General features: G+C 41.1%; 4 protein-coding genes and 1 long non-coding RNA gene across 6 annotated transcripts in view; 3 read left to right on the plus strand and 2 right to left on the minus strand.

Annotated features, from left to right (window-relative positions):
• Positions 1–29,510, plus strand: part of gad2 (glutamate decarboxylase 2) — a 103,346-nt gene extending 73,836 nt beyond the window's left edge. Inside the window, exon 16 of the mRNA XM_034166379.1 lies at positions 27,258–29,510. Coding sequence (XP_034022270.1) covers positions 27,258–27,431 — 174 coding nt within the window. The 3' untranslated portion in view covers positions 27,432–29,510. The remainder of the gene's footprint in view (positions 1–27,257) is intronic.
• Positions 29,511–95,153: 65,643 nt separating this feature from the next.
• si:ch211-37e10.2 lies at positions 95,154–115,336 on the minus strand. The gene is made up of 4 exons (XM_034166390.1): positions 114,393–115,336; positions 102,416–102,975; positions 99,189–99,255; positions 95,154–97,097 (listed from the first exon to the last, which is right to left on the minus strand). Exons 1-4 carry the CDS (start codon positions 115,000–115,002, stop codon positions 95,560–95,562), a joined length of 2,775 nt encoding a protein of 924 aa, XP_034022281.1. The 5' UTR covers positions 115,003–115,336; the 3' UTR covers positions 95,154–95,559.
• Positions 102,002–106,390, plus strand: LOC117506787. Its single transcript, XR_004559547.1, has 3 exons — positions 102,002–102,099; positions 103,556–103,559; positions 106,380–106,390. It is a non-coding gene; the product is annotated as an uncharacterized LOC117506787 (long non-coding RNA).
• Positions 115,337–126,662: 11,326 nt separating the features above from the next.
• Positions 126,663–224,416, plus strand: apbb1ip (amyloid beta (A4) precursor protein-binding, family B, member 1 interacting protein). The gene is given in 16 exon segments (XM_034166431.1): positions 126,663–126,854; positions 179,148–179,207; positions 179,478–179,565; positions 179,823–180,109; positions 182,518–182,595; positions 187,228–187,387; positions 194,431–194,551; positions 196,206–196,293; positions 196,367–196,510; positions 200,881–200,991; positions 206,558–206,656; positions 206,743–206,866; positions 206,954–207,015; positions 207,182–207,867; positions 223,448–223,453; positions 224,405–224,416. Coding segments are annotated over 13 exon segments (2,046 nt in total). The 5' UTR covers positions 126,663–126,854; the 3' UTR covers positions 207,806–207,867; positions 223,448–223,453; positions 224,405–224,416.
• LOC117506788 (protein adenylyltransferase SelO-like) lies at positions 214,575–239,744 on the minus strand. Of its 2 annotated transcripts, none has more exons than XM_034166420.1 (19): positions 239,317–239,744; positions 239,122–239,240; positions 238,912–239,040; positions 233,204–233,268; positions 232,384–232,440; positions 231,920–232,018; positions 228,759–228,826; positions 227,700–227,787; positions 227,541–227,610; positions 223,577–223,649; positions 223,410–223,493; positions 223,207–223,336; positions 222,528–222,572; positions 221,086–221,167; positions 220,860–220,952; positions 219,417–219,493; positions 216,175–216,215; positions 216,002–216,081; positions 214,575–215,898 (listed from the first exon to the last, which is right to left on the minus strand). In XM_034166420.1, the coding sequence occupies exons 1-19, from the start codon at positions 239,534–239,536 to the stop codon at positions 215,776–215,778; spliced, it is 1,743 nt and encodes a 580-aa protein (XP_034022311.1). In that variant the 5' UTR covers positions 239,537–239,744; the 3' UTR covers positions 214,575–215,775. The 2 variants fall into 2 exon arrangements, with proteins under 2 accessions (XP_034022311.1, XP_034022304.1); XM_034166413.1 differs by having other exon boundaries at positions 216,175–216,218.
• Between the last annotated feature and the right edge of the window lie 27,742 nt (positions 239,745–267,486).

The following is a 267,486-nucleotide window of genomic DNA, read 5'->3' on the forward strand; positions in this document are numbered from 1 at the left end:
AGGTGATCTGGATCTGGATTCTGGATCAGTTTCACTTTATGTAGGATTTGAGGATTACATCAAACTACTTCATAGATTCTCACCAAATTTTCACCACATATACATATTACACCATGGAAGAACCCATTAAATTTGGAGGTGATCTGGATCTGCATTCTGGATCTGTATCAAGTTTCACTTTTGTAGGATTTGAGGGATTACATCAAAACTACTTCATAGATTCTCACCAAATTTTCACCACATATACATATTAGACCATGGAAGACCCTTTAAATTTGGAGGGGAGCTGGATCTGGAATTCTGGATCAAGTTTCACTTTATGTAGGATATGAGGATTACATCAAAACTACTTCATAGATTCTCACCACATTTTCACCACATATACATATTAGACCATGGAAGAACCCATTAAATTTTGGATGTGATCTGGATCAAGTTTCACTTTATGTAGGATTTGAGGGATTACATCAAAACTACTTCATAGATTCTCACCAAATTTTCACCACATATACATATTACACCATGGAAGAACCCATTAAATTTTGGAGGTGATCTGGATCTGGATTCTGGATCAAGTTTCACTTTATGCAGGATTTAAAGGATTACATCAAAACTACTTCATAGATTCTCACCAAATTTTCACCACATATACATATTACACCATGGAAGAACCCATTACATTTTGGAGGTGATCTGGATCTGGATCAAGTTTCACTTTATGTAGGATTTGAGGGATTACATCAAAACTATTTCATAGATTCTCACCAAATTTTCACCACATATACATATTACACCATGGAAGAACCCATTACATTTTGGAGGTGATCTGGATCTGGATTCTGGATCAAGTTTCACTTTATGTAGGAATTGAGGGATTACATCAAAACTACTTCATAGATTCTCACCAAATTTCACCACATATACATATTACACCATGGAAGAACCCATTAAATTTTGGAGGTGATCTGGATCTGCATTCTGGATTCTGTATCAAGTTTCACTTTGTGTAGGATTTGAGGGATTACATCAAACTACTTCATAGATTCTCACCAAATTTCACCACATATACATATTAGACCATGGAAGACTCCCTTAAAATTTGGAGGTGAGCTGGATCTGAATTCTGGATCAAGTTTCACTTTATGTAGGATATGAGGGATTACATCAAAACTACTTCATAGATTCTCACCACATTTTCACCACAGATACATATTAGAACATGGAAGAACCCATTAAATTTGGAGGTGATCTGGATCTGGATTCTGGATCAAGTTTCACTTTATGCAGGATTTAAAGGATTACATCAAAACTACTTCATAGATTCTCACCAAATTTTCACCACATATACATATTACACCATGGAAGAACCCATTAAATTTTGGAGGTGATCTGGATCTGGATCAAGTTTCACTTTATGTAGGATTTGAGGGATTACATCAAAACTATTTCATAGATTCTCACCAAATGTTCACCACATATACATATTACACCATGGAAGAACCCATTAAATTTTGGAGGTGATCTGGATCTGGATTCTGGATCAAGTTTCACTTTATGTAGGATTTGAGGGATTACATCAAAACTACTTCATAGATTCTCACCAAATTTTCACCACATATACATATTAGACCATGGAAGAACCCATTAAATTTTGGAGGTGATCTGGATCTGCATTCTGGATTCTGTATCAAGTTTCACTTTGTGTAGGATTTGAGGGATTACATCAAAACTACTTCATAGATTCTCACCAAATTTTTCACCACATATACATAATTAGACCATGGAGAACTCCATTAAATTTGGAGGTGATCTGGATCTGGATTCTGGAATCAAGTTTCACTTTATGTAGGATATTGAGGGATTACATCAAAACTACTTTCATAGATTCTCACCACATTTTCACCACAGATACATATTACGACCATGGAAGAACCCATTCAATTTTGGAGGTGATCTGGATCAAGTTTCACTTTATGTAGGATTTGAGGGATTACATCAAAACTACTTCATAGTTCTCACCAAATTTTCACACATATACAGATTACACCATGGAAGAACCCATTAAATTTTGGAGGTGATCTGGATCTGGATTCTGGATCAAGTTTCACTTATGCAGGATTTGAAGGATTACATCAAAACTACTTCATAGATTCTCACCAATTTTCACCACATATACATATTAGCACCATGGAAGAACCCATTAAATTTTGGAGGTGATCTTGATCTGGATTCTGGTACAAGTTTCACTTTATGCAGGATTTGAAGGATTACATCAAACTACTTCATAGATTCTCACCCAATTTTCACCACATATACAGATTACACCATGGAAGAACCCATTAAATTTTGGAGGTGATCTGATCTGGATTCTGGTACAAGTTTCACTTTATGCAGGATTTAAGGATTACATCAAAACTACTTCATAGATTCTCACCAAATTTTCACCACATATACATATTAGACCATGGAAGAACCCATTCAATTTTGGAGGTGATCTGGATCTGGATCAAGTTTCACTTTATGTAGGATTTGAGGGATTACATCAAAACTACTTCATAGATTCTCACCAAATTTTCACCACAGATACATATTACACCATGGAAGAACCCATTAAATTTTGGAGGTGATCTGGATCTGGATTCTGGAACAAGTTTCACTTTATGCAGGATTTGAGGGATTACAACAAAACTACTTCATAGATTCTCACCAATTTTCACCACAGATACATATTACACCATGGAAGAACCCATTAAATTTTGGACGTGATCTGGATCAAGTTTCACTTTATGTAGGATTTGAGGGATTACATCAAAACTACTTCATAGATTCTCACCAATTTTCAACACAGATACAGATTACACCATGGAAGAACCCATTAAATTTTGGAGGTGATCTGGATCTGGATTCTGGATCAAGTTTCACTTTATGCAGGATTTAAAGGATTACATCAAAACTACTTCATAGATTCTCACCAAATTTTCACCACATATACATATTACGACCATGGAAGAACCCATTCAATTTTGGAGGTGATCTGGATCTGGATCAAGTTTCACTTTATGTAGGATTTGAGGGATTACATCAAAACTACTTCATAGATTCTCACCAAATTTTCACCACATATACATATTACACCATGGAAGAACCCATTAAATTTTGGAGGTGATCTGGATCTGGATTCTGGAACAAGTTTCACTTTATGCAGGATTTGAGGGATTACATCAAAACTACTTCATAGATTCTCACCAAATTTTCACCACAGATACATATTAGACCATGGAAGAACCCATTAAATTTTGGACGTGATCTGGATCAAGTTTCACTTTATGTAGGATTTGAGGGATTACATCAAACTACTTCATAGATTCTCACCAAATTTTCAACACAGATACAGATTACACCATGGAAGAACCCATTAAATTTTGGAGGTGATCTGGATCTGGATTCTGGATCAAGTTTCACTTTATGCAGGATTTAAAGGATTACATCAAAACTACTTCATAGATTCTCACCAAATTTTCACCACATATACATATTACACCATGGAAGAACCCATTACATTTTGGAGGTGATCTGGATCTGGATCAAGTTTCACTTTATGTAGGATTTGAGGGATTACATCAAAACTACTTCATAGATTCTCACCAAATTTTCACCACATATACATATTACACCATGGAAGAACCCATTACATTTTGGAGGTGATCTGGATCTGGATTCTGGATCAAGTTTCACTTTATGTAGGATTTGAGGGATTACATCAAAACTACTTCATAGATTCTCACCAAATTTTCACCACATATACATATTACACCATGGAAGAACCCATTAAATTTTGGAGGTGATCTGGATCTGCATTCTGGATTCTGTATCAAGTTTCACTTTGTGTAGGATTTGAGGGATTACATCAAAACTACTTCATAGATTCTCACCAAATTTTCACCACATATACATATTAGACCATGGAAGACTCCCTTAAAATTTGGAGGTGAGCTGGATCTGAATTCTGGATCAAGTTTCACTTTATGTAGGATATGAGGATTACATCAAAACTACTTCATAGATTCTCACCACATTTTCACCACAGATACATATTAGAACATGGAAGAACCCATTAAATTTTGGAGGTGATCTGGATCTGGATTCTGGATCAAGTTTCACTTTATGCAGGATTTAAAGGATTACATCAAAACTACTTCATAGATTCTCACCAAATTTTCACCACATATACATATTACACCATGGAAGAACCCATTAAATTTTGGAGGTGATCTGGATCTGGATCAAGTTTCACTTTATGTAGGATTTGAGGGATTACATCAAAACTATTTCATAGATTCTCACCAAATGTTCACCACATATACATATTACACCATGGAAGAACCCATTAAATTTTGGAGGTGATCTGGATCTGGATTCTGGATCAAGTTTCACTTTATGTAGGATTTGAGGGATTACATCAAAACTACTTCATAGATTCTCACCAAATTTTCACCACATATACATATTACACCATGGAAGAACCCATTAATTTTGGAGGTGATCTGGATCTGCATTCTGGATTCTGTATCAAGTTTCACTTTGTGTAGGATTTGAGGGATTACATCAAACTACTTCATAGATTCTCACCAAATTTTCACCACATATACATATTAGACCAGTGGAAGACTCCTTTAAATTTGGAGGTGAGCTGGATCTGAATTCTGGATCAAGTTTCACTTTATGTAGGATATGAGGGATTACATCAAAACTACTTCATAGATTCTCACCACATTTTCACCACATATACATATTACACCATGGAAGAACCCATTCAATTTTGGAGGTGATCTGGATCTGGATTCTGGATCAAGTTTCACTTTATGTAGGATTTGAGGGATTACATCAAAACTACTTCATAGATTCTCACCAAATTTTCACCACAGATACATATTACACCATGGAAGAACCCATTAAATTTTGGAGGTGATCTGGATCTGGATTCTGGAACAAGTTTCACTTTATGCAGGATTTGAGGGATTACATCAAACTACTTCATAGATTCTCACCAAATTTTCACCACAGATACATATTAGACCATGGAAGAACCCATTAAATTTTGGGATCGTGATCTGGATCAAGTTTCACTTTATGTAGGATTTGAGGGATTACATCAAAACTACTTCATAGATTCTCACCAAATTTTAACCACAGATGCATATTAGACCATGGAAGAACCCATTAAATTTTGTAGGCGATCTGGATCTGGATTCTGGATCAAGTTTCACTTTATGCAGGATTTGAAGGGTTACATCAAAACTACTTCATAGATTCTCACCAAATTTTCACCACATATACATATTACACCATGGAAGAACCCATTAAATTTTGGAGGTGATCTGGATCTGGATCAAGTTTCACTTTATGTAGGATTTGAGGGATTACATCAAAACTACTTCATAGATTCTCACCAAACTTTCAACGACAGATACATATTACACCATGGAAGAACCCATTCAATTTTGGAGGTGATCTGGATCTGGATTCTGGAACAAGTTTCACTTTATGTAGGATTTGAGGGATTACATCAAAACTACTTCATAGATTCTCACCAAATTTTCACCACAGATACATATTACACCATGGAAGAACCCATTCAATTTTGGAGGTGATCTGGATCTGGATTCTGGAACAAGTTTCACTTCATGCAGGATTTGAGGGATTACATCAAAACTACTTCATAGATTCTCACCAAATTTTCACCACAGATACATATTACACCATGGAAGAACCCATTAAATTTTGGAGGTGATCTGGATCTGGATTCTGGATCAAGTTTCACTTTATGCAGGATTTGAAGGATTACATCAAAACTACTTCATAGATTCTCACCAAATTTTCACCACATATACATTTTACACCATGGAAGAACCCATTAAATTTTGGAGGTGATCTGTTTCTGGATTCTGGATCAAGTTTCACTTTATGCAGGTTTTGAAGGATTACATCAAAACTACTTCATAGATTCTCACCACATTTTCACCACAGATACAAATTAGACCATGGAAGAACCTATTAAATTTTGGAGGTGATCTGGATCTGGATTCTGGATCAAGTTTCACTTTATGCTTGATTTGAGGGATTACATCAAAACTACTTCATAGATTCTTACCAAATTTTCACCACAGATACATATTAGACCATGGAAGAACCCATTCAATTTTGGAGGTGATCTGGATCTGGATCAAGTTTCACTTTATGTAGGATTTGAGGGATTACATCAAAACTACTTCACAGTTTCTCACCAAATTTTCACCACATAGACATATTAGACCATGGAAGAACCCATTAAATTTTGGACGTGATCTGGATCTGGATCAAGTTTCACTTTATGTAGGATTTGAGGGATTACATCAAAACTACTTCATAGATTCTCACCAAATTTTCACCACAGATACATATTACACCATGGAAGAACCCATTCAATTTTGGAGGTGATCTGGATCTGAATTCTGGATCAAGTTTCACTTTATGTAGGATTTGAGGGATTACATCAAAACTACTTCATACATTCTCACCAAATTTTCACCACATATACATATTACACCATGGAAGAACCCATTTAATTTTGGAGGTGATCTGGATCTGGATCAAGTTTCACTTTATGTAGGATTTGAGGGATTACATCAAAACTACTTCATAGATTCTCACCAAATTTTCACCACATATACGTATTACACCATGGAAGAACCCATTACATTTTGGAGGTGATCTGGATCTGGATCAAGTTTCACTTTATGTAGGATTTGAGGGATTACATCAAAACTATTTCATAGATTCTCACCAAATTTTCACCACATATACATATTACACCATGGAAGAACCCACTAAATTTTGGAGGTGATCTGGATCTGGATTCTGGATCAAGTTTCACTTTATGTAGGATTTGAGGGATTACATCAAAACTACTTCATAGATTCTCACCAAATTTTCACCACATATACATATTAGACCGTGGAAGACTCCCTTAAAAAATGGAGGTGAGCTGGATCTGAATTCTGGATCAAGTTTCACTTTATGTAGGATATGAGGGATTACATCAAAACTACTTCATAGATTCTCACCACATTTTCACCACAGATACATATTAGAACATGGAAGAACCCATTAAATTTTGGAGGTGATCTGGATCTGGATTCTGGATCAAATTTCACTTCATGTAGGATTTGAGGGATTACATCAAAACTACTTCAAAGATTCTCACCAAATTTTCACCACATATACATATTAGATCATAGAAGAACCCATTAAATTTTGGAGGTGAGCTGGATCTGAATTCTGGATTAAGTTTCACTTCATGTAGGATTTGAAGGATTAGATCAAAACTACTTCATAGATTCTCACCAAACTTTCACCACATATACATATTACACCATGGAAGAACCCATTAAATTTTGGAGGTGAGCTGGATCTGGATTCTGGATCAAATTTCACTTCATGTAGGATTTGAGGGATTACATCAAAACTACTTCATAGATTCTCACCCAATTTTCACCACATATACATATTACACCATGGAAGAACCCATTAAATTTTGGAGGTGATCTTGATCTGGATTCTGGTACAAGTTTCACTTTATGCAGGATTTGAGGGATTACATCAAAACTACTTCATAGATTCTCACCAAATTTTCACCACAGATACATATTAGACCATGGAAGAACCCATTCAATTTTGGAGGTGATCTGGATCTGGATCAAGTTTCACTTTATGTAGGATTTGAGGGATTACATCAAAACTACTTCATATATTCTCACCAAATTTTCACCACAGATACATATTACACCATGGAAGAACCCATTAAATTTTGGAGGTGATCTGGATCTGGATTCTGGAACAAGTTTCACTTTATGCAGGATTTGAGGGATTACATCAAAACTACTTCATAGATTCTCACCAAATTTTCACCACAGATACATATTAGACCATGGAAGAACCCATTAAATTTTGGAGGTGATCTTGATCTGGATTCTGGTACAAGTTTCACTTTATGCAGGATTTGAGGGATTACATCAAAACTACTTCATAGATTCTCACCAAATTTTCACCACAGATACATATTAGACCATGGAAGAACCCATTCAATTTTGGAGGTGATCTGGATCTGGATCAAGTTTCACTTTATGTAGGATTTGAGGGATTACATCAAAACTACTTCATATATTCTCACCAAATTTTCACCACAGATACATATTACACCATGGAAGAACCCATTAAATTTTGGAGGTGATCTGGATCTGGATTCTGGAACAAGTTTCACTTTATGCAGGATTTGAGGGATTACATCAAAACTACTTCATAGATTCTCACCAAATTTTCACCACAGATACATATTAGACCATGGAAGAACCCATTAAATTTTGGACGTGATCTGGATCAAGTTTCACTTCATGTAGGATTTGAGGGATTACATCAAAACTACTTCATAGATTCTCACCAAACTTTCACCACATATACATATTACACCATGGAAGAACCCATTAAATTTTGGAGGTGAGCTGGATCTGGATTCTGGATCAAATTTCACTTCATGTAGGATTTGAGGGATTACATCAAAACTACTTCATAGATTCTCACCCAATTTTCACCACATATACATATTACACCATGGAAGAACCCATTAAATTTTGGAGGTGATCTTGATCTGGATTCTGGTACAAGTTTCACTTTATGCAGGATTTGAGGGATTACATCAAAACTACTTCATAGATTCTCACCAAATTTTCACCACAGATACATATTAGACCATGGAAGAACCCATTCAATTTTGGAGGTGATCTGGATCTGGATCAAGTTTCACTTTATGTAGGATTTGAGGGATTACATCAAAACTACTTCATATATTCTCACCAAATTTTCACCACAGATACATATTACACCATGGAAGAACCCATTAAATTTTGGAGGTGATCTGGATCTGGATTCTGGAACAAGTTTCACTTTATGCAGGATTTGAGGGATTACATCAAAACTACTTCATAGATTCTCACCAAATTTTCCACCACAGATACATATTAGACCATGGAAGAACCCATTAAATTTTGGACGTGATCTGGATCAAGTTTCACTTCATGTAGGATTTGAGGGATTACATCAAAACTACTTCATAGATTCTCACCAAATTTTCAACACAGATACAGATTACACCATGGAAGAACCCATTAAATTTTGGACGTGATCTGGATCAAGTTTCACTTCATGTAGGATTTGAGGGATTACATCAAAACTACTTCATAGATTCTCACCAAATTTTCAACACAGATACAGATTACACCATGGAAGAACCCATTAAATTTTGGAGGTGATCTGGATCTGGATTCTGGATCAAGTTTCACTTTATGCAGGATTTAAAGGATTACATCAAAACTACTTCATAGATTCTCACCAAACTTTCACCACATATACATATTACACCATGGAAGAACCCATTACATTTTGGAGGTGATCTGGATCTGGATCAAGTTTCACTTTATGTAGGATTTGAGGGATTACATCAAAACTATTTCATAGATTCTCACCAAATTTTCACCACATATACATATTACACCATGGAAGAACCCATTACATTTTGGAGGTGATCTGGATCTGGATTCTGGATCAAGTTTCACTTTATGTAGGATTTGAGGGATTACATCAAAACTACTTCATAGATTCTCACCAAATTTTCAGCACATATACATATTACACCATGGAAGAACCCATTAAATTTTGGAGGTGATCTGGATCTGCATTCTGGATTCTGTATCAAGTTTCACTTTGTGTAGGATTTGAGGGATTACATCAAAACTACTTCATAGATTCTCACCAAATTTTCACCACATATACATATTAGACCATGGAAGACTCCCTTAAAATTTGGAGGTGAGCTGGATCTGAATTCTGGATCAAGTTTCACTTTATGTAGGATATGAGGGATTACATCAAAACTACTTCATAGATTCTCACCACATTTTCACCACAGATACATATTAGAACATGGAAGAACCCATTAAATTTTGGAGGTGATCTGGATCTGGATTCTGGATCAAGTTTCACTTTATGCAGGATTTAAAGGATTACATCAAAACTACTTCATAGATTCTCACCACATTTTCACCACATATACATATTACACCATGGAAGAACCCATTAAATTTTGGAGGTGATCTGGATCTGGATCAAGTTTCACTTTATGTAGGATTTGAGGGATTACATCAAAACTATTTCATAGATTCTCACCAAATGTTCACCACATATACATATTACACCATGGAAGAACCCATTAAATTTTGGAGGTGATCTGGATCTGGATTCTGGATCAAGTTTCACTTTATGTAGGATTTGAGGGATTACATCAAAACTACTTCATAGATTCTCACCAAATTTTCACCACATATACATATTACACCATGGAAGAACCCATTAAATTTTGGAGGTGATCTGGATCTGCATTCTGGATTCTGTATCAAGTTTCACTTTGTGTAGGATTTGAGGGATTACATCAAAACTACTTCATAGATTCTCACCAAATTTTCACCACATATACATATTAGACCGTGGAAGACTCCTTTAAAATTTGGAGGTGAGCTGGATCTGAATTCTGGATCAAGTTTCACTTTATGTAGGATATGAGGGATTACATCAAAACTACTTCATAGATTCTCACCACATTTTCACCACATATACATATTACACCATGGAAGAACCCATTCAATTTTGGAGGTGATCTGGATCAAGTTTCACTTTATGTAGGATTTGAGGGATTACATCAAAACTGCTTCATAGTTTCTCACCAAACTTTCACCACATATACATATTACACCATGGAAGAACCCATTAAATTTTGGAGGTGAGCTGGATCTGGATTCTGGATCAAATTTCACTTCATGTAGGATTTGAGGGATTACATCAAAACTACTTCATAGATTCTCACCCAATTTTCACCACATATACATATTACACCATGGAAGAACCCATTAAATTTTGGAGGTGATCTTGATCTGGATTCTGGTACAAGTTTCACTTTATGCAGGATTTGAGGGATTACATCAAAACTACTTCATAGATTCTCACCAAATTTTCACCACAGATACATATTAGACCATGGAAGAACCCATTCAATTTTGGAGGTGATCTGGATCTGGATCAAGTTTCACTTTATGTAGGATTTGAGGGATTACATCAAAACTACTTCATATATTCTCACCAAATTTTCACCACAGATACATATTACACCATGGAAGAACCCATTAAATTTTGGAGGTGATCTGGATCTGGATTCTGGAACAAGTTTCACTTTATGCAGGATTTGAGGGATTACAACAAAACTACTTCATAGATTCTCACCAAATTTTCACCACAGATACATATTAGACCATGGAAGAACCCATTAAATTTTGGACGTGATCTGGATCAAGTTTCACTTTATGTAGGATTTGAGGGATTACATCAAAACTACTTCATAGATTCTCACCAAATTTTCAACACAGATACAGATTACACCATGGAAGAACCCATTAAATTTTGGAGGTGATCTGGATCTGGATTCTGGATCAAGTTTCACTTTATGCAGGATTTAAAGGATTACATCAAAACTACTTCATAGATTCTCACCAAACTTTCACCACATATACATATTACACCATGGAAGAACCCATTACATTTTGGAGGTGATCTGGATCTGGATCAAGTTTCACTTTATGTAGGATTTGAGGGATTACATCAAAACTATTTCATAGATTCTCACCAAATTTTCACCACATATACATATTACACCATGGAAGAACCCATTACATTTTGGAGGTGATCTGGATCTGGATTCTGGATCAAGTTTCACTTTATGTAGGATTTGAGGGATTACATCAAAACTACTTCATAGATTCTCACCAAATTTTCAGCACATATACATATTACACCATGGAAGAACCCATTAAATTTTGGAGGTGATCTGGATCTGCATTCTGGATTCTGTATCAAGTTTCACTTTGTGTAGGATTTGAGGGATTACATCAAAACTACTTCATAGATTCTCACCAAATTTTCACCACATATACATATTAGACCATGGAAGACTCCCTTAAAATTTGGAGGTGAGCTGGATCTGAATTCTGGATCAAGTTTCACTTTATGTAGGATATGAGGGATTACATCAAAACTACTTCATAGATTCTCACCACATTTTCACCACAGATACATATTAGAACATGGAAGAACCCATTAAATTTTGGAGGTGATCTGGATCTGGATTCTGGATCAAGTTTCACTTTATGCAGGATTTAAAGGATTACATCAAAACTACTTCATAGATTCTCACCACATTTTCACCACATATACATATTACACCATGGAAGAACCCATTAAATTTTGGAGGTGATCTGGATCTGGATCAAGTTTCACTTTATGTAGGATTTGAGGGATTACATCAAAACTACTTCATAGATTCTCACCAAATTTTCACCACATATACATATTACACCATGGAAGAACCCATTAAATTTTGGAGGTGATCTGGATCTGGATTCTGGATCAAGTTTCACTTTATGTAGGATTTGAGGGATTACATCAAAACTACTTCATAGATTCTCACCAAATTTTCACCACATATACATATTACACCATGGAAGAACCCATTAAATTTTGGAGGTGATCTGGATCTGCATTCTGGATTCTGTATCAAGTTTCACTTTGTGTAGGATTTGAGGGATTACATCAAAACTACTTCATAGATTCTCACCAAATTTTCACCACATATACATATTAGACCGTGGAAGACTCCTTTAAAATTTGGAGGTGAGCTGGATCTGAATTCTGGATCAAGTTTCACTTTATGTAGGATATGAGGGATTACATCAAAACTACTTCATAGATTCTCACCACATTTTCACCACATATACATATTACACCATGGAAGAACCCATTCAATTTTGGAGGTGATCTGGATCAAGTTTCACTTTATGTAGGATTTGAGGGATTACATCAAAACTGCTTCATAGTTTCTCACCAAACTTTCACCACAGATACATATTACACCATGGAAGAACCCATTAAATTTTAGAGGTGAGCTGGATCTGGATTCTGGATCAAATTTCACTTCATGTAGGATTTGAGGGATTACATCAAAACTACTTCATAGATTCTCACCCAATTTTCACCACATATACATATTACACCATGGAAGAACCCATTAAATTTTGGAGGTGATCTTGATCTGGATTCTGGTACAAGTTTCACTTTATGCAGGATTTGAGGGATTACATCAAAACTACTTCATAGATTCTCACCAAATTTTCACCACAGATACATATTAGACCATGGAAGAACCCATTCAATTTTGGAGGTGATCTGGATCTGGATCAAGTTTCACTTTATGTAGGATTTGAGGGATTACATCAAAACTACTTCATATATTCTCACCAAATTTTCACCACAGATACATATTACACCATGGAAGAACCCATTAAATTTTGGAGGTGATCTGGATCTGGATTCTGGAACAAGTTTCACTTTATGCAGGATTTGAGGGATTACATCAAAACTACTTCATAGATTCTCACCAAATTTTCACCACAGATACATATTAGACCATGGAAGAACCCATTAAATTTTGGACGTGATCTGGATCAAGTTTCACTTCATGTAGGATTTGAGGGATTACATCAAAACTACTTCATAGATTCTCACCAAATTTTCAACACAGATACAGATTACACCATGGAAGAACCCATTAAATTTTGGAGGTGATCTGGATCTGGATTCTGGATCAAGTTTCACTTTATGCAGGATTTAAATGATTACATCAAAACTACTTCATAGATTCTCACCAAATTTTCACCACATATACATATTACACCATGGAAGAACCCATTACATTTTGGAGGTGATCTGGATCTGGATCAAGTTTCACTTTATGTAGGATTTGAGGGATTACATCAAAACTATTTCATAGATTCTCACCAAATTTTCACCACATATACATATTACACCATGGAAGAACCCATTACATTTTGGAGGTGATCTGGATCTGGATTCTGGATCAAGTTTCACTTTATGTAGGATTTGAGGGATTACATCAAAACTACTTCATAGATTCTCACCAAATTTTCACCACATATACATATTACACCATGGAAGAACCCATTAAATTTTGGAGGTGATCTGGATCTGCATTCTGGATTCTGGATCAAGTTTCACTTTGTGTAGGATTTGAGGGATTACATCAAAACTACTTCATAGATTCTCACCAAATTTTCACCACATATACATATTAGACCGTGGAAGACTCCCTTAAAATTTGGAGGTGAGCTGGATCTGAATTCTGGATCAAGTTTCACTTTATGTAGGATATGAGGGATTACATCAAAACTACTTCATAGATTCTCACCACATTTTCACCACAGATACATATTAGAACATGGAAGAACCCATTAAATTTTGGAGGTGATCTGGATCTGGATTCTGGATCAAGTTTCACTTTATGCAGGATTTAAAGGATTACATCAAAACTACTTCATAGATTCTCACCAAATGTTCACCACATATACATATTACACCATGGAAGAACCCATTAAATTTTGGAGGTGATCTGGATCTGGATCAAGTTTCACTTTATGTAGGATTTGAGGGATTACATCAAAACTATTTCATAGATTCTCACCAAATATTCACCACATATACATATTACACCATTGAAGAACCCATTAAATTTTGGAGGTGATCTGGATCTGGATTCTGGATCAAGTTTCACTTTATGTAGGATTTGAGGGATTACATCAAAACTACTTCATAGATTCTCACCAAATTTTCACCACAGATACAAATTAGACCATGGAAGAACCTATTAAATTTTGGAGGTGATCTGGATCTGGATTCTGGATCAAGTTTCACTTTATGCTTGATTTGAGGGATTACATCAAAACTACTTCATGGATTCTCACCAAATTTTCACCACAGATACAGATTACACCATGGAAGAACCCATTAAATTTTGGAGGTGATCTGGATCTGGATCAAGTTTCACTTTATGTAGGATTTGAGGGATTACATCAAAACTATTTCATAGATTCTCACCAAATTTTCACCACATATACATATTACACCATGGAAGAACCTATTAAATTTTGGAGGTGATCTGGATCTGGATTCTGGATCAAGTTTCACTTTATGTAGGATTTGAGGGATTACATCAAAACTACTTCATAGATTCTCACCACATTTTCACCACAGATACATATTAGAACATGGAAGAACCCATTAAATTTTGGAGGTGATCTGGATCTGGATTCTGGATCAAGTTTCACTTTACACAGGATTTGAGGAATTACATCAAAACTACTTCATAGATTCTCACCAAATTTTCACCACAGATACATATTAGACCATGGAAGAACCCATTAAATTTTGGAGGTGATCTGGATCTGGATTTTGGATCAAGTTTCACTTTACACAGGATTTGAGGAATTACATCAAAACTACTTCATAGATTCTCACCAAATTTTCACCACATATACATATTACACCATGGAAGAACCCATTCAATTTTGGAGATGATCTGGATCAAGTTTCACTTTATGTAGGATTTGAGGGATTACATCAAAACTGCTTCATAGTTTCTCACCAAACTTTCACCACATATACATATTACACCATGGAAGAACCCATTAAATTTTGGAGGTGAGCTGGATCTGGATTCTGGATCAAATTTCACTTCATGTAGGATTTGAGGGATTACATCAAAACTACTTCAAAGATTCTCACCATATTTTCACCACATATACATATTAGATCATGGAAGAACCCATTAAATTTTGGAGGTGAGCTGGATCTGAATTCTGGATCAAGTTTCACTTCATGTAGGATTTGAAGGATTACATCAAAACTACTTAATAGATTCTCACCAAATTTTCACCACATATATAGATTAGACCATGGAAGAACCCATTAAATTTTGGAGGTGATCTGGATCTGGATTCTGGAATAAGTTTCACTTCATGTAGGATTTGAGGAATTACATCAAAACTACTTAATAGATTCTCACCAAATTTTCACCACATATATAGATTAGACCATGGAAGAACCCATTAAATTTTGGAGGTGATCTGGATCTGGATTCTGGAATAAGTTTCACTTCATGTAGGATTTGAGGAATTACATCAAAACTACTTAATAGATTCTCACCAAATTTTCACCACATATATAGATTAGACCATGGAAGAACCCATTAAATTTTCGAGGTGATCTGGATCTAGATCAAGTTTCACTTTATGTAGGTTTTCAGGGATTACATCAAAACTACTTTATAGTTTCTCACCAAATTTTCACCACATATACATATTACACCATGGAAGAACCCATTAAATTTTGGAGGTGATCTGGATCTGGATCAAGTTTCACTTTATGTAGGATTTGAGGGATTACATCAAAACTATTTCATAGATTCTCACCAAATTTTCACCACATATACATATTACACCATGGAAGAACCCATTACATTTTGGAGGTGATCTGGATCTGGATTCTGGATCAAGTTTCACTTTATGTAGGATTTGAGGGATTACATCAAAACTACTTCATAGATTCTCACCAAATTTTCACCACATATATAGATTAGACCATGGAAGAACCCATTAAATTTTCGAGGTGATCTGGATCTAGATCAAGTTTCACTTTATGTAGGTTTTCAGGGATTACATCAAAACTACTTTATAGTTTCTCACCAAATTTTCACCACATATACATATTACACCATGGAAGAACCCATTCAATTTTGGAGGTGATCTGGATCAAGTTTCACTTTATGTAGGATTTGTGGGATTACATCAAAACTACTTCATAGTTTCTCACCAAATTTTCACCACATATACATATTAGATCATGGAAGAACCCATTAAATTTTGGAGGTGATCTGGATCTGGATTCTGGATCAAGTTCCACTTTATGCAGGATATGAGGGATTACATCAAAACTACTTCATAGATTCTCACCAAAGTTTCACCACAGATACATATTAGACCATGGAAGAACCCATTAAATTTTGGAGGTGATCTGAATCTGGATTCAGGATCAAATTTCACTTTATGTAGGATTTGAAGGATTACATCAAAACTACTTCATAGACTCTCACCACATTTTCACCACATATACATATTACACCATGGAAGAACCCATTAAATTTTGGAGGTGATCTGGATCTGGATCAAGTTTCACTTTATGTAGGATTTGAGGGATTACATCAAAACTATTTCATAGATTCTCACCAAATTTTCACCACATATACATATTACACCATGGAAGAACCCATTACATTTTGGAGGTGATCTGGATCTGGATTCTGGATCAAGTTTCACTTTATGTAGGATTTGAGGGATTACATCAAAACTACTTCATAGATTCTCACCAAATTTTCACCACATATACATATTACACCATGGAAGAACCCATTAAATTTTGGAGGTGATCTGGATCTGCATTCTGGATTCTGGATCAAGTTTCACTTTGTGTAGGATTTGAGGGATTACATCAAAACTACTTCATAGATTCTCACCAAATTTTCACCACATATACATATTAGACCGTGGAAGACTCCCTTAAAATTTGGAGGTGAGCTGGATCTGAATTCTGGATCAAGTTTCACTTTATGTAGGATATGAGGGATTACATCAAAACTACTTCATAGATTCTCACCACATTTTCACCACAGATACATATTAGAACATGGAAGAACCCATTAAATTTTGGAGGTGATCTGGATCTGGATTCTGGATCAAGTTTCACTTTATGCAGGATTTAAAGGATTACATCAAAACTACTTCATAGATTCTCACCAAATGTTCACCACATATACATATTACACCATGGAAGAACCCATTAAATTTTGGAGGTGATCTGGATCTGGATCAAGTTTCACTTTATGTAGGATTTGAGGGATTACATCAAAACTACTTCATAGATTCTCACCAAATTTTCACCACAGATACAAATTAGACCATGGAAGAACCTATTAAATTTTGGAGGTGATCTGGATCTGGATTCTGGATCAAGTTTCACTTTATGCTTGATTTGAGGGATTACATCAAAACTACTTCATGGATTCTCACCAAATTTTCACCACAGATACAGATTACACCATGGAAGAACCCATTAAATTTTGGAGGTGATCTGGATCTGGATCAAGTTTCACTTTATGTAGGATTTGAGGGATTACATCAAAACTATTTCATAGATTCTCACCAAATTTTCACCACATATACATATTACACCATGGAAGAACCTATTAAATTTTGGAGGTGATCTGGATCTGGATTCTGGATCAAGTTTCACTTTATGTAGGATTTGAGGGATTACATCAAAACTACTTCATAGATTCTCACCACATTTTCACCACAGATACATATTAGAACATGGAAGAACCCATTAAATTTTGGAGGTGATCTGGATCTGGATTCTGGATCAAGTTTCACTTTACACAGGATTTGAGGAATTACATCAAAACTACTTCATAGATTCTCACCAAATTTTCACCACAGATACATATTAGACCATGGAAGAACCCATTAAATTTTGGAGGTGATCTGGATCTGGATTTTGGATCAAGTTTCACTTTACACAGGATTTGAGGAATTACATCAAAACTACTTCATAGATTCTCACCAAATTTTCACCACATATACATATTACACCATGGAAGAACCCATTCAATTTTGGAGATGATCTGGATCAAGTTTCACTTTATGTAGGATTTGAGGGATTACATCAAAACTGCTTCATAGTTTCTCACCAAACTTTCACCACATATACATATTACACCATGGAAGAACCCATTAAATTTTGGAGGTGAGCTGGATCTGGATTCTGGATCAAATTTCACTTCATGTAGGATTTGAGGGATTACATCAAAACTACTTCAAAGATTCTCACCATATTTTCACCACATATACATATTAGATCATGGAAGAACCCATTAAATTTTGGAGGTGAGCTGGATCTGAATTCTGGATCAAGTTTCACTTCATGTAGGATTTGAAGGATTACATCAAAACTACTTAATAGATTCTCACCAAATTTTCACCACATATATAGATTAGACCATGGAAGAACCCATTAAATTTTGGAGGTGATCTGGATCTGGATTCTGGAATAAGTTTCACTTCATGTAGGATTTGAGGAATTACATCAAAACTACTTAATAGATTCTCACCAAATTTTCACCACATATATAGATTAGACCATGGAAGAACCCATTAAATTTTGGAGGTGATCTGGATCTGGATTCTGGAATAAGTTTCACTTCATGTAGGATTTGAGGAATTACATCAAAACTACTTAATAGATTCTCACCAAATTTTCACCACATATATAGATTAGACCATGGAAGAACCCATTAAATTTTCGAGGTGATCTGGATCTAGATCAAGTTTCACTTTATGTAGGTTTTCAGGGATTACATCAAAACTACTTTATAGTTTCTCACCAAATTTTCACCACATATACATATTACACCATGGAAGAACCCATTCAATTTTGGAGGTGATCTGGATCAAGTTTCACTTTATGTAGGATTTGTGGGATTACATCAAAACTACTTCATAGTTTCTCACCAAATTTTCACCACATATACATATTAGATCATGGAAGAACCCATTAAATTTTGGAGGTGATCTGGATCTGGATTCTGGATCAAGTTCCACTTTATGCAGGATATGAGGGATTACATCAAAACTACTTCATAGATTCTCACCAAAGTTTCACCACAGATACATATTAGACCATGGAAGAACCCATTAAATTTTGGAGGTGATCTGAATCTGGATTCAGGATCAAATTTCACTTTATGTAGGATTTGAAGGATTACATCAAAACTACTTCATAGACTCTCACCACATTTTCACCACATATACATATTACACCATGGAAGAACCCATTAAATTTTGGAGGTGATCTGGATCTGGATCAAGTTTCACTTTATGTAGGATTTGAGGGATTACATCAAAACTACTTCATAGTTTCTCACCACATTTTCACCACATATACATATTAGATCATGGAAAAACCCATTAAATTTTGGAGGTGAGCTGGATCTGGATTCTGGATCAAATTTCACTTCATGTAGGATTTGAGGGATTACATCAAAACTACTTCAAAGATTCTCACCAAATTTTCACCACATATACATATTAGATCATGGAAGAACCCATTAAATTTTGGAGGTGAGCTGGATCTGAATTCTGGATCAAGTTTCACTTCATGTAGGATTTGAAGGATTACATCAAAACTACTTCATAGATTCTCACCACATTTTCACCACATATACATATTACACCATGGAAGAACACATTACATTTTGGAGGTGAGCTGGATCTGGATTCTGGATCAAGTTTCACTTTATGTAGGATTTGAGGGATTACATCAAAACTACTTCATAGATTCTCACCAAATTTTCACCACATATACATATTAGACCATGGGAGAACCCATTACATTTTGGAGGTGAGCTGGATCTGGATTCTGGAATAAGTTTCACTTCATGTAGGATTTGAGGGATTACATCAAAACTACTTCATAGATTCTCACCACATTTTCACCACATATACATATTACACCATGGAAGAACACAGTACATTTTGGAGGTGATCTGGGTCTGGATTCTGGATCAAGTTTCACTTTATGTAGGATTTGAGGGATTACATCAAAACTACTTCATAGTTTCTCACCACATTTTCACCACATATACATATTAGATCATGGAAAAACCCATTAAATTTTGGAGGTGAGCTGGATCTGGATTCTGGATCAAATTTCACTTCATGTAGGATTTGAGGGATTACATCAAAACTACTTCAAAGATTCTCACCAAATTTTCACCACATATACATATTAGATCATGGAAGAACCCATTAAATTTTGGAGGTGAGCTGGATCTGAATTCTGGATCAAGTTTCACTTCATGTAGGATTTGAAGGATTACATCTAAACTACTTCATAGATTCTCACCAAAGTTTCACCACAGATACATATTAGACCATGGAAGAACCCATTAAATTTTGGAGGTGATCTGAATCTGGATTCAGGATCAAATTTCACTTTATGTAGGATTTGAAGGATTACATCAAAACTACTTCATAGACTCTCACCACATTTTCACCACATATACATATTACACCATGGAAGAACCCATTAAATTTTGGAGGTGATCTGGATCTGGATCAAGTTTCACTTTATGTAGGATTTGAGGGATTACATCAAAACTACTTCATAGTTTCTCACCACATTTTCACCACATATACATATTAGATCATGGAAAAACCCATTAAATTTTGGAGGTGAGCTGGATCTGGATTCTGGATCAAATTTCACTTCATGTAGGATTTGAGGGATTACATCAAAACTACTTCAAAGATTCTCACCAAATTTTCACCACATATACATATTAGATCATGGAAGAACCCATTAAATTTTGGAGGTGAGCTGGATCTGAATTCTGGATCAAGTTTCACTTCATGTAGGATTTGAAGGATTACATCAAAACTACTTCATAGATTCTCACCACATTTTCACCACATATACATATTACACCATGGAAGAACACATTACATTTTGGAGGTGAGCTGGATCTGGATTCTGGATCAAGTTTCACTTTATGTAGGATTTGAGGGATTACATCAAAACTACTTCATAGATTCTCACCAAATTTTCACCACATATACATATTAGACCATGGGAGAACCCATTACATTTTGGAGGTGAGCTGGATCTGGATTCTGGAATAAGTTTCACTTCATGTAGGATTTGAGGGATTACATCAAAACTACTTCATAGATTCTCACCACATTTTCACCACATATACATATTACACCATGGAAGAACACAGTACATTTTGGAGGTGATCTGGGTCTGGATTCTGGATCAAGTTTCACTTTATGTAGGATTTGAGGGATTACATCAAAACTACTTCATAGTTTCTCACCACATTTTCACCACATATACATATTAGATCATGGAAAAACCCATTAAATTTTGGAGGTGAGCTGGATCTGGATTCTGGATCAAATTTCACTTCATGTAGGATTTGAGGGATTACATCAAAACTACTTCAAAGATTCTCACCAAATTTTCACCACATATACATATTAGATCATGGAAGAACCCATTAAATTTTGGAGGTGAGCTGGATCTGAATTCTGGATCAAGTTTCACTTCATGTAGGATTTGAAGGATTACATCTAAACTACTTCATAGATTCTCACCAAATTTTCACCACATATACATATTAGACCATGGGAGAACCCATTACATTTTGGAGGTGAGCTGGATCTGGATTCTGGAATAAGTTTCACTTCATGTAGGATTTGAGGGATTACATCAAAACTACTTCATAGATTCTCACCAAATTTTCACCTATATATAAGCTGTTCATATGGATGATTGTCAGCATTCAAGGAATTGGGGAATGTGCATAGAAGTGGAAAGAACTTCTGTCATGTCTGAATGTGACTCTTCCGCCATGAAATGTTCCGTTGTTGCTTATCACGCTGACACAAACACATTCATCACAAAGTTTTGATATGACAAATACTGCTTGAACAAAACAACGTGATCAGTTCACCCGCCTACCACATTGACGCACCACTACTTGCAGCCAATCACATAGCTCCACTGATCCACGCAGCAGGGCAAGGCCCACCCACCTGGGGGCGGGCCAAGTGTAGGCTTAAGACCAACCTAGCCTTAATGTCGGGGTTCTTGTTTGCAGCGGTGCATGTGACCCCTGCCTCAAGACCCCAGCGCTGTCTTAGCTGACTCTGTTCATCAGTGTAGGCATCTTTTTAATATAAGATCTGTTTTTAAGGTTCATCTGCTGGCAGTCTAAATCTACTGGGTTGGATTCAGCAGACAGAAAAACCCCAACAAATACAAATGGCCAACCTGTTTTCTTCCACATACGAGGTCTATTAGAAAAGTATCCGACCTTATTATTAATTGGAAACCAATTTTTCGAATGGTTTCCAGCTGCCAGTCTCTAACAGTTTCTGAAAAAATTCTGATGGAAAAAAAAGCCCAAATCATTCCGCCATTTCCTGACAATGAAAATCCGCCGAGGGGCTGGACCACTCCTCACTCAAAGCCTGCTCACAGGCGAATGACGCAACCGACAGGCATGGAAAAACTCACGCATGCGCACGAGGGTTCAAGCTTGTCTGACGCAATCACACGTGATTCAAAACTGTATTAAGTGATCCAGATTGCAGGTTTCTACTGAGCATGATTACCACATAATTGTAAAGTGTCATGCAGATTTAACTAATGTGACATTTTAAGGCAGTGAAGTGGGAGGGATTTGCGTGCGCAGTCTGACTGCCCTTCTTATGTATTAAATTAGACAAAATGCTTTGCACATTTCACACAATATTATTTGTTGCAATTTGTACAACTGAATTTTAACCGCAATTGCACGCGCTATTTCTGCACATACGGCAGTTTATTCCTCTTTTGTCCACACTGTGTTCCCGCAGCCTCAGCACACCAACGTCTGCTTCTGGTACCTCCCTCCTGGGATCCGCTACATGCAGGACAAAGAGGAGAAAAAGAAACGCCTGCACAAGGTGGGTGAGCCGACATAAGGAGCTTTACTGTGGTATCTGCCTGGACACACCTCGCCGGTGCCCGACATGCTTGTCAGTCATATCCAGCTCAACCATCACATGTCCTCCTCATTAGGCGCAGCATGCACACTTGGCTTTAACACTGAAAATATTTTCTAAGCACTGAGGAAATGCTGACAGGCCTAAAACGTTATATGTACACTTAGCAGGGGTGGAGGTAGGCAGTGGGAAGCAGGCTAATGTGGCAGCCATTCAGAGGGGCCCACAGCAGCAGGAGCCTAATAATTGACAATTAGGACAAACAGATGGTGTGAGTGCCGCCCATGCAGAGCGCGCTGTCCTCCACCGCGGTCTGCACAGTCAGACAAAAGAGCAATCACAAAACAAAAGACAGAGGTTTCATTTTGTTTTCAAAAGTTTGAAAGATCAGACAATGGGGTGTTTGATCAGGATGCTGTAAAAGGGGGAAAAAATCAGAGCTGGACTGATTTAACTTAATGGACAAGTATACCACAGTATACCACAGCTTACCATAGTATACCACAGTATACCACAGTATACCACAGCTTTCCACAGTATACCACAGTATACCACAGCTTACCACAGTATACCATAGTATACCACAGCATACCACAGTATACCACAGTATACCATAGTATACCACAGTATACCACAGCTTACCACAGTATACCACAGTATACCACAGTATAGTACAGTATACCACAGTATGCCACAGTATACCACAGCTTACCACAGTATACTACAGTATACCACAGTAAAGTACAGTATAACACAGTATACCACAGCATAGTAGAGTATACCACAGCTTACCAGAGTATACCACAGTATAGTACAGTATACCACAGCTTACCACAGTATACCACAGTATACCATAGTATAGTACAGTATACCACAGTATACCACAGCTTACCACAGTATACCATAGTATACCACAGCATACCACAGTATACCATAGTATACCACAGCATACCACAGTATACCACAGTATACCATAGTATACCACAGTATACCACAGCTTACCACAGTATACCACAGTATACCACAGTATAGTACAGTATACCACAGTATGCCACAGTATACCACAGCTTACCACAGTATACTACAGTATACCACAGTAAAGTACAGTATAACACAGTATACCACAGCATAGTAGAGTATACCACAGCTTACCAGAGTATACCACAGTATCGTACAGTATACCACAGCTTACCACAGTATACCACAGTATAGTACAGTATACCACAGCTTACCACAGTATACCACAGTATAGTACAGTATACCACAGCTTACCAGAGTATACCACAGTATAGTACAGTATACCACAGCTTACCACAGTATACCACAGTATAGTACAGTATACCACAGCTTATCACAGTATACCACAGTAAAGTACAGTATAACACAGTATAACACAGTATACCACAGTATAGTACAGTATACCACAGAAATGAATCACCAGCTCAGAATGGTTGTTTTAATCACTGAGGACAAAAATGTAAAATGTTACAGCTGTTAAAGCACATGATATTATTTATCTTATCTTTACAAAAACATATAGTTTGTAAAATCCACAGGAGAAAGTTTTAGATTTATGGAGTAAAAACAGCAACAACTGCAACATCATCAGTGTTTATTTATTTATTTATTTGTCTGTCTGTCTGTTAGCAGGATTACGTCAAAACTACTGCACGGATTTTGACGAAATTTTCACCACAGGTAGATATTAAGCAATGGAAGACTCCATGAAGTGTTTTGAGGTGATCTGGATCCAGATTCTGGATCGAGTTTCACTTTATATAGTCTTTGAAGGATTACGTCAAAACTACTGCACAGATTTTGACGAAATTTTCACCACAGATAGATATTAGGTCATGGAAGACTCCACTGAATTTTGGAGGTGATCCAGATCTGGATCCGGATACCAATATCCGGATAACTGATCCAGATCCGGATCCAGATTCTGGATCAGGTTTCACTTTATATAGGCTTTGAAGGATTACGTCAAACACTACTACACAGATTCTCACCAAATTTGCACCACAGAGAGATATCAGGGCATGGAAGACTCCACTGAATTTTGGAGGTGATCCAGATCCGGATCCAGATTCTGGATCAGGTTTCACTTTATATAGGCTTTGAAGGATTACATAAAAACTACTGCACAGAGTCTCATCAAAATTCACCACAGAGGGATATCAGGGCATGGAAGACTCCACTGAATTTTGGAGGTGATGTGGATCCAGATTGGAGGATGTCAGCAAGCTCCGATTGCTCTTGTTTAATTTTGTATAGGATTCAAAAATTATACTTCTCCAGTTTTCGGGAAAAGTGATTATTGTTATTATTAGTATTGGTTGAGCTAAAAGGATTTTAAAATGAATAATTTGCACCACAAGTATGTGTAGTCATGACTCAGAATCACCTTTGTCTGACTTTGACACTATTCTTTAGAGAGTTTGTCTGAAATTGTGATGGGAGCTAAATGTACGACATGTTTTCTTGACCCCGTTACGTGCCAGGCTGGTTAAAGATGTCTGGTCATCACTAGCGTGTTGATTATTCTAAACTCATCACTCACAGATCTTTAAAGCTGCTGTGATAAAACCTTCTTAGGAAACCCAGTTTGGACTGTGGGTTACTCAGGAATTATAAACCTATTTCCAATTCATAATTTTTCTTGTAGGTGATGGAAAAGTTAGTTGCTAAGCAACGTCTTGCCTATCTACCTGTGAATTATCATTTTGAGCACCTGCAGTCAGCGTTTAGGGCTCGTTCCACACAGACTGCACTGACTAAAGTGGTGAACAATGTATAGATGGATGCAGATTCCACATCAGTGTTCCTGTTTCTGTAACAAAGTTTAGCTTTTGATACCACTGATCACTGTATTTTGTTACGTGCTACCTGACTGTAGCTCCCACTCTGGGAAGGTTATCATATGTTTTTGTGTAGGCAATGGTATAATGAGCCTGGGTTGTAAGTGTTTTGCCACCTTAGCTGGGACCGATTAGATCAATATTGGTTATAGTCACAAGAAGTAAAGCACTGTCTGTTACGCAAACCTGGAGTTGTACCAGCCCACTCTCATGTTCATTTTTTTTTCATGATACCATCACAAAATGTATTACGTTTGCGGTCACCATTCACTCACTAATTTTAACCCCCACCCATCATGTCACCCCAAATTTCGTGATACCATCGCAATTTCTTTTCATGACACCATCACGAAAATCTACACCATGATGGTGATGGTCTAGTGGTTAAAGCACTGGGCTTGAGACCAGAGGATCCTCAGTTCAAATCCCAGCCGGGCCCTTGGGCAAAGGCCTTAATCCCCTAGCTGCTCCCGGTGTGCAATGGGTACCTTGTGTGGCAGCACCCTCACATCGGGGTGAATGTGAGGCATTATTTGTAAAGCGCTTTGAGCATCTGATGCAGATGGAAAAGCGCTACATAAATGCAATCCATTTACCATTTTGGAAAAAATATTAGACTTTGCTTCCAAAGGTTTAGTGAAGCTATCTGTATAATTTTTCTCTTATATGCACCAGTGTGAGAATTAAGCTATAATTTTATGGTGTGTGTGTGTGTGTGTGTGTGTATACATATTTTGGATTTTCTCAGGTGGCCCCTGTGATAAAGGCCAGGATGATGGAGTATGGGACAACCATGGTTAGCTACCAACCGCAAGGGGACAAGGTCAACTTTTTCCGCATGGTTATCTCAAATCCCGCCGCTACCTTCGAGGACATCGATTTTCTTATTGAGGAGATTGAACGACTTGGCCAGGATCTATAAGACCTGCCTGACCAAATCCTTCTACCCACTCCGCCGCCTTGACGGATGAATTGTTTGTTGTGAATGTACCAGTAAAAAAAATAAAAGTTTTCTTCATTTCCTCCATAGTCATAGATTTAAAAAAATAACATCTATATCATGTAGAATATTGCGTAGTGTAGCTTTGCTGTGGACTGCGTTTGTCCCAAAGCGACGTAAAAGTGCTCCTGTCTGCTTTTCCTAGTGTAGTAAATCCCAGGGCAGTGTAAGTGATGTGACTTTATATGTTGTGATAGGAATTGCCTGTGCAATGGGTTGATGAGGAAGCATTACTTTTTCAGCCATTGTCATTTGCCGATACGTTAAGTGCCAAATGTGGTTGTGTTCTGTCGTAACTTACATTTAACCTCATGGTTTAAAAGTTAAATAAGCACTTCACCTTACCTCAGCTTAATCAACTGCCTTCCCGTGTGTATTTCAAGCAGCTATCTTGTGCAAACGTCCCTTAAGATCATAGACTGGTGATGTATAGCAGCACAAATATGATTAACTGTATGATAGTATCCCAATAATCTGAAGAACTTTATGTATATTAAACTCCAACTGAAATTATATGGGTTTTTTTTCTTTGAGCACATAAAACTACTGTGTAAATAGCTTTACAGTCTGTTGTACTGGATAATCAGAGTTTTTTTTTATGGCGACACCTGACTTTGTATGGCATTCGGAGTGTTACTGGTTTCTCTCATCAACCACTTTCTGTCCTGAGCCTTCTAGCTAACATCACCTTTTCACTAAATACAGACTTGTAATGGACCTTTGCTGCTGAACTAGCAGTTAAAATGAGCATTGTGAGCAGAGTACATTTTCCACCACTGTTAGCGTTCTAGCTAATATCGTATGAAACGTAGGCCGTGTATCTGACGCAGACTAGCTAACTAGCTTATCAGCTGTAGCCTTCTGAACAACTTACATATAGCTGCTACTGTCAAGGCCCCACAATTTAGATGCTACACAGTGTGGATTATGTTTCTTACACTGAGAACTAAATTTGTAAGCTACATTTCCAAGTCCAGGTCTCTCGACACTCTTGTGGTGTCTTTCACTGGCATGCTAGGTGACACAAATGTAGCGATGAATGAGCTATGATTTGTCATGCTATCCAAGAACTAGAAACGAATTAAGAGCCAGAAGAACAGTTCTGTAAAATTTGTAATTTTGCCATCACCACTTCACAAACTATGCTAGCACAGCCGTCAGTCAATCACCGGCACGCCCGCTAAGGTTCAGCAGCTGAAGGAGCATTTCTGATCTATTCTTTTACTAATGACAATAAACTAGAAAATCACTTCTAAAAAAGAAGGAATGTGAACTGTATTGCTACAACTGCCATTTTCTGAAGTTGAAAGTATGTCTTGGGGATGATCTGCAGTGTAAACTTAAGTATCAGGGTGTTTTTTTTCTTCTTCTTCTTCCTGCTCCTTTTTAGTGCATTTAATGTAGTAAAAATTTGCTAAAACCCATTTTGTTGGTTGTCACATGCTAATTCAGAAGCCAGCATAGGGACTGTTTTCAGCTTGGCTGTATATTTAGCTGTGGTTAGCGTGCTGTATATGTCATAGGATTTAAAATAAGAAAAACAATGGCTTTACATGTAATCCCAACTACAGTACTTATACTGAGGTGTTTGGTGGTTTGGGGTTAACAATTAATTGAAATATTTAGGATTTTGAGAAACTGGAAAAGGGGCAATAATGATGTTTTAGTCTGGATACAGGAGCCAGTTTTTCAGCTTCCGTTGTACTTGACATCACTTGCACTTAGCTGTTGGTAAAAAAAAAAAAAAAAGGGTATTGCAACTGACTATTCTTGATTCATTCACGAGCAATATTTGAGTATGGGTCCAAATATTAAAGAAAACCTCTAATTCAAGTGTACAAACAGTTGATAATCAACTTTCCAACCTGCACATAAGCAGTGGTTAGCAAAAACTAAAAGTATGCTTAGCTGGGTTAGTTGATGAGTTGTGAAACCTGACTTGCCAAGCACAAGTTCTGTAGCATTTTTGTTGGTAGTTAGAAAAGCACAATTTGCTCAACATGGTCAGTCAGTGTACAATCACTTTTGATCATAGATGTAAATACAATTTCGAGATGTCCTAAGTACATATCTTTGTGTATAAATATGTGTATATAAGACATATAACCAGAGACTATTTGTGAGGTAAAGTAATTCATATTTTCTCTATCTGATATATAGAGAACTTGTATTTTCATCCTGTTATTCCCAAAAGGCTTTTTGCTGTGTGTATGTGTATCAGATACTTGGTTTGTGAATCTTCTAGTTTCAGGGACTGGCTTTAAGCTCAAAGAAAGGGACAGATTTCACCTTGAAATACTCAGTCTTACCAGGATGGACAGTAAGACAGTGTTTGTGTTTTAAACGCATATGCAAAGCCATTTTGACTCTGAACTGCGTGGATTTTTTTTCATTGTGCACAAGTGATACTTGACCGTATGTGCCGATGTGTACCTTAGCATGTTTGTCATGTGTTGCCTTAGTATCAATTTGCCAGTATTGTCTAGATTTACTCCGAAGGGAGGCCGTGCACTTTAGAATATACACTTAATAGCGTACAAACAATGTTCAGTAGTTGTTCATAAGTTGTGTTTTTTTTAATTACTGATGTTCACTGAATCAAAAATTTATGGGAAATTAATATTTGTAGATACGGTAAAGCCTCGTTTTTAATCAATCTAATGTCCCACACTGTAAAAATGCAAAATCTTACTATTTACTAAGTCCATTTAATTTCTCGTCAAAATCTAATTTACAGTTCATAAAAACACAAACACTTAACTAAAATTTCAGCAAGATATAAGGCTGCGTTTTCAGATATAAACCTTTAAAATTCTTTTAAGTGTAGGAGTCTTGTAAACATCTTGTATCGAGTCATATGAGATTAAACAAGTTGTTACGTCTCATCGTAAGATTGTTAAGATGCTGCGTTATTTGTAAAAGATGTAACACTTCCTAGTACTACTACGTAAAATTCAAACTGATGATATTTCAAGTAATCTCAAGTTTAAAACACTTTTTTTTTATGTGAACAAAAAAAAAAAAAAAATCCGCCAATGGAACAGGTGAAAATTCACTTAAGATTTCTTCAATTAAAATACTCATTCTGAGCTCTGTTTCACTAATGTTAGGAAGTGTTATAGCTTTTTGCAAACACGGCATCTTAGAAATGGTATGGTGAGTCAAAAGAATGGCTTGTTTTGTCTCAGATGTCTTGATACAAGATTTTTCCAAGACTTTCACAGAATTTTTAAGATAAATTTTTAACATCTTACTGAAATTTTACCTGTTAAGTGAATGTGTACATTAGATATTTACACTGCAAAAACTGATATATAAGAAAGTAAAAAAGAATTGTTTAAAGAAATGTTACTTAATTTTTGCCTAAAATAGAAAAATAATCTTATCAAGCATTTTTTACATAAGAAAAAAATGTCTTACTTTGGAGAAAATGTATCTCAATTTTTCTTAGGTTTTCCCAGCTAATATCAAGCTGTATTTAGCCAGTAACAAGGAAAGGCAATGAATTTCAAATCATCTCAGCAAAGGAAGAAGATTGTTTTCCTTGTTTTAAGACAAAGACTAATCCTAAAATAAGAATTCTGTCTAGTTTTAAGGCACATTTTGATTATTCAGTGCCTATATATTTTGCTAGTTTTAAGTACATTTTTTACATTTTAGATTTTTTTGCTTAATGCAAGACACTTTGATTAGATTTCGGATTATTTGTCTTATTTTGAGAGGGACTGTTTTTGCAGTGTAGACTACAAATTCAACAAATACAGTTGGTTAGATTTTGCCGTTTTGCAGTGCAGTAGAGTTGGTCACATTTTTCATAAATATATTGGCTGTCTTTTCGGCTCTTAAATCAAATTGGCGCAGAGACAACACTGGATTATTACATCGACAAAGGAATCTCACTGTGGTAGCCTCAGAAAGCCAGATATTCTCTCTTGCTGCTGTTGCTGCTAAATTTGCCTCCTTTGCACGTGCATGCAATGCTTTGCCTATCCAGCTTGTTTGATGTACAATCTCCTATATATCTAATTCTATATATGTATATCTATATGTGCACACTATATGTATTATATGTAGCTCCTGTAATTAGCTTTAGTGTCTGAATAGCTTGTAGATTCGTGCACTGTCGCTATAGCCTTTACATGTGATCTGTGGCCTCGTGAAGTTTCTTGTGCTGCAAGCATGCTAACCCAGCTTTACATTATATTCTTCTCTGCGCTTTCTCTGGCTGTCTCTATCCAATTTCTACCTTTCTCTTCTGCTTGAAGACTGTCGCAGCTTTGACTGTAGAGTATTATATCTATCTGTGTAGTCCCGCTTGCATGTCTTCCTGTGCGCTTTTCTCTGCTCTGCGCCTGTACGGCTTTCCTGTCTTTCTCTTCGGCTTTGCCCTCTTTCAGCAACGGCGTATACACGACAATGCATCTCAGCACTTTTCTCGGCTACCCGCTGCCGTTCCGTTTGTCTGTCTTGTCTCGGTGTCTCAGTGTTGTTACAGCGAGACGACTGGTGTTTTTTCCAAGTCACCAAACTAGTCCACTTGTCAAAGGCCTTTAACTCTATGGGATGTATGAAAATCATTAAAAACCTCAAACCTCGGTCAAAATACATGGAGGGGGTGTTAGCCAATAACAAAGTACTTAAAAAACATTTCTTTGTTTGTTTGTTTCTGTTTGCTTACAATTTTATTCTTAAGGACCAATAAATCCAAAGTACTCAGAGTGCAGTTCATTTTTATTCCTAAATGTGGTGCAGTTCTGAACGATGTATTCTGTAGACTGCTGTATATCTTCATGCATTTGTTTGTCTGGAACTATATGTTACTCTTGAGGAAATATATGAATAAATATTGGAAAAATATATATCAGTTTAGATGTTTCTTCTTTCATGGTCTCAGTCGACTCGAAGATGCTCAACCCAGTCTCTTGCTTTTTTGTGCTCCCGTCACAAAATGAGTCACATTTTCGTATTTTGCGCTCCTGTTACGAAATTAATTTGTGCTCCCATCAGAAGGCAGGAGCATGAACTATAGATTGATTGACTTTCATGATACCATGACAAAATGGCGTGACATTGGGTTGACTTTATGATTGAAATGAAACGGCAGTATCATTTATGTAATTTATCAATCAATCAATCAAATTTTATTTATAGAGCCCTTTTACAACACACAAGGTGCACAAAGTGCTTTCCATTAAAATCAAACAAGGAAAAGACAGTGTACATAAACAGTTAATACACCATCACTGCTTAATAAGTATCAAAAGCCAGTCTGAACAAACGAGTTTTGAGCCGAGCTTTAAAAATATCAAAGTCTGTCATGGTTCTCATGTCAGGGGGAAGTTTGTTCCAGAGTCTAGGCCCAGCAACAGAAAAAGCTCGATCACCCCAGTGCTTACACCTGGTTCTTGGGACTTCCAATAAAAGCTGGTCTGTAGACCTTAAGGCCCTGGTTGTGTTACGAATACACAACAGTTTGGAGAGGTAAGAAGGGGCAAGACCGTTAAGAGCTTTAAAAACAAAGAGCAAAATTTTAAAATCAATTCTAAAAGAAACGGGGAGCCATTGAAGAGAATTAAGAATTGGAGTGATATGTTGACGACGGGGCGTGTTTGTTAAAAAACGTGCAGCTGCATTTTGAACCAATTGAAGCCGTTTGAGAGATGACTGGGAAATCCCAACATAAAGTGCATTGCAATAATCGATCCTCGAGCTGATAAAAGCGTGAACGGTTTTCTCCAGGTCTGCACGGTTTAAAAAAGGTTTAACCTTTGCCAAGAGACACAACTGATGAAAACTGGTCCTGACCACACTATCAATCTGCTTATCAAATCTGAAGCCACTGTCAAAGGTGACCCAGAGGTTTTTTACAGTGGCTTTCAATTTAGCAGGCAGGTGGTTAAAATCAGTGGCGCAATCGCCAAATAAAATACATTCTGTCTTCTCCTCATTTAAATGGAGAAAAGTTTGACCTAGTCATAACTTTATGTCTGCAATACAGTTGATGAGGGCTTGAAGAGCACCTGCTGTGTTTCGGGATCACAGGCAAATAAATCTGTAGATCGTCTGCATAACAGTGAAAAGCAAGATTGTGCCTGGTTACAACAGATTCCAGTGGCAACATGTACAATGAAAATAATAAAGGGCCAAGAATCGAGCCTTGAGGCACACCGCAAAACAAAGGCACAACGGAGGAAGATAAGTCACCGATCAGTACAGAAAAGGTTTGGTTGGCTAGGTACGATTTAAACCATTTCAGTACTGTACCACGAATACCAACACACTGGTCAAGTCGTGACAAAAGAATAGAATGGTTGACCGTATCAAATGCTGCTGTCAAATCCAACATTACTAAAATAACAGGGCACTTGGTATCAATGGACATAGCAATGTCATTGTGTACTTTTAAAAGTGCAGACTCAGTGCTGTGTCTTGATCTGAAGCCAGACTGAGACAGATTTACTTCAGTGTAAGTCTTACTATAATTTGAGCAACATTTGTCTGCTTGTTGTTTTACTGCTCCAAGGCCTTTTGGACGAAGCCCACCAAATATGACATGTAGATAATGGTCAACTCTGCAATTGCATTGGGGTCAAAGGTATTTTTTTTTATTCCTTATTCTGATGCCCACCAAATTGGTGGGCATCAGGGCTGGTTCTGGAATTGCCTAGGTGAGGTCAAACTTGCCAGAACTCAACCACTGAGGTTATGTTCACTGGAGTTTTTCCCTTCTGTTTGCACCAAACACGGCACACATATGTAGGTAAGTTCTGGAATTGCTCAAGGTCAAATTTGCCAAAGGTCAATCACTGGTGCCATGGTCATGTCTGCTTTTTGTCCTACTCCTCCCATGTCCTTTTGCAGAGTTCTCCCAAACTTTGTATGCCAGTGCAGGGTGACCCTAAAATTGCCATTAAAAAATCCATTTCGACAAAGGTCAAGGAGTTTAATTTTTCTTTTAAACCCAGTTTGGAACAAAAGTAGCACACACTTGGACTGTAGAATTGCCCTGGCAAGGTCAACCAGAGGCCAATGACTTGGGTGAAGGTCAAGTTCATTAAAGTCAAATATCAGACTGTCGTAGCCCTGATGGGCTCCATGCCCACAGACACAGTTACACAGAAATAATAATAAAAACAATGTAATTACAAGGGGCAATTGAGAGGATTTGAGCCTGACCGAGAAAAGGTAGATCATGGTTCTCCATCTTTTGGATTCTGAGAAACCAACATCTCAAAACCAACTCAATCGCTCCTCCTATGTCAGTTTACGTGGCATTGCACGTCAAGATGGGAATAACAACTCTTTGACGGCTGCCAGATCTTATGGGTCCATTAAAAAATAGCTTAAGGTTCTATTTTCCCGTGTTTTTCCCCTCTGAAAATCAAACAAGGAGGAGACTTGTGAGGGAAGCCACCAAGACACGTGACAACTCTGAAGAAGCCATGCATTTCTGTGGCTGTGATTGGAGAAACTATGCACAGTGAATCTCATGTTTCTGTTTGGAAAGCCATTATTCAGTCATCAGTGTGTGAGTGGGTGAATGTGAGGAGCATCTTGTCTTCAGATGTTATTGCACTAACTCCTCTCTAGGTGGCACTGTTACATCACACAGAGCAGCAAACGTTTTTCATTTCTTTGCATGCACTGAAAATGTGTTTACAGCAGATCAGCCCCCATTGTTCCCCCTTATTGTCTGACTCGCTTGTTATTTTTAGATTTTCCTCTCCGTCATTTCTGATTCTGCCTTTCTTTTACGTCCAGGAATCGAACAGCCAAACCAAATAAGGGGGAGGGACGTTTATCCAAAAATCATTCCCGGATGCCAGGACGGAGATGGATGTCATTAATAAGTGTTTGTCTCTGACAAAGACACGTCCTGTAATGAAACGATTATGACCCTGTTTGCTTGTCGAGGTGACACCGCAGTGACACACGTGGCTTCCACAAACATCTGCGACGCAGTTCGCTCTGACTTTAGGAGTTCAAAGGAAAACTGTTCACATTAAAATGTGGTACGAATCAGTTTCGGTACTATAACACATCCAAAGCACAAGAAGTTACCACCACTGTATCCTGGAGGGGCGGAGCAAATGCAGATTAACACACAAGTTGCAGAGACTGAATGTCACTGGCCCCAGAGTCATTAATTTTCTCCTCCCACTTAAGGGTCACTAGTGTGCTGCCCGTGGGGATCCATGGGCTCTAGATTGGGTAGTGTTTCTAAAATAGGCAGCTGACATTTTTCAAGGGTGGTAATAAATTATGCAAATTTTCTATCATGAGTTGGAATGGCGTGTGAGTCCAGAATGTTTTTAGAACCTTAGACCTCAACAGTTTTTAGAAGAACTCAGCCCTTTTATTTCCTGTACGTATATGTATTTTTATGTTGATTTACTGTCTTAAAGTAGATATGACACCTAAAAATTAGGTAAAAAATTATATAAATATCAAACATTTACATACAGTAAGTTGAAAGTGGTTTTAATCATTATCACTGAGAAATAAAGTTTGTACAGCTTCTCAAAAGTGTGTTTCTTGGAAAGCGCGCTGGCAGCGTTCCATCAGTGGTCACGTGATGCTGTGACGTCACAGCGTGGAGAGTCCTGTCTTTGTCTGTTAGATTGACAACAGGAACAGATGGACCTCAGCGTGGACAGTGACAAGATCAAGAACTTTTCTGACTCCTCTTCAAGTGTGGATTGTTTCTGTGAGGAAATCGAGACTGACTCGGATCCTGAGGATGTCACAGCAGTGATTAGACCCTACAGATTGGAGCCGTATCTTTCGGACGAACATTCAAACAGGAGCATTCTGACAGTGAAAATAATGCCGATGGTGCTTATGGCGGAGCTGAAGCAGAGGCAAGAGACGTGCCAATTCCGGTGGATTTTGAAAGGCTGCAGAATACGGAATGGTAACGGAGGCTTTGATTTTTGTTGCTGCTGTTTATAACACTATCATTATAGCATTTTCGTTTCTAGCTTCTGTTTACCTCCTTTGTTATTTTTCCGGGGCCGCGATAGTGTAGCTACTACATGTGGACCACCGTCATTACTTTACTTACGTTTTCGAGTGCCTGGCATTGCATTCATCCGTGTTTAGTTACGTTATTTTCACGAAAGAATAGGAAATAAACGGCGAACGTTTTGAAAAAGCTCGTCGAAAACAACAGTGAACATGCCGCCGCCGTGTTTACTATGTATTGCACTGATATTTTTACAAGTTCCTTGACCAATTCAAGATTATTGTGAACATATTGTTTGGGGTTGACATTTTATGTGTTCCTGTGAGAGGTGAGAACATGGACATAGAGGAAAGGGTCTGTTGGCGGGAGCAAATGCGGGTGTGTGAGCGGAGGGAGCGGCAGCCTGACATTTCATGCATCGCACAACACAGCGGCTTTCGATCAATCTGCCTGGACTTGAAAAGGCTAAAACCTTTTGCCCTTGTGTTTGTGCAATATGCTGCGACACACTGGTCAGGCATATCGACAAACACGTCCCTGAGAGCTGCGTTTAATCAAAGTTTCTGCCACTAAAAAAAGTGTAAACAATGGCCGCCAAGTGTGCAAAGCCGATATGGTCTCCAGGCAGTGACGTATTTCAGGTTTGGTGCTTAGCCAGAAGCTGGTCACGGGGCGTACACATTTTTCAGTGGCGGGACGTTCAAATTGTTACATGTAATAAGACTATATTGTCTTTAAGTGTCATATCCACTTTAATGTATTTATAAATTGTTTACGTTCTTGTTCTCATATGCACACTATTATTATTATTGTTATTATTAGCATTATTGTTATTATTATTTTATTTTTACTATTTTGTCATTTGACTTTTAAGTGGACCACAATGAAAACAAGTGACTCAAGAAAGCGATACTTTCTTGAGTCATCCACGTGTTTTTAACATGTTTACAATTATATTATGTACTTATATTGAACTTACTAAATAAAATCGCACACGCACCCGTGCACACATGCTTTTAATATATGAGTGATTTACTGCCCCCTGCTGGATTGGAGTGTGAGTCCAGAATGTAAATACAGTCGGGTAAAAAAGTATTTAGTCAGTCCCTGATTGTGCAAGCTCTCCTACTTAGAAAGATGAGAGAGGCCTGTAATTTTCATCATTGATACACTTCAACTATGAGAGACAAAATGAGAAAAAAAATTCCAGGAAATCACATTGTAGGATTTTTAAAGAATTTATTTCTAAATTATGGTGGAAAATAAGTATTTGGTCAATAAAAAACAAGCAAGATTTCTGTCTCTCACAGACATGTAACTTCTTCTTTAAGAAGCTTTTCTGTCCTCCACCTGTTACCTGTATTAATGGCATTTGTTGGAACTCCTTATCTGTATAAAAGACACCTGTCCACAGCCTCAAACAGTCAGACTCCAAACTCAACCATGGCCAAGACCAAAGAGCTGTCGAAGGACACCAGGAAGAAAATTGTAGATGTGCACCAGACTGGGAAGAGTGAATCTACAATAGTCAAGCAGGTTGGTGTGAATAAATCAACTGTGGGAGCAATTGTAAGAAAATATAAGACATACAAGCCCATTGATAAACTCCCTCGATCTGGGGCTCCACGCAAGATGTCATCCCGTGGGGTCAAAATGATCATGAAAACGGTGAACAAAAATCCCAGAACTACACAGAGGGACCTGATGAATGACGTGCAGAGAGCTGGAACCAAAGTAACAAAGGCTACACACTACACAGAGAGGGACTCAAATCCTGCAGTGCCAGGCGTGTCCCCCTGTTTAAGCCAGTACATGTCCAGGCCCGTCTGAAGTTTGCCAGAGAGCATATCGATGATCCAGAAGAGGATTGGGAGAATATCATGTCATCAGATGAAACCAAAATAGAACTTTTTTGGTAAAAACTCAACTAGTCATGTTTGGAGGAAGATGAATGCTGAGTTGCATCCCAAGAACACCATATCTACTGTGAAGCATGGGGGTGGAAACATCATGCTTCGGGCTGTTTTTCTGCAAAGGGGACAGGAAGACTGATCCGTGTTAAGGGAAGAATGAATGGGGCCATGAGTGTTATTAGTTAATATATGTAGCTTCTCTAAAAATATTTGTCCTATCAATGTTCGGTTTTGGGACTGTTCATCCTTGACCTGCATGACCTGCGTAGAGACGGTGTCTGCTCCCAGACCACCAACAACCAGTAAAAATCTATTTAAGCATAAAAATTCAAAAAGAAAAAATAATATAGCACCTTCAACTGCACCACAGACTAAAACAGTTAAATGTGGTCTATTAAACATTAGGTCTCTCTCTTCTAAGTCCCTGTTAGTAAATGATATAATAATTGATCAACATATTGATTTATTCTGCCTTACAGAAACCTGGTTACAGCAGGATGAATATGTTAGTTTAAATGAGTCAACACCCCCGAGTCACACTAACTGCCAGAATGCTTGTAGCACGGGCCGAGGCGGAGGATTAGCAGCAATCTTCCACTCCAGCTTATTAATTAATCAAAAACCCAGACAGAGCTTTAATTCATTTGAAAGCTTGACTCTTAGTCTTGTCCATCCAAACTGGAAGTCCCAAAAACTGTCAGGGTCTGACGGGGGGTTTGGTTTTCTTCTTTGTTTCTGCTTAGCTTTGCCTTTTTTCCTCTTTGTTCATGTATGCCTTTCTTTGTGTTCCTTTTCCTGTGGGAGGTGTGTCTGCTGCTTTCTGGCACTCAGTCTCTGGCCACGCCCTGTTTCCGGTCCTCTCCATGCACACCTGTCCTGGATTTACTGATTAGCTCCCAGGAGTATATATGCTCACTGCTTGTGTCTGTTCCTCGCCAGATTGATGCGCCCTGTGCCTTCTTTCCAGCTCTTGAGTCCGTGTTTCCTAGTCCTGCCTGCTTTTGTGTGTTCTCGACCTCCTGCCTGCCTGTTACGACTACGACTAAGCCTGATGATCATTGTACTGCTGCTGTGTTTTTTGGACTGCTTTCCCGTTTACCGACCACTGCTTCCCACATTAAAACTTGTTTGCAACCAGAGCTGTCTGTGTGAGCCCTACATTTGTGTCCACCCAGTCCAGCCTGTCAGATCAATCTGGCCCACGATGGACACAGCAGGCTCAGATCCGTTTCAGTTGGCGGTACGCCACCATAGTCAGCAGCTTGCCCAACAGGAAGACCAGCTTACTACGCTCAGCGCCGGGATTAGCGAACTTCTTAAACACCAGGACGCATTTATGTCTTCAGTGAGCACTCAGATGAACCAAATACTGTCCCGGCTGGATCCTCAGGCTATGTCGGACGCGGCCACCAGGAGTCCAAACACCCCGCCGGCTCCGTCAGCTGCCTTGTCGGTCCCTGTACCCTCCCCTTTTGTGTGTAATCAGTTATCGAGCCCAGAACACTTTTCAGGCGAATCAGGAGACATAAGACCTTTCATTACTCAGTGTGAGTTACATTTTGAATTAATGTCAGCCATGTTTCCAACCGATTGAACAAAGATCGCTTACATCATTACTCACCTGTCTGGATGAGCCACTGCCTGGGCCACAGCCGAGTGAGAGCGCCAATCACCATCCTGTTCTTCACTCTCGGCATTCACCACGGCCCTCAAGCAAGTGTTCCAGCACACGGCTCCGGGACGAGAGGCGGCGCGCTCCTTGATGAAGCTGAGGCAGGGCAGCTGCCGGGTTACAGACTACACCATTGACTTTCGTATCCTGGCGGCAAAAAGTGAGTGGAATCCAGCTGCGCTACTCGACGTGTTTTTCCAGGGGCTATCGGTGGAGATCCAGGACCAACTGATCGCCGTCGACTTGCCAGAAGATTTAGACAAATTGATCGCCTTGGCTATCCGCACCGACCGAAGGCTGCAGGACCGACCTCGCCGCGGAAGTCATCCAGATCACTGGACCAGCGCTCCTCCCAGCCGCACCACCTCCTTCACTCACTCCCGACCCGACCCTCCTCCACACAATACTGATGAGCCAATGCAGTTGGGGCGTATGCGCCTGACTCCAGCAGAGCGACAGCGCTGCCGTGTGGACAACCTCTGCTATTACTGCGGACAGTCAGGACACTTGATAGCTGATTGCCAAGCCAGGGGTGCCACCGTGCGGTCAAGAACGGAGTTGCGGGTAAGTCTAAATTACATTTCTTCAGTTTCGGCACAGAACATAATTCCGGCCAAAATAATTACTGATCACACCACCATTGATGTTTCGGCTTTTGTTGATTCAGGTTCTGATGCAAATCTAATTTTATTTTCTCTTGCCAGGGACCTACACCTTAAGACGCATAAGATATCTCGTCCACTGGTGGTACGTGCTGTGGACGGCCATGTTCTAGGCCAAATAACTCACCGCACGCAATCTATTAAATTGCAAATCTTTCAAACTCACACAGAATCCATCAGTTTTCATATTATGGAAAATATGACTCACCCACTCATTCTGGGGCACCCCTGGCTATCTGGGTTAAAGGGGAAATAATTTCATGGAGCCCGGCTTGTAATGACCATTGTTTGCAAAGCACCAAAGGCACCCCGCGGGGTTCTAACCCGGATCTCATCAGGGTACCTGAGTGCTATCATGACCTTGCTGCAGTGTTTAGCAAAGCTAGGGCCAAATCACTGCTGCCACACCGTGAATGCAACTGCGCTATAGAGCTTCTCCCCGGTGCGAGTCCGCCACGGGGAAAACTCTTCTCTGTGTCAGCACCAGAACATCACACAATGAATACATACATCCAGGAGTCCTTGGCAGCCAGTCTGATTCGACCCTCATCATCACCCGTGGGGGCAGGGTTCTTTTTTATAGAAAAGAAAGATAAAACTCTTCGTCCTTGCATCGATTATCGCGGTTTGAATAACATTACTGTGAAAAATCGCTATCCATTGCCCCTAATATCCTCTGCCTTTGAATTATTAGAAGGTGCAGCCATCTTTACCAAACTCGACCTCCGGAACGCATATCATCTAGTCTGAATTAGAGAAGGGGACGAATGGAAGACGGCTTTTAATACTCCATCCGGACACTACGAATATTTAGTTATGCCATTCGGATTGACAAATGCACCTGCCATGTTCCAAAATCTTGTTAACAACGTGTTACGGGGATTCCTTAACAGGTATGTGTTCGTGTACCTTGATGACATCCTTATTTTTTCTCCTGATTTAGCTACTCACACCCAACATGTTCGCTCCATCTTGCAGACATTGCTCCAGAATAGTCTATATGTGAAAGCCGAGAAATGTGAATTCCATAAACCCACCGTATCCTTTATAAGAGTCATAATTTCGAAAGGGGAAATCAGGATGTACCCAGAGAAGATCACTGCAGTACGTGACTGGGCTGTACCCACATCCCGTAAGGATTTACAATGGTTTTTGGGGTTTGCAAATTTCTATCGAAAATTTGTTCAGAACTTCAGTACGATCGCAGCTCCTTTGCATAACACTACCTCATCACACAGGCCGTTCGCGTGGACACTGGAGTGTGATGAGGCATTCAAACACCTAAAGCATTGTTTTACCACGGCCCTCGTGCTTCTCCTCCCTGACCCCGCTCGACAGTTCGTGGTTGAGGTCAATGCCTCTAATGTAGGAGTTGGGGCGGTCCTGTTCCAGAGAGGCGCCTCTGATAATAGGCTTCATCCGTGTGCCTTCTTGTCTAAGAAGCTGTCCGCAGCAGAGCGTAATTATGGCATTGGCGACCGCGAACTGTTGGCAGTAAAAGTGGCCTTGGAGGAGTGGCGGAACTGGTTGGAGGGGACACAGCTACCTTTCATCGTCTACACCGACCACAAGAATCTGGAATACCTTAAAACTGCCAGACGACTCATTTCGCGCCAAGCTCGTTGGGCCATATTTTTTAGTCATTTTAATTTTATCCTGTCCTATCGTCCAGGTACAAAGAACGGTAAGCCGGATGCACTTTCCCGACAGGAAGACACAGTAGAAGAGACCGCGGATCTGGATACCATTCTTCCCAAAACATGTTTTGTTGCGGCGCTCACCTGGGATATAGAGTCTAAAATACGGTCCACATTAGTTGATGCACCGATTCCCGTGGGTTGTCCACAAGACAAGCTCTTCGTTCCAGTTTCCCTTAGACTATTAAGTGGTGCCATGACAACCGTGTATATTGTCATCCGCGTCGTAAGAAGACCCTATACATAGTACAACAAAGATTCTGGTGGCCTGGGCTCGCAAGGGATGTCACTGAGTATGTCTCTGCCTGCCAAGTATGTGCCATGCACAAATCATCTAACCGTCCGCTGGCTGGTCCCTTATTTCCGTTACCGGTTCCGACTCGCCCATGGACCCACATCACGTTAGACTTTTTGACCGGTCTACCATCTTCAGGGGTACACTGTTGTGCTGACTGTGGTACATCATCTTTCCAAGATGGTTCACTTCATACCATTGAAAAAATTACCATCTGCCAAGGAAACAGCTGAAGTTATGCTTAACCACGTTTTCAAGTTACACGGTTTGCCGCAAGATATAGTTTCTGACCGGGATCATTTTTGGAGGGAGTACTGTTGTCTCCTCGGGGTGACGAGTAGTCTTACTTCGGGCTATCATCCACAGGCCAATGGGCAAACAGAACGGCTTAACCAGGAACTACACTCAACAAAAATATAAACGCAACACTTTTGGTTTTGCTCCCATTTTGTATGCGATGAACTCAAAGATCTAAAACTTTTTCCACATATACAATATCACCATTTCTCTCAAATATTGTTCACAAACCAGTCTAAATCTGTGACAGTGAGCACTTCTCCTTTGCTGAGATAATCCATCCCACCTCACAGGTGTGCCATATCAAGATGCTGATTAGACACCATGATTAGTGCACAAGTGTGCCTTAGACTGTCCACAATAAAAGGCCACTCTGAAAGATGCAGTTTTATCACACAGCACAATGCCACAGATGTTGCAAGATTTGAGGGAGCGTGCAATTGGCATGCTGACAGCAGGAATGTCAACCAGAGCTGTTGCTCGTGTATTGAATGTTCATTTCTCTACCATAAGCCGTCTCCAAAGGCGTTTCAGAGAATTTGGCACTACATCCAACTAGCCTCACAACCGCAGACCACGTGTAACCACACCAGCCCAGGACCTCCACATCCAGCATGTTCACCTCCAAGATCGTCTGAGACCAGCCACTCGGACAGCTGCTGGAACAATCGGTTTGCATAACCAAAGAATTTCTGCACAAACTGTCAGAAACCGTCTCAGGGAAGCTCATCTGCATGCTCGCCGTCCTCATCGGGGTCTCGACCTGACTCCAGTTCGTCGTCGTAACCGGTTTGAGTGGGCAAATGCTCACATTCGCTGCCATTTGGCACGTTGGTGAGGTGTTCTCTTCACGGATGATGCGAAGGAGATGTGTTGCACTGCATGAGGCAAATGGTGGTCACACCAGATACTGACTGGTATCCCCCCCCAATAAAACAAAACTGCACCTTTCAGAGTGGCCTTTTATTGTGGGCAGTCTAAGGCACACCTGTGCACTAATCATGGTGTCTAATCAGGATCTTGGTATGGCACACCTGTGAGGTGGGGTGGATTATCTCAGCAAAGGAGAAGTGCTCACTATCACAGATTTCGACTGGTTTGTGAACAATATTTGAGGGAAATGGTGATATTGTGTATGTGGAAAAAGTTTTAGATCTTTGAGTTCATCTCATACAAAATGGGAGCAAAACCAAAAGTGTTGCGTTTATATTTTTGTTGAGTACGTATTCTCATGTCTCGCCATCCCACATCATGGTCTAAACAGCTTCCGTGGGTCGAACTGGCTCATAATAGTTTGCCTTCAAGTTCCACTGGTTACGCCACGTTTCATGTCGTTTTTGGTCATCCGCCCATGCTGTTTCCCTCTATTAACCTCGACTCCTCGGTTCCCTCCACCCTTAGTTTGATTATCCGTTGCCAGCGGACCTGGGACCGGGCTCGTGCAGCTTTATTATGTTCCTCGATGGCGTACAAGTCTGCAGCTGATCGTCATCGGTCAGCAGTCCCATCTTACTCTCTGGGCCAAAGGGTTTGGCTATCGACACGCCACCTTGCCCTCAGGGGAATGCAGAAAAGGTTGGGCCCCAGGTTTGTTGGTCCCTTCCCTGTGTCCAAGGTCGTTAATCCGGTTTCTGTTCATCTATGCCTCCCCCAGTCCATGCATGTTCACCACACGTTTCACGTCAGTCAGGTTAAACCCGTACGATCCAGTGCGTTGTGCCCTCCTGCCGTACTCCCGCCAACCGCCCGGTATGTGGATGATGGTCCCGTTTTTTCGGTGTGCCGGCTCTTGGGTTCTCACCGTCGCGGTTGCGGTTTACAGTATTTGGTGGATTGGGAGGGGTACGGCCCCGAGGAACGGTGGTGGATTCCCTCCCGTTTTGTTTTGGACCCTGGTCTGCTCTGCGACTTTCATGCTGCTCATCCCTCTTCCCCTGGACCGCCAGGGGTCGGCCGTGGTGGTGGGGGGGTACTGTCAGGGTCTGACGGGGGGTTTGGTTTTCTTCTTTGTTTCTGCTTAGCTTTGCCTTTTTTCCTCTTTGTTCATGTATGCCTTTCTTTGTGTTCCTTTTCCTGTGGGGGGTGTGTCTGCTGCTTTCTGGCACTCAGTCTCTGGCCACGCCCTGTTTCCGGTCCTCTCCATGCGCACCTGTCCTAGATTTACTGATTAGCTCCCAGGAGTATATATGCTCACTGCTTGTGTCTGTTCCTCGCCAGATTGATGCGCCCTGTGCCTTCTTTCCAGCTCTTGAGTCCGTGTTTCCTAGTCCTGCCTGTTTTTGTGTGTTCTCGACCTCCTGCCTGCCTGTTACGACTACGACTAAGCCTGATGATCATTGTACTGCTGCTGTGTTTTTTGGACTGTCTTCCCATGTACCAACCACTGCTTCCCACATTAAAACCCGTTTGCAACCAGAGCTGTCTGTGTGAGCCCTGCATTTGTGTCTACCCATTCCAGCCTGTCAAAAAACAGTTTTATTTGTTCTTATCTATCGTCCACCTGGTCATTACTGTGAGTTTCTCTGTGAATTTTCAGACCTTTTGTCTGACTTAGTGCTTAGCTCAGATAAGATAATTATAGTGGGCAATTTTAACATCCACATAGATGCTGAGAATGACAGCCTCAACACTGCATTTAATCTATTATTAGACTCAATTGGCTTCACTCAAAATGTAAATGAGTCCACCCACCACTTTAACCATACTTTAGATCTTGTTCTGAATTATGGTATGGAAATTGAAGACTTAACAGTATTCCCTGAAAACCCCCTTCTGTCTGATCATTTCATAATAAAATTTACATTTACTTTAATGGACTACCCAGCAGTGGGGAATAAGTTTAATTACAGTAGAAGTCTTTCAGAAAGCGCTGTAACTAGGTTTAAGGATATGATTCCTTCTTTGTTATGTTCTCCAATGCCATATACCAACACAGTGCAGAGTAGCTACCTAAACTCTGTGAGTGAGATAGATTATCTAGATCAATAGTTTTACTTCATCATTGAGCACAACTTTGGATGCTGTAGCTCCTCTGAAAAAGAGAGCCTTAAATCAGAAGTGCCTGACTCCGTGGTATAACTCGCAAACTCGCAGCTTAAAGCAGATAACCCGTAAGTTGGAGAGGAAATGGCGTCTCACTAATTTAGAAGATCTTCACTTAGCCTGGAAAAAGAGTCTGTTGCTCTATAAAAAAGCCCTCCGTAAAGCTAGGACATCTTACTACTCATCACTAATTGAAGAAAATAAGAACGACCCCAGGTTTCTTTTCAGCACTGTAGCCAGGCTGACAAAGAGTCAGAGCTCTATTGAGCCGAGTATTCCTTTAACTTTAACTAGTAATGACTTCATGATTTTCTTTGCTAATAAAATTTTAACTATTAGAGAAAAAATTACTCATAACCATCCCAAAGACATATCGTTATCTTTGGCTGCTTTCAGTAATGCTGGTATTTGGTTAGACTCTTTCTCTCCGATTGTTCTGTCTGAGTTATTTTCATTCATTCATTCATTTTCATCAAACCATCAACATGTCTATTAGACCCCATTCCTACCAGGCTGCTCAAGGAAGCCCTACCATTAATTAATGCTTCGATCTTAAATATGATCAATCTATCTTTATTAGCTGGCTATGTACCACAGGCTTTTAAGGTGGCAGTAATTAAACCATTACTTAAAAAGCCATCACTTGACCCAGCTATCTTAGCTAATTACAGGCCAATCCCCAACCTTCCTTTTCTCTCAAAAATTCTTGAAAGGGTAGTTGTAAAACAGCTAACTGATCATCTGCAGAGGAATGGTCTATTTGAAGAGTATCAGTCAGGTTTTAGAATTCATCATAGTACAGAAACAGCATCTCTGTGTTTGTCCTGTTAGACCTCAGTGCTGCTTTTGATATTGCTGACCATAAACTTTTATTACAGAGATTAGCGCATGCCATAGGTATTAAAGGCACTGCGCTGCGGTGGTTTGAATCATATTTATCTAATAGATTACAATTTGTTCATGTAAATGGGGAGTCTTCTTCACAGACTAAGGTTAATTATGGAGTTCCACAAGGTTCTGTGCTAGGATTAATTTTATTCACTTTATACATGCTTCCCTTACTGCATTGCTTAAATTTTCATTGTTACGCAGGTGATACCCAGCTTTATCTATCCATGAAGCCAGAGGACACACACCAATTAGTTAAACTGCAGGAATGTCTTACAGACATAAAGATATGGATGACCTCTAATTTCCTGCTTTTAAACTCAGATAAAACTGAAGTTATTGTACTTGGCCCCACAAATCTTAGAAACATTGTGTCTAACCAGATCCTTACTCTGGATGGCATTACCCTGACCTCTAGTAATACTGTGAGAAATCTTTGAGTCATTTTTGATCAGGATATGTCCTTCAATGCGCATATTAAGTAAATATGTAGGACTGCTTTTTTGCATTTGCGCAATATCTCTAAAATTATAAAGGTCTTGTCTCAGAGTGATGCTGAGAAACTAATTCATGCATTTATTTCTTCTAGGCTGGACTATTGTAATTCATTATTATCAGGTTGTCCTAAAAGTTCCCTGAAAAGCCTTCAGTTAATTCAAAATGCTACAGCTAGAGTACTGACGGGGACTAGAAGGAGAGAGCATATTTCACCCATATTGGCCTCTCTTCATTGGCTTCCTGTTAATTCTAGAATAGAATTTAAAATTCTTCTTCTTACCTATAAGGTTTTGAATAATCAGGTCCCATCTTATCTTAGGGACCTCATAGTACCATATCACCCCAATAGAGCGCTTTGCTCTCAGACTGCAGGCTTACTTGTAGTTCCTAGGGTTTTTAAGAGTAGAATGGGAGGCAGAGCCTTCAGCTTTCAGGCTCCTCTCCTGTGGAACCAGCTCCCAATTCGGATTAGGGAGACAGATATCCTCTCTACTTTTATGATTAGGCTTAAAACTTTCCTTTTTGCTAAAGCTTATAGTTTGGGCTGGATCAGGTGACCCTGAACCATCCCTTAGTTATGCTGCTATAGACTTAGACTGCTGGGGGGTTCCCATGATGCACTGAGTGTTTCTTTCTCTTTTTGCTCTGTATGCACCACTCTGCATTTAATCATTAGTGATTGATCTCTGCTTCCCTCCACAGCATGTCTTTTTCCTGATTCTCTCCCCTCAGCCCCAACCAGTCCCAGCAGAAGACTGCCCCTCCCTGAGCATGGTCCTGCTGGAGGTTTCTTCCTGTTAAAAGGGAGTTTTTCCTTCCCACTGTCGCCAAGTGCTTGCTCACAGGGGGTCGTTTTGACCGTTGGAGTTTTTCTGTAATTATTGTATGGCTTTTGCCTTACAATATAAAGCACCTTGGGGTAACTGTTTGTTGTGATTTGGCGCTATATAAATAAAATTGATTTGATTTTGATTTGATAACCTGTATGGTATATATTGTTATGTGTCGACGCGGGTTGAGGAGCGGACCTGCGTCAGACCCAGCGCTACAAATAACCAGAAAAGTGGTTCCAAAAACAATATATTTATTTCACCCGCTGGTGCATAAAAAGTGTAAAAACAGAAATAGCGTCCTTCTGGTGGAGTGAAGGCTGGCACGCTCTCCAGCGCCCAAAAGGATCGAAGCCCGGCGCTCCTGGACCCACTACCACCGCCAAACACCCCCCAGGTGGACACGACAAACTGACTCTCTGCGAAGCATAGAAGAGGTGAGGTAAGTTAGCAGTTACAACTAATATCCTTCAAAAGACACACACTATCAGCAACACATGCAGGTCTGTATTTTAAGCTTTATGCAAATGAGCAGCTTCTCACAACAGGTGGAGGACCACTTGTCCGCATGCCACAGCAGTGAGAAGCGAGCTGCACAATCCTCATCACAATTCAAGTATACTGCGTAACAAAATACCAAGTTACTATCAACAATTAGTCAAACACTTAATCACCTTTGGTGTGTGCTGACAGCATGTGTCCCTCACCCTTCCTTGCTTCACGGGCTCGATGTGTCAAACCCAGGCGCGGTCCTCAGCGTCTCACAAACGAACATCACAAGGTCGAGTTCCCGGCAGTTCTGCTTGAATCACACATGACTTAAATGCAGAACGCCATCCAATTATCTGCTTCAGCTGAAAGTCTTTAAGGTTGCATGTGAGCACCATTCACAGGTGCTGCACATGATGTTGATGAGGGTGAAGGATTCTTCAGCCAGCACCTTCTCCACAGACAAATCAGCTCTCATGCCACCTGGAGAGCAAAGAAAAGAAAAGAACACCAAAATATCCAGCCACACCCCCCAACACACAACAGTACCCCCCCCCTTTAACGGGAAGCCTCCCGGCGACCAAACAGACCAGGCCCGAGAACAGCACCTCCCTCCGGGGTCCTCGTCAGGAAGCAGACAGCACCACGCTCCTAAGGTCCACCACAGACAGCAGGACAGGGCACCGCAGCTGGAAGGCTGGCTGGCATCAACAAAAGCCCCAAAACATTCCCCAGTACAATCCAACACACAGGAAAAAACACAAAACCCACCCAAAACCTCCCCAGGGGACCGTCACATCAAACCCCGGGAAGAAAAGAAAAACTCCCAAACGCAAAAACCCAACACAGCCCCACAAACACAATACAAACATAAATGCATAAAAGAAAAATAACAAACAACCCCCCCAGAATGACTTGCAGAGCCCAACCCCCCCCAGAAGGCCTTTACCGGCAGTTCTAGGAGGAACAGCCAGAACCAGAATCCCACAAAGGTCCCCAGGTATACATGGAGCAAACGGCGCCCCCCAGAGGACCGTACCATCAACCCCAGGAGGTACCCTCCCCACAACCCAGGAACCCCAGACCCGGCCACACTTGGCTAGTTGGCCCCAAGCCAATTCCCCCCCAGAGGACCGTCCCATCAACCCTGGAGGTGGAACCCGGAAGGAAACAGAACAAAATCAAAAATCAACCCCCGGAGGACTACCAAAAACAACCCCGGGGGGATATAAAACGACCGCAAACCCTGTTACCTTCCCCGGCACCCCGAAAGACCCCAGGTCCCTCCCAGAGCCCCTCGGCGGCTCAATTTTGGCGAACGGCTCAAAACATTAAGCCAGGGAAGGGAACAGGAAAAACTAACCCAGCCCCAACCCCAAGGCGCAGCGGAGAACCGGAAATACGTCCGGTGCCCCAACTCGACCATACCCCAGCCTCTCGGGAGGGGTGGAACTACCGAAATGGCGAACGGCAACAGATCGGCCCACCCCTCCAACTGAGGTATGTCTCCGCTGCACCACACCCCGGCAACACCAATGACGAACGGTACAAAGGCTCACCGAGGCTGGAGTGGAACCGGGCCCTAACCAAACCAAGAAAAACGCCCCTAACACCCCCCCCCCCCCCCCCCCCCCCCCCAGGTGCAGAGGTCTTCTGAGAATGCTCAGCGTGACCAACCTGCACCACCCCACAACCCACAAGACAAACGGTCTTGGGGCAAGTGAGGTTGGGGTTAGGGATGTAGGGAAATAAAAAACAACAAAATAAAACGACCCAACAACCCAAACAGAAAATACCTAAAAACACATAAAAATTAACAATTAAGTGAGCCCAGACGGGCTTCTAACCGCCTAACATTCACTCCACCAGACACGCCTCTTACTCCCCAAACAAATTATAACCCCTATTTAAGGAAAGCAAAACATTAACCCGTACTAGATTTTTTTTTTTTTTTTTTTTTTTTTTTGTGTGTGTGATTTTGCCTGTCCCAGAACACCTGGAGATACGTCACCATTATTTTTCTTGACGCTTATATGTCGGGGCAATACAGTAATCTCTGCTCGTCCGAGCTGCATGGGCTTGTCAACAGGAGGAGCCAGAGGTCCCGTCGGAGGAGCCTCAGTGGAGGGAAGAAGAGGCGGCCCAGATCCGTGTCGGGGAAAGCCCCGAGACGAAAAAACCCGCTCTGAAGGCCGCCCTCTCTCGCGTCCATGCTCCTTCATCCGATCATCTAGACGAATCACCAACGATATTAGCTCATCTAAATCGTTTGGCTCGTCACGGACTGCCGGCTCGTCTTTTAATGACTCATTTAACCCATCTACAAACATTCCTCGTAAAGCTGCGGCGCTCCAACCTGACTGAGCAGAAACCAGAGAGCATTGCATCACCGCACAAGGCTCCGGACGACAAACAATCGGTTCGGACGCCGAATCTCTGGGTGAATTGAACTACAAAAACACAATAAATCAATAACACTAACAACACAGTTAAACTAACATGAAACACAATAACAACATTTAAAACCCCAAAACCCAGAACTGTTCTTTCACCCAAGTTCAACCTCTTCCACAGATTTCGCTGAAATCAATTCATATTTTTGAGATACTGTGCTAACAGACAGCAATGAAAATATAACTTCTGATCATTTCACTGTGACCTTTGATCATTGATTGTGACCAGTGAGCTTTGATCCTGATTTATCCTTTGTTCCTCTGCTTGATCCACAGTCAAACCAACATTTAATGAGCTCTTCATTCGCCCACGCCCTACCCGCTCCATTAAGTTGAATTAAAATCAGATTGTTTTTGTGTAATCTTGATAACAAACAAGTAGGCGCATGTGAAAACATGAGCTCCTTGGAGGTTTCCATTAACACATTAAATTTCCAGGTCTGACATTTCCCAGAATCATGGTGTATTTTTGGTCCTTCGCTGTAGGCAGAGTTGTTCCTGTGTGGGCTGTTTATCATCTAATGATATGATGTCCATACGGCGCAGCCCCATTCCACGTGAAACCCTCAACAGCCACATCCAACGCAAAGAAGGAAAAGATCTGCGCTATCCAAACGCATGGTTTTCAGATCGGTAAAAACATAGCAAACATGTTACAAAGTTTAAGTCAACAATGTTTTTCTTTTCTCAAACGTAGCCGTGATTTATGTGCAAATGCAGCAGATGGTAAAATGAATGTGGCTCCTTCAGAGGGGGCCGGCAAAGCTTTCTGACAGAGAGGCCATGAGGGTTTCCTTTACGTTCTTATCGATGACTCAAGTCCTTCCTGCAAACACACAGTGTGTGTGTGTGTGTGTTTGTGTGCACAGCGGCAAAGTTAAGCCAGATGTTGGAGTATGCAGGAATTGATGCAGGCATCGCCTCGCAGTCAAACGCTGGCTGAACCCTGCAGCTGCTCTAATGTCAACCCAGAAGCTGGTTGGCCTGTTTGGTTTCATTTTGACACCTCTAAACTAACATGTGGAAGTCCGCTCACCTCAACGAATAGGTCAAGGCCTCCGTGAATGCAGCAGAACCCACAGGCATCCACGCTAATATACGTAAAAGGCTGATGGACTTTCTGCTCAAAGAGGTAATGGTTCAGACCAGAGGCGGTTTCTGCAAGGGAATTTCAGCTTCCCCTAAAATGTAAAAAAAAAAATTAAGTGGTCAAATACAGTTTGTTAACATTTCAATGACTACAAACGCGTTAGAACGCGCTCATCTTGAAGACGAGTTTGTTCAGAATCAGCTTCTTATCACAAAATGACTCTATTTTGTTAACTTCTCATAAATCTTTTTTTCGTACAGTCTGTGGTCAGTGCATTTTACTGTAGAAGCTGAGCATCAGTTGACTTCAGTGGGACTACCTGGAAGACGGTCATTGGATAAATGCCATGATTTTGTCCCGCCCCAGGACGCTGAGCATCTCTGGGGGTGAATGGAGCTGTGCGTGGGCCTAGAAGCTGGACGTCTGCACAATGTTTGGACGGTCAGTCAAAAGGCCAGCCCAACAACCGGCCCGGCTATGAATTGGGCCGATACTAGCCTCCATTTTGGAGTAAGATTTCCCACTCCTAAACCAATAGGAGAGCAGCGCTGGAATTCCCTTTCCTAAATGACCAATAGGACGCCACATCAGTGTGAGGCTGGCGCATGAGCTGACGTCAGCATCTCGGCCACCAACCAATCACAGGCTAGGAGAGAGAGGCCAGTATCTGGCCCAATTCAGGGCCAGTTGTCGGGCTATCAAAAGGCTAAATCCCGTTTTGAATGACAGCTATTTTGAGATATAGGAATGTGAGAATTAATTTGCACATTTTTGCGTAAATGTGCATTTTTAAATTTATTCCAAAGTGTTTTGCGTGAGCTATAAATCAGTCTGTTTTAAAGGCGCACGTTATATATTATATGTTTATACAGTGCTACCAAAATTTAAGAAAAAATAAATAAATTGCACCACAGCAGAAACACAATAGAAACAGACAAAACTGGTGATTTTGATGCGAGGAACATTCACAAATCGCAGGCACGTTAAGTAACGTTAAGTAACGTGCTGGTGTCGCCAACTGAATGGTCTCCCCTAAAAATCGGTCTGCCCTGCCTTCACTGCACATGTGTCATTAGCCGCGGTTCACAGATATCACCTCGTTTCTGCTTAAAACTGCACTCTAGTCATCATCTATCTCAGCGACAGATATCTGAAGCTTTTGTACAACAATCATTTCCACATAAATTCAGCATTATTACATCATAAAAGAAGGAGGAAGCGATCAGAGTGCACGAGCTGCAAGCTGATGCATTCACTGCGCGTTGGTCATTTCAAAGTGTCACAGAGTATCACCTCGTTTCTGCTTAAAACTGACTTTAGAATGATTTGTGAGGTTTGCTTTGTCATCTGATAGTTAATAATCCCATTAATCCATTTGATCACTTTGGGCAAAGAGAATCTGTTTTAGATAAGCAGCTGAGTTCTGCATGCGCAGTGGAGGCAGGGCGGACCAATTTTTAGGGGCGGACCATACGGTCTGCTACACCGGTTCGCAACACAACATCAAAGTATTCATGATTGTAAGTCTATCCAGGCACATTTGGCAATAATTTGTGGTCGATGATGTACTTTATTGATGGAAATTAGTGACGGAGAAACTGAAGCATTTTGAACCACTGAATCAATATGAAGCAACGGTTTAGTGTTTCAAAGCTTTTGATACAATTAGATATGGCAACATCTGCTGGCCAACCTTTAACATAATGTTTGCATGGAAAAATAAAAGCTAAGATGTCATCAAACAGTCAGGCTCTGTTATGTATGTTTAATAATAAAGGTTCTATGTGCTTCGTGAAAAATGGCTGTGAAGGCAAATAAAGGCTCCAGCAGGTCCACGGACCCTGATCATCTGGGATCTCCCAGCCATTGGACCAGGCTAAGGATCTATCAAGGACCGTGTGTTTCTTGGCGTGCAACAACATTCCCAAGTTAAACCCACGCACAGGCATCCCTAGATCGACCCTGGATGTAGAATTCCACCATCCGGTCTAGGAATCCATCCAGAGAATCTTCCTCACCATCGAGGGACTGCCACGGCGACAAAAAATTAGTGACTAGCGGTACATTGTGATAAATGTTTTCACCAGTTCGCATTAGCACGGCTAAATTTTCCGTTAACAGATATGTGGTTTTCGAAGCTAACTTTTAGGTTAGCTGTGCTCACCTCCTGCAAGAACATGACACTATTTGACTTGATGCAAGGAAACAATTTATAGAAAACAGTTCTGATTTATAATTTAAATACTTCTTGAATGACATGTTGAATTTTATTCTCTTTCTTAATTTGAGCATTAAACTTTCACAGGCGAGTCAGTGTGAATTCACCATGTGTTTGTGGCCACTGTCCTGCCGGCCCGTTCCTTCACGCCTCAGTAAGTTCTCTAATGAGCACAGATGGATGAAGAAGGGAGGAGATAACGAGCGATGAATGGCTGGACACGAACGCGAGAGGGACAGAAAACAAATGGTGAAAATGAACCCTGAGGACCTGACAAAGTAGTACAAACAGAAAATAAACACAAATATTCCAGTAGGTACTTAGTGACTAAGCAGCAGGTTTGACTTTTACTACAACTTTACTCAAAGTCAAAGCAACCATAATTACATAAGTGAGCCAAGAAATCAAATTTAGCTTCGGGGCCACGTTGTTTGACAAAGCAGGAGCTGTTCTCAAAACGTAAAGCATACTGTGCTGTATATGGAAAAGGAACAAATGTTTTCCAGTTGTTGATGGAAACTCATCGGAGAAGCCTATACCTGCAGGCTTTAATGGCTAGACTGAGTCTGCAAAGATTTTAAAATTAGCCATTTAAAGAATAGAGCACCCCAAAACAGTATGCGCTGCTGCCAAAACAACTACACACAGGAGAATTTAAAAGGTCTTATGGCATCTGTTCAGAAAACAAATGTTTTATACAAAAAACGTGAGTGAGCACGAATAGATGCAGTGTTGCTGCTGTGGCAGTGGAAACTTATTTTGTCTGTCAAAGATGTAATAAAATCATCAGCATTTGTGTAGTTATTTATTTATTTATTTGTCTGTCTGTCAGCAGGACTACGTCGAAACTGCTGCACAGATTTTGACAAAATTTTCACCTCAGATAGATATTAGGCCACAGAAGACTCCATTAAATTGTGGAGATGTTCCGGATCTGGTGTAACAGTTTATCTTCTCCCCTGGATAGAAAATGCATGTTTTGCATTTTGTATCTCCAGTTATACAGCTTCATGATGAAGTGGTACAGAGGAGGATTTTCTTTCACCAGAACATCAAATCGAGGCTTGTATCTCAGATGTACCTTCTGGCAAATTGTAGCTGAACTTTCTTTTTAGTAAAACCCTTCTCTGTACCACTTCATCATGCACTATGCACAATTTCTCCAATCACAGCCACAGAAACCTGTAACTTTTTCTGGGTTGTCTGGGTGTCTTTGTGGCTTTCCTCACTGTTCTCCTTCTTGCACAGTCACTCAGTTTTTGAGGACTGTCTACTCCACACAGATTTACCATAGAGTGTCATACTGTTTGTATTTCTTCACAACTGATGTAAATAAAGTTCAAGACATATTCAGTGACTTGGAAATGTTCATGTATCCATCTCCTGACTTGTCTGAAGAAAACTATCAATTAAACTGATTATTTACAGGTATTATACCAAAGGGGCTGATTATTTATGCAACCCATCATCTTGGATTTTATATTTTTTATTAATTGATATCAAGTTGCAGAGATTTACTTCCAGTTTGAGTCTAAGGAAGATCATTTTAGAAATTTTTATATTGAGAAGCCTGATTTCATTTTTGTATTTGAAATGCCATAAACAAATTAAAATGTGTGAAATACCAAGGTGTGTGTGTGTGTACAGCACATTGGGTCAGCTTTGGCTGTAGTAACGTGCTTTATAAATAAAGATGGTATGGTATGGTATGGTATGGTATGGTATGGTATGGTATGGTATGGTATGGTATGGTATGGTATGGTATGGTATGGTATGGTCTCTGTGTTCTATACATATACTGGGGATATTTTATGCAAAACTAAATTGGAGTATTTTCCATCACATTACATATTTCAGGTTGTCAATCAGCTCCATATATTTGTAGAGTACATTTGGAAGGGGGATATAAAGATACTTCAGAATAGGAAATTGTGCTATTGTAGATAGCTACAGATACATACAGAAAGAATACCAATATCGTTCACCGTCAATCAAACTGCTTCATCTGTGACCATAAAACATCCATGAAATATAGAGTTTAAAGGTTGCTCTATCCTAATTGGACCTCATCAAGGTTTGGGTTAATCAGTGCTGCCCTGTAGGAATGTTGCCTGACAGGGGTGGGAAGATTTCCAGGGTGAGGGGGAAGATATCCAGGGGGAGAAGATATACTGTTACACCGTATTCTGGATCAAGATTTCACTTTATATAGGCTTTGAAGTATTACCTCAAAACTACTTCACAGATTCTCACCAATTCGCACCAGTACACTTACAAAGAAATTATTATTATTATTATTATTATTATTATTATTATTATTATTATGGAATAAGAACTACAGCTCACATATTCACTTTTGATGGAACTGATTTTGTGTTAACATGCCAATTAAAAGGGGGAGGCTGAGGGGCATCAAATGCTATTTTTATGAAACTCTGAAATGCCTAAAACATTTGCACAGTGCTGCAACTATAGTTTAGCATAATGAAAAGACTGATTGATTTCTTTTCATTTGAGTGTTTGTCAGATATTTTTTTTAACTATCAAAAAGCAGGTCCAGATCTGGCAGCTGAAATCCCACACAGTAAATGGGAAAATCAGCAATTAATCGCCAGAAATCTGCACACAATGTTTCTCAGCCCAGTAGATGAAAGGGAAATTATTAACATAGTTAGTACATGTAAAAGTAAAAAGTCAATGGATCATAATGAGGTACATATGTCCTTAGTAAAGCGAATAATTACTGAAATCGCAAAACCATTATCATATTTTTAACAAATCATTTCAAACTGGGATTGTTCCTAACAGTATGAAAGTGGCAAAAGTGATACCTTTATTCAAATCTGGTAGCAAGCATCTTTTTACTAACTACAGGGCCTGTGTCTCTATTGTCACAATTTTAAAAGATACTGGAAAAACTTTACAACAGCAGACTGGATAAATTTATAGATCGACACAACTTGCTTGATGAAAGTCAATATTGTTTTAGAGCGAAAAGGTCCACAACACTGGCATTGCTCGATTCCATAGAAGAGATCAATAAACGTGGACCAAAGGGTAATAGTTGCAGGTTTATTTATTGACTTAAGAAAGGCTTTTGACACAACTGATCACAATATATTATTTCAAAAGTTGGAACTGTATGGGATCAGAGGAGTTGCTCTGAGTTGGATTAAAAGCTACTTACAAAACATAAAGCAGTTTGTTAAACTCGGGGAATACTGTCTTCATGTGTGGACATTATTTGTGGGCTACCACAGGGTTCTGTGTTGGGCCCAAAATTATTTATTTTATACATTAATGATTTATGTAAAGTCTCAGATCTGGTTAAAACTGTGCTCTTTGCAGATGACACAAACCTGTTTTGCTCAGGGGAAAATCTGCAACAATTATTATCTGATTTAAGAACAGAAATGATAAAGTTAAACAGATGGTTTGATATTAACAAATTATCATTAAATTTGTCTAAAACTAAATTCATGTTATTTGGAAATTATAAAAAAGACATACAAATTCAGTTAAATATACATGGGGTAAACATAGAACGTGTCAAAGAGAATAAGTTTTTAGGTGTCATTATTGATGAAAAAATAACTGGAAAGCTCATATTCAGCATATTCAAATGAAGGTATCAAAGAGTATTGCAGTATTAAATAAAGTAAAGCATGTTCTTGATTGCAGAGCACTACACACTGTATTGTTCATTGGTTGCACCCCACTTGACTTATTGTGCTGAAGTTTGGGGCAACAATTACAAAAGTACATTGCAACCATTATTCATTCTTCAAAAAAGAGCATTAAGGACAATTCATAATGCAGGTTATCGAGATCACACCAACCCATTAATCACAAATATTAAAACTTGATGTGATTTTGTTCAACACTGTTCAATTAATATACAAAGTGAAAAATAAACAAGTGCCATTTAGAATTCAAGAATATTTTACTGAGAGAGAGGGAAAATATAATTTATGGGGCTTGTATCATTTTAAAATTGCTGGTGCTCGGACAACCAGGAAAGGTTTCTGTGTCTCCATGTGTGGCCCCAGATTATGGAATAACCTGACGGATGAACTCAAACGATGTCCAAATATTAATTAGTTTAAAAATCAATATAAAAAAATTATGTTTTCAAGATATGTATCTAATGAAGTAGGATGAGTTTTGTGTTGTCAGTTGTAATTGTGAACTTGTTCAGTAACATTCATTCATATATATATATATATATATATATATATATATATATATATATATATATATATATATATGTGTGTGTGTGTGTGTGTGTATGTGTGTGTGTGTGTGTGTGTGTGTGTGTGTAATTATGTTTACGTATGTAAATATGTATGTAGATGAAGACACGGGGTTCACTAGATGTTTATGATGATGGGATTTGAGTTTGTGCTGTTAAATGTGTTTGTAGCATGGCCCAAGCAGAGGGTCACCCCTTACAGTCTGGTCTGCTTGAGGTTTCTTCCTCAATACATCAGAGGGAATTTTTCCTTACCACTGTCGTCTGTGTGCTTGCTCTGGGGATTGGTAATGTGCATATATGTATGTATATATGGGGTGGGTGTTTATAAGCTTTGCTTCTGCTCACCCCCTTTTGGTCACACTGTGGAATTGTCTTGTGTATCAGTTTTTGTTATTGTTGAGTTTATGTGCCAAAATAAATAAGTTCAAGTTCAAGGTTAAAATAGTAATATTTAAGTTTTAATATCATCATAATTTAGCCAGATAAATAAACACTAGCATCTTGCAAAACCTATCAGGGTTTATTTTCTTCAAAAGATAGCATTCCACAATGGATACATTTTTTAAGTCGGGCAGACTCTTAGTTTATACCGTCATACAGTTGTATGAAAATTTTGAGCACCCCTGATAATTTTCATGATTTTCCTTTATAAATCATTGTTTGTCTGGATCAGAAGTTTCAGTTACAGTAAATATATCATATAGCAGATGAACACATTGATATTTGAGAAGTGAAATGAAGTTTCTAGTATTTACAGAAAGTGTGCAATAATTATTTAAACAAAATTGGGTAGGTGCATAAATTTGGGCACCCTTGTCATTTTATTGATTTGAATACATTTAGTACTAATTATTGGAACATAAAATTGGTTTGGTAAGTTGACCCTTGACCTCCTTACACAGGTGAATCCAATCATGAGAAAGGGTATTTAAGGTGGCCATTTGCAAATGTTTCCCTCTTTGTATCTCTTCTAATGAGTGGCAACATGGAAGCCTCTAAACAACTCTCAAACAACCTGAAACCAAAAACTGTTCAACATTATGGTTTAGGGGAAGGATACAAAAAGCTAGGCACAGTAGTAGTTAAGGCACGAAGTGGCAGGCCAAGAAAAATCTCAGATAAGCTGAAGTGAAGGATGGTGACAACAGTCATAGTCAACCCACAGACCTGCTCCAAAGACCTGCTGATCAACTCTAAGCAAAGGAGATGTGTTGCACTGTGTGAGGCAAATGGTGGCCGCATCAGATACTGACTGGTTTTCTGACACCCCCCCCCCCCCAAAAAAAAACCCTTCAATAAAGCCAAACTGCACATTTCAGAGTGGCCTTTTATTGTGGCCAGCCTGAGGCACACCTGTGCAATAATCATGCTGTCTAATTAGCATCTTGTGGGGGAGACCTGCCCCACAGGAGTCAGACTGGTGACATACGAGGGCTGTCAATAAAGTATAGGTCCTTTTTATTTTTTTCAAAAACTATATGGATTTCATTCATATGTTTTTATGTCAGACATGCTTGAACCCTCATGCGCATGCGTGAGTTTTTCCACGCCTGTCAGTGATGTCATTCGCCTGTGAGCACTCCTTGTGGGAGGAGTCGTCCAGCCCCTCGTCGGAATTCCTTTGTCTGAGAAGTTGCTGAGAGACTGGTGCTTTGTTTGATCAAAATTTTTTCTAAACCTGTGAGGCACGTCGAAGTGGACACGGTTCGAAAAATTAAGCTGGGTTTCGGTGAAAATTTTAACGGCTGATGAGAGATTTTGAGGTGATACTGTCGCTTTAAGGACTTCCCACGGTGCGAGACGTCACGCAGCACTCTCAGGCGCCGTCGTCAGCCTGTTTCAAGCTGAAAACCTCCGCATTTCAGGCTCTATTGATCCAGGACGTCGTGAGAGAACAGAGAAGTTTCAGAAGAAGTCGGTTTCAGCATTTTATCCGGATATTCCACTGTTAGAGGAGATTATTTTAATGAAAGACGTGCGGACGGGTCCGCGCGTCGGGACGCAGTCGGCGCGGTGCGGCGGCACAGGAAAAACACCTCCGTGTTGATAACCATTTGTAAAATCCAAGCGGCTTTTGATGGCTTTCAGTGGAGTGAGTATATGAGAAATTGTTTAACAGCTGGACATGTTCCAACTTGTCCTTAAGGCTTCCAACAGAGGTGTTTTTCCTGTGGCAGAGCGTCGCAGCGGCTGCGAGCCGACGCTGCAATCCGTCCGCACGTCTTTCATTAAAAACATCTCCTTTAACAGTGGAATATCCAGATAAAATGCTGAAACCGACTTCTTCTGAAACTTCTCTGTTCTCTCACGACGTCCTGGATCAATAGAGCCTGAAATGTGGAGGTTTTCAGCTTGAAACAGGCTGACGATGGCGCCTGAGAGTGCTGCGCGACGTCTCGCTCCATGGGAAGTCCTTAAAGCGACAGTATCACCTCAAAATCTCTCATCAGCCGTTAAAATTTTCACCGAAAACCAGCTTAATTTTTCGAACTGTGTCCACTTCGATGTGCCTCACAGGTTTAGAAAAAATTTTGATCAAACAAAGCGCCAGTCTCTCAGCAACTTCTCAGACAAAGGAATTCCGATGAGGGGCTGGACGACTCCTCCCACAAGGAGTGCTCACAGGCGAATGACGTCACCGACAGGCGTGGAAAAACTCACGCATGCGCACGAGGGTTCAAGCATGTCTGACGTAAAAACATATGAATGAAATCCATATAGTTTTTGAAAAAAATAAAAAGGACCTATACTTTATGGACAGACCTTGTACATGCCTTTTGATCAGCCTTTGATCACTGTTTGATCCTGTGGTCTTGCAGGAAATGTGACCCATTTATGTGATGTTGTCTCTCTTTTTCTGAATTAATTGAGGTTTTTAGCTAAAATTATGTGGAATTTGATTAAGAATTGCAGGAGTGTTGGCCAAGTGGATAGTGTGCTTGGTTTCAGTGTAGAAGGTTCCAGGTTTCAAGCCCCACCCCTGCCATATTTCTCCATGTAATGTGGAGTTGTGTCAAGAAGGGCATCTGGCTCAAAGCTTCTTCCAACATACAGGTACACCTTGGATCTGCTGTGGCAACCCTGAGTGAAAAACAAGGGGCTTACAAGTTGATAAATAAATTTTTATATGGCCAAAATAGTCATCTTCCAATTGGCCAAACCACATTTAACTGGGCTGCAGCATATAGTTTCCTAATTTAGGAAAGTTGATCTGTCAAGAACCGTGTTTTTGTCTGCGTGCAACAACATGCCCGCATTAAACAAACCCACGCACAGGTTGTTTCTAGATCAATTCAGAAGCTGCAGCAACCACGTAGCGTCTGTAAAGAAACTGTCTACCATCCCATCCAAGAATCAATCAAGAAACCACAGAGGGATTGCCACGACATATCTACTGCTCAGTCACCGACCTTTCCATAGTCAATAAACACACAGATCCTGACCCTCTTTGGAGAAGATGATTAGAAAGAGTGGCTGCATGACAAAGACTAGGCCACAGTAGTTACACTGTACAAGCACACGCTGGTTTCAAATTATGTCCGTTTTGAAGGTAGAATGCTTCATTCATTGGTTGTCACCTAATGGCAGTGACAGGAGTTGAGCATGCTCAAAGGCTAACTCCTGTTGCTTTTCACCCATTTCCAGGTTGATTCCAACAACCAAACTGCATCAATCCAACTTTTATTTTTGAATTGATTTGTGCCAAATTAACATGCAGATCCACCTCAGATCTGCTGTGGTGACCCCGAGTGAGGAACAAGGGAACAGCTGGAAGGAATTCTTTATTTTATGGAGCAGCCTGACCAGCGCCGCCGTTCGGCATAAGCAGACTATGCAGCCTGCGTGGGGCACCAACCATGTTGCACTAGTTTGCAGGGCCTCCAATTGACTGAAAAATGTGTTGAAATGATTACATTATTACCAGTGATGCCTCTAATCTAACCACTTTTTTTTTTTGTAACGAGTAATATAATCAATCAATCAATCAATTTTTTTATATAGCGCCAAATCACAACAAACAGTTGCCCCAAGGCGCTTTATATTGTAAGGCAAGGCCATACAATAATTATGTAAAACCCCAACGGTCAAAACGACCCCCTGTGAGCAAGCACTTGGCTACAGTGGGAAGGAAAAACTCCCTTTTAACAGGAAGAAACCTCCAGCAGAACCAGGCTCAGGGAGGGGCAGTCTTCTGCTGGGACTGGTTGGGGCTGAGGGAGAGAACCAGGAAAAAGACATGCTGTGGAGGGGAGCAGAGATCGATCACTAATGATTAAATGCAGAGTGGTGCATACAGAGCAAAAAGAGAAGAAACAGTGCATCATGGGAACCCCCCAGCAGTCTACGTCTATAGCAGCATAACTAAGGGATGGTTCAGGGTCACCTGATCCAGCCCTAACTATAAGCTTTAGCAAAAAGGAAAGTTTTAAGCCTAATCTTAAAAGTAGAGAGGGTGTCTGTCTCCCTGATCTGAATTGGGAGCTGGTTCCACAGGAGAGGAGCCTGAAAGCTGAAGGCTCTGCCTCCCATTCTACTCTTACAAACCCTAGGAACTACAAGTAAGCCTGCAGTCTGAGGGCGAAGCGCTCTATTGGGGTGATATGGTACTACGAGGTCCCTAAGATAAGATGGGACCTGATTATTCAAAACCTTATAAGTAAGAAGAAGAATTTTAAATTCTATTCTAGAATTAACAGGAAGCCAATGAAGAGAGGCCAATATGGGTGAGATATGCTCTCTCCTTCTAGTCCCCGTTAGTACTCTAGCTGCAGCATTTTGAATTAACTGAAGGCTTTTTAGGGAACTTTTAGGACAACCTGATAATAATGAATTACAATAGTCCAGCCTAGAGGAAATAATGCATGAATTAGTTTTCAGCATCACTCTGATACAAGACCTTTCTGATTTTAGAGATATTGCGTAAATGCAAAAAGCAGTCCTACATATTTGTTTAATATGCGCTTTGAATGACATATCCTGATCAAAAATGACTCCAAGATTTCTCACAGTATTACTAGAGGTCAGGGTAATGCCATCCAGAGTAAGGATCTGGTTAGACACCATGTTTCTAAGATTTGTGGGGCCAAGTACAATAACTTCAGTTTTATCTGAGTTTAAAAGCAGGAAATTAGAGGTCATCCATGTCTTTATGTTTGTAAGACAATCCTGCAGTTTAGCTAATTGGTGTGTGTCCTCTGGCTTCATGGATAGATAAAGCTGGGTATCATCTGCGTAACAATGAAAATTTAAGCAATACCGTCTAATAATACTGCCTAAGGGAAGCATGTATAAAGTGAATAAAATTGGTCCTAGCACAGAACCTTGTGGAACTCCATAATTAACTTTAGTCTGTGAAGAAGATTCCCCATTTACATGAACAAATTGTTCGCGTTAATATAATATATAACGCATTAATCTTTCCAAATCAGTAATCAGATTAAAGTTACTTCTCCAAGTCACTATTATTTTTGCATTGTGGGTCGACAGCAGCATTAAACTTGGTCCGTGTGCAGGAGGTCAGGGTTCGACTGAACTGCACACTTTAAGCGAGCTGTGAGGTTTTCATCAGCTACGACTCGTCCTCACCTCTTAAAGCGCGGTGAAAACAGCACACCTGCACTGAGCTTTACAAAGACATTTTTATGCTTTATTTTTCTCCTTTATTTAGAATTCTGAGCTGAGCCGCTCCGTATCATCTCGTTAAAAACAGCTGATCCTCCGCGACGTGTCAACAACTAACACTATTTTCCACTCAAATGCACCTAATCAATCTTTCTGAGGAGCACATGATGTGAAAACGCAATAAAACTTTCTTACCTGTAAATCTGGTCATGTTTTCTGCATAAATAAATGTTATCCATTCTTTGTGCTCAAACGCCAAAGCAGGGGCGAATCCAGATGGAATGGGGGGTGGGGCAGGGGATGTGCCCCCCCTCCCCCACAAGATCCCTAGATTAAGGTCCAGTCTTGAAGCCGTTTTTTTTTTTTTTTTACTACAACTACTAATACTACTTAAAATAATAATTTTGACAAGTAAAATGTTTAGAGAGAATGTAAATGTTAGAAAAATGTTAGCATTTAATAGTTACATTTATAAACAATGTAGGTTAGAAATTTCAAGTTTTACTGTTACAGTGCTGTCAACAGTTAAATATGAGGTCAAGAAAGAGTATTTTACTTTTTATAAAACAAGTATTTATTTTCATTGAAGTCAAGAAAGGGTGACTATAAAGTGAGTTTTGGCAAAACAGGTATCATTGTCATGTTGAGGTGGCAGAGGGTTGTTGTTAGCAGCTGGGGAAAGTAACTAAAAAAGTAACTAGTAATCTAACTTAGTTACTTTTACAATTAAGTAATCAATAAAGTAACTAAGTTGCTTTTTCAAGGAGTAATCAGTAATCAGTAATTGGATTACTTTATCAAAGTAACTGTGGCAACACTGATTATTACATTTCAAAATCAATATGAATTATTTATGAATAGGCCCATCGTTTTTTTGTCTTTAAACATTGTGTAGGCCCCTACCCCATTACTTAATTGGGGCAAATTAACAGGTTTTTTTTGCCTAATATAAAGCCCCCATCCACCCCCACCCCGATTCCCTGAAATGGTGCAGCCCTGTGTACAGTCTCTGTTCGCTGTGTCGCCTAACCAGGGTTGCCAGATGTGACGATTTCCAGTCCAATAAATGCTCAAAATTGCATGGAGGCACTAAATCCTGCGCAATTTGAAGTGATTTTTAAAATGTGTGTGGCAATTCTATACAAAAAACTCGTCCAGTGCCATATTTTTACCCTAAACAAACCAACTGGATGGGAAAACACCCAATCTGGCAACCCTGAGCCTAACTGAAGTAGCACTGCTAGCCCACATTCGATTCTGACACGAGACGACAAGTTGCCACTATGCCACAATTAAACAATGAATCGACAGCAGGAGTCTGCAGCTGAAAAACGGAGGAAAAAGAAACAAAAAGATGATGCCCGTGCATCCCTTGCTGGTAAGTACGTGTTAAAGGTTTAAATTGTTTTGATTACTTAATGTTCAGTGGTGCTGCTTAAGCTAGGTTGCGTTGGCTTTGTTGATTTGATGTAGCTTTAAATGCTAAACTTAAACGCTTTAATAAATAGTAACGATTTGAGTAGAACTTTTGTGTGTGTGTGTGTGTGTGTGTGGGGGGGGGGGGGGGGGTGTCTGTTGTAAAACCTTAGCAGAGGCTCTGAGCCTGACTAATAATTATCTGCCTCTTTCAGCCGTTTGTAAGATAATTTAGTCATATAATCTGCAATTAAGTGTTTTTATTTTTAAAACAAACAAACAAATATTTCAGTTGTATTTCAAGGTTTCTTTGCATGTCATTGTCTTTATTTGGATGACTTCCAAACACCAAAAAAACAAAAAACAAAAAAAAAACTCACAACATGTGATGAACGTGTTCCTTTGTTTGCCTACAGATTGATATTCGAGCCTGCAGACTGACAAACACAGTATTGATTATTAGCTTAATGATGAATTGATTCAGTCTTTGTCTACATTTCAGAAGCTTTTTTTTTTCTGTATGTTGGTGTGGAAATAATTTGTTGTGCTGATTGCTGTTTTTCCAGTATAAAAAAAATGTTTTTATCGCACCCACAGCCTCTGCTTGTTTTCCCCCCACACTCTCCCTCGTTTTTTCCCCTCCCAGCTCGGTTTCTGTCTGTCTCGTTTGTCTCTCTGATGTCTCCGGCGTCCTTATGTGTTGCAGGCCTCAGCCTCATTTGATCTTCAGACATCTGGAGCACCACTCCACTGAAACACCTGTTTTCAATTCAGCCAACCAACTACGTTTTTTTTTTTCTCGTCACATTTTTCTCTCTCTCTCTCGCCGACTCAGTGTTTATGTTAAAGCCAAAGAAAAACTCTACGTAATAGCTGATGGAATAATTCAGACTTGATTAATGTCAACTGGAGGAAAGCAGAATGGATGATTTCCAAGTCTGCAATTTTGACCCCTTTGTTGCTGATTAAGCTTGATTTTGGGTTTATTATGTGGAAGATAATAATTGTAATAATACATCTGAAATGCGTAAAAGCTTTTCAAAAATACTGGAGCAAAGTCCTTAATGGTGTCAATAAATAAAAAGTCAAATATCCTGTAATCATCCAACACCACTGGCTGACCCTCAAAATGTTGGTCCGGTCCGGTCTGGGACCATGTGCTTGTGCTGCACATACCACATGATGGAACCACCTTGGGTCCTTGATGGCAACCAGACGGGCAGACAGCCGGTCCATGCTCCCTACATCTTGAACTGTCTATCTGTCACAGCCAGGTGAAGCGTGGGCACCCCCTTGGTCTTTTCTGTATGTGCTGGATCATGTACAGAGAAACACATTACCTGTCCAAAATGTCATGATGGAAGTGATACTCCTCATCTAAGCCTTCTGACGGAACCTTTCGATTTAACACAAAGTCTTAACACTCAAACATCCTCCAGAGACCGAGAACTAAAGACATCCAGTCATTGCCTTCGGTCACTGGGTAGTGTCCAAATCTCAAAACCATACAATAAGGCCAGTATCTCACTGATGCACGACTGGTGGGGAGGAGGTGGACATGCAACATCCCGTGAAAAGGCTGTTAGATAATATCTGCGCTGGTTAATTATTTTAATCTTAGTGATCGGGTAGTTGCCTCTGTTATCTGTTTGGAGGTCTCTGAGATCTGGTTTAGGGTTTAAATGTAGGAGTTGGGTTTCATTTCCATCGGCATGTGCAAGTTTCAGATGCAAGGATGGGTCCCCCTGTCTGTGAGAGCCAGTAACATATAGACTGAACCACACCCACTGAAACGCCCACATTGTACAACCCCTGGCAAAAATTATGGAATCACTGGCCTCGGAGGATGTTCATTCATTTGTTTAATTTTGTAGAAAAAAAGCAGATCACAGACATGACACAAAACTAAAGTCATTTCAAATGGCAACTTTCTGGCTTTACACTATAAGAAATCAAGAAAAAAAGATTGTGGCAGTCAGTAACGGTTACTTTTTTAGACCAAGCAGAGGAAAAAAATATGGAATCACTCAATTCTGAGGAAAAAATTATGGAATCACCCTGTAAATTTCATCCCCAAAACTAACACCTGCATCATATCAGATCTGCTCGTTAGTCTGCATCTAAAAAGGAGTGAACACACCTTGGAGAGCTGTTGCACCAAGTGGACTGACATGAATCATGGCTCCAACACGAGAGATGTCAATTGAAACAAGGAGAGGATTATCAAACTCTTAAAAGAGAGTAAATCATCACGCAATGTTGCAAAAGATGTTGGTTGTTCACAGTCAGCTGTGTCTAAACTCTGGACCAAATACAAACAACATGGGAAGGTTGTTAAAGGCAAACATACTGGTAGACCAAGGAAGACATCAAAGCGTCAAGACAGAAAACTTAAAGCAATATGTCTCAAAAATCGAAAAATGTACAACAAAACAAATGAGGAACGAATGGGAGGAAACTGGAGTCACGTCTGTGACCAAACTGTAAGAAACCGCCTAAAGGAAATGGGATTTACATACAGAAAAGCTAAACGAAAGCCATCATTGACACCTAAACAGAAAAAAACAAGGTTACAATGGGCTAAGGAAAAGCAATTGTGGACTGTGGATGACTGGATGAAAGTCATATTCAGTGATGAATCTCGAATCTGCATTGGGCAAGGTGATGATGCTGGAACTTTGTTTGGTGCCGTTCCAATGAGATTTATAAAGATGACTGCCTGAAGAGAACATGTAAATTTCCACAGTCATTGATGATATGGGGCTGCATGTCAGGTAAAGGCACTGGGGAGATGGCTGTCATTACATCATCAATAAATGCACAAGTTTATGTTGATATTTTGGACAATTGAAAGGATGTTTGGGGATGATGAAATCATTTTTCAAGATGATAATGCATCTTGCCATAGAGCAAAAACTGCAAAAACATTCCTTGCAAAAAGACACATAGGGTCAATGTCATGGCATAGGGTCAATGTCAATGAGCAGATCTGATTTGATGCAGGTGTTAATTTGGGGGATGAAAATTTACAGGGTGATTCCATAATTTTTTCCTCAGAATTGAGTGATTCCATATTTTTTTCCTCTGCTTGGTCTAAAAAAGTAACCGTTACTGACTGCCACAATCTTTTTTTTCTTGATTTCTTATAGTGTTTCTTAAAGCCAGAAAGTTGCCATTTGAAATGACTTTAGTTTTGTGTCATGTCTGTGATCTGCTTTTTTTCTACAAAGTTAAACTGAACGAACATCCTCTGAGGCCGGTGATTCCATAATTTTTGCCAGGGGTTGTATAAAAGTGTTGTGCCAGCCATCTTTGTCATCTTTCATAAGATGGACTCCGTCTCTGAAGACCAAGGTCTGACCTTCAATAAATTCAAAATGAATATATTGATTTGGTTCTTTGTAAGGTGCAGTAATTTACACAAAGAACCGGGCAAAAGTACAAGATGATAACTTACTAATGTGGAATCTCACTGAATTGGTCCTCCCGACACGTGCATGCATCACAGCCGACTGTCCGCTGAATGCCGTCCGGAGTGGTGACAAAAATTACAGCCACAAATCACAAGCAGTCCGCACACATACCGCTCGAGAGTCACTGACATACCGCACAGTGCACATGTGAAAGTTGCGCGGCACTGGCGTGGTTGTTGAAGGCACAAATACTACGTGGCACTCTCACGGATGTTCAGTGCCACCGCTGCGGCTGACATGACCACACGTTTGTGCGCACAGTGCTCAGGCAGACCGCCCGATCCATACATTCCTCCCCCAGCTCCTCCGGGGGGGGACCCCAAAGCGTTCCCAAGCCAGCCAAGAGACGTAGTCCCTCCAGCGTGTCCTGGGTCTTCCCCAGGGCCTCCTCCCAATGGGACGTGCCCCGAACACCTCTCCAGCGAGGTGTCCAGGGGACATCCAGAAAAGATGCCCGAGCCACCTCAGCTGGCTCCTTTCGACGTGGAGGAGCAGCGACTTGACTCCGAGCTCCTCCTGAGTGACCAAGCTCCTCATCCTATTATTTTTGCATTGTGGGTCGACAGCAGCATTAAACTTGGTCCGTGTGCAGGAGGTCAGGGTTCGACTGAACTGCACACTTTAAGCGAGCTGTGAGCTTTTCATCAGCTACGACTCGTCCTCACCTCTTAAAGCGCGGTGAAAACAGCACACCTGCACTGAGCTTTACAAAGACATTTTTATGCTTTATTTTTCTCCTTTATTTAGAATTCTGAGCTGAGCCGCTCCGTATCATCTCGTTAAAAACAGCTGATCCTCCGCGACGTGTCAACAACTATACACTATTTTCCACTCAAATGCACCTAATCAATCTTTCTGAGGAGCACATGATGTGAAAACGCAATAAAACTTTCTTACCTGTAAATCTGGTCATGTTTTCTGCATAAATAAATGTTATCCATTCTTTGTGCTCAAACGCCAAAGCAGGGGCGAATCCAGATGGAATGGGGGCGTGGGGCAGGGGATGTGCCCCCCTCCCCCACAAGATCCCTAGATTAAAGGTCCAGTCTTGAAGCCGTTTTTTTTTTTTTTTACTACAACTATCTCTAAGGGAGCGCCCAGCCACCCCGCAGAGGAAACTTCTCGGCTGCTTGTACTCGCAATCTCGTTCTTTCAGTCATGAGCCAAATCTCATGACCATAGGTGAGGGTCGGAACATAAATCAGTCAGTAAATCGAGAGCTTTGCTCCCCTGCTCAGCTCTCTCTTCACCACAACGGTCAGATACAGCAACCGCATCACTGCAGACACTGCACCGATCCATCTGTCGATCTCATGCTCCATCTATCCCTCACTCATGAACAAGACCCCGAGATACTTAAACTTCTCCACTTGAGGCAAGGACACTCCATCAACCTGAAGAGGGCAAGGCACCTTTTTCTGGTCGAGAACCATGGCCTCGGATTTGGAGGTGCTGATTTTCATCCCGGACGCTTCACACTCGGCTGCAAACCGCCCCAGTGCACACTGAAGGTCCTGATTTGACGAAGCCAACAGAACCACATTGTCCACAAACAGCAGAGATGAGATTCTGTGGTTCCCATACCGGACCCCCTCTACACCCTGTCTGCGCCTAGAAATTCTGTCCATAAAGGTAATGAACAGAACCGGTGACAAAGGGCAGCCCTGGCGGAGGCCAACGTGCACTGGAAACAGGTCTGACTTACTACCGGCAATGCGAACCAAGCTCCTGCTGCGGTCGTACAGGGACCAGATAGCCCTTAGCAAAGGACCCCGGACCCTGTACTCCCGGAGCACCCCCCACAGGGTGCCCCAAGGGACACGGTCGAACGCCTTCTCCAGATCCACAAAGCACATGTGAACTGGTTGGGCGAACTCCCATGAACCCTCGAGCACCCAATAGAGGGTGTAGAGCTGGTCCAGTGTGCCGCAACCTGGATGAAAACTACACTGCTTCAAAGTTGGTGCCCCAGTCATGTCCATCAACAAGGCTCAGGGACAGTTCTTTAAGGTGGTTGGACTGAATCTAGCAGAGCCTGTGTTCTCCCACAGCCAGTTGTATGTCGGCTGCTCCAGGGTTGGTAACCCAGAACAGCTGTACATCCACTCGCCAGGTGGCATGACAAGAAACATTGTCTATCAAGAGGCTCTTCAAAACTAATGGCCAGAAAACACTAAGTGAATTTCATGAAGAAATATTTCTCCATTCTAATATTTACATTTGCTGTTTAACGCCATTTTATGTTTGTAAAATTGCAATGTAAAAACAGTGAAATACACCACTACCTCAATTTTGATTCATTGATATTTACATTTACTGTTACCTATCTTTTGTGTGTAATTTTGTTATAAATTTAATTGCAAAACAAAGTCTGCATGAAGAACTTCAAATGTGTTTGTCTTTTAACCAAGTATTTCCACTTAGTTTGGGGAGTCCACCTCTTATAGTTCTGCTGGACAAACCTTAGCCCATTAAATATTACATTTGTAAGACATCAGCATCACAAAAACAAATGTTGGGCAATTGTAAAGATTAAAATGACTGGCATGTCTAAAACAACCTGGGCAGCACCGGGTACCCCAGCTAGTTACAAATAAATCAGTTTCTTATATCAACCACTGGCTCTGCTTGCTATGTAAGGCAGTAATATGGAATACTGAGTCCGGGTTCTGCAACAACTAGGGAGTATAACCTGAGTCAAGCCCATTAAGTGATAATCACCCTTCACAAAAAAGGAAAAAAAGAATAATAATAAAACTGAGGGTAATATCATTAATGTTCTATGTTGCTGTCAAATGCATCTAAAGCACAGAGAGTGGCAGTGCCCTCTGTTCTCATGACGATGAATTTTGCATGAACACTAAGAACATGAATGAATACATGTACAAACTTTGAACTTCAACTATCAAAAATACTGCCACCAATTTGGCAGTTTCAGTTTGATTCAGTCTGGACTACAGGGGCGGAGTTAGCCCATTTTTAGGGGTGCTCAAGCACCCCTAAAGAGATATATATATATATATATATATATATATATATATGCGCTTCTATACTGTATTTTTTTAAACAACCTAAAGCATTATGCCAAAAGATGTATTACAAGAACACAGTAATTTGATCATCTCCCCTTCTTGGGCAAATGGTTCAATCCACGAAGCGCGCCTACATTCATCTCGCTCTCTGCTCTGGCATGTGTTTGTGTCACGTGGTGCTGCCGTGGGTGGCGCTCATTTAGCAGAGGTGCTGTCCTGTGAGTGCTGGTGGTAACCACGCACAGCCACGCTGTCAAGTGATTTTTGCAAGGTATTTATTCAGTTTATGTCTCTGAATGTGAAGAGCAAGTGCAACTTTCTGAAAAGTGCTTATTTTACTCACCTAGCTAGCTATCGCAAAATACAGTATATTGCTGTACAAATTAGTGCGCGCTGTGCGTGGTCAAATGTAAGATTGATTCAGTGTTGTCTTTTTTTTTCACCTAAATCCTCTTGTCAGCTACTAAATGGTGCTGGCCCTTCAATCTGTGTAGCTTCCATTAACAAATCCCTCTCCTACATCAAATACCATGTACACAGACCTGACCTTAAATGCTTAGTTAAGGTCCTTAACTAAGCATTTCAAAATGAAGACAGTAAACTTTACCACAAAGTTTAATGCACAGCATAATAAAAAGTGAATAATTTAAATTCCTGCTAAAAAGACATAAGTCATAAAACTCATTTTGTATTTTTATTTGTTGGCAGTAAGTGGCAAACCTGCCGTGCAGTGATGGATATCAGAGCATTTTTTTCAAAAGCACAAAAGCTTCAGGTGAGGTTTGTGCACTCTATAGACCTTACTATAGTTACTCTAACCCAGGGGTGGGCAATCATGTGCCATGAATGGCCGAAGCACTGCAGGTTTTCCTTGCAACCAATCACCTCAGCAGGTGATTTCATTAATGTTCAGGTGTTTCAGCAGGTGATTTCATTGACAACCAGGTGTTTATGTTCAAGGGAGAAGCTCATCAGCAACCCACCTGCTGAGGTGATTGGTTGCAAGGAAAACATGCAGTGTCTCGGCCCTCGTTGCCCACCCCTGCTCTAACCAGAAGGCCAAAACCCAGGACTCTGGCCTTGTGACCAGCATTGATGCTGGTTACTCTAATCTGACCACTTTTTTCAGTAACGAGTAATCTAACGCGTTAATCTCTCCAAATCAGTAATCAGATTAAAGTTACTTCTCCATGTCACTGTGCGTTACTATTATTTTTGCATTGTGGGTCAACAGCAGCATTAAACTTGGTCCGTGTGCAGGAGGTCAGGGTTCGACTGAACTGCACACTTTAAGCGAGCTGTGAGCTTTTCATCAGCTACGACTCGTCCTCACCTCTTAAAGCGCGGTGAAAACAGCACACCTGTACTGAGCTTTACAAAGACATTTTTATGCTTTATTTTTCTCCTTTATTTAGAATTCTGAGCTGAGCCGACGTGTCAACAACTAACACTATTTTCCACTCAAATGCACCTAAACTCTCTTTCTGAGGACCACATGATGTGAAAACACAATAAAACTTTCTTACCTGTAAATCTGGTCATGTTTTCTGCATAAATAAATGTTATCCATTCTTTGTGCTCAAACGCCAAAGCAGGGGCGAATCCAGGTGGAATGGGGGCGTGGGGCAGGGGATGTGCCCCCCCTCCCCCACAACACCCCTAGATTAAAGGTCCAGTTTTGAAGCTGTTTTTACTACAACTACTAATACTACTTAAAATAATAATAATTTTGACAAGTAAAATGTTTATAGAGAATTTAAATGTTAGAAAAATGTTAGAATTTAATAGTTACATTTATAAACAATGTAGGTTAGAAATTTCAAGTTTTACTGTTACAGTGCTGTCAACAGTTAAATATGAGGTCAAGAAAGAGTATTTTACTTTTTATAAAACAAGTATTTATTTTCATTGAAGTCAAGAAAGGGTGACTATAAAGTGAGTTTTGGCAAAACAGGTATCATTGTCATGTTGAGGTGGCAGAGGGTTGTTGTCGGCAGATGGGGAAAGTAACTAAAAAAGTAACTAGTAATCTAACTTAGTTACTTTTACAATTGAGTAATCAGTAAAGTAACTAAGTTACTTTTTCAAGGAGTAATCAGTAATTGGATTACTTTTTCAAAGTAACTGTGGCAACACTGCTTATGTGATAGTAGATATGGACATTGAGAATAGCAAAGGATGGAAAGTGAAGCTAAGGGTAAACTGAATATGTGTATCAGACTGTGGAGGTGTCTTACTTGTGTTACTGGTGTTTTGGTATGAATTCTGACTTTTAAGTCACACATTTTTATTTTTCTTACTTTTAAGGACTTCATTAGATCTTGTCTGTCCTTTCTATGCTTTGCTGTTAATTCAATAAATAATTCATATTCATATATTTCTTATCCTGAACCCATTTATGTGCAGTATACAGTAGTGTTCAGAATAATAGTAGTGCTATGTGACTAAAAAGATTAATCCAATAATAGTAGCATCTGCTGTTGACACTACAAACTCAAAACTATTATGTTCAAACTGCTTTTTTAGCAATCCTGTGAATCACTAAACTAGTATTTAGTTGTATAACCACAGTTTTTCAGGATTTCTTCACATGTGCGAGGCATTAATTTTGTTGGTTTGGAACCAAGATTTTGCTCATTTACTAGTGTGCTTGGGGTCATTGTCTTGTTGAAACACCCATTTCAAGGGCATGTCCTCTTTAGCATGAGACAACATGACCTCTTCAAGTATTTTGACATATCCAAACTGATCCATGATACCTGGTATGCGATATATAGGCCCAACACCATAGTAGGAGAAACATGCCCATATCATGATGCTTGCACCATCATGCTTCACTGTCTTCACTGTGAACTGTGGCTTGAATTCAGAGGTTGGGGGTCGTCTCACAAACTGTCTGTGGCCGTTGGACCCAAAAAGAACAATTTTACTCTCATCAGTCCACAAAATATTCCTCCATTTCTCTTTAGGTCAGTTGATGTGTTCTTTGGCAAATTGTAACCTCTTCTATATACCTGGATTAATCTTTTTAGTCACATAGCACTACTATTATTGTGAACACTACTGTACATCTGTGTTCTCCATCCAGCCTTATAGTGGAGTGCTGCTGTAGCTGTGCTAAACCAGGTCCTCCTGCACACGGTACTAAACCTCACTGATTATAACAATTGCAACTACTGTATTTTTATGACTTACAACGTGGATGTGCGTGCTGCCAGAAAAACCGAGACATCAATCAGTTTGTAGAATAAATAAATGAATAGCCAAAACAAAAACACAATCTAAGTAATGCCTAAAACTGTCTAAATGTAACTGAAAAGTGATACCAGGGTGAGTTTTCTGTACTAAGTACTATGACAATAATCTGTTAAGATGAAATAAAAAAAATCTTCAATAACTATAGGATCATAAGACTAATATAAAAACAAGGATAATATACTTTACTCAGCCTCTGAATATTTCAGACCTGCTCCTAAGTTGCAATTACTAATTGCCCTCACCACATTAGGAGATTAAATTATTTGTTATATAAACTGCTGTTGTGTGGGCCGCCGAAGAGGAGGTACTGCTGGCCCACCACCACAAGATGGCGCCCTGCTTGAAGTGCGGGCTTCAAGCAGGAGAGGGCGTCGGAGCGACCAGGAGTGACAGCTGTCACACATCATCCGTACCAGCTGTCACTCATCTACTATCAATCAATCAATCAATTTTTTTATATAGCGCCAAATCACAACAAACAGTTGCCCCAAGGTGCTTTATATTGTAAGGCAAGGCCATACAATAATTATGTAATTATAATTACATAATTATAATTATGTAATTATAATTATAATAATAATTATAATTATGTAAAACCCCAACGGCTACAGTGGGAAGGAAAAACTCCCTTTTAACAGGAAGAAACCTCCAGCAGAACCAGGCTCAGGGAGGGGCAGTCTTCTGCTGGGACTGGTTGGGGCTGAGGGAGAGAACCAGGAAAAAGACATGCTGTGGAGGGGAGCAGAGATCGATGACTAATGATTAAATGCAGAGTGGTGCATACAGAGCAAAAAGAGAAAGAAACAGTGCATCATGGGAACCCCCCAGCAGTCTACGTCTATAGCAGCATAACTAAGGGATGGTTCAGGGTCGCCTGATCCAGCCCTAACTATAAGCTTTAGCAAAAAGGAAAGTTTTAAGCCTAATCTTAAAAGTAGAGAGGGTGTCTGTCTCCCTGATCTGAATTGGGAGCTGGTTCCACAGGAGAGGAGCCTGAAAGCTGAAGGCTCTGCCTCCCATTCTACTCTTACAAACCCTAGGAACTACAAGTAAGCCTGCAGTCTGAGAGCGAAGTGCTCTATTGGGGTGATATGGTACTACGAGGTCCCTAAGATAAGATGGGACCTGATTATTCAAAACCTTATAAGTAAGAAGAAGAATTTTAAATTCTATTCTAGAATTAACAGGAAGCCAATGAAGAGAGGCCAATATGGGTGAGATATGCTCTCTCCTTCTAGTCCCCGTCAGTACTCTAGCTGCAGCATTTTGAATTAACTGAAGGCTTTTTAGGGAACTTTTAGGACAACCTGATAATAATGAATTACAATAGTCCAGCCTAGAGGACCTGTCACTCTGAGACAAGACCTTTCTAATTTTAGAGATATTGCGTAAATGCAAAAAAGCAGTCCTACATATTTGTTTAATATGCGCTTTGAATGACATATCCTGATCAAAATGACTCCAAGATTTCTCACAGTATTACTAGAGGTCAGGGTAATGCCATCCAGAGTAAGGATCTGGTTAGACACCATGTTTCTAAGATTTGTGGGGCCAAGTACAATAACTTCAGTTTTATCTGAGTTTAAAAGCAGGAAATTAGAGGTCATCCATGTCTTTATGTCTGTAAGACAATCCTGCAGTTTAGCTAATTGGTGTGTGTCCTCTGGCTTCATGGATAGATAAAGCTGGGTATCATCTGCGTAACAATGAAAATTTAAGCAATACCGTCTAATAATACTGCCTAAGGGAAGCATGTATAAAGTGAATAAAATTGGTCCTAGCACAGAACCTTGTGGAACTCCATAATTAACTTTAGTCTGTGAAGAAGATTCCCCATTTACATGAACAAATTGTAATCTATTAGACAAATATGATTCAACCCACCGCAGCGCAGTGCCTTTAATACCTATGGCATGCTCTAATCTCTGTAATAAAATTTTATGGTCAACAGTATCAAAAGCAGCACTGAGGTCTAACAGAACAAGCACAGAGATGAGTCCACTGTCCGAGGCCATAAGAAGATCATTTGTAACCTTCACTAATGCTGTTTCTGTACTATGATGAATTCTAAAACCTGACTGAAACTCTTCAAATAGACCATTCCTCTGCAGATGATCAGTTAGCTGTTTTACAACTACCCTTTCAAGAATTTCTGAGAGAAAAGGAAGGTTGGAGATTGGCCTATAATTAGCTAAGCTAGCTGGGTCAAGTGATGGCTTTTTAAGTAATGGTTTAATTACTGCCACCTTAAAAGCCTGTGGTACATAGCCAACTAACAAAGATAGATTGATCATATTTAAGATCGAAGCATTAAATAATGGTAGGGCTTCCTTGAGCAGCCTGGTAGGAATGGGGTCTAATAAACATGTTGATGGTTTGGATGAAGTAACTAATGAAAATAACTCAGACAGAACAATCGGAGAGAAAGAGTCTAACCAAATACCGGCATCACTGAAAGCAGCCAAAGATAACGATACGTCTTTGGGATGGTTATGAGTAATTTTTTCTCTAATAGTTAAAATTTTGTTAGCAAAGAAAGTCATGAAGTCATTACTAGTTAAAGTTAATGGAATACTCAGCTCAATAGAGCTCTGACTCTTTGTCAGCCTGGCTACAGTGCTGAAAAGAAACCTGGGGTTGTTCTTATTTTCTTCAATTAGTGATGAGTAGAAAGATGTCCTAGCTTTACGGAGGGCTTTTTTATAGAGCAACGGACTCTTTTTCCAGGCTAAGTGAAGATCTTCTAAATTAGTGAGACGCCATTTCCTCTCCAACTTACGGGTTATCTGCTTTAAGCTACGAGTTTGTGAGTTATACCACGGAGTCAGGCACTTCTGATTTAAAGCTCTCTTTTTCAGAGGAGCTACAGCATCCAAAGTTGTCTTCAATGAGGATGTAAAACTATTGACGAGATACTCTATCTCACTTACAGAGTTTAGGTAGCTACTCTGCACTGTGTTGGTATATGGCATTAGAGAACATAAAGAAGGAATCATATCCTTAAACCTAGTTACATCGCTTTCTGAAAGACTTCTAGTGTAATGAAACTTATTCCCCACTGCTGGGTAGTCCATCAGAGTAAATGTAAATGTTATTAAGAAATGATCAGACAGAAGGGAGTTTTCAGGGAATACTGTTAAGTCTTCTATTTCCATACCATAAGTCAGAACAAGATCTAAGATATGATTAAAGTGGTGGGTGGACTCATTTACTTTTTGAGCAAAGCCAATAGAGTCTAATAATAGATTAAATGCAGTGTTGAGGCTGTCATTCTCAGCATCTGTGTGGATGTTAAAATCGCCCACTATAATTATCTTATCTGACCTAAGCACTAAGTCAGACAAAAGGTCTGAAAATTCACAGAGAAACTCACAGTAACGACCAGGTGGACGATAGATAATAACAAATAAAACTGGTTTTTGGGACTTCCAATTTGGATGGGCAAGACTAAGAGTCAAGCTTTCAAATGAATTAAAGCTCTGTCTGGGTTTTTGATTAATTAATAAGCTGGAATGGAAGATTGCTGCTAATCCTCCGCCGCGGCCCATGCTACGAGCATTCTGACAGTTAGTGTGACTCGGGGGTGTTGACTCATTTAAACTAACATATTCATCCTGCTGTAACCAGGTTTCTGTAAGGCAGAATAAATCAATATGTTGATCAATTATTATATCATTTACCAACAGGGACTTAGAAGAGAGAGACCTAATGTTTAATAGACCACATTTAACTGTTTTAGTCTGTGGTGCAGTTGAAGGTGCTATATTATTTTTTCTTTTTGAATTTTTATGCTTAAATAGATTTTGCTGGTTATTGGTAGTCTGGGAGCAGGCACCGTCTCTATGGGGATGGGGTAATGAGGGGATGGCAGGGGGAGAGAAGCTGCAGAGAGGTGTGTAAGACTACAACTCTGCTTCCTGGTCCCAACCCTGGATAGTCACGGTTTGGAGGATTTAAGAAAATTGGCCAGATTTCTAGAAATGAGAGCTGCTCCATCCAAAGTGGGATGGATGCTGTCTCTCCTAACAAGACCAGGTTTTCCCCAGAAGCTTTAAAGGCTGGACTGCAACTCCACCTCCCCGCCGAGAAATCAGCTACCATTCTGGTAATTTTCTCTGCTGACTCAAAACATTGAGTAATAATCTGAACTTCTTTGCAGCCGTTTTCCTGTGGTGTGTCCTTATCTGTGGGATTGGCGTTTGGTGTGATCAGCGACGGCCCAAACCAGATAAGTGGTTAAACAGGAGCTGCACGAGTGTGTGATTGGAGGTGGAGGTGCTCCCTCCTAACTAAACACTGACTGTGGGATTACTGAGTGTGCGAACTCACACTCATCAGGACTGTCTCTGTTCTCTGCCAGCAGTACCGGGTCTGACTGCTGAAGACAGCGGCCACCTGGGGCGCAGGGCTTGGCGGCTCCAGTGTTCTTCAGCTCCGTTGGTGGTGGAAGCTGTGTGGGGATCCGGCTCTTCTCTCGCCAGGCGTCTTCTATCGTCGAGCCTGCCCACACGTCACCTGGTGTATGATTGACAGTCCACCATATTGTTATTGTCTGTATGTCGTTGTGCGATTCACAACATTAAATTGTTACTTTTGGCTTATCCATTGTCCGTTCATTAACGTCCCCTGTTTTGGGTCCGTGTCACGACACTTTCACAACAGGATTTCTCGGCCAGCGTCATGGATCCCGAGGGGCGTCAACCATCGCTTGAACAGCCAATGGAAGAGCGAGGTGCACAGGCGCCAGCAGGAGGCGTGTTGGGTGAGCTGCAGCACATCTTAACCGCCTTTACCGCTCGGTTGGACTTAGTTACCGAGCAGAGCAGTGTTCTCAATCGTAGGATGGAGGCTCTCACCGCCCAGGTGGAAGCGCATGCTCAGGGCGCTGCTGCAGCACCTCCTCCTGCTGACCGTGTGCCAGAAACAGACATTCCGCTGGTCGTTCAACGAACCCCCCCACCTTCCCCTGAAGCATACATAAGCCCTCCGGAGCCGTACGGTGGCTGTGTGGAGACGTGCGCGGACTTCTTAATGCAGTGCTCGCTCGTCTTTTCACAGCGTCCCGTCATGTACGTGTCAGACGCTAGCCGGGTGGCTTACGTTATAAATCTGCTTTGAGGAGAGGCACGTGCCTGGGCTACGGCGCTCTGGGAGCAGAATTCACGGCTCCTAACGGTTTATACTGAGTTTGTGAGGGAGTTCCGACAGGTGTTCGACCACCCTCATAGAGGCGAGACCGCTTCAAGTGTGCTGCTGTCGATACGGCAGGGGCGTCGGAGCGCAGCGAAGTATGCAGTCGACTTCCGCATCGCGGCAGCGCAAGCCGGCTGGAATGCTGTTGCGCTCCGTGCCGCCTTTGTAAACGGACTGTCTCTGGTCCTTAAGGAGCACCTGGTGGCGAAGGACGAGCCGCGGGATTTAGATGGGCTTATCGACCTGGTTATACGGTTAGACAACCGATTAACAGAACACCGACGGGAGCGAGACGAGGGGCGTGGTCAGGCACAAGCTGTCCCTCTTCCTCCCGGGTCCGAAAGGGAGCCGACTTCCCCATGCTCCGCTGCCAGGGCTCTCCACGTGACGACAGCTCCCCCTGCTGACGTTGCTAGGGAAACGAGCAGGGCCAAAAAGCGATCAGATCAGAGACAAAGGAGGCTGATCCGTGGAGAGTGTTTTCTCTGCAGCTCTACCGAGCACACACAGAGAGAATGCCCCAAACGGTCAAAACAGCAGCACTCGTCCTTAGAGACTGGGCTAAGGGTGGGTCACAACACCCACGTGGGGAGACCCCAACGATCTGCACGTATCCCAGTCACGATCCTGAGTGGGGATCTAACCCTTCACGCCCCAGCACTGGTGGACACGGGGTCGGAGGGGAATCTGCTTGATAGCAGATGGGCAAAGGAGGTTGGGCTCCCTCTAGTGGCCTTACCGTCACCATTGTCGGTGCAGGCACTAAATGGCACCCTTCTTCCAATAATCACAGACCAGACACAGCCAGTGACATTGGTGGTGTCTGGGAATCACAGGGAAGAGATTGTGTTTTATGTAACACCTTCTACCTCCCGAGTGATTTGGGGTTTTCCATGGGTGTTAAAACACAATCCCCGGATTGATTGGCCGTCTGGGGTTGTGGTTCAGTGGAGCGAAACCTGCCACCGGGAGTGTTTAGGATCCTCGGTTCCACCCGGTGTGACAGCTAAGGAGGAGGTTTTAGTCCCCCCAATCTGGCGGCGGTGCCAGCCGAGTACCACGACCTTGCTGACGTCTTCAGCAAGGATCTGGCACTCACGCTGCCCCCGCACCGTCCGTACGATTGTGCCATTGATTTGATACTGGGCGCTGAGTACCCGTCCAGCAGGCTGTACAACCTCTCACGTCCGGAACGCGAATCAAAGGAGACCTACATCCGGGACTCGTTAGCTGCCGGGTTGATCCGGAACTCCACCTCCCCGATGGGTGCTGGTTTCTTTTTTGTGGGTAAGAAGGACGGCGGACTCCGTCCATGCATTGATTACAGAGGGCTGAACGAGATCACGGTTCGCAACCGATACCCGTTACCTCTGTTGGATTCAGTGTTCATGCCCCTGCATGGAGCCCAAATTTTCACGAAATTGGATCTTAGGAATGCTTATCACCTGGTTCGGATCCGGGAGGGAGACGAGTGGAAGACAGCATTTAACACCCCGTTAGGTCACTTTGAGTACCTGGTCATGCCGTTCGGCCTCACCAATGCACCCGCGACGTTCCAAGTGTTGGTTAATGACGTCTTGCGGGACTTCCTGCATCGGTTTGTCTTCATATATCTAGACGATATACTCATCTTTTCTCCGGATCCTGAGACCCATGTCAAGCATGTACGTCAGGTCCTACAGCGGTTGTTGGAGAACCGGCTGTTTGTGAAGGGCGAGAAGTGTGAGTTCCACCGCACTTCTTTGTCTTTCCTGGGGTTCATAATCTCCTCCAATTCCATCGCCCCTGATCCGGCCAAGGTTGCGGCGGTGAGAGATTGGCCCCAACCAACGAACCGTAGGAACCTACAACAGTTCCTTGGTTTTGCAAATTTCTACCGGAGGTTCATCAAGGGCTACAGTCAGGTAGTTAGCCCCCTGACAGCCCTGACCTCCACAAAAGTCCCCTTCACCTGGTCGGATCGGTGCGAAGCCGCGTTTAGGGAGTTGAAACGCCGGTTCTCGACTGCACCAGTTCTGGTGCAGCCCAATCCCAAGCGCCAGTTTGTAGTTGAAGTGGACGCCTCTGACTCAGGGATAGGAGCCATGCTATCCCAGAGCGGGGAGTCCGACAAGGTTCTCCATCCATGTGCCTACTTTTCCCGCAGGTTGACCCCAGCTGAACGGAACTATGACGTCGGCAATCGGGAACTTCTTGCGGTGAAGGAGGCTCTTGAGGAGTGGAGACACCTGTTGGAGGGAGCATCGGTACCATTTACAGTTTTCACGGACCATCGGAACCTGAAGTACATCTGGACCGCGAAGCGTCTGAACCCCAGGCAAGCCCGCTGGTCGCTGTTCTTCGGGCGTTTTGACTTCCGGATCACCTACTGCCCCGGGACAAAAAAACAACGATCTGACGCCCTGTCCCGGGTGCATGAAGAGGAGGTCAGGACCGAGCCGTCAGACCCCCCTGACACCATCATCCCCGAGTCCACTGTCGTGGTCACCCTTACCTGGGACGTGGAGAAGACCGTCCGGGAGGCCCTGACACGGAGCCCGGACCCGGGGACAGGTCCGAAGGACAAGTTGTACATCCCACCAGAGGCCAGGGCTGCGGTCCTTGACTTTTGTCACGGTTCCAAGCTCTCCTGTCATCCAGGGGTGCGATGGACCGTGGCAGTGGTCCGGCAGCGCTTCTGGTGGGCGTCTATGGAAGCTGACATCCAGGAGTATGTCCAGGCCTGCACCACCTGTGCCAGGGGCAAAGCCGACCACCACAAGGCCCAAGGCTTCCTCCAGCCTCTGCCCGTGCCTCGTCACCCCTGGTCTCATATTGGCCTGGACTTTGTCACGGGCCTCCCGCCGTCCCAGGGCAACACCACCATCTTAACGATAGTGGACCGGTTCTCCAAGGTGGCCCACTTCGTGGCCCTCCCGAAGCACCCGACGGCCCAGGAGACTGCAGACCTCCTGGTCCACCACGTCGTGCGTCTGCATGGGATTCCATCGGACATTGTCTCGGATCATGGTCCTCAGTTCTCCTCCCAGGTCTGGAGGAGTTTCTGCAGGGAACTGGGGGCCACCGTCAGTCTCTCGTCTGGGTACCACCCCCAGACGAACGGGCAGGCAGAGCGGACGAACCAGGAACTGGAGCAGGCCCTCCACTGCGTGACCTCCACGCACCCGACGGCCAGGAGTGACCACCTGGCCTGGATCGAGTACGCTCATAATAGCCAAGTCTCATCTGCCACCGGCCTCTCCCCGTTTGAGGTGTGTGTTTGGGGTACCAGCCCCCATTGTTTCCACTGGTGGAGGGAGAGGTCAGGGTGCCCTCGGTCCAGGCCCATCTGAGGAAGTGCCGTCGGGTGTGGCGTACCGCCCGCTCTGCCCTGCTCAGAGCCCAGACGAGGGCTAAGGCCCATGCAGACCGCCGGCGTTCCCCGGCCCCTGCATACCAGCCCGGGCAGGAGGTCTGGCTATCCACGAAGGACATCCCCCTGCAGGTGGAATCCCACAAACTCAAAGACAGGTACATCGGACCTTTTCCCATCCTCAAAGTCCTCAGTCCGGCCGCAGTGAAGCTGAAGCTGCCAGCTTCACTGCGGATACACCCCGTGTTTCATGTGTCAAGACTCAAGCCCTGCCATACCTCACCACTGTGTGCCCCTGGACCAGCGCCGCCTCCTGCCCGGATCATTGACGGGGAGCCCGCGTGGACGGTACGCCGGCTCCTGGACGTCCGTCGAAAGGGCCGGGGGTTCCAGTATCTGGTGGACTGGGAGGGTTATGGCCCCGAAGAGCGCTCCTGGGTGAAGAGGAGCTTCATCCTGGACCCGGCCCTCCTGGCCGACTTCTACACCCGTCACCCGGACAAGCCTGGTCGGGCGCCAGGAGGCACCCGTTGAGGGGGGGGTCCTGTTGTGTGGGCCGCCAAAGAGGAGGTACTGCTGGCCCACCACCACAAGATGGCGCCCTGCTTGAAGTGCGGGCTTCAAGCACGAGAGGGCGTCGGAGCGACCAGGAGTGACAGCTGTCACACATCATCCGTACCAGCTGTCACTCATCCACTACTCATCACCACCACCATAAAGGCCGGACTTCAACTCCACCTCCCAGCCGAGAAATCAGCTACCATTTAGGTAATTTTCTCTGCTGACTCAAAACATTGAGTAATAATCTGAACTTCTTTGCAGCCGTTTTCCTGTGGTGTGTCCTTATCTGTGGGATTGGTGTGATCAGCGACGGCTTCGCCTCACACCCCAAACCAGATAAGTGGTTAAACAGGAGCTGCACAAGTGTGTGATTGGAGGTGGAGGTGCTCCCTCCTAACTAAACACTGACTGTGGGATTACTGAGTGTGCGAACTCACACTCATCAGGACTGTCTCTGTTCTCTGCCAGCAGTACCGGGTCTGACTGCTGAAGACAGCGGCCACCTGGGGCGCAGGGCTTGGCGGCTCTGGTGTTCTTCAGCTCCGTTGGTGGTGGAAGCTGTGTGGGGATCCGGCTCTTCTCTCGCCAGGCGTCTTCTATTGTCGAGCCTGCCCACACGTCACCTGGTGTATGATTGACAATCCACCATATTGTTATTGTCTGTACGTCATTGTGCGATTCACAACATTAAATTGTTACTTTTGGCTTATCCATTGTCCGTTCATTAACGCCCCCTGTTGTGGGTCCGTGTCACGACACTTTCACAACAAACTGCACCAGAATGCAGGAATTTTATGTATGGGCCGTTATCCATTGCTAATATGTGTGTTTTTTTTTTGTTTGTTTGTTTTTTAATCATTTTGACAATGAGTGCAGCTTTTACAAGCAATGTTTTCACTCTGACATCATGGGAAATTGTATTTTTGGACATCTAGATTTTAAAAAATTTAAAAATGTGCTAAGCACCCCTAAAACTGGAAGTCTAAAATCCCCTCTGGGCCATTATTGTAGCAAAAGTATTTGCAAGTGCGTATTTTGATCTGTGTGTGTGTAAACATCCACAAATGCGTAAAAATATCTGTGCGTGACTTGTCTGTGTGCCTCCAGTAGAGGGTGCAAGCACCAATGACATCGCTCATCGCTGTCGTTTTAAGCCTGGCTTGTCCCTCGAACAGATCAAAATACACATTTGCAAATACTTTTCAATCCAATCCAATCCAATCCACTTTATTTATAAAGCACATTTAAACAGACCCGAGTCTCCAAAGTGCTGCACAACAAAAGCATAGACACGGAAAATAGCAATAATAACAATAATAACAATAAAATAGATAAGATAAAATAATACATGAATAGATAAAACCATGATAAAAAAAATAAATTTCAATAAAATAAAAATAAAATAAGACACAAGGACTGTACAACTCAAGCGGTGTTAAAAGCCAAGGAATAAAAATGGGCCTTAAGACGGGACTTAAAACACTCCACAGTGGATGCAGATCAGACATGTAGGGGCAGAGCGTTCCAGAGTCTGGGACCGACCACGGAGAAGGCTCTGTCCCCTTGAGTTTTAAGTCTCGTCCTAGGCACCATGAGTTGGGACTGGCCCTCAGACCTCAGAGCTCGTGCTGGAGTGTAGACCTGGAGGCAGTTGATGATATATTGTGGGGCCAGTCCATTCAGAGCTTTAAAAACAAACAAAAGTATCTTAAAATCAATTCTGAAACGTACAGGGAGCCAGTGCAGAGAAGCCAAAATCGGGGTAATATGCTCACGCTTTCTGGCCCATGTTAAAAGTCGAGCCGCTGAATTCTGGACTAACTGCAGTCGGGAAAGTGCGTTATGGCTAATCCCCGAATAAAGTGCATTGCAGTAGTCTAAACGAGAAGAAATAAAAGCGTGCATGACTTGTTCAAACAATTTAAAAGGGATAAAAGGTTTCACTTTTGATAAAAGACGAAGGTAAAAAAAAAACTCAATTTTAAAACCGCGTTGACCTGTTTATCAAATTTAAGATCGCTGTCTATGGTGACACCAAGGCTGGTGACTTTGGGACGCACAAAACTTTGGAGAGGTCCCAAGTCAAAGCGGGAATTGCCAAACAGAATTATCTCAGTTTTTCCCTCGTTAAGTTTTAAATAATTCTGTGCTAACCAAGCCTTGACATCACCGAGACAGTCGAGAAGGGGTGTCAGGGGGCAGTGGTTATTCTTGACAATCGGCATGTAAATTTGGCAGTCATCAGCATAAAAATGGTATGACATGCCATGTTTTCTAAATATCTCCCCGAGTGGAAGGAGATACAGAGCAAAAAGAATTGGGCCTAAGATAGAACCCTGGGGGACACCGCACTGCAGGGGAGCAGAAGAGGAGCAGGAGTCCCCCAGCCTCACAGAGAAGGAGGGGCCATTATTTCCTACAATAATGGCCCCATATATGTCCAAAAGACAAATGTTGGGCTGAAAAAGACAATTTTCCAAATCAATGATGCAACAGTGTGTCGTTTATGCTGGACACACTGCATAAACGACACACTGCTTTGTTTCCGCCCCGAGACCATCCACCAATCACAGACAGGGACTCACACAGTGTAATTTGCATGCAGTATCTATAAATGAGTGGTTACACTGCTATACAAATATTTAGAAGTCTGCTTCAGCAATAAAATGTGTTATTTATTATGGATTTTGGCATGTTGAATTTAAATATGACAATAACAATGGCTAAATGGCTACTAGTGTCTACATAATTATATAGTGTTAACAGTACAGTTTTCATGAAAAATCATAATGTAACACCAGACTTAAAACGACAGCGATGAGTGATGTCATTAGTGCTTGCGCCCTCTGGTGGAGGCACACAGACAAGTCTCCCCCCCCCACACACACACACAAATCGCTGCACGCATTTACAGATCTAACGGCAGAACTGTAGCAAAAGTCACTTGTAAGAACACATCCAGTCGAGCGGCCCACTTTTCACAGACACACGGATACACACTCACAAATCAAAATACGCACACATAGATTGCTGTATGCATTTGTGGATCTGTTTACACACACACAGATCAAAATGCGCATTTGCAAATACTTTTCCTACAATAATGGCCCCATACTTTAGCGAGGAAAATTAAGATAAAGCGAAATAAAACAAAGAACCAACGAAGCAGTAGACTGAAGCATTGCTTCATTGGTTCAAGGTTCAAAGCAAAGCCACGCTGCAGAATCGGTTGATTACATGGAAGAAACGAAACATTTGCGGTAAAGCAAAGCAACTAATTGATGGCTAAATTTAGTTGACAACTATTTTAATAATCAACTTTAATCAATTAAATTGATTAGTTGTTTCAGCTCTAGTCTTATTTCAACCTAATCACCTCTCCTCTTTCTGTCAGATCCCGTTTGGTGTGTGTGTGTGTGTGTGTGTGTGTGTGTGTGTGTGTGTGTGTGTGTGTGTGTGTGTGTGTGTGTGTGTGTGTGTGTGTGTGTGTGTGTGTGTGTGTGTGTGTGTGTGGCAGTGTACCGCCTGTGCGCCTGGACTAAACCATTGTACAACTGTGCAGGGGTGGGAAGGGCCCTCAGATCTTTCAATATTATTAATAGAGCAGAATTATGTTTTGTGACATTTATACATTCATTGTAATTATATTATTTTACAACATGAATTGTATGGACATTAATAACATGCAACACAAAAATGTGTTTAATGCCAGTTTTTTTGTGAGCACCCCCCACGCTCTGGGCCCTGGATACATAGTACCCTTTACCCCCCCTCCCCCCCCCCCCCCCCCCCGAGTCCGAAGCCCCTGTTACTAATCCTACTCCTTCCCCCCACCCTAACCATGACCACCTGACCCCACACTTCACTTTTAATTTCATGCAGCCATCTCAGAATGAATGGGAATGAATGAATTTGTGCTGCCATGATGAAAATGAAGCACTTATCACAATATCACAAACCAATAGATTTAATGTATATATCGTGCTCCTGAATCACGACTTGCCATGAGACAGGGTTGCCCAATAATGGCAAAATAATAATAAATAAAATAATAATGAAAATAAAGGCTACAGCGCACTCACCGACTTGCAGAATGATGCCCCTGCTGGTTCTATTGTCCTATCTTCCATGTCCAGTATATAATCAACAGTTAATATGATTCTTTAGTCCTGGGATTTGAGATCACACACAGATAATGTTCATGCACTAAAACAGCTTCTGTTATGTGGCGCAGTGTTATCATTCATCAAGGGTGTGCATCCTTTAATTTGATGTGTGCATCCTTTAATTTGATTTATTCTGCAATAACATTTTAAGTGCTTTTGGTTATTCCCATGTTTTCTTCCAATCAGGGTCCTACAGCAGAACAGAGGTGGATGGATTTGGCACAGATACAGTGGGGTAAAAAAGCATTTAGTCAGCCACTGATTGCGCAAGTTCTCCTACTTAGAAAGATGAGGGAGGTCTGTAATTTTCATCATACACTTCAACTATGAGAGACAAAATGAGAAAAAAAAATCCAGAAAATCACATTGTAGGATTTTTAAAGAATTTAATTGTAAACCATGGTGGAAAATAAGTCTTTGGTCACCCACGAACAAGCTGCATTTCTGGCTCTCACAGACCTGTAACTTCTTCTTTAAGAAGCTCTTCCGTCCTCCACCTGTTACCTGTATTAATGGCACCTGTTTGAACTCGTTATCTGTATGAAAGACACCTATCCACAGCTTCAAACAGTCAAGACTCCAAACTCAACCATGGCCAAGACCAAAGAGCTGTTGAAGGACACCAGGAAGAAAATTGTAGATGTGCACCAGGCTGGGAAGAGTGAATCTACAATAGTCAAGCAGTTTGGTGTGAATAAATCAACTGTGGGAGCAATTGTAAGAAAACATAAGACATACAAGACTACTGACAATCTCCCTCGATCTGGGGTTCCACACAAGATGTCATCCCATGGGGTTAAAATGATCATGAGAACAGTGAGCAAAAATCCCAGAACTACATGGAGGGACCTGATGAATGACCTGCAGAGAGCTGGGACCAAAGTAACAAAGGCTACACAGAGAGGGACTCAAATCCTGCAGTGCCAGGCGTGTCCCCCTGCTTAAGCCAGTACATGTCCAGGCCCGTCTGAAGTTTGCCAGAGAGCATATGGATGATCCAGAAGAGGATTGGGAGAATATCATGTGGTCAGATGAAACCAAAAAGGAACACTTCGGTAAACACTTGTCGTGTTTGGAGGAAGAAGAATGCTGAGTTGCATTCCAAGAACACCATACCTACTGTGAAGCATGGGGTGGAAACATCATGCTTTGGGGCTGTTTAACTGCAAAGGGGACAGGGTGACTGATCCGTGTTAAGGGAAGAATGAATGTGGCCATGTATCGTGAGCTTTTAAGCCAAAACCTCCTTCTGTCAGTGTGAGCTCTGAAGATGCAACGTGGCTGGGTTTTCCAGCATGACAATGATCCCAAACACACTGCTCGGCAATGAAGGAGTGGCTCCGTAAAAAGCATTTCAAGGTCCTGGAGTGGCCAAGCCAGTGTCCAGATCTCAACCCCATAGAAAATTTGTGGAGGGAGTTGAAAGTCTGTGTTGCCCAGTGACAGCCCCAAAACATCACTGCTCTAGAGGATATCTGCATGGAGGAATGGGCCAAAATACACTCAACAAAAATATAAATGCAACACTTTTGGTTTTGCTCCCATTTTGTATGAGATGAACTCAAAGATCTAAAACTTTTCCACATACACAATATCACCATTTCCCTCAAATATTGTTCACAAACCAGTCTAAATCTGTGATAGTGAGCACTTCTCCTTTGCTGAGATAATCCATCCCACCTCACAGGTGTGCCATATCAAGATGCTGATTAGACACCATGATTAGTGCACAGGTGTGCCTTAGACTGTCCACAATAAAAGGCCACTCTGAAAGGTGCAGTTTTGTTTTATTGGGGGGGATACCAGTCAGTATCTGGTGTGACCACCATTTGCCTCATGCAGTGCAACACATCTCCTTCGCATAGAGTTGATCAGGTTGTCAATTGTGGCCTGTGGAATGTTGGTCCACTCCTCTTCAATAGCTGTGCGAAGTTGCTGGATATTGGCAGGAACTGGTACACGCTGTCGTATACGCCGGTCCAGAGCATCCCAAACATGCTTAATGGGTGACATGTCCGGTGAGTATGCCGGCCATGCAAGAACTGGGACATTTTCAGCTTCCAAGAATTGTGTACAGATCCTTGCAACATGGGGCCGTGCATTATCCGGCTGCAACATGAGGTGATGTTCTTGGATGGCACAACAATGGGCCTCAGGATCTCGTCACAGTATCTCTGTGCATTCAAAATGCCATCAATAAAATGCACCTGTGTTCTTCCCCATAACAGACGCCTGCTCATACCATAACCCCACCGCCACCATGGACCACTCTATCCACAACATTGACATCAGAAAACCGCACGACGCCACACACGCTGTCTGCCATCTGCCCTGAACAGTGTGAACCGGGATTCATCCGTGAAGAGAACACCTCTCCAACGTGCCAAACGCCAGCGAATGTGAGCATTTGCCCACTCAACGACGACGAACTGGAGTCAGGTCGAGACCCCGATGAGGACAACGAGCATGCAGATGAGCTTCCCTGAGATGGTTTCTCACAGTTTGTGCAGAAATTCTTTGGTTATGCAAACCGATTGTTTCAGCAGCTGTCCGAGTGGCTGGTCTCAGACGATCTTGGAGGTGAACATGCTGGATGTGGAGGTCCTGGGCTGGTGTGGTTACACGTGGTCTGCGGTTGTGAGGCTGGTTGGATGTACTGCCAAATTCTCTGAAACGCCTTTGGAGACGGCTTATGGTAGAGAAATGAACATTTAATACACGAGCAACAGCTCTGGTTGACATTCCTGCTGTCAGCATGCCAATTGCACGCTCCCTCAAATCTTGCGACATCTGTGGCATTGTGCTGTGTGATAAAACTGCACCTTTCAGAGTGGCCTTTTATTGTGGGCAGTCTAAGGCACACCTGTGCACTAATCATGGTGTCTAATCAGCATCTTGATATAGCACACCTGTGAGGTGGGATGGATTATCTCAGCAAAGGAGAAGTGCTCACTATCACAGATTTAGACTGGTTTGTGAACAATATTTGAGGGAAATAGTGATATTGTGTATGTGGAAAAAGTTTTAGATCTTTGAGTTCATCTCATACAAAATGGGAGCAAACCCAAAAGTGTTGCGTTTATATTTTTGTTGAGTGTACCAGCTACAGTGTGTGCAAACCTGGTGAAGACTTAAAGGAAAAATTTGACCTCTGTCACTGCCAACAAATATTATGTTACAAAGTATTGAGCTGAAATTTATTATTGACCAAATGCTTATTTTCCACCATAATTTACAAATAAAATGTAAAAATCCTACAATGTGATTTCCTGGATTTTTTTTTTTTTTTTCTCATTTTGTCTCTCATAGTTGAAGTGTACCTATGTTGAAAATTAGACCTCTCTCATCTTTCTCAGCAGGAGAACTGCACAATCAGGGACTGACTACTTTTTTACCCCACTGTACGTCCTCCTCCGTCCTTCTGCGTTTTGGCTCTGATGGACATATGACGTCGCATTTCCACGGGACGGCATTTAGCAGAAATCTTTTCTCAGTTTAAAGACACATATGTGCTCTGGTGGAGCTGGATATGAGCAGTGTGCGTAGTTTAATGAAAGCATTCCATCTTATTTCCTCACAACGAGAACATCAAAGAATTCCCACCACGTATCCTCAGAGAGAGAAAGAGCTCCAGACAAAAAAAGAGCGCCACCCAGCAAACATCATGTAAAATCAAGCGATTTCCTTCATAACTGCCGTTCGCAGGCCGCCGCAGCCCTGTGAGACAGGACCCTTAGTCAGGAAGCACCGGGACCCTGAAAACATGGACCTTTGTTGTCCTGCAAAGACATCAGCATTGCCAAACTTTTCTGTCCAGTGTCTCAGGGAGCTCTTACCAGGAGTCTCCAGTTCTCAAACACAGAGGACACACTGATAAGAATGTCACTGCAGAGACGATTAACACTTTCACCACATACAGTCATCTGATGGCAGAGTCCAGGGAGTAACTGAAAGCCTGGATCCAGGACAATTACAAACCTAGACACTCCGATTGCTCACACATCTTATTAAGTCCTGCAATCAGGACATACATTGATTTTGAAAGATCAGCATCATCACAGCATTGTCCGAGAAGTCATGGTTAGCAAAAGAAGCCACTGGTTTCCACAAACGTACCAAACACATTAGTTCCTGTTAACCGCTGTTAAGTTGATTTTATTTCAATAATAGCACCGTTCTACAGTGATGCCTACATAGTTTGTGAAGTTCCTTTTTTCCTCTGGCAAAATGTTACATTTTATTTGGTGTTAAACATAAAAACATAGATTGACATTCCACAAGATTTTGCAGGGAGCCAAAACACACAACTGCACGCACACACACCATTAAATGTATTGAAGTGAGAATAAAGCTGCAGCGTTTCAGTTGATGCTCCCCTTCACAAGCTCTGAAACCATTCTGACCATTTAGAGAACACACATACACACAATGGTGATTTCCAACAAAATGCAAGAGCAACTTCAAAGGACAATGGCTAAATAATAGCAAAGTATATATATATATATATATATATATATATATATATATATATATATATGCACATTTCAGGCTTGTACATTAAATCATATACAATGTGCAAATAAACATATGAGTTTGTCTGTAAATATATCCATTCTGCAGGAAAACAAAATACATTTCATAAAAAGTATCAAATAAATACAACCAAAAACGAATATCAAAATTTCTGCTTATACAGCGTTTACATTGCATGAGTCTATTTCATTTTAATAAACGCTTCATTGCATAATATACAATGTTTACTACTATACATGCAGGATGCACCAAACTTGAGAACTTGCCAAAATTGTGCAGGAGGTGCACTCCCTCGCTGCCACTTTTCTCAGACATCATCAGCCTTTTTGCAGTGGAGGGTTGAGGATACTCCTGCTTCACTGCACCTTTGCTTTATTTTTGCTGTTAAACAGTTCCTGACCTACAACCAACTTTATAAACATCTACTATTATAAGTAATAAGTTCATTATCATGTCCCACAGCAGCCTGTACTCAAGGTTCTTGAAATGGAGCAATATCTCCACCTGATGGACATTAACCATTAATGCATGTACAACAGAATTTCGCCAAGAGTTCTAGTTTCATAAGATTGTCGGAATCTCATGAAATGCAACAGAAATTGGAGTAAAACACAAACAAAAATATTGATGCTACTGTTGACTCAGGTTAGCTACTGTGCATGTTTGACAAAAACAAATGCGTGAAACTGCAGACTACCAAATTACCAATAGGAAAGAAGAGATTATAATGACTGAGGTACAATGTGATGTGATGAGGTTGGTATTGAGCTGGTCCGATTTTCTTTTACAAAGTGGCCGTATTGATCATTCAAAATTCCATCCTTAGATAGCCATATTAATTATCTCATAGGGTTCAGGTTACCAGGTATGAGTCCCAGTCATGTTAAGCATTTTCTTGTTTTCTACTTCAAATATGAAATGTATATATGACAATCATCATCCATACATAATTACAAATATTATGGAACCACATAAAGTGTTTAAGATTGTCACTTCAAAAAGTATTTTCAGCCCTACGTATGGACCGAAAACAAAAGTGAAGGTACACAGCTTCATAATCATGTGATCTAGATTGACCAATCAGAATTGCTGCATACAAGTAGAATTGTCAGTAAAGTTGACTTTTTATTTAATACCCATTGTGTTATCACCCCTTCTGGGTGTCTGTCTGTAAACTTTTTGTTTCTGCTCAGTAACTGAAGCAGGCCTTGTCTGATTGAAACAGGTTCTTGGTGGAGCAGAGGGAGGCTAAAGAAAAGTTTCTTTCAAAAATGGCTGTCATCCATTATCAAATATGGCTGCTCTCCGATGGACGCCATCTTGAGTTTCACTTCCACGTAATAAGTAAAAAACGCCTCTCTTGATTGAAACCACTTCTTGGTGGAGCATTGGGGGAGGCTAGAGGGAAGGTTTCTTTCAAACATGGCTGTCATCCATTATCCAATGTGGCTGCTCTGCTGCAGATGCCATCTTGACTTTCATTCCCACGCAATAAGTATAAAACACCTCTTCTGATTGAAACCATTTGTTGGTGGCATACTGGAGGAGGGCTAGAGGCAGTGTGCTTTTGAAAATGCAGGATCATATATCTCATATCAATTACAAAGTGGTAATTTTTCACTGTAAACATAGACAACATACCATGCTTAAAGTCCCAGTCTTTCATGACAGAAAGGATTTCCAGACTTCATCATCAAATCTACTACAAAACTGTACATCAATCTAACATATGAGTTGGGGCATATGCCACACTATGCATTGCTTTTTATGTTTGTTCCCAGAACATGATGAAAACAAGTGAATGCGCGCGCACACACACACACACACACACACACACACACACACACACACACACACACACACACACACACACACACACACACACACACACACACACACACACACACAGACTTCCACTCAGTGAAAAATTGGTCATGGCTCAACCAGCTGAAGTACTTTGAAAAAAAACCAGTACTTTTTTCAAAATATACCAATATGCAATTTCACAATACAAGCCTGAACAGGTGCCAGAATATTACTGGAAATCAAGAGGACAAAACATCGCATTCAAGATCAAAACATGACTAAATTGTTTTCAGTCAACAAATACATTTGAGGGTAAAGTGTCTTTTGCTCATCAAACTGTGTATATGTGGCAGTGGGCTCCATCCTTCTTTGGATCACACTGCAACCCAGAGAATAGAAATATTTGTACCTCCTTCATGAGTTATCTGGTTCACACGTCCACGAACACAGTCCAGAGTAACATAGACCGCAGTGCCATTCTGGACCTGAAACGAGGCTCTCAGGCCTACGCTGGCCCACTCACTGTCCTCGGGCATGGATCCAGACACCTGCTGAGCTACAGGACCTGCCTGCCCATTCTGATCAGGACCAGCCACTCGCTGCAAAGTCAGTTTTACTATATTACAAGAGTGGATTAGCTTCAGGTTAAGGGCTATGTTTGCTGTCCCTTTCTCGTGGAATATGAAGTTCTTGTGGCTGTTTGGCTCACCTGAGCGAGCCAAATGGACTTGCTGTATGTCTGAGCCGATCTGCTGGAATAACAGGGGTTTATTCCTGACTGCTCCAAAGGGAAGTCCCGTCTTGGACACAGTAGCAGTCAGTGCTGAAGAAACACTTGAAGGAATCCAGATGAGGCTCAACATACTGATTCCTGTGCTGTCTCCAAAGTAACGGATGTTGCACTGGGGAGGTGATGTTATCTCAAAGCCCAGGGCTTCTCCACTATCTACACTTACAGTACCAGAGAGTGTGATGGAGGTATCCCTGTAGTTAACACCTGTCTTGAAAGCCTGCATCACCTCCTGGCCGGTCCCATTGCGGTTAGTATAGGCGATCAGAGAGAAGCCTTGTTGGATACAGGTGTGCCCCATGGCGTACAGTGCCTGCTGGAGTACAAACTTGACAACACCACTCTCTGTGAAGCGCACCCCACGGTTGTCATGAGTCAGGCTAATCATATACGGGTCAGACACTGAGGTTATCCGAAATGTAGGACGGTAGCTGGTCTGGTAGTGTGCCAACAAGGACATCTGAGCTGTCATAGCCACAGCACCAGTATCATGTGACAACCAGAGCACATTTAAAGAAGGAGTGCTGAGATCATAGACATGAAGATCCTTGCTCTGGTTGCAGTGTTGATTCGGGCTCTTCAGCAGAAGAGTTAGGGTATTGTTTGGCTCCACCTCCACGCCAGTGCTCACAGTGACACCCTGGAAGTATTTTCCATCTGGCTGTTCAATGCGTACACCACTAAGGTCCCAACCCTCCTCTTCTTGGCTCCCATTGACTCTCATGCCCACCTGAAGGAAGTTCCTACAGCTGTGTTTTATGGCAAAGTTATGATCCAACCAAACAAGGCCATGCTGCAGAAAAGTCATCTGCCCTGCCTTGTTTGACAGTAGATCACTGCTGTCTTTGCTTCGGATGTTAAGCTGAAGCCCAGGGAAGATGTGGGCACCGGGAGTCCTGGCAGAAGGAATGGCAACATTTGCTCTCCAAGATTGGGAAAGTCGACTTTCTGAGAGCGAGCCACAAACAGCATCCCTGACAGCCGTGCAGGGGACTGTGACAGGTTCACCATCGCAGTCAGAACAGGCCTGGCATTCCTGCAGCTCCTGGTTAAAGAAGTAGTCCTGGCCACACAGACCCAACACCGCTTCTCTCTCTGAGACTCCCAAACACCTGAAACCACCTGTTCAGACAGATGGAACAAAATCAGTCAAACAGCCAATGCAACGTCATTAAACAACGATGTTCTCAGGTTTGCATTCAGTAAACACTGGTTTCAAAGTTGGGTATAGTACAACAAGACATACCACTAAGTGATGGAGGTAGTTATGTGAGGTCTTTTGCTGTCTGTTTGCATGCAAGATATCTGGAAGTATTGGATTAGTTTTGGCAAAAAATGTGTGGAAAGATGATCCTTCGGCCATTTCTATCTTTCCTTAATATTAAAAGATTGGGCATTTTAGGATAAAACAGGATTGTAGAATTCTAGAACCTTGTTTAAGCTGTGTTAGGATGACTTAATGCTCCTTTCATATATTAGACACTGGATTCACATCTCCACTGACTATGCTTGCTATCTATCTATCTTTGTGTTTATCTCTTCTAGACTGGACTACTGCAATGTTATATTTTCTGGTTTACTGCAGTCTAGCATTAGGGCTCTCCAATTGGTTCAAAATGCTGATGCCAGACTTTTGACACGAAGCAGAAAGTTTGACCACATTACACCCATTTTGGCATCCCTTCACTGGCTTCCTGTCCCAGTGAGATCAGATTTTAAGGTTCTGCTACTAGTCTGTAAAATTGTTCACGGACTGGCACCTCCTACCTACCTAGCTGACCTAATTAAACCCTACGTACCGGCCCAGGCTTTGCATTCTCAGGGTGCAGGACTACTTTGTGTCCCTAGGGTGAATAAGAAGTCTGCGGGTCATAGAGCTTTCTCTTATCATGCCCCTGTTCTGTGGAATGATCTCCCTGTGTCAATAAAACAGTCAGATTCTGTGGAGACTTTCAAGTCCAGACTTAAGACACACTTATTTTCCCTGGCTAACATACTGGCATAGCTACGCTTTTTACTCTTTTAATTAATTTTGTTAGGAAACGGAGCGTGCTGCAACCTCAACTTTACCTAAATTATGGGTCTTTTAGTGAAACTTAGGGCTAGTGGCCGGCAATCACCTTTGTATTTCTTGTTTTTCTGTTGTTTAATGCTGACAAATTATACTGTATTTCTTGTCTTTCTGATGCCTGATTCTGTTTTTCTCTCTGTTTAAGGTGCAGCTCCATCCAAAGATGGGTGTGGTATTTGTGCTGGAGACCCTCCTGTCCTGTGCACCAACAGCTTTTCCTGTATATTCGTTTTGTGAATTGTTCTGTAATTTGTGTCAGAGGCGTGGCCCAAGCAGAGGGTCACCCCTTTGAGTCTGGTCTGCTTGAGGTTTCTTCCTCAGAGGGAGTTTTTCCTTACCACTGTTGCTCTGGGGGTTAGTAAGGTTAGACCTTACTTGTGTGAAGTGCCTTGAGGCAATTCTGTTGTGATTTGGTGTGATATAAATGAACAGAAAAAAAAAATGCTTTGAAATCATTAGACCCATTCACAATAAAGACACTACTCACCTCTAGATTATAATGTCAAGAGTCATGCTAAGAGGCATGTTCTTCAATTCAGTTCACTTTATTTCATATAGCGCCAAATCACAACAAAACTGCCGCAAGGCGCTTCACACAAGTAAGAGCTAACCTTACCACCCCCCAGAGCAAGCACACGGGCAACAGTGATAAGGAAAAACTCCCTCTGATGATTTGAGGAAGAAACCTCAAGCAGACCAGACTCAAAGGGGTGACTCTCTGCTTGGGCCATGCTACCCACACAATTGGCAATACGAATATATATGGGAGTCCATGTTGGTGTACTGGACAGGGGACTTGCAGACTGTTCTTGAGTGGAACTCCTTCCCCTAAGTTATGAAATGGGTGGTAGGACCCAATGAGGCCCTACTGTCATAGTGGTTTGCCCATGCAAGCAACAGTCAACGTGGGACACACCCACATCTGACCCAAGTTCAAATGAGAACTGCTAATGTGGTTTACCTGACCCACGAAGACCTTCAAATGATCTCTAGTATCTGAGTGTCAGTGATATCAGTGATAATTGTGACATTGTAAAAAATGAGCAATAATGTTGCTGAAACTTTTGCAAATTTCTAGTATTTGATGGTTTTGTTTGTTAGCACTCTATGTGCAGTGAAACACAACTTGTGTTGGTACACACCTGGAGTGTTCAGGCACTTCACCCTCTCTCCACAAATGTTTGGCAATTCAAGGCATTCATCTCTGTCCTGCAAACCATAAAAAGTGCCCATGTTAGCATGCACTTTAATATGTGCCATTAATATAGCCGTTAATTCGTGCGAGTTGGCATCCAGACAATCGGACCGTGAGTTAATGAAGTTGACCAAAAAAAAACTTAAAATCAGCTTACCTTGTCATATTATAATAGTTTCGACCATTTGAAGTGTGATTCTTTCCTGGATGGCGATAATTTCTTCATCTGGAGTGGGTTTGGGATCTTTTTCTTCCTCCGGCTGCTGCACGTCAGTGATGAGGGCTTTGTCAGTGCGGGAGATTCCTAACGATTCAAAGTTTTTGGATGTGACTCTTTAGATCTGTACTGCCGGTTCAGCTTGGGCCAGAATTGATACACGCACCCACTACATGTGTGGTGGGTAAGTGTATAAATTCCGACCCAAGCTGAACCAGGAGTAATGATCTAAAGAGTCGCATCCACAAACTTTGAATCATCAGTAATCTTCCACACAGAATCGTCCGCCCTCATCACTGACCTGCAGCAGCCGGAGGAGGAAGAAGAAATCATGGTCCAGAATCATCCACACTGATCATCGCTCCCAAAAACAGTCATCAAAATTGACTTGTATAGGTAGTCTAAATCATGACTTACGTGTGTGTGAGTTAACAGGGCTCACCTGTAATATCAATTACAAGTGATTTTATGGCATCAGTACCACTTGATTTTTAGATCAATCTGCAGGTAGCCCATGGGCCAGGCAGGCTTCTGTTACCACTTAAGGGGACTAATCAATATTTGCAATTCAGTCTATCATGGATTACACCAAAACATATGGTGGCCATCCCAGGGTGGTAGCTATAAGCAGGCAGGGGTCAATGAAGGATTAGACAGGGGTTCACATTGTAAAATGCTTCTATAATAATAACCAATAATTTGCATCACTTTTACCTAGAATTGGAGCAGCTTTATCTTTCGACTCCTTCCCAAAGTGAAACTGACCTCTGTCATCATTTTTGCTGTTTTTACTCCATAACTCCACAACATTCAGTCATAGATCGTCTAAACTACAGCTTTTAACAATCCCATGGATCAGATAAATAATATGGTGTACAACCCCAATTCCAATGAAGTTGGGACATTGTGTAAAATGTAAATAAAAACACAATACAATGATTTCCAAATCCTCTTCAACCTATATACAGTTGAATAGGCCACAAAGACAAGATATTTAATGTTCAAACTGATGAACTTTGTTTTTGTGCAAACAGTTGCTCATTTTGAAATGGATTCCTGCGACACGTTTCAAAAAAGTTGCGACGGGGCAACAAAAGACTGGGAAAGTTGATGAATGTTCAAAGAACACCTAATTGGAAACAGGTGAGTGTCATGATTGGGTTTAAAAGGAGCATCCCCACAAGTCTCAGCCATTCACAAGCAAAGATGGAGCGAGGATCACCACTTTGTGAACAACTGCACGGAAAAATAGTCCAACAGTTTAAGAACAATTTTTCTTAATGTTAAATTGTAAGGAATTTAGGGATTCCATCATCTACAGTCCATAATATAATCAGAAGATTCAGAGAATCTGGAGAACTTTCTACACGTAAGCAGCAAGGCCGAAAGCCAACACTGAATGCCTGTGACCTTCGATCCCTCAGGCGGCACTGCATCAAAAACCAACATCATTGTGTAAAAGATCTTACCACGTGGGCTCAGGAACACTTCAGGAAACCATTGTCAGTTAACATAGTTCGTCACTACATCTACAAGTGCAAGTTAAAACTTTACCATGCAAAGCGAAAGTCATACATCAACAGCATCCAGAAACGCTGCCGCTCATTTGAAATGGACAGGCACAAAGTGGAAAAGTGTGCTGCGGTCTGATGAGTCCACATTTCAAATTGTTTTTGGAAATCATAGACATTGTGTCCTCTGGACAAAAAAAGAAAAAGACCATCCAGATTGTTACCAGCGCAATGTTCAAAAACCAGAATCTGTGATGGTATGGGGGTGTGTTAGTGCCCATGGCATGGCAACTTACACATCTGTGATGGCACCAACAATGCTGAAAGGTACATCCAGGTTTTGGAGCAACACATGCTGCCATCCAAGCAACGACTTTTCCATGGACATCTCTGCTTATTTCAGTAAGACAATGCCAAGCCACATTCTGCACGTCTTACAATAGCGTGGCGTCATAGTAAAAGAGTGCGGGTACTTGACTGGCCTGCCTACAGTCCAGACCTGTCCCCCATTGAAAATGTGTGGCGCATTATGAAGCGCAAAATACAACAACTGAGACCCCGGACTGTTGAACAACTGAAGTCGTACATCAAGCAAGAATGGGATAGAATTCCACCTACAAAGCTTCAACAATTTGTGTCCTCAGTTCCTAAACGCTTATTGAGTGTTGTTAGAAGGAAAGGTGATGTAACACAGTGGTAAACATACCACTCTCCCAGCTTTTTTGAAACGTGTTGCAGGCATCCATTTCAAAATGAGCAAATATTTGCACAAAAATAATAAAGTTTATCAGTTTAAACATTAAATATCTTGTCTTTGTGGTGTATTCAATTGAATATAGGTTGAAGAGGATTTGCAAATCATTGTATTCTGTTTTTATTTACATTTTACACAACATCCCAACTTCATTGGAATTGGGGTTGTACTTTACAACATGATTGAAGCATTTTTAAATGTTGATCCCTGTGTGATCCTTAATAGACCAATACTTGGCTTTACATACCACCCTTGGATGGGTACGATACATTTTTGTGTAGTCTATGGCATACTGAGGCTCGATTGTAAGTGTTGTTCAGTCCCCTCAAGTGGTACTGATTAGTTTCAAATTGGTTTCTGGCTCATGGACTAAAATGTTCATAATTTGATTTTCCCATGTAGCTGAAGAGGCGCCGAACATGTCAACTGGAACTTTTGGACTTGGCAGAGTCAAACGTTCCAGTGAACACATTCGTTCAGCCACTGAGGGCCCCGGAGCAGAATGGTTTTAAATCGGCTGTTATAACATTTGGCTATAACTCCGAAACCTCCAGTGAAGGTTGAAAACCATGGACCATAACTGTAATGTACAGCTGCAACCCATTTTTGATTTTTGTTTTTCACTGGGTTGCTTTCCACAGATATCTAATGTGAATGTCACCACTGAAGCCAAAACACCAATAAAAGAATACCTGGCACATGCGGTCAGCATTTGGAGAGCACTGTGAGATCAGGAAAAAGCCTGGTGGGCACATGGTGCACCTCTCACACTGAGGTTCATCCCTTTGAAAATCACAGAATTCCTCCAGTCCACAAGGGGACGGGCAACTGAGCAGTGGCTGAGGAAAATGTGCCTCCCCAACGACATCCATCACCTTTGAGTCCACGTCCATTTTGTGGACGGCATAAGACTTCTGCAGGTGGCTGCGGGCCTGGCTCTGGAGGCCCGCCAGGTGGCTCTTGAAGTAGCTCTGCAGCTCGCCCTGCAGGCCCTGGAAGGACACCTGTTTGACGGTGTCAGAAAGGAGGCCGTACTGGGCCTTGACCACATCCATCTGTTCGTACATGTGTTTCTGCTGCTCCAGAATCTCCCGCTGTTGGGAAAGCAGTGAGTCCTGCTGATCAACAAGCTTCTGTTGTAAGTCACGTATGATCATCTGCTGGGCTCGCAGAGCCTCCACCAGCTTCTCCTGCCCCTTGGCCAGCTGCAGGTGCAGGATGAGGGCATCTTCAGAAGGAACTTCATTTTCCCCTGAGAGCAAAATATAGACTCAATTAAAGTGTCCAGAACTATTCAGGATGATAAAAGACTTGCCCTGGGACAAAGTCAGTCACCCTATTCTCTTGATCAAGCCTGTGTATGTTTTTTCTTGTATAACTTCAAAACATTTTACATTTTCACTGAAATCCAGACATTTTTCATGGTCACTTTCTCTATTTGCTCTGTAGGTAACATTATGGGTTGAATGGCAACCAAATGTTCTGCTGTTCTAATCCCTATTCTATTGATCAGTAATTAGAAAAACAACAACAAGTTAATCAAAAGTTTCATATTTTCTGAAGTATAAGTAACTTTTTTGTTTGTTAGTTTGTTTGCTTGGTTAGTTGAATTTTATTATTTTAATTTTTTTATAGTTTGCCAGGTCCTACGTCCTGCAACGTACACACTGGTGTGACATATAAACCAACAAATCACACATGCAATTATAATTATTATTATTGCTCCTACTGTTGTTGTTGTTGCTTATAATAATAATAATAATAATAATAATTTGGGGGGAAACGGTGTTGGTCGGTTGTAGTTTGTTGTCTGCATTATAACATTGGGAAAGAGGTGTCATTTAATTTAAAACAGTGATTCGCTTTGAAGTTATTGATTCCAGAGAATCGAATCTTTGAATATCTTTCCAACTTTAGTTAACTACTAATAGCCCAAATCTCCGTACAATACCTTACGACAGCGAACAGTGAGAAAATGTCAGAATTGACTTAATGTGAGCACGAAATACATATTTTCAGAGCTCAATTTAGGCCTACAATGTGCTCGTTTTATTAATTAAAGGGCTCAATTAAAGGAAAACATGCTCACAAATTATCATTGCCAGAGAAAAAGGAAAACATGCGCACATTTTATTAATTCAAGGGCTCAGTTAAAGGAAAACATGCACAGATGATCACAGCCAAAAAAAAAAAAAAAAAACACTTTTCAGTGACCTCTCTCAGGTTCCGTATAAAAGTATACTACAACACTGCAAAAAATCCCAAATTAAAGAGGTGATTTTAAATAAAATCAATTGAACTCAGGTTTTATTGTAGTGTTTCCAACACTGAGGGCCAGAGATCTGTGTCCATCTGAATCATTTTGTCCAAACTGCATTAAATAACAAAATGCACATTTATTTGTACATCTTGCTCATTTTTGGAATTTAACAGTTCTTGTGGTCGTGTATACCTAACAGCACAGGCTGTGGTGTGCACATGTGCTACACTGAGTTCCTCTGTTGTTCAACCCTCCCCGGGGAAATGCTTCCTTACAGAGTGATTTCCACGTACAGAAAAAAAAGTTGTGAATTACACTATATCTGTCTTCCTCTTCCCAGCAAATTTGTTAACAGGTGCCACTCAACTCTGATAAATAATTTTATTTGCCTCTTCCAGGGAGCACAGGGTGCCAATCCATAATAGGTTATATTCAATATAACCAAAAATCAAGATTTTTAGACATGTATCCAAGATATCCTTGTTAACCATTACAGAGGAAAGTGGGAATTTCTATTTATGTTTTCTTTTTACATTTCCATCAAATTTACTAAAGGTTTTCAGTCAGTCTGTGCAAAGCGTCTTTGTATGATCAGAGTATCAAAAGTTAAATACCTGTTGAGGATCTATATGTGCAGTCTAGACTATTTCCTTTCGTTTAACTTCATCAACTTTTTCTTGTCCAGTTTCTCAAAATGTTTTGAGTCAGTCTGTGAATTGTGGTACAATGATCAATGTATCACAAGAAAGAACCAATTATTTTGGTCATGATTGGACTCCATTTTTTTAACATTTTCTTCAGTTTCTCAAAATGCTTTCAGATTATTGCCATTAAAGTTGGCGAAAAGAATTGTCATGACAAAGAACCTAAATGAAAATAAGGTGATTATCAAATTCTTTATGTGGATTTTGTCAACTTTTTTTCATTTATTTAATCCTTTGCATAGCAGGTACAGGTAGTTGAGTGGATAAGGAGTTGGCCTACCAATATGTAGACCTGGGCTTGAATCCCATTTGTGGAACCCATTAGACAAGACACTTCATCTGCATTGTAAAAGGGTACTGACTGTAAACAGGTACAGATCTTGGCTGGGGAAGTAACCAGTGTTGGACTGGCATCCTGCCTTTGGAGCATTGTAAACTTTCATCTGTTTCACACTACAGAATATGGCGATAAGTACTGACACCAGTGGGCTTCCGAAACTCTACAGAATTATGGAAAATCTCAGTGGATTAAGCACTTGGACTACCAACGTTAGGGATGGCAATTGATAAAGATTGTATCTACTGACTATTATCAGTCTGATTCTTTATGAATTCCTGATCACTATTCTGTCTGGAACAATGTAGATCCACAAGGGTTATCAACATCAATGCAGCTATTTTCCTTATTGCTAGTTTGGCCTCATGACATCACATCTGATGTGAGGAAGCATGAGTTTTTTGCAATACCAAAACATGTCATCTTTGATAAGATCAACTGAAAAGAACTGAGGCATGCAATTCCAATGAACTGAACAAGTTGTGAACTGGAAGACGCCATCACCTTACCAATATGTAGACCAGGGTTCCATTACCGGCCGTCGCACTACTTAGGCAACACACTTCCTCTGAGTACTGGCCTTGGCTGTAGAAGTAGTCTAACCTGCATCCTGTCCAAGGGAAGTCAAAGACTTTGATTTGCTTCGTGTCCCAGAATCCAGGAACACTATTAAACCGAACACCCCATTTTAATACAATAATTATGTTAATGTAACTCAAACTTTGAAAAAAGTTATAGTCACTCATTTCCATTAATTAAACTAACTTAAAATGAACTGTTGTCATAACAACTCAGTTCCTTTAAGTGCATTTAAAGTTTTGGGGCATTTAAGTGTTGGTGATGTATTTCCAGTGCATTCCATTCACTCATTTTAATTGAGTTTATGTAACAGAGGCCAGCTGATGGCGCTGTGTAGATGTACTTGGAAACCTCACTCCCAACAGCTCAAAAGGATTCTCTGGTCACCAGTGTTGCCACAGTTACTTTGAAAAAGTAATCCAATTACTGATTACTGATTACTCCTTGAAAAAGTAACTTAGTTTGCTCTTTCTCTTTATTTAAGGATCCCCATTAGTCTTTACCAAAGTAGAGACTATTCTTCCTGGGGTCCATTCTCAAATAAAAATAAAATAATTACATCAAAGTATTGCAATTTATACAACTCACAAGCACCAACTGTACAATTCACAGAAAATACACAAGTAACAGTTATTTCTTCACAAAACAAACACCAACACTACATTCACTACATTAGGAGAACTGTCTTGTTGAGTATACATTTCTTAAGACTTGCTTTAAAAACTATATGATTTCATATTAACCTCACATCCAGAGGTAACTGATTCCAATATAAGATTGACTGATCGATATATACATGTATTTTTTAGAGCATTCGTTTTTGGCAGCGGCAAAACAAAAATAGAACTAGTAGCTTGTCTTGTGTTAAACGCATGCCTGTTACCAGTGAGTTGAAGTTTAGAGAAGAGGGTAAAAGGTTTGTGTGTGGTCCAAATTTTTTGCAAAGAAACCACAGAAGAACAGGCCAGTCTCTCCCTCACTGTCATCCATGACAGTCTTTGATGTAGGATGTTAACACTGGTTTGAAAAGGACAGCCTAGAGCGAGTCTTGCTGCTCAATTCTGTGCCATCTGGAGTTTGTTCAGGTCTTTAAGAGCAGCCTTTGACCACACAACAGAACAGTAGTCTAAGTGACACAACACTAAAGACTGTAAAACTAATTTCCTTGTTGCTGTTGACATAAATTGAGCATTGCATCGAATTAAAAAGATGTTTCTGCTCATTTTGGTCACAATATTATTAATATGTGTTGTCCAAGACATCCTTTGATCCAAAGTCACCCCAAGCAATTTTATCTCAATCACTTGTTCTAATAATTGATTGTGCAGAGAGAGGTTTAACTTCGGGGTGTCTCTTAAGGTATGTTTAGAGCCTAAAATCATACACTTAGTTTTTAACACATTCAACTTTAACCTGTTTCCCACCACCCAGTCATAAGTCAACATTAGCTCTTTTTGTAAAGTGCTATTGACCTGATCCAGGCTAGAAGCAGAAACATATATTGTTGTACCTTCTGCACATACAGTCATACGGGCCCTATGTAAAATATATGACATATCATTTACAAAAATACTATACAGCAAAGGACCAAGACAACTGCCTTGTGGAATGCCACACGTTAGGGTCACAGTATCTGAAAATGAACCATTGAAAGCAACACATTGCTTTCTGTCGACCAAATAACTTCTTAAAAAACATAAAGCAGAGCTTTTAAATCCATATGCTGATAATTTCCCAATTAGAAATTCATGATCGACTAGATCAAAGGCCGCACTAAAGTCCAGAAATGCAATTCCTATCAGTTGCTTACAATCAATTTGTCGCAGCCAGATAACAGTCAGAGCTGTAAATGCTGTACTTGTTGAGTAGCATTCTTTATAGGCATGCTGGGTATCAGAATGAAGATGATTTACTTCAAAATAATTCTGAATCTGTTTGAAAATAATCCCCTCCAACAGTTTACTCAGGACAGGTAAGATGCTTATTGGTCTGCTGTTCTGCCCAGTCAGTGGCTCTTTGGAATTTTTTGTTAGAGGAATAATTTTTGCTATTTTCCATCAAAACACAGATTGAAAATATAGCTTACCGGCCTGGCTATTGATGTAGCTGCAATTTTTAATAGTTTTCCATCCATGTTATCAATTCCACATGGTTTTTCACAGTTTATATTTTCCAGTAATTTTTGAATTTCATTGTCATTAACAGATTTAAAAACAAATGAACAACTCTTACCATACATAATTTGATTAGTTATGATTTCTTCTGACATTTTCCCACCAACTGAGGGCAGCTCATTTCTGATTGTTTTTACTTTGTCCTGGTAATACTTGCTGAAGTAGTTTGCAATTTCAAAGGGTTTAGTAATGAATGTTCCATTCAGCTCAATAAATGAAGATATTTTACTTGTTTTGCTTTGACATATAAGTTCATTTATCATCCTCCATATTTGTTTACTATTATCACCACATTCTTTAAATTTTGTCTGATAGTACAGTTTTTTATTTTGCCTGTTAATTTTTGTTACTTTGTTTCTCAATAAACAATAAGCTTGCCAGTCTCTGGAGCTACAAGACACTCCAGCAACTTTTTTCATTTGATCTCTTTCCTTCATTACGTGCCTCAAACTCTCATCCACCCAAGGGGACCTGTTGGATCTTACACAAAGTTTTCTTAGTGGGGCATGTTTATCACACACCTCTGTGAATAAGTTACAAAAAATATTTAATGCATGCTCGGCATGTGTGTTCTGAAGCACCAGATCCCACTTTACATTTTCCACATCATGGATAAAGTCAAGTTCTGAAAAAGATTTATACATTCTTTTAAAAATGACTTTAGGTCCGGTTTGTGGTATTTTTGTTTTAAAAGAGAAAGCAATTATATTGTGATCACTGAAGCCCACGGGTTCTGAAATAATACTAAAACACTTTTCAGCACAATTTGTATAAATATGATCAATACATGTAGATGTGGTTAACCCATCTCTATTGGTTCCAATCCTTGTAGGTAAATTTACTATCTGAACTAGATTGCATACTGTGATTGTGCTACTTAGATGTGATTTCATTGAACAATTCTCAGAAAGCCAATGTTCATATCAGCAAAAATAAACATTTCATGGTTTGTATCAGTAGCTTTCTGAATCATTGTACAAACATTGTTCAAGTAGTAGTAGTTTGCTGATTACTCAATTGTAAAAGTAACTAAGTTACATTATTAGTTACTTTAGTCACTTTCCCCAGCTGCCGACAACAACCCTCTGCAACCTCAACATGACAATGATACCTGTTTTGCCAAAACTCACTTTATATCAATCAATCAATCAATCAATTTTTTTATATAGCGCCAAATCACAACAAACAGTTGCCCCAAGGCGCTTTATATTGTAAGGCAAGGCCATACAATAATTATGTAAAACCCCAACGGTCAAAACGACCCCCTATGAGCAAGCACTTGGCTACAGTGGGAAGGAAAAACTCCCTTTTAACAGGAAGAAACCTCCAGCAGAATCAGGCTCAGGGAGGGGCAGTCTTCTGCTGGGACTGGTTGGGGCTGAGGGAGAGAACCAGGAAAAAGACATGCTGTGGAGGGGAGCAGAGATCGATCACTAATGATTAAATGCAGAGTGGTGCATACAGAGCAAAAAGAGAAAGAAACAGTGCATCATGGGAACCCCCCAGCAGTCTACATCTATAGCAGCATAACTAAGGGATGGTTCAGGGTCACCTGATCCAGCCCTAACTATAAGCTTTAGCAAAAAGGAAAGTTTTAAGCCTAATCTTAAAAGTAGAGAGGGTGTCTGTCTCCCTGATCTGAATTGGGAGCTGGTTCCACAGGAGAGGAGCCTGAAAGCTGAAGGCTCTGCCTCCCATTCTACTCTTACAAACCCTAGGAACTACAAGTAAGCCTGCAGTCTGAGAGCGAAGCGCTCTATTGGGGTGATATGGTACTACGAGGTCCCTAAGATAAGATGGGACCTGATTATTCAAAACCTTATAAGTAAGAAGAAGAATTTTAAATTCTATTCTAGAATTAACAGGAAGCCAATGAAGAGAGGCCAATATGGGTGAGATATGCTCTCTCCTTCTAGTCCCCGTCAGTACTCTAGCTGCAGCATTTTGAATTAACTGAAGGCTTTTTAGGGAACTTTTAGGACAACCTGATAATAATGAATTACAATAGTCCAGCCTAGAGGAAATAAATGCATGAATTAGTTTTTCAGCATCACTCTGAGACAAGACCTTTCTGATTTTAGAGATATTGCGTAAATGCAAAAAAGCAGTCCTACATATTTGTTTAATATGCGCTTTGAATGACATATCCTGATCAAAAATGACTCCAAGATTTCTCACAGTATTACTAGAGGTCAGGGTAATGCCATCCACAGTAAGGATCTGGTTAGACACCATGTTTCTAAGATTTGTGGGGCCAAGTACAATAACTTCAGTTTTATCTGAGTTTAAAAGCAGGAAATTAGAGGTCATCCATGTCTTTATGTCTGTAAGACAATCCTGCAGTTTAGCTAATTGGTGTGTGTCCTCTGGCTTCATGGATAGATAAAGATGGGTATCATCTGCGTAACAATGAAAATTTAAGCAATACCGTCTAATAATACTGCCTAAGGGAAGCATGTATAAAGTGAATAAAATTGGTCCTAGCACAGAACCTTGTGGAACTCCATAATTAACTTTAGTCTGTGAAGAAGATTCCCCATTTACATGAACAAATTGTAATCTATTAGACAAATATGATTCAAACCACCGCAGCGCAGTGCCTTTAATACCTATGGCATGCTCTAATCTCTGTAATAAAATTTTATGGTCAACAGTATCAAAAGCAGCACTGAGGTCTAACAGAACAAGCACAGAGATGAGTCCACTGTCCGAGGCCATAAGAAGATCATTTGTAACCTTCACTAATGCTGTTTCTGTACTATGATGAATTCCAAAACCTGACTGAAACTCTTCAAATAGACCATTCCTCTGCAGATGATCAGTTAGCTGTTTTACAACTACCCTTTCAAGAATCTTTGAGAGAAAAGGAAGGTTGGAGATTGTCCTATAATTAGCTAAGATAGCTGGGTCAAGTGATGGCTTTTTAAGTAATGGTTTAATTACTGCCACCTTAAAAGCCTGTGGTACATAGCCAACTAACAAAGATAGATTGATCATATTTAAGATCGAAGCATTAAATAATGGTAGGGCTTCCTTGAGCAGCCTGGTAGGAATGGGGTCTAATAAACATGTTGATGGTTTGGATGAAGTAACTAATGAAAATAACTCAGACAGAACAATCGGAGAGAAAGAGTCTAACCAAATACCGGCATCACTGAAAGCAGCCAAAGATAACGATACGTCTTTGGGATGGTTATGAGTAATTTTTTCTCTAATAGTTAAAATTTTGTTAGCAAAGAAAGTCATGAAGTCATTACTAGTTAAAGTTAATGGAATACTCAGCTCAATAGAGCTCTGACTCTTTGTCAGCCTGGCTACAGTGCTGAAAAGAAACCTGGGGTTGTTCTTATTTTCTTCAATTAGTGATGAGTAGAAAGATGTCCTAGCTTTACGGAGGGCTTTTTTTATAGAGCAACAGACTCTTTTTCCAGGCTAAGTGAAGATCTTCTAAATTAGTGAGACGCCATTTCCTCTCCAACTTACGGGTTATCTGCTTTAAGCTACGAGTTTGTGAGTTATACCACGGAGTCAAAAAGACTATAAAGGGTGACTTTATAGTCACCCTTTCTTGACTTCAATGAAAATAAATGCTTGTTTTATAAAAAGTAAAATAAAGACCTCTTTCTTGACCTCATATTTAACTGTTGACAGCACTGTAACAGTAAAACCTGCAATTTCTAACCTACATTGTTTATAAATGTAACTATTAAATTTTTTCTAACATTTAAATTCTCTCTAAACATGTTACTTGTCAAAATTATTATTATTATTATTATTATTATAAGTAGTATTAGTAGTTGTAGTAAAAAAGGCTTCAAAACTGGACCTTTAATCTAGGGGTGTTGTGGGGGGGGGGCACATCCCTGCCCCATGCCTCATTCCATCTGGATTCGCCCCTGCTTTGGTGTTTGAGCACAAAGAATGGATAACATTTATTTATGCAGAAAACATGACCAGATTTATAGGTAAGAAAGTTTTTTTGCGTTTTCACATCATGTGGTCCTCAGAAAGAGAGTTTAGGTGCATCTGAGTGGAAAATAGTATTATTTGTTGACGTGTCGTGGAGGATCAGCTGATTTTAATGAGCAGATACGGAGCGGCTCAGCTCAGAATTCTAAATAAAGGACAAAAAAAGCATAAAATGTCTTTGTAAAGCTCAGTGCAGGTGTGCTGTTGTCACCGTGCTTTAAGAGGTGAGGACGAGTCGTAGCTGCTGCAGAAAAAACGCGGATGAAAAGCTCACAGCTCGCTTAAAGCGGGCAGTTCAGTCGAACCCCGACCTCCTGCCCACGGACCAAGTTTAATGCTGCTATCGACCCACAATGCAAAAATAATAGTAACGCACAGTGACTTGGAGAAGTAACTTTAATCTGATTACTGATTTGGAAAGATTAACGCGTTAGATTACTTGTTACTGAAAAAAGTGGTCAGATTAGAGTAACCAGCATCAATGCTGGTCACAAGGCCAGAGTCCTGGGTTTTGGCCTTCTGGTTAGAGCAGGGGTGGGCAACAAGGGCCGAGACACTGCATGTTTTCCTTGCAACCAATCACCTCAGCAGGTGGGTTGCTGATGAGCTTCTCCCTTGAACATCACCACCTGGTTGTCAATGAAATCACCTGCTGAAACACCTGAACATTAATGAAATCACCTGCTGAGGTGATTGGTAGCAAGGAAAACCTGCAGTGCTTCGGCCCTTCATGGCACATGATTGCCCACACCTGGGTTAGAGAGTCCGACTTCCATGCCGGAGATCGTGAGTTTACCTCCTGAGGGGAGTGAATGGACAGAGTCAAAACAATACAGAGTGCAGCCACTACATTTATACCATTATGAAAAACTGCAAGTTCTGTTCATGGGCTACCATTTAGCATTTTTCAGTCTGTTGTAGTCCTTTTAGATTTTCTTTTTTTTAGAAAGCAGCTTATTGTCAACAAGTAAACCAAAGAATGCATCAAACAAATTTAATCCAAAATATAATGCAATTTTTTTAGGCAGAAATTTGTCACTTTTTTATTGAAAAACATAAATTGGATTTACATACGTTTAATTAACTATAAATTGTTAAGCTACTAAAACTTTACCAATTAAATTTTTGAAAATTGTTTTATTTAAGTTGGCAAACTCAAATGATTTAAGGCAATCGATTTCCTCAAATGGTTTGAGTTCAACTAACTCATTGAGTTTTACAGTGAATAAGCACCAGCGCTAATGGGCCTCTGAGCCCATAGGATTTACTGTATTTGCATAGTAACAGACATTTTTCAACAATTTAGTCAATTAGTCAAAATGTTTTCTGCCAGTTTCCATTAAACTTGGTAGAATGACTGAGTAAATGATGTGCTTTGGTGTCGGTCCTGTTGTGGATTCTGGATCAGTCTACGAGTATTTACGTTCTTTAATGATACTGAGTAGCATTTGTCAGCATTTCAACCAATTTCTAAAAAACTAACACTGACCTTGATGAAACCTGCACACACACACACACATATATATATATATATATATATATATATATATATATATACACTCAACAAAAATATAAACGCAACACTTTTGGTTTTGCTCCCATTTTGTATGAGATGAACTCAAACATCTAAAACTTTTTCCACATACACAATATCACCATTTCCCTCAAATATTGTTCACAAACCAGTCTAAATCTGTGATAGTGAGCACTTCTCCTTTGCTGAGATAATCCATCCCACCTCACAGGTGTGCCATATCAAGATGCTGATTAGACACCATGATTAGTGCACAGGTGTGCCTTAGACTGCCCACAATAAAAGGCCAATCTGAAAGGTGCAGTTATATCACACAGCACCGTCAGAAACCGTCTCAGGGAAGCTCATCTGCATGCTCGTTGTCCTCATCGGGGTCTCGACCTGACTCCAGTTCGTCGTCGTAACCGACTTGAGTGGGCAAATGCTCACATTCGCTGGCGTTTGGCACGTTGGAGAGGTGTTCTCTTCACGGATGATGCGAAGGAGATGTGTTGCACTGCATGAGGCAAATGGTGGTCACACCAGATACTGACTGGTATCCCCCCCCAATAAAACAAAACTGCACCTTTCAGAGTGGCCTTTTATTGTGGACAGTCTAAGGCACACCTGTGCACTAATCATGGTGTCTAATCAGCATCTTGATATGGCACACCTGTGAGGTGGGATGGATTATCTCAGCAAAGGAGAAGTGCTCACTATCACAGATTTAGACTGGTTTGTCAACAATATTTGAGGGAAATGGTGATATTGTGTATGTGTTCATCTCATACAAAATGGGAGCAAAACCAAAAGTGTTGCGTTTATATTTTGTTGAGTATATATATATATATATATATATATATATATATATATATATATATATATATATATATATGTGTGTGTGTGTGTGTATGTATATGTATATATATGTATGTATGTATGTATGTATGTCAGGACAACACAATCAACAGCTGGAATATTTTTTCACTAATCTGTTCCAATAATTGCGTTTCTGTTCTGGAAGGGGAGCATGCGCCCTCTCACACTGTGACGGTGTGTTGTTATAAGGTCATGGTCTACATGAAAAAGCACGTGTGCTGCTTTAAAATGACGCGGTAATGAAGACAGCAGACCTGGTTTGATATCACATGTGAGTTGAACACCCAGTGGCGCGCTGCCAAGTTCTGAAGATGGATATCCGAACTCCGGAAAGTCTCCCAGAAATTGCGCAGCTCTGTCGGACAGATGCACAGGAGGATTCTGGCTGGCGGCCGCGCTGTCCTCGGTGCCGACCAGACACCCCTCTCCCACGCAGGCCCGCGCTCGAGGTCTTGGTCGTATCCTGACTGGCAGCCTGCACTCGATCCCTTTACAGTCTCGGGTGTCATTGGCGGGTTGAAACAGTTTTCCAGCGCACACCCCGTCAGCGCAGCTTGCAGGCACAGCTTCGTGCGCTCTCGTCCGGCCGCTGCGGTGCGCATGGAGCGCTTCTGGCGCCGCTCTTGGAGCGCTCGGGTGCGCATGCTGACTCTGCGCTGTTCTTCCCTGCGTCGTTGGGTGGAACTGCCGCGGGGGTCTGTAGGATCTGCCCCCCGGACAGTGCGCTCCGACGCACCTTCTTGGATCGGCCATTTCTGCGCCGTAACAGTGCGTCCCCCTGCAGATCTCCGCCACAGATTCCGCCGTGTCGCACAGCGACGCCAAAGAGAGCAGCAGCAAAAGTGAGCATGTTAGTAAAACCATTTTTCTTTGCCTCTCTTTGGATGCGAAACAAAAAACAAATGCAACTCCTGCGCGCAAAATTAAAGTGGCGCAACTTTACCTTTAGCTCCAAAGTTTAAGACTGTTTTTTCCAATTATCAGTGAGGAATAAAAACATCAGGCAGAAGCATTATTTCTCTCTGCCTCTCTATGTGTCTGTCCCTGACCAACTCTCTGAAAGCTTCAGCAAATCTGCGCCTCTGTGTCAGAATGTGACATTCCAAAGGCTTAATTAGCATCAGGTTTCCCCCACTGAAATTAACCCTTTCCCTTCCCTTTCCTGATCCATGCCTAATTCATGGCAAGGGAGGGGGAATAAAGAAATAAAATACGGAAAATGTAAAAAAGGTCCCGTTTTACAGATGAACTAAAACTAGTGCCAAAATGATGTTTAAAATGTCATATTTTTATCCAAACATGTTCATTCCACTGAGCCAGCTCTTTTGGCTCTGTTCCTTATAAGATTAATTTATTTGTTTGTTTGTTTTTCTGATTTTCAGTTTATTCCTACTCCTCCTCTGGATCATGTTAAACATTAGTTCCTAAATAAGGAATAAGATGCTTTCCACCTTATGATCAGTTCATATAGACAGGCATGCACATAACTGGTACTCATTGTGCTTGTGCATCCTAAAAATAAATGCAGAAAACACAAGGAAAGTGCTTCATAAGAGGAAAGCAATGACATATTGTTGAAAAAGTGTTTCCCTCTGCTGTGCATCAATGATGATTAGCACACAGGAGCACCATGAATACCAGTTATGTAACCCTGCATATACTTGTAGATATTGGCTTATTGTAATTTATTGGTCTCAAGTCAACTCATTACTGTTGGAATGGGCTGTCTGTCTTTCTTTCTTATTTTTTGGAATTTAAAAGTCTTTATGCTACACGCCACAAACTGATCGGGTTAAACCACTGTTCACTTCTCCAACCGTGTCCATCTGATGAGTCCATTTGTCTAGACTGTCAAATAACATCTAATATGGTTTCCAATGTACATTTATTTGTTTATTTGGCTTTTGTTTGTTTGTTTGTTTTTTTTTGGGGGGGGGGGGTGTTGGAATTTAAAACCCATATGTTAAGTAACAGCACACACTGTGGTGTGAACATACCACTGTGTTACTCTCCTTTAAAAAGTGACTTCCACTTGCAGTTTATACTCCGGTGTGACTTATCCTCTGGAACAGTGGTTTTCAAACTGGGAGGTGGAAACTACAGTAATTCTTGGTATATTAAAGCTACTGCCTCTCAATTTAGCTTTATCAAATTCTAAAAACTATGATAAGACTGAAATGATGGTTCTTGGTCTAGTGACACATCCGCATCAATTTGACCAGTTAACACTTAGCCTAGGCTCATGTGTCATACATCACACTGACAAAGTGAGGAACCTTGGGGTAATTTTTGATCCTATGTTGTCCTTTGACCTCCACATTAGAAATATGACTGCTTTCTTCCACCTGCGAAATGTAGCGGATTCGTCCCATCCTGTCTATGGCTGATGCTGAGACCCTGATTCATCTGTTTGTCTCTTCGAGATTGGACTCCTGCAATGTTCTATTTTTTGGTGTACCGCAGTCTAGCATTAGGGGTCTCCAATTGGTTCAAAATGCTGCTGCCAGACTTTTGACACGAAGCAGAAAGTTCGACCACATTACACCCATTTTGGCATCCTTTCACTGGCTTCCTGTCCCAGTGAGATCAGATTTTAAGGTTCTGCTACTAATCTATAAAATTGTTTACGGACTGGCACCTCCTTACTTAGCTGACCTAATTAAACCCTACGTACCGGCCTGGGCTCTTCATTTTCAGGGTGCAGGACTACTTTGTGTCCCTAAGGTGAATAAAAAGTTTGCTGGTCACAGAGGTTTCTCTTATTGTGCACCTGTTCTGTGGAATGATCTCCCTGCAGCAATAAAACAGTCAGACTCTGTGGAGACTTTCAAGTCCAGACACACTTATTTTCCCTTTCATATGGCTAGCATACTGGCATAGTATGTTACTATGCTTTTTACCCTTTAAAATTAATTTTATTCTGAAACAGAGCGTGCCGCGGCCTCAACTTTATCGAATGTCTGGGTCTTTTAGTGAAGCTTAGAGCTAGTCAACCCACAGACCTGCTCCAAAGACCTACAACATGATCTTGCTGCAGATAGTGTCTCTGTGCATCGTTGAACTATACAGTGCACTTTGCACAAGGAGATGCTGTATGATGCTGTAATGCAGAGGAAGCCTTTTCTGCTTACACGCCACAAACAGAGTCACTTGAGGTATGCCAAAGCACATTTGGACAAGCCATGCTCATTTTGGAATAAGGTGCTGTGGACTGATGAAACTAAAATTGAGTTATTTGGACATAACAAGGGGCGGTATGCATGGCTGAAAAAGAACACAGCAGTCCAAGAAAAACATTTGCTCCCTACAGTAAAATTTGGAGGTGGTTCCATCATGCTGTGTGACTGTGTGGCCAGTGCAGATACTGGGAATCTTGTTAAAGTTGAGGGTCACATGGATTCCAATAAATATTAGCAGATTCTTCAATCAATCAATTTTATTTATATAGCGCCAAATCACAACAAACAGTTGCCCCAAGGCGCTTTATATTGTAAGGCAAGGCCATACAATAATTACGTAAAAACCCCAACGGTCAAAACGACCCCTGTGAGCAAGCACTTGGCGACAGTGGGAAGGAAAAACTCCCTTTTAACAGGAAGAAACCTCCAGCAGAACCAGGCTCAGGGAGGGGCATTCTTCTGCTGGGACTGGTTGGGGCTGAGGGAGAGAACCAGGAAAAAGACATGCTTGTTCTTGAGAACAATGTTCATGAATCAGTGACAAAGTTGAAGTTGCACTGGGGCTGGATCACTGCTCAAAATCTACTAAGGCATTCATGCAGAGGAACAAGTACAATGTTCTCGAATGGCCACCTCAGTTCCCAGACCTGAATAGTATTAAAAATCTGTGGTGTGATTTTAAGCGGGCTGTCCATGCTTGGAATCCAATAAACCTGAGATGTTTTGTAAAGAAGAATGGTTCAAAATACCTTCAACCAGAATCCAGACTCTCATTGGAATCTATAGGGAGCATTTAGAGGCTGTTATTTCTGCAAAAGGAGGATCTACTAAATAGTGATGTATTTTTTCTGTTGGGGCACCCAAATTTATGCACCTGCCTAATTTTGTTTGAAGAATTATTGCACACTTTCTGTAAATCCTATAAACTTCACTTCACTTCTCAGATATCAGTGTGTTTGTCTGCTATATGATACGATATATTTAACTCGTATATTTAACTGAAATTGCTGATCCAAACAACCAGTGATTTATAAACAACCAATGATTTATAAAGGAAAATCATGGAAATCATCAGGGGTGCCAAAACCTTTACATACAACTGTATTTTTTTGTCTTTCTGATGCCTGATTCTGTTTTTTCTCTCTGTTTGAGGTGCAGCTCCATCCAGAGATGGGAGTGGTGTCTGTTTCTGAAACTGTCCTGTCCTGTGCACTGGAAACATTTCCTGTATATTTGTTTTGTAAATTTTTTTGTCAATTGTGTCGGTAACATGACCCAAGCAAAGGGTCACCCCTTTGAGTCTGGTCTGCTTGAGGTTTCTTCCTCAAATCATCAGAGGCAGTTTTTCCTTACCACTGTTGAATGTGTGCCTGCTCTGGGGGTCTGTAAGGTTAGACCTTACTTCTGTGAAGTGCCTTGAGGCAACTTTGTTGTGATTTGGTGCTATATAAAATGAAATAAATTGAAAAATGAAATTGAAAACTTCTGCTTCACAAAGGAGTAATTCTTAGTTCATAATGACTGCTTGCTCTTATATCTTATATTGCTTTCAGTCATCATTAGGACTACTTCTTCTTCTTCTTCTTCTTGGGTGCTCCAAATGAAAGATTACTTAGTGAGACTCAGATGAGAGACATATTTGCATTGTGAGGGAAGATCAGCTATGACATTTTGGCCGTGTGGCGAGTTTCTCTCTGCATGATCCAGCACAAAACTGCCTCAGTGTTGAGGACCACAACTACCAGAAAAGCCTAAAGGGTGTGACAGATAGATGGTTACTTTTGAGAGGTGGGGATGGATTGTTTGTCTGCCTGGGTGGCATCCTGGATGCAAGACCGTTCTGTAGTGTGTTGATGGAGTGGCGGGCGTCACCAACATATGCTCCCAGACGACCTGAACAGATTAGTTTGTTTTTCTTTTATTACAATTTCCTGCCCTCAGATTTCATCCTTCGGTCATCACTACATCCTCCATGCAGTAATGGTAATGTAAGAGGTATAGATGTGCAATCACAAGAATTCAAATGCTGGAATTGTACATACATTTAGCAAACTATTGGGAAAAAAACCTCTTTAAGTAAATAGTGAACCAGACAGATTCAATTCTGACAGAAAATAATAAAATGGTTGATTTATTCTATTTTTTTCCACCATGAAAGCAACATCACATTGTTTATTTAACCCATGATGCTTATGAAAACTGAGATTTTTCCATCCTGAATGTTGAGACAGCTGTTGTCTTCAGACTGTGGTTTTCTTCAGTTATACAGGCCATGTAAACAACAAAGAACCACTTGTTATAGACATCGCTGAGAGGGAAAACCCATACGGCAAAAGTCAAGAATGTGAGACCCACAGCTAGATTTAGGACTTTCTGTAGATTAATTACAGTTTGCACTATCACACTTCCACCTGACAAACATTTCACTGATATTTGTTTGATTCAAAGGTAAATTTTATTTGATTTCAAAGTTAAGTTTGATTAATTGGTGAAACAACCTGCTTTTTTTCATTTGAGACAATCCAGTTGCATGGGTTGATTAGAAACCTGAATTAATTTCAGAAAATATCCATGAGTGCATTTAAAAAAAAAAAAATCAAGAAATCTAGGTTTGCGCATCAACCGTTCCACACCACCCACTGAGTTCAATGGCTTTTGGGGGGGGGGGGGGGTCGGCATGTACGGTATGGCAGAGTTGGGAGACAAGGGTCACTTGTTAAACAGGGCTGGTTGACATACTGTTTATGAGTGATTCTTTTATGAGTGATTCTTTAACTACGGGCACTATTGGCCTTGTAAATGTAATTTCCACCACACCATTGCCTTACAATATAAAGCGCCTTGGGGCAACTGTTTGTTGTGATTTGGCGCTATATACATGTGCTCTGATGTCACTGTTTATCTCCATAGAAACTACCCAAACAATCTTTCATACAAACTGTTTAAAGGGACATTACAGTGTTGTGGTGGAAATTACGGCAATAGTGTGGGACAACTACATTTTGTTTAAAAAATCACAACAGTTGTATGACATTGAATACCCCAATTATGTTTTGATTATTTTACTGATATTTTATTCAGAGATATTTTAAAACATTAGAAAAACATTTCTTTACCATTCATTTTTATCATTGAAGATCAAAAGTCTGGGTGTGGGACAAGCACAAAACAGCAATATTTGCATATAATGATGCTGAAAAAAGGTGAAAAAGTCATCATAGACTACTAGAACAAATTTCTTAACACACTTGCATTGTAAAGATAACTATAAACGAGTGAAATTTCCCCTTTTTTCTGTTTTTCATACAATATGATCAAAGGACATAATAAGTGCCCGTAGTCTAAGAATCACCCTTATATGTTGCACCCTCGAAGCCACTATTCAAAACTGGCAGACACATGTGTCAGCATCTGGGGTCAGAGTTCACGACCATTTTCTCGTGAAGCCATGTTTTGAGGAAATACATATGTTTGTTTTCATTGTTAAGGGAAGCTGTAACATTGGTTGTTTGTTTCTTTCACGAAGCTGAAACGTGTTTTCAGTTACAGCTCTGCTGTAGCTTAATGCCACATTAACGTTGGGCCTGTTTGTAAAAGTGAGCCGTACATACACAAAACATGACAAAAACAAGTTAAATACAATAACTAAATGATGCTAAAGAGAAAAAGCTAAGGAAAGTCAAAGTACACAATCCATAGCAAACAAAATATCCAGTACAGTAAAATGTAAAAATCTAGTTCCCAAATTCTATAAACATTAATAGCACTAAATTTCACTGTTGTCAGTTTTAAAGAATCCTCTTTCACTGAATTTACTCAACAAATGTAACTTAGTCAGTTGTGTTATTTTGAAAGAACTGTCTTTAGGCAGGTTGACTCAAAGGGTTTTTGTTGAGTCTGCACAACGTTCTTGAGTATAATGTGGTATATTGTCACTTTTAGCAATGATTGTACTTAAGACGGTTGCATGCAACACTTGACATTTTAAAGTAAATTAAAAAAAATAATACTGTTTTTCTATCAGTCTTACAGAAAAATGGATAGAAAAAGGATTGCCAGATGAATTGGGGTGGCGTCTGATGTTTTATGGACACTGTATTGAACCATGGTGGTGAAGAAGGAGATGAGCCAGAAGGTAAGGCTCTCAGTTTAGCAGTCCATTTACACTCCTATCCTCATCTATGGTCATGAACTTTGGGTATTGACCAAAAGAACAATATTGTGGATACAAGTGGTGGAAATGGGATTCCTCTGTCGGGACCTAGGTTCACACGCAGGAACACAAGCCCCTACTTCTTCACATCGAAAGGAGCCGGTTGAGGTGGTTTGGTCATCTGGTGAGGATGCCCCCGGTCGTCCCCCCGATGGAGGTCTTTCAGGCACATCCAGCTGGGAGAAGGCCCCAGAGAAGACCCAGAACACACTGAAATTATATTTTCAAGCTGGCTTGGGAGCAGAAGAGGCAGAAGAGTTACAAGACTTGTCCAAGGATTGGGAATAGTGGGGTGACCTGCTTGCCTTACTGCCACCACAACCTGGACCCAGATAAGTGGCAGAAAATGAATCAATGAATGAATGAAATAAAGCCTTAGCTAATTCTTCTTTGTCTTTCGGCTGTTCCCGTTAGGGGTCGCCACAGCAGATCAATCGTTTCCATCTCACCCTGTCCTCTGTATCTTCCTCTGTCACACCAACCACCTACATGTCCTCCCTCAGCACATCCATAAACCTCCTCTTTGGTCTCCCTCTTCTCCTCCTGCCTGGTGGCTCCATCCTCAGCATCCTTCTCTCTATATACCCTGGGTCCCTCCTCTGCACATGTCCAAACCATCTCAATCTCGCCTTTCTGACTTTGTCTCCAAACCATCCCACCTGAGCTGTCCCTCTGATGTGTTCATTCCTAATCTTGTCCATTCTTGTCACTCCCAAAGAGAATGTCAACATCTTCAGCTCTGCCACCTCCAGCTCTGCCTCCTGTCTTTTTGTTAATGCCACCGTCTCTAAGCCTTAGCTAATGGCTGCACCAAACAAATCAAATCAAAGAGTCTCCTTAAGTGTTCCATAGATACTGTAGCTACCTAAAATAAAACACAGGAAATATTAAGGACTGCCAATGTCATCTCTGCACCTCGCGTCGGGTCCTGTAGCGAGGACTCGACACAAGGTACAGCGGATAGACCTCAGATTTTCACATCTGCATCTCCGTGTGCCCACCTTTCTGGTCCTGTCACAGGTTACCTAGTTACCTGGTGTGTCTACACCCGAAACTCCACCACATCCAAAGAAGAAAAAACGTTTGTAAATGTACAGACGTGAGTGGAAAGAGTCGAACCTCTGGCTTGACAGCGTTAGTGGCAATAGGTACAAGGCAATGTCTAGTTGCTCCCGGTGTGTAGTGAGTACCTTGTATGGCAGCACCCTGACAGTGGGGTGAATGTGAGGCATTATTGCAAAGCACTTTGAGCTTCTGATGCAGATGGAAAAGCGCTATATAAATGCAGTCCATTTACCATTTAATGCAAACTGTAGGCAAACAAGTATTTTTATTTTTTATTTCCTCTTAAAGTAAAAAAAAAAAGTGCTCACTTTAAAGATTAAAATTATTGATCAGTTTTCCTTAATATTTACGTTTATTATTGCACACTTCAGTGACTGCACTGTTTATCATTAACAGTTCCGTGTTAATAAAGCACTTAATTTTTTTTTTTTTCCCCAAAATTAAATATACCACTCCTTGGGTGGTGGCAGTGGCCCTGAGGAGGCGTGATGGGCATCCTTTATTTTAATTTCTGAAAGGTGGCAACCCTAGTGGTATCACAAATAGTAACAACTGCCAACATCTCCCCTGCTAAGTCACCACCCAACAGAGGGCACTACAATACCTCATTATGATGTCCTTCCTGGTTTGGTCAGTGTCACACACATAGATTTATGAAAGGCAGCACTCCAAAGGGCCAACAAAGTACCCAGTTTTAACATGACACTGACTGCTGTTTTAAAAACATGACCACTGTTGGGTTAAACCAAACGCACACATCTGGGATTTTGCACTTTGAAACCAAAATCTTTAATCTGCTTTTTGGCACGTAGAAATTTCCACTTCTCTACACCCAGAACGTGACTTGAAGTTACTGTATGTAATAATTTGCACAGCCGTTAACTTTTAAAGATGCCAAACTGGTTAATGACATCCTGTGATGTACATAAGATGTGAAAATCATTATCGACACACACCGTGTTGGACCATCCTTAGTGATCGGGGAGTGAGCGCCAACACACAACAAAGCACGAGAACTGCCCAACTGTTTCTGCTAAGCTGCATGATGCTTAATGATTGTGTTTATTTGACAAATGTTTTCCAAGACACCAATTAGCTCATGATTTAGAGATGCTTGGAGCTCATGGGTGGAGCCTTTGGTGTCAATCTGTCAACCGCCGAGTGAGAGGAAATGAGGGTGGTTGGGACACATGCCTACCCCGAGTGTTTGTTTAATACACCAGAACTCATGAAAGTCTTCTAGATGTCTTCAGGGTTATTTGGTTTCGCCCCCTCACTGTGTTCTGTCTCACCGTATGATGACAGGCATCTCTGCAAAGAGGGTGGTCCGCGAGCCATGATGGTTCTCTCGTGAAAAGAGAAGTCATTTTGACTATTTTGGGCATTTTCAGGTGCTTAAAGAATAAGGTGCCAGTTAAATTTTGTTTTCATGAATCACACTCTTAGGCCAAAAATAAAATGTGTTTTTGCCAGCCAAAAAGAAAAAAGTGAGGTGGAAGTGACATTTGGCAGCTGTGAGTAGAAAAAGTACTTTGATTGATGACGTCACACTCAGAGGTCAGAGTCGCCACATAGGAATATCCAGTAGGAGGTGCTAGTGAGAAATGAGATGCCCAAAACACAAATTGAGACAGCAGATAACTAACAGTCAGCTATAGGAAAGGTAGACAAACAGCTCTGTAAGCTCACTACTGCCTCCTGGAGGACAGTGTTCCACTGCAGCTTGGACTCCCAGTGTGATGTCATCAAACACTAGTCACCCTTTTTACATCATATGACACCTAAATAGATTATTCTCATTTGACTGGTGGATTCTGTGTCACATGACATTCAGTATTCGTCCCATTGCACAGGTGATGTCACTAGCATGCATTTTTCTCCCATTCATTTTACACTATTGCACACTCCTATTGGCTTCTCATAAAAATGTTTCCATGATACGAGGAAGCTAAATCCAGCAGCCACTCCATTCAATTCCTGCTCCAAGAATAAATACCTGTCTAATTTTCAGTAAAGAATCAATGAAATGCCACAAATCTAGGCGTCGAGATTTAGGCATCATATAGTACAAATAATGGTTTCCATTACGCAACGGTAAGAATATTTGTATGAATTGAAAGATGAACGTACCTTTCAACGAGGTGTCATTGAAAGATACGTTCTATCTTTCAATTCATACAAATATTCTTACCGTTGCTCAATATTTAGTATTTGTATACTATAGCCCACAGCTTTAAGTGCATTGTGTAAGTGCATGTGAGGCGTGTCCAACTCCACTTTACTATTCATGATACACATAACCTGGTGCAAAGGGGTCATATTTACAAGTCGATTCTAAATAATCATTGGTGTTTTTTGGTTTTAACGTGAATTGTTTGTTGTTTTACAATTTTATTCTATATGTGTTTTATTTTTGTGAATTTGTGTTTTTAATGTTAAGCACTATGGACACCAGTCGGTGCTGTAAAGTGCTTTATAAATAAATGTTGATTGATTGATTGATTAATGCTGCAATCCAGGAAGGAAGTACAATGGCGCAGCTATTCAAGTTGGAATTTCAAGTTGGGAACTTGGGCAAGATCCGTGTAGACAGAGACCACCAATCTGACCTCACAGCAACACCGCAGCATGCATACAGTAAGCAAAATTACCTTACTGTTAATTTTACTTGTATGAAATGGATGATGGTGGGTTTTAAGTGTATCTGACGGGTAGCGACTTGAGTTGTGGATCTTGGTGTTGCCCTCTGGATGGTGGTGGGTCACAAATTCCATAGTGGATGAAAATATTGCAGCAAGGAGCTTAGATGTCCCGAGCTGTACAGACTGCAGTCATCCAGATATGCACTGGAAAGCATTTAGATTGGATGTCAGAATTACAGAGTTGGAATTATCGACTTCCGATGTGCAATGGAAAGCAGCGCAAACCAATCAGAGTACAAGGTGTCATTGCCTTTGTTTGTCCTGCTTTCCTCTTTGGATTATCTAATGGGGGAAACTAGAAAAAGTTTTGAATGACGTTTGACTGGCCAGTTGACGAAATACAGCCTCTTACATGGGGTATGGGGGGGGTCCCCCCTCACACCCCAGTTTGAGAATGATGCCCTATTTGATGCCCTACTCGCCTAATCTGACATTGAGCAGTCTTGGTGGCTATATTGAGTCTATAGATGGGAAAAAGTGATTTGATGTGGTCAGTGGTCAAGGTCAGAGGGTAAGGTCATATCTCTGGAAATGTGGGCGTGGTCTTGTTGTGCTCTGTGAGCACTTTTGACGTCGTTTGACATTTTGATACATTTTCATTTCTGGCAATTCTGCTGAGCTGAAGAAAGCTTGTAAAAGATGTGAAATCTCATTTCATGGCCTCCTAGGTTGACTGAAGGTGAGATGCAAATAGGAACGGAGCGATCTGCGCCGGTGTCTGCGTGCTCAGATAAGGCTGCTCGTAGCTCGACAGCTTGATTTTCTTTGTTCCTGCTGAAAACAAATGACCTTGTTGCACAACAAGGTGTCTTCAGCGATTCCTTCCTCCTTTCAACGGCTTTGACTGTAATCACTTTGGAGCTCAGATGCTGAGGATGGATTTTATTATAGAAGTTATTCTCTGCAGATGGTGGAAGTGCAGTTTTCAGGTCAGGAGCTCTGCTGGCGTCTGGTATCCGTCACTGCTTTGACGTTCTGGGTTACCACTCGTCTCTAAAGGCCCGCTGTAAATCATTTTCACCGAGGTGAATTATTAACTGAAACGTTCACATTCTTCATGCTGACTCAGCCGTCCAGCCGCCAATCCCAGCGAGGGCTCACATTACTTTTTCCTCCCTCAAAAAGTAAAAGAAAAATTTTTAAAAATCCTGTTGATCATGTGAAGTGTCTCTTGATCACCAGGACTGATTCTGAAGCTCATGCGTTTTCTTCACAGTTTTTCCACACAGTGGCGGTCACAGTGCAGATAAGCAGGCTGTGAAGGGGGGCTGCCTAAACAAGCTGTTGTGAAAGTGCGGAGCTTTGAACAGGAATGCAGTGACAGGCCTGGACCTGAATTTCCGCAATGAGCCGGAAGTTGAGTTAACAGTCAGACAGATGCAATCTAACACGGCACCTAAAGCTGCGTGCTGAGGACTGTTGCTTTGTTGTGGAGTTTTTGTTGTTGTTTTTGTTGTTGTTTTGTCATACAGAAGAATATTTTAAAGTGGAACTAACATCCATGAGGTGATTATCTTGAAAATTACCACTGAAAAAAGGATTAATATATTTGAAAAGGTGAGTTATGTCTCTCTTAAATTTTAGTGTGGAGTGGTTTCTTTTGAGTGTTTGATGGAGAGCAGTGTGTCCCATTGATGACTTTTGTTTTTTGTTTTTTTTTACACGTAATACGGTGACGATCTGTCTGTTGTCCCTTTTTGTGTTGGCAAAGGCAATCATAGATTTTATTAATTACAAGGATTTCTTATCCTTTTATAATAACAGTCTATTTGTAGTTTTACTGAGTTTTACAAAGATGTTCTCGATTGTTTTTTGACGGATCCGATCCAGATTTGGAACAGTGGTCCTCCATGGCCTAACCCAGTAGATACTTTAATTTCTAACACAACCCTAATAAAATATTGGGGTTCAATTTTATCAACTCAGCTGAAATGTTTCCAGTCCCACTTTCCTTTACCTCTGTGTGAATAACTGTTTGGAATTTGTCACTCAGGTTTACCTCAGTGTTGATCACGGTATACTTCATTTTCATCACGAGCTTGCCGATTTTAAGTGAATACTTTGTCCTTATTGGGTGGAGTACTTGTAAAACTGCTGATCTCAGCCTGAGGCCGTGCACACCACAGGGTTCTCCTCATTTGTTGAAACTGTATTTGTGCTCAACGCACATTTTGAGTTAAGGTTTCGTCTGTGATAATGATTGAAGCTTTTCTCAAAAAAATTCATCAAAAAAAAAGAGGCTGATTTACAAGAACCTTTGTATTTATGAAATTACAAAAGCTTGACTGACTTTGAAATAAGTGAGGTCTTAGCATGATTTAGTAATTCATTTTTTGAAAGAAAAAAAGGGTGTATTTGTCAGCTGTCCAGCTGGGTGGACCGTGCTCTAATTTCAGACTGTTGTGTGACTCAGTGAGCACATGAAGCCGACAGGGTTGGGCCCCTTGTTTAACACGAGCACGTTATCACACTGTCATAGGTTAGAGGAACATGTTGTGCAACTGGCTTTGGTGACGACCATAAATCATGGAAAGAAGAAGTTGAATTACTTACAGAGTACCTTTTGTTTATACTCCGTTTTTGAGTCTTTTAACTCTTTTTTTTCAGTCAACGTGGTAGCAACATCTCAGGCTGGCATTTTGCCGAGAAGCATAAATTTGATATAGCTACAGTGCATCCAGAAAGTACAGTAGCAAAAGTATTCAGCTCCTTAGTATTTAACACATTTTAATTTGTTTATGGCATTTCAAATACAAAAACATTTCTAAAATTATCTTCCTTAGACTCAAAGTGAAAGTAAATCTCTACAACTTGTTATAAATTAATTAAAAATATTAAAGACAAGATGATAGGTTGCATAAGTAATCAGCTCCTTTGGTATAATACCTGTAAATAATCAATTTAATTGCCAGTTTTCTTCAGACAAGTCAGGAGATGGATACATGAACATTTCCAAGTCACTGAATATGTCTTGAACTTTATTTACATCACTTATGAAGAAATACAAATACTCTATGTTAAATCTATGTGGAGTAGACAGTATCCAAAAACTGAGTGACTGTGCAATAAGGAGAAGAGTGAGAAACAACCCAGAAGAAGTTACAGGCTTCTGTGGCTGTGATTGGAGAAATTGTGCATAGTGCATGTTTTGCATTTTGTATGTCCAGTTATACAGCTTCAGGATGAAGTGGTACAGAGGAGTTTTTCATGAAAAAGAAGACCTAAAAGTTCAGCTACAATTTGCCAGAAGGTACATCTGAGATGCAAGCCTAGATTTAATGTTTTGATGAAAGAAAACCCTGATTTACTTTTTGTATTTGAAATGCCATCAACAAATTAAAATGGGTGAAATACCAAGGAGCCAAATACTTTTGCAAAACACTATATTCACAGCACTTCACTTTTTCCACATTTTGTTATGTTACAGCCTTATTCCAAAATGGAGTAAATTTATTTTTTCCCTCAAAATTCCACTTAGAACACCCCATAATGACAACAAAAATGTTTTGGTTTTTTTTGGGGTTTTTTTGGCAAATATATTAAATATAAAAAGCAAGAAATCACATGTACATAAGTATTGACAGCCTTTACTCAATACTTTATTGATGCACCTTTGGCAGCAATTACAGCCTCAAATCTTCTTGAATATGATGCCACAAGGTTGGTGCACCTATCTTTTGTCAGTTTTGTCCATTCTTCTTTGCGGCACCTCTCAAGCTCCATCAGGTTGGATGGGGAGCGTCGGTGCACAGCCATTTTCAGATCTCTCCAGAGATGTTCAGGTTCAGGTCTGGGCTCTGGCCGGGCCACTCAAGGACATTCACAGAATTGTCCTGAAGACACTTCTTTGATATCTTGGCTGTGTGCATAGGATCATTGTCCTGCTGAAAGATGAACCCAGTCTGAGTTCAAGAGCGCTCTGGAGCAGGTTTTCATCCAGGATGTCTCTGTACATTTCTGCATTAATCTTTCTCTCAATCCTGACTAGCCTCCCAGTTCCTGCCACTGAAAAACATCCCCACAGCATGATGCTGCCACCACCATGCTTCACTGCAGGCATGGTGGCTGGTTTCCTCCAAACATGACACCTGGCATTCACACCAAAGAGTTCAGTCTTTGTCTCTTCAGTTTCAATTTATTTAATTTTATACTGTATAGTGCCAAATCACAACAAAGCTGCCTCAAGGTGCTTAACACAAGTAAGGTCTAACCTTACCAACCCCTAGAGCAAGCACACAGGTGACAATGGTAAGGAAAAACTCCCGGTAATGATATTAAGGAAGAAACCTCAGGCAGACCACACTCAGAGGGATGACCCACTGCTTAGGCCATAGTCATCAGACCAAAGAATTTTGTTTCTCATGGTCCTTCAGGTGCCTTTTGGCAAACTCCAGGTGGGCTGCCATGTGCCTTTTACTAAGGAGTGGCTTCTGTCTGGTCACTCTACCATACAGGCCTGACTGGTGGATTTGTGCAGAGATTGTTGTCCTTCTGGAAGGTTCTCCTCTCTCTCTACAGAGGAATGCTGCAGCTCTGACAGAGTGACCATTGGGTTCTTGTTCACCTCCCTGACTAAGGCCCTTCTCCCCCGATCGCTCAGTTTAGACGGGCAGCCAGCTCTAGGAAGAGTCCTAGTCGATCCAAATTTCTATTTACAGATGATGGAGTCCACTGTGCTCATTGGAACCTTCAAAGCAGCAGAAATGTTTCTGTACCCTTCTCCAGATTTGTGCATCAAGACAATCCTGTCTTGGAGGTCTACAGACAATTCCTTTGACTTTATGCTTGGTTTGTGCTCTGAACTCTCAACTGTGGGACCTTATATGTAGACACGTGTATGTCTTTCCATAGCTATTCAATCAACTGACTTTACCCCCCGGTGGACTCCAATTAAGCTGTAGAAACATCTCAAGGATGATTAGTGGAAACAGTATGCACCTGAGCTAAATTTTGAGCTTCATGGCAAACGCTGTGAATACTTATGACCATGGGATTTCTTAGTATTTTTTATTTTTAATACAGTTGCAAAAATCTTACACAAACTTTTTCACATTGTCATTATGGGGTATTGTGTGTAGACGTTTGGAATAAGGCTGTAACATAAAAAAATGTGGAAAAAGTGCAGTGGTGTGAATACTTTCAGGATGCACCGTTGCTAAGGGGATTATGTTTTGCTTGTAATTTATTCTGATCATGGACGGTGTGAACTCTGTAAAACATTTCTACTTTTAGATAGTAAGCAACATTTTCATATATTTGTCAAAATTCCAACACATCATACTAAATTCCATTTTGAATGCGTTCAGTGCACTTTGGCCATCTGCTTTATTTGCAAATCTCAACATAATTCAATCATTTTAATGTGCTCTGCCTCCAAGAATATGTCACATAACAAATAACATAAAATATTTGAACACTAACAATGCGAGTCTACCAGAGGATGATTTTAAGATTAAAGATGCACAAAGTGCAAACTGTCAGCTTTAATTTTAAGGTGTTTATAGTCAGATCAGGTGGATAATGGTAGAATTACAGCAGTTTCTTTGTATTTTGGGCCTGATTGTACAGTTTGGCTTTGTAGGATTTGGTAGCACTCGTTTTGAGTTGAGGAGGAACCGCAGAGCTTCCTGTGAAAAGCCTCTCGGTGTGTTGTTCACGTGTCTTTATGCATATTTCTACATAAACACAAACTGATTAGCAAACCAGAGGAGGAGTTATGTTTTATTCAGAGGTACGTCTGAGGCTTTTATGCCCTTTAGAGATCTGTTATTGCTTCAGAGCCCCTAATTTTCCTACTTTAAGTCAAAGCACATTCAGTTCTATATATAAATCTGTCAAGTGCAGATATTTGATCTGAAAAACAGGGCGGTTCTTTAGATTTTGTTAAACACGCCACGCTTTGATGCACTTACAGATGTCTGCTTTCTATTTTTGTACATGAAGGTTTGGTTTTTGGGTTTCACATGAGGAGACTTTTTTTTTGTATGTATATTTGAGTCTGAATAATTTTTTTACTCAGGGAATGTAGATGCATCAAGTGCACGCCACATTTGGACTCTGGATACCGTTCAGTAAAATGAAGTGTTTTCATGATACATTATGTGTGTTTGGCCCAAATGTTCCCAATGGTATTTTTAAAATGTGAATATGTTTTCAGGCTGGTTTCTGTAAAGAAAACAGAAATTGGGTGAAGAGGCAGCAAAATTCTTTGAGGATTTCTGCAAAATTTAATTAGTGTGAAGGAGCGCTCAGTGCAATGCGAGTGTCATTTGTAATTTATACGTCACGCACTTTTGCTTTGCACACCGTCCACATCCCTTCACTTGCAAATACAACCCCTGGCAAAAATTATGGAATCACCGGCCTCGGAGGATGTTCATTCAGTAGTTTAATTTTGTAGAAAAAAAGCAGATCACAGACATGACACAAAACTAAAGTCATTTCAAATGGCAACTTTCTGGCTTTAAGAAACACTATAAGAAATCAGGAAAAAAAAAATTGTGGCAGTCAGTAACGGTTACTTTTTTAGACCAAGCAGAGGGAAAAAAATATGGAATCACTCAATTCTGAGGAAAAAATTATGGAATCATGAAAAACAAAAGAACGCTCCAACACATCACTAGAATTTTGTTGCACCACCTCTGGCTTTTATAACAGCTTGCAGTCTCTGAAGCATGGACTTAATGAGTGACAAACAGTACTCTTCATCAATCTGGCACCAAATTTCTCTGATTGCTGTTGCCAGATCAGCTTTGCAGGTTGGAGCCTTGTCATGGACCATTTTCTTCAACTTCCACCAAGATTTTCAATTGGATTAAGATCCGGACTATTTGCAGGCCATGACATTGACCCTATGTGTCTTTTTGCAAGGAATGTTTTCACAGTTTTTGCTCTATGGCAAGATGCGTTATCATCTTGAAAAATGATTTCATCATCCCCAAACATCCTTTCAATTGATGGGATAAGAAAAGTGTCCAAAATATCAACGTAAACTTGTGCATTTATTGATGATGTAATGACAGCCATCTCCCCAGTGCCTTTACCTGACATGCAGCCCCATATCATCAATGACTGTGGAAATTTACATGTTCTCTTCAGGCAGTCATCTTTATAAATCTCATTGGAACGGCACCAAACAAAAGTTCCAGCATCATCACCTTGCCCAATGCAGATTTGAGATTCATCACTGAATATGACTTTCATCCAGTCATCCACAGTCCACAATTGCTTCTCCTTAGCCCATTGTAACCTTGTTTTCTTCTGTTTAGGTGTTAATGATGGCTTTTGTTTAGCTTTTCTGTATGTAAATCCCATTTCCTTTAGGCAGTTTCTTACAGTTCGATCACAGACGTTGACTCCAGTTTCCTCCCATTCGTTCCTCATTTGTTTTGTTGTGCATTTTTGATTTTTGAGACATATTGCTTTAAGTTTTCTGTCTTGATGCTTTGATGTCTTCCTTGGTCTACCAGTATGCTTGCCTTTAACAACCTTCACATGTTGTTTGTATTTGGTCCAGAGTTTAGACACAGCTGACTGTGAACAACCAACATCTTTTGCAACATTGCGTGATGATTTACCCTCTTTTAAGAGTTTGATAATCCTCTCCTTTGTTTCAATTGACATCTCTCGTGTTGGAGCCATGATTCATGTCAGTCCACTTGGTGCAACAGCTCTCCAAGGTGTGATCACTCCTTTTTAGATGCAGACTAACGAGCAGATCGGATTTGATGCAGGTTTTAGTTTTGGGGATGAAAATTTACAGGGTGATTCCATAATTTATTCCTCAGAGTCCATATTTGTTTCCTCTACTTGGTCTAAAAAGTAACCATTACTGACTGCCACAATCTTTTTTTCTTGATTTCTTATAGTGTTTTTTAAAGCCAGAAAGTTGCCATTTGAAATGACTTTAGTTTTGTGTCATGTCTGTGATCTGCTTTTTTTCTACAAAATTAAACAACTGAATGAACATCCTCCGAGGCCGGTGATTCCATAATTATTGCCAGGGGTTGTAGATCTGTGCTCATATACTGACCCGGTGATGGGTTGGTTCTGGGAGCATGTGCTCATACGAATCAGAATAAGAAGAATGTATTATTTCCCAAAAAAAATTCCATGTGTTACAACTGCACAGATAAATAGGGACAAATGTGTAAGAAGAAAATAAAATGGACAGCAAATATCCAAATAAGACTGCTTTGAAAAAACTCATCAGCAGTGAGCCTGAGTTACTGCATCTAATAGTGTTAACATTGTACATACAAACTATTTATTGCACATTCTGAAAATGGAAATGTTCTTGCACACACTCAAAAAACGTATGCATTGGATGAACTCTATTCAATTATGAGCAGGATTTCCATCTAACAAATATATGTAGCCCCAACTCAAATAAAGCACATCCCTGCAAGATAATTTAATTTAATTTAGTTGGGACGACATATTTATTTGATGGAAATGCTGCACATAATTGAATTGAGTTCATCCAGTGAATCATTTGTTTGTGTGTATACACTCAAAAACTGACTCATTGGATTGGATTCCATCTAATAACTAGAAGCAGTCAGAGAGTGCAAACCTCCGCCAAGGCCATAGGGTCATTATGGACTAAAACAAATCAAGCCAAATTTGGTTCCCTTAAGCAGTCAAGCGTGAAGTAAAAACTCACAGTGACCGTGTCGGGTTTTCCCGTCCTTTATAATCTGTTGCTAAACATTGTGCACGTTAACATCAAGTAACCATGAGCTGACCACTCCATGGGAATGCCCATCAAGCAACAAAGGGCAGCTGCTTGTTGCCCTAATTTGTACCTCATGTGACCGTAGAGCCACAACGCAAGTGATCCTCTTCTTCTGAGTATCACTAAGTAACTGTTTATTTGACACAGTCATTCCAACGCAGCCCATCCCAGGCTTTTTTTTTTCGTGCCCCCGACACTTTTTTAAATTTTGCTATTTATAATCCTCCCCCTTCTCCAAACTAACCATAACCATAACCATAACGTAAGTGTCTACTGTCTACCCTCCCCTAACCCTAACTATAACCTCCCCATCATCTCAAATTTCATGCCCCCAGCACAAACCAATAGATTAATGCCATCATGAACTGCCGTGAGACTGGGTTGTTCCAACGGTACCCAAGGATCCTCTGAAGAGACCTGGTACCAAAGACATCCAGTCATCACCTTAGGTTGATTCTTAGCATCTCGGCCATACAACCACACCGTAAGACAGGAAGCACCAAGACTCAAAAGAGTTGGACCTTCATTCCCCTGTGAATATGTCAGCATCACCAAACCCCTTTGTTCAGCAACCTCATGACTCCATAAGCCTGATCTCAAAGGCCGAGGACCCAGAGACATGAATGTCACTGCTGAGAAAAATGAGTGTCTCCACACGTTCAACACTTTCACCTCATACAGATACACTTCAAATGGCTGAGTCCAGGAAGTCATTGGAAGCCTGGATCTTGCTTAATGTGTTTCCCTTGAATTAGGTTTAGATTCAGTGCCAAGTCTCCACTGATGATCAACCCAACTCTGGTTTGAAGTTCATCACCCCTTAATTTTATTTGTTTTGTCTATGAAATAGGGCAGCGGAAGTGTAACACTTCCTAGGTTTCCATGCTGGTGGGTGTTGTGAGTTCATTTTGTTGTTTGTTTTTGGGGCAAATGCACTTCGGCTTTTATCAGAGGATATAGCAAAAAATATAGTCAAAAAATGTCCACCTTCCAGCTTTTCCTTCAGTCAGTATGTCTGTTTTCAAGGTCTGGAGAAACAGTTCGTCTTACCCTTTCTGACTTCTCGTTTTTGAAGTTGATCGCTCCATTTAATGCATTTGGCCTAAAAGCCGCCGCTGCCAGTGACCTGACTGACGCATTAATCCGTTCCTTGTGTACAAACTACAAACAGCCGCTCAGTGTTTTTGTTGTCCAACCATCCAGATGTTGTGGACCGAAATCCCACATAGAAATGTGTTGTTTTTGCCGTTGTCATCACAAATATCAAAGGAAAAATGTGATTTGGGGAATGAAAATAATCAAAAAGTGATGATTGTTAAGTAATAAGAAAATGAGTGTTGATGTTCTTATGTAAGGTTGGTGTTTTTCAGACTGTATTTGTTTGAAGGGATTTTTATCCATTAAGAACAAAAACAGTAAAAAGTCAAAGAAGGTGTGTGCAAGTCCGAATAAAAGTGTGACATAATGTCAGTAAAATTAAACGGCATTTCACACTTGGCAGGTGGTTGTTCATGATGATTTCCTTTACGATTACAACACTGCAAAGGCAGGATGTTGCACTTTACCACTTCCTTATGTTTGGGTGGGGGAACCATTTTTTGCAGAAAAGGGCAGAGGGAAAAGACCCATCATTTAGAAAGGTACACAAACATATCACATGGAAATTACAGCTGCAGTCATCAAAGAAAACTACTGACACAGATGGTTGTATCTACACAACTACAGATATTATTGCATGGCCCATTTACCAATCAGGCTAAGTCAACCATCTGTCGAAACCAACCGTACAAAAACAACAATAAGGAAAGGCACCAGATGGCTGACACATACGTACTCCACATGCTCAACACACCAAAATATAAATATACAAGTAAATATACATATGTGTGTAATGGTGTTTCTGTTCATACCAATCTATCATATATATTTTGTTCATCAGTATATACTTGAGATAATCCATCTAAACGTCTTTGTTGTTGAGATGCCCCAACCCACCCCACCCCCCAAAAAACACATTTTTGGACCATGTTTTCCTTGAATTTGACCTTTGACCAAACTATTCCAAAATTTAATCACCTCTAGATTAGATTAGATTGATCCCTTGGGAGGACTCCCTTAGGGAAACTGAGGTTCCAGCAGCACTGTATAGCAGCACACAGGGTATCAAAAGAGTATTAAAAGTGAACAGAGTATCAAAAGTGAAAGTAAAAACAGTTTGCTAGACATCTACCCCAGTTATATTACCACTAAGTTTCATCCATCTAGGCTTCATTGGCTTTTGAGTTATAGAAAAACAGGTGCATTTTTTGGACCATGTTTTCCTTGACCTTGACATTTGGTTAAATGACTCCAAAATCTAATCACCTCTAGATATCTAAAGTAAGTCCATGAGGCCCGTCAGGCTGGTGCTTATCTCTGGTTTTCATGACTTGAAGTGGAAGAAGCCACAACTGCTACTGGACAGGACGCCAGTCAACCACAGGTTGCCTCCTGGCCAATGCCCGTACCCATTTAACCAGCTGGTTTGACGTGCACTGTATTTCACCTCTCCATCCATATGTCCATCTATACACTTCTAAGGACATACGAGGTCTGTCCATAAAGTATAGGTCCTTTTTATTTTTTCAAAAACTATATGGATTTCATTCATATGTTTTTACGTCAGACATGCTTGAACCCTCGTGCGCATGCGTGAGTTTTTCCACGCATGTCGGTGACATCATTCGCCTGTGAGCACTCCTTGTGGGAGGAGTCGTCCAGCCCCTCGTCGGAATTCCTTTGTCTGAGAAGTTGCTGAGAGACTGGCGCTTTGTTTGATCAAAATTTTTTCTAAACCTGTGAGACACATCGAAGTGGACACGGTTCGAAAAATTAAGCTGGTTTTCGGTGAAAATTTTAACGGCTGATGAGAGATTTTGAGGTGATACTGTCGCTTTAAGGACTTCCCACGGAGCGAGATGTCGTGCAGCACTCCCAGGCGCCATCGTCAGCCTGTTTCAAGCTGAAAACCTCCACATTTCAAGCTTTATTGATCCAGGACGTCATGAGAGAACAGAGAAGTTTCAGAAGAAGTCGGTTTCAGCATTTTATCCGGATATTCCACTGTTAAAGGAGATTTTTTTTAATGAAAGACGTGTGGACGGGTCCGCACGTGAGGACGCAGCCGGCGCGGTGCGGTGGCACAGGAAAAACACCTCCGTGTTGATAACCATTTGTAAAATCCAGGCGGCTTTTGATGGCTTTCAGTGGAGTGAGTATATGAGAAATTGTTTAACAGCTGGACATGTTCCAACTTGTCCTTAAGGCTTCCAACGGAGGTGTTTTTCCTGTGGCAGAGCGTCGCAGCGGCTGCGAGCCGACGCTGCAGTCCGTCCGCACGTCTTTCATTAAAAAAAATCTCCTTTAACAGTGGAATATCCGGATAAAATGCTGAAACCAACTTCTTCTGAAACTTCTCTGTTCTCTCACGACGTCCTGGATCAATAGAGCCTGAAATGTAGAGGTTTTCAGCTTGAAACAGGCTGACGACAGCGCCTGAGAGCGCTGAGCGACGTCTCGCACCGTGGGAAGTCCTTAAAGCGACAGTATCACCTCAAAATCTCTCATCAGCCGTTAAAATTTTCACTGAAAACCAGCTTAATTTTTCGAACCGTGTCCACTTCAATGTGTCTCAGAGGTTTAGAAAAAATTTTGATCAAACAAAGCGCCAGTCTCTCAGCAACTTCTCAGACAAAGGAATTCCGACGAGGGGCTGGACGACTCCTCCCACAAGGAGTGCTCACAGGCGAATGACGTCACCGACAGGCGTGGAAAAACTCACGCACGCGCACGAGGGTTCAAGCATGTCTGACGTAAAAACATATGAATGAAATCCATATAGTTTTTGAAAAAAATAAAAAGGACCTATACTTTATGGACAGACCTCGTACATCATATCTCAGCTGCACCTGGTCTCATATGGTCTTACATTTGGTGTTAAACTATTTCAATATACAAGTTTCTAGTGGTCATAATGGTGTTACCATGGTAGCTGAATGAATGAATGAATGAATGAATGAAAACTGTTTATTTCAAACATTTGATACAACAAATACAAGATAGATCAGTGAAAACAACAAAAAAGTTCCTACTGTGTACCCAACATGTCCGAAAAGGGGTAGGTAGAAGCATCAGCTTATTTATCCCTACCCCTTCTTCCCCACAACCAGTAATACCCTTTGCCACATATACACATAGATTCCTACACACTTAAACCAATATATATATATATACAAACACAAATATACACCTACCCCACTCCCAATCTGTTCCACATCCTCACCCCACAGACAGAAATACAGAAACCTTTTAATGTTGTTCGTGCCCACTGATGCTTTAAATTAAATTTCCCCCTCAGATTGCAATCCCCTGATCTGTTAAAAAACATATTTTTAATATTTGCTGGAAGTAAATTGTTTATTGCTTTATACACGATTGCACTGTTTGAAAATGAACCAAGTCTGTGAATTTTAAGAATTTGGATTGTAAAAATAGTGGATTTGTATGATCTCTATAGCCAGTATTATGAATAATTCTTATAGCTCTTTTCTGCATTACTGATAGTGATTGTGTTGTACCTTTATAAGTATTACCCCATACCTCTGCACAGTACTGTAAATATGGTAAAACCAGTGAGCAGTAAAGAATGCGGAGTGAGTTGTGGTCCAGAATATGTTTCGCTTTGTTTAGAACTGAAATGCTTCTTGACAGTTTACTTTGTATATGTTTTATATGAGTCTTCCAGTTTATCTTATCATCTATTATCACCCCCAGAAACTTATTTTCATGTACCCTTTCAATATCTACCCCCTCGACTTGTAACTGATGGTCTATGGCGTTTGTAATCTCCTCAACTGATTCTATTAATGCAAGTGATGTTGAACTATGTGCTCTGAATCCATATTGACTATCAGTAAGTAATTTATGTTTATTTATGAATTTGTCTAATCTATTATTGAATAACCTTTCTAATAATTTGGAAAATTGTGGAAGCAAAGAAACAGGTCTATAATTTGTGAAGTGGTGTCTGTCCCCAGTCTTATACAGCGGCACAACCTTAGCTATTTTCATTTGATTGGGAAATTTACCGGTTTGAAATGATAAGTTACAGATGTATGTTAATGGTTCTACAATCCATTCAATGACCTGTTTTACCACCACCATATGAATTTCATTTAAATCGGTAGATGTTTTATATTTACAATTATTCACAATGTCTATAATTTCTTTTCCATCCACTGCTGTGAGGAACATTGAACAGGGATTTCTTTCTATGAGATTATTATCCCAATCCTCAGGTTGGGAATCGGGAATTTTTTCTGCCAAGCTTGGTCCAATATTTACAAAAAAATTATTAAAACTGTTGACTACCTCATCCTTATTTTCCTTCTTGACATTATTAGCAATGAAATACTGAGGGTAACTCTGTTTTTTATTACCATTTTTGATAATGCTATTTAATATATCCCATATTCCTTTAATAGTTTTTGTTATTATAATATGTTACTATAATATTCCTTCCTACATACCCGTATATTAGTTAATCTATTTTTGTATTTCTTATATCTATTTTCTGCCTCTTTAGTCTTTAGTTTTATGAATTCTCTATACAGTGTATTTTTCTTATTACATGCATTTCGTAACCCTTTCGTCATCCATGGTCGATCTTGGATTTTTTTGTTTTCTGTAGTCTTGTTTAATTGGACAATTTTTATCATATAATGATGAAAATATTTGTAAAAAAGTTTCATATGCACTATCAACATCACTTTCACTGTATACCTTTTCCCAGTTTTGCTCCTGTAAATCCTTCTTTAGTGTGTTCATGTTTTCCTCTGTCCGCACTCGCCTGTATTTTATTTTCTCCTCTGGCTGATTCCGCCGATGGTTTCTACTATAAACGATGAAAACTGGTAGATGATCACTAATGTCATTGATTAATAATCCACTCACAGTGTTATTCTCAATATCATTGCTGAATATATTATCAATAAAGGTGGCACTATGGGATGTAATTCTGCTTGGCCTGGTGATTTTTGGATATAAACTCATACTGTACATTATACTGATAAATTCATCTGTTATTTTATGCTTATTTGAGCAGATCAATATTTAAGTCACCACAAATGAACAGTTTTTTGATTAGTTTTTGAGAACATTTTTCCCATACAGTCAGTGAATGTTTCAATACTAGATCCTGGTGCTCTATATATACAGCTGACTAATACATTTTTGCTTTTTTCTTCACATATTTCAAGTTATACATTCTAATAAGTTATCAATCACAGTTGTCATATTGTCTACTATTTTATAATCCATGTTCTTATCCACATACACAGCCACTCCTCCTCCACTCTTATTCTTTCTGTTTACACAGTTAAATTCATATCCATCCAGTTCAAAATCCATTCCTTTATCTTCATTGATCCATGTTTCTGATATAGCAATTATGTTAAATATTTTTTTAAATTGACTTAAATATTCTTTAATGTTGTTAAAGTTTGCATATAGACTTCTGCTGTTGAAATGGATTATTGATAATTTGTTATCCGTTTTAATGATCCGATTAAACTGTTCATCTGTATAATAGCAACAACTGTCATTGATATTTGAGAAGAAATTATTGTCCGGGTCTATATCGTGCTCCAAGTCCAGTACATTGTGGTCTGTGTATTTAAATGTTCTCAGTTCTACTTTTCCATGATCAGCAATCCTTTGAGTTATATCCTTCTTGTCTCCAGATGTAGATGATGTAGTAGATGAATAGGTTCCTCTGGTCTGTGTCATGGTGTTGTGATGTGTTTGTGTCCTCATACCTTATTGGTCGTATTTGTCCAGTTCCTCAATGTTCCTGATTACCATAACCTTCGCTTGTTCTGGTGTTCCATTCAATTTGATAAATGTTTTGCAGTTGGATGTCCATGTCTGTTGAATTTTTCCCTGCTTTTTTAAGAAACGACCTTTCCTGGCGATGTCTGCGTTTCTTTTGGTCAGATGTTCATTGATGAATACGTTTGTTCCTTTGAGTTTCCGTCCCTGTTTTAACAATGCCATTTTATGTTTTCTGTTGACAAACCTCATTATAACTGCTCGCTTGTCTCCATCCTCTCTCCTGGGCAGGGGGTGGCACGCTTCAATGTTATTACAGTCCATTTTAATACCTTTAGATTGCAGGAAGTCAGCCACCTGTTGTTCCACTGAGCTGACCTCCTGCTCGCTGGCCTCCCCTCCGCTGTCTTCTGACACCGCCCGTGCGTAGGATCGAGGATTAATATGAATTCCTGTAATAATAACGTCGTTCATCCTTGTGTACTGTTCCAACTCCGCAACACGGTTCTCCAGGTGCACCAGACGTCGGTCTTTCTCTGCATTCTGGATCCGGAGAGCCTTCACTTCTTCCACCAGCTCCATAATGGATTTCTTCTGCATTTTAACAACAGAGATTTCCTCAGACAAAAAGTCCAGGGACTTCTGAAAAAAGCTGAAAAAAAAACTGCCCACTATGCAGATCTCAGAACCATTGGGATATTGAGCACCAGCTTCCACATGACCCAAAGCCGTTCATACTGCAACGCAGTGCAAAGTATTGTAATATGCAAAGTATTGGTCACCCACAACTGACATAGTTATGGTTTATATATCCAGTACGAATGGTTCTTTTTCAGTCACAAGTCTGCTTGTGATTATTTGTGTGCTTATTGACTGTCTAAAATGATGCGTTGTCATTGCTGTTGTGTGGCAGCAGAAAGCTGTTGCACCATAGACTAGTAAGAACCTGGTCGAAGGATATGTGTGTGCGAGATTGTTCAGGGGGGAGGGGGTTTTGCTCTATGCAATCATACTAATCATAATAATGCTCTATACACATCATACTACCATGAAAAAATGAATTGAAAATTAATATTAACAACAAAGGGAGAGTAAAACTTAATGGGAAAATACAAAACTTCCATATTTCTGGTTTGTAACTTTTTTTAAGCCATTTTTTGTTGTTGTTGTTTCTTTGGGTTGACTAGTGAACAGCACCAAAACAGTGATGGACATAGCATGCCTGGAGATTGGGTGGATGAACACGGGGCATTCAGTTTCCATAGGTTGCCGTACTTTAAACATAGTGCAAAATGAAAACATAGACTGTGTTAGAGTTTGTATCTTACCCTTAAAAGTGCTTTCAGACAATACATCTCGGTGTGAAATCTCATGAGGATCCAGTCTTTCCATTAATTCAGGCATTTGTGTGTGGTGTCTGTCTCTACGGCCAGCTGAACCAACCTCCATTACTCGCATGCCACGTGGACCACTGGTGGTCACGGAAAACATTCTGCAATACCGAGAATGACTCATCACATCCTGTAGTAGTGGAGGCAACAAGTACTAATCCAAGTGTCATACTGTAGTACTCTCTCTACCTTTGGCACAGCTTCCAGGTTTCTGTTGTAAATTGTTGGGATTGTGTTTATTTTATTGTATTTTTTCCTTTTGATTCTGCTTGCACTTTATACATGCTGGCACCTTTCCTCATCAGAAAACCTCCCATTTATAAGTTTTCCCTCAGGAAACACACTTGGCATACTTGTGAATTAAAGCGAATAACAGCTGACACTGAGTTATTTCATGTTATGTCCAAAACACACCCATAACTAATCTGGTGAGTGAATCCAACCCTTTTGAACACTGCACCCTACATGCTTCGATTTCACAGTGTATAAATGTCAATGTGCATTTATACTGTGTGATTTAGATGTTGTGCCATCAAGACTGGTCCCCTTTAGGGTGTAAATTACTGTGATATCTGAAGTTTCTATTTGCTGTAATACAACATTTTATCTGAAAATGACCAAAAATGCCCCTTTTGATCTTTGAAGTGAATAAATCCCCTCTGTTTGCATTTTAGTAACCACTGAGGGTAGAGAAGAGATTTGAGCCTTAAGTTTCAATTTGATCCAAATGAATATTTGAACCCTGCAACAGACTGTCATCCTGTCCAGGGTGCACCCCGCCTCACGCCCTATGACTGCTGCGATAGGCTACAGCCCTGTCATGAACCTTGATTGGAGTAAGCGGGTATATGGATGGTTGAATATTTGGTGAACATCCCATTAGTCCAAAGGTTCAGGCCAAGTTTCAGTAGGTGGCACTACTAGCTATATACTTACATGAGCTTCTCATTTCAATTAAAAAGACATTTCTTGCATCTGTGATGCGAGCATGAAAGTTACTTTAATAAAAAAAAAGTCACTTTATTTTTACCTTCATTGGTTATAAGGATCCATCGTACAATGTAATATTCTGTAATTAAGACTTTGGCATTTAATTCAAATGGCAATTATCCAACCTTCACGGGTGACTGTGAATTGAGAGTTTTAGAGTATCCCAGAATCCTTTGTGTGCTGGGGAGGGAGACTTGATAATGGCTCAGCTTAATGCTAACTTTAACATTGAAAACGCCATAGACATGCTAACATGTTAGCATCAGCCCCGTTTTTAAGTTATAAAATACATCTATGAACTGTTTCAGAAGACCATAACAGGTCAGTTTAAGATAATAAAAAAAAAAAGGTAAATATTACTCACAGACATATGCTCTTTAGGGTTTTAGCAGGGAAAAAATTAAGATAAAGCAAAATAAAACAAAGAACCAACAAAGCAGCAGATCAAAGATCGAAGCACTGCTTCATTGGTTCAAGGTTCAAAGCAAAGCCGCGCTGCAGAAACGCTTGAGTACAGACCCGCTGCAGGGTCTGTAATCAATGTAGAGAAATGATCATTTTCCTGACAAACACCCCCAAAAACAACAGCCACTCTATAGAACTTTTAAGTGAATCGTTAAGCAAAAAGGCTATTGATGCTGATGGATTGAATCATTTCTTAAGGATACCAGAAAAGAACCGGTTCCCGACACACAAAAACAGCAACATGCTTTTTTTTTTTTTTTTTTTTTTAATAAAACGCACATCTAAGACTCACGATTATCTTTGTTAAACACCTAAATACATATTTTGGTTGAACTCACCTCCATAACGACGCAATGTTGAAAACAAGTTGCCGCAAATGCTTGTTTACACTGACAACGAAATCTCGGCCTCCCCAGCGAGAAAGTGATTAAGCGCAAGATTTGACACCATAAAGGCATTAATTGTGATGTTTGGCTTAAATTTGGAGTAAATACACACACAGACTACCTACTGAACCTTTAGACGAGTGAACCCTTCCCGAATATTTGAAAAACAAAATCACCACGAAGTCCAGTTTGGATCTTTAAGTCAAATTAAAGGACTTCACCTCACTGCGTTTTTAGTCACAGGTCAGCAAAGCTGACAGAATATAAGGTACCAACATCCCAAGACCCATCTTTCAATTTGCGGTGATGTAATGCAGAAGGAAAATTATTTTGAATGTTGAGAATTATTTGACACCAAAATCGTGATGGTACAAACAGCCCAGACATCTGCTTGAGACGTAGTAGATATCGTGCACCTTTAGGAAAAAAAATCTGTGCGCTTTCATCTGCAATCCAGCCGAATCTTGGGAATGATTTCACCAGTTCCTCATGAGCTTGAAATAACACATGCACACACCAGCTGTAAGATGTTGGAACAATAATGATCAGCTTGCATTCGTACGAGGAGCATCGTCTTGCAGTATGAGCTCTTGCCTGGAACACAATCAATCGCTCGTGTCACTTTCACAAAGCCGTGTTGAGTTAGCATGCAAACATTTGCTCCTTTCCGGATCCAAAGGTTTATTCCAGTCGTTCCAAACTGTGATGAAAGAAAGCGGCGAATAACGCTTTTTGTAAGATAATATTTACATATTTAATGTACCACAGCAGACCAGAGCTCAGTTATGCAAATATTGCACATCTATGAAACAGGAAATTACTGTTTGACTTAATCCAATGAGATTATGAGATGAGTGGAGATTTTAAAAAAAGCAAATTACAGCAGATAAAATGCTACAATTTGCATTTGCATCCTGTTTGCTATTTTGCATGTTGTGACGGGAATGTGCAGAAATGTGACATCCTCTGTGAAGGCACACCACATCAGACGTTTACATTTGTCTGGTCTAAAAATAAGTGACAAAATAATAACGGGTGTTGGAATTTCTACAGTTTCTCAACCTCAAATTAGCTTCCTCTGGCCTCCTTCGGTCAAATGGACCATGGGTTTTAGCATCCTCAAAGTATATAAAAACATAAAAGGTCAAGGGTGGTGGTATAACAGAAGCTTGCGGGGGCTGAGGTCCATGGAAGTCAAGTTGTAGCCCACTCAGCATGCCTCCCCTCTCCACACAACAGAGGAAGCCAAGAGGAATGACAGGGCCCATTTCATACCGGTTTCTGCTGTGTTGCACAAATTGCCAGAACAGCGACAGGCACTAGGCTGCCTACGGGATTCCGACTCCTGATTATCTTTCCAGGTTTACTCCCTTAGTCTTGGACTATCCAAAGTCACCCACAAGGCAGTCGGACTATTTGAGCCATATCTGGCACCCTAGACAGGTGTTTCCATTCCAGGTCAGCGTGGACTAGGGCATGATGGTGGGGGACATGCCCAGGACATCCAGCTTCCAAATAGGACTAAAGTTTACTGATAGCATTGAGAAATAAGCAAATAGCACCATGAGGATTATTAGAACAAACTTTGATTGCTTGGACAACAAGATGTTTCTTTTGCTTTACAAAATAGTCAGACCATATCTGGAGTATGGAAACTCTGTTTGGCAACCCAACAAGAAGATGGATGTCAACATGATTGAAAAGGTACAGCGCAGAGTAACCAGATTATAACCCAGCATAGCGAATTTGATAGTATCTTTACAGAAGAACAAAAATCCAAGTCTTTTGGGTCCTGGTGCTTCTTGCCTTACCATATGGTTGTGAGACTTGAATGCTAACCAGTGGTCTAAGGCAACAACTGGATGTCTTTGCTACTTGGACCCTTGGATACAACCACAAACTGTATATATACTGGATAAAGCCTGCATGAGGCCACCCACGGGTTTTCTATAGAAATCCAAAACAGCCCATTTGAAGCCCTTATCTTACCGACACCATGTTGGCAGTAGCGGCAGTGCTGATTCTGGCTACATTGCTATGAACTCATAAATGCGTAAAGAGATGGGTGGCTCAGTGTGTAAAAACAGAAGCCTGAACATGACCCTCTGTCCAAATCCGAACTAGCTAAGCTAACAGGCTAACCTCGGTTTGCGTGTTTATTAAACTGTATTTATTTATTTATTTATTTTTTGGAACTGCGTGGTGGTTGTCATAACAGTTTAGTTTGGTGTGAACAATAAAACTTATGAGTCGCTTATTTTCTCAGTAATGGTACATTAAGTGGAGCTAATGGATGAAGCTACCGACATCTTCTAAAAGTGCTAAGGCCTTTAGCATACAACATTAAATCCAACAAGAATTTCACTCAGCGAGAATATTGCAGCAGAGACATCTTAGAGGGCCCATTAGGACGTTTCACCACACAAGACAGATTATTTATACATAATTTTATCAATCAATCAATCAATCAATTTTTTTATATAGCGCCAAATCACAACAAACAGTTGCCCCAAGGCGCTTTATATTGTAAGGCAAGGCCATACAATAATTATGTAAAACCCCAACGGTCAAAACGACCCCCTGTGAGCAAGCACTTGGCTACAGTGGGAATTAAAAACTCCCTTTTAACAGGAAGAAACCTCCAGCAGAACCAGGCTCGGGGAGGGGCAGTCTTCTGCTGGGACTGGTTGGGGCTGAGGGAGAGAACCAAGAAAAAGACATGCTGTGGAGGGGAGCAGAGATCGATCACTAATGATTAAATGCAGAGTGGTGCATACAGAGCAAAAAGAGAAAGAAACAGTGCATCATGGGAACCCCCCAGCAGTCTACGTCTATAGCAGCATAACTAAGGGATGGTTCAGGGTCACCTGATCCAGCCCTAACTATAAGCTTTAGCAAAAAGGAAAGTTTTAAGCCTAATCTTAAAAGTAGAGAGGGTGTCTGTCTCCCTGATCTGAATTGGGAGCTGGTTCCACAGGAGAGGAGCCTGAAAGCTGAAGGCTCTGCCTCCCATTCTACTCTTACAAACCCTAGGAACTACAAGTAAGCCTGCAGTCTGAGAGCGAAGCGCTCTATTGGGGTGATATGGTACTACGAGGTCCCTAAGATAAGATGGGACCTGATTATTCAAAACCTTATAAGTAAGAAGAAGAATTTTAAATTCTATTCTAGAATTAACAGGAAGCCAATGAAGAGAGGCCAATATGGGTGAGATATGCTCTCTCCTTCTAGTCCCCGTCAGTACTCTAGCTGCAGCATTTTGAATTAACTGAAGGCTTTTTAGGGAACTTTTAGGACAACCTGATAATAATGAATTACAATAGTCCAGCCTAGAGGAAATAAATGCATGAATTAGTTTTTCAGCATCACTCTGAGACAAGACCTTTCTGATTTTAGAGATATTGCGTAAATGCAAAAAAGCAGTCCTACATATTTGTTTAATATGCGCTTTGAATGACATATCCTGATCAAAAATGACTCCAAGATTTCTCACAGTATTACTAGAGGTCAGGGTAATGCCATCCAGAGTAAGGATCTGGTTAGACACCATGTTTCTAAGATTTGTGGGGCCAAGTACAATAACTTCAGTTTTATCTGAGTTTAAAAGCAGGAAATTAGAGGTCATCCATGTCTTTATGTCTGTAAGACAATCCTGCAGTTTAGCTAATTGGTGTGTGTCCTCTGGCTTCATGGATAGATAAGCTGGGTATCATCTGCGTAACAATGAAAATTTAAGCAATACCGTCTAATAATACTGCTAAGGGAAGCATGTATAAAGTGAATAAAATTGGTCCTAGCACAGAACCTTGTGGAACTCCATAATTAACTTTAGTCTGTGAAGAAGATTCCCCATTTACATGAACAAATTGTAATCTATTAGACAAATATGATTCAAACCACCGCAGCGCAGTGCCTTTAATACCTATGGCATGCTCTAATCTCTGTAATAAAATTTTATGGTCAACAGTATCAAAAGCAGCACTGAGGTCTAACAGAACAAGCACAGAGATGAGTCCACTGTCCGAGGCCATAAGAAGATCATTTGTAACCTTCACTAATGCTGTTTCTGTACTATGATGAATTCTAAAACCTGACTGAAACTCTTCAAATAGACCATTCCTCTGCAGATGATCAGTTAGCTGTTTTACAACTACCCTTTCAAGAATTTTTGAGAGAAAAGGAAGGTTGGAGATTGGCCTATAATTAGCTAAGATAGCTGGGTCAAGTGATGGCTTTTTAAGTAATGGTTTAATTACTGCCACCTTAAAAGCCTGTGGTACATAGCCAACTAACAAAGATAGATTGATCATATTAAGATCGAAGCATTAAATAATGGTAGGGCTTCCTTGAGCAGCCTGGTAGGAATGGGGTTCTAATAAACATGTTGATGGTTTGGATGAAGTAACTAATGAGAATAACTCAGACAGAACAATCGGAGAGAAAGAGTCTAACCAAATACCGGCATCACTGAAAGCAGCCAAAGATAACGATACGTCTTTGGGATGGTTATGAGTAATTTTTTCTCTAATAGTTAAAATTTTGTTAGCAAAGAAAGTCATGAAGTCATTACTAGTTAAAGTTAATGGAATACTCAGCTCAATAGAGCTCTGACTCTTTGTCAGCCTGGCTACAGTGCTGAAAAGAAACCTGGGGTTGTTCTTATTTTCTTCAATTAGTGATGAGTAGAAAGATGTCCTAGCTTTACGGAGGGCTTTTTTATAGAGCAACAGACTCTTTTTCCAGGCTAAGTGAAGATCTTCTAAATTAGTGAGACGCCATTTCCTCTCCAACTTACGGGTTATCTGCTTTAAGCTACGAGTTTGTGAGTTATACCACGGAGTCAGACACTTCTGATTTAAAGCTCTCTTTTTCAGAGGAGCTACAGCATCCAAAGTTGTCTTCAATGAGGATGTAAAACTATTGACGAGATACTCTATCTCCCTTACAGAGTTTAGGTAGCTACTCTGCACTGTGTTGGTATATGGCATTAGAGAACATAAAGAAGGAATCATATCCTTAAACCTAGTTACAGCGCTTTCTGAAAGACTTCTAGTGTAATGAAACTTATTCCCCACTGCTGGGTAGTCCATCAGAGTAAATGTAAATGTTACTAAGAAATGATCAGACAGAAGGGAGTTTTCAGGGAATACTGTTAAGTCTTCTATTTCCATACCATAAGTCAGAACAAGATCTAAGATATGATTAAAGTGGTGGGTGGACTCATTTACTTTTTGAGCAAAGCCAATAGAGTCTAATAATAGATTAATGCAGTGTTGAGGCTGTCATTCTCAGCATCTGTGTGGATGTTAAAATCGCCCACTATAATTATCTTATCTGAGCTAAGCACTAAGTCAGACAAAAGGTCTGAAAATTCACAGAGAAACTCACAGTAACGACCAGGTGACGATAGATAATAACAAATAAAACTGGTTTTAGGGGACTTCCAATTTGGATGGACAAGACTAAGAGACAAGCTTTCAAATGAATTAAAGCTCTGTCTGGGTTTTGGATTAATTAATAAGCTGGAATGGAAGATTGCTGCTAATCCTCCACCCCGGCCCGTGCTACGAGCATTCTGACAGTTAGTGTGACTCGGGGGTGTTGACTCATTTAAACTAACATATTCATCCTGCTGTAACCAGGTTTCTGTTAGGCAGAATAAATCAATATGTTGATCAATGATTATATAATTTACCAACAGGGACTTAGAAGAGAGAGACCTAATGTTTAATAGACCACATTTAACTGTTTTAGTCTGTGGTGCAGTTGAAGGTGCTATATTATTTTTTCTTTTTGAATTTTTATGCTTAAATAGATTTTTGCTGGTTATGGTAGTCTGGGAGCAGGCACCGTCTCTACGGGGATGGGGTAATGAGGGGATGGCAGGGGGAGAGAAGCTGCAGAGAGGTGTGTAAGACTACAACTCTGCTTCCTGGTCCCAACCCTGGATAGTCACGGTTTGGAGGATTTAAGAAAATTGGCCAGATTTCTAGAAATGAGAGCTGCTCCATCCAAAGTGGGATGGATGCCGTCTCTCCTAACAAGACCAGGTTTTCCCCAGAAGCTTTGCCAATTATCTATGAAGCCACCTCATTTTTTGGACACCACTCAGACAGCCAGCAATTCAAGGAGGAACATGCGGCTAAACATGTCACTCCCGGTCCGATTGGGGAGGGGCCCAGAGAAACTACAGAGGTCCGACATTGTTTTTGCAAAGTTACACACCGATTTAATGTTAATTTTAGTGACCTCCGATTGGCGTAACCGGGTTGTCATTACTGCCGACGTGAATTACAATCTTACCAAATTTACGCTTAGCCTTAGCCAGCAGTTTCAAATTTCCTTCAATGTCGCCTGCTCTGGCCCCCGGAAGACAATTGACTATGGTTGCTGGTGTCGCTAACTTCACATTCTCAAAAACAGAGTCGCCAATAACCAGAGTTTGATCCTCGGCGGGTGTGTCGTCGGTGGGAAAAAAACGGTTAGAGATGTGAACGGTTGGCGGTGTACACGGGGCTTCTGTTTAGGGCTACGCTTCCTCCTCACAGTCACCCAGTCGGCCTGCTTCCCGGCTGCTCGGGATCTGCCAGGGGGGAACTAACGGCGGCTAAGCTACCTTGGTCCGCACCGACTACAGGGGCCTTGCTAGCTGTAGAATTTTCCACGGTGCGGAGCCGAGTCTCCAATTCGCCCAGCCTGGCCTCCAAAGCTACGAATAAGCTACACTTATTACAAGTACCATTTACTGCTAAAGGAGGCCGAGGAATAACTAAACATTTCACACCCAGAGCAGAAAAGTGCGGGAGAGACAGGAGAAGCCGCCATGCTAAATCGGCTAAGAGCTAGTAGCTACGCTAAGCTAGCGGATTCCTAAAAACACGCAAAGTGAATAATGTGTAAATAATTTAGAGGTGATTCAGCAGAAGGAGTGCTTTAGTTAAGGCACGTAAAGATTACACTGGGAAACAAATCGTAATCTAGATAACTAGATCAATCTAACTGCGCAGATTAAACAGCTAACCAGATACAGAAAAACACCGCTGTGCTCCGGAACCGGAAGTGATACAATACGCAGTGAGAGCCAACCACCAGTAGAGGCAAGCAAGAGGACTTCAAACATCTTAAACTAAGTTAGAAAAAAAAAATTTATCCCCCCCCTCAAGGTATATAGAGGCCAAAACTGTTTTGTTTTGTTTTTTTTGGTACCAGGCTGTTCAACTGGAGAAAGAGATGCAGCCCCCGGTCTACCTAAGAGGTCCCCATCTGATCCAAGTACTAACCAGGACCCTTGGCTTGGCTTCTGAGATCTCACAGGATCGGGCTGACACAGAGGAGACTGGCCGATTTTTGTTCCAGGCTGTAAACATGTTTATTTCTGCTCTAAAATTAGACACTTTAACATGGAGTTGAATGGGAAGTTCCTCCCTTCTGGAGCCAGCCTCAAGCAATGAGTCAAGGAACTGCAACTTCTTTCTTCTTCTGGTAGGGTTTCATCTGAGACCATCGAAGCTTGGGTACAACTGGAATGACTTTGTGTAAAACAAGCAGTTTACTTAGGGAGACTAAGATGGGAGTATCAGTGCACTGTAACACTGGCAAAGTGTCAAATGACATTTTGGCAAAGTGGCACATTTCTCTGTGCATGATCCAGGTGCTTGAGTGTTGAAGACCCCAGTGGCTGAAAAAGGCCACGAGGACATCCTGGCTTTATGTTGTTATAGCAGATATAGATGGTTATTTTAGAGATGTGGGGATCAATTAGTTGTCTACCTGGGTGGTTTCCATCCAGGACTCGGTGATGTTTTGGATGTGGTGAAGCAAGATAGCATCACATGCTCGCATTCTTGACTTGAGGACTCAAGTTATTAACAGCAACTCAGATGAATGGGACTGCCAATGCTACAGTACAGGAGACTCAGGGGGACATGGTGAAGCCATTCACTCTTCATTACCTTCCCACTTATCTGGGTCTGGGTTGTGGTGGCAGAAGACTAAGTAGCTGAACCAACACTTCACTATCTTCAAGGAATCTCTTTCTGGGGAATTCCAAAGCATTTCCAAGCCAGCTGTGAGATGTAATCCCTCTAATGTGTCCAGGTCTTCCCCAGGGTTTACTTCTATCGGTAAGGAGACGACTAGGGGGCATCCTCACCAGATGCTTAAAACACCTGTGTTCCCTCGTTTCAATGCCAAGGAGCAGCCGCTGCATATGGGTCCTTTCCGGATATTCAAGCTTTTCGTCTCGTTCCTGAGTGTAAACCCAGATACCCCACAGGGACAATGCCAGTCACCCTCTGCACACCAACATCAGCAATCAGAGGAACCTGTTCAGCCAAAGACTGCTCCTCTCCAAGTGCAATACCAACTGACTGAAAAACTATGTTGTCCCTCGGGCCATCAGACTTAACATCTCCTCACTCGGGGAGAGGAGGAGCAACAGGAAGACAGAGGACAGGAAGGAGAGGAGCAGTTGTAGCCAGTAAGACAGTATTTCTGGTATTTATATTTGTATTTACATTTTGTAAATTGTTTCTTACTTCTACTTTTGATACTCTGTGTGCTTCTTATCCTGTGTGCTGTGTGTTCTATCCAGTGCTGCTGGAACCTCAATTTCTCTGAGGGAGTCTTCCCAAGGGATTAATAAAGTTTTATCTAATCTAATTTAAGATAATCTACAGAGGAACCTCATTTCCGTCGCTTGTGTCCACGATCTTGTTCTTTTGGTCACAACCCAAAGTTCATGACCGTACTTAATACAGGAGGGTAAATCAACTGGTAAATCGAGAGCGTCACCTTCTGGCTCAGCTCTTTCTTCACCATGATGGTCCGGTACAGCTTCCACAGGACTGTTAGTCTGATGCCCCACTGGGCAGGTTTGAGGCCAAATGTGAAGCACTTCCAAATGTAAGACCATGGACCCTGGTTTGGAAAAGTGTGAAGTAGATGGGTATGCTTTTATGGGCATCGGCCCCTGGCCACCCCAGCTGTAAATATGTACCAGTGTTGCCTGGGGAAGTAACCTGTCATAGACTGTCTCCTCTGAGGAGAAGTCACCATTGGGGCTCAGGACCTATATAGGACTTCCTGCAGGAGCATATGTGTACAATACTTTATATTTACCATTACATTACACTGTGAATAAATGAATCCCCGCTGACACCCCCACTGGACACTTTCTACTGTGGGAAAACAGGCGTCTGTTTTGACTGCACATTCTAGTCCATCATAACATGTACTCAGACCAAAGGGTTACGTGCCACGTCAGACAGCAATTTATAGACAATTCCCCAGTGAATCTTCAGGAGCTGTTTTCAGGAAAAACACAGCTCCCACATTCATTCCACACACTCATGTTTATGCAGATTGCTCATTTTTATGTGGATCTGTAGGAACACGCTACTGAGTTCTGACACTTGAAGCCCAAGAGATTTGCATGCATGCACCTTACAACTGATAGTCTGAGGAACACTTTTTATTTTGAAATATTACATCTTGCAGCCTGTCGTAATGAATAAGAGTTGTAGTATTTGCGTTATAGTATTTATCTGCAGTGTTTTCTAACAAACTGTGCTGACATTCAGTGGGATTTAATTCCAACTTTATTACTTGCACCTGGTTTCCTTAATGACGTGCTTTAAGGTCTGCAAGTGCAACAAGACTCAACGTGCGTTGACTCATTCTGAATGCCTGGAAGTTACATAGTTGTGTTTCTTCATAGTTGTGTGTCAGTTGGAGTTGCACAAGTTAGTGTAGCTTCAGGCGACATGTTGGTGCCTGCAAGTAGCAGTAACTCTGCCAGGGCCTTAGTGCCAGTTACACATTAAACAATACACACTGGAACATAATGCATTAGAGATTTACATTATGACCATATCTAAGCACTAAAAAATATTGTTTTTATAGCATCACCAATCAATAAAATTAAACGTTGAGTTTGTCCATCTGTCTGTGTCTGATTTCCAACAAACTTGACATGTGGATGTAGGGTGACCACGAACTTGCCCTGAAAATTTTCATTCTGGCAAAGGTTAAGGAATTGGATTTTCAACCCAATTTGTACCAAATGTGGCGCACAATTAGGTGGATTCCAGAATTATCCGGGCAAAGACACCCAGGGCGAAGGTCAAGGGTCAAACATGCCTTCTCGCACCCCCACACCAACCCCACCCCTGTGGGTACTAGTACAAAGTATAATTACAGCTTGTTCTGTCTATTATTGACCGCATCCACCAAAGCCTTTGAAGACTCGGGGCCTTGCTCAAAGGCACCTCAGTGGTGGTAACAGGATGAGATTTTGCTTCACGTAGTTTGATCTTTCTGTGCTTTCTATGACTGCCCCTGTGTGTTGCTTTTAACCAGATGGATGACATTGATGCCATGTTCAGTGACCTGCTTGGGGAGATGGACCTCCTCAACTCAGGTGAGTTGCTATGACAACGGCACACTTCAATATCAGAAATGATCCAGGAAACGGTAACTTCCAGAAAACAGATTCATTGTCTGGAATTTATACATTCGACTCACCCTTGCCATATTATTATTGCACACAGAAACCCTTATTCCCCCCAAATAAATTCCACATTGAATGTCTTGGCATTTAGCTTTATTACATTCTATCTGTGTGAATCAGGCGAACGTGCTACATAAAGGGTGTGATGGAATAACCTGGTTTAATTTTCCCCGCAGAGTCTTGGAGAAGAAACCATTCCTCCTCCAGCTCCCCCCAAATCCAATGACGAAGTCAACCTCTCTATCGGCTTCACCGACCTAAATGGTAAACTTATATCATTACATGCACAGAGTGCTGTCTGGACAGTTATAAATACAGCCTGTGTGTTGAAGTTCTGCATAACAACTACGTCAGTACTGTGGTTTTAAAGAGAAATGCTGAAAGATGCAGTGTTCTTGCAGAACTGTCGTAGCTTGTGAGAACTTTGTTACTTTCTCTATTTTAACCTCAGACATTTGCCTAAAAGTTACATTCTGGAGTCCATTCTTATCAAATAATTGTATTTCTGCCCTCCAACACCAGAGTCCCTGAATGAGCTGGAGGACAATGATTTGGACGCACTCATGGCTGATTTGATGGCTGGTCTCAATGCAAGTGAGGAGAAGCTGGCAGCAGAGATAGAGGGCCTGAAGATGCCATCGCCGCCACCATCAGATTTCCCACCCCTACCCCAGGCCCTGAGCATCCAGCCTTCCTCATCCGCCATTTCCCCATCTTCACCAGAGAGCAGAAGCAGCAGCAGCAGTGCCAACACCCCCGCCTCGTCCAAACCGCCTCCGCCTCCTCAGTCTTCAAAGAAGACTACAGTGAGTTACCAAATGATAAAGCATGACAAAGACAAGTGTAATAGCTACAATGAACTTCTGACCTCCCTCCAATATTAGGAACAAGTTTGAGAGTTGGTTTTATCTGTAGATAATTGCTGCAAGAGTTGGAAACAGGAAGTCAAGAAATTTTGAATATCCTTGCATTGTTACACTCCTAAAATCCATCCGCCCATTTTCTATACCTCACAGGGGGACTGGAGCCTATCCCAGCAGTCATAGGGCGTGAGGCAGGGTACACCCTACACAGGATGCCAGTCTGGTTTTATTGCAACTAACAACCATCACCAGTTTGCATCATGTGAATGATCAGGTCAGGAAGCTGGTGTAACCTGAACTCTGGGCTTGAACTCACACTCACCAATAAGGGAGAGGACAGATCTTCTAATCATCCATTGCCACATCTGCCACACTACAGAATTATCTTTAGTCCTAGATGGCAACCACCCACGTAGGTGGCAGTCTATCTCCACCCTCAAAAGTAGCCATAGATGTGACACAGCCAGGTGAAATGTGGACATAACCCTTGGTCTTTTTCTAAATGCTTGGTCCTCAACAATGAGGCACCCGTATGCTGGATCATGCCCCAAAATGTGCAATATTGGCCAAAATGTCATAACTGGCATACCACATGTTGCAAGTGGTACTTCTCATCCAAGTATCCCTAAGTAATCGTTTATATAAAGTTATTCCAGTGGTACCCAGGGATCCTTTGAAGAGACCTCGTACCAAAGACATCGTTGTTGTCATAAGTCACTGAATAGCATCCAAGTCTGTTAACCATACAGTACAATGGGAAGGCTCAATGACCCTAAATACATGGACTTGTTCTCCTGCAAGGCTATGGGCATCATAAAACATCTCCATCCATGGACCTCATGACTCCATAAGCTCAAAGACCAAGAGACATGAACGTCTCCACTGAGATAAGTGAATATCTGTACAAGTTCAACACTTTCACCACATGCAGATATAACTTCTGATGGCCAACTCCAGGAAGTCATTGAAGGCCTGGATTTTCATCTTGAATCAGAAACAACCACAAACCCAGACTTGTCACTCAGGTTCTAAGTTGCTGCTATTATGGCATCTATGATTCCCCAAGATCCCAGCATTGTCTGTGAAGTCAAGATCAGGAAGCATTTCATTGCTTACAAAGGCACCTAAGCCCACATCCCTACCCAAACCCATGCAAGCACAGAACCAAGTAGAAGCCACAGTCCATCCATAACAAATGTCATAATTCACTGGGACTGAGACAGAGACTCTGCCCCCACTTTGCACAGCACTCACCGACCAATGTCAGTCCATCTATATCAGTTCAACTGAACTGACGTTTTGTGAAACCAATATAGGCTACAGAAACACTGCTGATACCTATGTAGTGAAACTAGGATGTGTGGTATCGTGCTGTTATTGTATTCGGATGGTGAGGTCATAGCAACATTTCTTGACAAAGGCCCCGTGGAGGCATCTGTTCCACAGCCTTGTGAAACGTACCAGTGAAGAACCCTGCCTGGAACACATCAACACCATCAGCCATCAAGCAGGAAAGAGGATTAATACCAGGCCTAAAGGAGGGAGGTAGAATGAGGCAGTGGTGCAAAACACAGATGGAGGCTGATTGCTTTAGCAGAGTTTCTTGCATCATCGTTCTGAGGTTAAAAACTACAGCTGTAGCTCCCATCGTTCAGACAAGGTAGAATTTATAAGTAGACACACAGATCCTTTAAAACAGTGCTGCAAAGGATTAATTTTTTATGTGAATCACATCAGTGACATCCTGAGGTGTCAGTGGATGCTGAAAGTACACTGCAAAAGTTGGAAGGAATATAACAGTGCTTAGGCAGTGACGAGGCTGTTTTGGAAGATTTAGTACTTGTAGACGTAGTATCATGTAGCATGTGTCTATGTGTGCGTGTAGTGTCATGGGAACTAGAAAACAATGTATTCAAGCATTGCACGCATAGACCATCTTGTGCATAAAGTTAACGTGACAGACACTTTTTTTTTTTTGGTCGTATATAAACAGTGCAAAAAAATAGGTTAAAACGACTGGCATCAGCTTATTTTTTGAGACCAGACGATGCCGGGGCCAAGAAGACCAAGACCAAGTTATTACATAGCAAAGCCAAGGCATCAAACACCACCAACGTTTTCTAGTTGTTGGTGTCTTCAACAGTGAAGCACCTATGTGGTGGATCACGACCAAAGAAACACACCGCATCGCCAAAAAGCGTGTTTTTTTTGTTTGTTTGAAACAGCCACCTGTCTTATCTGTGCATAGAAATACAATTGTTCAGTACTGGTTATTTGAATTTGAGATGCTAGCTTTTAATGAACTACATTTACCACTTCCATTCTGTATTTTGATGTCTTCTTCAGGAAGAAATCGAGGCACAGATAAAGGCGGACAAAATCAAACTTGCTCTTGAGAAGCTCAAGGAGGCAAAAGTGAAAAAGGTAAACAAACCCAGAACTGATCAGATGTTAACTTGAAACAGACTTGCTCTTTAAACACAGCTATCACAAATATTAAAGTAATATTTTGTTCAAGTACACCTTTGATTATGTCAATGCCAAATTCACATAAAGACGACAGAGAGTGTACTTTGTGAGAAATAACACAATGTTGGACAGCCTAAAAAAATGTCAAAATTGAACTGAAAACATTTTCCAACAGCATCCCCAGCAAAGTGAATGGGAGCCGTGTCTGTAGTTCCATGACTAACAACCCTATTGGATCAATAATCACGAATGCACATAACTGGTGCTCAGGTGCGAGTGCATGCTAGAAGTTATGATGCACAGCAAAAACAAAACAAAAAAAAAAACACGTGCTTCTCATGAGGAAAGCATAGATGACAACTTGTAGGACAAGTGTTTCCCTCCATGTTTTCTGCTGCACATCATGCATTTTGATGTACATGATGGACATCATGTATACATCGTGTATGTTTTTTTTTTAGCATGCGCAAACACCTGAGCACATCTCATTGTAGCGGATTGTACAGTCAACACACCATTCACCTATAATCACATTTATGGGTGATTCTTAGACTACGGGCACTTATTATGTCCTTTGATCATATTGTATGAAAAACAGAAAAAAGGGGAAATTTCACACTTTTATAGTTATCTTTACAATGAAAGTGTGTTAAGAAATTTGTTCTAGTAGTCTATGATGACTTTTTCACCTTTTTTCAGCATCATTATATGCAAATATTGCCGTTTTGTGCTTGTCCCACACCCAGACTTTTGATCTTCAGTGATAAAAATGAATGGTAAAGAAACGTTTTTTTCTAATGTTTTAAAATATCTCTGAATAAAATATCAGTAAAATAATCAAAACATAATTGGGGTATTCAATGTCATTCAACTGTTGTGATTTTTTTTAAACAAAATGTAGTTGTCCCACACTATTGCTGTAATTTCCACCACAACACTGTAATGTCCCTAAACAGTTTGTATGAAAGATTGTTTGGGTAGTTTCTATGGAGATAAACAGTGACATCATAGCACATGTATATAGCGCCAAATCACAACAAACAGTTGCCCCAAGGCGCTTTATATTGTAAGGCAATGGTGTAGTGGAAATTACATTTACAAGGCCAATACTGCCCGTAGTTAAAGAATCACCCTTATATATGCCTCATTTTCAATAAAATTAAAAGCCCCATTTACAACCCCTGGCAAAAATTATGGAATCACCGGCCTCGGAGGATGTTCATTCAGTTGTTTAATTTTGTAGAAAAAAGCAGATCACAGACATGACACAAAACTAAAGTCATTTCAAATGGCAACTTTCTGGCTTTAAGAAACACTATAAGAAATCAAGAAAAAAAAGATTGTGGCAGTCAGTAACGGTTACTTTTTTAGACCAAGCAGAGGAAAAAAATATGGAATCACTCAATTCTGAGGAAAAAATTATGGAATCACCCTGTAAATTTTCATCCCCAAAACTAACACCTGCATCATCAGATCTGCTTGTTAGTCTGCATCTAAAAAGGAGTGAACACACCTTGGAGAGCTGTTGCACCAAGTGGACTGACATGAATCAGGCTCCAACACGAGAGATGTCAATTGAAACAAAGGAGAGGATTATCAAACTCTTAAAAGAGGTAAATCATCACGCAATGTTGCAAAAGATGTTGGTTGTTCACAGTCAGCTGTGTCTAAACTCTGGACCAAATACAAACAACATGGGAAGGTTGTTAAAGCCAAATATACTGGTAGACCAAGGAAGACATCAAAGCATCAAGACAGAAAACTTAAAGCAATGTGTCTCAAAAATCGAAAAATGTACAACAAATGAGGAACGAATGGGAGGAAACTGGAGTCAACGTCTGTGACCAAACTGTAAGAAACCGCCTAAAGGAAATGGGATTTACATACAGAAAAGCTAAACGAAAGGCATCATTAACACCTAAACAGAAAAAACAAGGTTACAATGGGCTAAGAAAAGCAATCGTGGACTGTGGATGACTGGATGAAAGTCATATTCAGTGATGAATCTCGAATCTGCATTGGGCAAGGTGATGATGCTGGAACTTTTGTTTGGTGCCGTTCCAATGAGATTTATAAAGATGACTGCCTGAAGAGAACATGTAAATTTCCACAGTCATTGATGATATGGGGCTGCATGTCAGGTAAAGGCACTGGGGAGATGGCTGATTTGATGCAGGTGTTAATTTGGGGGATGAAAATTTACAGGGTGATTCCATAATTTTTTCCTCAGAATTGAGTGATTCCATATTTTTTTTCCTCTGCTTGGTCTAAAAAAGTAACCGTTACTGACTGCCACAATCTTTTTTTTCTTGATTTCTTATAGTGTTATGTTTGGGTGGGGGAACCATTTTTGCAGAAAAGGGCAGAGGGAAAAGACCCATCATTTAGAAAGGTACACAAACATATCACATGGAAATTACAGCTGCAGTCATCAAAGAAAACTACTGACACAGATGGTTGTATCTACACAACTACAGATATTATTGCATGGCCCATTTACCAATCAGGCTAAGTCAACCATCTGTCGAAACCAACCGTACAAAAACAACAATAAGGAAAGGCACCAGATGGGACACATACGTACTCCACATGCTCAACACACCAAAATAAAATATACAAGTAAATATACATATGTGTGTAATGGTGTTTTGTTCTACCATCTATATATATATTTGTTCATCAGTATATACTTGAGATAATCCATCTAAACGTCTTTGTTGTTGAGATGCCCCAACCCACCCCACCCCCCAAAAACACATTTTTGGACCATGTTTTCCTTGAATTTGACCTTTGACCAAACTATTCCAAAATTTAATCACCTCTAGATTAGATTAGATTGATCCCTTGGGAGGACTCCCTTAGGGAAACTGAGGTTCCAGCAGCACTGTATAGCAGCACACAGGGTATCAAAGAGTATTAAAAGTGAACAGAGTATCAAAAGTGAAAGTAAAAACAGTTTGCTAGACATCTACCCCAGTTATATTACCACTAAGTTTCATCCATCTAGGCTTCATTGGCTTTTGAGTTATAGAAAAACAGGTGCATTTTTTGGACCATGTTTTCCTTGACCTTGACATTTGGTTAAATGACTCCAAAATCTAATCACCTCTAGATATCTAAAGTAAGTCCATGAGGCCCGTCAGGCTGGTGCTTATCTCTGGTTTTCATGACTTGAAGTGGAAGAAGCAGCACAACTGCTACTGGACAGGACGCCAGTCAACCACAGGTTGCCTCCTGGCCAATGCCCGTACCCATTTAACCAGCTGGTTTGACGTGCACTGTATTTCACCTCTCCATCCATGTCCATCTATACACTTCTAAGGACATACGAGGTCTGTCCATAAAGTATAGGTCCTTTTTATTTTTTCAAAAACTATATGGATTTCATTCATATGTTTTTACGTCAGACATGCAACCCTCGTGCGCATGCGTGAGTTTTTCCACGCATGTCGGTGACATCATTCGCCTGTGTGAGCACTCCTTGTGGGAGGAGTCGTCCAGCCCCTCGTCGGAATTCCTTTGTCTGAGAAGTTGCTGAGAGACTGGCGCTTTGTTTGATCAAAATTTTTTCTAAACCTGTGAGACACATCGAAGTGGACACGGTTCGAAAAATTAAGCTGGTTTTCGGTGAAAATTTAACGGCTGATGAGAGATTTTGAGGTGATACTGTCGCTTTAAGGACTTCCCACGGAGCGAGATGTCGTGCAGCACTCCCAGCGCCATCGTCAGCCTGTTTCAAGCTGAAAACCTCCACATTTCAAGCTTTATTGATCCAGGACGTCATGAGAGAACAGAGAAGTTTCAGAAGAAGTCGGTTTCAGCATTTATCCGGATATTCCACTGTTAAAGGAGATTTTTTTTAATGAAAGACGTGTGGACGGGTCCGCCGTGAGGACGCAGCCGGCGCGGTGCGGTGGCACAGGAAAACACCTCCGTGTTGATAACCATTTGTAAAATCCAGGCGGCTTTTGATGGCTTTCAGTGGAGTGAGTATATGAGAAATTGTTTAACAGCTGGACATGTTCCAACTTGTCCTTAAGGCTTCCAACGGAGGTGTTTTTCCTGTGGCAGAGCGTCGCAGCGGCTGCGAGCCGACGCTGCAGTCCGTCCGCACGTCTTTCATTAAAAAAAATCTCCTTTAACAGTGGAATATCCGGATAAAATGCTGAAACCAACTTCTTCTGAAACTTCTCTGTTCTCTCACGACGTCCTGGATCAATAGAGCCTGAAATGTAGAGGTTTTCAGCTTGAAACAGGCTGACGACAGCGCCTGAGAGCGCTGAGCGACGTCTCGCACCGTGGGAAGTCCTTAAAGCGACAGTATCACCTCAAAATCTCATCAGCCGTTAAAATTTTCACTGAAAACCAGCTTAATTTTCGAACCGTGTCCACTTCAATGTGTCTCAGAGGTTTAGAAAAAATTTTGATCAAACAAAGCGCCAGTCTCTCAGCAACTTCTCAGACAAAGGAATTCCGACGAGGGGCTGGACGACTCCCACAAGGATGCTCACAGGCGAATGACGTCACCGACAGGCGTGGAAAAACTCACGCACGCGCACGAGGGTTCAAGCATGTCTGACGTAAAAACATATGAATGAAATCCATATAGTTTTTGAAAAAAATAAAAAGGACCTATACTTTATGGACAGACCTCGTACATCATATCTCAGCTGCACCTGGTCTCATATGGTCTTACATTTGGTGTTAAACTATTTCAATATACAAGTTTCTAGTGGTCATAATGGTGTTACCATGGTAGCTGAATGAATGAATGAATGAATGAAAACTGTTTATTTCAAACATTTGATACAACAAAATACAAGATAGATCAGTGAAAACAACAAAAAAGTTCCTACTGTGTACCCAACATGTCCGAAAAGGGGTAGGTAGAAGCATCAGCTTATTTATCCCTACCCCTTCTTCCCCACAACCAGTAATACCCTTTGCCACATATACACATAGATTCCTACACACTTAAACCAATATATATATATACAAACACAAATAACACCTACCCCACTCCCAATCTGTTCCACATCCTCACCCCACAGACAGAAATACAGAAACCTTTTAATGTTGTTCGTGCCCACTGATGCTTTAAATTAAATTTCCCCCTCAGATTGCAATCCCCTGATCTGTTAAAAAACATATTTTTAATATTTGCTGGAAGTAAATTGTTTATTGCTTTATACACGATTGCACTGTTTGAAAATGAACCAAGTCTGTGAATTTTAAGAATTTGGATTGTAAAAATAGTGGATTTGTATGATCTCTATAGCCAGTATTATGAATAATTCTTATAGCTCTTTTCTGCATTACTGATAGTGATTGTGTTGTACCTTTATAAGTATTACCCCATACCTCTGCACAGTACTGTAAATATGGTAAAACCAGTGAGCAGTAAAGAATGCGGAGTGAGTTGTGGTCCAGAATATGTTTCGCTTTGTTTAGAACTGAAATGCTTCTGACAGTTTACTTTGTATATGTTTTATATGAGTCTTCCAGTTTATCTTATCTATTATCCCCCCCAGAAACTTATTTTCATGTACCCTTTCAATATCTACCCCCGCGACTTGTAATGATGGTCTATGGCGTTTGTAATCTCCTCAACTGATTCTATTAATGCAAGTGATGTTGAACTATGTGCTCTGAATCCATATTGACTATCAAGTAATTTATGTTTATTTATGAATTTGTCTAATCTATTATTGAATAACCTTTCTAATAATTTGGAAAATTGTGGAAGCAAAGAAACAGGTCTATAATTTGTGAAGTGGTGTCTGTCCCCAGTCTTATACAGCGGCACAACCTTAGCTATTTTCATTTGATTGGGAAATTTACCGGTTTGAAATGATAAGTTACAGATGTATGTTAATGGTTCTACAATCCATTCAATGACCTGTTTTACCACCACCATATGAATTTCATTTAAATCGGTAGATGTTTTATTTACAATTATTCACAATGTCTATAATTTCTTTCCATCCACTGCTGTGAGGAACATTGAACAGGGATTTCTTTCTATGAGATTATTATCCCAATCCTCAGGTTGGGAATCGGGAATTTTTTGCCAAGCTTGGTCCAATATTTACAAAAAAATTATTAAAACTGTTGACTACCTCATCCTTATTTTCCTTCTTGACATTATTAGCAATGAAATACTGAGGGTAACTCTGTTTTTTATACCATTTTGATAATGCTATTTAATATATCCCATATTCCTTTAATAGTTTTTGTTATATTAATATGTTACTATAATATTCCTTCCTACTACCCGTATATTAGTTAATCTATTTTTGTATTTCTTATATCTATTTTCTGCCTCTTTAGTCTTTAGTTTTATGAATTCTCTATACAGTGTATTTTTCTTATTACATGCATTTCGTAACCCTTTCGTCATCCATGGTCGATCTTGGATTTTTTGTTTTCTGTAGTCTTGTTTAATTGGACAATTTTTATCATATAATGATGTAAATATTTGTAAAAAAGTTTCATATGCACTATCAACATCACTTTCACTGTATACCTTTTCCCAGTTTTGCTCCTGTAAATCCTTCTTTAGTGTGTTCATGTTTTCCTCTGTCCGCACTCGCCTGTATTTTATTTTTCCTCTGGCTGATTCCGCCGATGGTTTCTACTATAAACGATGAAAACTGGTAGATGATCACTAATGTCATTGATTAATAATCCACTCACAGTGTTATTCTCAATATCATTGCTGAATATATTATCAATAAGGTGGCACTATGGGATGTAATTCTGCTTGGCCTGGTGATTTTTGGATATAAACTCATACTGTACATTATACTGATAAATTCATCTGTTATTTATGCTTTTTGAGCAGATCAATATTTAAGTCACCACAATGAACAGTTTTTGATTAGTTTTGAGAACATTTTTCCCATACAGTCAGTGAATGTTTCAATACTAGATCCTGGTGCTCTATATATACAGCTGCCTAATACATTTTTGCTTTTTTTCTTCACATATTTCAAGTTATACATTCTAATAATTATCAATCACAGTTGTCATATTGGTCTACTATTTTATAATCCATGTCTTATCACATACACAGCCACTCCTCCTCCACTCTTATTCTTTCTGTTTACACAGTTAAATTCATATCCATCCAGTGTCAAAATCCATTCCTTTATCTTCATTGATCCATGTTTCTGATTATAGCAATTATGTTAAATACTTTTTTAATTGACTTAATATTCTTTAATGTTGTAAGTTTGCAATATAGACTTATGCTGGTTGAAATGGATTATTGATAATTTGTTATCCGTTTTAATGATCCGATTATAACTGTTCATCTGTATAATAGCAACAACTGTCCTTGATATTTGAGAAGAAATTATTGTCCGGGTGTCTATATCGTGCTCCAAGTCCAGTACATTGTGGTCTGTGTATTTAAATGTTCTCAGTTCTACTTTCCATGATCAGCAATCCTTTGAGTTTATATCCTTCTTGTCTCCAGATGTAGATGATGTAGTAGATTGAATAGTTCCTCGGTCTGTGTCATGGTGTTGTGATGTGTTTGTGTCCTCATACCTTATTGGTCGTATTGTCCAGTTCCTCAAGTTCCTGATTACCATAACCTTCGCTTGTTCTGGTGTTCCATTCAATTTGATAAATGTTTTGCAGTTGGATGTCCATGTCTGTTGAATTTTTCCCTGCTTTTTTTAAGAAACGACCTTTCCTGGCGATGTCTGCGTTTTCTTTTGGTCAGATGTTCATTGATGACTACGTTTGTTCCTTTGAGTTTCCGTCCCTGTTTTAACAATGCCATTTTTATGTTTTCTGTTGACAACCTCATATAACTGCTCGCTTGTCTCCATCCTCTCTCCTGGGCAGGGGGTGGCACGCTTCAATGTTATTACAGTCCATTTTAATACCTTTAGATTGCAGGAAGTCAGCCACCTGTTGTTCCACTGAGCTGACCTCCTGCTCGCTGGCCTCCCCTCCGCTGTCTTCTGACACCGCCCGTGCGTAGGATCGAGGATTAATATGAATTCCTGTAATAATAACGTCGTTCATCCTTGTGTACTGTTCCAACTCCGCAACACGGTTCTCCAGGTGCACCAGACGTCGGTCTTTCTCTGCATTCTGGATCCGGAGAGCCTTCACTTCTTCCACCAGCTCCATAAATGGATTTCTTCTGCATTTTAACAACAGAGATTTCCTCAGACAAAAAGTCCAGGGACTTCTGAAAAAAGCTGAAAAAAAATGCCCACTATGCAGATCTCAGAACCATTGGGATATTGAGCACCAGCTTCCACAGACCCAAAGCCGTTCATACTGCAACGCAGTGCAAAGTATTGTAATATGCAAAGTATTGGTCACCCACAACTGACATAGTTATGGTTTATATATCCAGTACGAATGGTTCTTTTTCAGTCACAAGTCTGCTTGTGATTATTTGTGTGCTTATTGACTGTCTAAAAATGATGCGTTGTCATTGCTGTTGTGTGGCAGCAGAAAGCTGTTGCACCATAGACTAGTAAGAACCTGGTCGAAGGATATGTGTGTGCGAGATTGTTCAGGGGGGAGGGGGTTTTGCTCTATGCAATCATACTAATCATAATAATGCTCTATACACATCATACTACCATGAAAAAATGAATTGAAAATTAATATTAACAACAAAGGGAGAGTAAAACTTAATGGGAAAATACAAAAACTTCCATATTTCTGGTTTGTAACTTTTTTTTAAGCCATTTTTTGTTGTTGTTGTTTCTTTGGGTTGACTAGTGAACAGCACCAAAACAGTGATGGACATAGCATGCCTGGAGATTGGGTGGATGAACACGGGCATTCAGTTTCCATAGGTTGCCGTACTTTAAACATAGTGCAAAATGAAAACATAGACTGTGTTAGAGTTTGTATCTTACCCTTAAAAGTGCTTTCAGACAATACATCTCGGTGTGAAATCTCATGAGGATCCAGTCTTTCCATTAATTCAGGCATTTGTGTGTGGTGTCTGTCTCTACGGCCAGCTGAACCAACCTCCATTACTCGCATGCCACGTGGACCACTGGTGGTCACGGAAAACATTCTGCAATACCGAGAATGACTCATCACATCCTGTAGTAGTGGAGGCAACAAGTACTAATCCAAGTGTCATACTGTAGTACTCTCTCTACCTTTGGCACAGCTTCCAGGTTTCTGTTGTAAATTGTTGGGATTGTGTTTATTTTATTGTATTTTTTCCTTTGATTCTGCTGCACTTTATACATGCTGGCACCTTTCCTCATCAGAAAACCTCCCATTTATAAGTTTTCCCTCAGGAAACACACTTGGCATACTTGTGAATTAAAGCGAATAACAGCTGACACTGAGTTATTTCATGTTATGTCCAAAACACACCCATAACTAATCTGGTGAGTGAATCCAACCCTTTTGAACACTGCACCCTACATGCTTCGATTTCACAGTGTATAAATGTCCATGTGCATTTATACTGTGTGATTTAGATGTTGTGCCATCAAGACTGGTCCCCTTTAGGGTGTAAATTACTGTGATATCTGAAGTTTCTATTTGCTGTAATACAACATTTTATCTGAAAATGACCAAAAATGCCCCTTTTGATCTTTGAAGTGAATAAATCCCCTCTGTTTGCATTTTAGTAACCACTGAGGGTAGAGAAGAGATTTGAGCCTTAAGTTTCAATTTGATCCAAATGAATATTTGAACCCTGCAACAGACTGTCATCCTGTCCAGGGTGCACCCCGCCTCACGCCCTATGACTGCTGCGATAGGCTACAGCCCTGTCATGAACCTTGATTGGAGTAAGCGGGTATATGGATGGTTGAATATTTGGTGAACATCCCATTAGTCCAAAGGTTCAGGCCAAGTTTCAGTAGGTGGCACTACTAGCTATATACTTACATGAGCTTCTCATTTCAATTAAAAAGACATTTCTTGCATCTGTGATGCGAGCATGAAAGTTACTTTAATAAAAAAAAGTCACTTTATTTTTACCTTCATGGTATAGTATCCCTCGTCACAATGTAATATTCTGTAATTTAAGACTTTGGCATTTAATTCAATGGCACTATCCAACCTTCACGGGTGACTGTGAATTGAGAGTTTTAGAGTATCCCAGAATCCTTGTGCTGGGGAGGGAGACTTGAATAATGGCTCAGCTTAATGCTAACTTTAACATTGAAAACGCCATAGACATGCTAACCATGTTAGCATCAGCCCCGTTTTTAAGTTATAAAATACATCTATGAACTGTTTCAGAAGATCCATAACAGGTCAGTTTAAGATAATAAAAAAAAGGTAAATATTACTCACAGACATATGCTCTTTAGGGTTTTAGCAGGGAAAATATAAGATAAAGCAAAATAAAACAAAGAACCAACAAAGCAGCAGATCAAAGATTCGAAGCACTGCTTCATTGGTTCAAGGTTCAAAGCACAAGCCGCGCTGCAGAAGAACGCTTTTGAGTACAGACCCGCTGCAGGGTCTGTAATCAATGTAGAGAAATGATCATTTTCCTGACAAACACCCCCAAAACAACAGCCACTCTATAGAACTTTTAAGTGAATCGTTAAGCAAAAGGCTATTGATGCTGATGGATTGAATCATTTCTTAAGGATACCAGATAAAGAACCGTTCCCGACACACAAAAAAACAGCAACATGCCTTTTTTTTTTTTTTTTTTTTTTTTAATTAAAACGCACATCTAAGACTCACGATTATCGTTTGTTAAACACCCTAAATACATATTTTGGGTTGAACTCCCTCCATACGACGCAATGTGAAAACAAGTTGCCGCAAATGCTTGTTTACACCTGACAACGAAATCTCGGCCTCCCCAGCGAGAAGTGATTTAAGCGCAAGATTTGACACCATAAAGGCATTAATTGTGATGTTTGGCTTAAATTTGGAGTAAATACACACACAGACTACCTACTGAACCTTTAGACGAGTGAACCCTTCCCGATATTTGAAAAACAAAATCACCACGAAGTCCAGTTTGGATCTTTAAGTCAAATTAAAGGACTTCACCTCACTGCGTTTTTAGTCACAGGTCAGCAAAGCTGACAGAATATAAGGTACCAACATCCCAAGACCCATCTTTCAATTTGCGGTGATTGTAATGCAGAAGGAAAATTATTTTGAATGTTGAGAATTATTTGACACCAAAATCGTGATGGTACAAACAGCCCAGACAATCTGCTTGAGACGTAGAGTAGATATCGTGCACCTTTAGGAAAAAAAATCTGTGCGCTTTCATCTGCAATCCAGCCGAATCTTGGGAATGATTGTCACCAGTTCCTCATGAGCTTGAAATAACACATGCACACACCAGCTGTAAGATGTTGGAACAATAATGATCAGCTTGCATTCGTACGAGGAGCATCGTCTTGCAGTATGAGCTCTTGCCTGGAACACAATCAATCGCATCGTGTCACTTGCTCACAAAGCCGTGTTGAGTTAGCATGCAAACATTTGCTCCTTTCCGGATCCAAAGGTTTATTCCAGTCGTTCCAAACTGTGATGAAAGAAAGCGGCGAAAACGCTTTTTGTAAGATATATTTTACATATTTAATGTACCACAGCAGACCAGAGCTCCGTTATGCAAATATTGCACATCTATGAAACAGGAAATTACTGTTTGCTTAAGCCAATGAGATTATGAGATGAGTGGAGATTTTAAAAAAAGCAAATTACAGCAGATAAAATGCTACAATTTGCATTGCATCCTGTTTGCTATTTTGCATGTTGTGACGGGAATGTGCAGAAATTTGACATCCTCTGTGAAGGCACACCACATCAGACGTTTACATTTGTCTGGTCTAAAAATAAGTGACAAATAATAACGGGTGTTGGAATTTCTACAGTTTCCTCAACCTCAAATTAGCTTCCTCTGGCCTCCTTCGGTCAATGGACCATGGGTTTTAGCATCCTCAAAGTATATAAAAACATAAAAGGTCAAGGGTGGTGGTATAACAGAAGCTTGCGGGGGCTGAGGTCCATGGAAGTCAAGTTGTAGCCCACTCAGCATGCCTCCCCTCTCCACACAACAGAGGAAGCCAAGAGGAATGACAGGGCCCATTTCATACCGGTTTCTGCCTGTGTTGCACAAATTGCCAGAACAGCGACAGGCACTAGGCTGCCTACGGGATTCCGACTCCTGATTATCTTTCCAGGTTTACTCCTTAGTCTTGGACTATCCAAAGTCACCCACAAGGCAGTCGGACTATTTGAGCCATATCTGGCACCCTAGACAGGTGTTTCCATTCCAGGTCAGCGTGGACTAGGGCATGATGGTGGGGGACCATGCCCAGGACATCCAGCTTCCAAATAGGACTAAAGTTTACTGAAGCATTGAGAAATAAGCAATAGCACCATGAGGATTATAGAACAAACTTTGATTGCTTGGACAACAAGATGTTTCTTTTGCTGTACAAATAGGCAGACCATATCTGGAGTATGGAAACTCTGTTGGCAAACCCAACAAGAAGATGGATGTCAACATGATTGAAAAGGTACAGCGCAGAGTAACCAGATTATAACCCAGCATAGCGAATTTGATAGTATCTTTACAGAAGAACAAAAAATCCAAGTCTTTTGGGTCCTGGTGCTTCTTGCCTTACCATATGGTTGTGAGACTTGAATGCTAACCATTGGTCTAAGGCAACAACTGGATGTCTTTGCTACTTGGACCCTTGGATACACCACAACTGTATATATACTGGATAAAGCCTGCATGAGGCCACCCACGGGTTTTCTATAGAAATCCAAAACAGCCCATTTGAAGCCCTTATCTTACCGACACCATGTTGGCAGTAGCGGCAGTGCTGATTCTGGCTCCATTGTATGAACTCATAAATGGTAAAGAGATGGGTGGCTCCAGTGTGTAAAAAACAGAAGCCTGAACCTGACCCTCTGTCCAAATCCGAACTAGCTAAGCTAACAGGCTAACCTCGGTTTGCGTGTTTATTAAACTGTATTTTATTATTTATTTATTTTTTGGAACTGCGTGGTGGTGTCATAACAGTTAGTTTGGTGTGAACAATAAAACTTATGAGTCGCTTATTTTCTCAGTAATGGTACATTAAGTGGAGCTAATGGATGAAGCTACCGACATCTTCTAAAAGTGCTAAGGCCTTTAGCATACAACATTAAATCCAACAAGAATTTCACTCAGCGAGAATATTGCAGCCAGAGACATCTTAGAGGGCCCATTAGGACGTTTCACCACACAAGACAGATTATTTATACATAATTTTATCAATCAATCAATCAATCAATTTTTTATATAGCGCCAAATCCACACAAACAGTTGCCCCAAGGCGCTTAATTGTAAGGCAAGGCCATACAATAATTATGTAAACCCCCCACGGTCAAAACGACCCCTTGTGAGCAAGCACTTGGCTACAGTGGGAATTAAAAACTCCCTTTTTACAGGAAGAAACCTCCAGCAGAAACCAGGCGCGGGGAGGGGCAGTCTTCTGCTGGGACTGGTTGGGGCTGAGGGAGAGAACCAAGAAAAAGACATGCTGTGGAGGGGAGCAGAGATCGATCACTAATGATTAAATGCAGAGTGGTGCATACAGAGCAAAAAGAGAAAGAAACAGGCATCATGGGAACCCCCCCAGCAGTCTACGTCTATAGCAGCATAACTAAGGGATGGTTCAGGGTCACCTGATCCAGCCCTAACTATAAGCTTTAGCAAAAAGGAAAGTTTTAAGCCTAATCTTAAAAGTAGAGAGGGTGTCTGTCTCCCTGATCTGAATTGGGAGCTGGTTCCACAGGAGGAGGTAGCCTGACACGCTGAAGGCTCTGCCTCCCATTCTACTCTTACAAACCCTAGGAACTACAAGTAAGCCTGCAGTCTGAGAGCGATAGCGCTCTATTGGGGTGATATGGTACTACGAGGTCCCTAAGATAAGATGGGACCTGATTATTCAAAACCTTATAAGTAAGAAGAAGAATTTTAAATTCTATTCTAGAATTAACAGGAAGCCAATGAAGAGAGGCCAATATGGGTGATATGCTCTCTCCTTCTAGTCCCCGTCAGTACTCTAGCTGCAGCATTTTGAATTAACTGAAGGCTTTTTAGGGACTTTTAGGACAACCTGATAATAATGAATACAATAGTCCAGCCTAGAGGAAATAAATGCATGAATTAGTTTTTCAGCATCACTCTGAGACCAAGACCTTTCGATTTAGAGTATTGCGTAAATGCAAAAAAGCAGTCCTACATATTTGTTTAATATGCGCTTTGAATGACTATCCTGATCAAAAATGACTCCAAGATTTCTCACAGTATTACTAGAGGTCAGGGTAATGCCATCCCAGAGTAAGGATTCTGGTTAGGACACCATGTTTCTAAGATTTGTGGGGCAAGTACAATAACTTCAGTTTTATCTGAGTTTAAAGCAGGAAATTAGAGGTCATCCATGTCTTTATGTCTGTAAGACAATCCTGCAGTTTAGCTAATTGGTGTGTGTCCTCTGGCTTCATGATAGATAAAGCTGGGTATCATCTGCGTAACAATGAAAATTTAAGCAATACCGTCTAATAATACTGCCTAAGGGAAGCATGTATAAAGTGAATAAAATTGGTCCTAGCACAGAACCTTGTGGAAACTCCATAATTAACTTTAGTCTGTGAAAGCAGATTCCCCATTTACATGAACAAATTGTAATCTATTAGACCAATATGATTCAAACCACCCGCAAGCGCAGGTGCCTTTAATACCCTATGGCATGCTCTATCTCTGTAATAAAATTTTATGGTCAACAGTATCAAAAGCAGCACTGAGGTCTAACAGAACAAGCACAGAGATGAGTCCACTGTCCGAGGCCATAAGAAGATCATTTGTAACCCTTCACCTAATGCTGTTTCTGTACTATGATGAATTCTAAAACCTGACTGAAACCTCTTCAAATAGACCATTCCTCTGCAGATGACTCAGTTAGCTGTTTACAACTACCCTTTCAAGAATTATTTGAGAGAAAAGGAAGGTTGGCGATTGGCCCTATAATTAGCTAAGATAGCTGGTCAAGTGAGGGCCTTTTTAAGTAATGGTTAATTACTGCCACCTTAAAAAGCCTGTGGTACATAGCCAACTAACAAAGATAGATTGATCATATTTAAGCCTCGAAGATTAATAATGGTAGGGCTTCCTTGAGCAGCCTCGGTAGGAATGGGGTCTAATGAACATGGTTGATGGTTTGGACGAATGTACACTAATGAGAATAACTCAGACAGAACAAGCGGAGAGAAAGAGTCAAACCATAAATACCGGCAATCACTGAAAGCAGCCAAAGATAACGATACGTCTTTGGGATGGTTATGAGTAATTTTTCCTCATAATAGTTAAATTTTGTTAGCAAAGAAAGTTCATGAAGTCATTACTAGTTTAAATGTAATGGACTACTCAGCTCAATAGAGCTCTGACTCTTTGTCAGCCTGGCTACAGTGCTGAAAGAAACCTGGGGTGTTCTTATTTTCTTCAATTAGTGATGTAGTAGAAAGATGTCCTAGCTTTACGGAGGGCTTTTTTTATAGAGCAAACAGGACTCTTTTTCCAGGCTAGTGAAGATCTTCTAAATTAGTGAGACGCCATTTCCTCTCCAACTACGGGTTATCTGCTTTAAGCTACGCGTTTGTGAGTTATACCACGGAGTCAGACACTTCTGATTTAACGCTCTCTTTTTCAAGAGGAGCTACAGCATCCAAAGTTGTCTTCAATGAGGATGTAAAACTATTGACGAGATACTCTATCTCCCTTACAGAGTTTAGGTAGCTACTCTGCACTGTGTTGGTATATGGCATTAGAGAAACATAAAGAAGGAATCATATCCTTAAACCTAGTTACAGCGCTTTCTGAAGACTTCTAGTGTAATGAAACTTATTCCCCACGCTGGGTAGTCCATCAGAGTAAATGTAATGTTACTAAGAAAATGATCAGACAGCAGGGAGAGTTTTTCAGGGAATACTGTTAAGTCTTCTATTTCCATACCATAAGTCAGAACAAGATCTAAGATATGATTAAAGTGGTGGGTGGACTCATTACTTTTTGAGCAAAGCCAATGAAGTCTAATAATAGATTAAATTGCAGTGTTGAGGCTGTCATTCTCAGCATCTGTGTGGATGTTAAAATCGCCCACTACTAATTATCTTATCGTGAGCTAAGCACTAAGTCAGACAAAAAGGTCTGAAAAATTCACAGAGAACTCCAGTAACGACCAGGTGGACGATAGATAATAACAAATAAAATGGTTTTTGGGACTTCCAATTTGGATGGACAAGACTAAGAGACAAGCTTTCAAATGAATTAAGCTCTGTCTGGGTTTTGGATTAATTAATAAGCTGGAATGGAAAGATTGCTGCTAATCCTCCACCCGGCCCGGTGCCTACGAGCATTCTGACGTTAGTGTGACTCGGGGGGTTGACTCATTTAAACTAACATATTCATCCTGCTGTAACCAGGTTTCTGTTAGGCAGAATAATCAATATGTTGATCAATGATATATAATTTACCAACAGGACTTAGAAGAGAGAGACCTATGTTTAAATAGACCACATTTAACTGTTTTAGTCTGTGGTGCAGTTGAAGGGGCTATATTATTTTTCTTTTTTTGAATTTTTATGCTTAAATAGATTTTTGCTGGTTATTGGTAGTCTGGGAGCAGGCACCGTCTCTACGGTGGATGTGGTAATGAGGGGATGGCAGGGGGAGAGAAGCTGCAGAGAGGTGTGTAGACTACAACTCTGATTACTGGTCCCAACCCTGGATAGTCACGGTTTGGAGGATTTAAGAAATTGGCCAGATTTCTAGAAATGAGAGCTGCTCCATCCAAAGTGGGATGGATGCCGTCTCTCCTAACAAGACCAGGTTTTCCCCAGAAGCTTGGCCAATATCTATGAAGCCCCCCTCATTTTTTGGACACCACTAAGACAGCCAGCAATTCAAGGAGAACATGCGGCCTAAACATGTCACTCCCGGTCCGATTGGGGAGGGGCCCAGAGAAAACTCCAGATTGGTCGACATTGTTTTTGCAAAGTTACACACCGATTAATGTTAATTTTAGTGACCTCCGATTGGCGTAACCGGGTGTTCATTACTGCCGACGGTGAATTACAATCTTACCAAATTTACGCTTAGCCTTAGCCACCGTTTCAAATTTCCTTCAATGTCGCCTGCTCTGGCCCCCGGAAGCCAATTGACTAGGGTTGCTGGTGTCGCTAACGTCACATTTCTCAAACAGAGTCGCCAATAACCAGAGTTGTGATCCATCGGCGGGTGTGTCGTCGAGTGGGAAAAAACGGTTAGAGATGTGAACGGGTTGGCGGTGTACACGGGGCTTCTGTTTAGGGCTACGCTTCCTCCTCACAGTCACCCAGTCAGCCTGCTTTCCCGGCTGCTCGGGATCTGCCAGGGGGGAACTAACGGCGGCTAAGCTACCTTGGTCCGCACCGACTACAGGGGCCTTGCTAGCTGTAGAATTTTCCACGGTGCGGAGCCGAGTCTCCAATTCGCCCAGCCTGGCCTCCAAAGCTACGAATAAGCTACACTTATTACAAGTACCATTACTGCTAAAGGAGGCCGAGGAATAACTAAACATTTCACACCCAGAGCAGAAAAGTGCGGGAGAGACAGGAGAAGCCGCCATGCTAAATCGGCTAAGAGCTAGTAGCTACGCTAAGCTAGCGGATTCCTAAAAACACGCAAAGCGAATAATGTGTAAATAATTTAGAGGTGATTCAGCAGAAGGAGTGCTTAGTTAAGGCACGTAAAGATTACACTGGGAAACAAACTCGTAATCTAGATAACTAGATCAATCTAACTGCGCAGATTAAACAGCTAACAGATACAGAAAAACACCGCTGTGCTCCGGAACAGGAAGTGATACAATACCGCAGTGAGAGCCAACCACCAGTAGAGGCAAGCAAGAGGACTTCAAACATCTTAAACTAAGTTAGAAAAAAAAAATTTATCCCCCCCCCTCAAGGTATATAGAGGCCAAACTGTTTTGTTTTGTTTTTTTGTACCAGGCTGTTCAACTGGAGAAAGAGATGCAGCCCCCGGTCTACCTAAGAGGTCCCCATCTGATCAAGTACTAACCAGGACCCTGGCTTGGCTTCTGAGATCTCACAGGATCGGGCTGACACAGAGGAGACTGGCCGATTTTTTGTTCCAGGCTGTAAACAGGTTATTTCTGCTCTAAATTAGACACTTTAACATGGAGTTGAAGGGAAGTTCCTCCTTCTGGAGCCAGCCTCAAGCAATGGAGTCAAGGAACTGCAACTTCTTTCTTCTTCTGGTAGGGTTTCATCTGAGACCATCGAAGCTTGGGTACAACTGGAATGACTTTGTGTAAAACAAGCAGTTTACTTAGGGAGACTAAGATGAGGAGTATCAGTTGCACTGTAACACTGGCAAAGTGTCAAATGACATTTTGGCAAAGTGGCACATTTCTCTGTGCATGATCCAGGTGCTTGAGTGTTGAAGACCCCAGTGGCTGAAAAAGGCCACGAGGACATCCTGGCTTTATGTTGTTATAGCAGATATAGATGGTTATTTTAGTCGATGTGGGGATCAATAGTTGTCTACCTGGGTGGTTTACATCCAGGACTCGGTGATGTTTTGGATGTGGTGAAGCAAGATAGCATCACATGCTCGCATTCTTGACTTGAGGGACTCAAGTATTAACAGCAACTCAGATGAATGGGACTGCCAATGCTACAGTACAAGGAGACTCAGGGGGACATGGTGAAGCCATTCACATCTTCATTACCTTCCCACTTATCTGGGTCTGGGTTGTGGTGGCAGAAGACTAAGTAGCTGAACCAACACTTCACTATCTTCAAGGAATCTCTCTTCTGGGGAATTCCAAAGCATTTCCAAGCCAGCTGTGAGATGTAATCCCTCTAATGTGTCCAGGTCTTCCCCAGGGTTACTTCTATCGGTAAGGAGGACGACTAGGGGGCATCCTCACCAGATGCTTTAAAACACCTGTGTTCCCTCGTTTCAATGCCAAGGAGCAGCCGCTGCATATGGGTCCTTTTCCGGATATTCAAGCTTTTCGTTCTCGTTCCTGAGTGTAAACCCAGATACCCCACAGGGACAATGCCAGTCACCCTCTGCACACCACATCAGCAATCAGAGGAACCTGTTCAGCCAAAGCACTGCTCCTCTCCAAGTGCAATACCACTGACTGAAAAACTATGTTGTCCCTCGGGCATCAGACTTAACATCTCCTCACATCGGGGAGAGGAGGAGCAACAGGAAGACAGAGGACAGGAAGGAGAGGAGCAGTTGTAGCCAGTAACGACAGTATTTCTGTATTTATATTTGTATTTACATTTTGTAAATTGTTTCTTACTTCTACTTTTGATACTCTGTGTGCTTCTTATCCTGTGTGCTGTGTGTTCTATCCAGTGCTGCTGGAACCTCAATTTCTCTGAGGGAGTCTTCCCAAGGGATTAATAAAGTTTTATCTAATCTAATTTAAGATAATCTACAGAGGAACCTCATTTCCGTCGCTTGTGTCCACGATCTTGTTCTTTTGGTCACAACCCAAAGTTCATGACCGTACTTAATACAGGAGGGTAAATCAACTGGTAAATCGAGAGCGTCACCTTCTGGCTCAGCTCTTTCTTCACCATGATGGTCCGGTACAGCTTCCACAGGACTGTTAGTCTGATGCACACTGGGCAGGTTTGAGGCCAAATGTGAAGCACTTCCAAATGTAAGACCATGGACCATGGTTTGGAAAAGTGTGAAGTAGATGGGTATGCTTTTATGGGCATCGGCCCCTGGCCACCCCAGCTGTAAATATGTACCAGTGTTGCCTGGGGAAGTAACCTGTCATAGACTGTCTCATCTGAGGAGAAGTCACCATTGGGCCTCAGGACCTATATAGGACTTCCTGCAGGAGAATATGTGTACAATACTTTATATTTACCATTACATTACACTGTGAATAAATGAATCCCCGCTGACACCCCCCACTGGACACTTTCTACTGTGGGAAAACAGGCCGTCTGTTTTGACTGCACATTCTAGTCCATCATAACATGTACTCAGACCAAAGGGTTACGTGCACGTCAGACAGCAATTATAGACAATTCCCCAGTGAATCTTCAGGAGCTGTTTTCAGGAAAAACACAGCTCCCACATTCATTCCACACACTATGTTTATGCAGATTGCTCATTTTATGTGGATCTGTAGGAACCAGCTACTGAGTTCTGACACTTGAAGCCCAAGAGATTTGCATGCATGCACCTTACAACTGATAGTCTGAGGAACACTTTTTATTTGAAATATTACATCTTGCAGCCCTGTCGTAATGAATAAGAGTTGTAGTATTTGCGTTATAGTATTTTATCTGCAGTGTTTTCTAACAAACTGTGCTGACATTCAGTGGGATTTAATTCCAACTTTATTCCTTGCACCTGGTTTCCTTAATGACGTGCTTTAAGGTCTGCAAGTGCAACAAGACTCAACGTGCGTTGACTCATTCTGAATGCCTGGAAGTTACATAGTTGTGTTTCTTCATAGTTGTGTGTCAGTTGGAGTTGCACAAGTTAGTGTAGCTTCAGGCGACATGTTGTGCCTGCAAGTAGCAGTAACTCTGCCAGGGCCTTAGTGCCAGTTACACATTAAAAATACACACTGGAACATAATGCATTAGAGATTTACATTATGACCATATCTAAGCACTAAAAAATATTGTTTTTATAGCATCACCAATCAATAAATTAAACTTTGAGTTTGTCCATCTGTCTGTTGTCTGATTTCCAACAAACTTGACATGTGGATGTAGGGTGACCACGAACTTGCCCTGAAAATTTTCATTCTGGCAAAGGTTAAGGAATTGGATTTTCAACCCAATTTGTACCAAATGTGGCGCACAATTAGGTGGATTCCAGAATTATCCGGGCAAAGACACCCAGGGCGAAGGTCAAGGGTCAAACATGCCTTCTCGCACCCCCACACCAACCCCACCCCTGTGGGTACTAGTACAAAGTATAATTACAGCTTGTTCTGTCTATTATTGACCGCATCCACCAAAGCCTTTGAAGACTCGGGGCCTTGCTCAAAGGCACCTCAGTGGTGGTAACAGGATGAGATTTTGCTTCACGTAGTTTGATCTTTCTGTGCTTTCTCTGACTGCCCTGTGTGTTGCTTTTAACCAGATGGATGACATTGATGCCATGTTCAGTGACCTGCTTGGGGAGATGGACCTCCTCACTCAGGTGAGTTGCTATGACAACGGCACACTTCAATATCAGAAATGATCCAGGAAACGGTAACTTCCAGAAAACAGATTCATTGTCTGGAATTTATACATTCGACTCACCCTTGCCATATTATTATTGCACACAGAAACCCTTATTCCCCCCCAAATAAATTCCACATTGAATGTCTTGGCATTTAGCTTTATTACATTCTATCTGTGTGAATCAGGCGAACTGGCTACAATAAAGGGGTGTATGGAATCCAACCTGGTTTAATTTTCCCCGCAGAGTCTTGGAGAAGAAACCATTCCTCCTCCAGCTCCCCCCAAATCCAATGACGAGTCACACCTCTCTATCGGCTTCACCGACCTAAATGGTAAACTATATCATTACATGCACAGAGTGCTGTCTGGACAGTTAATAAATACAAGCCTGTGTGTTGACGTCTGCATAACAACTACGTCAGTACTGTGGTTTTAAAGAGAAATGCTGAAGATGCAGTGTCTTGCAGAACTGTCGTAGGCTTGTGAGAACTTTGTTACTTTCTCTATTTTAACCTCAGACATTTGCCTAAAAGTTACATTCTGGAGTCCATTCTTATCAAATAATTGTATTTCTGCCCTCCAACACCAGAGTCCCTGAATGAGCTGGAGGACAATGATTTGGAACGCACTCATTGGCTGATTTTGATGGCTGGCTCTCAATGCAAGTGAGAGAAGCTGGCAGCAGAGATAGAGGGCCTGAAGATGCCATCGCCGCCACCATCAGATTTCCCACCCCTACCCCAGGCCCTGAGCATCCAGCCTTCCTCATCCGCCATTTCCCCATCTTCACCAGAGAGCAGAAGCAGCAGCAGCAGTGCCAACACCCCCGCCTCGTCCAAACCGCCTCCGCCTCCTCAGTCTTCAAAGAAGACTACAGTGAGTTACCAAATGATAAAGCATGACAAAGACAAGTGTAATAGCTACAATGAACTTCTGACCTCCCTCCAATATTAGGAACAAGTTTGAGAGTTGGTTTTATCTGTAGATAATTGCTGCAAGAGTTGGAAACAGGAAGTCAAGAAATTTTGAATATCCTTGCATTGTTACACTCCTAAAATCCATCCGCCCATTTTCTATACCTCACAGGGGGACTGGAGCCTATCCCAGCAGTCATAGGGCGTGAGGCAGGGTACACCCTACACAGGATGCCAGTCTGGTTTTATTGCAACTAACAACCATCACCAGTTTGCATCATGTGAATGATCAGGTCAGGAAGCTGGTGTAACCTGAACTCTGGGCTTGAACTCACACTCACCAATAAGGGAGAGACAGATCTTCTAATCATCCATTGCCACATCTGCCACACTACAGAATTATCTTTAGTCCTAGATGGCAACCACCCACGTAGGTGGGCAGTCTATCTCCACCCCTCAAAAGTAGCCATAGATGTGACACAGCCAGGTGAAATGTGGACATAACCCTTGGTCTTTTCTAAATGCTTGGTCCTCAACAATGAGGCACCCGTATGCTGGATCATGCCCCAAAATGTGCAATATTGGCCAAAATGTCATAACTGGCATACCACATGTTGCAAGTGGTACTTCTCATCCAAGTATCCCTAAGTAATCGTTTATATAAAGTTATTCCAGTGGTACCCAGGGATCCTTTGAAGAGACCTCGTACCAAAGACATCGTTGTTGTCATAAGTCACTGAATAGCATCCAAGTCTGTTAACCATACAGTACAATGGGAAGCTCAATGACCCTAAATACATGGACTTGTTCTCCTGCAAAGGCATGGGCATCATAAAACATCTCCATCCATGGACCTCATGACTCCATAAGCTCAAAGACCAAGAGACATGAACGTCTCCACTGAGATAAGTGAATATCTGTACAAGTTCACCACTTTCACCACATGCAGATATAACTTCTGAATGGCCAACTCCAGGAAGTCATTGAAGGCCTGGATTTTCATCTTGAATCAGAACAACCACAAACCCAGACTTGTCACTCAGGTTCTCAAGTGCTGCTATTATGGCATCTATTGATTCCCCAAAGATCCCAGCATTGTCTGTGAAGTCAAGATCAGGAAGCATTTCATTGCTTACAAAGGCACCTAAGCCACATCCCTACCCAAACCCATGCAAGCACAGAACCAAGTAGAAGCCACAAGTCATCCATAACAAATGTCATAATTCACTGGGACTGAGACAGAGACTCTGCCCCCACTTTGCACAGCACTCACCGACCAATGTTCAGTCCATCTATATCAGTTCAACTGAACTGAACGTTTTGTGAAAACCAATATAGGCTACAGAAACACTGCTGATACCTATGTAGTGAAACTAGGATGTGTGGTATCGTGCTGTTATTGTATTCGGATGGTGAGGTCATAGCAACATTTCTTGACAAAGGCCCCGTGGAGGCATCTGTTCCACAGCCTTGTGAAACGTACCAGTGAAGAACCTGCCTGGAACACATCAACACCATCAGCCATCAAGCAGGAAAGAGGATTAATACCAAGGCCTAAAGGAGGGAGGTAGAATGAGGCAGTGGTGCAAAACACAGATGGAGGCTGATTGCTTTAGCAGAGTTTCTTGCATCATCGTTCTGAGGTTAAAAACTACAGCTGTAGCTCCCATCGTTCAGACAAGGTAGAATTTATAAGTAGACACACAGATCCTTTAAAACAGTGCTGCAAAGGATTAATTTTTTATGTGAATCACATCAGTGACATCCTGAGGTGTCAGTGGATGCTGAAAGTACACTGCAAAAGTTGGAAGGAATATAACAGTGCTTAGGCAGTGACGAGGCTGTTTTGGAAGATTTAGTACTTGTAGACGTAGTATCATGTAGCATGTGTCTATGTGTGCGTGTAGTGTCATGGGAACTAGAAAACAATGTATTCAAGCATTGCACGCATAGACCATCTTGTGCATAAAGTTAACGTGACAGACACTTTTTTTTTTTTTGGTCGTATATAAACAGTGCAAAAAAATAGGTTAAAACGACTGGCATCAGCTTATTTTTTGAGACCAGACGATGCCGGGGCCAAGAAGACCAAGACCAAGTTATTACATAGCAAAGCCAAGGCATCAAACACCACCAACGTTTTCTAGTTGTTGGTGTCTTCAACAGTGAAGCACCTATGTGGTGGATCACGACCAAAGAAACACACCGCATCGCCAAAAAGCGTGTTTTTTTTTGTTTGTTTGAAACAGCCACCTGTCTTATCTGTGGCATAGAAATACAATTGTTCAGTACTGGTTATTTGAATTGAGATGCTAGCTTTTAATGAACTACATTTACCACTTCCATTCTGTATTTTGATGTCTTCTTCAGGAAGAAATCGAGGCACAGATAAAGGCGGACAAAATCAAACTTGCTCTTGAGAAGCTCAAGGAGGCAAAAGTGAAAAAGGTAAACAAACCCAGAACTGATCAGATGTTAACTTGAAACAGACTTGCTCTTTAAACACAGCTATCACAAATATTAAAGTAATATTTTGTTCAAGTACACCTTTGATTATGTCAATGCCAAATTCACATAAAGACGACAGAGAGTGTACTTTGTGAGAAATAACACAATGTTGGACAGCCTAAAAAAATGTCAAAATTGAACTGAAAACATTTTCCAACAGCATCCCCAGCAAAGTGAATGGGAGCCGTGTCTGTAGTTCCATGACTAACAACCCTATTGGATCAATAATCACGAATGCACATAACTGGTGCTCAGGTGCGAGTGCATGCTAGAAGTATATGATGCACAGCAAAAAACAAAACAAAAAAAAAAACACGTGCTTCTCATGAGGAAAGCATAGATGACAACTTGTAGGACAAGTGTTTCCCTCCATGTTTTCTGCTGCACATCATGCATTTTGATGTACATGATGGACATCATGTATACATCGTGTATGTTTTTTTTTTAGCATGCGCAAACACCTGAGCACATCTCATTGTAGCGGATTGTACAGTCAACACACCATTCACCTATAATCACATTTATGGGTGATTCTTAGACTACGGGCACTTATTATGTCCTTTGATCATATTGTATGAAAAACAGAAAAAAGGGGAAATTTCACACTTTTTATAGTTATCTTTACAATGAAAGTGTGTTAAGAAATTTGTTCTAGTAGTCTATGATGACTTTTTCACCTTTTTTCAGCATCATTATATGCAAATATTGCCGTTTTGTGCTTGTCCCACACCCAGACTTTTGATCTTCAGTGATAAAAATGAATGGTAAAGAAACGTTTTTTTCTAATGTTTTAAAATATCTCTGAATAAAATATCAGTAAAATAATCAAAACATAATTGGGGTATTCAATGTCATTCAACTGTTGTGATTTTTTTTAAACAAAATGTAGTTGTCCCACACTATTGCTGTAATTTCCACCACAACACTGTAATGTCCCTAAACAGTTTGTATGAAAGATTGTTTGGGTAGTTTCTATGGAGATAAACAGTGACATCATAGCACATGTATATAGCGCCAAATCACAACAAACAGTTGCCCCAAGGCGCTTTATATTGTAAGGCAATGGTGTAGTGGAAATTACATTTACAAGGCCAATACTGCCCGTAGTTAAAGAATCACCCTTATATATGCCTCATTTTCAATAAAATTAAAAGCCCCATTTACAACCCCTGGCAAAAATTATGGAATCACCGGCCTCGGAGGATGTTCATTCAGTTGTTTAATTTTGTAGAAAAAAGCAGATCACAGACATGACACAAAACTAAAGTCATTTCAAATGGCAACTTCTGGCTTTAAGAAACACTATAAGAAATCAAGAAAAAAAGATTGTGGCAGTCAGTAACGGTTACTTTTTTAGACCAAGCAGAGGAAAAAATATGGAATCACTCAATCTGAGGAAAAATTATGGAATCACCCTGTAAATTTTCATCCCCAAAACTAACACCTGCATCATATCAGATCTGCTTGTTAGTCTGCATCTAAAAAGGAGTGAACACACCTTGGAGAGCTGTTGCACCAAGTGGACTGACATGAATCACGGCTCCAACACGAGAGATGTCAATTGAAACAAAGGAGAGGATTATCAAACTCTTAAAAGAGAGTAAATCATCACGCAATGTTGCAAAAGATGTTGGTTGTTCACAGTCAGCTGTGTCTAAACTCTGGACCAAATACAAACAACATGGGAAGGTTGTTAAAGCCAAATATACTGGTAGACCAAGGAAGACATCAAAGCATCAAGACAGAAAACTTAAAGCAATGTGTCTCAAAAATCGAAAAATGTACAACAAATGAGGAACGAATGGGAGGAAACTGGAGTCAACGTCTGTGACCAAACTGTAAGAAACCGCCTAAAGGAAATGGGATTTACATACAGAAAAGCTAAACGAAAGGCATCATTAACACCTAAACAGAAAAAAACAAGGTTACAATGGGCTAAAGAAAAGCAATCGTGGACTGTGGATGACTGGATGAAAGTCATATTCAGTGATGAATCTCGAATCTGCATTGGGCAAGGTGATGATGCTGGAACTTTTGTTTGGTGCCGTTCCAATGAGATTTATAAAGATGACTGCCTGAAGAGAACATGTAAATTTCCACAGTCATTGATGATATGGGGCTGCATGTCAGGTAAAGGCACTGGGGAGATGGCTGATTTGATGCAGGTGTTAATTTGGGGGATGAAAATTTACAGGGTGATTCCATAATTTTTTCCTCAGAATTGAGTGATTCCATATTTTTTTTCCTCTGCTTGGTCTAAAAAAGTAACCGTTACTGACTGCCACAATCTTTTTTTTCTTGATTTCTTATAGTGTTTCTTAAAGCCAGAAAGTTGCCATTTGAAATGACTTTAGTTTTGTGTCATGTCTGTGATCTGCTTTTTTTCTACAAAATTAAACAACTGAATGAACATCCTCTGAGACCGGTGATTCCATAATTTTTGCCAGGGGTTGTAGAAGCGACAGTCTAATAATGGTTTGATGCTTTTCCTGTTGTCATCAAAAAAAAAAAGGGCAGTTTTTGTTTTGACCTAAAATCCACTTTCATCCTTGCAATTGTAATGGAATACAGGTGCATTTATTTTCTAGCTTGATTACTTTATGCATTTCCATGGGTTTTGTTGCCTCCAAAACCTGTTAAGGGATAGATACTGTCATCCAGTTTAATATGCACAAAATAAAATAAAATAAAGTGAATTAAAAAAACAAAAAAAACAAACATGTCACGGTCAAAGGTTTTTGACCAAATGCTGATAAATCTCACCACAGATGACTTTCACAAAAATATTTGTGCAGAAAAGCTTGGCTGTTGCTGATGGTTACAGAAGCTCTCTCTGTGGTCAGAGTCCATCAAAGCAACAAATGAAGTCCTGGTGCAGATTGTGTCAATATGCACATACATGTTTGCATATTAATAAAGTAACCTGAACTTGTTACATGAGGAAGCAAGAGTCATTTAAACCACATGTAAAAATCAGATTGTTTTCCACTGAAGGTCAAGATCTTATAACACGTTCCAGCTTTTTCAATCCTTAACATCTCCGAAAGCCCATGAACCCACATTTTTCTCAACTAAGTAAAGTTGTGAGATGGCGTCATGACTTCTGTAAAACTTCTCTGCTTCAAAGGAAACAAGAATCCACGAGTCTGAAAGGACGTCAGAGTAAAGAGCGTCTGTAACGCTGAGAAGAAATTAGGAGTAAATAAGGAAAAGATGGTTTAAGGTGGTTTGGTTTGACTGGATCCAGTGATGGTCCAGTCAAAGATAATATCAACTTCAATAGTTTAGTTTGTAGTCTTTAATTAAATGAACAGATATTCAATCATGTTTCAAAGACGGATTTAATTTTTTCCATTGATAAAGCCAGAATCTAAACCTTTAACACGGTCTGAATGCAAACAACACGGACATTATGTTAGTCATTTAGAATCAAACCACCTCCTTGAACACAAGCTCGGGGTGATCAGGACTCTTCAACACAGAGCCCTACAGGTGCCCACAACTGCAGAGGGAAGGGCTAAAGAACAACAACTTGTACGGAAAGCCCTCACAGTATGTGGGTACCCATGATGGTCCCTGGACAAAGTGCAGAAGTCCCAGAAAACAGAGAGAGCACATAGACAGGAGACGGAGACAATAAGAAGAGGAGTGTCTCCCCCTTATTTAGCAGGAGTAGGGGAAAAACTACAGAGGATCTTCAGACAGCACAACATCCCAGTTTACTTTAAACCGGTTAACACCTTGAGACAGAAATTAGTTCACCCTAAGGACAGGATCCCTAGTTACAAACAGAGCAATGTAGTGTATTCTATCAGATGTCAGGAAAACTGTAATGAACACTACATAGGTGAGACTAAGCAACCTTTACACAAAAGGCTATACCAGCACCACAGAGAGGGCGCAAATGGACCTCAGTCTGCAGTTCATCTCCACCTGAAAGACACTAACCACACGTTTGAGAACAAGGAAGTTAAAATCTTAGCCAGAGAGAAGAAATGGTTTGAGAGAAGGGTCAAAGAGGCATTCTATGTGAAACAGTTGAAACCCAGCCTTAACCGGGAGGGGGTCTGAGTCACGCTTTGTCCCCTGTTTACAATGGGGTACTCAGGTCAAAGCAGTTTCAGTCTTTTTTCATGGTAATGAGTCATTCACGTCATCAGGAGAGTCGTCAAGGGAGCCATCAGGAGAGGCTGCCGTCCCATCATTAGGAGGGACAGCTGCCCTGTCATTAGGAGGGTGCTTACTAGAGTACAATAGGTGCTAATTAGAGCTATTGTTTAGTCACCAGCCTATAGCAGTCAGCCTCTCGGTAGGAGCGGTCTGGTTAGGTTTAAAACTCCAGCTTTTGTGGCTGTTTATTCTCCTCTACAAGAGTCAAGACAGAAGTCAGACTACCAGAGCAAGAATTTTAGCTGAGGAAGCTTCTGCGATTTGAAGCGAAACGTTCTCGCGTCAAGCAACCCAGTCCAGTCGAAGTTTCAAGCTTCTCTACTATTTAGGATCAGACCATTTCTGCAATAAATTCATAATCTAAACATCTCCATCCAACCAAACTGTTTTGTTTTTGGTCAGCTGGTGGTGAAGGTGCTCATGAACGACGGAAGCTCAAAGACTCTAATGGTTGATGAGCGGCAGAATGTCAGAGAAGTTCTGGACAATCTGTTTGAGAAGACGCACTGTGACTGCAACGTGGACTGGAGCCTGTGTGAGACCAACCACGACCTGCAACTCGGTGAGTAACTGTAGCATTAAACTACAACCACGACCTACAACTCGGTGAGCAACTGTAGCATTAAACTACAACTACGACCTACAACTCGGTGAGCAACTGTAGCATTAAACTACAACTACGACCTGCAACTCGGTGAGCAACTGTAGCATTAAACTACAACTACGACCTGCAACTCGGTAACTGTAGCATTAAACTACAACCACGACCTGCAACTCTGTTAGCAACTGTAGCATTAAACTACAACCACGACCTGCAACTCTGTGAGCAACTGTAACATTAAACTACAACCACGACCTGCAACTCGGTGAGCAACTGTAGCATTAAAGTACAACCACGACCTGCAACTCGGTGAGCAACTGGAGCATTAAACTACAACCACGGCTCTAAGGTCGGCTGCAGTTCTGCCTGCAACTCCAGTAACATTGGTCTTGGTAATCAAAATCAGCTTATGAGCCAATTATCATAATTTGCAAGCAAATCCTTGCGTTACCTGAATACACGCTCATGTTAGAGTGCACCATTTGCAAGGTCCTCTGACAACGCTAAGGCAGCCATTGTTAGTGCCATTCTCATCACTTTGCGCGTGCTTTTATTTCCACCCATATAACTGTAAATGTGCGTGTGTTAATTGCTCATCAGTGTGTCTCTGATGTGCACATCACTTTGATGACTTCTTGCTTTCACACTATTAACAGTGTCCCAGCATCACCTCTATGTGTCGCCAGTGGACCAATAGCTGTAGAAACGTGCGTACACAAGCCATGATCTTTGCGTGATGCACCACAGGTTTGCTTGGTAATTTCACTTTTGATACATCTAAACTTTAGCGTTGAGACGGACATATGCCACCTTTTTGTAAGTAAAAAAATATAAAAAGCAAAAAATACAATGGTAAAAATATCTGATATATATATATATATATATATATCTGATATATATAGACACACACACGAGGTCTGTTAGAAAACTATCAGACCTTTTATTTTTTAAAAAACTAAAATCATGTGCGCTTGCATCAGCCAAGCTTGAACCTTCGTGCGCATTCGTGAGTTTTTCACACCTGTCGGTTGCGTCATTCGCCTGTTAGCACGCTTTGAGTGAGCAGTGGTCCACACCCCTCGTCGGATTTTTATTGTGAGGAAAATGTCTGAACGATTTGGAACTTTGCTGCATCAAATGTTTCCAGAAATTGTGAGAGACAGCCAGGTGGAAACCATTCGGAAGATTCAGACGGCTTTCAGGGACGATTCTATGGGGATCACACAGATTAAGGAGTGTTACAACCGGTTTAAAGACGGCGCACAATGGCAGAGGGCACGCCGCGCTCCGAGCGGTGATTGACAGGCTGAAACGACCAGATCATTTCCAAACTGAACGCTGTGTTGATCTGGGACGTCGTCTGACTACTACAGAAATGGCAGAAGAGGTGGACATACCATTTTTTCAGCACATTCCACTGTTACAGGAGTTTTTGTCATGAAAAGACGTGCAGAGGTATTCACGCGTCGGGATGGAGCCGCTCATGGCGTGGGACAAAAAGCAACACCGTGATGAAGCCTCACAGGACATGTTGTGGCATGTCCAGCTCGTCCACAATTTATTGGATAGTCACACGACTGAAAAGCCACCGAAAGCCGTCTGAATCTTCCGAAAGGTGCAAGAGCTGGGCATGTTACAACATGTCCTGTGAGACCAACACGGAGGTGCTTTTGTCCCGTGCCATTAGCGACTCCGTGGCGAATTCCTCCGCATGTCTTTTCATGACAAAAACTCCTGTAACAGTGGAATGTGCCGCAAAAGTGGTATGTCCACCTCTTCTGCCATTTCTGTAGTAGTCAGACGACGTCCCGGATCAACACAGCGTTCAGTTTGCGCACGAAGGTTCAAGCTTGGCTGATGCAAGTGCACATGATACAAATCCATATAGTTTTTGCAAAAAATAAAAAGGTCGGATAGTTTTCTAACAGACCTCGTATATATATATATACACACACACACAAAGTGTCTGGTACCTACAATGGAATGAGTAATGTGCAATTGAATGCGCAACACAGTTGTGCAAAAAGCAAGTGTGTACAAAATGTACAGGCTGAGGACACATCCGTGAGGGGTGCCGGTGTTGGTGATTATGCTGGCTGAATTCAGATTATTGCAGTCTTGAAGCAGGTGGGAACAGTATTCTAGCTGAGGGACAGGATGAATATGGAGGTAAGAACATCAACCAGCTTGTTAGCACATGCTCTGAGGGCCCGCCCTGGAGCGGTGTCTGGTCTTACCACACGGGGGTCAATCTTCCTCAGTGCTCTTTGCACCTGGTCTGTTGAGACTGTTGGGAGAGGGAAGGGGTGTTGAGTGGTCTGGGGAGTCTGGGTGTGCGCAGGCATGTGCCATGGCTGGAGATCTCAAACCGGGCGCAAAAGGGGTTGAGATCATTCGGCAGGCTGCCTGTGGAGCTGATAGCGCTGGTGGTGGTCCTCTAGTCAGTGATGCGCTGCAGGCCTTGACATATCCACCTTGGGTCAGCGGTAGTGTCAAAGCTGACTAGCTTGGTGGTGGTTGTGGCGGCTGCTGCGTCGGAAAAAGACAATGACCTGTAGCTTCAGAGGTATGAATCCAGTAAATTCAACCCATCTGTGTCAGTTGCCGATGTCCAAAAGTGTCTGTCTGTTGTTTTTTGTTTGTTGTTTGTGCACTGCAGAGAAACCAAAAACACATGAAAAATAACAAAAAGCCAACATTCCAGAGAGGAGCGAGCAAACATGTCTGCCATTGTTGGGGGGGGGGATGTTACTGTCAGATGGACTGTTTTTATTGGCACAGTGAAAATGAACCAGACTCCCACCTAGCCTTCCCTCCGTAGACATGTGGTTTGAATTTGCCGTGTCGGACACTGTCAGTCATCCCGCCTGTCACGCGGAAAGAGAAGCCTTATGATCTCAATCCTCCAAGCTGTCTGAGCTATATTTACTTCAGCCGGTGGCCCTCACATCAGCTTCTCCAGACACTCTGTACCATCTGCTTTCTAACATCAGTACTACACTTACATGCACAAAATCCATATTTTAACAAGTGGTTTTTGCCTGTATATCAAAAACAGGGTAAGGAGAAGAGTCATTAAACCTCAATAAAGGCTCACACAGCTCGCTATTAAAATCTGATTCATATCCTTTTATAAGATACCAGGTTATGAAGCATGTATTGTGGTTTTGTTCAGTGTGAATGTCTGCACACCAACCCGCATTGGATTTGTACAGAGCCAGATGCAGATTTTACAGTTTCCTTTCCTTCTTTTAACAAAGAAGTAGTAGAAGACAGCCCAATATGAGCACCATCGGTGCCAGCAGTTACCCCAGATGCCATAGTGTGAACCAGATGAGAGTCTATAACGATCCCTAGAAGGGATGCCAGCCCATCACAGGTTACTTCCTCAGTGTCCATTTACATCTGGGTGGACTGGGACCTCTACTGTTCAATGCACTGCAAAGTAGATAATAAATCATGACAAACATAGTTAGCTGAAGAGTAGAATCATCAATAAGTTCTGTATTCTCTGGAGTGAAACTTCTTGTTGTGTTGCTCATTCTTCCATTGTATTGTGCCTATTTGCAGCTATATTTTTGGGTGTACTGTGTGAATTTGCAGCAGACTCATTATTAAACTAGAGAACTGCATTCAGAGCGCAAACCTCTGCCAACACTAGTTTCCAATATCACAAAAATTTTACCTTGGAAAAAAATTTCAAGGTCAAAGTCCTATGGGAAGCGGCTTTTCAAAAGATAAATGAGATGTGATCACATATCAGGAGTATGTGTTTAGTTCATGCACTTGAACTTTTTTGGTTTCTGAATTCTTTTTCAGATAATTTTCACAGAACACTGCTTATCTACTGTGCACAATTCGTCATTGCTTTTTGGCACTTGGTTTCCGACTGATAACTGGAAGACAAACAGGCATATAACTGGAACCTCCATCCAACTTTGGTGGTGTAGGTAAATCCATAACAGAAAAATGAGAGCAACTGAGGCACTTTTTATTGAGATATAATGTGAAAAGTATACCAAATGGGCTTTTCAATATTAAATTCAAATGTCCACAAAATCCACAATCCGGATCAGATCTGGATCAAACTTTGTCAGGTGATAGTGAGTGCCAGTCTGCACCTCACCTTCAAATATGACAGTGATTGGGGCACGATTGACTAAGATATATTGTAAAATATACATAAAATGGGGTTTTCAATGTTAAATTTAAATGGCCACAAAATCTGTAATCTGGATCAGATCTGGATCAAACTTTGCCAGTTGATAAAGGATACCATCCCACATAATACTCCCAAATATCAAAGAAATTTGACCTTTTTTGACAGAGTTATGAATATTTATTCAATGTTAAAGATACATATAGGGACTTTACATCGTACACTAACGGCGGTGGTTTTTGTATTTGTTCATGCTGTATTCATTTGGAAGTGTTGTGGCCTCTCTCGGCCACCGTAGAAGCCTCCTGTGGGAAAATAACCAAGCAAAAATACATTTGACTAGGATTTTCTGTAAAGTGCGCTGGAAATGACAAAAATAAACTTTAAATAAGAGGAAGTAACTCTTTTACTTGTTAAATATTTAACTCGTCATTTTTCTAAATGCTTCACGTTACCCAGAAGACATGAGGACTTGTGGTTTTCCATTTGGTCAACACTTTATTTTTAACCTGATGACTGATGATCTGACACACAGATTACTATTTAGAGCACTGCATCAAAAAACTGCATCACTTATGTAACCCTTTCACCATCGCTCGTAAAATATAAAATCACTTCAAGTGTTGCTGCATAAAGCATTAAATCCGTTTAAATTTAAACTTCAATCCAATATCATGTTGGAAGAGATGTCTCCATGTAAATAAACTGTCCGGGGTTAGCAGTGACTCTCACGCTCATGAATAATTAGTGAGGCCATGAAGTACTGGTTTCCTTAAATCTTAATAAAGTACTAATTAACTCATTCATGGACACCATGCAATGATTCGCCACACACAATATCTCAGTTTTCTGGAATTATATTGAACATATGAACCCATACGTGAGCATAAAACATTTCACAAAAAAGGTAAAAAGAAATTCTAATAGTCCCCAAAGATTCCCTTTTTTCCCTTAAAGATTTGGTCAGTTCAACCTGAGTGTAATTATTATTTTTGTATTGGAATCATTGGTGCAATTTAATGTTGGAGCTCATGAAGAACCAGAACCATCATAATTCTGTTTGGGAAAGTTGGAAACAGCTCCTACCATGTGAAAAAAATCTCCCCATGTGTCTATCTGATGAACAGCCTGGTCCACGACCTCACCGACGGCAGAAGAAGCACATCCACAGCAGGAACAGCCTGGTCGAGGACCTCACCGAGGGCAGAAGACGCACGTCCACAGCAGGAGCAGCCTGGTCCACGACCTCACCGACGGCAGAAGAAGCACGTCCACAGCAGGAACAACCTGGTCCACGACCTCACCGACGGCAGAAGAAGCACGTCCACAGCAGGAACAACCTGGTCCACGACCTCACCGACGGCAGAAGAAGCACGTCCACAGCAGGAACAGCCTGGTCCACGACCTCACCGACGGCAGAAGAAACACGTCCACAGCAGGAACAGCCTGGTCCACAACCTCACCGACGGCAGAAGAAGCACGTCCACAGCAGGAGCGGCCTGGTCCATGACCTCACAGACGTCATAAGAAGCACGTCCACAGCAGGAACGGCCTGGTCCACGACCTCACCGACGGCAGAAGACGCATGTCCACAGCAGAAACTGCCTGGCCCATGACCTCACTAATGGCAGAAGAAGCACGTTCACAGCAGGAACAGCCGACCTCACTGACGGCAGAAGAAGCACGTCCACAGCAGGAACAGCCTGGTCCACGACATCACCGACGGCAGAAGACGCACGTCCACAGCAGGAACAGCCTGGTCCACGACCTCACCGACGGCAGAAGACGCACGTCCACAGCAGGAACAGCCTGGTCCACGACCTCACCGGCGGCAGAAGAAGCACATCCACAGCAGGAGCAGCCTGGTACATGACCTCACCGACGGCAGAATACGCACGTCCACAGCAGGAACAGCCTGGTCCATGACCTCACCGACGGCAGAAGAAGCACGTCCACAGCAGGAGCAGCCTGGTCCATGACCTCACCGACGGCAGAAGACGCACGTCCACAGCAGGAGCAGCCTGGTACATGACCTCACCAACGGCAGAAGAAGCACGTCCACAGCAGGAGCAGCCTGGTCCACGACCTCACCGATGGCAGAAGACACACATCCACAGCATGCAACCCACACCTGCACTACTTGCTGGAGCTCCTCAGATGTGTGGTCTCCTCTGATGTCCATGCAGGGGAAAAAAGGTCAGCCACGTCTTTCATGTGGGTGACGGCTCGGCTAAGTTGGCTAGCTCACGCAGTAATTAAAAAAACCTGTCTCTCAAACAAGAGCGTGTTAGTTGGTGAACTAACCAAAAAGAAGTAGCAGGAGAATAACCACGGTCTAAACGCTTAGCAGAAAATGTGGCCAGATTTTGCATGTTTTTTTTTTGTGGTTGTTGTTTGTTTTACCTCTAGACTCCAACTGTTTGCCTCCATTTCCATTGTACCACTGATAACTAGCAATAGTTGACCTGTTAGCTACATCTGGAGCTGAACTCGAGAATTTCTTTAAAAATAAAGCTTATTCAGTACAATGCTTGTTTACACTGGGTGAAATTCTGTAACTCCATTAATGGTAAATGTCCACCAGGTGAAGCTATTGATCCATTTCACCAGTACAGGCTGGTGTGGGATGCAATGATAAACCTGTTGCTTATAGTCGTAGATGAGCTGAGTTGTAAACAGTTTATCAATTCAAAATATTTTTCTACAACTCAAGTAATTTTGATTTGAGTAAAATACATTTCACAGCCCATGATTATGTACTTCTATTTTTAGATTACTTTAACTTTGCTAAAAGACTACTTTAATATGACCACTGCTGACATCTATATTTGTTTGTTTTTGACAGAGCGCATGTTTGAGGACCACGAGAACCTTGTGGAGCCACTGCTAGCATGGACGCGGGACACTGAGAACAAAGTCCTCTTTCAGGAACGGGAGGAAAAATATGAGGTTTTCAAAACCCTCAGGTTGGTCCACTTCCCCCTGAAAGCTGTTTTTGGGAAACACCAATTAGGTTTAGTTCTTGAAAGACGGGATACTTTTAGCATGCAGCACACACACTGATCACACATGATGCTGGATCTAAAAAATACAACACGGGCTGCTATTTTTCTTGGCTTTGGTTAACCTTGGGTTAATTTATCTGTGTGCTGTTTCCTTCCAGCACCATCTGGTTATTGTCATCACTGAATAGTTTGAATTATGAGCTGTGTCTTTCTGCATGCAGGGTGACCTCTTACATTCATGTCTTCATTGTTATATTTCAGACAAGATAGATTCAGGCAAAACGCGTCCACCTCTGAGTATACTAATATAATCACAGCCTTTTATAATCACAAAGTATTTTAAGGGTTTGGTCTGTTGGCAAAGACAAATAGTCACATTACAGTGAATGGAAAACTGTGACATTTTTTGCCTTTCTTTTTAACTCCCATCATCCATCATCGCAACCCTCAACAAAACCTAGACCTCAATATCAATTTGTGTTCTGGCGTAAGACAAGAACAACCAAGTAGGATTTACTTTGGGTTTTCTTTCATCGTAACGTAAACACTAGTCTAGACTGTGATACTAATCCAAACAAGCAGACGACAAGGGTTTTAGAAACCTGTGAGCTCAAGTTTTCTGCTGATATTCAAAACACTCGTTTTCTTTTAGATAGTAATAATGCAGTGTTTTAGCCCGTAGGCCTATTCAAGGTAAACGTGCATGCATCCATTTTCTATACCCACTTACACCAATCAAGGGTCACGGGGGGCTGGAGCCTATCCTAGCAGTCATAGGACGTGAGGCGGGGTACACCCTGGACAGGATGCCAGCCTGTCGCAGGGCCACATATAGACAAATAAACACATTCACACCCGCACACACACCTATGGACAATTTAAAGTTTCCAGTTCACCTAACCTGCATGTCTTTGGATGTGGGAAGAAACCAGGACACCCGGAGAGAACATACACATTCACAGGAAGGTTACGCAAACTCCACACAGAATGGGTGAGAAGCGATCCCACGACCTTCTTGCTGTGAGGCATCAGTGCTAACCACTAACCAATGCCGCCCTGTAAACGTGCATGCTTATTTTAATGATGACACATCGGAAGTCCTGCAATGTAACAACTGCACATGTGCACATCGTGATGGCGATGCTCAAATGTTATATTGTGCAGCCCTAGACCATGGGATAAGTCCTCTATAGGCTCACCTCCGGATTCCGTAGAGTGATTCAGGGATACAGATGAGAGCCTCCAGTTCTGACAAAGATGACTTGCCCAGACAAGGTTGGTACCCATTTACAGCTGGGTGGACCAGGACAAAGCAGATGAAGCGTCTTATCCAAGGAGACAAACAGGTAGCTTGACCAGGAATCTAATTTATTGGCAGACTGATTTTTCAAAATAAGCATCATTGCATATTTCCAGTCCTCTTTGAGTGTTAATCTGCATAAAACCTGGAATAGACAAATTTCACTGAAATTTGTGGACATCTAGACCTTGTTGAGAAAGGACTTGTTTGGATTATCAGGGAGATGTAGATTCACAATCCTACTATCCAAGTACAAATAACACTGCTCCTTGAGGACAAACAGAAGACTGTCAGTTCTCTCTGAGTTATACACAGTTTGTTCCCGCAGAACTTTTATCTATGGAAGAAGGACAAGAAGGCTTTCAAAGACATAAAAGCCCAAGACAAAGAGATATTAATACAGGTAAACACACACAGACCAAATATTTCCTGTAGGGTAACATTTACTGACCTCATGTACCCCTTCTACTCTTAAGGAGAACTTTTGTGGGACCTCCATCATGGTGCCTGACCTTGAGGGAGTGCTCCACCTCAAAGAAGACGGCAAGAAGTCTTGGAAACAGCGGCTTTTTCAGCTGAGGGCCTCGGGAATTTATTACGTACCCAAAGGAAAGACCAAGGTTAGAAACCAAGAGGGAATGAAAATACTCTAAATCCAAGATATGTTGATGTGAGCAACAGTTCTGTCACACTGCCCACATCATGGACACCAGCTATAAAAGATGAGATTCACCAACTGTCTTCATATAAGTGTCTCACGGACACTGAGGTCTTTGCAGCTGGAAATATACAGTAGTGTTTAGAATAATAGTAGTGCTATGTGACTAGAAAGATTAATCCAGGTCTTGAGTATATTTCTTACTGTTACATGGGAAACAAGGTACCAGTAGATTCAGTAGATTCTCACAAACCCAAGAAGACCAAGCATTCATGATATGCACACTCTTAAGGCTATGAAATTGGGCTATTAGTAAAAAAAAAAAAAAAGTAGAAAAGGGGGTGTTCACAATAATAGTAGCATCTGCTGTTGACGATACAAACTCAAAAATACTATGTTCAAACTGCTTTTTTAGCAATCCTGTGAATCACTAAAGTAGTATTTAGTTGTATAACCACAGTTTTTCATGATTTCTTCACATCTGCGAGGCATTAATTTTGTTGGTTTGGAACCAAGATTTTGCTCGTTTACTAGTGTGCTTGCGGTCATTGTCTTGTTGAAACACCCATTTCAAGGGCATGTCCTCTTCAACATAAGGCAACATGACCTCTTCAAGTATTTTGACATATCCAAACTGATCCATGATACCTGGTATGCGATATATAGGCCCAACACCATAGTAGGAGAAACATGCCCATATCATGATGCTTGCACCACCATGCTTCACTGTCTTCACTGTGAACCATGACTTGAAGTCAGAGTTTGAGGGTCGTCTCACAAACTGTCTGCGGCCCTTGGACCCAAAAATAACAATTTTACTCTCATCAGTCCACAAAATATTCCTCTATTTCTCTTTAGACCAGTTGATGTGTTCTTTGGCAAATTGTAACCCCTTCTGCACATGTCTTTTATTTAACAGAGGGACTTTGCGGGGGATTCTTGCAAATAATTTAGCTTCACACAGGCGTCTTCTAACTGTCACAGCACTTACAGGTAACTCCAGACTGTCTTTGATCATCCTGGAGCTGATCAATGGGTGAGCATTTGCCATTCTGGTTATTCTTCTATCCATTTTGATGGTTGTTTTCCATTTTCTTCCATGTGTGTCTGGTATTTTTGTCCATTTTAAAGCATTGGAGATCATTGTAGATGAACAGCCTATACTTTTTTGCACCTGCATATAAGTTTTCCCCTCTCCAGTCAACTTTCTAATCAAACTACGCTGTTCTTCTGAACAATGTCTTGAGTGTCCCATTTTCCTCAGGCTTTCAAAGAGAAAAGCATGTTCAACAGGTGCTGGCTTCATCCTTACATAGGGGACACCTGATTCACACCTGTTTGTTCCACAAAATTGACGAACTCACTGACTGAATGCCACACTACTATTATTGTGAACACCTCCTTTTCTACTTTTTTTTTTACTAATAGCCCAATTTCATAGCCTTAAGAGTGTGCATATCATGAATGCTTGGTCTTGTTGGATTTGTGAGAATCTACTGAATCTACTGGTACCTTGTTTCCCATGTAACAATAAGAAATATACTCAAAACATGGATTAATCTTTTTAGTCACATAGCACTACTATTATTCTGAACATTACTGTACTTGATTAAATGATATAAATTTGTCCGTACACTACTGAGTTAGGTGGTGGTAGTACTATACAGACGATTTAAGCAAACAGGAAAGTTTTGGGGGAAAAAAAAAAAAAGTTATCCAGTACGGTTCATGTTATTGCACAGAATTTTATAATGAATCAAAGGATCTGTTTATTTCCAATAAATGTGCTTATTCTAGCTTAAGTAGTATGCTAGAATAACAGCCAAGCAATATCTTTTGCATGCTTCTTGCAGAGAAGGCAGACGGTCTTAGTGGGCGTGTCTTAAAGAGTAAGCAATGATGTAGGATGCGTCTAAGGTCAGGGTTTGCATCCTTCGAAGGCTGTGTTCTGTGATGATCTGGCCTTCGGAGACTGCTGTAAGAGCCAAATTCATAATTTAGTTAAAAACATTGAAAGTGTAATAGTGAAGATCAATATATTTCTTTAATTCTAAAAAGAACATATTGGTTAAAATGCATAATTCAGTAATGTAAAAAAAAGTTGGAAAAAGAGTAAATGAAAAGTCTCTGTATTTCAGCTTCCAACCAGATGGCTCCCCCTCACTAACAGGCTTAGTTAGTTTAGATGGGAAGTCAGAGATGTTGGAAACCCATAGAGTGTTTTGACCATGTGAAGTTGTTTAATTTTATATTTTCTCAGTAAACCTTTTAAAAAGAAGATCATCTTGCCTAACTTACATTTCAAATACTAGTTGCTTGACTGGCTTCAAAAGTGTGGTACAGAAGACTGAACGAAACACTATACACTATAACCACGGAGGCCCAAAACCAACAATTGTGAACAAAGAGAGTCCAACCTGTGAAGTATTATCTATAGCTTGTCCTGCCCCTTCCCTCAGTTGCCTGACAACCTTGACAGTTGCATGCAACAAACTAGTGTAGCAGGTGTAATCTGTACTTCAGTTATCATTTGTTCAGTACTTATTAATACATTATTTATAAACATTTCTCATTTATAATTGTACATGGAACCCCAAATTGTGTTTTTTCTTCAAAAAAATTGTTTATAATTTACCACTTTGTCTTGCACAATGACTCTTGGGATTGTTTGGGCTGTGATGGATGCTAGAGGTGGGCGGACCGATCCTAATATCGATACCAAAGCTGGTATTGATATTGAATGATCCTCGTGTAAAAAGATCCGATACTCAAGCTTTTTTCTCTCCCGCACACACTGACTGTAAGAGCAGCGCTGCACTGTGTCACACGCGTACGCTCCCCTCCCTCTGGTCTTTTGTTGTTGCACTGTAACTTAACTCAGCGGCGCCAGCCAACAGTCATGCAGGTAAGCTTAGCATGGCCTGCCAACTCAGCGCTCTCCTCGAGTCAGCCCTCGACCTCAGGAGATTTTGTTTTAAGTTGTGTTGAGTGATGTTTTTTTAAACAAAAATGTTGATTGTGATAAAGTATTTTGTTGTCACATACAATGCTTGGCGAAATTCTATGCTAGGTCTTTTGGATGCTTTGGATCTATGAAGCTTAAATATGAAAAAGTATCGGTATCGGCGATACTGGGCCTGTATTTACTTAGTATCGGATGAATACCAAAATTCCCGGTATCGCCCTCGTCTAATGGATGCACCTGAAGTATCCTTTGTTTTTGGTTAAAAAAAAAAATTCATTCATTGTCCGTATTCCATGGAGCCACTGAGACACATGAGGTCAACGAATGCAGCCTTTGAAGGATGCAGCCCCTGAACTGAGACACAGTCCTAGTCCTACTCATTCTCACTTCAACTTCTACATAGAAACAGGATCTGGATTCAAACACATTTATTGATTGCAAGGCAGTGATGTATTGATTGATTCCTTAACCTAAACATTGGGAGCTGACTGGCTGAGCTCCGAGCACTGCGACCAAATTGTCACACAAGCATGGTGATGTTGGAAAAGAAAATTATTTTGGCCGTCCACAAAGTAAAGGTGCCTTGACACCTGCATGAATTTGATCCACGTGCTGATATGCAATCTGCAGTGCCAAAGAGTAAGCTCTTTGAAAACTGTGCGTGGCTTTGTGCAAGTGTGCAAAGAAAATTTTGAAATGTTCAAAATCTCTGACATGCATTAATTATGTGAACATTGTGCAGTGTCAGTGCGAGGGAGCACAGCTCATCTGAATGATTATGACAAGATGTTAAATCTATCATAAACATAATTTTACAGATACTCATAAGAAGGAATGAAAATGCAACTGTTTTACCAAGTCATTACAATAGAAATATTACAAATAATTACCTTTGAGATGATTCCAAATGCATTCTCCATGTCATGAAGCGCACGAGAGAGAAAAAAGCTGCAGCTGTAGAAAATTCCTGTGATTCCAGAAGTGATTAGAGGTGGTTTCATCAGTAAACTCTGACAGCAAATGATTAATCCGCCAGAAAATAATTATTTCATATAAACGCAGCGTACAGCAGCACAAAGTGCAGCTTCCAGTGGAACACAGTGAGTCGCATTGGCACGACGAATTGTGTGACAGTGCGAGTGTTAAATACGTGAAAGTGTCAAGGTGCCTCAAGACGTAATCACTATCATGAGTTAACGCAAAAAAAACAAAAAACAAAAAAAACCCTCAAATGCATTTTTGCTGCACAACAGCTGTCACTATTTCTGCAGCGCCCTCTGATGGTCATAATCAGTATTCATGCATGTCACCATGTCTGCTGTCTGCTAGAAACCTCTAACTCTCGCACCTTTTTTGTCATTTTCCAGTCATCCCGTGACCTTGTCTGCTTTGTCCAGTTCGACAACGTAAATGTCTACTATGGCAAAGACCTCAAGAACAAATACAAAGCCCCAACAGACTTCTCCTTCGTCCTGAAGGTAAGTCATCTTAAAATAATAAAATACTCTGTGTACGACCCTTTCAGTCGCACAGTCTGAGAGGTTTGTACGAAACACATTAGGGAGGAAACACTGCAAGGTGCCTGCCTGCACAGCTGGTTGTTCAACACGTCTTCAGAGGCGACGGCCAGCATCACAGCTGGGGTTTTCTGGGTGTGAAATGAAATAAATAGTTTAATGTGAAGAAGTGAAAGAAGACAGTTTGAACTGATTCAACTGAAAGTGGTGAGAGGGGGAAAATGAAAAAAGTATTTTAATAAAGCACATGCTTTTCTTTGGAAAACCATTTTCACATCTGACAACGCAATATGTGTGTGTGTGTGGGGGGGGGGGGGCGCACTAGAGTAGTTTAAGATCAAAAGGTGCTGACTTAGTCTTTTTATTAAAGCGCACAAGGTTGGTGGTGAGGATGTGAAAGTGCTCTGTCTTCTCCCTTTTCCCCGTCTTCTTGTGTGGAAAACACTAGAATCAGCAAATAACGAGTTCCGAGACTCCAAAGACGCTTAACTGAAGAGTTGAATAATAACACATAAACCGTCAAAGTACTAGGAAACCCGTGAGAGACGACGGGGTCGAAACCAGCGGCTGATACGTTCAGTCAGACTGTTGTTTGATCGATTCGTGGAGCAGAGAACAGTGAGTAAAACAGCAGCTACTCAAAAGTGGAGAAACATCAAAGAAACACAGTGTGACTCCTCAACAAACACAGTTTAGTCCATAACAGAGAGCAAGTATGCATTTTTATACCCGAAAACTAAGAAAAAGCACAATACCACAAAAGCTTCAAACATTTCGATGGTTTCACATTGTTGGATCCAAGAATGGAACCAATGTTTGATTTTTGTTTTCTATGGTCACAAATACTGACTGAACTCTCCAAAACAAAAGCAATCCCTAATAATAAGTTCCATATAAGCGGTGCTGACCTTAGAGCAGATGCATTCTGCCCCCTTGTGGTAAAATGTGGTCCTGCTAAGATCAAATGCTTTGCTACGTCATAAAAACTTTTGTTAAAAAAAAAAATAAATAATAATAATAATTTACATGTTCAAAAGAGCCATAGAAATGGCTTCAATAATTAGTTCAACAATCAGAACTTGTATTTTAAAATTATGCAACAAATATTTAAACCTGTTTTGTAAATCTGCTGGTTAACAAGTTTATTTAATATGACTTTTTTGTTTTCAGTTTACTTTAAATATGTGTCTTTATTCATTTTTTTAAGAAAACAGATAGATAAACTTAATATTTTATATTTTAACTAACCAAATATAATTTTGTGGTACCTGTCGAGGGAAAAACAAAGTGAATTAAAGTCAGTTAAATTAAATTAAATTCTGTTTCTTTTTTTTTTTTTGTATTATCATGAGTGAAACTGCGTGCATTCTGTGTTGCTGGTGTTTTCATGTAAAATTAAATTAATAAATTTTAATTAAATTACTATTCAAGTAAAATGAATTACAAATTCATGAATTTATATTTAACAGGAAATTTTAATTAAATAACTAAAAAAAAAATTACATAAATAGTACACTTAAGAACTCATCTGTTATAAAAGGGCATGTGGTTTCTAAGCAGTTTTCTTGTTTTGACATCTTTCCACCTTGACCTGATCAAAGGACAGCATCTACATGATACAATTGTATTTTGTCTGAATATGTGGCATTATCAATGAGTGAGCGCCCCCTGCTGCTAACTAAAGAAAACAGTTTCAAAGATTTCAGTTTTATCAATTGAACATTTGTCTGAGGACCAGATTAATGAAAGATCAAATCAAATCAACTTTATTTATACAGTGCCAAATCACAACAAACAGCTGCCCCAAGGCGCTTTATATTGTAAGGCAAGGCCATACAATAATTATGTAAAACCCCAACGGTCAAAACGACCCCCTGTGAACAAGCACTTGGCGACAGTGGGAAGGAAAAACTCCCTTTTAACAGGAAGAAACCTCCAGCAGAACCAGGCTCAGGGAGGGGCAGTCTTCTTCTGGGACTGGTTGGGGCTGAGGGAGAGAACCAGGAAAAAGACATGCTGTGGAGGGGAGCAGAGATCGATCACTAATGATTAAATGCAGAGTGGTGCATACAGAGCAAAAAGAGAAATAAACACTCAGTGCATCATGGGAACCCCCCAGCAGTCTAAGTCTATAGCAGCATAACTAAAGGATGGTTCAGGGTCACCTGATCCAGCCCTAACTATAAGCTTTAGCAAAAAGGAAAGTTTTAAGCCTAATCTTAAAAGTAGAGAGGGTGTCTGTCTCCCTGATCTGAATTGGGAGCTGGTTCCAGAGGAGAGGAGCCTGAAAGCTGAAGGCTCTGCCTCCCATTCTACTCTTACAAACCCTAGGAACTACAAGTAAGCCTGCAGTCTGAGAGTGAAGCGCTCTATTGGGGTGATATGGTACTATGAGGTCCCTGAGATAAGATGGGACCTGATTATTCAAAACCTTATAAGTAAGAAGAAGAATTTTAAATTCTATTCTAGAATTAACAGGAAGCCAATGAAGAGAGGCCAATATGGGTGAGATATGCTCTCTCCTTCTAGTCCCTGTCAGTACTCTAGCTGCAGGATTTTGAATTAACTGAAGGCTTTTCAGGAAACTTTTAGGACAACCTGATAATAATGAATTACAATAGTCCAGCCTAGAGGAAATAAATGCATGAATTAGTTTTTCAGCATCACTCTGAGACAAGACCTTTCTAATTTTAGAGATATTGCACAAATGCAAAAAAGCAGTCCTACATATTTGTTTAATATGCGCATTGAATGACATATCCTATATCAAAAATGACTCCAAGATTTCTCACAGTATTACTAGAGGCCAGGGTAATGCCATCCAGAGTAAGGATCTGGTTAGACACCATGTTTCTAAGATTTGTGGGGCCAAGTACAATAACTTCAGTTTTATCTGAGTTTAAAAGCAGGAAATTAGAGGTCATCCATGTCTTTATGTCTGTAAGACAATCCTGCAGTTTAGCTAATTGGTGTGTGTCCTCTGGCTTCATGGATAGATAAAGCTGGGTATCATCTGCGTAACAATGAAAATTTAAGCAATGCTGTCTAATGATACTGCCTAAGGGAAACATGTATAAAGTGAATAAAATTGATCCTAGCACAGAACCTTGTGGAACTCCATAATTAACCTTAGTCTGTGAAGAAGATTCCCCATTTACATGAACAAATTGTAATCTATTAGATAAATATGATTCAAACCACTGCAGCGCAGTGCCTTTAATAGCTATGGCATGCTCTAATCTCTGTAATAAAATTTTATGGTCAACAGTATCAAAAGCAGCACTGAGGTCTAACAGAACAAGCACAGAGATGAATCCACTGTCTGAGGCCATAAGAAGATCATTTGTAACCTTCACTAATGCTGTTTCTGTACTATGATGGATTCTAAAACCTGACTGAAACTCTTCAAATAGACCATTCCTCTGCAGATGATCAGTTAGCTGTTTTACAACTACCCTTTCAAGAATTTTTGAGAGAAAAGGAAGGTTGGAGATTGGCCTATAATTAGCTAAGATAGCTGGGTCAAGTGATGGCTTTTTAAGTAATGGTTTAATTACTGCCACCTTAAAAGCCTGTGGTACATAGCCAACTAATAAAGACAGATTGATCATATTTAAGATCGAAGCATTAATTAATGGTAGGGCTTCCTTGAGCAGCCTGGTAGGAATGGGGTCTAATAGACATGTTGATGGTTTGGAGGAAGTAACTAATGAAAATAACAATCGGAACAATCGGAGAGAAAGAGTCCGGCATCACTGAAAGCAGCCAAAGATAACGATACGTCTTTTGGATGGTTATGAGTAATTTTTTCTCTAATAGTTAGAATTTTATTAGCAAAGAAAGTCATGAAGTCATTACTAGTTAAAGTTAAAGGAATACTCGGCTCAATAGAGCTCTGACTCTTTCTCAGCCTGGCTACAGTGCTGAAAAGAAACCTGGGGTTGTTCTTATTTTCTTCAATTAGTGATGAGTAGTAAGATGTCCTAGCTTTACAGAGGGCTTTTTTATAGAGCAACAGACTCTTTTTCCAGGCTAAGTGAAGATCTTCTAAATTAGTGAGACGCCATTTCCTCTCCAACTTACAGGTTATCTGCTTTAAGCTGCGAGTTTGTGAGTTATACCACGGAGTCAGGCACTTCTGATTTAAGGCTCTCTTTTTCAGAGGAGCTACAGCATCCAAAGTTGTCTTCAATGAGGATGTAAAACTATTGACGAGATACTCTATCTCACTCACAGAGTTTAGGTAGCTACTCTGCACTGTGTTGGTATATGTCATTAGAGAACATAAAGAAGGAATCATATCCTTAAACCTAGTTACAGCGCTTTCTGAAAGACTTCTACTGTAATGAAACTTATTCCCCACTGCTGGGTAGTCCATCAGAGTAAATGTAAATTTTATTAAGAAATGATCAGACAGAAGGGAGTTTTCAGGGAATACTGTTAAGTCTTCAATTTCCATACCATAAGTCAGAACAAGATCTAAGATATGATTAAAGTGGTGGGTGGACTCATTTACATTTTGAGCAAAGCCAATTGAGTCTAATAATAAGATTAAATACAGTGTTGAGGCTGTCATTCTCAGCATCTGTGTGGATGTTAAAATCGCCCACTATAATTATCTTATCTGAGCTAAGCACTAAGTCAGACAAAAGGTCTGAAAATTCACAGCGAAACTCACAGTAGGATGTGGACCGCTCCTGGCTCCAGGGCCTACAACTAGTCACGACTCATTTAACTACTAAAAAGATGCAACTATGTTCTGGTGAGGTCTGATTGGTCACTTACCACATGCTACCTGATCAAAATTTCAAATACAACAGTTGCAGTCTCAAAGTCTCTTACAGCAATAATAAATGAGGAACTTAACTGATTATGCTAGCACACACACTCACACACGAGCTCTTTATCATTGTCGGCCCAACATGATGTTTTTTTCTTAAAGGTGTCTTAAATGTCACTTCAAACATTAATTTAACAGCCAACAACTACTTTCTATGAAAAGATTTTGTGGCTTAATGGAGTCTTGTGCAGAGAAGCAACACTCCCTCTGCGCTATGAGCTTTTCTGTTCCATGTTTACAATCACAGTCCAGTTGCATGTGTACATTTTGTGCATGTGGGTCCTACCCTATGAAACCATTGATCCTCTACATTTATAGACAGAACTCACTATTCACCACATAACTGTTGAATTCTTTTCCAAGATGTCAGACAACAGCTACTTTACAGAAATATGTCCAAGAATCACATTTAGAGGCTAAAAACATCACTGACTAAACAGATGATTGGACTACAGAATCCACATCTGGGTTTATATTATGCCCTATGGGAGGAGGGGCGAGGGGGTTGGAGAGGCATGGCCAAGAAGGAAAATTTGTTTTTAATTCTGTAAACAATGTAGCAGAAAAATAATTTTGGGCAGCTGTAGGTTCACAGGAGTCTGATCAGTTTTTTTTTTACATGTGCACTTTTGATTAGCATTTTGGATTTTTTTGGCCTGATCTTGTGGGTACCTATTGTTTCTACAGCATCCTCAAATCCAGATGGAGTCTCAGTACATCAAGTACCTTTGCTGTGATGACGCCTGGACCATGAACCTGTGGGTAACTGGAATACGAATTGCAAAAGTAAGTTTCAACACATCAGTATTTAATAAATCGGGTTTTAGTTCCACTAAACTGCAACATTCAAAGTCTGTTTCTGGCTCTTCCAGTACGGTGCGGCATTGTACGAAAACTACAAAACAGCTGAGAAGAAGGCGGCCATCACCTCTGTGTGGACCAATCGCAGCACTCCATCAAGTTCCAGCTCCTCAACACCCTCCCCCACCATCAAAGGTGATACAGCATCTCCTCTTATTATTACGGTATATGTGACCAATGCACCAGCTATAATGTTTCTTGGTGTTTCTCTTTGAATTACAGCTACAGCAGTGAGCCAGGCTAATGGACACGCCCCCCAACCTAAACCAGGGCCTGTATCAACGGTACGTCAGTGTTCACATATTATTTCATTGACCCAAAAAAAGATGGGGTTTTTTCCCTGAAAAATAATGAAGGGGCTAATAATTAATTAAATAATAATTCAGGACACGGTACACAATGGGAACTTAAGTTGAATGAACTATTGTGATGTTTATTTTGTCTCCTCAGGATTTAATGCCGCCTCCACCTCCACCACTGACTGAGATCCTTCCCCCGCCACCACCTGACCCAGTCCTCCCACCTCCACCTCCACCCGTATCTGCCAAGACCTCTCCCAAACCGTCGCTCCCCACTCAGCGCCGCCTGCCAACTAATTTCCCCCCACCTCCAACTGCAATAGACAACCTCCCTCCCCCACCGCCGCCTCCGCCCACTGATGACATGTTTGAGGCTCCCCCAGACTTTCTCCCTCCGCCTCCTTCAGCCGCTGCCTTTAGATCCCTGCCACCTCCACCAGCAGTCAACACTCTTCCACCACCTCCTCCTCCTCCAGCGGTTTTCAAAGGGATGGACCAGTCGTTGCCTCCTCCACCAGCAGATCCAGAGTTTTTACCACCTCCTCCACCACAGCAGGCGTTTACAGGAGGAGGAGCTCCTCCACCTCCACCGCCTCCACCTGTTGCTGCAGCTGACCCCCCGAGACCAGTGTTGCGGCCTGTTGGCTCAGTGAAGAAGATGCCTCCTGCTCCCCCAAAGAGGACTACACCATCGCTGCATGGAGGAGGAGGTGGAGGAGGAGACTTTATGTCAGAATTGATGCAAGCTATGAATAAGAAGCGCAACAATCATTAGCCCGAACAAAGACACTGGAGGAACTTTAACTGCACAACGAACATCGCAACCCTGAAACAGCTGTTCCTCAGTTTATGTGAAACAGCTCATTTTCACACACTTCTCCAAGCTGAAGCAAGTGTGAACCGATTAGTTCTAACGAATCACTTCAACAAACTGTGTATCTGAGGCATAGGCCTGCTTTTTGTCGAGGGAAATGGTTAACTCTTAAAAGCTAAAACAAAAAAAAAAAAAACTTTACAAAAGGTGGTTCATAGCAGGTTGTGCAGTCGAGTGTACATCAGCCAAAACTATATATATATAAAATATAAAAATCTGATGTGATTTTTTTCGGTAGGGTTGGGGGGTAAGAACATAAATTTGTTGCTGTCAAGACATTTCCTTCAGAACTATAGATATTTGTACACATTTTCATGGAGGGCTACTGTGAAAACGCATTGTGTGTTTCTTGAGAAAAGACTATCTGTGGTGGTAATAAATACATCCTCCCTTCAAATTTCTGATGGAATGACAGACACCGTACAATCTGATTCTTTCTGAATTTGCCTGGCAAGTGAAAATCTGCTTGCGCTAGATTTTTAAAACAGGCACTATGAGCTCCAGCTTCTACACCCTCATTCCATCTGATAATCAGTATTGCTCCTTAAATATGGTATGAAATCCTCTGAGGTGTGCACTGATTAACTTTAATACGATTTGTAAAAGCACAGAACACAGCGAGTGAACTGCCAGACAAATTAATCTGTCCCCGACAGTCCACCCTCCCGTTAACATGCTGCTACAACTCACCACATTAGAAGGGAACATAATGAGGACAAACCCAGTGGAGTGAACTGAAGTGGTGAAGTTTGATGCACCATATCAATCGAAAATGTAACTTTGTTTTGCCTATATAATATCTCACAGGTGTGGGTGCCACCTGTTGGATGGTTAGTGGATGCTGGATTGATGGTGGATTAGGAGCAGGTGAGGTGGTCAGACCATTGACGCACAGTAATATGCACTAAATCAGACACCTAACTGTTACATTCCAAAACTTAACTCAACCTTTATTTCTAAAGCACGTTTAAGGACAGCAGTCAAAGTGCTGCACATAATTAAAAAATGGGCACCAAGTAACCCCTAATTGTGAATAAATGAATTTAAAATAACAATACATTACAACAGCCAATAAAACAGATAAAAGACAAAGCAAAATAAAGAGTAAAAAGTAGTAGGAAATTATTTTATTTTATTTACACAGCACCAAATCACAACAAAGCTGTCTCAGGTGCAACGCAAAAGTAAGGTCTAACCTTACCAACCCCTAGCGCAAGCACAAAGGCAACAGTGGTAAGAAAAAACTCCCCCTGGTGATATTGAGGAAGAAACTCAAGCAGACCAGACTCAGTGGGGTGACCATCTGCTTGGGCTATGCTACCAAAATACTACAAATAAGGTAAATTTGTCAGCATTAAGCAACAGGAAAAACAGAAGAAATACATAGAAATGTAAAACTAAAGAAATAAACTTATTTAAAAGACTTAATCAGGGATAATGTTCTAAAATGCAAATCCACACAACCCTCCAGAAATGATTCTGTGAATGTAACTAAAGCAGAGACATCTTCATTCTCTCTCTTTCAAGATATGTCCTTTTGAAGTTTCATGAAGGTTATTTAATTCACACAGTTGTTTTTTTTCCCCATTACTCATAACATGCCATTTATCTAGTGTGGACTGTGGGAGCCTTGTTCTGCTGCAGGAGAATTTAGGTGAACTTTCCCCACCGCAGGATAACTTTTCTCATATCTACATTCTCCTGCTGCAGGATAATGTAGGAAAACTTCCCCTGCTGCAGGATAACTTTTCTAATATCCATGTTCTCCTGCTGCAGTGTGCCATGCAGCGAGTGCTACAGGCACACATTTTGTAGGGCAGACCGGGACCGTTATCCCCCAGAAAATTTTTAAATTTATAACTCTCTGAAACACTGTTGCCTGCATTTTGAGGGCCAAATTTTGTGAAGTAGTATTAATATGTTGCATAACTAGACAATCATGTAACAGCTCAAAAAATGGTTTTAATAACACTAAACCATATAGAGATCGGATTGAAATAATCAATTCTGATTCTTAAGAATCGGAATTGAATTGATTCTTGACAAATGAATCAATACTGAGCTCTACTCAGTATTTCTTGCTTGCCTCTACTGGTGGTTGGCTCTCACTGCGGTATTGTATCACTTCCTGTTCCGGAGCACAGCGGTGTTTTGCTGTATCTGTTAGCTGTTTAATCTGGGCAGTTAGATTGATCTAGTTATCTAGATTACGATTTGTTTCCCAGTGTAATCTTTACGTGCCTTAACTAAAGCACTCCTTCTGCTGAATCACCTCTAAATTATTTACACATTATTCACTTTGCGTGTTTTTAGGAATCCGCTAGCTTAGCGTAGCTACTAGCTCTTAGCCGATTTAACATGGCGGCTTCTCCTGTCTCTCCCGCACTTTTCTGCTCTGGGTGTGAAATGTTTAGTTATTCCTCGGCCTCCTTTAGCAGTAATGGTACTTGTAATAAGTGTAGCTTATTCGTAGCTTTGGAGGCCAGGCTGGGCGAATTGGAGACTCGGCTCCGCACCGTGGAAAATTCTACAGCTAGCCAGGCCCCTGTAGTCGGTGCGGACCAAGGTAGCTTAGCCGCCGTTAGTTACCCCCTGGCAGATCCCGAGCAGCTGGGAAAGCAGGCTGACTGGGTGACTGTGAGGAGGAAGCATAGCCCTAAACAGAAGCCCCGTGTACACTGCCAACCCGTTCACATCTCTAACCGCTTTTCCCCACTCGACGACACACCCGCCGAGGATCAAACTCTGGTTATTGGTGACTCTGTTTTGCGAAATGTGAAGTTAGCGACACCAGCAACCATAGTCAATTGTCTTCCGGGGGCCAGAGCAGGCGACATTGAAGGAAATTTGAAACTGCTGGCTAAGGCTAAGCGTAAATTTGGTAAGATTGTAATTCACGTCGGCAGTAATGACACCCGGTTACGCCAATCGGAGGTCACTAAAATTAACATTAAATCGGTGTGTAACTTTGCAAAAACAATGTCGGACTCTGTAGTTTTCTCTGGGCCCCTCCCCAATCAGACCGGGAGTGACATGTTTAGCCGCATGTTCTCCTTGAATTGCTGGCTGTCTGAGTGGTGTCCAAAAAATGAGGTGGGCTTCATAGATAATTGGCAAAGCTTCTGGGGAAAACCTGGTCTTGTTAGGAGAGACGGCATCCATCCCACTTTGGATGGAGCAGCTCTCATTTCTAGAAATCTGGCCAATTTTCTTAAATCCTCCAAACCGTGACTATCCAGGGTTGGGACCAGGAAGCAGAGTTGTAGTCTTACACACCTCTCTGCAGCTTCTCTCCCCCTGCCATCCCCTCATTACCCCATCCCCGTAGAGACGGTGCCTGCTCCCAGACCACCAATAACTAGCAAAAATCTATTTAAGCATAAAATTCAAAAAGAAAAATAATATAGCACCTTCAACTGCACCACAGACTAAAACAGTTAAATGTGGTCTATTAAACATTAGGTCTCTCTCTTCTAAGTCCCTGTTGGTAAATTATATAATAATTGATCAACATATTGATTTATTCTGCCTTACAGAAACCTGGTTACAGCAGGATGAATATGTTAGTTTAAATGAGTCAACACCCCCGAGTCACACTAACTGTCAGAATGCTCGTAGCACGGGCCGGGGCGGAGGATTAGCAGCAATCTTCCATTCCAGCTTATTAATTAATCAAAAACCCAGACAGAGCTTTAATTCAATTGAAAGCTTGACTCTTAGTCTTGTCCATCCAAATTGGAAGTCCCAAAAACCAGTTTTATTTGTTATTATCTATCGTCCACCTGGTCGTTACTGTGAGTTTCTCTGTGAATTTTCAGACCTTTTGTCTGACTTAGTGCTTAGCTCAGATAAGATAATTATAGTGGGCGATTTTAACATCCACACAGATGCTGAGAATGACAGCCTCAACACTGCATTTAATCTATTATTAGACTCTATTGGCTTTGCTCAAAAAGTAAATGAGTCCACCCACCACTTTAATCATATCTTAGATCTTGTTCTGACTTATGGTATGGAAATAGAAGACTTAACAGTATTCCCTGAAAACTCCCTTCTGTCTGATCATTTCTTAATAACATTTACATTTACTCTGATGGACTACCCAGCAGTGGGGAATAGGTTTCATTACACTAGAAGTCTTTCAGAAAGCGCTGTAACTAGGTTTAAGGATATGATTCCTTCTTTATGTTCTCTAATGCCATATACCAACACAGTGCAGAGTAGCTACCTAAACTCTGTAAGTGAGATAGAGTATCTCGTCAATAGTTTTACATCCTCATTGAAGACAACTTTGGATGCTGTAGCTCCTCTAAAAAAGAGAGCTTTAAATCAGAAGTGCCTGACTCCGTGGTATAACTCACAAACTCGTAGCTTAAAGCAGATAACCCGTAAGTTGGAGAGGAAATGGCGTCTCACTAATTTAGAAGATCTTCACTTAGCCTGGAAAAAGAGTCTGTTGCTCTATAAAAAAGCCCTCCGTAAAGCTAGGACATCTTTCTACTCATCACTAATTGAAGAAAATAAGAACAAGCCCAGGTTTCTTTTCAGCACTGTAGCCAGGCTGAGAAAGAGTCAGAGCTCTATTGAGCTGAGTATTCCATTAACTTTAACTAGTAATGACTTCATGACTTTCTTTGCTAACAAAATTTTAACTATTAGAGAAAAAATTACTCATAACCATCCCAAAGACGTATCGTTATCTTTGGCTGCTTTCAGTGATGCCGGTATTTGGTTAGACTCTTTCTCTCCGATTGTTCTGAGTTATTTTCATTAGTTACTTCATCCAAACCATCAACATGTTTATTAGACCCCATTCCTACCAGGCTGCTCAAGGAAGCCCTACCATTATTTAATGCTTCGATCTTAAATATGATCAATCTATCTTTGTTAGTTGGCTATGTACCACAGGCTTTTAAGGTGGCAGTAATTAAACCATTACTTAAAAAGCCATCACTTGACCCAGCTATCTTAGCTAATTATAGGCCAATCTCCAACCTTCCTTTTCTCTCAAAAATTCTTGAAAGGGTAGTTGTAAAACAGCTAACTGATCATCTGCAGAGGAATGGTCTATTTGAAGAGTTTCAGTCAGGTTTAGAATTCATCATAGTACAGAAACAGCATTAGTGAAGGTTACAAATGATCTTCTTATGGCCTCGGACAGTGGACTCATCTCTGTGCTTGTTCTGTTAGACCTCAGTGCTGCTTTGATACTGTTGACCATAAAATTTTATTACAGAGATTAGAGCATGCCATAGGTATTAAAGGCACTGCGCTGCGGTGGTTTGAATCATATTTGTCTAATAGATTACAATTTGTTCATGTAAATGGGGAATCTTCTTCACAGACTAAGTTAATTATGGAGTTCCACAAGGTTCTGTGCTAGGACCAATTTTATTCACTTTATACATGCTTCCCTTAGGCAGTATTATTAGACGGTATTGCTTAAATTTTCATTGTTACGCAGATGATACCCAGCTTTATCTATCCATGAAGCCAGAGGACACACACCAATTAGCTAAACTGCAGGATTGTCTTACAGACATAAAGACATGGATGACCTCTAATTTCCTGCTTTTAAACTCAGATAAAACTGAAGTTATTGTACTTGGCCCCACAAATCTTAGAAACATGGTGTCTAACCAGATCCTTACTCTGGATGGCATTACCCTGACCTCTAGTAATACTGTGAGAAATCTTGGAGTCATTTTTGATCAGGATATGTCATTCAAAGCGCATATTAAACAAATATGTAGGACTGCTTTTTTGCATTTACGCAATATCTCTAAAATCAGAAAGGTCTTGTCTCAGAGTGATGCTGAAAAACTAATTCATGCATTTATTTCCTCTAGGCTGGACTATTGTAATTCATTATTATCAGGTTGTCCTAAAAGTTCCCTAAAAAGCCTTCAGTTAATTCAAAATGCTGCAGCTAGAGTACTGACGGGGACTAGAAGGAGAGAGCATATCTCACCCATATTGGCCTCTCTTCATTGGCTTCCTGTTAATTCTAGAATAGAATTTAAAATTCTTCTTCTTACTTATAAGGTTTTGAATAATCAGGTCCCATCTTATCTTAGGGACCTCGTAGTACCATATCACCCCAATAGAGCGCTTCGCTCTCAGACTGCAGGCTTACTTGTAGTTCCTAGGGTTTCTAAGAGTAGAATGGGAGGCAGAGCCTTCAGCTTTCAGGCTCCTCTCCTGTGGAACCAGCTCCCAATTCAGATCAGGGAGACAGACACCCTCTCTACTTTTAAGATTAGGCTTAAAACTTTCCTTTTTGCTAAAGCTTATAGTTAGGGCTGGATCAGGTGACCCTGAACCATCCCTTAGTTATACTGCTATAGACGTAGACTGCTGGGGGGTTCTCATGATGCACTGTTTCTTTCTCTTTTTGCTCTGTATGCACCACTCTGCATTTAATCATTAGTGATCGATCTCTGCTCCCCTCCATAGCATGTCTTTTTCCTGGTTCTCTCCCTCAGCCCCAACCAGTCCCAGCAGAAGACTGCCCCTCCCTGAGCCTGGTTCTGCTGGAGGTTTCTTCCTGTTAAAAGGGAGTTTTTCCTTCCCACTGTAGCCAAGTGCTTGCTCACAGGGGGTCGTTTTGACCGTTGGGGTTTTACATAATTATTGTATGGCCTTGCCTTACAATATAAAGCGCCTTGGGGCAACTGTTTGTTGTGATTTGGCGCTATATAAAAAAATTGATTGATTGACTGATACTGACAATGGGTCCAAGGATTTTATCCCAATACCTAACAGCAGTCAGGGTGCTGTTGTCTAGCTCGTAGAGGTCTGTGCATCCTTCCAGAGATACGCCTCCCCAGACCATCACTGAGTCACCACTAAACCGGTCATGCTGAATGATGTTGCAGGCACAATAACGTTCACCACAGCATCTCCAGACTCTTTCACATCTGTCACATGTGCTCAGGATGACGTGCCAATTCTGATGTTCTATGGCAAATGCCAATCAAGCTCCATGGTGCCGGCCAGCGAGCACAGGCCCACTACAGGACGTCGCAACCTCAGGCGACCCTCATGCAGTCTGTCTGTGAATGTTTGATCAGAGACATTCACACCAGTGGCCTGCTGGAGGTTATTTTGTAAGACTCTGGCAGTGCTCATCCTGTTCCTCCTTACACAAAGGAACAGAAACCACCCCTGCAGATTGGTTATGGACCTTCTACGGCCCTGTCCAGTTCTCCAGAGTAACTGCCTGTCTCCTGGAATCTCCTCCATGCTCTTGAGATTGTGTTGGGAGAAACAGCAAATCTTCTGGCAATGGCACATATTGATGTGCCATCCTGGAGGGGTTGGACAACCTGTGCAACCTCTGTAGGGTCCAGCTACTGCACAACGCTGCCATTAGTGACACCAACCCTAGCCAAAACTAGGCCACCTTTAAAACCATTCCTGGTTTGGGTGTTGTCTCATTGTTGCCCCTCTAGTGCACCTGTTGTTAATTTAATTAACACGAAAACATCTGAAACTGATGAACAGTCCCCTCTGCTACTTAACTGACCAGATTAATATTTCAGAAATTGAATTGACTTGATGCTATACTCTGATTAAAAAGTGTCCCTGTAATTTTTCTGACACACACATATAACAGCATCAGACTGGAATTATAAGCTGGATGGAAACATTTTCAGTTTAAAACATAGTGCATTCACAGAAAGTTGAGGAAAATATCAATTTGAGTTTTCTGCAGCAGCTGTATGTAACTTTCTGTGGGCTATTTCCAGTCAAAACTTTCCTGACCTTGATATTCGATTACAAATGCATTCTTGGCTTTGTAACAGTCCAAAATCTCACAAATACAACAGTGCCTCCAATTTAGCACCGTGTTGTTACCTCGTGGGCACTCAAGAGGAACAGCTGACCTTTAACCTCTTAGCCCACAGTGGAGGTCTTGCTGCATAACCCGCCTCCTCTGCAGGGTCTTGTGTAACAAAGAGGAATGACAGGATGTGGTGCAGCAGCTCCACCTAGTGAGCAACAAGCCACAGAAATGCACCCGTTTGTAACAGGAAATAAAACACAACTTCTAGTTTGGACATTTTTACAAAATATCATTTGTCAGTTACATACTTCAAAAAAATCATTCATCTCCGCTTTCTTTATAGCAGATTCTGCCATCCAGTTCCTCAGCACATATCTTGGATTTACATCTGAAAGAGAAATGTTTTTTAAACAAAACTTTCATTTTTGGTCAATTTCAAGTTTCTTCACATACAATTTCAATATACTGTAAACTGCCTTACTTTTCATCCTGCGTTGACGATTCAAATCGCTGTCTTCTTGTTGTCTGAACAGAAAAACAAAATCAGTTAAGATATAAGGGTGATTCTTAGACTACGGGCACTTATGTCCTTTGATCATATTGTATGAAAAACAGAAAAAAGGGGAAATTCCACACTTTTATAGTTATCTTTACAATGAAAGTGTGTTAAGAAATTTGTTCTAGTAGTCTATGATGATTTTTTCACCTTTTTTCAGCATCATTATATGCAAATATTGCCGTTTTGTGCTTGTCCCACACCCAGACTTTTGATCTTCAATGATAAAAATAAATGGTAAAGAAACATTTTTTCTAATGTTTTAAAATATCTCTGAATAAAATATCAGTAAAATAATCAAAACATAATTGGGGTATTCAATGTCATACAACTGTTGTGATTTTTTTTTTAAACAAAATGTAGTTGTCCCACACTATTGCCCTAATTTCCACCACAACACTGTAATGTCCCTTTAAACAGTTTGTATGAAAGATTGTTTGGGTAGTTCCTATGGAGATAAACAGTGACATCAGAGCACATGTATATAGCTCAAATCACAACAAACAGTTGCCCCAAGGCACTTTATATTGTAAGGCAATGGTGTGGTGGAAATTACATTTACAAGGCCAATAGTGCCCGTAGTTAAAGAATCACCCATAAACACAATTTTACTGATAATACCAAGTCTTTTTAGGTTATAAACAAAAGTAACTGGACATAACCTCGATCAGTTCCCTGGAATGTCACAATGCCTCTCTCTCTTAAAACCGACAGGACCAGATTATTTATTCTCGATCATGGCATGTAGTTTGGTAAAACATCAGTCTCCTCTTTAATTTGTCAATTTCAGGATCACCTCTGTCACCTAAGATTTTTTTTTTTTTTTAATTGCCATTCTCCTATTCTAAAAATAAAAAATCCAGATTCCACACACCTATTCCACAGGGTGCTGATCTACTACAATCACCTACAATCCAAAAAAGTGTAAAGATGAGATGAAATGCCTTAATCCGACTTGCCTCCTAATGGGTTGTCTTATGAAATGCAGACCTGGCAACCCGCCTGAAAACAAAAGAAGAAGAAACGAAAGGAGGAAGCTGCCAACTCAACTCTGAAATCTTGGATTCTGATAGATACCAGTGAGGAGACGTGAACCTCCTATTTTGGGCCATGTTGGCATGTTTTAACACAACTCAGTTATTCTTCTTTTATATGTATATTAGTTTAAATAGGAATGTCAGCACAGTGGGACATGTCTGGGCTTGTACAAGCAGGCACATATAAAACAGGCCTTTTTAGTGCAACAGAGAAGTGTAAAAATTGTTCAGTTGATGATATAAGCATCAAATTTGGTGTAAATACTTCTGAGAAGTCCTCGTTTTGTTTTGTTTTTTGTTATTGTTTTTTTCAAAAAAGCTGTTCACCAGATGACATTTTATTTTAAATTTTTTGGGGGAAACACTGTTGAAGTCATTTATTCATCCATTCAACACTCCATTCTGAAAGTTTCCAGTCTTCATGCACTGATATGGGAGCAAAGAAAACTCAATCACAGAGGATCTCTGTTTGCTACCCTTACCTAGTTTAGCCCTCAGGTCAAAGCAGTTGACTGGGGTGTGGCCATTGCCATGCACAAGCAACTACTTGGACCCATAGGTAAGAGAAAATGTTGTGGAGATTTGGACCAAAGTCCTTGGTCATCACACGTAGCTCTAAGCAGGAGTCAGAGTAAGGTTGTTATTTCTACCTGGTTCTTTTATATAAAATTCTGCCCTTTACCAAAAACCAAACCATTGTATTCCCCATTTTGAGTTTATTCAAGGTCATGTTAGAAACCAGGCCTGGGACCCTCACAGACAGTGTCCATCTTGAGAAAGGCCCCTAAAATGAGTAATACAACACATTTTATACCTTGTGGGTGTTAACAATGGGTGTGGTTTAGTCTCACATTTCTAATGTTACTGGCTCTCACCAACAGGGGGAGCGCTCCCTATGTCTGAGACTTGGACACCTGATAAAGTAAAACTTAACTTATATTTCTCAGAACATCCAAACAAATAACACAAATAGTTGATAGCTAACATAAAATAAAGAATTAGCACAGATATTATCTAACAGTGCAAAAATGTACCTTTATTGCCAGGTAAGAAAGGAGAGCAAAGTTCAGCAGTGTACTCAAGTTAGACCAAAAACACTCTGACCTAACCTCGACCTGTGCTCGTCTTTCGTATACTATTTGGGACTGGAGCTTCCACGCCCACCGGCCAGCCCCCTAACATTGTATCTTTTCACCAGTAGAACATCATTTTTTCTAAAACTAAGTTATCTTCTCATTTTTTACCCTTGTTTTAGCTCTTTCTTTTGACATTTTTAAAAAATATATTTATACAGCTTTTCTTCACACAAACATATGGTTCACATACAGTGCACTGGAGAGTACAATAGTTGCACATGAGGTCCGTGACATCGTATATTTATCGTTTCTGAGTTGTTTCTAATAAGTGTTGCCATTAAATACTTCATTGTACACACAAAACCATTGGCATTTACATTTCTTTATGTTTGCTTTTAGCACACCACTTGTCTTATTGAAAAAAAATTATACTACATTAGGTAATCAATGAGGACTAGTGTTCATCGAAAGGACCTCTACAACTAAACCCTTACACCCCAAACACTATCGCATGTTCTGCAGCATACACGTTCTACAGCATGTATGTACACATATTAAAAACATATACAACCCATCTAAAAAGCATGAAAACATTGCCTTAGGTTAATTTCAAATCCCAATTAGTCCACAGTACAATATTTAACAAGCACAGCTTTGTAACAAACCACGATTGTGCAATTATATGATGAAAATGCACATTTCCTGGAGCTCAAATGGCTGGCATCTTGAAAACTGAAGTAGCCAACAGCTTTTGTTTTGCAGAAAAGTAGGCCAAGAAGTACCATTGTGCCAAATTTGGTGCTTGTAATACAAAAAGAAAGATTCTTATGTTATATGCATTTATCTGTTGCACTTATTTTGTTTGCAGATTTTGTTGCTCATCTTAAGCCACTAGGGGCCACTGTTGCTTGTATGCAGCTTGCAACATGTTGCACTGTTCCTCAAAAACCTTCTTCCCACACTTAAGGTGGGCTCAGGATAATTATGACTGCTTATCTTCAGAGAGAAAACTGTCATCACGACACAAATTTCGACCAGATGCCATTTTACTTACCTGCTAAGTCGGTGCAGGTACATCCTGATCCAGTCAGAGAAGAGCATGTGGGATGACAAATCACAAAGAGCCCACATCTAATGTGGAAAGAAAAAGTACTCTTGAACATGATTTTAAATGAATATTGAACTTTTGAAAACATTAGCTCTGTAAGATTTAGCAGCAATGACCTTCGATCCCGCAGGCGGCACTGCATTAAAAACTCAGGAACACTTCAGAAAACCATTGTCAGTTAACACAGTTCATCGCTACATCGACAAGTGCAAGTTAAAACTCTACCATGCAAAGTCAAATTCATACATCAACAACATCCAGAAACACCGCTGCCTTCTCTGGGCCCGAGCTCATTTGAAATGGACAGACGGAAAGTGGAAAAGTGTGCTGTGGTCTGATGAGTCCACATTTCAAATTGTTTTTGGAAATCATGGACGTTGTATCCTCCAGACAAAAGAGGAAAAAGACCATCCAGATTGTTACCAGCACAAAGTTCAAAAGCCAGCATCTGTGATGGTATGGGGGTGTGTTAGTGCCCATGGCATGGGCAACTTACACATCTGTGATGGCACCATCAATGCTGAAAGGTACATCCAGGTTTTGGAGCAACACATGGTGCATTCCAAGCAACGTCTTTTTCAGGGACGTCCCTGCTTATTTCAGCAAGACAATGCCAAGCCACATTCTGCACGTGTTACAACAGTGTGGCTTCATAATAAAAGAGTGCAGGTACTAGACTGGCCTGCCTGCAGTCCAGACCTGTCACCCATTGAAAATGTGTTGCACATTATGAAGTGCAAAATACAACAACGGAGACCCAGGACTGTGAATTCCACCTACAAAGCTTCAACAATTAGTGTCCTCAGTTCCCAAACGCTTACTGAGTGTTGTTAGAAGGAAAGGTGATGTAACACAGTGGTAAACATATCACTGTCCCAGCTTTTTTGAAACGTGTTGCAGGCATCCATTTCAAAATAAGCAAATATTTGCACAAAACAATAAAGTTTATCAGTTTGAACATTAAATATCTTGTCTTTGTGGTGTATTCACTTGAATATTCTCGTAGGTTGAAGAGGATTTGCAAATCATTGTATTCTGTTTTTAATTTATATTTTACACAACGTCCCAACTTCAATGGAATTGGGGTTGTATTTTGCTCACAGAATGGCGACCATCACGATCCACGCCGATACCACCACCTGATACAAATACGGCAACCGTAGCTGAAGATTCAAAGGTACAGTTTGGTACAGTTAATGTCAATAAGGTATAAATCTTGTCTCCTAAATGTCTTTCTTTCAGTGATTCGTACTTGATTTTTATATGTAACTTGTACATTTATTGCTCTAAAACTCCTAATGAAAAGCAGGACAATTACACATGGTCTCTTGGAAATGCACCACCTTTTTTATTTTAATTTAATCCAATGAGCAGATTCTTTCTTTGCACCTGTGTGAAGTATCTGTTCTGAAGCTGCTGAGCTGATAATTCACTCAGCTGCCTGAAGGACATAGTAAAGTCTGACTGTGTGTCCTCCATCATCTAAAAACATAAAACACAAATTATGTGATACTTTCTCTCAGTAAAGTTCATTAGAATTTAGCTTGTAATGATAAATTTAAAAATGTCAGTTTGATAAATCTATCAAACGCAGGAAAAATGAGAAACTACTTGCCTTTAGAAGTGAGGCTATGAGATAACCATCATCCTCCTCATCACCAAGTAGTCCCAACTTTGCTTTAAATAGCTGCTGAATCCTGAAATTATATTCATCGCTCAGTTTATTGACACAGCTGTTGAAATGAATTATTTACTTTTTTAAACCTAAACTGAAAACCAATAAAGTCTGATTCTGTTCTCTACAGTGTGACATTTTTCTGGTTTCCACTACTGTAAATTAAATATCTTTGGCTTTTAGGTTGTCTGTCTGCCTGTCAAAATATTTAAACAAGAGTCATCAGGAGACGACATTTCCCCTGGGCCCCACAAATCAGTAATACAAAGTGTCAGGGGATCACCCAAAGTACACCCACTAAATATTAATGAAATTGGTCAACTGGTTCTTGAGATATCGCGCTAACAAGGGTGGCAATGACAATATCTTAAATATCTCGCTGTGACCTTGAAATTGACCCCAAGCTCATCATAATCAACTGGTTTTGGGGGATCGTCCATGTACATTATGCTAAATGTGAATGAAACCGGTCAAATTTTTCTTGAGATATCGCGCTAACAAGGGTGGCAATGTGAAAAGGGACAAGCAGGCAGACAGAGACATGCTGATCGCTATATCCGCCTGTATTTCATATCAGGGAGATAAAAACCTACAATAACAGGTCAGTAAAGCTACAATATGTTAGATTTAGTGGCATCTAGTGGTGAGGTTGCAGACTGCATTACACCATCACTGGTCAGAGTTTTGTTTCCCTTCATTTTTTCACTTCTTTGGTGACAGGATTCATGCTCCCTTGCCTTCTCTTGTTATGAGCAGTATGTATGATCCTATATGTATGTATGGTTGTCAAACTGGTTAGCCAGCGCTAGCAAATAGTAAACAGTGTATATGGTTGAGCAACTGCTGATTCCTCTTCATTTTTCTTCAGTCTTCTAGCCACAATGTAAAATGCAAAAGGTAGAGTAAGCATGTCCCTTTCAGGCTACTGTATCAACATGATGTCCTCCCATGCAGATATGAAGAGCTCATTCAAAGCTAAAGTGCTTTACATTGATGCCTCACATTCACATAATGATGTCAGGGTGCTGCCATGCAACATGCTCACTATGCACCGTGAGCAACACAAAGCTTTAACCACCTGATCATCACCTCCGCAACATATACAACAGTGCCCTCTATTGGCGCAGCGAAGTACAAGCTTCCAAGCTATGCACTATATCACACCTGCAGGTCTTCTTTGCAAAAAATAAACATAAAAAAAGTTTTGGCAATCCTGGATCAAAATTTATGAGAGTTATCTTTTCCTTGAATAAACTGAAACAGTCATTAGCCTGTGTTAATGAGCATGACACCTAGTGCTGCTATTAGCATATCTGCAGCAGCAGCACATTACACATAACCGGCATGGAGGGCAAAGCATAAAGAAAAGAAATTATGCTAACCTTTGTTGGTAAATTTCAGTGTATCCTTTCAAAATAATCTGGGCCCTGAAAAAGAAAGCAAAGGAAACGTTATACTATACCACTAATTTCAACACACTCAGAGAGCGCATACTTCAGCCAACCAATGCAAACAACCAAATCTGACATTGTTCCCTTGTAAGTAGCCTGCACATGGTGAATTTACTGCAAAAATCAAAACAAAATGCAGTGGAAAATGTTGGGACAGTTTGTATTCAGACAGCTTGTAGCTCCAACTAAAGAGTACTGAACATTATGATGTCATATAGAGTGAATGTTGGAGAAGAGATCAAAGACAAATCTCTCAGGTTGAATTCAGAAAGACTGAAAGCGCTCGCCATCAAAACCGAATCAACTTCTTCTGAGCCAAGAACCATCTCGACAAAACCCTCACCATAATTTTGCAGATATTTTTGACACATTCAATCAGGTGCTATCGCATAAGCTCCTCCCCCCGCCCACCTATCAGTTAGCTGAGGTAAAAAGAGCATTTATCTAATGTATTTAACGAGGACAGAGACAAACTCTATGAACATAAAGGTTACTTTGGTCACATGTCGATAATAAATGTCAGTTATGTTCTAATATCTTTACTGAGCTGACTGACCAAAGGGGTTATTAAGAACTTCTTTCAGACCAAAAGATAATGAAGTTTTCTCACTCCTGCTGCTGTTTTCTGGACAGTACAGGACTGAGAGCCTCCAGCAGCTTCTCCAGATTAAACCGTCCAATGTCAGCTTGAGCTCCAATCCTATACCTTCCATCGTCATCAGATGTGTTTGGGATAAAATCTGCAACATTAAAACACTGTGTGACAAAAATGTCTTACAAAAACGGGCCATTCATATGCATCGTTGTACAAACTGGGGTCGTACGACTCCATGAAACCAAACGGTCCGTAGTCGATGGTGAAGGACAGGAGACTGAAGTTGTCTGTGTTGCACACGGCTGTAAGGACGACACACGGCGGACAGAGATCAACAACAAAATGTGCAATAACATTTTCAGCTAAAACCATGTTGGGGTCTCACCATGTGCAAAGCCAAATGACATCCAACTGGCAATCAGATGTGTGGTTTCATTTTGAACCGTGGCAAAAAACATCTATGAATGTACAAATCAGCCAACAATAAGTAAGAAATACCAAACATATATTTGCATACAGCAACAGAATGAAAGTTATGAGTCGGGATGGGTATTGATAAGATTTTATCGATACTGATGCCATTATTGATTATGCTTATCGATCCGATTCCCTTATCGATACCTCTTGTGAATTCTGTACTAAAAGTAGGATTTACAGGTTTTCTATGTATTTCATTGAGACTTAAAGTAAATAAATATGAAATTGGTCACTGTATCATTGATCTCTAGACATAAATAAAAATAAACAAAACGGTGAATCGCTTTGAAGTTATTAATTCCGACTGGACTCTATCGCTCTAACTTGACTCGGCAGAGAGTCGCACAGCGTTTGGAGCTGTGTGAACAGTACGGAGGACGATTCTCGTTTCTTTCTCGCAACAAGACAGGAGTCCCAGTTAGTAACTTTAATCCGCACAAAAGTGACTCACGATTTCACATATTCAGGGATGAAAATGGTGAAAAACAAAAAAAAAGCTGAAACCCAAAATTACCCCCCAACACCACCCGCACAAAAATGTTTGAATTCTAGAAGCTCTGAAATGCATTCTGGGGCTATTCCAGACGATAAACTGCAGTGAGTGCAGCATCCATTTTGGTGGGGAAAAAACAACTTTCCTTATTCCTTATTCAAATTCATTCCAGTAGTATTTTGCTCTTACGAGGATGCAGCAGTTTTCTAGCTTGGCAGATAGTTCTGGAGGAAAACACTGAAGAAATGAACAAATTGAAAATATGGTTTGACTGAAACAAACTGTCATTAAACTTAAATAAGACAGGGATGAAATGGAGGTGTAAGAGTCACTAGGTGTTCACAGGAAACATTTATTTCTGTCAGTGGTGGGCACAGATAACCAAAAAATTAACTTCGATAACAGATAATCAGATAACTGAAAAGTTATCTTTGATAAAGATAAACCGATAAACCACTCAAAAATGTATCGAAAGTTACAGATAACCAATAACAGATAAATTCCAGTATTGTCTCTGGTACATTTGCAACTACTAACAAGATGAATTTGAGTTTTAACACCACGATCATTTTTGGAAGCATCAAAAGCAACAAAAGACCCAAACAAAAGGCCGCACTTCTATGTTTGAACATGCTGCCCCCTGCTGGAAGCTACACGGCTACAGCACAGAAGCACCCTGAGAGCAGCTACAAAGCCAGCTCTCTACCAATCACAATGCTCTGGTCAGCTCGGAGGTCTTGGAAAATAAAGGCATGCTGACTTATGGTTTGGTGTGAATACTGATAGAATAACCCCATTAATGTAAATTCTGTCATTTGTACAAAGTTAAAATATAACATATATCTTTTAATGTTGAATAATGCACTAATTCTGAGGTTTTGTAACAAACAGACAGATCGCAAAGGATTTTGGGTAAAAGTGCCTCTGCTAAACACGATTGGTTCAGTCATTCATTATGTAAACCAACACGTTAATGTTTTGTAAAATATTCCATTTTTTATTTGTAAAAACAGGCATTTTTACGGAGCCCTGGAAGTATCATCGCAAAATGTTTTGCATGTGGAGAGAATGTACGCTCATTTTATTAGTTTTATTATTTTTATTATTAGTTTTATGATGTGCGCACGTTTTATGATGTTGTAAAACATGCACTCAATATTGTCTTCACACATAAATGTTGGCTTTACACTGTGTGAGTTTTGGCCCTTTTTCAGATGATTTTTCATTCGTGCGAGAATTTTTTGGACCGAGTTTCAGGTTAATCACGTGTCCTGCATCGTGTAGTATACATGGAGTAACGAGCTGCGTTTAACATCTCACGACCACCTCGTGATCGCCGATCATATGATCGAATGAAAATCAAACCTGTTTGATATTATTCTGGTCGGCTGTCGTGAGGGTATCCTGCTGCTGAAGAGCAACAAGTGTCCAGCCGCTCGCACTGTGCACATACAAACACTGCAGAGCTGTCTTGTAATGTTTTTTTTTGTTTGTTTTTGTTGTTTTGTTTTTAAGCCATTTTCAAGGTCAAAAAGTTGATTTGACAACCATCTGATATAACCGGGGTCAAAATAAATAGAACACTGCCATCTACTGGTGCCCAGACACTTAGTACTTAGGGCGAATACTGCCATGAACACTACTGGCCAGTAGATGGCAGTAGAGGCCTTGAAAACTTGCCAAAACAAAATTCCAAATAATCCGTGTCTGCTACATTTAAGATGCGTGGAATTTAACAAACGCAAATACAATAACATCTATAAACCCAGAGAATATATTCACGAGAGTTTTAGGCACTAGAGTTTAATGCTGCTGTCCGTGGAGCCTCAACAGAGTGTCTGAAATGCATGTGTCCTGTCGTGAATGTACTGAGATTACCCTATCCTAACCATTATGCACTGCTGGGCACAGCATGTGCTCACTAAAACCTTAAAATTAGCACATTACTTTAAAACTAAAACATATATCTGATATTTTCACTTTATAAAACGTCAGACATAACAGTAATTTTAAATAACTTGTCCCAAATTATTTTGGTTAAAATTTAAACCATAAGTTAAAAATGTATGCCTCTGGATGACTTGGGTGATGTTGCCAGTGTATCAGTATGGTGTTGATATCGGTATGATTTTTTTGTGTGTGACCAGTTCTCCTTTGCCTGCAGATGATAGAGTGGTTTCTCCTGAAAGCAGCTCTCTTGTGTTTGCAGAGGGTAGAACTATACATCTGTTAGGAAACTTTTAACAGGTAGGTAAAAATGTTTGCTGCTGTTCAGCTTTGTTTACTATGTTATCGGTCTAAAACTTATCGGGCAAAAATTTATCAGAAGATAATTAGTCCAATAATGGTTTTTAAAGTTATCTAAAAAGATAATACGACAATGAAAACATTATCTTGGATAATTGACTGTTATCGGATTATCGGAACTGTGCCCACCACTGATTTCTGTATGTATGTATGTATTTATTTATTTATGTATGTTCATTGTTAGTTGGTTTTATATTTTCTGTTGTGTTTTTATTCAGGTTCTTTTTGTCTCTTTCTCTAAAATTGTATATAATCATTAGATTAGTTATTATTACTATTATTGTTGTGCTTGCTATTATTATTAATATATAAACAAAAATACATTTAAAAAATATTACAATTTGTAATACATTTGACACTTTTACGACAGCAAATGCCTGACAGCTGCAACTGCTTAATGCTAACTTTAACATTAAAAATGCCATAGACATGCTAACGTGTTAGCATCGGTGCCGTCTTTAAGTTATAAAATACATCTATCAACTGTTTCAGAAGACCATAACAGGTCGGTTTAACATAAAAAAGGCAAATATACTCACAGCCATATGCTCTTTAGGGTTTTAGCAGGGGAAAGCGAAAGAAAAAAATTAATCAACGAAGCAATGATCGAAGCACTGCTTCGATCTTTGAATCACTGCTTTGATTGGTTCAAGGTTCAAAGCAAAGCCGCACTGCAGAAAAGTTGATTACAGACCCACTGCAGGGTCTGTAATCAATGTAGAGAAAGTATAATTTTTCTGACAAACACCCCCCAAAACAACAGCCACTCTGAAGGACCGATAAGGGAATTGTTAAGTAAAAAGGTTATTGATGTCGGTGGATCAAATCATTTCTTAACGATACCCGAAAGGAACCGGTTCTCGATACCCATCCCTAGTTATGAGAATTGGAAAAACTCCACTAACACTTCAAGTCACAGCATGTCAGGATCATTAGGAATGAAGGGAAAAACCTCCATCTATTTTAAACTTTTTGAAGACCTGGTGATTTAGTTTAATATTTTAAATGCAATCAAATACAAATGGGCAATGAATGAGCAAATTCTTGAGCATGTGTTGTTTACAGGACTCACCAAATATTTATCTGGTTCAGTTAAATGGATGAATGGGAAATGCTCAAGAATCACAAAGTCCAACAGCTTTCTGGAACGGGACAAGAATGCACTGCACTTATATGTAGTGGGAATGCGCAGAATAACAAGAAAGAAAGTGTTGATGTAGCTCACTCTCACCTCAGGAGTTTGCGCTCTCTGCTTTGCGCTAAAATTTCTAAGGATCCAATTAGAAACCACGACTTAGCTAACCGGAGAACAACAGCTCCTGGATAAAGAAGACAACATCATTCAAGACGGACAAAAACTGCAAATTAAAGTCAACCTGGGAGCATGCACTGGAGTTTCACCGCATCCACAACACCACAGAACCATCATGGGTCCTGGATGGCAACCACCAAGGCAGACAAGTCCATCCCCACAACGCTAACAAAACTATCAATCATTTCCACAGTCAAAGACTGTGACAGTGGGTAAAACCTTTAATTTCACAGAAAACATGGAAGAAAAAAAAAAAAAAAAAACACAAAAAAAAACACACACACTGCTCTTTGTGCCAGCTTTCACATCCAAGAAATCAACCATCATTATTCTTATTATCCATCTTTTTCCAGTCATTTAATGCCAGCCTGAATTTTGACAACCTTCTTTCCAGCATATGCAAATTTTGTTAAAAGGCTTTCGACTCGGGTGGCTTAGGCATGTACCCTATGCACTGAGATGGATGGATGAATAGACCAAAGTCTCTGAATTAACAAGGCAAATAATAAGGTTAAACCGTATAAACCTGCATTAACGTTGCTGCACCTGATCGACACAAAAAGCAACATTTGTTATGCTTGTGTAATTTATCATAAACCTGTCTGCCACCTCCTGGACATATGTGGGAGTGTTCTATGAAATAATGTTATCATCACCTGTTTTGTAGAACTTAGGAGCAAGTGTGGCTGAAGTTACTGTATCTTGAAATGGGCTTGATTGCCACTTTTATTCATTTAGAAAGCCCAGGAAACAAATACCTCATTCCTGAGGACCTTGATGATATGATCAGGCCAAGGGGACATCCATATCACACTTGGGTGTGGTAGATAGATTACAGAGTTTGGTATTTAAGGTTAAACTTCAAGCGTGCCCAGAAGCAGTTTAATGTGGTGGTGGATGCTGCATGCTCCCCTTTTGGACCTATCTATAATGATTGCAATGTAAGTGTACAAGAATTTTTGTGTGTTGCTATTGTACCTCTTTCTGTCTTCACATTGCCATTGTAGAACTGATCCCTCAACACAGGTTCTTCACTTACAATGAGACTAAAAAAGCAAGACATCATCAGCTCAACAAAACAGTAGTAGTTCTGTACGACTTTCTTCTGAACTACTGTTCAAGCTGGAGAAGCTGCTGGAGGCTCTCAGTCCTGTACTGTCCACAAAACAGCAACAGAAGTGAGAAAACGTTGACATCTATCAGTCTGAAAGAAGTTCTTAATAACCCCTTTGGTCAATAAGCTCAGTAAGGATATTGAAACTTACTCACATTAATTCTCGACACATGAAAAAAGTAACCTTTATGTTTATAGCATTTGTCTCTGTCCTCATTAAACAACAGATAAATGCTCTTTTTACCTCAACTAACTAATGGAGGGAGACAACGTTATGTGACAGCACCTGATTGAATGTGATGAAAATAACCGCAAAACTACGACGAGGATTTTGACAGAATGTTGTCAAGAGATGGTTGTTGGATCAGAAAAAATTTGATTCAGTTTTGATGGCGAGCTCTCAGTCTTTCCACTTCCGTCTCTTCCAAATTCATTTTAAGAGATTTTCCTTTGATCTCTTCTCCAACATTCACCCTATATGACATCATAAAGTTCATTACTCTGTAGTGGGAGCTACAAGATGTCTGAATACAAACTGTCCCAACATTTTCCACTGCATTTTAGTTTGACTTTTGCAGTAAATTCACCATGTAAGTGTACACATGTACGTACATGGGAACGTCAGATTTGGCCTTTTGCATTGGTTGACTGAAGTATGCACTCTCTGAGTGTGTTGAAATCAGTGGTACAGTATAACGATTCACTTCAATGTCTTCCTAATTTATTGAGAGATTTTCCTTTGATCTCTTCTCCAACATTCACTCTATATGACATCATAAAGTTCAATGAATGTCTTATGCACAAGATCAAATAAAACAGAATGTGACAACGTGTCTGCCACCTACTGGATGTGGTGTTTTTTTTCATAAGCTTTGTGAGAAACATGATGCCCACTATGTCACCAAATACAGGACAAACTACACATCAGAAGGGGAAGGAAAAAAACATACTTAAACAATGGGGTGAATGTGTGAATGGGGATAATACAAAAACTTTCTATCAGTGCTCATGACAAACTCCAAACATGGCTCCAAAACCTTAGAAACAACCATTTTTCAAACACAGTTCAAGAGCTGGTGTTCTGTCGAGATGAGGTGCATCGTTGAGATGAGGTTCCTCGCGTAACTGCACATGCATGCACTGAAAAAAATTACTTGACGAAGTTTGCTTATTTTGATGGGCAAGTAAATGTATATGTACAATGTAACTGTTCATCCGAACGTAGTAATGTATAAAATCTACTAACTATAAAACGATAAGTATTTTTAACCTGGAGTTAGCTTATTTTGACTGGCAAAATATACATATACATACATTTATGCTCCTAACGTAAAATACAAAAAATGTTTTACTTACTAGGCTTTAAATACTCTGAATACAATGAATTCTTCTCGGTGGTGGGTAGAGGAAAAATAAATAAATAAATAAATGCGCATGCGAGTTACATCATCCCCACATGTGCAGTTGCGCAAGGCACCTCATCTCGAAGGGTGACGTCTTCAAGTCCAGGGTAGAGCGATGTGCACATGCGTACGCATGCGTAGTAACACGACACACCTCATCTCGAGGGGACACCGGCATGAAAAGGAACACATTGCGTGCTCTGCTGCCACCAGCTGGACAGTTCGGGAATGAATTTGATATTAAAAAGCTGCAGTCACTGCAGAGTCTGTATATGCACAGGCACATTTCTCAAGAACAACATTTCTTTGAAAAAACTGCACATTTATAAATGTCAAATTAAATAAAGCTTGTGTCAGCATGTTGAAGGACACAGTTTAGCGAGGTTATTGTCGAATAAAGTCAAATCTGGAATTCTGCAAAACTTTTAAAAACAAGGATTCCATAATATTTACACTTTAAAATCAAAATGCGGTGTTTGTCTTAATTCTTTAGGGCCCCTTCATACATAGTACGACTAAGTACAAATCAGGGCAAAACAGCCGACAGGCAGGTGTGCACGATGCTGCTTCAACGGCTTTGTGCACACGGGAACACCGTGCGAGCAGCTGCCACCCACGGGATTCGGACCTGCACTTTCCAAAAGGTCTGATTGCCAGCCAGAAACTTTACTGCTGAGCTACCATCACTGTCCTGTAAAAGGTGTGGGAAAATGCCTGATATGAAGAAGGACATTGATGTATTTAAAAAAAATTAAACCACACGCTCTTATGTCCACATTTGCTGGCAGTGTCTCCTACCTGACACACGTCTTGTGGACGGCACACCGTAGAACAGATACTGCATCATGTGGAACAGAGCTCATGTGGCTGACGTGATATTCAGATCACCCGCTGCGTGTTATGATCTGACGGTCAGGATCACCTGGGGCATCCTGTCAATGTGCGTGCTCGCTGCAGCCCATTGCAACAGCAATATATGTTTTTATGTATGTCCACGGGGAGGACAGCAAGCAGACATGCGCAGCACAGTGGACAGTTGTTAATTCATTTCCGTCCAAACACGGGATGTGTTCCCCAGCTGTGACATCGAGATCCACAGATCTCCACAGCTGCTGCTGTCGGCGGACACACCCCGTCAGTTCAGCGCACACACCAACATGTCACCGTGTCTGTTTGCAAAGCCACACTCGTGGGGACACTTAGACAAATTTCACATCCAGCTCAAGTGATCGTCTGCTGACTGTTGTCGTGTTAACAGTGCAAATAGCCACACATTTTCTAAGTGCCAAGCGAGTGGTGTTCGATGTTCGTGTGTGTCAGCTGGAATTTGGCCAGCACCTACCGAGAGAGGATTCGATGGGCTCTCACAGTGCACACGCTGTCTTTCAGCCGCTGGTGTGCGCAAACAGTTTGTAGCAACAGGTGTACGAGGTGTTGGAGGCAGCTACGAATTTACACATATTGCATACGACTCCTCCTTCATGTGCACTTTATGCGTAATTCGACCACATTCATACTATGTGTGAAGAGGCCCTTACATGATCATTTTCATTCTCAGATCGACTTAAACTAAATCCAACCATTTAGTTGACTTTAGTACACTTGTGAAACTGGGCTCTTACCAAGCAGCCCTGCTGGTGGGAACACCCAGAAAGTGCATGGCCTCACTGCAAAGGAATTCCCGCACTGAAGAGCGGATCACAGCTCGACCGTCTCCTGACCTGCAGTCACACAGAATCCACAGAAGAACCAGTTAGTGGATCCCACTCCTCAAATGTCACTTATCTTTCAAGACCACCTGCAGTAAAACCTACCACCTCCCGGTCACAGTGATTTTCTGATTCAAACCTGTGTTTTATACCCTTTACATTTTCTGACTGAATTCTTCTTCACAAGTGTGCATTTACACATTTACTTGCAAAGCTGCATCACCAACATTTTAGTTGCCATCAAGACGAATCAATAAAAACATTTTGACAAAATGAAATAAGACAAATTGAATTGCTATCCAAGGCCAAGCCAGAGTTTAAGGGAATAACGGTCACATTAAAGAACTGGGAAGGAAAGCTAAAAACAAGAACTGCACCTTGAATATGGGGTTTTTCCAGAACCTTTTAGCTGCAGTTCCCATATTTCCCCATTCCTGTGAGACAAAAAGGAAAATAATTTGGAGCAATTACTCTTAATCATTCCAAATTTTTAGAAACATTTGGTTGTTTGCAGGTATGTTTGTTTGTTCCACTACTCCGCTCCAGAATTGCCCATAAGAGTTTAATTTCAGCAAAGCTCAAGATGATTGGGATCAAAGGTAAAATAAATAAATCAATACATAAATAACAACAATAATTTGCACCAAACCTGGCACACATATATGAAGGTGAGCTCGTAAACTGCCCAGGCGATATCAAACATACCAAAGGCCAACCAACCTCAATTTCCCTGAGGGAGTCTTCCCAAGGGATTAATAAAGTTCTATCTAATCAAATTGGGGTTAAGGTAATTGGGTGAACGGTCAACGGTTAAGGTTTTCTTTTGTTTTTTTTGCACAGAACGTGCTTCACATGTGACGGTGGTTTCTGGAATTGTCCAGCAAGTTGAAATTAGCTAAATCTTAATCAATAAAAAAAAAAAAAAAAAACCTTTAAATTTTTCATTTTAACAAAATTCAAGGAATTTGATTTTTATCCCGTTTTGGACCAAATGTGGCATGCACTTACATGTATTCCAGAAGTGCCCTGGAAAGGTCACCCAGAGTTCAGTCATTTGGATGAACGACAAGGTCATTAAGGTCAAATGCCCGACTGCTGTAGCCGTTACTATCTTCATGCCCACAAGTACCATTACCTAGTACCTTATGAATGCAGTCACTAAAAGACATGAAAAGTTAAACTGCTATATACCCTCACCTGTTTGTATACTGACCAAGAGTATGTGCTCGACCATCGCCCAGCTGGCCTGCCCAGTAACCAAACTTTTGGAGAGGAAGGTGAAGAAATCATATTCATCAGTAATTCCCAGTGGGATCACATGCAAACACATTTTACAAACATTTCTGTATGACTTTTTTGAAGTACTGATAATAATACTCAAAGTCCTATATTCCATAAAGGCCCTGAGGCAATTTGGTGCAGATGTTTATCTTCAGATATCGCGTGAAGCAGATCTGAGGCCATCTCAGGTTACCTTCCCAGCCAAGGCTGGGGCATTTACAGCTGGGTGGGCTGGGGCAATGCTGTTGAAGTCTTTTATAAAGGAAACAGACAGGTAGCACAAACCTGGAATCACAACCAGGTCTACAGCTTGGTAGTCCAACCCCTAACCACTGAGTCACATGCTGTGCATTTTGTAGGTTAATTTATAGACTAACTAGTAGTGGAAATAGGTTACAGCCCTAAATGATACTGGCTTTGACAGTAAAGAAGAAAAGTGCATCACATACAGTGGGGTAAACAAGTATTTAGTCAGTCCCTGATTGTGCATGTTCTCCTACTTAGAAAGATGAGAGAGGTCTGTAATTTTCAACATAGGTACACTTCAACTATGAGAGACAAAACGAGGAAAAAAAATCCAGGAAATCACATTATAGGATTTTTAAAGAATTTATTTGTAAATTATGGTGGAAAATAAGTATTTGGTCACCCACAATCAAGCAAGATTTCTGGCTCTCAGACCTGTAACTTCTTCTTTAAGAAGCTCTTCTGTCCTCCACCTGTTACCTGTATTAATGGCATTTGTTGGAACTCCTTATCTGTATAAAATATACCTGTCCACAGCCTCAAACAGTCAGACTCCAAACTCAACCATGGCCAAGACCAAAGAGCTGTCGAAGGACACCAGGAAGAAAATTGTAGCTGTGCACCAGGCTGGGAAGAGTGAATCTACAATAGTCAAGCAGGTTGGTGTGAATAAATCAACTGTGGGAGCGATTGTAAGAAAATAGAAGACATACAAGACCTTTGATAATCTCCCTCGATCTGGGGCTCCACGCAAGATGTCATCCCGTGGGGTCAAAATGATCATGAGAACGGTGAACAAAAATCCCAGAACTACACGGAGGGACCTAATGAATGACCTGCAGAGAGCTGGGGCCAAAGTAACAAAGGCTACACGCTACGCCGAGAGGGACTCAAATCCTGCAGTGCCAGGTGTTTCCCCCTGCTTAAGCCAGTACATGTCCAGGCCTGTCTGAAGTTTGCCAGAGAGCATATGGATGATCCAGAAGAGGATTGGGAGAATATCATGTGGTCAGATGAAACCAAAATAGAACATTTCGGTAAAAACTTGTTGTGTTTGGAGGAAGAAGAATGCTGAGTTGCATTCCAAGAACACCATACCTACTGTGAAGCATGGGGGTGGAAACAGCATGCTTTGGGGCTGTTTTCTGCAAAGGGGACAGGATGACTGATCCGTGTTAAGGGAAGAATGAACGTGGCCATGTATCGTGAGCTTTTAAGCCAAAACCTCCTTCTGTCAGTGAGAGCCCTGAAGATGCAACATGGCTGGGTCTTCCAGCATGCTCGGCAACGAAGGAGTGGCTCCGTAAAAAGCATTTCAAGGTCCTGCAGTGGCGAAGCCAGTCTCCAGAACTCAACCCCATAGAAAATTTGTGGGGGGGAGTTGAAAGTCTGTGTTGCCCAGCGACAGCCCCCAAATAGCACTGCTCTAGAGGAGATCTGCATGGAGGAATGGGCCAAAATATCAGCTACGGTGTGTGCAAACCTGGTGAAGACTTACAGGAAACGTTTGACTTCTGTCATTGCTAACAAAGATTATGTTACAAAGTATTGAGTTGAACTTTTGTTATTGACCAAATACTTATTTTCCACCATAATTTACAAATAAATTCTTAAATTTAAATCGAGTCACACTAACTGCAAGAATGCTCGTAGCAGGGGCCGAGGGGGAGGATTAGCAGCAATCTTCCACTCCAGCTTATTAATTAATCAAAAACCCAGACAGAGCTTTAATTCATTTGAAAGCTTGACTGTTAGTCTTGTCCATCCAAATTGGAAGTCCCAAAAACCAGTTTTATTTGTTGTTATCTATCGTCCACCTGATCGTTACTGTGAGTTTCTCTGTGAATTTTCGGACCTTTTGTCTGACTTAGTGCTTAGCTCAGATAATTATAGTGGGCGATTTTAACATCCACACAGATGCTGAGAATGACAGCCTCAACACTGCATTTAATATATTGTTAGACTCGATTGGCTTTGCTCAAAATGTAAACGAGTCCACCCACCACTTTAATCATACCTTAGATCTTGTTCTGACTTATGGTATGGAAATTGAAGACTTAACAGTATTCCCTGAAACCCCCTTCTGTCTGATCATTTCTTAATAACATTTACATTTACTCTGATGGACTACCCAGAAGTGGGGAATAAGTTTCATTACAGTAGAGGTCTTTCAGAAAGCGCTGTAACTAGGTTTAAGGATATGATTCCTTCTTTGTAATGTTCTCCAATGCCATATACCAACACAGTGCAGAGTAGCTACCTAAACTCTGTGAGATAGATTATCTCGTCAATAGTTTTACATCCTCATTGAAGACAACTTTGGATGCTGTAGCTCCTCTGAAAAAGAGAGCCTTAAATCAGAAGTGCCTGACTCTGTGGTATAACTCACAAACTCGCAGGTTAAAGCAAATAACCCGTAAGTTGGAGAGGAAATGGCATCTCACTAATTTAGAAGATCTTCACTTAGCCTGGAAAAAGAGTCTGTTGCTCTATAAAAAAAAGCCCTCCGTAAAGCTAGGACATCTTTCTACTCATCACTAATTGAAGAAAATAAGATCAACCCCAGGTTTCTTTTCAGCACTGTAGTCAGGCTGACAAAGAGTCAGAGCTCTGTTGAGCCGAGTATTCCTTTAACTTTAACTAGTAATGACTTCATGACTTTCTTTGCTAATAAAATTTTAACTATTAGAAAAAAAATTACTCATAACCATCCCAAAGACATATCGTTATCTTTGGCTGCTTTCAGTGATGCCGGTATTTGGTTAGACTCTTTCAGGCTGCTCAAGGAAGCCCTACCATTAATTAATGCTTCGATCTTAAATATGATCAATCTATCTTTATTAGTTGGCTATGTACCACAGGCTTTTAAGGTGGCAGTAATAAAACCATTACTTAAAAAGCCATCACTTGACCCAGCTATCTTAGCTAATTATAGGCCAATCTCCAACCTTCCTTTTCTCTCAAAAATTCTTGAAAGGGTAGTTGTAAAACAGCTAACTGATCATCTGCAGAGGAATGGTCTATTTGAAGAGTTTCAGTCAGGTTTTAGAATTCATCATAGTACAGAAACAGCATTAGTGAAGGTTACAAAAGATCTTCTTATGGCCTCAGACAGTGGACTCATCTCTGTGTTTGTTCTGTTAGACCCCAGTGCTGCTTTTGATACTGTTGACCATAAAATTTTATTACAGAGATTAGAGCATGCCATAGGTATTAAAGGCACTGTGCTGTGGTGGTTTGAATCATATTTTAATCTAATAGATTACAATTTGTTCATGTAAATGAGGAATCTTCTTCACAGACTAAGGTTAATTATGGAGTTCCACAAGGTTCTGTGCTAGGACCAATTTTATTCACGTTATACATGCTTCCCTTAGGCAGTATTATTAGAAAGCATTGCTTAAATTTTCATTGTTACGCAGATGATACCCAGCTTTATCTATCCATGAAGCCAGAGGACACACACCAATTAGCTAAACTGCAGGATTGTCTTACAGACATAAAGACATGGATGACCTCTAATTTCCTGCTTTTAAACTCAGATAAAACAGAAGTTATTGTACTTGGCCCCACAAATCTTAGAAACATGGTGTCTAACCAGATCCTTACTCTGGATGGCATTACCCTGACCTTTAGTAATACTGTGACAAAACTTGGAGTCATTTTTGATCAGGATATGTCATTCAATGCGCATATTAAACAAATATGTAGGACTGCTTTTTTGCATTTGTGCAATATCTCTAAAATTAGAATGGTCTTGTCTCAGAGTGATGCTGAAAAACTAATTCATGCATTTATTTCCTCTAGGCTGGACTATTGTAATTCATTATTATCAGGTTGTCCTAAAAGTTCTCTGAAAAGCCTTCAGTTAATTCAAAATGCTGCAGCTAGAGTACTGACAGGGACTAGAAGGAGAGAGCATATCTCACCCATATTGGCCTCTCTTCATTGGCTTCCTGTTAATTCTAGAATAGAATTTAAAATTCTTCTTCTTACTTATAAGGTTTTGAATAATCAGGTCCCATCTTATCTTAGGGACCTCATAGTACCATATTACCCCAATAGAGCACTTCGCTCTCAGACTGCAGGCTTACTTGTAGTTCCTAGGGTTTGTAAGAGTAGAATGGGAGGTAGAGCCTTCAGCTTTCAGGCTCCTCTCCTGTGGAACCAGCTCCCAATTTGGATCAGGGAGACAGACACCCTCTCTACTTTTAAGATTAGGCTTAAAACTTTCCTTTTTGCTAAAGCTTATAGTTAGGGCTGGATCAGGTGACCCTGAACCATCCCTTAGTTATGCTGCTATAGACTTCGACTGCTGGGGGGTTCCCATGATGCACTGAGTGTTTCTTTCTCTTTTTGCTCTGTATGCACCACTCTGCATTTAATCATTAGTGATTGATCTCTGCTCCCCTCCACAGCATGTCTTTTTCCTGGTTCTCTCCCTCAGCCCCAACCAGTCCCAGCAGAAGACTGCCCCTCCCTGAGCCTGGTTCTGCTGGAGGTTTCTTCCTGTTAAAAGGGAGTTTTTCCTTCCCACTGTCGCCAAGTGCTTGCTCACAGGGGGTCATTTTGACCATTGGGGTTTTTCCGTAATTATTGTAAGGCTTTGCCTTACAATATAAAGCGCCTTGGGGCAACTGTTTGCAGTGATTTGGCGCTATATAAATAAAATTGATTTGATTTAATTTAAAAATCCTACAATGTGATTTCCTGGATTTTTTTTTTCCCTCATTTTGTCTCTCACAGTTGAAGTGTACCTATTTTGAAAATTACAGACCTCTCTCATCTTTCTAAGTAGGAGAACTTGCACAATCAGGGACTGACTAAATACTTTTTTACCCCACTGTTTCGATCGTGATGCCCATTGGTGGTTATCCCCAGATTCTGAAGCATGATTCTGATGACAGTCTACGGATGCCAGTCTGACTTATATGGGTATATGATACCCATTTTTTAGCTGATTGGACTGGGATAATACAGAAGTCTCTTGTCGAAGGACACAGACAGGTAGCACAGACCTGGAATTAAACACAAGTCTGTACATTGGGAGCCCAACTCCTTATCCCATTGTGGCTACCTGTAGCTCTGAAAAGGAAGGGTTTCATAATTATCGTCACCTTATCTGACTCATCGTCAAGATTTAATGGTTTCTATTTTGTTGTACAACCAATATTTCCACCAATTAACAAAGACATTATTTGACCCCCCAAAGAAACCCAAAAGCAAAAAAAAAAAAAAAAAAAAAAAAACCTCAACAACAACATAATGTCCTTAGTGATTATTAGTGCAAAACGTGACCCTTGGCACAACATTATGTACAATACATACAAGTAATTACTCTAATTGAAGGGGGAAAAACAAAGAAAAGTCAATTTTACCTGATGACCTCCGTATCTGTGAGCTAGAGGGACAGAACCCTGGAACAGTTTGCCACCACTGGCATAATGCAAGAACTCATTTGATTGGGTTACTGCTATGTCCAAATCTAAGATCCCCTCGATGACGTCCTAACAAAAACAAAACATTAGACTTTATATTATACTATAAAACGTCTACATATAACGTTGATAATCATACTGTTATATCACCTTGGACATTGCTCCGAGTCTTAACGGGCCTTTCAGTAGGGTTGGAATGGATTTGGAGAATATGCAATTCTTCACAGTTCGAACAAAGTTGCCATCGATCTTGTCGATTGGGAATGCATCTGCAGCAACAACACCAGCATCTCTATAACTGAACCAACCTTACTGTATTTACAAACACAAACAATTCTTGTTTACCTATAAGCTTATTGCATGACAGTCTGAAGTCGTCCAGATCATGTATGAGATTTGTAAAACTCATGTTCCACCTGGACTTGATGGTGTCTTGACTTGATGCCATGACATCTTCACTGTGACAGTCATGACCTGAGCTCTCGCAGAACTCCAGAACATGCACAGAATGGAAAATAACCGCTGCCACCAGAGCACAAACGCTGAGGCTGGGCCACATTTTCATAGAGAAGCTACTGCAAATGTAGCACCAAAATCCTCTTCTGGAACACTTTTTTGCTGGAAATTAAAAAAGATACACATACATCAAACGAACTGTATTTCACTTTTGTTGGTTTCATATTTCCTGAAAAGACCTCTAAACGTGTTCAGAACATCTGCAGATTTATCAAGTGATAAATGGCGCTCAAAATGATCAATGAACTGACAGACAGAAAAATAAAACTATTCAGACAATAAGAAAAAAGACAAATTTGCACTTGACTCATCTAAAATGTGGCAATGTTCTGTTTGTGGTATTTGTGTTGCACTTCATTTAAACCGCTGTATGCAACACATCTAAACAGTCTCTGAATAACTTTAAATGTGTTTTGAACCAGTTTATACCACAGAGTCCTTCAGGTGCCTTCTGGCAAACTCCAGGTGGGCTGCCATGTGCTTTTTACTGAGGAGTGGTTTCTGTCTGGACACTCTACCATACAGGCATGATTGGTATTTGCTGCAGAGATGGTTGTCCTTCTGGAAGGTTCTCTTCTCTCCACAGAGGAATGCTGGAGCTCTGACAGAGTGACCAGCGGGTTCTTGGTCACCTCCCTGACTAAGGCCCTTCTCCCCTTATCACTGAGTTTAGACAGGTGGCCAGCTCTAGGAAGAGTCTTGGTGGATAAGAACTTCTTCCATTTACAGATGATGGAGGCCATTATGCGCATTGGGACCTTCAGACCTTGAGTTGCCCAGCCAGAGCTCAGATCTGAATCTGACTGAACTTCTGGAGAGATCTGAAAATGGCTGTGCACCGATACGTCCCATCCAACCTAATGGAGCTTGAGAGATGTGGCAAAGAGGAATGGGCAAAACTCCCCAAAGATCGGTGCGCCAATCTTGTGGCATCTTCTTCATGAAGACTCAAAGCTGCAGTTGTTGCCAAAGGTGCATCAACAAAGTATTGAGCAAAGGGTGTACATACTTATCTACATTTGATGTCTTAGTTGTTTTTAAATTTTTAATAAATCTGCAAATTAAAAAAAAAAAAAACACAAACACTTTTTTCATGTTGTCATTATGGGGTATTGTGTGTACAAGTTTGAGGAAAAAAGTAATTTCATCCATTTTGGAATAAGGATGTTACATTACAAAATGCAGAAAAAGCACTGAATACTTTCATACTACGTTGATCTGTGTTCTGCAAGTCTGTTGTCTTCAAACAGTATTGAGCATTGCAATTAAATTATATCATTTAAGACTGATTCAATACCAATATCTTACTTTTCTAACTAATTTTAAATGACTCTAAAGCAACCGTTTAAAGTAGTTCTACAACAAAGATAGATTTAAAGTTTGTTTAGATGCTTCAAATAATGCTCGGTAGATCTGCATTGGTCTATTAATGGCACACTAGAATAAATGGGATAAATGTGAGAAACTGGTTGTGTCCAATTAAAACCAAATCAATATCTGGATTTTGGACTGTTTGGATAATATTGTAATTTGAAGATGTGTTCTTGAGTTCTGCAAAATTTCTATGGACTTTTTGTTGCGATTACATTGTTGTAATTAACCGACAAGTCATAAAACTAATAATAATAATAAAAGTAATGGACCATAGCACTCTTAATTTTGATAGGCAAGGTGCAGTGGACATGGAAACGTGTTCCCTCAGTCGTCTGAGGGGATTCTCTGTCATCCAGGTCATCACGGCATCCAGGTAGGCTGAGTTACTGTAAGTCAGCTGGACTTGTTTGATTCCTTGAATATGTTTCACTCTACATTCAGAAAAGGTTCATTTGCTCAGAGCAAAACATCTTCAAGCAACTAAAGTCCAACTGACTTGACTTAATTGACGTGGTTCCTTCTGTCTGTCATTTCACATTAACACAATAACCGGAAGGAACCCACGCAAACATGGACAGAACATGTAAACTCCACACAGAAAGGCCACAGGAGGGAATCAATCCCATGACCTTCTTGCTGTGAGGCAACAGTACCAACCACTAAGCCAACGTGCTGCACTGAACCCTATGCTCAGTTTTCAGAAAGCAGGCACCATTGGATTGCTTCTAGGGATGTGGACAAGTAGGCCAGCGCCTCGATTAGGTTCTGCATAATTGCATGTGACCGCATTTTCGGGAGTCGCACAGGGAGTTCCCTGCGATTCACATTGCTATTGGCTGTTGGAGGGATATCCTGACCTATTTTTAAGTCAATGACATAGAAGAATTACCCAGCTCCCACCTCGTGTTCGAGTTTTCGTCACAGGCAATCGGAGAGAGAAGTTACCCAATTTCTTGTTTTTGCTTCGTTAAAGTCACTTAAATTGTACCGGAAGGAAGAATAGGGATTACACAAAATCAATGTATAGGGAATAAAGAGTAAGTATTTCTCTCATTTTTGCTAAATTTCAGAAAGACTGGCTGTTTCACAAAGATTCTGGTCGATCGCCAAAATTCAGTGACTGCCAGTGTTGAGATGATATACCATTTAAAATGAAGGACAATGAAGAAGAGGTGATAATCTATCATTCCTGAAAATTTCATGGCTATATCTTGGATATTAACCCCCTACCACCCACCTCATTTTGGCTTGTCAGTATCTCATAAATAAAAAGTGAATTTCCCATTGATGCAATATACTGGCTTAGAAGAGGTTAAGGAAGTTATGAGAAAAAATATGAAGGAACAAGTCCAATTCGGTCACAAAGGCTCTATTGTTTCATCTAATCTTTAAAGCCAGGAAAACAAGCTTGATTACCAGCACCAAAACACCCATAACTTCCTTAATACTTAAGATAATCACATGATGATGTGTCATTTTAAAGGGTTTTTCATGTTCTTTTTGAATTCATAGTCAGATTTTATATTGTATGAGATAGAATTTTTATACACGTCCCTATACTTCCATTCAGCAAAGTTCAAAACACCCTATAACATCAGTTTTCACAATACCAGTACCAGATCCTCTGCCACACTGGATTTTAAGGAAAAGTCAAAAAAATTTCACAGGCCAGAAATTTTGCCCAATCTTCACAACAACTGGCAAAGTTGATATTCAAACTAAACCTCACAATTCTATATGGCCATTTCATTTTTCAAAAGATTTATTTGTCGTTACTAATTGAACAGGATGTGAGGTGAAATCTCAGAAAACGAAGCGGATCCGATGGCCATCATTTTCAGTATTTTTAAACACAGTTAAAAGAATTAGTCAATGGTTAATCACTGATGGAAATTAAATTATGAATTAAATGAGTTCCTGCTGAGGTGTGAATTTTATGTCAAGTACTCACAATATTACTAATTTCCACAAATGAATGGAAGATATACAACCTTTGTTGATATAGTCATCTTTACTGCTGTTTACAACCCCTGGCAAAAATTATGGAATCACCGGCCTCGGAGGATGTTCATTCAGTTGTTTAATTTTGTAGAAAAAAAGCAGATCACAGACATGACACAAAACTATAGTCATTTCAAATGACAACTTTCTGGCTTTAAGAAACACTATAAGAAATCAAGAAAAAAAAAGATTGTGGCAGTCAGTAACGGTTACTTTTTTAGACCAAGCAGAGGAAAAAAATATGGAATCACTCAATTCTGAGGAAAAAATTATGGAATCACCCTGTAAATTTTCATCCCCCAAACTAACACCTGCATCAAATCAGATCTACTTGTTGACATTGACCCTATGCCATGACATTGACCCTATGTGTCTTTTTACAAGGAATGTTTTCGCAGTTTTTGCTCTATGGCAAGATGCATTATCATCTTGAAACATCCCCAAACATCCTTTCAATTGTCCAAAATATCAATGTAAACTTGTGCATTTATTGATGATGTAATGACAGCCATCTCCCCAGTGCCTTTACCTGACATGCAGCCCCATATCATCAATGACTGTGGAAATTTACATGTTCTCTTCAGGCAGTCATCTTTATAAATCTCATTGGAAAGGCACCAAACAAAAGTTCCAGCATCATCACCTTGCCCAATGCAGATTCGAGATTCATCACTGAATATGACTTTCATCCAGTCATCCACAGTCCACGAATGCTTTTCCTTAGCCCATTGTAACCTTGTTTTTTTCTGTTTAGGTGTTAATGATGGCTTTCGTTTAGCTTTTCTGTATGTAAATCCCATTTCCTTTAGGCGGTTTCTTACAGTTTGGTCACAGACATTGACTCCAGTTTCCTCCCATTCGTTCCTCATTTGTTTTGTTGTGCATTTTTCGATTTTTGAGACATATTGTTTTAAGTTTTCTGTCTTGACGCTTTGATGTCTTCCTTGGTCTACCAGTATGTTTTCCTTTAACAACCTTCCCATGTTGTTTGTATTTGGTCCAGAGTTTAGACACAGCTGACTGTGAATAACCAACATCTTTTGCAACATTGCATGATGATTTACTCTCTTTTAAGAGTTTGATAATCCTCTCCTTTGTTTCAATTGACATCTCTCGTGTTGGAGCCATGATTCATGTCAGTCCACTTGGTGCAACAGCTCTCCAAGGTGTGTTCACTCCTTTTTAGATGCAGACTAACGAGCAGATCTGATATGATGCAGCTGTTAGTTTTGGGGATGAAAACTTACAGGGTGATTCCATAATTTTTTCCTCAGAATTGAGTGATTCCATATTTTTTTCCTCTGCTTGGTCTAAAAAAGTAACCGTTACTGACTGCCACAATCTTTTTTTCTTGATTTCTTATAGTGTTTCTTAAAGCCAGAAAGTTGCCATTTGAAATGACTTTAGTTTTGTGTCATGTCTGTGAGCTGCTTTTTTTCTACAAAATTAAACAACTGAATGAACATCCTCAGAGGCTGGTGATTCCATAATTTTTGCCAGGGGTTGTATTTGCAAAGGCCTGCTGATTTGGTCATGCCAAATGGCATAGGTACGGTCGGACATCCGGGTCCCTGATGTGCACGCACATAGCAACACGCATAGTAACCAGCGAGCCACTAAAAACATGATTACGTTAACATGGAAAAGGTGTCCTAAAAGGAAGAGTTGGAATGCGTGAAAGCGGAGAACTCACAGCTGAAGACAGAATGCATTCCTGCGAGCCGAGCAGAATGAGGAGAGAAGCAGAATGTGGCGTTTTGGGAGCTCGAAAAAAAAAACGCACTTTTTGATCTTTTAACTTATCGTGGTTGGTACAGCCAACTGCAACACACGATCGTGGCATTCTCTGTGAAAACTGGTGTATATTAAGTAGAAAAGCCGCAGCAGAACGCTGCGAGCGTGATGGATGTCAAGTAGGAAATGGGCGTGACAGCAGTTTGTTTTCAGCGGCTCGCTGTTTACTATGTGCGTTGCTATGTCTGCGCGCATCAGGGACCCGGATGTCTGACCGTACCTATAACCCCAAATCAGAGAGAACATAGAGAGGGCCGACTTCCTATATGCTGCATTGTGACTGGCTGAGTGCCGGCCGCCATTTAGAATGTGTGTAACTGGGTGCTGCCATAGACACACAATGGCAGTCTTTGTGTCACTCTAGAGTCGTATTAGAGACAAAAGTTTCTGTATATGTGCATTTTTCTTGACCAACTATCATACCAGCAACATCAGAAAAACATCAAGATCTAAAGGAACTGAGTGTTGGGCTATCAACTGCACCAAGTACACTAAAACAAACAAGGAAGTGGCATTCGATCCACCAACATCAATAACCTTTTTGCTTAACGATTCCCTTATCAGTCCTTCAGAGTGGCCGTTGTTTATGCGGGTGTTTGTCAGGAAAATGATCATTTCTCTACAATGATTACAGACCCTGCAGCGCGTCTGTAATCAACTTTTCTGCAGCGCGGCTTTGCTTTGAACCTTGAACCAATCCAAGTAGTGCTTCAATCTAATGCTTCATTGATTCATTGTTTTATTTCGCTTTATCTTAATTTTCCCCCGTTAAACCCTAAAGAGCATATGTCTGAGTATTATTTACCTTTTTTATGTTAAACCAACCTGTTATGGTCTTCTGAAACAATCGACAGGTGTATTTTATAACTTAATAATGGGACCGATGCTAACAGCCTAACTGTGGAGGCACCACTCGAGTTTTTTTTTTTCAGTTATATGTACATAATGCCCTTGTATACTTTATGTTAACAAATGGTTTAGTAGTCTTTACACAATAAACTTGTGTAGGACACACTGCAATATTTACACTTGTGCACGTGCAAATGAGTGTATTGGGCAACGTGCAGTACAACCCAGTACTGTAATACGCAATTCAACCAGGCACTGAAGCACTTTGCACGTAGCACGTCACTTTAATGCAGTACTTTTGCACCTCAATCACCCATCATCATAAAACTTTTTTGGTTCCTCTACCTGTCGGCTGCTATTAACATCAACTGTTGCCACTTTGAATTTGTAAATATTTGTATGTATATTTGGTTTTGATTGTTTTCTGTCATGATTGATTTGTTTTGGTATGTTGTGTGTTCTTAGACTGTTTCTATGTTACCGGGACTATGGATGGAAATTAGCATCCTGCTACAATCCGGCATATTTACATGTAACTATGTTCATTAATATGCATTGTCCCATTTCAAATAAACGTGACTTGACTTAACGTGTTAGCGTGTCTATGGCATTTTCAATGTTAAAGTTATCATTAAGCTGTTGCAGCTATCAGCACGTTTGTGTGCATGTTTTCTGTATAATAATTAATGGCTCAGAGTTTTTCGTAAAAGAGTCAAATGTGTTGTGATATGTTGTTATGGGACTATATTACACTTACGCGGAGTAATCTATACTGTAACAGGGCCCGTGTAATAACAATGCATGTTCTGTGTTCTACGTCAGTCAATACCTGAGTTAAAACAACGGCAACTTTATCTCCGAGACTCCTCATCATTGTGTACCTAATATACTCAATAACACATCATGGTGGCAGCGGAAAAAGATCGCCAACAACGCCATTCAGCACTACCTGGCGCCGACAGAAGTCACCAGTTTAATTGACCGAGGATAATTTATTTCTCCGCCTGACGGGTGAGAGCACTTCAACGGCTAGCGGGATCAAGCTAACGCTAAGTGGCTGGTTGCAACAGTTCAAGCTCGAGACCAGGGAAACATAAAAAAAAAAAAAAGACTTCACATCTGCCAACAATGAACTGGTCCGACCCGGATCTGAGTGAGGCTATTTCACTTTTCAAACAGAAAATGTGTCGATATCTGGAGGATGAGGAGATAGAGGACGCAGCTAAGAAAGCTAGGAAGATATGCCGAGGGATTGGAGATGAAGGCCTAAAGAGACTTAAACGCGAGGTGGACTCAGTGAACAGAATAAAAAGAAACCAGAGGAGTTGTGGAAGTTTTTCGAAGGTCAGTTAAAACTAAACGTGAATTTCAGAATACACAGACTTCATTTGATGCAGTACAGACAGAGGTCCGATGAAACGATTGACGACTTTGTTACCAGAGCTAGGACGCTAGCACTGAAATGTCAGTTCACAGACGAGGAACTGAGTGAACGTCTGATTGAGCTCATAATAGCCAGTACCCCACACGACACACTGAGAAACGATCTGTACAGTAAACCCAAAGGCTACTGCTTGGCTGAAGTGCTAACTGAAGGAAGAAAATACGAAGCGCTGTCAGCAGGCAACGAGCAGTTAAACCAGCTGGGCCTGACTACTGCAGAAAAGGTTCACGCCATACACCGAGGACGGACATGTCAGAACTGCGGCAGAAGCCATCAACCACGTCAGTGCCCTGCCTATAACGATGAATGCTCTGTGTGTGAAGGGACACTGGGCGAGGTGCTGCAGGAAGAACCGACATCAACAGAAGCCAGGCTCCACTCCACAGAGAAAACGTAAGCCCTGTCCACCACCACCACCACCAAACAAACATTACAACCAGCACCGGGCAGCCAGGAGAAGAGACAAGCCACACCATAGAGCCACAGTTGATGGAGTTGACTGTGAGGACCCAGAGGATGAAAACATCTACCAACAACAGTTCCATTCCATCACCATAAGCAAAAAAATGCATGCACAGCATCAGCAGCAAACCAAATAGAGATGAAGCCTACACACACTCACGTGAGACCACCCGACGTACCTGGCCAAGGACACACACTTAGGCTGAAGATCGACACAGGGGCATCTGGGAACACTCTTCCTCTGTGCACATTCATGCAGATGTACGGCAAGGACACAGGTGCATACCAACCACTGAAGAAGAACATGAAGCTGTCAGCATACAGTGGAAATGAAATACTGTGCTATGGAACCATCAACATCCCATGTCAGTACAAGGACTCCAGATGGGTAAACGGCAAGTTTTATGTTGTGAATGTACCAGGGCCTGCTGTCATTGGAGTACCCACGAGTGAACTGCTTAACCTTGTTACCCTGCATGTGGACACTGTAAAGAGGAAGACTGATAACATTAAGGAAGACAGAGAAAAGCCAAAACACTTGAAAGTAAGCACTTGTACTGATCTCATGAGAGCATACCCCAACCAATTCGACCAAATCAGCAACTTCAAAAGGAACTGCAAAACTCATCCTGAAGCCTGATGCTGAACCATTTATCGACCCACCACGGAAATGCAGCATCCACATCAAAGACAAGCTCCAGGGGAACTGAACAAGCTAGTTGCACAAGATGTCCTGAGGAAAGTAGAACACCACACAGACTGGTGCTCCAGCCTTGCATACAGCACAAAGAAAGACGGATCCCTGCACATATGCCTTGATCCACAAAAGCTCAACGCCAGCCTGAAGAGATGCCCACACAAAATACCTACCGTGGAGGAACTGAATCCCAGATTCGCAAACGCAAAGGTCTTCAGTAAGCTGGGAGCAAAAGCAGGGTACTGGTCCATACATCTGGATGAAGAGTCACAAATCCTGACAATGTTCCGCACCCCCTTTGGCAGCTACTGCTGGAAACGTTTGCCATTCAGACTGAGTGTGTCTCAGGATCTCTTCCAGGCCAAGATGGACCAAATCCTGGAAGGACTTCAGGGCGTGGCCAGCATCGCCGACGACATTGTCATCTACGGGAAGGATGAAGAGGAGCACGACAGAAACTTGACTGCGCTGATGGAGCGTGCTGCAGAGGCAGGTATGGTGTTCAACAGTGATAAGTGTGTCATCAAGCAAAACAACATTTCATTCTTTGGCAACCTGTACACAGACAGTGGCATAAAACCAGACCCTGCAAAGATCAGAGACATTCAGAAAATGCCAACACCACGAAGCAAAGATGAACTGCACAGATTCTTGGGAATGTTAACCTACCTTGCCACATACATACCAAAGTTTGCAGAGAAAGCGCACACACTCAGAGGACTGTTGAAAAATGACGCTATGTGGATATGGGAAGCCGACCACCAGAAATGCTTCGACGATTTAAAATCTGCCATCACAGAGGACGCATGTCTGAAATACTACGACGCCAGCACACCTCTGACGCTGGAAGTAGACGCATCACAGAAAGGCCTTGGCATAGCACTGGTGCAGAACAACAGACCCATCGCATTCGGATCAAAGACCCTGACCGACTGCCAATCCAGGTACAGCAACATTGAACGTGAAATGCTTGCAATTGTTTATGGAATGCAGAGATACCATACCTACCTGTATGGGAAGTCATTCACTGTGATTACAGACCACAAGCCACTTGTCATCATCTGCTCGAAACCACTGCATGCTGCACCACCCCGACTCCAGCGTATGCTGATCAAGACTCAAGGCTACAACTACGAGGTGAAGTACCGACCTGGCACGGAAATGGTCCTGGCAGACACCCTCAGTCGACTCCCAAACCCCGAGAACGACGGCGACATCGAGCTGGATGAACGGATAGACGGCATCGACACAGAGTTTGAAGATCCAGAGAGGCACACCATCGCCAACTTTTCACCTGAAAGCAAGACACTCTACGCAACCAACTGCTGACGATCCAAAGCTCCGTGCACTGACAGAACTCATCAGAGGGATGGCCTGGAAAACATCAAAGACTTACCCAAAGATCTACGTCCATACTGGTCCTTCAGAGAGGAGCTTGCCACGGAGTCAGGAGTCATCTTCAGGGCAGACAGGTACTCATCCCGACACCATGACTGCAGACATTCTCACACAATTACACATAGCACACCAAGGTATAGAGAAAACACGTAGACTGGCAAGAGAAAGGTGTCTATTGGATTAAAATGAATGACGACATCGAAAGAGTTTGCAGGTCATGCAGCGTATGTGCTGAATACCAAGACGCCAACCCAAAACAACCTCTTAAGCCACACGAGACACCATCCAGACCATGGCAGTCTATAGCCTCTGACCTGTTCGAAACCAACGGACGCCACTACCTACTGACTGTAGACAGATACTCAAATACCCACTTGTTGACGAAATGTCCCACTCCAGTATCCAGCCATGCAGTCACACAAAAGATGCAGTCTTACATGTCTCCTGTTTCGGGACAGACCAGGCGAAATCCTTACAGACAACGGACCACAGTACATGGGACAGACTTTCCAAGCATTTGTGAAAAGGTGGGGAATCACACATGTAACCAGCTCCCCCCACTACCCCAAAAGCAACGGGTTCATCGAAAGGCATGTCAGACACATCAAAAGTATCATCAAGAGGACACAGCAGAACAAAAGTGACCTCCACATTGCCTTGCTGCAAGTCAGAGCAACACCCATCGACAGCAAGCTGCCTTCACTTGCAGAACTGCTCTTTGGGAGGCCTGTCACCACCCTACTGCCAAGCCAAGCAGAACCAGGTAAAGAGCAACACCGTCAACACCTAGCCCACAGAGCAGCTGTGATGAAAGAACACCACGACCGCAGCTCTGCCGCAGAGAACTACCACCACTCCAGCCTGGACAGCACGTGACAGTGTGGAGCAAGAGAAGGACATGGCACCCAGCAGTCGTCCAGCAGAAGTGTAAGGAGCCAAGGAGCTACATCGTCCAGACACCCAATGGCCACATGCTGAGGCGCTGCAGGAGCCACCTGCGTGGACCCTACAACACACACACCACACAGGCACAACAACATGCTGTGAGCAGAACACACCCGGCAGTGCCACAAATGCTGGGTGAACGTCAAGAGGGTCACAGTGAACAGACAGAGACTGCACCATCCTGTGAACCTGTAGCAAACCACCAGACCCCACACCCCTCAGCCAGTCCGTACACGCTTCAGAAGGGCTGTGGTCAAGCCAGCGCACTTCAAGGACTATGTCCAGTAACTATAATATACTCTTGCTCACTTTCAGAGACTAAATGTTAATATGTGTTTTCTAAATTGTTCCTCTTGTCATTTGACAGTGATTGCCAGATGTTTACAGACTCGACTTAATCTGTTTACAACCTTGAATTACACGGTTCACAACTTTGCATTAATATGTTTACACCAGTATTGTGAGATATTGTAAGCCTTAAATGACACGTGAATTGAAATGTTCAGTCTATATAAGAACAAGTAACCATAACTAAATAATACAGTGCTGATGTGAGTTTAAATGAAACATTTAATAGTAACCAGAGCTGAATTTTGTAAAATTAAATTAATGCAGTTCATGGCAATGTTTGCTACACAGCTATGCATCGGATCTTATTTTCTAGGATTGTCTCTCAAGCTAAACAAGGGGGATGTTGTGATATGTTGTTATGGGACTATATTACACTTACACGGAGTAATCTATACTGTAACAGGGCCCGTGTAATAACACGGCATGTTCTGTGTTCTACGTCAGTCAGTACCTGAGTTAAAACAACAGCAACTTTATCTCCGAGACTCCTCATCATTGTGTACCTAATATACTCAATAACACATCGAAATGTATTATAAATTGTAATATTTTTAATTTATTTTTGATATATTAAGAATAATAGCAACCACAATAATAGTAATAACTAATGCTACAATTTTTGAGAAAGAGACAAAAGAACCTGATTAAAAACACAACAGAAAATATAAAACGAAAAATAAAATATAAAACTAAAAATATAAAAGATCAGGCTGCCTAGGTTATAATATACTTACAGTGCCTTATTCTCCACTCTATACACTCCACAATCATAACAGCTACACTCCACAATCATAACAGCTGTTATGTAAATAAGCGTTTGTAATAGTAGTTCCTTGTGTTCTAAAGTCAAATAGTGCATTATAGTAGCTTGTAGTCCACTCAAGAGAAGTTTTGTTTACAAAACCTCACTCCACTGCAGCAGCCAAGCTGCCCCAATTACTTTTTTTTTATCCGAAACTTTATTTCAACACATACAATAAACAAACGAACAAAACACACGGCCAAAGAGCTATACAAGAAAAATAAAAAAAAAAAGGTTCCTTATGGAGAAGGTGTCAGCATTTTGTGTTCAAAATTGTTCATTTTCGCTGCCCTAGTTACACATAATCAAAATAGCGTCCAGATTACATCATTTTGTGGGAGTCGGCCCTTGCTATGTTCTATCTACCCAAATTAAACGAAACATCACTGTTAGCAGCTAGCGCTTAGCATCTTTCCAAATGCCACATTTCTTGGAGACCACAACATAAACAGATTTTCTTTTCAGTTAGAAAAAAACATACACCCAGAAACATACGTTTATGTACCTTTTACATCGTCAATAAAACCTTAATTTTAGATGATCGAGCTGGACTCTTCTTCTTCGTGTTTAATGGCGGTTGGCAACCAGCTTTTATGGAGCATTACCGCCACCAACTGGATTGCAGTGTTGGTCAGGAGGCTAACGTCCCCAAAACCAAAAAAAAAAAAAAAAACAGCAGTCGACTCACCCTGTGTGGTAATCCTGTATTCTGCAGATACTCATAAAAGTATTTGAAGCAGATCCCACCAGACCCTAGCTGAAGTACGTATGTTCTGTAAGCTGAGGTCCACCTGTCTCCCCTGCCAACTGACTGGACAGTAGTATTAAATGCGACATAACGACTTTAAAATAGACATTTGTTTTACATAATTACATGAAGGCTATTGTACAGTTCAATTTTACTATTCGAGAATTTGTTTTGTAGTTGTTGATATGAATGAATGAATGAATGAATTTATTTGGCACACAGACTCAACAATAACAAAAAAGTGATACACAAGACAATTCCACAGTGACATGTGACCAAAAGGGGGTGAGCAGAAGCAAAGCTTATAAACGCCCATCCCTTATACAAGGGCTGTCAATAAAGTATAGGTCCTTTTTATTTTTTTCAAAAACTATATGGATTTCATTCATATGTTTTTACGTCAGACATGCCTTGAAACCCTCGTGCGCATGCATGAGTTTTTCCACGCCTGTCAGTGACGTCATTCGCCTGTGAGCACTCCTTGTGGGAGGAGTCCGTCCAGCCCCTCGTCGGAATTCCTTTGTCTGAGAAGTTGCTGAGAGGACTGGCGCTTTGTTTGATCAAAATTTTCTAAACCTGTGAGACACATCGAAGTGGACACGGTTCGAAAAATTAAACTGGTTTTCGGTGAAAATTTTAACGGCTGATGAGAGATTTTGAGGTTGATACTGTCGCTTTAAGGACTTCCACAGAGCGGTGACGTCGCGCAGAGCGGTCCCAGGCGCCGTCGTCAGCCTGTTTCAAACTGAAAACCTCCACATTTCAGGCTCTATTGATCCAGGACGTCGTGAGAGAACAGAGAAGTTTCAGAAGAAGTCGGTTTCAGCATTTTATCCGGATATTCCACTGTTAAAGGAGATATTTTTAATGAAAGACGTACGGACGGATTGCAGCGTCGGCTCGCAGCCGCCACGACACTCCGCCACAGGAAAAACACCTCTGTTGGAAGCCTTAAGGACAAGTTGGAACATGTCCAGCTGTTAAACAATTTCTCATATACTCACTCCACTGAAAGCCATCAAAAGCCGCCTGGATTTTACAAATGGTTATCAACACGGAGGTGTTTTTCCTGTGCCACCGCACCGCGCCGGCTGCGTCCCGACGTGCGGAATCGTCTGCACGTCTTTCATTAAAAAAATCCGACAGGCGTGGAAAAACTCACGCATGTGCACGAGGGTTCAAGCATGTCTGACGTAAAAACATATGAATGAAATCCATATAGTTTTTGAAAAAAATAAAAAGGACCTATACTTTATTGACAGACCTCGTATACATTTATTTATTTCATTTATTTATATAGCGCCAAATCACAACAGAGTTGCCTCAAAGCCAGGGGCGGGTCCTGGAGCGGGCCGACCGGCAGCCGCCCGGGCGGCATCGCCACGACCGTAGCGGAAAAAAAAAAAAAAAACGGGGTGGGGGGTTGTCCTGACGGGGGGTTTGTGGTTACGTTACGTTACGGCAGAGCAGCGCCCCCACCTTCCGTCCCATGGTGGGCTTTCCTCTCAATCATGTCCCGCAGCTTCACAGTGCTATAAACAGTAAGCGATAAATGCTGGGCTTTGTCGTCGGACGCTCAGCGTGTCTGGGGGTCTATGGGGCAGTGGGCTGGCCTCAGCCGGCCCGGGAACGTTCAGCTTCTGCATGATGATTGGATGATCTGTCTGAGGCTGAATCCCTTTTTGATTGACAGCGAAATGAGCGAATCAGCGATCTTTTGGTGTAAACATCCGTGGGAGCATTTTCATTCTTTTTGAGTTGAACCGGAGACTTTCCTAATCCTCTTAGCTGCATTTTCTTTGTTAAAAAACGACTAGCGACAAATCGAGCTTCTATTCTGGTGGGGTTTTTTTTGTAGTTGCTTGTGTTTGGAGACTGACTTCTATCACTCTTTCTGACTTCTATCGCAGTTTCTGTCCCTACCGAGCAGCGGTGCAGCTGAGCTCCTCCACCGTCACAAAGCACTCACAGGCGGACAAACTTCACACTAGCCTCGCACCAGTCCCAGCTAGCGAGCTAGCTAGGTTGCAAGCTGCACATAATGGCAGACAATTTGAATATTGTGGACCGGATTTTGGCGAAGCCATTTGATAGTCTTCTTTACGAAGAAGCCATGCTGCTCCTACTCGATGGAATTTCACATCACGGATAGTGAGCACTGGGGCAAACAATTATGATGCCTCCTGCAAACTTTTGAGATGATCATTGCAGATAAGTCCATAGATGATGACACATTAGACGTGTGCCAATTTCTTTGTGTTTGGTTATTGCAGTTGTCATTAAAACTGGAAATTTGTTCTTGAAAATAGCTGTTGTGAGTTTAATTTGTGGGATTGTGGGTGTTCTGGATGAAGTTAGTGGTTTTCATGGATGGTGGGGCAGAGGTGGTGGCCACGTTAGTGTGCGCGGGGGGGCGGACACAGGGGTTTTTGCCCGGGGAGTAAATCACTCTAGGACCGCCACTGCTCAAAGTGCTTCACAAGGGTAAGGGCTAACCTTACCAACCCTCAGAGCAACAGTGGTAAGGAAAAACTCCCTCTGAGGAAGAAACCTCAAGAAGACCCAGACTCAAAGGGGTGACCCTCTGCTTGGGCCATGCTACAAACACATTTAACACAACACAAACTCAAATCCCATCATCATAACATATCTAGTGAACACCATATCTTTATCTACATACATACATATATACACATACCTACATACACCTGAATGAGTGATGATATATACGTCCACACACACACACATATATGCATATATTTGTCCATAATTAAACAATACCTAGAATTCAAATCATATTTTCTTCACTGTAATACTTTGTTATAATATTCTTTTTAAATAATCTCTTGAAAAATGAGTAAAGTGCCACACATTCTAATCTCTGTTGGACATTCATTCCACTTCTTCACCCCAATCACAGACACACAAAAACCCTTTGCATTTGTTCTTACTGGTGGTTTCTTAAAAATTGCACAACCTCGTAAACTATAACCAGATTCCCTCAATCTGACAGATTCTGGACTGTCTCGGTAAGGCTTGGCTTTTTGCTATAAACAAAGTTTGAATTGTGATGTAATCCACCAAATCTCTGAATTTTAATAAATTTAAAGACACAAATAGAGATGTGTTGGTTCACGGTAATGTTTATTGCAGATGATCTTATAGCTTGTTTTTGTAAAAAAAAAAAAAAATTGATTAGTATTTGATCTGTAAGTGTTTCCCCACATCTCAACACAATATGTCATGTATGGAGTTATCAAGGATGATATAAAGTAAGTAACCCTTTTGTGTGAAAGTATGTCTTTAGTTTTATACAAAATGGCGATGGATTTTGACATTTTCGATTTGATATAAATTATATGTGATTTCCAGCGAGTTTGTTATCAATTATAACACCTGGGAATTTGTTCTCCCTTACTAATTCTATTCCCATATTGTTTATAGTAAGTTTCTACATTTACGTACTTATTTCCAAATATAATACATTTAGCCATTTATAGTGGGCGATTTTAACATCCACACAGATGCTGAGAATGACAGCTTCAGCACTGCATTTAATCTATTATTAGACTCCAACTGGCTTTGCTCAAAATGTAAATGAGTCCACCCACCACTTTAATCATATCTTAGATCTGTTCTGACTTATGGTATGGAAATTGAATACTTAACAGTATTCCCTGAAACTCCCTTCTGTCTGATCATTTCTTAATAACATTTACATTTACTCTGATGGACTACCCAGCAGTGGGGAATAAGTTTCATTACACTAGAAGTCTTTCAGAAAGCGATGTAACTAGGTTTAAGGATATGATTCCTCCTTTATGTTCTCTAATGCCATATACCAACACAGTGCAGAGTAGCTACCTAAACTCTGTAAGTGAGATAGAGTATCTCGTCAATAGTTTTACATCCTCATTGAAGACAACTTTGGATGCTGTAGCTCCTCTGAAAAAGAGAGCTTTAAATCAGAAGTGCCTGACTCCGTGGTATAACTCACAAACTCGCATCTTAAAGCAGATAACCCGTAAGTTGGAGAGGAAATGACATCTCACTAATTTAGAAGATCTTCACTTAGCCTGGAAAAAGAGTCTGTTGCTCTATAAAAAAGCCCTCCGTAAAGCTAGGACATCTTACTACTCATCACTAATTGAAGAAAATAAGAACAACCCCAGGTTTCTTTTCAGCACTGTAGCCAGGCTGACAAAGAGTCAGAGCTCTATTGAGCCGAGTATTCCTTTAACTTTAACTAGTAATGACTTCATGACTTTCTTTGCTAATAAAAGTTTAACTATTAGAGAAAAAATTACTCATAACCATCCCAAAGACGTATCGTTATCTTGGCTGCTTTTAGTGATGCCGGTATTTGGTTAGACTCTCTCAGATTGTTCTGTCTGAGTTATTTTCATTAGTTACTTCATCCAAACCATCAACATGTCTATTAGACCCCATTCCTACCAGGCTGCTCAAGGAAGCCCTACATTATTTAATGCTTCGATCTTAAATATGATCAATCTATCTTTGTTAGTTGGCTATGTACCACAGGCTTTTAAGGTGGCAGTAATTAAACCATTACTTAAAAAGCCATCACTTTGACCCAGCTATCTTAGCTAATTATAGGCCAATCTCCAACCTTCCTTTTCTCTCAAAAATTCTTGAAAGGTAGTTGTAAAACAGCTAACTGATCATCTGCAGAGGAATGGTCTATTTGAAGAGGTTCAGTGAGGTTTTAGAATTCATCATAGTACAGAAACAGCATTAGTGAAGGTTACAAATGATCTTCTTATGGCCTCAGACAGTGGACTCATCTCTGTGCTTGTTCTGTTAGACCTCAGTGCTGCTTTTGATACCGTTGACCATAAAATTTTATTACAGAGATTAGAGCATGCCATAGGTATTAAAGGCACTGCGCTGCGGTGGTTTTGAATCATATTTATCTAATAGATTACAATTTGTTCATGTAAATGGGGAATCTTCTTCACAGACTAAGGTTAATTATGGAGTTCCACAAGGTTCTGTGCTAGGACCAATTTTATTCACTTTATACATGCTTCCCTTAGGCAGGTATTATTAGACGGCATTGATTAAATTTTCATTGTTACGCAGATGATACCCAGCTTTATCTATCCATGAAGCCAGAGGACACACACCAATTAGCTAAACTGCAGGATTGCTCTCACAGACATAAAGACATGGATGACCTCTAATTTCCTGCTTTTAAACTCAGATAAAACTGAAGTTATTGCACTTGGCCCCACAAATCTTAGAAACATGGTGTCTAACCAGATCCTTACACTGGATGGCATTACCCTGACCTCTAGTAATACTGTGAAAAATCTTGGAGTCATTTTTGATCAGGATATGTCATTCAAAGTGCATATTAAACAATTATGTAGGACTGCTTTTTTGCATTTACGCAATATCTCTCAAATTAGAAAGGTCTTGTCTCAGAGTGATGCTGAAAACTAATTCATGCATTTATTTCCTCTAGGCTGGACTATTGTAATTCATTATTATCAGGTTGTCCTAAAAGTACCCTGAAAAGCCTTCAGTTAATTCAAATGCTGCAGCTAGAGTACTAACGGGGACTAGAAGGAGAGAGCATATCTCACCCATATTGGCCTCTCTCATTGGCTTCCTGTTAATTCTAGAATAGAATTTAAAATTCTTCTTCTTACTTATAAGGTTTTGAATAATCAGGTCCCATTCTTATCTTAGGGACCTCGTAGTACCATATCACCCACAATAGAGCTGCTTTCGCTCTCAGACTGCAGGCTTACTTGTAGTTCCTAGGGTTTGTAAGAGTAGAATGGGAGGCAGAGCCTTCAGCGTTCAGGCTCCTCTCCTGTGGAACCAGCTCCCAATTCAGCTCAGGGAGCCAGACACCCTCTCTACTTTTAAGATTAGGCTTAAAACTTTCCTTTTTGCTAAAGCTTATAGTTAGGGCTGGATCAGGTTACCCTGAACCATCCCTTAGTTATGCTGCTTAGACGTAGACTGCTGGGGGTTCCCATGATGCACTGTTTCTTTCTCTTTTTGCTCTGTATGCACCACTCTGCATTTAATCATTAGTGATCGATCTCTGCTCCCCTCCACAGCATGTCTTTTTCCTGGTTCTCTCCCTCAGCCCCAACCAGTCCAGCGAAGACTGCCCCCTCCTGAGCCTGGTTCTGCTGGAGGTTTCTTCCTGTTAAAAGGGAGTTTTTCCTTCCCACTGTAGCCAAGTGCTTGCTCACAGGGGGTCGTTTTGACCGTTGGGGTTTTACATAATTATTGTATGGCCTTGCCTTACAATATAAAGCGCCTTGGGGCAACTGTTTGTTGTGATTTGGCGCTATATAAAAAAATTGATTGATTGATTGATTGATTGACCTCTCCCCTCCACTAGCGGAAACAATGGGGGCTGGTACCCCAAACACACTTCAAACGGGGAGAGGCCGGTGGCAGATGAAACTTGGCTATTATGAGCATACACGATCCAGGCCAGATGGTTGCTCCAGGCCGTCGGGTGCGCGGAGGTCACGCAGCAGAGGGCCTGCTCCAGTTCCTGGTTCGTCTGCTCTGCCTGCCCGTTCGTCTGGGGTGGTACCCAGACGAAGAGACTGACGGTGACCCCCAGTTCCCTGCAGAAGCTCCCCCAAACCTGGGAGGAGAACTGAGGACCACGATCCGAGACAATGTCGATGGCATCCCATGCAGACGCACGACATGGTGGACCAGGAGGTCTGCAGTCCTCCTGGGCCGTCGGGAGCTTTGGTAGGGCCACGAAGTGGGCCGCCTTGGAGAACCGGTCCACTATTGTGAGGATGGTAGTCATTGCCCCGGGACGGCGGGAGGCCCGTGACAAAGTCCAGGCCGATGTGAGACCAGGGGCGATGAGGCACGGGCAGAGGCTGGAGGAGGCCTTGGGCCTTGTGGTGGTCGGCTTTGCCCCTGGCACAGGTGGTGCAGGCCTGGACATACTCCCGGACGTCGGCTTCCATAGACGCCCACCAGAAGCGCTGCCGGACCACTGCCACGGTCCTTCGCACCCCTGGATGACAGGAGAGCTTGGAACCGTGACAGAAGTCAAGGACCGCAGCCCTGGCCTCTGGTGGGACGTACAATTTGTTCTTCTGACCTGTCCCCGGGTCCGGGCTCTGTGTCAGGGCCTCCCAGACGGTCTTCTCCACGTCCCAGGTAATGGTGGCCACGACAGTGGACTCGGGGATGATGTGTTTCAGGGGGGGTCTGACAGCTCGGTCTTGACCTCCACTTCATGCACCTGGGACAGGGTGTCAGATCGTTGTTTTTTTGTCCTGGGGCGGTAGGTGATCTGAAAGTCAAAACACCCGAAGAACAGCGACCAGCGGGCTTGCCTAGGGTTCAGACGCCTGGCAGTCCGAATGTACTCCAGGATCCGATGGTCCATGAAAACCGTAAATGGGACCGATGCTCCCTCCAACAGGTGTCTCCACTCCTCAAGAGCCTCCTTCACCGCAAGAAGTTCCCTATTGCCGACGTCATAGTTCCTTTCAACCTGCGGGAAAAGTAGGCACATGGATGGAGAACCTTGTCGGACTCCCCGCTCTGGGATAGCACGGCTCCTATCCCTGAGTCAGAGGCGTCCACTTCAACTACAAACTGGTGATTGGGATCGGGCTGCACCAGAACCGGTGCAGTCGAGAACCGGCGTTTCAACTCCCTAAATGCGGCTTCGCACCGATCCGAACAGGTGAAGGGGACTTTTGTGGAGGTCAGGGCTGTCAGGGGGCTAACTACCTGACTGTAGCCCTTGATGAACCTCCGGTAGAAATTTGCAAAACCGAGGAACTGTTGTAGTTTCCTATGGTTGTTGGTTGGGGCCAATCTCTACCACCGCAACCTTGGCCGGATCAGGAGCGACGGAGTTGGGGAGATTATGAACCCCAGGAAGGACAAAGAAGTGCGGTGGAACTCGCACTTCTCGCCCTTCACAAACAGCCGGTTCTCCAACAACCGCTGTAGGACCTGACGTACATGCTTGACATGGGTCTGAGGATCCGGAGAAAAGATGAGTATATCGTCTAGATATACGAAGACAAACCGATGCAGGAAGTCCCGCAAGACGTCATTAACCAACGCTTGGAACGTCGCAGGCGCATTGGTGAGGCCGAACGGCATGACCAGGTACTCAAAGTGACCTAACGGGGTGTTAAATGCCGTCTTCCACTCGTCTCCCTCCCGGATCCGAACCAGGTGATAAGCATTCCTAAGATCCAATTTTGTGAAAATTTGGGCTACATGCAAGGGCGTGAACACTGAATCCAACAGAGGTAGCGGGTATCGGTTGCTAACCGTGATCTCGTTCAGCCCTCTGTAATCAATGCATGGACGGAGTCCGCCGTCCTTCTTGCCCACAAAAAAGAAACCAGCACCCATCGGGGAGGTGGAGTTCCGGATCAACCCAGCAGCTAACGAGTCCCGGATGTAGGTTTCCATTGATTCGCGTTCCGGTGAGAGAGGTTGTACAGCCTGCTGGACGGGTACTCAGCACCCGGTATCAAATCAATGGCACAATCGTACGGACGGTGTGGGGGCAGCGTGAGTGCCAGATCCTTGCTGAAGACGTCAGCAAGGTCATGGTACTCGGCTGGCACCGCCGCCAGATTGGGGGGGACTAAAACCTCCCCCTTAGCTGTCACTCCGGGTGGAACCGAGGATCCTAAACACTCCCGGTGGCAGGTTTCGCTCCACTGAACCACAACCCCAGATGGCCAATCAATCCGGGGATTGTGTTTTAACACCCATGGAAAACCCAAAATCACTCGGGAGGTAGAAGGTGTTACATAAAACACAATCTCCTCCCTGTGATTCCCAGACACCACCAATGTCACTGGCTGTGTCTGGTGTGTGATTAGTGGAAGAAGGGTGCCATCTAGTGCCGCACCGACAATGGTGACGGTAGGGCCACTAGAGGGAGCCCAACCTCCTTTGCCCATCTGCGATCCAGCAGATTCCCCTCCGACCCCGTGTCCACCAGTGCTGGGGCGTGAAGGGTTAGATCCCCACTCAGGATCGTGACTGGGATACGTGCAGATTGTCGGGGTCTCCCCGCGTGGGTGTTGTGACCCACCCTTAGCCCAGTCTCTAAGGACGAGTGCTGCTGTTTTGACCGTTTGGGGCATTCTCTCTGTGTATGCTCGGTTGAGCTGCAGAGAAAACACTCTCCACGGATCAGCCTCCTTTGTCTCTGCTCTGATCGTCTTTTGGCCCTGCTCGTTTCCATAGCAACGTCAGCAGGGGGAGCTGTCGTCACGTGGAGAGCCCTGGCTGTGGAGCGTGGGGAATGTTGGGTATTTTCTCCTCCAAACATTCTTAAAACCTTTAACAAGACAACAGAGTCAAGAACCACCAGTGAGACAGAAAGTCAAATTTATCTCGCGAGGAGTGCAGTCAGGCTGTACACCAAAGCTACACTAAAGTCTGGCCTGCGCTCCTGCTCTTTTATTGGAGAAGCCCTAACCACATCATAAAACTTGTCCTAAGGGTGGGGGGGACAACGCAAGACAAGTTTCTTCCCGTGACATAAACACATACGTCAATAAGTGCATCTGCGTGGAAAAACAGTTTCTTTAATCTTATCAATGGAGGTCAGCACATCCCGTTCGTCTGTTGCACTTATCATCTGTTCTGCATCTGCCTGGAGTGTCCTGTTCTTTATACTAAGCATCACATATACAAGGCCATAAATTCACAACGGTCAAAACAACCTCCAGTTCTTTACTCCCAGTTCAGACTGACCCCAGCATGCTAAAACAAAGTTGAATAACAAGTACATTCTCAGGGTTACTTTTAAGACAGGTGCATAACAGCACAATAACAGAACAAAGACAAAGGTACAAATGTTTAACAGTGATAAAAATATATATATATATATATATATATATATATATATAAAATCTTTAACAGGGAAGTCGGCTCCCTTACGGACCTGGGAGGAAGAGGGACGGCTTGTGCCTGACCACGCCCTTTGTCTCGCTCCCGTCGGTGTTCTGTTAATCGGTTGTCTAACCGTATAACCAGGTCGATAAGCCCGTCTAAATCCCGCGGCTCGTCCTTCGCCACCAGGTGCTACTTAAGGACCGGCGACAGTCCGTTTACAAAGGCGGCGCGGAGAGCAACAGCATTCCAGCCGGCTCGCGCTGCCGCGATGCGGAAGTCGACTGCATACTTCGCTGCACTTCGACGCCCCTGTCGTATTGACAGCAGCACACTTGAAGCGGTCTCGCCTCTATGAGGGTGGTCGAACACCTGTCGGAACTCCCTCACAAACTCTGTGTAAATTGTTAGGAGCCGTGAATTCTGCTCCCAGAGCGCCGTAGCCCAAGCGCGTGCCTCTCCTCGAAGCAAATTTATAACGTAAGCCACCCGGCTAGCGTCTGACGCGTACATGACGGGACGCTGTGAAAAGACGAGCGAGCACTGCATCAAGAAGTCCGTGCACGTCTCCGCACAGCCTCCGTACGGCTCCGGAGGGCTTATGTATGCTTCAGGGGAAGGTGGGGGGGTTCGTTGAACGACCAGTGGAATGTCTGTCTCTGGCATTCGGTCAGCAGGAGGTGGTGCTGCAGCAGCGCCCTCAGCATACGCTTCCACCTGGGCGGTGAGAGCCTCCATCCTCCGATTGAGAATAATGCCCTGCTCGGTAACTAAGTCCAACCGAGCAGTAAAAGCGGTTAAGATGTGCTGCAGCTCACCTAACACGCCTCCTGCTGGCGCCTGTGCACCTCGCTCTTCCATTGGCTGTTCAAGCGATGGTTGACGCCCCTCGGGATCCGTGATGCAGGTGCCGAGAAATCCTGTTGTGACGGTGTCATGACACGGACCCACAACAGGGGGCGTAAATGAACGGACAATGGATAAGCCAAAAAAGTAACAATTTAATGTTGTGAATCGCACAACAACGTACAGATAATAACAATATGATGGAACGTCAATTATACACAAGGTGACGTGTGGGCAGGCTCGAAGATAGAAGACACCTGGCGAGAGAAGAGCTGGATCCCACACAGCTTCCACCACCAACGGATCTGAAGAACACCAGAGCCGCCAAGCCCTGCGCCCCAGGTGGCCACTGTCTTCAGCAGTCAGACCCGGTACTGCTGGCAGAGAACAGAAACAGTATTGATGAGTGTGAGTTCGCACACTCAGTAATCCCACAGTCAGTGTTCAGTGAGGAGGGAGCACCTCCACCTCCGAATCACACACTCGTGCAGCTCCCGAGATAACCACTTATCTGGGTGGGGTGGGAGGCGAAGCCGTCGCAGTCCACACCAAACGCCAACTCAGCAGACAGGGTATCCGTCCCAGGAAAACGGCTGCAAAAGAGATCAGACTAATGCTCGAATAAAGGTTCAGCAGAGAATTACCTGAATGGTAGCTGATTTCTCGGCGGGGAGGTGGAGTTGCAGTCCGGCCTTTATGGTGGTGGTGATGTGGATGAGTGACAGCTGGTGCTGATGACGAGTGACAGCTGTCACTCCCGGTTGCTATGACGCCCTCTCGTGCTTGAAGCCCGCACTTCAAGCAGGGCGCCATCTGGTGGTGGTGGGCCAGCAGTACCTCCTCTTCAGCGGCCCACACAACACTTTCACCACCATGTCCAGAAGCTGTTCTGTTGGTGCAGTTGATGGTGAAGCACTGGCTGCCTTTTTTCCCCTCAGTTCGCTTCTGCTTAACAGGTGCCTTAACTGGCTCAAGGCGCTCTGTCCACCCTTAGTAATGGCTATGATTATTGAATATTAAATTTTGAAATAATTACATTTCATCTTTAATATTTTCTTAATTAAAAAAAAAAGATTTAATCACCATCTCATTTATAATGACAGTTTCCACCCTCCCCTCAGTTTTCATGAAAGCCGATTTTTCAGCATTTGATTTAATGTGGTTTAACAATGGTGCCTTCCTGTCCTGAGTGACGCTAATAGATTGAGGCGCGCACGCCCATTCCAGGTTTATATTTCCCAGGTCAGCCTGTCAACAAGTGACAATGCGCGCTCCCATCAGAAGCGTCGCTTTAAGTAACATGTCTCATTGAAAATAATGCTTTTTAGACAGATTCGTGACGCCTCTGATGCTTCCAACCCGTCCGGTGTAAAAGGCCCTTTTGGCCTGTAGAACAAAGTTTCCACAAGAATTGTGGAAATGGAAATTCTCGTAGAATTCCATTTTCTGTGGAATGCAATGTCTATAATAGCAAGCTATTATTTGACCATTTTGTGTGTGTGTGTGTGTTTGCAGCATCACACACATGCAACACATGCAATTTGGATCAAAGTTGGTGGATTGTTTGTAGTCTCAGTAAGGACAAAGATATTTGATGATGAGAAAGGTGTAAAATACAAAACAAAAACAACTAGAGACATTCATCACAAAATGCCCCGCGTGCAGTATTATTTTCCATGCAAAGTGCAGTAATATGTACCTGTATGGGGTGGGTATTTGGTTGAAGCCTTATGTGTCTGATGTAAACTGGTACATACAATGAAAAAATTGGAGAATGGCATTATATTTATTTAGAGGATGTGACAAACAGCGACCATAAAAATTCAGTCACAGTCGCCAGCCTTCAAAACAAATGCAACCACTGGTGACCTTCATACGGAGGTCAAGGTCACCGGCCTTTGAAGTACTCCTCCAAGGCATGTACCCACCACCAAGTATGAAGTTTCTACTAGCAAAAGGTGCCGAGCTACGTTGTGACAAAGGATTTGACAGTTGTGATCACTGGTGACCTTGAAAAGTAGGTCAAGGTCACTGGCCTTTGAACCCATGCAAAGTACTCCTCCAAGGCATGTACTCACCAAATATGAAGTTTCTGCAAGCAATAGGTGGCAAGCTACGTTGCGGCGAACGACCTGCGGCCGGACAGACAACCCGGATGCTATATGCCCCAGCTCGCGGCGCAAGCGACATGTGGTGGGGCATAAAAACAAAGGGTCAAGATTTTGGCCAAATGCTTAACATAACTGATACTTGATGGAACTCATTAAATGCTTAGTGAAGAATATGACATTTTATTGGTCTCATGACCACTGACCTCGGGTGAACTTGAAATAGCAGGCTCAAAGTCATACCTATTTGGAGTCAGTATGGATTAAACATGGTGGAAGGGTTGTGTGTTTGTTGAGGATAAAATAATTTAATTTTGGATACATTTGATGAAAGTTCAAGGCCACAAAGAAGCAGATATTATGGCGTCATTCATTACGTCCACCAAGAACGTAATAAAATCATCAGCATTTATTTGTCTGTCTGTCTGTTACCAGGATTACGTCAAAACTACTGCCCAGATTTTGACAAACTTTTTACCACCAATAGATATGAGGCCATGGAAGACTCCATTAAATTTTGGAGGTAATCAGGATCAAGATCCGGATTCTGAATGAAGTTTCACTTTATATGAGGTCTGTTAGAAAAGTATCGGACCTTTTTATTTTTTTCAAATACCTGATGGATTTGAATCACGTGTAATTGCATCAGCCAAGCTTGAACCTTCGTGCGCATGCGTGAGTTTTTTCACACCTGTCGGTTGCGTCATTCACCTGTGAGCAGGTTTTGAGTGAGCACTGGTCCACCCCTCTCGTCGTTAAGGAAATGGCGGAATGATTTCGAGCTTTCCTGCATCAATTTTTTCCTGAAACTGTGAGAGACCTCCAGGTGGACACGATTCGGAAAATTAATATGGCTTTCAGGGACGATTTTATGGGGATTACACAGATTAAGGAGTGCTCCAGCCGATTTAAAGACCGCCCACAGCATCTGAGAGCGCGGCGCGCTTTGAGCGCCGATCGACAGGCTCAAACCCCGCTGAAACAACCAGATCATTTCCAACGTGAAGGCTTTGTTGATCCGCGACGTTGTCTGACTTTCACAAAAAGGCAGAAGGCGTGGACATCAGCACTTTTTCAGCACATTCCACTGTTACAGGAGTTGTGCATTGGAACTATGCTGTGTGTTGTCCTCTCGGTGGTGCCTGTTGACAAACGGATGCTCCAGAAGCTGATGAGGTGTTATTCGTTGGTTTCCATCTACATGGAGCATATGTTTCAGCAAGTCAAGGAACATCCTCTGATCATTCGTGATTGATCATCTGTAGCTTGCACACAAACGGAAGCCCTTATTTGCTGAAGCTCATCCAGAGACTTTATTGTCCACTTCCTGATGCGGGTTGTCTTGATTCCAGTTGCATGAAAATGCTTGTGACATTTTCTGAGTCTCCATTTATTGCTGTTGGATGTGGAGTCTCGCTTGAAAAACTGTTTTGTTTTCAGTCCGGCATCCAGCATGCCGTCTGGTGGCTGACCCGGACACTCCACAATGTATCTTATCATGTCATACTCGCTGGTGCCTGGGTAAAGTAAAGAGCCAGTAAAAAGATGAGCGGCCACACAGCCCACAGACCACATGTCAATGGCTGCTGTGAAGGGTAGACCCAACAGAATTTCTGGAGCTCTGTAAGGTCTAGTTTGAATATACGCCAACAGTCTGGGATCTGACTTATCACAGGCCAGACCAAAGTCAATAAGTTTGAGCTTCAGTCCCTGCCGTCTATGATCAACCAGCACGATATTCTCCATCTTTATGTCTGAGTGGATAAGATCAATTATCTCAAGCTGTTGCAGTGCAGTAGCCAACTGCTGAATGATAAATCTAATGTCCTGCAGAGGGAGAGGTTGGTGTTTTCTCAGTTCCATGAAATCCTGAAGACTCATATCCAGAAGCTCAAACTCCAGACATATGTGATTTCTGTCAATGAAGAAATCATTCCACTGCACAATATTTGAAGTGTTTGGATCCAGTTTCTTCAGTTTCCTCAGGTTTGTCACTTCTATCATTGCTGCAAAGGCGTCATCTTTATTGACAAGCACTTTCACAGCAACAACCTTCTTCGTGTCCATCCTCATGCACTTGGATACTTTCCCAAAGGTTCCCTGCCCAAGGGACGACAGCACCAAATAGCTGGTGGAGCTGCTGTGGAGCCAGGCTTGTTGGGGTACTGTGACATTCTGGTGAGAATGAGGAACGTGCTCGAAATCCATTGTGCTCAAAATGATGAGAAATACAACCTAACTAATAATTAATCTGCTCAAACTTTGAAAATATCACAGAACTCG

This window comes from Thalassophryne amazonica, chromosome 1 (assembly GCF_902500255.1).
Source record: "Thalassophryne amazonica chromosome 1, fThaAma1.1, whole genome shotgun sequence".
NCBI classification, from domain to species: domain Eukaryota; kingdom Metazoa; phylum Chordata; class Actinopteri; order Batrachoidiformes; family Batrachoididae; genus Thalassophryne; species Thalassophryne amazonica.

What these genes read in the sequence shown, in the direction of transcription:
- si:ch211-37e10.2 (XM_034166390.1), bottom strand. Translation starts at nt 115,002, where the DNA reads ATGGTTTTACTAACATGCTCACTTTTGCTGCTGCTCTCTTTGGCGTCG. An exon ending in ATGCTGACCGCATGTGCCAG is followed by an intron (nt 99,256 to 102,415) that starts GTATTCTTTTAT and finishes TATGGTTTGCAG; the next exon opens with GACAGAGATGAATGCCTTGA. An exon ending in GAAGTGCCTGAACACTCCAG is followed by an intron (nt 97,098 to 99,188) that starts GTGTGTACCAAC and finishes CTGTCTGAACAG; the next exon opens with GTGGTTTCAGGTGTTTGGGA.
- LOC117506788 (XM_034166413.1), bottom strand. Translation starts at nt 239,536, where the DNA reads ATGAAAATGTGGCCCAGCCTCAGCGTTTGTGCTCTGGTGGCAGCGGTT. An exon ending in TCCAGAAAACAGCAGCAGGA is followed by an intron (nt 222,573 to 223,206) that starts GTGAGAAAACTT and finishes TTTCTTTTTCAG; the next exon opens with GGCCCAGATTATTTTGAAAG. An exon ending in AGAACAGATACTTCACACAG is followed by an intron (nt 219,494 to 220,859) that starts GTGCAAAGAAAG and finishes TTTCCACATTAG; the next exon opens with ATGTGGGCTCTTTGTGATTT.